At 50.7% G+C, this 260,050-nt stretch overlaps 1 protein-coding gene across 2 annotated transcripts; it reads left to right on the top strand.

The window, feature by feature from the left end:
- The first annotated feature begins 1,562 nt into the window (after positions 1–1,562).
- On the top strand, positions 1,563–238,217 carry Carmil1 (capping protein regulator and myosin 1 linker 1). Of its 2 annotated transcripts, XM_027948328.3 has the most exons (37): positions 1,563–1,993; positions 5,389–5,486; positions 96,583–96,633; positions 99,591–99,650; positions 107,216–107,337; positions 114,925–115,022; positions 115,354–115,424; positions 115,623–115,696; positions 124,741–124,816; positions 130,077–130,165; positions 131,301–131,395; positions 138,341–138,427; positions 144,985–145,088; positions 147,288–147,365; positions 147,495–147,571; positions 150,220–150,324; positions 154,683–154,752; positions 160,779–160,860; positions 161,285–161,384; positions 161,491–161,545; positions 165,630–165,802; positions 167,454–167,522; positions 168,437–168,530; positions 174,979–175,077; positions 181,375–181,503; positions 183,055–183,186; positions 188,957–189,132; positions 192,202–192,289; positions 194,456–194,602; positions 212,744–212,810; positions 213,010–213,206; positions 217,954–218,066; positions 221,804–222,242; positions 225,358–225,442; positions 226,479–226,691; positions 228,755–228,895; positions 237,213–238,217. In XM_027948328.3, the coding sequence occupies exons 1-37, from the start codon at positions 1,954–1,956 to the stop codon at positions 237,350–237,352; spliced, it is 4,134 nt and encodes a 1,377-aa protein (XP_027804129.2). In that variant the 5' UTR covers positions 1,563–1,953; the 3' UTR covers positions 237,353–238,217. The 2 variants fall into 2 exon arrangements, with proteins under 2 accessions (XP_027804129.2, XP_071469826.1); XM_071613725.1 differs by lacking the exons at positions 96,583–96,633; positions 99,591–99,650.
- Positions 238,218–260,050: the final 21,833 nt, after the last annotated feature.

Consider the following 260,050-nt stretch of genomic DNA (forward strand, 5'->3'; position numbering starts at 1 on the left):
GGAAATATGTAGCTTAAGAAATTACTGTTTTGAAACAGTTGAGGCTTGAGGTCCAAAGTTCAATATAAGTTAATGTTTACTAAACACCAATTTTTCATAAGGTTGTTGAGGTCCTGGGTATAGCTCGGTGGTCGAGCATGCGCCTCAAGTGTGCAAGGCCCTAGGTTCTTCGACACACCCTGCCCCACCCCATTCCTGCCTTCAGATCATCTCCTATCTTATTGGGAAGAAAAACCCAAACTCAGGGAACAATTTCAAAATTAAATAGTAAAGCTAGGCAAACACACCAGCAATGAAACACGGTACCATGTGTTCGGGTTTACGAAAGAGCGTTTCAGGCGGTATATTCTACTGATTAGGGATCACGGCGACCCGAAAACCCCTGGAAAATCTTCACAAAGAGGGTACACAGAGGAAGAGAGGGAGCCAACAGCCTGCGAGTCTGGAGAGAGGGAGTAGTGTGGGTGGTGGGCAGTCAGAGGGTCGGTAGGGGCCAGGTCGGTAAATGGGCTAGTGGCCGCAGCCAGGCGACAGCAGGACGCAGAACTAGGCTGTCGTGCGTGGGATTCCCTTTCCTTTCCTCCCTCCCCTTCTTTCTGTCTTTCAAAAACGAAACCCGATTGGACATTCAGGGACATCCCAGTCGCTGGGCGATAAAGCACGCGCCAGTTTTCTGGGTCCTGCAGTCTGGGGGTGGAGCTCAGCGACGTCGGAGGGGGTTGGGCCAGGTAGTATCAAATTTAGCACTGGGTCCCCGCACCCCCGGGCTTTGGTGAATGACGTTCTGCTAGCCGAAGGAGCCCGGGGCGGGGGGCGGGGTGATAGGCGTTTTCCTAGGCGCCCTCACAATTCGAATGTCTGAGTCTGCTCCGAGTCTGCAGACGGCGGCGGGCGACCACCCGCTGAGCGCGCCTTGGGCGTGGTGTTCACCGATTTCGTCTAGCTCTAGCTCACCAGAAATGGGAAATTAATAACGCGGATGAAGTCACAACGTGTCTCAGGGAGAGCTGAAAAACAAAATGCATGAAAGGGCCCCAGAAAGAACCAGCTTCGGTGCAGCCAGGTCTGCAGAGCTGCATCCTTCCGGGCCCTCCGTCATCCCGAGCCCCGGCCTCCGGCTCTCCTCTCCGGCAGCCAGCAGATGGCTCCCGGGCGCGCTCGCCCTCCCTCTTCCCTCCGCAGGCAAGGGGCTTCGCGGCTCCGAGCCGGCCGCGCAGGGGCGCGTGCCCGCCGTGGCCGCCCGGGCAGGCCTCCCGGGTGCGTCCCGCGTGGGCACCAGCGCGCAGGCCGGGGGTGGCCGGGACTGGTGCGGAGGCCGGCTCTCGCGAGGTGAGGAGTGAACGCAGCACTAGGAGGAGGGACCGCAGGAGCAGGAGGAGGAGAAATCGCACCAGGAGGAGGAGGTAAAGGGACCGCAGGAGCGGCAGGAGGAGGGACCGCAGGATCCGGAGGAGGAGGGACCGCTGGAGGTGGAGGAGGCGGAGGGGCGGGCCGGCGCGGCGCCCGCCCCGCGGAGCCTCGGGAGGGCTCGGAAAGCCACCTCCCCGTGCCGCTGTCCCCGCCCTCTCCCACGCCTTCCGCCTGCACCTAGGGCCGTAGGTGCGGCGCCCAGGCTGCGCGGGAGCTGGCGCCAGCTGGGGCCGCGCGGAGGAGCCAGCCTGCCGGGGGGAGCAGCAGCCGGCGCCGGCGCCCGCGCCCGGAGTCCGGTCCGCTCGGCGTCCTGCAGCCCGAAGCTGCGGGGGAGCGTCATGTAGCAGCGACCGCCGCAGCCCACCTCATCTTTCCAACTGTGTGTTTTTTTTTTGGTGGGGTGGGGGGCGCAGCAAAATTGTATTTCCGCCCTCCCCTTTGCCCACTCGCATTTGCAAGCTGCATCAGCCTCTCAGAAACCTTCGGGGCGGGGGCCGAAAATCAGAGTTGGACTGTAACACCCCCTGCGCCTAGAGGGCAACCATGGCCGAGGAGAGCGCCGACGTTCCCCGGGAGTTGATAGGTAAGGTCGCGCGGAGGCTGTTTTCCATCTTCCTCTGCGTCCTCCTCCCCTCCCTTTCCCGCCTCTGCCTCCTGCAGGTCCCCCAAGTCCCTGTGCTCCTTGGGTCGGAGTGGCGGTGGGCAGGGTCGCTGGGGGCGCCGGGAAGTTTGCGCCCATCTGATCGCTGGGAGAGCCCGAGGCCGGAGAGGGAGGGGGGGCGAGTCGGGCGCCCGGGAGGGGCCGGTGGGCTGGAGCCCGGCGCTGGTCCTCCTGGACCAGCGGGTGCAGCCGCAGAGAGCAGGCGGGGGCAGCTCACGCCCGGGAGCTCCGAAAGCGAGGGAGACGCTTTACGCTGCCCCAAACTCTGCAAAGTCCGGGAAAGCCTGGCACAAGGACAGCCGGCGACAGCACAGCAGGTCGTCCTGGCCCGCGTCGGGCACCCTCCAGAAACGCCCCGCAGGATGTGCCCCCTAGCCGGCTGACCCGGGAGGAGGGCTGCTCGGTGTAACGACTGGGCCCGGCAAGGCGTGGCTTGGCGTAGAAGGGCGCTGGGAGCGAAAGGGTTACAGGGCTGACGCAAACTCGGGCCAGGAAATTGAGGGTTAATAATAACAACCTTATTTTAATGATTAACCTACCGATCCCCCCATCTCTTAGGGAATCAGTGTGTGGTACCCGGTGCAAGGTGACCCATTGTTTGAGGCCCTGGAGGTTTTTCTCCTTTGGGGGGGGGGTGGGGCCTGAATTTTAAGTCTTGGGGTTTAACTTAATTATCTGGAGGGTTGTCTGCGGGAGTGTTTGCACGTGTGCGTAGCATGTTGCGTTGTAGCCCGGGACGGTGTCTGGGTGTGCGGTGTGTTTTGAGCCCTAGTGACCCATATTCCGCACTGTACGGTCGGTCCTTGGCACACTGCGCACTTACAGGTCGGTCCTTGGCACACTGCGCACCTACAGCTCCAAGGAGGGTGTGTAGTCGGTGCTGGCCACAAGCGGAAGTTCCCAGCGCCCATCATCTCTGTGTGGAATCTGCCCCTCTGTTGCCCTTGTGGCCCTCAGACTTCAGAGGACTATGCCTGGCCTCCCACAGTAACTGCCAACTCGGCAGGTGGAACTTGACGTGAAGAAGCTGTTGCTAGTTTTGTATGGAAGTTCCTGCTTTTGCTGAATTAGGAAGAAAAAAGAACCCAAATAAACCAGAGCCTCTACCCGAGTTGAGAGTGTGGAGACTCTTCCTGCACACCCCCTCCATCACCGGCCCCTTTCTCTCCTCAGTGAGTTGGGTCTCTTCCTGAGACACAGCATCAGTCTCTGTTGGAGAGAGTGACCCCTCCGGTTCTGGGAGGCCCAGACCTTTCCAACGCCCCTACCCTAAGAGGAAGCTAACCCTTAGGGCTCTGAAGGTGCCTCCAAGAGAGGGTAGAGGTTCAGTTTCCGGGAGCCTGGCAGTGAGCAGTTTTGGTGATTAGACTTGGGAAGGAGTAAAGGATGGAGTGGGAATAGGTATCTGGTTTAAACTGATGGTTCTCAAATAACTTTGGCATATTGTAAAAGTTGAATTTGACCCTTATTTTGAAATGGAATTTTTGTATCCTAAATGTTGCCTATCTTAGGTATCTCTCAACCAAGCGACTTGCTTTTGTCATATGCGCACTGTGACTTTTCTAGGTCTTTTAAGTGGTCTGGTTGGGCTGGGATGGAGAGATTGCTGCCCTTTCTTTCTTATTCAGGTGCTCATGAGAGTTCTGCTGTGAGCAGTTCAAAATGGTGGCCAAGGGGAGGCCTCAGTAGAGTTCTTAAGTCAATCCCCCAAGGTGTCTAAATAATGTGTATCTTTCCAATTATGAAATTAATAAGGCTTTTTGTAGAAAAAAATTAAGCACAGAGAAGAATAGGGTATATGTGACCCACGTCACCACTCCCCGATAGGTAGGTTTAATCTTTTGGCATATGCCTTCCTAGTTTCTCTCCGTCTCCCACAGTGCCTGGTGAGATAGCGGCTGCACAGAGGACTCACGGTGTGGGAGCTCGCGGACATGTCCCCTCCCCTCCACATGCCAACTTGCTGCCTTCCTGGGACAGGGCGTCCTGGTGCCATGGTCACTGCATGCTGACAATGCCCTTCTCTCCTCTCTATTCTCATTAACTCAGCAGCGCTGAACTCTGATGGTGATGGATTCCTGATAAGTCAGTGTTGATCGCCCCTTCATAAACTCAGTTAATTGTTAAACTACACAGCACGCTGTATTTGGTGTGTGATCCAAAACATTGATTGGAACCCACCGTGCAAACAGGCAGACACCCTCCTGTTCTCTTCCTGCGTCTCACTCCCCTGTGGACACAGTGGTCTGTTTCCTTCCAGACCCAGCTCAGTGATCCCCTCCTCCCTGACACCCTCAAGTTCTGCTGCGTCCACGGTCCTATGTCCTGTGTGTATTCACTTCACAGCACCCTCATGGCCTCCACTAGATGGTAAACCGAAATGAAGGGTCCATCTCTCTGGCACCCTGGCGATACCTCTGGACGGGAAGTTTTTGAGTATGTGATTTGGTCAAGGTGATTCATTACAAAACACAGAACGGTGGGGACCTAGAGGAGGGAGCTACGTTTCTGAAGGATAATTAGCATATGATCATGAGGTGGACAGGACAAGGACATCCCAGAAAAGGAATAGTATCTACAAAGTCCTGGAGGTATGAAAGAGAGGTGTTGGGGGTGATCAGACCTTTGAAACACACGGAAGACCGAGTGTGGCCCTCACTGTCCGAGAGCAAGGCATTCAAGGTACAGGGCACCTCACTAGGAGCCGAAGCAGCAGGTCACGAGTCTGATTTGAGACGTGTTCAGGTTGGGTGTGCTGGCTGTCCCCACCACTTCCACATGTTGTCCTTCCTCCAGTCTCTTTGCAGTGCCTTTGAGCTCTCTTGGGTGTTGTGCTGAGAGGCTCTTGGAAGGACAGAGGGCAGGGAGTGCCCTTCTCCGCCTAAATCATTCGCGCCAGTCCTGGTTCTTTGTCGCGTTCCCTAACATTCATGGCAAGTCACTCAACTCTTCCTGTGACGCGCCCCGGGGCTGAGAGGACTGATGAGTTCCCGTAGAGCTCCTGGCCTGTGTGGTGGGTGCTCCCTCAGGCCCCCTGCGGTGCTCCTCCTCCCCTTCCCCAGCAGTGCCCAGCCTGGTACTGTGCCATGTGTTTAATACTTGCCGCAGCATCGTGCCCTCCGTCCAAGGGACAGAGAAGTTGCTGATCAAATTCGTGATGATTAAAAACTATCACACTTGTTAGAATAAGAAGAAAAAAAAAACCCAAAAAAACAAAAAATAAAAAAATCAGAATACTCCTCCAAGTGCCATCTCCTCCCTGATGCTTTTTTTTCTTATTAATGAGAAAGTATAATGAAATTATTCTCTACTTTCAGAAAGCATAAAGGATGTTGTTGGCAGAAAGATAAAAATCGCAGTGAAGAAGAAAGTAAAGGTGGAGGTTAAGGGAGACAAAGTGGAGAACAAGGTGCTGGTAAGTCTGGTTATTTGTGTTTATCCAAATGTTTGAAGTAAAATTTCTATTTCTACATTGTCTTGATTGGGTGATTTTTTTTCACACAGCATTAGTTCTAGTGTTGTATAATGTGTTCAAAAGTTCTGGTGACCATCTTTTTCTTTCTTTCTTTCCTTTTCTTTTTTTTTTTTGGTAGCAGGGATTGAACCTGGGGACACTCAACCACGGAGCTGCACCCCTATGTCTTTATTTTTTATTTTGTGACAGGGTCTCATTAAGTTGCTTAGGGCCTTAAACTTGTGATCCTCCTGCCTCAGCCTCTCAAGCCTCTGGGATTACAGGCATGGGCCACTGCGCCCGGCCTTGTGACCATTTTCTTAGATTCTTTTTCTTTTAAAGAGTAAAGTCATTTAAATTTTAGAGCTTGAAGTTTTGTAATTGTATTTCTCAAAGTTGCACCTATGGTTGGATAAACTAGGGCCTGTTTTTATATTACTTGAAGTCTGACGATAAGTGGAGCTGATTTATTATCTTTGCTGTGGTTGATGATATGACTTTATTTATAAGGCCTCATGGAGGAGTTTAAAAAAGTCATCTCACATCTGTTTATTTGAAATTTCTCAAATGTTAATCTAAAGGGTGAGGACCTGAGGATTTGGACAAGGCATTTGCCGTCTTACCGAGGTTTTGGTGTTTCAGAGGAAGCGCCTGCTGGAGGTGGTATCTGCTTGCATTGCCTCTGGGCTTGGGGTTCCCTCCAGTTTGTGAGAGGAGTCTCTGGGGGGCTGAGGGTAGACCCCAGGTCACAAGTGCTCAGGGGGTCATCAGAGACGACTTGTACCTTTAGAGAGAAGAGAAGGCTTTGTGATATTTCAGTGGTTTCTGGATTGAGATTGTGGCAAATCTAAACTTACTCTTGAGTGGAGAGAACATTCTAATTTTATATCAGAAATCTCAAAACATGCAAAAATAGTGAATAGTATTGTCCTGAACTCTCTGTACTCATCACCTGGCTTCAGTGATTTTCAGTGTTTTTCTAATATTAATTCATCTATTTCCTGGAGCACTCTAGAACAAACTCCAAGCCTGTGCTGTTTAGAATAGTTTTAATGTTCCATTTTTGCAGTTGGAGTTGCTGCAGAATTTGAAGCGCCTTTTGGATAATGTCTGTCTTGAGAATCTTATAAAATTTTTAACTCCAGTGTGTGTTGGTTGGTTTGTTCTGCGGGGCTTCGGGGGGCCTTGTGCTTGCTGGGCGCATGTCTGTGCTGAGCTGCACCCGGCCCTGCTGCTGTCTTTGTAGCTGTGAGCATGGTGTTGATGGATGGCTTCTGTTTCTCTCCTGTTCCTGCAACACAACATGCTCACACATACTCTAACTGAGGTTGCCCATAGCAGAAGTGATTGGTGCCATTGCTTTGTTTCTTGAAGCTTTAATGAAGAGTAAATTTTCTTAAATCATGTTTTTAATTATGTTACATTTTGGAGATGGTAGTATAGAGAGAAGAAATACTGTTTTGTTGTTTTATGTGGAAAACAAATTTTGGGGGGACAGTGGCTGCTAGGCCTGGAACTCGTGGCCTTGTGCATGTTAGGCAAGTGCTCTACCCCTGGGCTACACCCTAACCCTAGGTACATTTTTATTGAAGTAGTAACTGTACAGACCCACCTCTGACAGCTCAGATACCAGTAGTGTTTGCTACAGCAGTCTGAAAAATGGTACTTGAAAGTTGGGGATGTAACTCAGTGGTACAGTGGTTGCCTAGCATGTTTGAGGACTTGAATTTGATCCCTGGCATTATAATAAACAAATAAATTAAAATTAAATGGTATTTGGTATTATTTGCTATGAATAGTATTCATTATACTAACAACTAACCCAGGCCATGATTAAAATTTACAATGATGACGTTTCAAAGACAGAATTTGTGTCCAGTAATAATTAATACCATTTAAAAATAGTTATGAACTGGGTACAATAGAGCACACCTATAATCTTAGCAACTTGGGAGGTTGAGGAAGGAGGATCACAAGTTTAAGGGCAGCCTAGGCAACTTAGCAAGGTCCTTAGCAATTTAGAGAGACCCTGTCTTGAAATAAAACATAAAAAAGGACTGGGTATGTGGGTCAGTGGGTAAGCACTCCTGTATCAAAAAAGAAAAAAAAAAAGTTATGATTAGTATTTGCAAAGATTATTTTTTGAGTTGACTAAAATTGTAAACAAACCATAAATGTATTTGAATTGAAGCACTGATCTCCTCAAGTCTGGAATCTAGGCGGTTTCTGGAAGCGTGCCCTGTACTTGTTAGGCTGTCGTCGACCTGCGTGGGCAGGGACTGGAGCAGAGGCCTGGAGGTCTGGCCTTGTCTGACAGGCCTCGGGCTTGAGCTCGGTCTCCAGGTGGCCTTCGCATTGTGGATTTTGGAGTCTTGGAACTGGAGAAGTTTAGCCAGTCCCCATTCTCCTTCCCATACACATCCTTGCCCTTCCCTTGTGATCCTCTCCCGGCACCCTGGGCTCCTTTTCTGCTTACAGAGCTAGGGTGTGGCTTGGTTCCTTTTCGCACTCAGACACTCTGCTGTCCCCAGTGCATCTTTTATATTTATGTCCTCCTTGCTTCCCTGATCCCAGCTGCCCAGTGCCGCGCGGGGCAGTAGCCTGTTAAAGGCACACTGCAGCTCCACGGGGAAGGAACGTTTACACCTCCACTTTATGGAGACACTAGAGTGAGCAGCTGCAGGTCATCCAGGTGCTGAGTGCCCCCACCCAGGGCATGGAACCCAGGTGTTTGCCTGCTGGGCAAGTCTCCACTACTGAGCTGCATCCCCCGGCCCCAGCCGGTTAAGGAGAGGGTTGGGATTTGAATTCGGATCTTTGCCATTGAGCTCAAAATTAGCAAGATGACCTCCTTTGCCTCGTTCAGTCTCGCCAACTTCAAACAGTGGTAGAGGAGATTTGGGGTTTTGAGGAAGGATTAGGACTCCATGTCTTTGTTGGATGGGATTGACTTTTGCGTTAGTTTGTTCCATGTTTATTGAGTCTCTGCTCTGTGCTGGCACCTGGGATGGGCAAGGTGGGCATATCCTCTGACTTGGTGGGGTTTCTAACGTGCGGTCCACGGGGAGGCAGACTTGTAGCTGAGCAGCAGCATGAAGCCGGAAGCGTGCTGTGTGGTGCTCAGCCAGAGGAGGGGGAACAGCTGGGAACGGTAAGGATGGGCCTGGCCCCTGCCTTGCAGTTGCTTCTCAGGTGGAGGTTGGGACTGGTTAAACAGGTCTCTTCTTGCCACCTGTTTCGGATGACCTCCATGTGAACTTTACTCTCCTAGGGGCGCAGTGGGGAGTGCTTAAGGGCTCAGATTATTTTGGAGTCGTACTTCTCACTGCCACTCAGCTACTTTAAAACACCTTCATCGATTCCTTTTCTAATGAAACAGGCAGGTAGCAGTGTTGTGTATGTGTAGCTTGCTTTGGAGGTTAGGTGGGACATGTTTAAACACTGGTGAGCATAAGACCTAGAGCATGCAAACACCTAAAAAGAGATGTTGCATAAGGAGCCTGGTCCTGTTTTCTCAGTGGACAGGAAATGTGAGTCCTTTTGAATCACAACTATTTATTTGCTGCTTCTGTTGAGTAGCTGAGATCAGCTCACCATGAGACCATGGGGCTCCTGCATAGTTTGAGACTCCTCATTAGCAGGACAGAGGGCAGCACACTGTCCTGAATTCTCAAGTGTGCTCTGGTCAAATGATTCCGCAATGCCTGAGTGACTTGGGAGAAGAGTATTCTATGCTCAGGTAAATTTAGCAACCAGGATGTTAATGATAGATCAGTTTCTTTACTGCATGGCTTTTCAGAGACATTCATATGCCCCTGCACATCATAAATTTTTTAAAGTCAAGGAGGCTGTCTTTTTGGACTTACTTGGCAAACAGCCTAATGATAAAGACTGCAAAACAGGTGAAACAGGCCGGAGCTGGTGCCTCGTGAGATGGACTAAAGGAAAGACGGACAGGCTAGACCAGGTCACGGCTCCCAGTGTTCTCCTGAGGAACCGTCCTTTAACCTGTGTTTCTTATCTAAGTGGGGAGCCAGTGCACTGTCACCAGCCTGGTATGACCTGGCATCTGTTGCTGTGACACCTTTCTCTGTGGTCTTTTCTTGTTTGGGTGGTTTGGGGATTCAACCCAAGGGCACTCTACCCCCGAGCTTCATCCCCAGCTGTTTTATTATTTTGAGACATGGTCTTGCAGAATGGCCCAGGCTGGCCTGGAACTTGTGATCTTCCTGCCTCAGCCTCTCGAGTGGCTGGGATGACAGGTGTGGGCTGCTGTGCCAGGCTCTCTGTTGTCTTTGGGAGATGTTTGTAGGAAATGATCCTGTGTTTCTTGGCTTCTTATTTCTTTCTCTTCAATTGCTAATTCAATCTTTCCAATTTTTGCTGCACTTTGACTTTTTAAAATTTTTTATGTTTTATTTCTATTTTTGAGACAGGATATCATTATGTTGCCTAGGCTGGCCTCCATCTCCTGGGCTCCATCGATCCTCCTGCCTCAGCCTCCGGAGTAGCTGGAATGGCAAGTACATGCCATCATACTCAGCTAGTACTTGAACTTTTTAAACATGTGTTTTAATTTACTTATATTTCAAATAAACTTCAGTTTTAGATAATACAGAGAGGTTCCCATATCCTATAAAATCATAGCATAATGCCACCACCAGGACACTGACTTTGAGTGATGCTGTGAAATGTGGGACTTTTCATTGCCTCAAGGATGCCCTCTGTTGCCCTTAGGTAGTCACGCTACCCCCTTCCCCGACCTAAGGTGGCCACTAGTTTATTCTCCATTTTGTCATTTCTAGAATGTTCTGTGAATGTGATCATACGGTGCCTGCTGTTTGGGGTTGGCGTTTCTCACTTGGCAGGGTTCCAAGCCGTGGCCGCTCTGTTCCCTTTCTCCTGAGGACGGTGCCCTGGTCCGGATGTCCCGCACTGTTGACTCATCCACCGCGGATGGACATCTGGGCTGCTTCCAGCTTTGGCTATTAGGAACAGGGCTGCCGTCAACATTGTGTACAGATTTGTGGGTGAACATATGTCCCCGTTTCTCTGTACTGAATGCCCAGGCGCTTGATTGCCGGTTGCAGGGGAATTGCGTGTTTCATCAGAAGCTGGCAGAGTGTCCTGGGTGGCTGTGCCACGGGTGGGCAGCCCCCCAGCAGGACTGGGCAGTCGGTTTCTCCACAGCCTTGGCAGCTTGGTATTCTGTGGACTTTTTTTTTTTTTTTTTTTAAAAAAAAGACAAACTAATGGTTGAAAGAAGGCTCTGGAGGGGAGGGCCCTGGTGGCCTCTTCTCTGGCACTGCTGCCCGTTGCTTTGGGGAGGAATGTGGCGCTCCTCTCTCTAGAACGGTGGTCTGAGCCTGTGGACGGTCCCTCCTGCCCCCCACTTGGTGTTCTTTTTCCTGTTTGGTTTTGGGATTCGGGCTGTAGCATCTTTGCCAAGCCCTCCTCCCTCCACACCCTCATAAAATGGGTCAGAGGCAGGACCTCCTTTTTTATTAGATGGAAGACAGGGCAATTGGCCTGCAAGTCAAACCCTCTCTTTAAAACTGTTCACCACATTGTTTTGTTTTGGAAAGTCAACCTGGAGCTTCTTTAACTTATGATTTTGTTTGTCTGTTTACTTATACCTTTTGAGTATGTAATTAGGCTTGATTAGAGTAAGTGTAAGTTAATTTTTAAAATGTTAAAAAGTATATTTTGATATTTATTTATACACTCATGTGATGCTGGGGGTCAAACCCAGGGCGTCAAGCATGTCAGGCAAGGGCTGGCCACTGAGCTCCACCGAGCCCCGGGTACTTTTCCCCAGGACAGCTATTCTTGAAGTATTTTGTTTGGAGCGCTGTCTTTCATTCATTCAGAATGTAAACTTCACCTCTACCTGTTTGTTTACACAGGTTTTGCAAAGGAAGGCCTCTCAGAGGTTTGGTCACCACTGGGGCCACATAACCAGCCCCGAGTGGCTTTGAGCCTCAGGTGCTCTCCAGGATGCAGGCCCCTGCCATGTCGCGTTCCCTGCCCCCCCCCCCCCCCCACGCTGCTGTGGCTTGGCCACACAGTGCAGCGCTGTCCTGTTCCCGTGTCTAACCCTGACTTGACGCACCAGGAGGACGGGAGCTGCTGTCCATCCTGGACGGGTCCATCTGGACCTCTTGTCCTGCAGCGACATCAGCCTTGGCCAGCGGCTTCCAGACTTTTTCTTTTTAAAAAAATCCAGTAATATTTTCTTAAAAAAATACAAATATTTCAATGGGACCCATAAAATGATGATATTTTAGAATTGTAAGTATGTTTTGCAAGTTTATATTTTATCCCAAATAGTGTAAACTCAGTAAGTGACTTCATTGTGGCTGTTTTGGTGAACAAGTCAGAAAGATCTGGAAAGGGGGCCGGGCTGTATGTAGCTCAGTGGTGAGCGCCTGCCCAGCATGTGTGATGCTCCGGTTCTGAGGGAGAGGAGGGAGAGGGTGCAGTGGGTGGGGGTGGAGGGTTAGGGTTCTGGGTTGGTGGCATGGTATGGGGAGCCCTGTTCATCCATTAAGCAGTGCAGGTCTCACTGGTTTTGAAGTAGCTGGTCTTGTGACCTCAGGGTGTTTTCCAAGTAAGTGGTCAAGGCAGGAGAAATCCTACTTCAAGCTCTGCTTGAATGTGGGCTGTCCTGGTAGCTGAACTTTCCTCATTGTGGATCTCTGATATGTTAAATTTAGCTTCACACATTTGGGTGTGTTGGTGTTTAAGTTCAGTAGTAAAAGTCGGTAGAAGAATGAAATTCACTGCCATGGCTTCCGACAGGCCCGCCGGGAAGTCGTTTTTCTAGGCCCCTCTTGCAGGGCTGTCTACCAGTTTGGGGTAATTTGAACAGTCCTCCTGGTGGTACCCCAGGCGTCTGGGCTTTTAAGGATCACTTACAGTTCAGTGCACAGGTGATTTTCAGAGCACCTGGGTGAGGTTACAGGGCTCTAGAAAACTGAGCTTCAGAAAACAGCAGTGACATTGAAATGATCTTCAGGAGTGGATGTCAGGGAACACACGTCAGTGCCAAGAATCCCTGCAAACATTCTGGGAAACTCCAAATCAGAAGGTCCATATTGGAGTGCTTCACAACTTGCTGGAACTTGGAGCCAGCCCCACCTATGTCCCTGATCTCCGGGTGGGGGAACTGGAGGAGTCCTTGTCACCCGAGCTGCTCCTGGTCTGCAGCTGCCCCAGTTTCTTCCATGGTCAGGTGACCCTCGGGGAGGAAGTGCTTGGCTTGGTGTAACTTTTCATTGTTCTTAAAAGATACTGTTTTTTCCAGCCTCTGCGACTTGGCCACCCTGGGAGGGGTGCATTTAGATGCAACCTGGGTGGGGGGAGTGGGGAGCAGGAGTGGTGTATGAAAGGGGCATTGTGGGAAAGGCAGCCAGGAAAGCTGACCAGTAATGAATAGGGAGAACCCTTTTTTCACGATTATACAATAGTTACAGAGAAACAAAACAGAAAGACCTTTATAAAAGATTACTATGACACTTTTCGGTTTCATTTTATTGGAAATACTGTTACTATCTATTGTTAAAGTACATAGAAAATTGCAACTTTCTTTTCTTCCTTTATTGTTTCTTTCTTTTCTTTTTTTTTTTTTTGAGCCTGGGTCTCCACTTTGTTGCCCAGGGTTGATTTGAACTCCTGGGCTCAAGCCATCCTCCTGTCTCAGCTTCCTGAGTATCAGGGAGTACAGGCCAGCACTACTAAAATCTGATGAGGAATAATAATAATAATAATAATAATAATAATAATAATAATAATAATAAAAATAAAATTATTATTGTTGTTGTGGTTTTACCCTTATCATCTTCCTTTTCTAAAATGCTTTGTGTCTGTTAACAGAATGCAAGAATTTGGGTTGATACATATGGGCATATTGTGTAAATATTTATATTATTGTGCCCTGTATTTCTCCTCTCCCTATCTCTCTAAATCACTTTCCCCAACTCTTTGAGAGAAGAGGAATAAAGGGGAGAAAGAGGAATTATTGGAGTGTGTGTGTGTGGGGGGGCGGGGTGGAGGGGGGTGGTGAGGACCAGCAGTAAGGAGAACTGTGTTCAATTTGATCTGTTGAGTGCTTTTCTTTAGCTGTTTCTTTTTTGAAAACATCCCCTTCTCGTGTGTGTGTGTGTGTGTGTGTGTGTGTGTGTGTTGTTGTTGTTGCTGGGGATTAAACCAAGGCCTCTGCATGTTAAGCAAGTGCTCTACCACTGAGCTGCCCCCCCCCCCCCCCCATTATCTCTCCAGAACCTTGGCCAGCAGGTGACTTGTTTTCTTAGATGCAGCAGGTGCACAGGAAGGCCTCTTAGAAGTAGGAAGTGGGTGGGTACAAGGCTGTGCTCCTAGGATCTGCCTGTGGCCAGGATTGAGTGGAATGTGTGTGGTCCCCGCTAAGGCAGTGGATGCCTAGGCCCTGAGGTCTCAGGAGACATTCAGGCCTACCTCGCACATGGGATCTGGTGTGGACCCTTGGACTTAGCCAACTGGGGCAGTTCATTCAGACCCCGTCCTTGTTGATGGCAGCGCAGGTGATTTCTTGGCCCTAAGACCATGCACCTGACCTAGGAGAGGCTTCTTCCCTGGCACCCCAAGATCTGGCACCTGCTCACTGCTTCCCTGTTGGCAGTGATGGGAAAAGAAAGTCTTGGAAGCCCTTCCTGGGTTTGGGCTGAGCTCTTTCTCCATCATGATTTCTCCCAGCTTTTTCTAGCATAATCTCTAACAGCATCACAGTGATTTTCTTGCCCCTACTCAGCAGTGCATTTGGAGTATTGAAGACTGTGGTTGTGTTCGGCCTTGGTCTCACGGTCCCCAGGCTGAGGGTCTCTCTTCCTGAAGTCTCTTTCCTTGGAGGACATTCTTTTCAGCCTCACCACTGTTCTGACCTCCTGGCTGAGGAGCCACCTAAACTTGTCAGTGAGGTTTTCACTGTGGGTGTTCAGGGACAGCCTGGGCTAACTGCAGAGACATTTCAGAGGGTGATGGCCCTGTAAATGGTGCCTTCCGAGGGGGACAGGGCTTGGCATTGGTGTGCTCCTCCAGCCCGCGAGAAGCCTGGTCCAGAAGCGCTCTGCCTGGGGAGCAGCACTGCCCACGCAGGGCTTGGGCACTGAAAATGTTTCGTTGTTGGTTTTCCAATTTTGAAAATGTCTATGAGTTATTATTAAAATAAATCATGAGAAGATTGAAAGGCAAAATAAAACATCACCTAATCTTATCAATTCAGACGTAATCATTGAAAAAAAGCATTTCCCATACTTGTCTGTGCTATCATGAATATAAACTATTTTTTATCTTTAAGAAAATTTCAGCACATGATAGTTAAGCATAATAGTAGGTTCATTTTGATACATTCGTAAAGGCTGCTAACGTAGTTTTCACATACACCATGTTTTACAAGATGGAATCGTGAATACTGTTTTGGGATCTGCTTTTAGAGTTTGATTTTGAGGCTCAGCTTTATGACAGCCGTTTGCATCAGTGTGGGTCTGAGGGTGCCCCACCCAGGTGTGTTGGATCGCACCGACGTGTTCCTGTTCTCGGATGTTCTGGTGTTCCAGTTTTGGCCTCACAAGCCTGCTCATCGGAGCATTCGTTTCTCTTGGATACTTTCCTGGTGGAGTTGGAACAGGCTCTGCGAGGTTGTGTTTTCACTGAGGGTTCCACAGTAGGTCTCATGGAGAAGGTCATGGCACCTCGTCAGGTGCCTACCGGATCCATGTGCCATCCCGGCACCGCTCAGCCACTGCTCCTCGGACCCCAGCTCAGCGGCAGATTTCCCCAGGCACTTTCTGGCCTCTGAGTTCTGCTGAGTGGAGAGTATCATCTAGGACACTCTTGCAGGTTGGAGGACTCCCGTGGCCCTGCATTCACTGGTGATGGCCAGCGGGGTTCCAGAGCCACCTAGCCTGGAGTGTCCTGTTCAGCAGAAGCAGCTCTTTCCTGGCTGAACCCTGGAGAGGCGTGAGCATGCATTAAGATGTAGACCTTGCTCTCGGGTGGGACCTTTGAAAGCGCTGACAAATGGCTCCAGTCATTTCTTCCTTCCTTAGAAGATGCATACTTAACAAGGACCATCAGCTAATGTGCAGGTAGAGCTAGCTGGCTTCTCAGAAGGTTTAGTGTCAAGGTGAGCGGAGCCATTGCTGCTCAGTCCAGACAGTTCCCAGGGCAGCTGACTAAGCAAGTGCTCTACCCTGGGGGCTAACACAGACCTCCTGATTCTGGGCTCCTCCCCCTTCTCCAGAAGCTGCAGACCCACCTTGCTTCGGGTCTCTCCTGCCTCCTCCCCTGACATTCCCCTGCCTCCTTGCCCTCGGTGGCGGGTGTCCAGGCAACAGGGGCCTGTGGCCCTTTCTCCACCTGCCAGGCTCCTCCTGAGCCCTTCCTTCCTGCCCGGACCCCAAGGGCCAGCCTGCGTTTCTGCCCTTCCAAAGTACATCTTGTGGCGCGGCCCGGGGCTTTTACCTTCCAAGACGGGCAGGTGTGAGGGCATTCCTCTGGTCGCCCTGTTTACTGCCTCAGAAAACACACAGGGCCCTTTCCATTTTCACCCTTAGTCACCCAAGAACAGACATGAGAAAACCGGAGAGCCGGACTTGGGAAGTGAATGAAGTTTCAGGGCCTCGCAGGGTTCTTTTAAGATGGTCTGTCTGCTCTCTGGTCCCGTGGCACTCTGGTTGAATCTGTGCTAATGACTGAAAGAAGTTCGCTGGTTGGTAAGTTGTGATCAGTGGACACTTTTTGTTTTCCTGAGTCCATCTGTCCTAAATCAGTTGTCACTAGCTATGACGTGACCTTGGGAGAGGCAGCTGTGCTGAGTTGTTTTTTTTTTTTTTGCAAAGTCTTGGTTCAGTTGGGAGCTTGGAGCTTCCAGTGCCTTCTCTGTCAGACCTCTGTGCAGTTTGGAGAGCACTGTGCAGCTTTCTTTTTCACGGAGTTACAGGCACGCCTTGTTCTGATGATAAAACTCACTCAAGAGAGCGACTGTGTCCATGCTTGGCCTGTGTGGCCCTGGGTTTCCATTCTCTTAGGTGCCCTGCTCCTTGTGGGACTTTCATCTCCTCCAGACTCACCATGAATGAGCTGTGAGGCTCTGGGAGCTGGTTCCTTTGCAGTCGTTTGCCTCTCAAAAAACATTTTTGGAGTTTTAGTAGCCCTTGACCTGCTCAGAAGTGGTCTCTGGTGGGACCTGTGGGGTCTCCCTGATCAGCATTTCTCTCTGTCTCTGCTGTGCTGGGCACTGGATGCAGGGTCTTACCCTGCAGGCGACACTACTCCACTGAGCCCTTGAGTGCACCCAGCCCCTCTTGCTGGACGAGCCCTGGATGCGGGACAGTGGTGCAGTCTCTGCCGCCCACTTGGCTTGTTAGCAGAAGGTCTGCAGCAAAGGCCAGGCTGTCTGCACCTTGTGCTTAGGGTTCTTCAAACACTGCCCCATTCCTGTGTTCTTGCTGCAGAGGGCTAGTGACAGTGGCGTCATCTTCACATCTGACAGGTGCAGGCTGCCTGCGGAGCTGAACAGCGACCGACCATGTGTAGAAGCTCTTGACATCCAGTTCCTCTCTGCCTGGTGTGTTCTCTGGGAACAGGAGCCAGTTTCTCACCTGCAGAGTGGCCTCTACATCCTCCTGTCCTAGGGAGGAATGTGTGGGGGTGGGTCAAAGCCTCAGGTTCAGGAACAGTGGCTTCTCTCTTCGGTGTCTCCCTGGACTTTCCTCTAGTGGGTTTCTCTGAGTTCCTGGATCGGGCTGCCTGGGTGTGAGTGCTGAAACCGCCATTTAACCTTGGATGAGTTACTTAAGCTCTTTGTGCCTTACTTTCCTTATCTGTAAAATGGGTGTAACAACGACCTATTTAATGGGTTTATTTTGAAAGTTAAATAAGATGTTGCATATAAAAAAATCAGTGCTTGCTATATAGTAAGTTGTCAGTAAATCTTAGCTCTTCTTGTTGCAGATCTTAGCTACGACTTCGGACATCTTGTTAAATGCCTTGATAAAAATCTCTATTGTCACAGGTTACATTTTATGTGGGTACATTTTATGTAAATAAGTATGTTAAAAGAAATTCCTCCTGTTTGTTGCACCTTCTGCATCTTGCACAAGGTATTTGTTGTGATGTGTTCTCTGCACAGAACTATTTTAAGCCGGTATAAGCTGTGTCCTGCAGTGGGTCAGAATGTTTTGATTTTACCCTGCTGCTCTTGAGGAGGTGTGTTGTTTTGAGAAGAGTTCAAGTGCATTGTTGGGAAGTGTGTCTGCGGCTCTGCGTCTCCTCTTCATTCATCAGAACGGAATCAGAAATGTGCTCAAGCCTCTTTCACTTTCAAGCTACTTCATAAGATTAATCGTTATAAATTAATCAGATGAAGTATCAGTGGCTGGTGTCCACTCATCCGCTTAGGGCTTTGGCCTCTGGGCCCTGTGGCCCGTTCCGGGTGCCTCACCCCAGTTGTTGTCCCCTTGGACTTCGGCTGTGGTTGCTCTTGCGTTGTGGGCCGGGGGCATCGTCCAAGGCCATGGCGCTGGTGGCTTTGCCCACTCAGGAGGGTCCTGGGCACGCTGAGTTCTTAATGTCCAGGCCGTCCTGGACTCTCTCTCACTTCCTAACCGGGCTTGGAGGGTCTCGACCTCAGCACTGTTGACACTGTGGGCCACGCACCTCCTTGCTGTGCAGGCTGTGGGATACTTAGAGGCATCCCTGGCCACTCTGCACAGGATGCCAGCACTGTCATCAGCCCTCCTGCAGCTGGGACACTCAAAAATGTCCCAGTGTCCTCTGTGTGGCAGACTGACCCTGACGGAGAATCACTGACTTAGACCAGTGGGTCATAAAGTGTCAGAGCATAGATATGCATCTTCTCTCTACCTTCTCAAGTTATGCCCATCTGAAAATTTATAGTTGTACAATACAGCTATGTTTGGTTTACCTAAATATCTACATGAATTTAGAAGTACTTATTTTTGAAGTATTGGGATACTTCTATCTCCATATTACAAAATTAAAAACTCACAAAAAATCTTGTTTTAAGATGCTTAGTTTAGACCAGTGGCTCTCAAGATGTTTTGAGAAGGCTAGTACTGGTGTCACCTGGGAACTTGTTAAACATGCTGATTTTAACACCCAATCTGGACCCACTGCATCAGAAACTCTGATTTCATAGGCCTTTCCAATAACTGGGAGCTCCCAATGTCTGAGAAACGTTGAGTTGTTGCTTTGGGAAGCTCCACGTGGAGACCCAGAGACTAAGCTGGAGAACTAATCACAACCTGCCACATCCAGAGCTTTGAGACCTACTTAGGACAATGGCCTGCACTAGACAGGTCACACGGGGTCTGCTGGTCTCTTGGACTCCTTCTGAGAGCTGCCAACCACAGCCTCCCACCCAGGTTCCGTTTTCTGCAGCCTTGAGCCCAACCCGGGAATCTATTTGGCTGTAACAGGTTGGGCCAGGATGGTGAGGCCTGACCCCAGGTGAGCATGGTAGGGTGTAGCTCAGAGGTCCAGGCCAGGTGAGACCCCCCCCCACCCCCAGCACCTCAAGCAGTCACTCTTCCCCTGTGGCTGCTGTGCCCTGGAGGCCTGCATTTATGGGGAGGGTGGGAACCAACAGAGATGGATTGCTTTGACATGGATTGCTTTTTCCTGTGATGCTGGGAGGAAGCCAGGGCCTGTGGTCTCCCGTGGTAAGCAGTCCCCCATGAACTGTCCCCCCAGCCCCTCCAGTCACGTTTTCTCCTGTTAATGCCTCTCAGTAACATGTCTTTTGAGGGAAGTGTTAAAAGTTAAGGCCTCCCCCCTCCAAAAAAAAATCTGTTGGAAGTACAGGGAGTATTGGATTGAGAGCGGCTTGGTGAATCCCTTTCTAAAAGCTCAGTAAGCCTGAAGAAACTCATTTCTGGTTCAAATTGTTGGCATTGACCCAACCGCTCAGCGCCTTCCGTATCCTCCCCGTTTCCCTTCCCCCCAGGTCTCCTCAAAGCCAGGGAGATGTGCAGGCACAGGGACCCTCACGCAGCACACACGCTAGGTTCCTTCTACGCAAGCCACTTTATGCAGATGGTCGGGCGAGTTCCCCTAGTGGAGCGCCTAGATTCTGGAACATCTGCCCAGGCTTTTTAAATAAAGGCCAAGTTATGAGATTTCAGGTTCTACCAAGAGTGCCACCAGGATTCCCTTATTCTCCAGCCAGTGTCCATGAGGTGGTGAGCTGCTTAGGAGCCAAGGACAGCTTCTCTGCCATACTTGTTGGTATTTCCATATCAGGTGCCTGGGCCCTGGGAGTGATCTTTTCATGGGATACACAAACTGTGTGCCTTGTGAATGAGTCGGTCCTGGAGAACGAAGTTCAAGTCTGTTTTCTTGGGGCCTTGGAAAGTCTCTTTACTCATCTGGCACATCCGGTATTGCTATCTTTAATTTAGCTTCATCCAAGATGTGGTGATCAATAACTGGTGGGGCAGGCCGGGAGGATGGCCAGCTGCAACCAGCTGCCCAGGAATCTGCTTCGGTCAGAGGGTAAGTGCAGTTGGAGAGCCAGCACATTTGAGCTCTGCTGTTCTTGTCCCAGCTCCCTCCAGGTTGCAGGAGGCAGGATGCAGGAGAAAGACCATCCCATCCCTTTTCATGGTGGTGCAGGTGTTGGTGCCACCGTCTCAGGAGTGTGAGCCTCCTGAGAGTGAGCTGCCCCTCTTGTTTCTTTTTCTGCATGTCACTCCGGGCAGCACTGCATTTCCTCTTTGGGAAGCATTGATCTCATTTTTTCGTGGGAGAGAAATCACATGTAGTTTCACCTTTGGCTGGTGACAGGCTTCTCCTTTGCGTGAAAGGAAGATGTTTCCCCATTGTGAGTTATTTATGCCTGTCAAGTGCAAAGATTCATTTCCTTAGGTTCTCAGAGATGACACTTTATTCCTTTTGTGTGACCAAATTATAATGTGTGATTTTATTTCATTATTATTATTTTTTTTTTACAAGTAAAACTGTCACCTAAAATTTCATCTCTGTGTCTTGTTGGTGCTACCAGTACCTAAACCAGAAACCGTTTGTAGTCCCAGTCTGGTGTGTCTTGAACTGGGAAGTAACAGACTCTTTTCTCAAAATTTGGACAGATGTCCCTGCTCAAGGACTCGAATTCTGGATCTCTGAACAAACAGGTTTCTCCACTCTGTGTTCTCAGGACCTTTGCCCTACCTAATTTGCACATAAGTTGTACCTGTGAGGGACCCATGAACATCTCATAGGACACTAGTGTTCTGCGACCTCTGAGAATAGCTGACAGTTTTTTCAGGGTGTCTTTTACACAGTGAAATGTATGTAAATTAGCATTTACATATTCCTTTGGACCCTTGCCAAACCTTGACCAGAGTCAGTGGAGGAAAATATGTGAGAGAGATACTCATCCATCCTGTTTTGGGGGAAGGTTGTTGAGTGTTTAACAGTTACTTAGGGGCAACATCGTGTGTAAGGGGCTGCGCTTTAAGGGGAGGAGGCAGCCATGTGGGAATGGCCTGGGCGAAGGCAGGACTCAGTAAGATGTCTTCCCAGGGTCCTTCTGCGTTGGGTTTGGCCTGAGAACAAGTCAGATAAGATGTTAGTCGACATGTCATTACTGTTAAAGGTAATTTCAGACCTCTCTGCTTTAAAGTATTGGGAAATCGGGCTGGGAAGGGTTCCTTACCTACATTTAATCTTGTGGATCATGTGCAGCTCAGGGCTGCCTCCTGCAGATGCTGGGCTGTGAGGGGGTGGGAGGGGCTGCCGTGAGGAGGGGTGGATTCCTTGTCTGTGGTCTGGAATCCAGAGGTGGCTGAAATGCCCACTGGCTTGAAATGCAGAAGAGTCTCTGCAGTCAGAGCCACCGGTGAGGGAAGGTGCTGCTTGGTGGGGAGGGGCTGGGCGTGGGCCCCCTGGAGGGGGCAAGTCCACCTGCGGGTTGCTTGACCTCTCCACAGCCTCCCGCAGGCCATTTAGCAGGAAGACATTCCACCACTAAGAGCTTCTGGGATTCCTGATTCCCACTCTCCTGGCTGAAGGTCGTACGCTAGTCAGAGCATGTTGGATGCCACTGTTTTACTGTTAAACTTGTATTTTACTGAAATTTTACTGTTTCGACTTGTATTAGTTGAGTCTTGACAGAGCAGTGGCTGAGGACAGTTGCATCTCACACGGACTTTGGGGTTGAGTCCGTGTGAGAATCACTTGCTCGAGGTTCAAGCCGAGCTTGGAGGCCTGGTCCTGTGGCTCCGGCAGTCTGCTGCCCACCCCCCCTTTTGAGCCTGTTCAGTAGGTTTGACCCTGGCATCTCAGGAATCCTCCCCCTGCTGTCCTGGTGACAGAGACGAGGGACATGTCTGCCTGTCTCACTGGGGACACACAGATCCGGGGGGAGGGGGGTTTGGTAGGATTGGGTGCCTGGGGGCCAGCAGACCTGAGGGTAGTGCCCATGCTTGGACGTCTCAGGTCTGTGATTTGAGTCACTGGGGTGGAGATGGGAGTGACCCCTTCCAGGAGCCATGTGGGAGAGCCAGCGGACGCAGCGCTGTGAGTGTTCCAGGAGGAAAGGACCCAGCTAGTGTCTGCAGTGACACCTGGCTTTTCAGAAGATATAAGACCACTCACTCATTTTTTGGATGAATTGGGGAATTTTCCTCTAAATTTTACCTATCAACTGACGTTCATTTTGCTGGGCTTGATAAAACAAACAGCATGATGAGGTGTAAGGTACGCTCTCGCTCCTCTAAGGTGGTGCTCCACTGTAGGAATTGCTCTCATTTTTATGGTGTTTGGCTGTCAACCCCAGCGACTCAGGAGGCAGAGTGACTTGCCCTTCATGAAGGCTGTTGATAACTTCTTATTCTGAAGCTGTTTTTTTGTAGCTGATCCCTCTTAGCTGATCGTGCATAATGTAAAGCAATACAATGTTTCTCTCCCGGGACTTGGGAGGGAACAGACCGCCTTTGTGTGTGTGCAGCTGATACACAGGTTCCTGGCCGAGGTGGCCCACGTGGGCTCTGCTGGTGCAGGCCTCATGTTCCCTGGCTCCTATATGCTTTGGCCATTAGAAACTTTTTTTTTTTTTTTTTTAATTAAAAATGGTCTTCACTGCTATAAATAAAACTAGCTATCTTGTGTTTTTTGTCAAGTGCACGATTCCGTGTACTGTGCTAAGTGCTAGGCGACACCAGCTCTGTCCATCCATCTCCAGAACGTTTCCATCATTCCTCACAGGAGCTCTGCACGGGAGACGCTGACCCTGGGTCTGTCCCCGGCCCCGGCCCCGCTGTGCTGCTTTCTGTCTCTCCTGCTTTTTCATGTAAGTGGGGTTGTGTGGAGGTGGCTTCTGCGTGTGGGCGGCTTCATTGAGCGTGATCTTTTTCAGGCATCAGAAGCTCATTCCTTTGTGAGGCTGGGCAGTGCTCTCTTGTGTGCATACCTGGTTGTGTTTGCTCATTCACTCCTCGGTGGACCCTTGGGCTGTCTCCACCTTTGGTGGCTGTGGATAATGCTTGGAGCCTTGGTGCACGAGAATCCCAGTCTCTGCTTTCTCTTTTCTGGGCCATGGACCGCATGGAGCTGCTGATGGTGGCCTGATTCTAGGGTTAACTGCTGAGAAGCCCCCATGCTGTGTTTTCAGTGCCCTGGTTGTTCTATTTTATCTTTTTGGTACTGGGGTTGGAACCCGGGGGCACTTTTTCACCGAGCTCTATCTCCATGACTTCCTACTTTTGAGACAAGGCCTCACTAAGTTGCTGAGGCTAGCCTGGAACTTGTGATCCTCCTGCCTCAGCCTCCCAAGGAGCTGGGATTACAGGCGTGTACCACATGCCCTGGTCACTTTAAAACTGGGCAATAGTAACTGTGCTTACAACTATGTATCAACCACTTGGGACTTTTCTATTAGAAAAGTGAACAGAGTGTACGTGCTCGCACTTTGATTGTGTCTTATATCACATCATGGGATTGATCATTCTTCTTCCTTGAATGCCAGTTGTTTGGGTAGCTCTGTGTTTCCCCTTTATCAGAAGATTCCCTGACTTCAACTGCATTTTCTCATCTTCGTTTACCTTTTGTATCTTAAATAACAAAACTGTTTGTTGATATTGAGTAGGTATGCAACAGATTCTTTTTTCTTCCTTTTTAATTTTTTTTTTGTTATGGGGGATTGAACCCAGGGGTGCTTACGTCTGAGCCACATCCTACCCCTTTTTATTTTTTAATTTGAGATGGGGTCTGGCCGAGTTGCTGAGGCTGGCCTGAAACTTGTGATCTTCCTGCTTTAGCCTCCCGAGTCACTGGGATTACAGGCGTGCCCACCAAGTCTAGCAAACGTGCAACGTATTCTCAGATACTACTGGAGAAAAGAAATCAGTTTACAACAGACACATTGGAATTCTTCCCAGGTTTTGGTTTGCTAAACTGAAGATCTGGAACTATTTGATAATTTCTCTTAGTTGAGAATGGCAAGTGTTTCTGCTATTAACAGTAAATGTTAAAGAAGAAGGCATCAGAGAGAGGTACTGAGAAAGCAGAGATGGCTTTCATTGGGAGCCAAAGTAGCACAGGAAGGGAACTCACATTGGGTTACTTCTGTGTCATTGGTCTTTATTTTGTTTATTTTCCCCTTGGCCTCTATTTGCACTGAATCTGAGATTTAATCCTTTTCCCCCACTTTTTTTTCCCAGTGCTGTGGATTAAAACCAGGGGCACTCTACCATTGAACTACAACCTCAACCCTTTTTAAATTTTATTTTGAGGCCAGGTCTCACTAAGTTTCACAGGCTTGCCTTGAACTTCGATCCTCCTGCCTCAGCCTCCTGAGTTGCTGGGATCACAGGTGTGTCCTGTGGTGTCCACTTAAAGCCTTTCTGTAGAAAGTGGAGGGTGGATGAAAGATGATCATGGTGGCTTCTGACTTTGGGTTTAGTGGACATGCAGGATTTTCACCTGTTGGGTCAGAGAGTCATCTGCTTGTTTATAGCCAGCATGCGGTCATGACAGGTGGCCGTGGATGTCGGCAGCCACACATGGTGGTCAGGCATTCAACAACGTCCCATCCAGTTGTGCCAGCTGAAAAACAGCGTGTGTGGGGTAAGCCGCCATCTCACGCTGGTGCGGAAGTCGTTCCTTTATTGGCGAGGGCTGCGGTGCATTCCTTCTGTGCCCTGAGGTTCCTACCTGAGCCCTTTCTCTCATCTCCTGTTTGACATTGTCCACAGCTGAGCTGAAACTATATTTGCAGAAATTAAGCTCAGAATAGGCGGCTGGGTTGCAGGGGGCTGGGAAGCACGGCAGCGCTGGAGCCCCGCGGTTCAGGCAGCACCCCATTCCCACTGCGGCTGGGAAGCTTTTATTAGCAGAATTTCATAAGAGGTTCTGTGGACAGACAGTTGTGCAATTTTATTTCCAACAGTGGGATAGGGAAAATAATATTTTTTCCTTCAAGAAAAAATTCTTAAGCTGAGAATCCTCAAGAGTGCTGGGGTCTGGGTTATCTTGGAGAGGACGTAATAGAAGCAAAGTCTGTTCCTACAAGTGGTTGATCCGAGGCTCCTGGAGTGGAAGCTTCCATCTGACTGACAGAGCCCGTCCAGTTGTGGTCATAGAGCCAATTATTAATTCAGCAATGCTTATGGGGCCCCTCATACACCTTGTGCTAGGTCCAGAAATGAGAAGTAATTTAGGGGTTGTGAGTGTGACCAAAGTGGAGCACTTGCTCAGCATGTTCAAGGCCCCGGGTTTGATCCCCAGCCCTTTCCCTATCTTCCTCCCTGCAAAAGATTCTGCTCCTGCAATTCTGCTTCCTGTAAGCTAATCTACCTCCTAGGCCTGTTCCTGTGTTAGCCTATTTTCCATTGTTGTGACAAACTATTTGAGGTTGGGAAATGTATAAGGAAAAGAGGTTTATGTCACTCACAGTTTTAGAGAGCAAAAGTCCAAGATCGGACAGCCCTATTGATTCAGCCTCCAGTGACGGTCCTGTTGGCTGCATCATACCCTGTAGGAGTGTATGTGGAGGAGAGGTGACCTGGTGTACCCAGAACAGGGGGCCAGGCTTGCTCTTTACAGAACCCTCTAGCTGCAGCTAGTCAGGTCCATGAGGTTTGCATCCTTCCCTCTGAGGGCAGTACCAGCCCTGCCTCTGAAAGGCCCCCCACCTCTCCACATCGACCCATTGCAGACCAAGTTTCTAACAACAGAACCCCAGGGGATAAGTCATACCCACACCAAAGCACCCCGGCAAGCACCCTAGATTCTCTCGCTTTCAGAACAGCTGTATTAAAGATGCTGTCCACACAGCGCACAGCCCACCTGCTGACGGTGCCCAGCTCCTGACTCATGGGCCTCGTGCATTCGCAGGAGCCGGCCTCCATCGCCTCAGGCAGCTTACTGCCCCCAGGGAGGCCACATCCCCCAGCTCTCACCCCTCGTCCTCCCCAGCCGTCCCCCCCAGCCGTCCCCCCCAGCCGTCCTCCCCAGCCGTTGCTGTCTGCTTTCTGGCTCTGTGGGTCCGCCTGCTCTGGATGCTTCCTGTGAACGGGGTCGTGTGGCCCGCGGCTCTGGCTCCTTTGCCTTGGCGTAACGTTTTCAGGGCTGGTCCTTGCCGTCACTCACGTCACTGCTCAATTTCCGTCTGTGGCTGAGTAGTGGGACACTACTGGGACCACTCTGGATGTGCCACATTTGGGCATTCCTTCCACTGGTGGGCGGCCGGATCACTTCTGCCTCTGGACTCTTGGGTGTGTGTGCATGTGTGTTTGCACGAGTGTTTGCGTGGACACATGTGACCGCTTTTGGAGTCCGGGCTGTTGCCCCAGAGAGCTGCTAAGGGACCATAAAGGAGACACACAGCCCTACCTAAGGAGTCAAGACAGCTGCCCTTGAGCACACCTTGTACCAGCTGCGGCTTGACAGGTTGAATGGGAAAAGTTCATCGAGGGCTCGTGGAGCACTAGCCTGGCACACACGAGGCCCTGGGTTTCATCCACAGCACCGCCAAAACCAAAAACGGACTCCCACAGCTCAACACCCACTAGAAGGCTGTGAAAACAGCTTAGTGATGCCTGCACACGACTTTAGGACATGAACTCAAGCAGGGGGTGGGTGGCAGAGAGTCCCCCTGTGGTCCAGGTCAGCACAGGCCGAGGGTCACTCTCCTCAGCACTGTCCACACGGGGAGGGAGCTGCAAAGTACAGGAGTGTCCTGCATCCTGGGTTGTGGTCACCAAAGTGTGGAAGCCACTCGCTGCTCTGGGCATTTCTGGCAGAGCTGATTAGATTATTGATTCGGTGCTTTAAGTACAGTTTTACTAGGAGGAGGAGACACAGGGTGAGAAGAGACGGTATTTGAGAAATCTGAAGATCTGATGGAAGCATCAGGTTCTGTGACCTTTATGTTTTAAAAATCATTTGTATATTCAACAAAGATCAACAGAGTCAGGGGCTGGGGGCTTGGCCTAGTGGTACAGTGCTGCCTCGCACCTCTGAGGCCCTGGGTTCCATCCCCAAGATCGAATAAAAGCAGGAAGCTCTCTGTGTGCCCAGACGGAGCTGGGTCCCTGCAGGGAGCACAGCTAAGCGTGACGTGTATGACCTCTTTAGAATCCAAGGGAGGCGTGCGAGAAGCAGACCAAGCGACTTCTTGTTGATTGAACCTATGAGCACCTTTAGTTCTTCCAAAAGCCTGTCATATGAGAAGCAACAGAAGAGATTGTACGGGGAAATGGACTTTTCTTAACTTTTGGTTTCTGAGACCTAGTTTTGTGGAGTTGCCCAGTCTGGTCTTGAACTCCCAGCTCAAGCATCCTCGGGCTTCATCCTCCTGTGTAGCTGGAGCTGCAGGCACACGGCAGAGCGGCAGGAGAGGAAGCCAGACCACAGGGTCTCAGAAGGATGCCTTTAAATGAGGCTGTTGGCCATGAACCCCAGAAAGGTCTTCCAGAGGGCTAGAATATAGCGCTGGAAAGAGCCTTTACCTGAGGGTCCAGAAAAGCTGTCAACTGCTGACCCACCCCCACACCACTGGGCCTCCTCTCACTGGCAGGTAACATGGGAAGCTGAGGTCACTCGCCATCAACCCACCCACTCCCCTCAGGGTGCACACCGAGAGACCAGACATGCTGCCCTCAGAAGCTGTGGCACATTTGGGCAGTGGTTCCCCAGGGGATATGGGAGTGGACGTGGGGGAGAGCCCACATCCCTGGGTCTGCCAAGATCCCACGGGCGGGGCGTGGGCGGGCTATGAGGCTGCCTCCAGGTGGGTCTGAGGGGGTGCCCTCACCCCCAGCGCTGGCTTCCTCCTTGCCCAACTTGCCCCAGGAGGCAATGCCACCCCTCAGGGTACTGGCGCCTTGGCTTCCTGGGTCTGTAGGTAGCTGGCGCGTATCCTGTGGCCCCGTGGCGTGCTGTCTTGTGGGAGGTAAGGAGGCAAAGAGGTGGGCTGCTGTCCTGGGCTGATGGAACGTCCAGTGGAGTTACCACGTAGTTGTGAATTAGACACTTTCTAAATAAGACGTCCTTTGCACGTGCTGGGCCCAGGGCTCATCCCCACTATCGCAAAACACAGACAGACAAGAACTTGTCCAGGTGAAGGGTCGACCCCTTCCTCTGCCCCGCCTCGTCCACAGCAGACCAAGTCCCTGCCTTCAGTCCTCCCTGCAGCGGCCTGCGGCTGGGCTTCCTGATGGCAGTAAGCCTGCTGGGATGTGCTCCTCGACGTCGGTGCAGGAGCGGCTTCCCCAGGATGAGACCTTGTTAGTGGGTGAGATATGAAGGATCATCTCCAAATTTTAGGCATCCTTCCTTTTGTTCCAAAAATATGTTACTCCTCCTGGGAAAACCGCCAGCATGATTGCAAAACATAAGCTTTCAAAATGCCAAAGCTCCACGAATGTGGAAAGCCGATTCTCCTGAGGGCCCCACCCATGTTAAACTCGGAATTTCAATGTTGATTCCTAACTCATTTTCAAAAAAATTAAAATGTGTGCTCTATCTCTCATTGAGGTCACTTAGTGGGTTGGGAGATCCAGCAGGGTGATGTGGAAACTATTTTTACAGTATATATCTTTGGTTTTTTTTGGGGGGAGGTGTCATCCAGTTTTGTTATTGGGATAGTGTTTGGAATTTTAACCCTGCTTTTCAAATTTCTATTGTCTTTTTTCCCTTAGAAGTGATTGAGGGCAGTTTGTTGTCTGGTTGTAAGGAGATTTGCATTATTTAAGGAATCAGCTGGCAGACCTTCTCTGTAAGTCCCACCTCTGCTCATTCCAGTTCCTGAAATTTCCTTTGCATGACTCAGTTAAAAAAAGTCAGGGTAGCAGAATGAGGAATGAGCGGGAGGCCGAGAAGCCCTTGTTTCCCTTCTGAGCTGCAAAGGGTTTTGGGAAGGTTTTCATTTAATGGTGCTGTGTCCTGCCGTGGACTGTAGCATGTGATGGACTCAGGGGAGCCCTCCTCCCAGACCAGCCTGCAGAAGTCTGCCAGCGCTGTGCGAGTGTTAGTTTGGAAATAGAAATTTTTTTCAGCTTAGTGAACGTGGTTATCTTGGTGAGTGTGGGAACGATTAGGAGAAAACAGGCTGTGCTTAGATTTGCAAGATGGGTGACCTGAAGTTTTGCCAAGAAGGAGAGGAGGTCCTTCCTCCTCCCACCCTTCCTGGGCTAGGACCTGCCGTCTGCCCAGGGAAGGGGTGAACAGGACTCCCTGGCTCCCGTGGGCTGGCCTGGCCCGGGACTTGCTTTCTTCTTGAGATCTTTCCCTGATTTTTTATTTTGAGTGCCAGGCTGCGTGTGGGTGCCTGGGGCTGGGAGTTCGTATGGTAGAAGATGTGGGGCGAGGGTGCTTGTCCTACAACCAGACTAGGCAGACGGTCTAGGTACGCAGAGTCAGAAGGGTCTGTGGGGGGTTCTGAGAGTTTAGGGGCAGGGCTCTTTGCCCAGGGCCCACAGCTAACCAGCAGTGAGGTCAGGAGTTGAGAGCAAGGGCCACGTTCACGCTAACAGAGCCTGCGTTCCCACGATCTTTACTTAGAGAAAGCAGTTGGTGTTTTAAAAAATTGTTTGGCAGAAACCAGATATAAAGTAGTTTTGAAAAAACAGGCACCTTGACCTCCCAGATAAGCGTGTGTTAGGTGGGCCCACGCTGTTCTCTGTGTTCCTCCCTCTCCTCCGAGGGGGCCTGGGAAGCCCGAGGATGCTTGGCATGGGTCTTGCTGGAGAAGGCCTGAGACCTGGAGACCAAGAGGAGTCGAGAACTGTCGGGCCCCATGAGATTTTTAAACTGTGTGTTCAGTTATCATTTGTTCTCTGTTCTCTTGTCAGTTGGTCTTTTTCTAATTCCAGTGGTTCGCACTCTTGAACTTAGGGAAGGTAAGTGAGGTAGGTCTGAGCTCCAAACTACCAGGGAAGTGGTTTTCTGCCTGGACTTTAGATTTAAAACCAGCTTATTTTTAGAAGGGTGTGTGTGTGTGTGTGTGTGTGTGTGTGTGTACACGCACGTGTTCACGGTTATGGTTAAGCTCTTTTTGCCTTCCCTCCCCCTCCTCTTGTCTGGCACGTGCTTGTGGTGCCTGGTATCCCCACCTGTTTTCTTGATGAAGCCTTCTCCATCTTTCTTTCAGATGTTTACCAACATACTTCACTTTATTATAAGACCTGGCAGGGGTTCATATGGATAATGAGTGTCCCAAAATAACTTTTATTTTTAGAATGGCTATATTTGAACATTCTGTTGCATATACTAATTTGCTTTAGACTCAGAAATATAGCAGCAAACAATGAGAGGAGACTAAGGAGGTCTCACTGAGGCACAGAATATCATAGCAGGACAGGTACTACAGCAAGAGCCCAAGCAGCTGTGACGTGGGAAAAACAGCGTGACTGCACCCATGGCGGGGGACATGTGCATCAGCTCTTCCTCCTGTGAATGTTGGAGTGAGTCCTGGGTAGTCTCCCTTTTACGGAAGCCAGAGGCTTAAGGTGGGCTCCCAGGGCTGTGGGGCGAGAGGGAGAGCGTGCATTCAGTCGCATGTCGCAGGTTATAGGACAGGGCTCACGTCCAGTGCACTCAGGCAGTGTCCTCCCTGTCCTGTCCCGTCCTAGGAGTGTGTCTCCTGCACACCAGCTCTTCGCCCTTGGACCCCGTGACGTGGTGCATCTTCTCCGTCCTGTGGGCTCTCTGGAACCACAGGAGCACCTCACTTACAGACGGCCCCCTGCAGAGGCGGCAGGAGCACCTGCGCCTCCACTGTCCCTCGGGCTCCCCGTGCCCGCTCCTGCTGCCTGTGCCGGGCTGGGCCCGGTTCCCCGCAGCCTCCTCCGCACGCTTCCTTCTCTGCCCTGGCTTCCTCCCCACTTCTTTGTGTTTTTGGTCTTACTCCCCAGCAGGTTAGTTGATGGCCCCTGAGGCGACCTCTCGGCCCTTGTAACAGACGCCTCCTCCTTCACCCGTTGTCATATGAGGAGGTGCCGTGGTCGGGATGCCAGGGTCTGAGTCATGGATGTTCCGAGCTCAGTCTTCCTTCCACTTTGCTCGCCCAAACCAGATACAGCAGTGCCAGAAGAAAAGAAGGAACAGCACCATCTAGCCCCTTGCTGCTCCACTGGTGGTCCATGGCCAGGGGCTTTGTCACTGCCCAGGGGCTTGTTCGGAGGCAGAACCTGGGCCCCTCCCAGCCTAACATAGCCAGAGCCTGTCATTCCAGTAAGATCCACAGGTGGCTACGTGCCCATGATCCTTAGGAAGCACTGAGCCTGCTGGGGGGAGGGGCACACGCGCTCTCTCTCTCTCTCTCTCTCTCTCTCTCTCTCTCTCTCCTACTTGCTAGGACTTGGTCACCTCTGAAAGTCTTCAGGGTCATTATCAGTAGTGATGCTGGTACTAAGGGGGTTTGTGGCTGGCTTAAAGCTGAGAGATGCTTCTTTCCCTAACTAGCGAGGACAGGGTGGAGTTCCACAGCGAACCCTGTGGCCCTGTGGCCTGGTGGGGGCACAGCGCAGGGGCTTGGTTTGCCAGGAAACACCCTGTTTCCATCTGCAGTCTTGGGCTGTCCTAACGACCCTGCAGGAGGTGGCTCATTGGTGGTCCTCATGGTGCTGCTCTGGAGTCTTCTAGAAACAGTGCACCTGAGGCTTGGTGACAGGGAGGTGGCCTCTTGTCCCCCTGTGAGGGAGAGTCAGCCCTTCATGCTGGGCTGGGAGGTTGAGCAGAGAGGGCAGGGGTGGGGGCTGCTTCCACAACTTGAAAATCGCGAGCTCTGCTGAGGACGCTGACACTGTTTTTGTCCCCTAGGGAAAAGTTCCACGGGACAAGTCCCCCTCAGGTGGGGTCAGGAACATTTTCTGCATGCTTCTTTTTATTTGACAATGAGAATCCAGCTCACGTTTCTATATTCTTCTCATCTTCCAAGAAGTTTCTAAGTGTCTCTCTTTTTTCTTTTTCTAAGGTAGTTTTTAGTTGTCAATGGACTTTTATTCTGTTTATGTGCATGTGGTGCTGAGAGTCGGACCCAGTGCCTCACACGTGCTAGGCCAGCGCTGTACCACTGAGCCCCAGCGCCCGCCCGTCTTTCTCTCTTCTTTTTAAAACTATTTGAAGCGTCTCTGTATTTAAGGCTTCTACTAATTCACCTTCTTTCTTGTCTTCTAATTCTTTTTTTTTTATAGTATATATACACTTTTAGAATCTTTTACTTTATTTTAATTTCCTTCTGGATATAGTGTGGGAACAAATACGGACCTGGGCCTGGGGTGGTTTTGAAAGGAAACAGTCGAGCTGTGGTTTTGGCTGTGCTTCTTAGCTACCTGCCGGGCCTGGGGTCCAGGCTGGGTGTGTCAGGTCGGGCAGCGTTTTACTGCCCTAACTGAGGGGCGGAGGCGGCTTGGGCAGGAGCAGAGGTCTGCCTGCCTGGGACATCATCACCCTAACAGCTGTGACCCTGTGGGGTGGGGGGTGGGAGTGGCGGGCGTTTGGCAGCTGTCTTGGTGGTCCTAAGACCACCTGAACTGGAAAGGAGAGGAGCAGGGGCAGGAAAGACCTTCTGCAGAAGACAGTGCTGCCCCGGCTCCTGGGAAGGCGCAGAGCGTAAAGAAAGGGAGCCACGTGTGACGCTGGTGTCACGCCTTGGTGTGGCCCGAGGAATCCTGTCCAGATGTGACTTCTCTTTTCCTGTCTGGGGCCAGCAGAGTTACCTTTTTTTCTTTATCCATTCTGAGCTCTTGGTCCTCAGTCCCGCCATGGGGCACGGAGGGGCTGCCTCCCCTTGCCTGGCTCCGGGCTCCGTCCCACACCTCAGGTGGGTCACCACCTGGGGAGCTGAGCTTCCTCCACAAGGCGCCCATTTCCTAGCAGGGTTCCTAGCCCGCAGGGGAGTTCTGAGTGAGCGTGAGGTCGCCCACATGGGAGCCTCCTTCCCTGTGCTGGGGAGGAGCCCTGAGGGTCCCGCTGGGGCTGCCCAGAGAGCCCAGTGTGATCCTGGCCTGTGGCCCAGGAGCCCAACCCTGTCCCCCAGGCCACAGTGTACCCAGGTGCAGCCAGAGGAGGGTGAGAGTGCTCTTTCTTTGGGTCTGAACTGGGAGCACGACCCTGACCCCAGCACTCAGGACGACCTGACTCAGGGATACCAGAACTTAAAAATGCACTTTATTTTTTTTTAGGCCGGGCTCATGATATGAGCATGGGAGGGTGAATCAAATGGGAAGGAGCTGCCTTGTTTGAAACAGCTAAGAAGAGACTGTGTTCAGAAGGTCGCGCTCAGGCCGACAGGAGCCTGGCATGTGGGCGCAGTGAGCCAATTAGACCAGCTGTGGCTTGCTGATTTATTCTGCAGCCTGTTTTGGGCTCCCCTTGGCTGGCTTCTTGCTCTGACTTTGTGTACAAGTGACAAAATAACTTTCTCTTCATACTTTGTGGTCATTTAGTGAGATCACTTAGGTGAGATTTTAGGATGTATCTTAGCAGGCATATTTCTGACCTGTGCCCTTTGATGTCAAGAGTTATTCTGATTTTAAAGGGCTGGATTTCCTTAAATGGAAGAGACTCTATAAAATGTGGTAGTAGCTGATGAAGGGAGGCCCTGGTCTCTTCAGGAGGGGCAGGACAGACCAACTGTCCTAATCTAGGGACCATTAACCTCCTGAAAGGTACATGCAAATCTAATCTATGTTCCTTTTTCCTGGAGCTCATTGCTCCTATAAGGTTTCCCAAAGAGTAGATGACGCCTAAAAGCTTGGAACCTTTGCAAAGTGTTTCGAGTGGGCCAGGCTGGCTGTGGACCTGAGAAACCCCAAGTGTCCACGTTTTCACCTTTAGAAAAAGTTCACTGCAGCTCCCTGACAGTCAGTTAAGCACTGTCTGCTGGTCTGCCTACCTGCAGGCGTTAGTTCAGGCCACAGTCTAGGAACATCAGGGAATGAGGACTGGTAACAAACCTGGGTCTGGCCACAAGACAGAATATGGGGTTCCTTGTGGTGTTTTGTAACTTTGTTCTTAAAGAGGACAAAGCTCCCTTCAAGGCAGGTGAGGTGGGAAGGGATATTTCATTTCTTCCCCAACCCCCTGCCCCCACCTCCCTGTTTAGGCAGCAGTTTTTTAAAATTTAATCTAATTTAAAAAATTTATTTATTTATATATGACAGTGGAATGCATTACAATTCTTATTACCCATACAGAGCACAATTTTTCACATCTCTGGTTGTATATAAAGTATATTCACACAGTTCGTGTCTTCATACATGTGCTTTGGATAATAATGACCATCATAATATTCCACCATCATTGCTAACCCCCTGCCCCGTCCCTTCCCCTCCCTTCCCCTCTGCCCTATCTAGAGTTCGTCTATAGGCAGCAGTTTTTGAGGGGGTTGGAGGGTGCATTTTCCTTACTTCTGTTGGGCGAGACAAAGTCGATCTTAGTTAATTGAGAGCGCCCTCCTGAGCGAAGACCCTGTGCCCCTTGCAGAGGAGGCTGTGGATTGTCTGGGATGGTGATTTCCCAGGCTGCCTCATTTGCATGAGTGGATGAAGGGTGGAGCCCTGGTCCCTTTGAGGGAAGGAGAAGCCCACTATGAGTGTCCTGGTGGGAACAGTGTTCATTGCTGACAGTCTTGAGAGCTTACTATCTGCCAGAACGTACTTACTATCCTACCGCCCCTCTCCTCCCCGTGCATCCAGGTCTTACTACTCTTCTGTAAAGTACCAGGTGATTCACGGTGTGCACCACCACACAGACACCTCTGACCCTGTCCAAGTCTGTGCACTTGGCTGTTGAACAGCCCCATGGAGTCAGGGAGTGCCGAGGCTCCACAGCAAGGCTGGCTGGGTGTTGGAGACACCTGGCTCCCAGGTGTGGTGTTCTTAGCTCTGGAGAGCGGGCGGGAGGGCGCCGCTTCCCAGGAGTGGGAGAGCCCTAGACTGGCCTGCTGCCTCCTGGGCCCAGCACACACAGTGTTTTCTGGAATTGCTCCTTGGCGGGAGGTCACCATGCAGCACAATATGTAGTATTTAGCTAGTGAAGTGTGATCATTTACTATCTTTCAACCATTGTTAGGACGCATCCTGTGAGTCACAGGAGCTTAGGGGGCTTGGCGGCATAACCGGTGTCTCAGGGCAGGGGTATAGCTCAGTGGTCGAGCAAGTGCTTAGTGTGGCAAGGCCCTGGGTTCTGTCCCCAGCCTCAGACATAAGCAAACCGAACGGCACTGGAGTGAAGATCTGACTTCACTCAGATGCCTGGGCATGCAGAAGGGGAGCTCGTGGTCTGGTGGCAGGTCAACCAGGACTGACCGCCCCTGAAGCAGGCCCCAGACTGAAGGGGGCCTTCAGCAGACCAGCAAGCAGGGCAGGATGGTGGTGCTTGAATAATGAATAAATTAATGGTGAGCGCCTGCTGCAATTGCTAAGCTGGAGAGGGTTCCGAGGCCAGTACTTCACGTAACCAGGAAGGCTAAGGCGAGTTTCCAAGGGAAAGAACAAAAGTGCCTTCTAAAAACGGCGAGAGCTGGGTCAGCAAAGCAGCATGTGTTTCTCTCCCTCCGTCTTTCTCCCAAGAAAAGGAATTTAAGCTCTCAATACTTTGAACTTTTTATTCTTTCAGTTAATTTTAAAGAAATCCAGTGCATTAATGCAGGGGAGTAAACAGGGCAATTGGGAACGTGCTATGGGACACACACAAACACACATGCGCACACACGCACAGGTGCACACAGGTGCGCGCACACACACACACAGCGACGTGAGGTGTGGCCGTTGTGCTGCTGCCCGGCCTCCTGCTGTGGGCATTGCCTGTCTTACCAGCTGCAGGGCTAGCGGTCTGCAGGGAGCCCATCACTGTCGCGGTGTGCCAGAGCAGCCAGGACACTGAGGAGGAAGAGCCTTGAGTTGGGTTTGGCCCGTGAGGTCACTCACTGGGACAAGCAGATGAGCACCCCCCTCATGGCTTCTGGGCATCCCGGGCTTCCTCCTGCAGACTCTGTGTTCCCTATGATGCTGACCTCAGACGAGTGCTTTAGGGATGGACATCTTTTCTCTAAGGAGATAAGTACTTCAACAGGAGGGCATTGGCATTGGTCGGTAGCCTTGTCACCTCAGCTGGAGAGAAGTGGGATTCCTGGTGGGTGGGGCTGCCCCCTGCCTGTGATACCCTCAGGTGGGGGCCGTCACATCCACGGCTCTCAGCTCCCTGGAGGGAACATGTGCAGTATGAGTGACCAGTGAGCACCTTGCCTTTCTATAAAGTATCAGCAGAGAGGCTGTGTTAAAGTGGCATGGTTATAGTTACTTCTTTTTGAACTGGCTTGTTTTGTTTTTTATTTTGGTGTTGGTGTGGGTGGTTGAACACAGGGTCCCACACATGCTAGGCAAGTGCACTACCACTGAGCTGCATCCCCAGCCCTTTTATTATTTTGCTTTGAAACAGGGTCTTGCTACGTTGCTGAGGCTGGCCTCAAACTTGAGATCCTCCTGCCTCAGCCTCTTGAGTAAGGATTATAGGCATGTGCTGCCATGCTGGCCCGAACCGGGCTTTTGTCAGGACTGTGTGAGGTTCTGGGGACAGGGAACGAATACTGCCAGGTCTGATCCTACAGGCTGTCACATTGTAGTTGAGAAAGTAAGTAAATAGGACTACTTTCATCTCGTATGAGAAGAGTGCTGGTGGAGGCAAACTCAGAGACTGGCATTCGGTTCACATTCATTTCAGCCAACTAACTTTGAAGGGGAGACCTGGCACCGACAGCCTGCAGAGGGTTTGCTAGGCAAAAGGTCTTGCTCTGAAGGAAAAGAGAATTAACTGCAGGATTGGGAGGGGCTGGCATATATAAGTAGTGGGAAGTATGGGTAACAGCCAGGAAGGACAGGACACAGAGTATCCCATGTGCCCCACCAGAGAAGGTAGAGATTTTCTTGAAGGCCACTGGGAGTCTTTGGAGAGAGGTACAGACAGATTGGCAAGGAGTGGCCAGAGACGGTGCCCATAGAATCTTGCTGAAAATGCCCATGTTATATTATTTATTTCATGCTCTGTAAATATTTGCTTAATGAGCAAGTGTGGACTAGACCTTCTTTCAGAGCAGAGCAGGTGCTATTTGGGGCTGGAGTACAGTGTCCTTTGAACTTAGTGTTAATGAACTTGACTTGTTACTGAGTGTCTGTGCAGACCAGTTCCCTCAGATGAGGTCTCCGCCCTCCACGTGGTGGAGGATGCATTGAAAATGGAATGTCTGCCGTTGTGGAGGCAGGAGTCTAGGTTCTAGGAAAAGATGTTGACATATTGTTGTATACTCGAGCTGCTTAATCTGGAAGCATTTGTAAAAGTGTCATCTGGTATGAAGCCTGCTACTTAATTATCTTTAAAGAAAATACTGGAAAAGATAGTGCATTTCCAGATTTTAGGGTTCTGCTAGAGCCTGTTTTCGTGGAAGTGATTTAGTGGAGTCTCTTCTGCACCCTACAGCTCCACTCTCATATGTTGTTTTGACTTGTTTGGAAGATAATTTACTTAAAGAGACTGATTCAAATAATCAGAGAAGCCTGCTTAATAAAATAAGCTTTGATTTGAAGGCATTGCCTGGGTCGTAGGCACACCATTCATCACTTACTGATCTCGTTATAAAGGAGAGTTTTACTCAGCTCACAGTTTGGAGGCAGAAAGGCCAAGATCAGGCTCTGCTGGGCTCCGTTGGGGACCTCAGGGCAGATGGCCTCGTGGGCCACATGGGGAGGAGGAAGTGTGGCGAGAGAGGCAGGACCAGCTCACTCTGATCGGGGTCCTGTGAGACCTGTATTAACCTCCTGCAAGGGCTGCACCCAGGGACCTGCAGCCCACACGGCCCACATCTAAAAGGCTGCACCTGCTCACACGGGGACCACACCCCCGGCACACGGGCCTTGGGCACACATCACACCCAGTCGACAGCAGTGCACATTCACACACCTGCTGATTGTGGTCGGGGCTGAAGACCAGCAAAACTGGGAATTTAGTATGGCCTGGGGGTGTCTAGGGTGGTCAAATGACGCATTTTTGAGTTAGTGGCCTTGAAGGTGAGGCCTGAACAAAAAGAGCCAGTCATGTGAGGATGGAGGGAAGGGGTTCTTGGCAGATTTAACAGGAAGTGCAAAGCCCCAGGAAGCTTGTGGTTTCAGGGATGAGCACAGTGGGGCTAGGGCAGAGTGGATAAGGAAGTGGTGGTACAGCCCAGGCTTGTGTCACAGAGCCGGGATTTTATTTTTTGAAGTGGAGAAAATAACATCTCTGATATGTCCAACATGATTAGAGGCTTCTAATGGAGAATCAGGACGGGGGAGCGGTGGTGGTTAAGGCTTTGCATTAGCGGAGGTGAGAGGTGGTGGCTTGTCTAGGGCTTCTCAGAGTGTGCTCTTGGGGTCAGCCCTTCAGGGTCACCTGGGAACTCTCTAGAAAATGCAGACTCTCAACCTTATCTCAGATCTGCTGAGGCCGTGGGGCCAGTGAGCTGTTCAAGCAACTTCCCCAGATGCCTTGAAGCATAAAGAGCCTGAGAGCCATCCTCTTGGAGGGGGTTTCTGGAGAGGATGCAAGAGAAGGGGGACAGATTTGGGAACATGTTTAGACCATGACAGCATTGACAACAGACGTTGAGGAAAGGGAGAATTAGCAGTGGTTGTGAGCAACCGGGTAGACCTGGACCTTAATTAGGTGGTGGAGGCTGGGAGCGGAGGAGGACGCAGGTGTGTCTGGAACATGGCGGGGCCCAGGTGGAGTGTGAGCTGTGGATGGCAGCCCACCTGTCCAGCCCCGAGGAAGGGTGTAGTCTGGGGAAAGGAGTCTGGGATTTGCCAGCATCTGGAGGGGATGTGTAATCACTGGTGTGATCCCCGGGGAGTAGGGAGTGAGGGCGTGGGAGAGAGGGCAGGGCCAGGGAGCAGAGGACCCCGCTGGGAGGAGCTCGCAACATGGAAAGGGACCCTGGCAGCAGAGAACAGCAGGGACGGCCACTCTGGGAGACAGAACCAGGGAAGCTGGCTTCTTGGGGGCATTTCAAAGACGGGGGCAGTGGCCGACGGCTTCTGCCTCCCAGAGTCCACCTCTGAAGCTCAGCTTGGCAGAGAGGTGGTCAGCGAGGTGTGTTGTCCGCTCCTCGGAGCAGTGGAAGTTAAGACGCTGGGATCCATTTGCTTTGCCTTTGGAGGCTGTTTTGAAGAAACTGGAGAAACACTGCCCCATTTCCTATTTGCTAGTTTTTCCAAACAGTTTTCATTGACTCCTCTGGCTCCCTGCTGGCCACTGCGTTGTGTGTACAGAGTCTGAATGGGCATTTGTGGTTCTGAACAGGAACAGCGTGTGGGCTTCCACAGCTGGTCATATTTTCTTTTATTACTGTATTTAAAGCAACATCCAGGATTAAAAAAAAAAAAAAAAAGAAAGAAAAGATCCTGGCAACTGACATAACAGGCTGCAGTAGAAATTCTTCCTGTTGTGATATGGCAGTTCCATGTGCCTCACTTCTGACTGCTTCTTGGAATCCACAGTCTTTTAGTTAAATCTGTCACTCAACAAATTCATATTGATAAGTAAGAAGAAAACGAGGCTTATCACTTGCATAGCTTTTCAAGCCCTAATATGACTAATACGACATATTAGGCAGTTTTCTGTCTAATTATGGCCAGGATGTCAGAATTTTTTATTACTCTTGACATTTTTGGTCATAAAATGTCAGGGGTCTGGGCTAGGAGACCTGAGTGAACTTTTGAACACTGTTTGACCTAGTCAGCTGGGTCTTTACGGTTATTATTTCATTTAATTCCCTCTGCAAGGTAGCTGGTGTTTCTTCCATTTACAGTTGAGGAAATGCGTTAGTAAAGAAAACTCCTTTTTTTAAATTTTGGACATGATGCGGGGTAGAAGCCAGGGCCTCCTGCGAGCTAGACAGATGCTGTTCCACAGAGCTAGACTGCAGCCCAAGAAGATTCCGGTTTAAATCCAGGTCTAAAGTGAACTGTTTTTTCCTGTCGAGCTCTTGGAGGAGCAGTGCACGGACAGGCTCACAGAAGAGTGCGCATCACGACTGACCAGGCGCAAGACAGGGATTGGGGACTGGTGAGGTACTCGGAGGAGTCTGAGGCGTGGCAGTCACTCAAGCTTAATTTTACTGGTGGATACTGCACAGAGCAGGAAGGACTCTGCAGTCAGTGTGGGCTTGGTCCTCTTAGACGGACCCTGTGGTTTCCTGGATAGAGCTGGGCTGTTCTGCACTTAGCATAGGGCTTGGTCCTCATGTTCTGACCCTAGCATTTCCTAGATGTGTAGGACTTCAGTGTAGGGCTTGGTCCTCATGGACTGACCCTAGCATTTCCTGGATGGAACTGGACTGTCTCTGCACTCAGTGTAGGAATTGGCCCTCATGGACTGACCCTGGAGTTTCCTGGAGAGATCTGTGAATCTTCCTTTAAAGAGGCTGCAGACCCGGAGCTCCGAGCATTTCATTAAGCTTTCTTTGCACTGCAGGGTGGTTCTTTTCTTCTCAAGTGCGTGTTTAATCCATGTGCCTTTTCTTGGCTGGAAGGCTGCAAAGTCTGGCCTCTTTCTGTAGAAGTCATAGTTCTCGAATTCCGAATGTCACTGCACCTTGCTCAAGATCTGCTGTATGAACTCAGGGCAGTTCTTCCCATCCCAGGGTCTCCGTAAGTCCTATGGGCTTTGGAGGCACTTTCCCCGAGCACCTACCTCCTTCACCCCATCTCCACTGGCTTCTTGGGAAAACACTGCTTCAGGTAATTAAATTGAAACATGGGTTTTCAGGGAAATCTCCTGGAAGGCTGAGCTAGATGGCACTTAGTAGCTAGTATGGGCATTTTAATCCAGCTGTTGTTGAGCACAGGACATCAAGTGACGGGCTCTATACAATTGGTGCCTGTCTTAGGAGGGTCATGTGTAATTTACAGTCACAAAAGGTCTTTCTGTCATGTGGGAGAAGACAAAAGTCCATAAGAAGCCATGGGCCCACAAACCAGTGAGAGTGGCTTAGGCCTCAGGCAGACGGCACAGCCCAGTGTGGACATCTCCAATGTGCTGTGAATGCTCAGCCTCTCGTGCCTGGAGATGGGCTCCTACGATGACTGGTGACCGAGGCAAATCTGCATTCCAGCCTGTCCTGGAGCCGTCAGGCCTGGCAACACCAGGCCCACGTCTGCACCTGGCAGAACTGGAGGAGTGCACAGGGACCCAGCCCTTGCCTTCAGCGATGGCACGCTCTCTCCTGTTGCCGCAACCCCCGGGCACCGTGGTGTTTCTTGCTGGCCCTGAACCTGTGCTGTCCGCCATCTTTCACCATGCTCAAGACTCTCACTCTTCCCTCCAGCATAGCCTTTCTTCTGTCTGCTTTGCTTTTTTGCAGAACCACCTCCCCCTGTGATCAGGACGTGCCGTCCATCCTCTGTGTCTTGGGTTCTGCATCTGGGGATCCACCCAACCACCCATCAAAAATACCAACACAGAGTTGTCTTTAATGCACACTTCTCCACTTCCGTCTCCACTTCCCCCTCGCGCTGCTCCCTAGCAATGCAGTCTAATAGCTGTGTACGAGGCATTGCTCTTTACTAGTTTTGTAAGTGATCTAGAGCTGGCTTAACATGAGCAGATGTACGTGGGTTACCGCGAATACTAGGAGGCTTGGGCATCCTTTTTTGGCATCTGTGGCGGCTCCTGGTGCTGCAGGAGTGACTTGTCCTTGCAGAAGCAGAGGGTGAGAAGAGCCTTGCTGTGACTGAGGGACCCTGCTGGTGTCACAAAGACGAGTGGGAAGAAGGACGTGCCTTAGTGGCATGGGAGGAACATGGGGGTCTGCAAATGCAGTTGTCTTCTGGGTCAGATCTGTTTCAGGTGTCCCAGCCGCTGTTGTGTGTGTGTGACGGATGGGGCTGAGGAGAGCCAGGGGGAGCCAAGGAGTTCTCCAGGGTGCTCAGCACACACAGGGTATTTGCAGGACTTCAGCTGCCAGCCAGGCCATCAGCTCACTATGACTGAACTAGGCCGACTTCTTTGGTGAACTGTTTAATAAGGAACTTGGAAAATCAAGGGAACTCATAGCTGAAAGAGGCCTTTATGCACGGTTGTGGGCCAGGAAATTGAAGGTGGGAGGTGAGGAGAAGTAGGGGGACAGTTTCATTGTGTAGCTAGTTCAGTAAATACCAGTGGAATGCCCCTGACGCGTCAGGCCTTTTACTGCTCCTAGGACTGGGACGATAAGATAGAGGGAGCATGCAGGCCCCGGGGGATCCAGCCATCTCTTGCCTGCCGTGCACACAAGCTTGTGCTGTGAACCTGGAGGGGGAACAAGGTCCTGAAGGTGGTCCGCAGAGCATCTTGAGTGGTGCCCAGGCGGTTCTTCACCCAGGCTGTTGCTGGGCTTGTTCATCATCTTGCTGCTTGTTTCTTGGCCCTGGGCATTGAATCCAGGGCCTGTGCAGGCTGAACATGCGCTCGGCCACTGGACTGCACCCCAGCCCGTGTTAATGGTTTGTGAAACCCAAGTCCGTTCCAGTTGGCTGCTGCTCACCTTTGCCTATCCTAAGACCTCGTTCCTCCTCCTGCCTGGGGGTGTGGGGTCCTCCTGTCTGGCTGCCACCAAGACATGTTCTGTCCATAAATCCCTAATAATTGGCTCTTTGCAGAACCTTGGATCAGCCCCCTTCTTCAGTCTCTTCACACCTCTCACCTTGGTAACTGGTTCTCAGACCTCACACTTTCTCCAAGTAAGACTCTGCTTCAGGACAGTGCAGTGAGAGACGTGCTTGGGGACCACAGACTGGCCCTGGGTCCCGTGCACGGCTGGCAGGGTGGTCCTGCACAGAGGCTGTGGCCTGAGAGGACCCTGAGCGGCCAGCAGGGAGTCAGGCAGCAACTGGGAGAGGATCTGGAGCACGAGGTGCAACCTGGGGAGTGACGGACACTGTGCTGGGGGGTAAGTCACGGAGGGCTTTGCTGACAATTTGGGGAGTCAGGGAAGAGGCGGGAGATGATCAGGTTTCCGTTTTGTCTGCAGTGGGATAACTCTGTCACAGTTACAACCACACAGAGTGGCAGGACCGGAGGCCAGGAGACCAGGAGAGTGCAGCCAGGTTACCCAACCCGCCTTGGCTTCAGAAGGCCAGAGAGGAGGGCTCTGGAATGCTGAGGCCCTGTCACCTGCTGCCTTAGGGGAGACCTGCTTGCCATTTTGAAGATCTGATGACCTACACAGATTGAGGACGGCTGCTCGATTTTATCATCTTGCTGACTTTTTAATTTTTCAAGAGTTTATATTTCTTTTTAAAGGGGAGGGAGTGAGAACTTACTGTACCATGATCTCGTAGAAGTTTTGCAGAAGTGAATTATGTGGATCAAGATAAATCGGGCAGAAGTTTGTGTGGTTGTAACCTTGTTTCTCTGGGGAATCCCTCTGCAACAAGAAGCCATTGTGTGTGGGAGGAAGCAGGCAGCTGTGTGTCCTGCTTCAAGCCCAGGATTGAAGCTTACCCTCGTGCCCACCATGGGACAGTCGTTCTAAGTCTCCTCCAGCCTCTTGCTATGGGAGTGTTTCTTCTGTTGAGTTTTGTTTAGCAGCTGCACAATTCAAGAGTTCTGTGCTGTGGATGGACCTAGTTAGAGGGTGGGGGGTTGGCCCTTCTCCACCTTTTCTGGAAAAGCCTGCCTGTTCCTGGGCTAGCCCCGTTGCCGCAGTCTCTGGCAGCCTCAGTAGGCCACAGGGAGCCTGTGAGTGTCGAATCCCATTAACATTCAGCGGAGGCCGTGGTCCCTGCTCTGCAGGAAAGCTTCATCGCCTCTCACCAGCTGGCCCCTGGCCCTGTCTGTTCAGAGTCAGAACTGCAAGTCCAACATGTCACTGCCCACTGCAAGCCCTTCGGTTCCCCAGAGCTGATCGCCAGAGTGGGACCCTGTGGTCTGTTTTCTCTGTTGTGCCTGTGCCCCCTGGGGACTTCTAGGCCTCCTGTCCTCCATGTCTAGAAAGTTACCTGCTGCCCCATCATCCTGCCCTCCCTGGGCCCGGAACTCTAATTTTAACATTTGGCTTTGGCTGTTCGTGGGAGCCGATGTGAGAGGCCTCCTGGGAAGGGTCCGTCTCTGCTCCTTTGTTGGTATTAAAGGGACCACCAGTTCATTTTTCAGTTCAGTGCATTATTTAAGGACCTGTGGATATTTGTTGACTGAGTAGCTCATAATTGCTTTTAGCATTTGGTGCCATAAAAAAGCCTTTCTCATTAAAAGCAGAAAAACTTGTCTGCCTCCATCAGTTAGAATAATGCTGTTTGCTTTCTACCTTTGTTGCCGGACTCTCAGAGTTGAAGATCTCGCTCACAGTGGTCATGGAAGTGCAGGTAGTGGTTGAACTGACAGTCTGCTAGCTTTGTCTGCCCAGCCCAGCAGCCCTTCCATTTATTCTGTGTTTACAGATATTTATTGAGGGGTTGTCATGTGCGGAGCACTGAGAATACTAAGGGGTGGGGGGAGCTGGGCTGGCAAAAATGGAAGTGGGTAGAGTCCCGGATGAGGTAGGGTGGCTGGAGAAGTGTTGGCAGGGGAGGGGGGAGGAGAGCCTGGTTCCAAATAGATGTTTGAGGTAGCTTCGGGGGGCTGCTGGAGCTCCACAGTTGGGGAACAAGGAAAGGAGGAATTAAGGGATTCAGGTGCCGAGGCGCATGCTTGGAATCCCAGCTACTGGGGAGGCTGAGGCAGGAAGATCGCAAGTTTGAGACCTGCCTAGGCAATTTAGCAAGATTCTGTCTCAAGATAAAAAAAGGGAGTGGGACTGTAGCTCAGTGGTAGAGCACCCCTGGGTCAATCCCCACGACACCCTTGACCCCCAAGAGGACACAAGGCTGACTCCCTTTTTGATGGATCTGTGTTGATGCCTTTTGCTGAGAAGAGGGAGAAGCGATCAGAGCTGAAACATTTGGAACATTTTAGTCTGAAACACTGATGGCACACCCACTTGGAGATGTCCCTTACGTCCCCTGGAGCTGGGCGGAAGTTCACTCCCACCCTACTCCGAGCCTGCATGTGTGTGTGAGGTGCACGTGAGTGTGCACACACTGTCTTCTAGGGAGCTGCTCCTGACCACTGCTGCCCTGTGGTTCTAGTGTGGCTGCAGCTTCCCCAGCCACAGGAGGAGGCCTGGGGCTTCTGTGCTGACTGGGCCCTGCGCCCTGGTTTCCTGGCCACAGCTGTCCATGCAACCCAAGCACGAGTCCTTCACTGGGGCCTTTGGAAACTCTGCCGCGGGGAGGAGGCCCTGTCTTTCTGCTGGAGACAGCAGAGCTCAGAGCTCCCTCTGCCATGCTCACTCTTGCATGGGGAAGCACATTCAGCAGCAGAGAGCAAAGGTCTTACCCTGGGGAGTAGCCCTCCAGATGCGTGAAGAGACCCCTTCCTGTGGCTGCCGGGCAGTAGCCCTTGGAATGCCAGGGCTCACAGGTATGGGGTGAAGCAAGCTTGATTTGGTCACCCAAGTTTAAAGGAAATTTCCTGAGAGCAGAAGCTTTCTGAACACTTACCTCTGCACGTGCTTCCTGCCACTTCAGTGGGGAATCTGCAGTGTTCCCTGAGTTTGTGTCACGGTGGGGGCTCTGGTTTGTTTCCCTGGGACACCTGTAGATGCCTCTGCTGCTTGTAGTGCTGCGGGGAGGGCTTCCTCCCCGGGAGCCGTGCATTACCTCTGACACTCTTGGTGGCTCAGAGGTTCCTTGGGAGTCCACAGCCTTTCCCTCTTCCACTGTCCTAGTATGTTAGTAGGGACACGATCTAGGCGTTGGCACTAGTTTTGGCTCAGAGACTTGCTCAGCCTCAAAGCAACTGTGAGTCACAGAACTGACCCTACAATGTGCTTTCCTGTGTTCTCGGCCCCCGCTGGGGTCTCTGTGCGTGTGTGTGTGTGTGCGTGTGCGTGTGTGTGTGTGTGTGTGTGTGTGTTCCATGGCACTTGGAGCAGTTATTCCTCTTCAAAGGCCCTGCTGAACATGCCCTGGGGACGGGGTGGCCTGGTGCCGAGTGTGATGGTGGGGCAGAGAGACATTTGCTATGGCAGCTCACAGCAGCTACCTTGGGCAGCTGGGCAGGGGACCAGGGGCCAGAGGCCTCTGAGCTCTGCGGGGATTTAGACACAGAGCGCACCTGGGCTTCCCCAGACTCATAGCAAGGCGTATACACCAGCTGCTCATGCAGAGTGGAAGCTACCTGCTGCTCCATCATGCTGCCCTCTCTGGGCCCAGAGTGAGAGGACAGCAGAAGAGGTGCGTTCCTGTGGCCCCAGCCTCACACTGCAAATGAGGCTGAGGCTGGAGCAAGGCCGGAGGCCAGGGTGCAAGGCCGGAGGCCAGGAGTGCAAGGCCGGAGGCCAGGGTGCAAGGCCGGAGGCCAGGGTGCAAGGCTGGAGGCCAGGAGTGCAAGGCCGGAGGCCAGGGTGCAAGGCCGGAGGCCAGGATGCAAGGCCAGCCTGGGCAGCACAGCAAGGCCCCAACTCTTATGAGCACAAAGTGCCAGCCAGTGACCGCATTTACGAGCGCTCCGCTCCTGGCCACTTCTGCCTGCCTCGCGGTCTGTGGGGAGGATGACTGCCTTTGGCTTTTGTGAATTCTGTTTTCCTCTAACAAGTGCTAACCAGCAGAGCAGAGATTTGCAGCTGCTTGGTTAAACAATCTCCATGTCCACACCTCAGGTTTCTCTCCAGTTACTGCCCCAGATCCTTGGTGACTTGAACTTGTTTTTAGGACCTTTTCAATTAGATGTTTGATGTAGCATTCTTTTGCTAGATTCATTATTTAATTAAGTAATCATGTTATTATTTATAGTTATTTGCTGAGTTGGTAGAGATTCATCTTGCGATTTCTTAAAAGAAAAAACAAACACCAGACTGAGCCCTGTGATGGACCTTTCAGAGTCCTGTTCTGGGACAGTTGACTAAAGCACAGAACCATCCAGAGGCCTATGGCGTGTTTGGGAAGGGGCGGCCCCTACATCTCTGCATGAAGGGGTTTACTAGAAGGCTCTGGATAGCAGGCCTTGCTACATGTGGTCAAGGTCTGGAAGAATGTACCTGAAGACCGTGACCGACCCACCCTCCCTCCCTCCCTCCCTCCCTCCCTTCCTCCCTCCCTTCCTCCCTTCCTTCCTTCCTTCCTACCTACCTTCCTTCCTTCCTTCCTTCCTTCCTTCTGCCCAGGGGTGCTTAACCACTAAGCCACATCCCCAGCCCCTCACCCCCACTTTTTAAAATTATAATTTTTTAAAAAATGTTGAGACAGGATCTTGCTAAGCTGCTCAGGGCCTCACTAAGTTGCTGAGGCTGTCTTTGAACTTGTAATCCTCCTGCCTTAGCCTCCTGAGTCACTGGGATTACAGGCATGTGCCACCATGCCCGGTTGGTGACAGTTTGTGAAGCCTGAGCAGTAGCAATCTGAAATCAAAGGCCCCTGGTAGCTCTCCTGTCGTCTGACCTTCACTACAGACCTGTCCAACACCCACCATTACAGAGGTGGGGACCAAGTCCCCTGTGTTAAGAGACTTGCCTGCATTCATACCAGTCAGTCCTGGGCTGTCTCACTTGGGTCTGTGCTCGTCTCTCTCTCAAGTCTGGAAGTCGCTCTTTGATTTACTCTATGAATCATGTGTGCTCCTCTCTGAGTCTAAAGTGCAATTTGTGTGGCAGCGTGTAGTTCTGGTTCCTGAATTACTCAGGCCTTCTCTGTGGACAGTAATTAATCCATGAAAACCCTGAGAGCCTGCAGCTCTGTTGATCTGATTTCCTTATGAGATAAAGGATGTGCGATAACGCTGGGTTCCTGGCTATAATTATAAGGATGTGCTAAATCATGAACATGAGCGGAGGTCTCTGAGAAATCTACACTCTGGAAGGCATTAAGCAGTTTCCATGTTGCTGCAGTGCTTATTAGAAAGATGTGTTTTCTTAGAATGTGGTGGTGCTATTGGCTTCAATCTCTGTCATTTTTCTGAAGCTGTGCTTGAATGTAAAAATGTGTAAACTAAAACAGTAAAGGAGCCAACAGGAGGAAATGTTCCTAGTTCCCACATGTCCCCTACGGGGAGGGCGCCTCTGTTCATTTCCCCCTGTTGATAGGGGCCAGCACCCAGGTGGGCCGGAGCCGTGGGGCCCCTGCTGTGGAGTGTGGAGCTGAGCCCCCGCCCTGCTCCATGCCCGCCCTGCTCCACGCCTGCTCCACGCCTGCCCTGCTCCATGCCCGCCCTGCTCCATGCCTGCCCTGCTCCACGCCTGCTCCACGCCCGCCCTGCTCCATGCCCGCCCTGCTCCATGCCTGCTCTGCTCCACGCCCGTCCCTGCTCCACGCCTGCCCTGCTCCATGCCTGCTCTGCTCCACGCCCGCCCTGCTCCATGCCTGCCCTGCTCCATGCCCGTCCTGCTCCACGCCTGCTCTGCTCCACGCCCGCCCTGCTCCATGCCCGTCCCTGCTCCATGCCCGTCCCTGCTCCACGCCCGCCCTGCTCCACGCCCGCCCTGCTCCACGCCTGCTCCACGCCTGCCCTGCTCCATGCCCGCCCTGCTCCATGCCTGCCCTGCTCCACGCCTGCTCCACGCCTGCCCTGCTCCATGCCCGCCCTGCTCCATGCCCGCCCTGCTCCATGCCTGCTCTGATCCATGCCCGTCCTGCTCCATGCCCGTCCTGCTCCATGCCCGTCCTGCTCCATGCCCGTCCTGCTCCACGCCCGTCCTGCTCCACGCCCGCCCTGCTCCATGCCTGCTCCACGCCTGCTCCATGCCCGTCCTGCTCCATGCCCGTCCTGCTCCATGCCTGTCCCTGCTCCACGCCCGCCCTGCTCCATGCCTGCTCTGCTCCACGCCCGCCCTGCTCCATGCCTGCTCCACGCCTGCTCCATGCCCGTCCTGCTCCACGCCCGTCCTGCTCCACGCCCGTCCTGCTCCACGCCCGCCCTGCTCCACGCCCGTCCTGCTCCACGCCCGCCCTGCTCCACGCCCGCCCTGCTCCACGCCCGCCCTGCTCCACGCCCGTCCTGCTCCACGCCCGCCCTGCTCCACGCCCGCCCTGCTCCACGCCCGCCCTGCTCCACGCCCGCCCTGCTCCACGCCCGCCCTGCTCCACGCCCGCCCTGCTCCACGCCCGCCCTGCTCCACGCCCGCCCTGCTCCACGCCCGCCCTGCTCCACGCCCGTCCTGCTCCACGCCCGTCCTGCTCCACGCCCGTCCTGCTCCACGCCCGTCCTGCTCCACGCCCGCCCTGCTCCACGCCCGTCCTGCTCCACGCCCGCCCTGCTCCACGCCCGCCCTGCTCCACGCCCGTCCTGCTCCACGCCCGCCCTGCTCCACGCCCGCCCTGCTCCACGCCCGCCCTGCTCCATGCCCGTCCTGCTCCACGCCCGCCCTGCTCCACGCCCGCCCTGCTCCACGCCCGTCCTGCTCCACGCCCGCCCTGCTCCACGCCCGTCCTGCTCCACGCCCGTCCTGCTCCACGCCCGTCCTGCTCCACGCCCGTCCTGCTCCACGCCCGTCCTGCTCCACGCCCGCCCTGCTCCACGCCCGTCCTGCTCCACGCCCGCCCTGCTCCACGCCCGTCCTGCTCCACGCCTGCCCTGCTCCACGCCCGCCCTGCTCCACGCCCGTCCTGCTCCACGCCCGTCCTGCTCCACGCCCGCCCTGCTCCACGCCCGTCCTGCTCCACGCCCGTCCTGCTCCACGCCCGCCCTGCTCCACGCCCGTCCTGCTCCACGCCCGCCCTGCTCCACGCCCGTCCTGCTCCACGCCTGCCCTGCTCCACGCCCGCCCTGCTCCACGCCCGCCCTGCTCCACGCCCGCCCTGCTCCACGCCCGTCCTGCTCCACGCCCGTCCTGCTCCACGCCCGTCCTGCTCCACGCCCGCCCTGCTCCACGCCCGTCCTGCTCCACGCCCGCCCTGCTCCACGCCCGTCCTGCTCCACGCCTGCCCTGCTCCACGCCCGCCCTGCTCCACGCCCGTCCTGCTCCACGCCCGTCCTGCTCCACGCCTGCCCTGCTCCACGCCCGTCCTGCTCCACGCCCGTCCTGCTCCACGCCCGTCCTGCTCCATGCCCGTCCTGCTCCACGCCCGTCCTGCTCCACGCCCGCCCTGCTCCACGCGCCTTCCCTCCCCTGTGCAGGCATCCATGGTCTTGCTTCTTGCCTACAGTTTCCGTGCCCCCTGCACGCAATCTGACTCAGTACATGGACGGTGCTCGTGTCTAAATTATTATTTCCCACCAGACTCTGGTTCTGCGCTGTGGTGCCCATTTCCACCGCTCAGCGCAGGCTCTTCTTGCTTCCTGGCTCATCTGCTTCCATCCCCCCTGCCTCGCCCCCTCCTGCCTCGCCCCTCCTGGCTCTTGGGTGCTGCTGTGCAGCTGTGCGGCCACCTCTCCTGCACCGCGGTGGTCAGAGCTGCCTGTCCTGCTGACCATGGGGATTTCATCTCCTTGTGCTCCTGTGTTGCTGCCCGGGGACCAGAATACCTCTCCCCAGGTTCATGTGCTCATCCTTGAGACTCGGCCTCCGTGTGCTCTCCGGGAAGCCCTTGCAGTCCCAGCCTCTGGCACCCCTCCCCAGCCCGAGGGACTTCCTACAGCACAGGGGTGGAGGATGTGGCCGCTCTCACAGACTGCCTGGGTTCAGACTCAGCTCAGGGCTGTGTGACACTGGACAAGTCCCTTAAGCTCTCAGCTGTCTTGTCATCTTCTAGGTGGTCCTCAGGGTTGAAATGTGTTCATGCATGTAAAGCATGAGTGTCCTATTAATCATCTTTTACATTTCAACCTATTATTAGTTTTTAAGCCTTAAATAGTAGTTTTATTCTGTTTTTATTTTACCTTTTGGGTGCTGGGGATGCGGCCCGGGTTCCTATTCACAGGAAGCACCGGCTCCACCACTGCCCCCCCCCCCGTTTTTAGGCCCTGGAGCCTGCTCCTTCAGGTCAGGGGAGCCCTGGGCAGGAGGCTGAGCACAGGAAACAGGGCGCCTGTTCAGTGTTTGTCAAGCCACGTTCTGTTTTGTGCCAGGGAAGGATTTCTTCGGGTCACTTGTAGACAGGCTCTTTTAGGAGTAGTATTTACATGTATGTTTTCATGTTTATAGCGTGTTCAGAGATGGAGTCGTTTAAATTTCTTTTTAAAATTCTCTTTCCACTGGCAGATGTACAGTTTTGTGTAGCTACCTTTACCAGACAGTCCATAGTGGGAATGGATGTAGCTGGACATGGTGTGTGGGTGGACTGCGTGCCTGCCTGCTCGAATAAGGGAAGGGAGGCGGCTCACCTGGGAAGGTGGTTGGTTTTATTGGATCATGATGTCACAGAGGGGAACTACTGCTTATCAGTTATTTGTTCTTTTTTTTTTTTAAAGAGGCAGTGACCCCTGTGTCCACTTCTCTACTTCCTTATTGTTGCAAGTCTACTTCAGGAAACGTTTCCCTGCAGGTTGACCTTTTATCTGCTCAGAATTCCCATGTTGGTGGTTCAGTTTTCAGGACTTGGTCCCCTATTTTTGTGTTTGGTATGATTTCCTAAGAACTATTAAAATCCATTTAATATTTACAAACTATTACGCTTACTTTTTTTAAATTTTGGTACCAGGGATTGAACTCGGGGGTACTGGAGCACTGAGCCACACCCCCAGCCCTATTTTGCATTTTATTTAGAGACAGGGTCTCACTGAGTTGCATAGCACCTTGCTTTTTGCTGAGGCTGGCTGAGAACTCAGGATCCTGCTGCGTCACCCTCCTGAGCTGCTGGGATTATAGGCCTGGGCCACGGGGCCCAGCAGGTTTGATTTCTTTATGCATCTCTGACGCTGTACTGTGTTCCAGTGGTTGTGCACATTTCTTCTGACCTAGATGATCTCACCTCTGTATCACAGAGTGTTGGAAGAAAAACGATAGCTAGATCAGCTCCAGAAAGTCGAGTGTCAAGTTAATTGTCTTTTCACACAATGCTAGAAGCAGCCGGCGCCCTCTGATGGACCTCTGTCCACAGTAGCATCATTGACATCTAGACTGTGAGCAGTTGTCTTCTGAAAGGTGCCACAGAGAGCCACCAGTGTGAAGGCCATTGTGGCCGTTGTGGGTCGGAGCCTCCTGGCGTGCTGTGAATGTGGCCAGCCACCAACGGGGACAACGCAGAATGGTTCTTTTGTTACGTGGTGAAATAAAATACTAGAATACGCTCTTCTAAAGTGCTGTTCGGTTACATTGGACGTGACGTAGTGAAGAGTGTTGGAAAACTTTCATTTGGAGTCTCTTATTTTGGCTCAGGAAAGATATAAAAAGCATTTCATTCATCAGAAGGTCTCGGCCTGTAACGAAGGGCTCTGTGGGTTACATCTCTAATGCTCAGCAGTGTTCCTGTGGCAGGAGAGCCTGCTCCAGGGGCTGGGACCACATTCCTTGGCTGTGACTTGCCCTGGGCCCTCTGTCTTGCCCTGGCCCTTGCTGGATCGATGCCCGACCTTCCTGTGTGTGGGAGGGCGCAGCAATGCAAGTCCTGAAAAGAGCTGGTCCTACCAATTTTATTTCTTGACTGCTTTAATTAGGAGAATCCATAGTTTCCATACTTAGGGCAGTAGTTTTGCCATTGAGTCATTTTCCTAGGAGCAAATATAAGTTGTGCACTTATTTTGTAGGGCCAGCACAGAAGATTTCATTCTTATGAAATTCTTGAGCATTTTCCCCAATAAGTGGACCCTGGATTGGGTTTTAACAACTATTTTGATGAATGAGTTCTGCTTAGAAAGGATTTCACATCTAAATGTTGCTTCTCGACTGTGCTTGTTTTTGCCTTTTGAAAGGTGTTTACAGTTAAAACCATCAGCAGGTCAGCTTTGTGTGCTCCAAGTTGAAGGGCGACCCCGTTGTCTCAGCCAGCATTGACCCTCGCATCCAGGTCCCTAAAGTCTGTATTTATTACAGTTTTTGTGAAATTCGTACGTTCTGCAAATGAAGGGAAATAAAGGTCCCCTGTTTTTGTGCCCCTGTTCCAGTTCTCAGGTGTCCTCTCACCAGTTAAAAAAAAAAAATGATTAAAATTAGCTTAACAAACTCAAATAGGTGAGCAGTGCAGCAGGTGAGCCTGGTCACTTGACGTGCATTGTCCTGTCCCCCCCACCCCACGCCTGCCCTCACGCACGCTGGCCTGGGACAGAGATGACTTCCTGTCCTTAGCATTGGCATCCTCCTGGGAAGCCACTGGAGCAGGGACCCTGGCCACCTAGCTGGCTCCCGGCCAGCCTGGAGAGGTGGCTGCAGGTCTTCCCACCTCCACCTCCCGCCAGTGGGCTGGGCAGAGGGGCTTAGGGGAAGCAGTCTGTTCCTTTTATGAGTCCTGTTGGACCCTTTTTTGGGCTCACTTTGAGTCCTATCTTGGAGCCTTTCCAGGCTTCATCATTCCTTTGTATGGTGACATTTAAGCAGTAGGTGCCTCGTATGTCTTTCCTGAGCGAGGAGCAAGTCCCTGCAGTGTGGCCCTGGGCTGACTTATGGTGGGCTGGGAAAGGGCACCGGCAGACACTGCCGTCCCCAGCAGCCGGTCTGCTGCAGGCCAGAAAGTGGGCTCCAGGCGTGGGGGTGCTGGTGCAGGTGCAGGGCAGTGGTTGAGGGCAGCTCTCTATGGACCTGGGTGAATTACTTACCCAGATGCGTGCAGGGCCTTATACGGACGAGTGACTATGGCATAAGCCCTGTCAGGACAGTCCTGTTTGGCAGTGCTCAGGAGGTGGTGGAGACTGATTTTGTGCCCACAGAGGGGGCTGTCGAGGCCCTACGCCTCACTTTCCAAGGTCCCAGTGTCATGTGCATACTGCCTATATTGTTGAATCTAAGGAAACTGTCAGTTTCATTATCTTATTATTTTTTCATCCTTATTAATATGTTGTTGGCTTTTTAAAGATTTTTCTTTATCATAGTCAGAGACTGTTTCCTGAATAGCACCTGATAGAACCTTAATTGAGCCTCCTAAGGAGCCCTCCAAGCCGAATGTAAAGCTTCTGGAGTCGATTTCCATCAGTCTTCTGTGTTCAGAGAGTAGCTTGATGTTTTTTGAAACGATTGCTATTTTAGGAACAAGTGTTTATGTCGCAACATTCTGAGTATAGAATATTCATTATCTGGCAACCTTCAACTTCCAGGACTTGATAAATGACTGGGAGCAGTCTGATTAGAATGTATTGCCTTTGGCTAGAGGCCAAGCATATTGCTGATTGGTTTAGGGTGTGACACTGGAAGAGGCCGAAGACCAGAGACTTTAATTCCCAGGTAGGCCAATTAGAGCAGATTTGTTCCAGAACTTGAGATTGAACTCTAGACCCTGGCCATCTGTCCTTGAAATGTGTACTGTTGGCCACGGGCATTGGTTACCCTGGCCAAAGGGATGGGATGGATCAGAGAAGACCCTGCACTACCCATGAAGAGGAGAAGCCCAGTGCAGCTCTTTGCAGGATGGGGAGGGGTCAACCTCCACCAAGAGTGCTGCAGAGACGGCGCAGCCAACTAAGGACTGCTGAGTGACAGGTCAAGGGCAAGGAGCTGGCAGAGTTAGGAAATGCCAAACGTTAAATTCCGACCACATATTTCTCTTACAGAAGATAAGGGGAGATCCCATGAGGTACGAGGGCAGCAGTGTGGCAGTCTCCTAACGAGCTCAGATCTGACGAGGAAGTGCCCAGCAGATGGAATCTCACCGTCAGAGGGAACCCGCAGTCATGGTAGCAAATGTTTAGGCCCTGTGTGTGTCAAGCGCTGTTTGGAGCTCTCTGTGTCCCTGTTTGATGTCTCAGTGAGCTCTTTGTGAAGTAGGTGCTGCCGGGATTGACACTTCACGGAGGAGTGAATGGAGGCCCGGGCTGGCTGGGGTCTGCTAGAGTCCCATAGCTAGGAGCAGTTTAGGTAGGATTTTCGTTCCCCGTTCTGTGGTCCAGTGTTGGATCCCAGGGTCTCGCACACTCTGGGCAGATGTCCTTCCACTGAGCTGCATCTCCAGCCCTGAGATGGGGCTTGATGGAGGGAGTCAGATTCTGGAGCCAGCTCAGACTTGCGGAAGATGAATAAAGACCAGAAAAAAGTTGTAAAAAGGGAGCATTCAGAGGCAGAAGGAAGGAGGACAGGTGCAGCTGAGTGTCGCCGATGGCGCGGGCAGCAGTAGAGAGTGGCCTTCCACTCTCACCAGCTGTGGCCTGTTCTTCATATACATATGTGAATACTGATGTCAAAGGTACGTGGGAGAGGTCTTGGGGCAGACCTGGCTTTTCTAAATGAACTCAGGCCTCGTGACCTAGCAGGATTTCTTCCCAGGGTCCTGAAGGCATTTTGTGTGCAGATTGGTCAGCAGCCGTGGCCATGATCCTTGAGGAGGCCGAGAGGACAGGAACAGGGCCGGGCAGGTGAGGGAGGGCAGGTGTGCACCTCGGTGGGGAACAGAAATAGATGTAACTGTTTGGAGCTGACCGTGCTTGGGTGTCTGAAGTTGCGTCATGTTTCTTTGTCCGCTAGCGGGTAGCCTTCCTTTGGAGGAGTCCGGTGGAGCTGGAGGAGATTTTCATGGAGACTTTGCAGATGGCACAGGAACACCAGGGAGAGTTAAAGGCCATTAGGATTCTTCCGAGAAAGCTACTTGGTATCTGTGAAATGAGCCCAGAGATTTATCAGAGCTTTGGTCCCCCCCCCCGCGGAGGAGTCACTTGAATCTCCTTTTCATGTGAAGAAGCTCAGGTTCATACAGAGTGACTTTCCCAAGGCCAATATGCTTTTGGTGAGGCTCACCCCTGCCCTTCCTGGTTTCTCTGCAGCCCCCAGTAGGTGGGGCCATTCAGGTCTCTGAGAGGCAGCACAGACTTTGTGCAGATGGAGCTGGGTTCAGGTGCCCTCTCTGCCACTGAACTGTTTTAGCCCTCCCTGCCCTCCCTGGGCAACCCAAGACTGGGCTCAGCATCAGAGCTAGATGTATGTTCTCTGCTGTTTGTAGTTGGGTCTGAAACCCTCTTTTTTTTAACATGGCTTCTCTCCCCACCTGCCCTGGTATTGCCAGGGGTTCTTACCACTGAGCTTCATCCCACCCCTTTTAATCTTTTATTTCCAGACAGGGTCTCACTAAGTTTCCCAAGCTGGTCTTGAACTTATGATCCTCATGCCTTAGCCTCCCCAGACTGTGGGATCACAGGTGGGGGCCACTGTGCCCAGCTTACTTTATATATTTCTTATTCTCACTGAAAAGTTGTCTTGTACTCCTCAACTCCTGGCCAAGAAATTCCATTTTTACCTGTTTTTCTCTTTGGATATTTTACAAGGCATAGGTATAGTTTCTGTAGATGTAAAAACTATGTTGTCTAGGGCATTTGTGTGAAGGACTCAGTGATAGGGTCTATAGAAACCCTTTCCAGCCTGAAATCATGGGATTTAATTCTTTTGAAAGAATGCTTTCTGGGCTAGAGATATAGCTCAGTTGGTAGAGTGCTTGCCTTGCATGCACAAGGCCCTGGGTTCAACCCTCAGCACCACAAAAAAAAATCCCAAAAAACAAAACAAAACAAACAAAGAATGCTTCCTGATCCCCCGGCCCGCTGCAGTTTACGGGTTGCTGTGGTGATCACGCCAGCGCCCTGTAGGAGATAGGATGCAACTGCCCGTCGAATCTTATTTTCCAGACAGAAGACAGCACACAACTTCCTTCAAAGTGCCTGGTGTGCGCACTGATTCTTTTCCTGATGGTTTGTCAGGCTGTACTTGAGAAGAATCCCCTCGTGGTGCCTTCTCGACTCGGAGTGATTCCAGGGTCTGGTTCTTCACTACGAAGGTCTGTGTCCCTTCACGCTCCAAGCAGCTGTGACATTTTGGGTAGCTGGAGTGGGATTTTACAAGATGCAGAAGAGTGGATTGTAGAGGATTTAAATTTATTGTGGTCAAGGGATGGCGGGTGGCTCCCAGGATGGCCAGCCCAGTCAGTACTGTGCCTTGTCTTCTTCAGAGTCTAATTTTACAAAATGTCCCTTTGCCGACCCACGCCTGGGGGAGCTTGCCCCTCCTCACTCCTGCCTCCCCCCACCCCTTGCCTTCCTCCTCAGGGGCGAGTGGGCCCCGTGGGACGCTCCTGGGAAGGTCCTCCATCCGCCCAGCCTCCCCCAGTGTCTGCCTTACCTTGAAAGCCATGTCACCCCACCTGTGCCTCCTTGTGTACGCCCATCACCCGGGAGCCCGTCCCTTGTGCCTCCTCAAGGACATCGCCGCATGAACGTCCCCTCCCTCTCCCGTGTCATCATTTTTCTTCTCTGTACGGAATTCCCTCTGGCACACAAGTTATTATTTCTCCCATTAAATAAAACATCTCTCCAGACTCTGATTTCCCCTCCAGCTACCAGCCAGATCTCTGCTGCCTGCCTTTGACGTCTCCCTCCAGTCCGCCCCAGCGCCTGCAGTGGGCTTTGCACGCGCACTCATACTCACTGCTTAACTCACACTCACCTGCGCTGCTCTCCCCAGGGCTCAGGGGTGTGTCTTTGCTGAAGCCCACAGGCAGGAGCCGTCTCCTGGTCCTGTACCTGTCAGCAGCTTCAGCTGTCCTCCGTGAAGCCAGCTCTTCACCTGCTTCCTGGATTCGCCCTTCCACCTCCCTTTCTGTCTGGCTGGTCTGCCTTGGTCTCCTTTGCAGATTGCTCACCTGTAACCTAAGTGCAGTGCCTCCGAGTACTTGGTCTGCTTCTCTATCCACAGCCACAGCTTAAATACCGTCCACATGATAAAGAGATTTCTGTCTGCAGGCTGCATCTCCACCTGGGCTCCAGACTGCTTTACCCGACCACCTGCTGGGCCTCTCTGCTGGGGTGCTTCTGTGTGTGTGAGTGAGAGTGCGTGAGTGCTAGTGAGTGTGCGCGTGTGCGGGGGCTGCACTGGGGACTAAACCAGGGCCTCATGTAGGCTCAGGTCTCCACCTGGAGCCACTCCGCAGACCCCCACTGGGTGCGTCGAGTGGCATTTCAGTTCATTTTGATCCAGAAGGGAGCCTCAGTCCACTCACCCCTGCCTGCCCCCCATGTCCTTCCCAGCTCAGCTGACAGTATCCTCATCTCCGCCTGCCTGGGAGGAGCCTGCGGAGTCATTCAGGAGTCTGTTCCAGCCTCCCTGTCAGCAGATGCTCTGTTTCGGACACACGGGGAGCCTGCTTCTTATCCCTGGTGCTGCGGTCCCAGCTCCAAGCTCACCTGTTGTTCACCGGGGTAAAGGATGTCTTTTCCTCATGCCTGTGATCCTCTGTCACGTGGACTCATAGTGTCCCCTCTTGGCATCTCACATGGAGAAGAAGAAGCCATGTTGTCACCGTGGCCTCCGGGGTGGTACCTGACCTGCCCTCCTCAGGCTGCCTGCCCCTGCCCATCCACTCTGGTCTCCCTGCAGGTCCTCCAACAGCCCAGGCCGGCCTCCACCTCTGCTGGGCGCTTGCCTTCCTGGCTCCCTCATGCCCTGCAGGCCTTTCTTCAAGTGGGGGCCTTTCTGGCCCCGCTTGCTCCCAGCACCCTCCCAGCACATTCTGCCCCGCACTCTCCGGGACTCCTCAGCCCTTAGCACTCAGCATCCCAGGGCCACCCTGGCTCAGGTTTTCTTGTTCTTTGTCTCTTCTCCCCCCATGGCCGACCAGGGACCTTTGTCTTACTCACTGCTTATTCTCGGGGCCTAGGACATAGCTCCTGTGAGCAAAGCCTCATAAATATTTGCTAAACAGAAAAATGACCATTTTCTTCCTCTGGATTCTTTTAGCTAAAAATCATCGTAAATCTGCTTGCCACAAGCACTAATACAGCTACTTATTTTCTTTCATGTTTCCTCTTAAAGCGTATTTATTATCTCTGTCAGATTAATTTAAGACCATAATAACAAGGGTGCAGACAGAATGCAAATAGCACAGCTCCCCAGCCCCCCCGGGCATTTCATTTAAGTGAGGGTCACTCATGGCGCAGTCCTCTGCATGATTTGGAAATACGTCGGCTGATTTCTGTGGATGCGTCCTGGCTGAATGGAAGTGTGGGGACAGGGTGTTGTGACTTCACATGCTGTTTCCAGGGCACTGAACAGGCTGCCCGGTACTTGTGCCAGTGCTGTCACCTCCACAGGGTGCTGGTCTCTGCCTGCTGTGCGGTTTGCAGTATCCCGTGCCATTGCTTTTGTATTTTTAAAATACCTTTATTTTGTTTATTTATTTTTATGGTGCTGAGGATTGAACCCAGAGCCTCAGGCATGTGAGGCAAGCGCTCTCCTGCTGAGCCACAACCCCAGCCCTGCTTTTGCACTTTTTAGTTCTGCCTCTCTGGTTTGCGTAATAATATCTCTAGGTTTCCATTTGCAAGCTAATTTATATTCAATAGCAAGAAGCTATTGAATGTTTGGCAACGTTCTCAAGTCAAATTCGTAGTCATTACCTCAATGTAGACGTTTGGTATTTTACTAACAGTCCACTGCTTCTGGGCCCCGCCGGGTGTTGTGGTGAACTACAAGGACACACCCCAGATCCCACCCACTGGTGCACTCTGGGTTCTCTTGGTCTTGTCAGTCTCTCTTAATCTCCTCATCAATCAGAGCAAAGAAGATTCAGGGAAATCCACACCTCTGTTTACTGGCGAGTTTTCTGAAACATTGTATTTAAAATATTAACATACTGTGAATTTAACATTTTGGGTTGGGATATGGATTTAAAAAACCTATTTAGAAATTACTTCAGATTGATGGAATGTGGAGGGCAGGCTGTGCCCTGCTCTGAGTCCCTCCATAATGGGTACTTTTCAGACCACTCAATCCTGAGCTACACTGTTTCGAAAAGGAGTAGTTTGCTGTGAGCTGGTCCATTTGGGGTGTAAGTGCTGAGATGGACGGACTCCCACCTCATTGGTACAAGACCAAAAGACACAAAGCACCGAGCTGGTCCAGTGAAAAGGATACCTGAACTTAGCGGATTAAGTCAGAAGCCTAGAGGTGCCTGGACAGACCGACACCATGTAGTGAAGCCAGGCCCTGAGCTTGCCGTCCACCTGGTGCGTAAAAGGAGCCACAGTGGTTCGGGGCACACACCAACCCAGTGTCTGCCATCGGGTGACTCATCACCAGAGCGACAGGCAGGGACCCTCTGACCCTGTCCCCAGGCTTCAGCTCAGCCCCGGTCTGTCTCCTTGCCTCTGTGACCTAGTTTGAAACTGCCTGCCGGGACCCTGGCCTTGACCAAGCTCAGCTCCAGAACAGCTCTGTGCCCCGAGCAAGCTCTTCAGCTGCTTAGTTGTACTTCTACTTTCAGTTCTGCCTCTCTGGTTTGGGTAAGAATATCTCTAGGTTTCTCTGGCACCTGGTGGCTCTTTGCCTTGGCACCTGCTCTCCGTCTTTGCTTTCCATGCACCTCCTGGACCCCCGTGGCCACTCAACCCCTCGCCTTTCTGTAACCTGCACGTGCACATCAGGTGTAAAGGGTGACGTGAGAATTGTGTCATAGATGTTAAAGTGCAGGTTGGAATAAAAGAACTGTTATTGCCTGGCCCATGAGTACCCCGAGTACTCAGACAAATGCCACCAGTGAAAGTGACAAAGCCTGTGAACTTATTGTTATTCAGTCAGTTTGAGAAACTGGCCCAGAGGCACGCGGGTGACCTGTTCTGGCTGGCTCCATGTAAGTGGCTGGCTGCTACAGCTTTCTGGAAGCATCTGGCTTTCCTGAGACAGGAGCTGCCCCCTCCTGTTTGCAGCCCCTCAGTTCAGGAGGCCTTGAGCCCGGAGGTGAGGCCACCATCCAGTGAGCAAGGGGTGGTGGACGTGAGGACGAAGCTGGCGTGCTCGGGGTGGTTCAGTGAGAAGACAGTGTCCTGGTTCTCTCCCTGTGGCTGACCCATTCCTCACCAGTGCACCCCAGACACCGGCGTCCCGCCTGGCCGAGAGCATCTGCCCAGCCCGCTCCTGAAGGTGAGTCCACAGCCACAGATCCGTCCAGGTCCCGGGTGTGTTCTGAGGGCACCACACAGGCGAATGTTTCTCGAGGGCCAGGACTACTTGGCCTTCCTCCCTGGGACTTGAGGCCAGCACAGGTGACCCAGGGGCTCCTGCTGTTCTGACCCTTGAATGTGCTGAGGAGGGAACGTAATTGTGGTAGAAAACTCATACAACTTGCCATCTTAGTGTGCGTGTGCGTGTGCAAACCCAGGCCTGGTGCCTCCAGGCAGGTGCCCTGCTGCTGGCCCCACCCACCCTGACCCACCTGACCACAGCTGGGCAGTGTTGAGCATGTTCTCCTTGCTGTCCCTTGATTGTCTTTTATGGTGCGGGTGGAGGGTGAGACGTGTTTTCTGCTTGTGGCTCCACTGCTGGGCCTGCTGCTGGCCCCTCCCACAGAGTGCTCCCAGGTTGTACAAGAAAGGTCCTTTGCTCCGCCTTCCTCCCTCTGAGACCCTGCTCCAGCCGACACAGCCTTCACAGCTCACTAGGTGGCACCTCTGTAGAGGTGGGTCTGCAGAAGCAGATCTGGTTTAGAGAGGGGCCTGTCTGGGGCAGCGAGACTCACCGGTGGATAGGTCAGACCTCACTGAGGAGCCCAGCTGAAGGATTCTCCCCATGCAGCACAGGCTTCCAGCCTGGAGAGATGGCCCTCCTTCCTCCCCAACATCCCCTGCGGTGGCTCCTGCGTCCACAGCGCCCCCTGGCAGCTGTGCCTCACCTCACTGGAGCGGCATCGGAAATGCTGGGTGCTGCTTAGTGTTGAGTTAATTGGGCTTTCTGCTCTGGCCCTGTGTGGTTTCCTGAGTTCATGAATTAGTCATGAAGTCCTGTTTACCAGGCAAGCACACTGGCCGTCCTGGTCTGTCCAGCTGGCCTCCTTTCGGAAGGATGCCCTCCGTGCAGGCTTTGATTAATAAGTGATGGTGGGGAATCGGAGGCTCTTGGGAGACTCTGACCACAGCCTGTGCTTCACTTCCTGCTCTCACCTGTGCAGGTGGGTGGGCCTGACTTCAGGAGGCTGACGCCAGTGGGGGTTCTCTTGGGCAGGTAGGTGGAGGCTCTGTCCCGGGAGCAGCTCAAGCTGTTGTGTCACTGTTACGGCAGCCTATGAGGGTGGAGGAAAGCCATCATTGGACTTGTTCTGGGGTGGGGGGACTCACCTCAAGACGTAGTCGGGGTCTCCTAGAGCAGGTGCTGGTTCCAGATTTCTTTGTTTGTGGCATTGTTAGTTGAGCGCAGGGTTCTGCACATGCCAGGCAGCTGGGAGGGCAGAGCCAGGAACAGCCCCTCCCACACCTGGAAGCACGTGGAGCTGCGGGTGGTGTATTTCTAATCACTCAGCTTAGGCTCACCTCCGTGGTGATGAGGGGTGGGTTTCCTAGCTCAGGGCTCTGAGTAGTGCTGTGTCATGGAAATAGGAGGCGGAGCCCGGTTCTGAAGAAGTCCTCCCCGGCAGGCAGGTGGTGACGGAGGAGCCCACTCACAGGCCCTGGGCCCTGGTGCGTGCTGCCTTGGATGGAGTACTGATAGCTTCTGGCTTTGTTTCTAGGTGCGACCACTTCAGAGTTCGAGGTGGTCGCCTTTATTTTATTTTATTTTTGGCCAGCACAGGACGGCCTTGCCCGATTCACTGAGCTGGGTTAGCTTCCGCCTCAAAGCTCGGGCTGCCTGGTCTTTCCCGCTGATCTGGCCCATCATTGGAGCACACAGAAAGGCCTGGCATGCACTGGAAAGCCCTCTTGGTAATGAAACCTAATATCGGTCGAGGAAGCCTCTGCAACCTAGGGGTGGACCAGCTGTTTCTGAACCCCATGCGAGCTCTGTTCTCGGCTGTCACCTTCAGATCACCAGCAGATAGTGTCGTTCTGCATGGTTTTCTTCCATGGAATAAAAGGTAGGTGTCACTCCTGGTTGAAGCATATCATTGTCTTCTACTTTTATTTAAGGTCATGTTAGACAGGTAGTTGGAAAGAATTTGTGATGTGTGAAGAATAGGGTTTTGGTCATTGGGGTTAGAGGACATGTTACTGATAAATAGAGTCCAGATTAGAAGTTAATTGATCAAACACATGGTATGCTTCGATTGCATCCTCCAGAATTCAGCTGTTGGCAGCGTGGCAGTGCTAAGAGGAGGGGCCTGTAGGAGCTCAAGAGGCCTCCAAGGCGCCTTCTTGTGAACAGAATTGAAGCTCTGGCAAAAGGAGCTTCCGTCCACTTGCTAGCTCGTCCTCCTGCACTTTCTTGCCTGCTTACCTTCAACCAGGTGAGGTGGTAGCAGAGGGCCCTCGGCAGCATGGTCCTGGAGCCTTGATCTTGGACTTCAGAGACTGGGAAAGGGATTTTGGTTCTTCGTGATCACCTAGCCCCAGGCGTTGTGGGATAGTACCAGCAGCACCTCACCTGCTGCTCGTTATAAAGCGCGTCGTGAAGCGGCCACCAGGAGCACTCAGCCAGGCCCACCAGCGGTCCTCCTCATCTCAGGGGAGGAATTACCTGGTGTCCTTCCCGACCCTCGCTTCCCCATGGCAGGCAGTCAGCCAGGTCCAGCCGTCTCAAGAGGAAGTGGTGTGTCCTAAGTAAGTGTCCAGTCGTCCAGGTCCAGCCCCCGTGCTTACGGCGACTGTGAGTACCAGATATTGCCAAGACATGGCGCAGGGAGAGCGCTGTATGCGGGGCTTACCACTCACGCTGTTCCAGAAGCAAGCTGCTCGCGGAGGAGCCACAGATGGGAGCAGCAGTCCTGCCATGAAGGCCCTGACTGCCGAAGTCTCTCATGTGGCGGTTTCTTTACACAGTTGCTGTGGCCAAGAATACTGATGCCTTCGCTCAGCTTTGGAAGCCAAATGCTGAGTACGGTCATATTACGCGTGACTCGTGACTCGTGTGCGCTGTCTGCGCAGGTATTAGTGGGGTGATGGTTTGTCCTTTTTTCTGTTGGGACGGACACTGGGCTCCGTGCTCACAGGTTCTTGGGTGCTGTAAGCGAGGCCTCCCTTTTGCTGGGCAGAGCCTGCGAATTCCATTATAGCTAAGGCTGCCCTGTGCTGGCCAGATGGTTAGCCAGAGGACGTGGCCTGGCGGGTCTGAGCTGACCCCCACTCACCCTGCTGCTGGAAGCCCTGACATGCTCCCCCGTGAGCTGGAGCTGAGAGTGGCATGTGGCAGGCGGCCTTCCATATGCACACTTCCCTGAGCTCACTGAGGCTCATCCTGCCTGCTGATGAGGACATCCTGGCACATCTGACACTGACCCGGGAGGGCAGCGCCATCAGCCATTCAGCGGGTCCAAGATAAGCGTGAAGACACTCAGCGGAGCGCGACTTGGAGGGAGGCGCATGTCTCTTGGCTCAGTGGGGCTTGTCAGGCTTGCGGGCTTGTGTTTGGAATCCGAGAGCAGGCACTCGGGATCCAGCAGCCCTGGGCGCCAGCAGCCTGCTGATTCCCCGCCCCACACGGCACTGTCCCTTGACTGTTGCAGGAGAGAAGCCGAAGTGGAGCCCGTTTCCTGTGGGTGTGCCTCGTGTGCACAGTGGGGCCTTTTCTCATTTCTGAATCCGGGCATCTGGCTTTTCCCGTGGGGGTGTCCGGTCGCTTGTTGCAGCTTTCCCCTCTGTAAATGGAAGGTCTGCCAAGCCGGCTGGCTGGCTGGCTTAGTCTTTTACAAAAACTGAAACACCAGAAAAAAATTGGAACTTTGTTTTTGAACATGGTATTGTTGGCCTAGGTGAGCCCCAGCGTGTTGAAGGGGTAAGGGAGAAGGCTCAACGTTTGGCAGGGCCTGTCACGTTGTAGGTGCGTCTGTGCCCAAATGGGGCTGCCCGAGGAGACTCAGCCGGCCTTCCCCAGAACCCAGATGGGGAGTGGGCCAGGCACAGAGCAGCCATTGTTCATTGTCTTCTCATTCACTGTTGAAAACCCGCTGCACTTGGAAACCCATTAACAGAACATGGATGAGGAACGCGAGCACCTAGGCTTACCTGGGCGTTTCCCTCCCTCCCTCTCTCTCTCTCTCTCTCTTTTCTAAGGGAATTTAGGCAAGTCCCTGTTTCCTGTGTGCACATGGTGGGGGAGGGAGAGAAGGAAGAGAAAAGAGGCAGGTCCGTGTTTTGTCTTTGGGACAGGGAGGAGAGGGAAGTTAAAAGGTACCTGAGCTTCTGTAAGGAAAACTTGTTTAGACCATCCAGGTGTTCAGCAGGCACGGTGTGTGTGTGTGTGTGTGTGTGTGTGTGTGTATTTTTTTTGATTAAGAAAAAGCATCCCCACCTCCCCGGTACTGGGAATCAAACCCAGGCTCTTGCTCATGCTACACAAGTGCCGTACCACTGAGCTACATCTCTAGCCCTTTATGTTTTATTTTGGGACAGGTCAGGTGATCCTCCTGCCTCAGGCTGCCGAGTAGCTAGGATTACAGACTTATGCCAACACACCGCCTGGATTTTTAATTCTTTTGACTCTCTTTTCTCCAGCCTATTCAATCTGTAGAGCCCATGACTTCTGGAAGCCTGTTGGGGTTCTCTGCTAAACCACTGACACTTTTTTTTTTTTTTAAAGAGAGAGAGAGAGAGAGAGAGAGAATTTTAAAAAATATTTTATTTTTTAGTTTTCGGTGGGCACAACATCTTTATTTTATTTTTAGGTGGTGCTGAGGATCGAACCCAGTGCCCCGCGCATGCCGGGAGAGCGCGCTACCGCTTGAGCCACATCCCCAGCCCAACACCTTTTTCATTTATGTCAGATTCAGCTCAATTACCCCCCCCACCCCCCCAAAAAAAAAGGATGTGTATATTTTTTTTTCCAATAATACTCAATTTTTCCCCATCCTATTTTCTGCACAAATGATTGTGTCCAAGAGGAGGGATTGGCTTGTGGCCCTGCAGGGGGCTGCTGGGAAGACTGAGTAGAGGACCCGCAGTATGCAGGGACCTCGCAGCCAACCTCTCAGTTCATTCGAGCGTGATGGCTGAGCCTGCTGGTTCCTGTTGAGCAGTGGGCGTGCTGACAGCCACATGCGTGTGATTGGAGGGTTATCAGCTGTAATGGGCCATTCGGCGGCCGCTCAGTTTTACACAGCAGCCTTGGAGAACTGGAATGTGTGAAGGGGAGTGGGGCCCTCCTGGTTGAACGGTTTCTCTGAAAACCGTTTTGTGCTCAAACATGTGGGAAGTCTTCCCAGGAATGCAGGCGTGTGCCCGGGTGGGGTGCTTGGGGCGTCTGTCTTCCCATCCCACAGTGGACGAGACTTGGCCAGCAGGTCAGCACTCAGGATGCGTCTTCCTTTCCAGATCTTGGCCTAGCTGGTGCGTGCGACTGAGCTGGTGGTGAAGATCTCCTCCAACGCCTGGTGTTCCAGGGGAAAAAAATCCTGTTTTTCTCATTTGTTACGGTGAAGATTTTTTCTTTAAGAAGTGGCAGACTTTCCAGTCATTTGTGGTTCTGCAAGTTGGAATGGGGTCATTCCTGTGAATGGAGACGTGATGTGCAGCAGGACCCTGCCCTGGACAGACCTGAGAAGTGAGTGAGCTGAGAGCCGTCCTCTCCCTAGGACTCATGGCCTTTCCCTTCTTTCCCCACCTCCACTCAAGCCGGAGCTCAGCAAATTCTTTGACCTTTGAAATGAACTCATATGACTTTATCTGTAAGTCGTCTTCCTGAAGATGGCCTACCTTGAGATTGTTCTCCCTCCGAGAGCATTGGAAATCAAAGCCTGCCCTTCCTCCTGGTGTCAGAGTGCCTAAAGGCATTCAGGGCCTGGGTCTGAGGAGGGTGGTCTTAGACAGGATCGTGTTCCCAGAGTCCTTAGAGTCAACCCGCTTGGAAACCACTGCTCACCAGGAAGCGGTGGCCGCTCTGGCCTGGGGCGGCTGGCATGATGGAAAACTTTTGCAGCCGAAGGTTTCTGAAACAACTTTCAAAAACTTTCAGAGAGAAGCATATTTGTTTTTTCCACGGAGAGACTAAAAAGGAAACCATGCTCTTATGTCCAGCGCTGTCCTCTTGGAACCGTATCGCACTGAGTCCAGTTTAGCCAGCGTCTGTGGAGGAAGAGCCGAGCTGACCTGCACAGGCTGCAGGAAGCCAGGCGTTTGTGTTCTGAGGTGCATGGTGGGCGAGGACCTGAGGGGTGGACGACAGCAAGCAGATGTCGGGAAAGGCCAGCTGGGTGGCCAGGGGCAGCTCTTCTTTTCCCCTGGAGCTCACGGGGGGGGGGAGGGTGTTGGTGGCATTCCCCAATCCTCCAACTGTGCCAGGCAGGTTTTTTAACATGCCGAGATTAAAACACAAACAAAACACTCACTTTGAGATCATCTTGGATTCATACAGTGTTGTAAGCGATAACACCCGGAGATTCTGAGAAGTTGCTTTTCACCCAGTTTCCGCCCAATGGAAACGTTGCACAATGATACCACAGTGCCGCAGTCAGACAGTGAACCCTGTGCATGTTCTGTAGGTTTGACATGTACCTGTGTGAGTGTTAGGGTCTGTGCAGTTCTGTCACATAAAAAGTCTTGTGATGACCACCGCAACTCAAACCACAGAATAGTCACATCACAGAACCCCAAGGGGCAGCCTTTTAGAACTTAGCTGACTCTCCCGCTCACTCCCACGCCAAACCCCAGGCAACCACGACTCCTCCATCTGTAATTTTGTCATTTCACGCGCTCTCTGTAAATGGAATCACGTGGTATGTTTCATTTTGAGATTGGGTTTTTTTTTTTTAACAGGCTGGCCACTTTTAATCCATTGTTGCCAATCTTTGCAGCAATCCTCCACGTTAGGATCATGAATTCTCTTCCATCAGCAAGAAGTGCCCCCTCTGGCAGGCATAGGGGCATGCCCAAGACCACCCTGCTGGTCAGGTAGTCAGAAGGGAGCGTAGGCGCACCTGACCAAGGCCTTGACTCCTTTCATAGGACCTTACCTTCCTCCTGGGTCCAGGTATCTGTTCTCTTTTCCCCTCCCTCTGCATTTGAGGCAAAGCTGAAGTTGTTTTCCTACAGTCGAGCCTTGGTGTGGGTGGCGCTGGGCATTGAGCCCAGGGACTTGAGCCTACCAGGCAGGTACTCTGAGCTGCGGTCCCATCCTGACTTTTTTTTTTTTTTTTTAAATGTGAGGCAAGCACTCTGCCAACCGAGCTATGCCCCCCAGCCCTCTAACGTTTGAGACAGATCGGATCCCATTATTTTGGACTATGGGTGTGTTTTTGGTACAGCTCTGTTTGGGGCCTGTTGCTGTTTTCCGTGCTGACCTTCAGCACTAGACACTCTGGCACATGTGATGAGGGTCGTGGTTGTGTGGGATGAGGAGAGACTTGCACACCGTCTCTTGGGTTCATATGTGAGCATTGTTGGCTTGCAGCACATCTGGCTGAAGTGCCTAGCCTGTAGGTGAGGTTACTGTGGTGCCAACATACTCCGGAGCCGCTGAGGCACAACCCCACTGCAAACAAGGAGCCACCAGCACACCAAGGGACGGAGGGAAGGCAAAGGATGCAAATCTATGAACCACAGTAGCACCGGGTGCCGTATGTGTAAGAGAAAGCTCCAATACTAGAAAACAAGGCTTTTAAAATCTCTGTACAACCAATGGGACTGGGGTTGTGGCTCAGCGGAAGAGCGCTCGCAAGGCACGAGGGGCTGGGTTCAATCCTCAGCACCACATAAAAATAAATGAATAAAATAAAGATATAAAAAAATAAAATCTCTGTACAGGATGCAGTTTTTAACAAGACTGAGAAACAGCAAATTGTGGGTTTCTTGGCTCTGAACCCCAAGTCATGCCCATTTTTCAGCATCTTTGAGCTGGCTGTTCCCTCTGCCTGGAGAATTCTTCCAAGATCTCCGTGCGGCTCTGCTCTGCCCCTCGTTTTCCTGTGGGTCTCTGCACAATATTACCTCCAACCTGTGGCCTTTCCTGATATTAAAAACCGCAACCCCCCACTTAATTCCTCCCCATCACTGTTTGATCCCATTGAAGGCGCCCTTCTCCTCCTGCCCCAGCACACCCAGGTTTGCTCCTGCTGGAATGCAGGACTCCGCTGGGTGGTGGACGGAGCCTGTTTTGTTCACTGGGTATCCTCAGGCGTGGATGAGAATGCAACAGATATTATTTGAGAAAATGAGTGTTTTTAAGAGGAAAGTGGGCAACCGCCCGGTTATAGGACACAAGAGAATAATCAGGCCTGCACACGTAAGCTGCTGGTGCACGCTCATTTAAAAAGGCTGAGTCAGTTGAGTCCGGATGCGCTCTTTTCTCGCCTGCTTGGAACATGTCTCTGGTAGTGACTTTTGCGATGGAAAATGATTGACTTTGGGGAGCTCTTTGAGGTGTGTAGGAAATTAACCAGCAGATCTAGGTAATTGAACCTTGCAAACTATCCTAGAAATGTTTATGCTTCTGCCAAATGGAGCATGAGCTCAGTGTTTGCATAAGCACCTGTGTAATTACCCGCGTTAGCGCTGCAGCTTGTATTTGCTGAGCTACACTCTTCAATTTTGCAATAAAAGTATTTTCACATGTCGGCTGCTGCTGTGAAAATTGGTTTCTCTAGCCCTGGAAAGCCTGCGCTGCTGTTTTGACTTGGGGGGTGTGGTCTGGAGCCGCGCAACATTTGCTTTCTTGGTGGAAGGGCAAAGGTGATGGAAATCAACTTTTGGTTTCAACTTCTCTTCTTTGGGCTGTTTTTGTTGGTGCAAGGAAAGGAAAAAGACAGAAATCCTGCTCTAGGGAAGCTTTAGGGGCTGTGTACCCGGCTGAGGGCACAGTGTTGGCTTGGACAGAGCTGGGTCTGGTGGGAGGACGCTGCTGGTCTCCTGAGGGTGCTGAGTGGCAGGAAGGGGTGTGGCCTGGGCTCCTCCCGCCCCAACACCCCCAGGACCCAGGTGTTTGTGGTGTGGCTGAGTGCCCTTCCTGCCCCCTGGATCCTGTGTGAATTAAGAATGACCCGGAGGGCGAGAATTGGAGAGGGGAGAGTTGAGAGAGAATATTCATGCAACAAGGAGGGAGATGTTTTGGGACAGGCCTCGGTGACTTCCAGACAACCCCTTTCCATGATCAGGAGACACCTCTTACCCACCTCCCCTGCGCTGGAGTCAGACCTTTCTGTTGGCAGAACCGTCATGAAAATTCTGAGCACAGCTGTGTGGAGACTCAGACATGTCAATCATTTGGTGCGCCTGTCAATCATTTGATGCTCTGGGATGCTCCCCGGGAATTGGTTGCAACACCTTCCCTTTGTTAGTTAAAGGTAGTGCTAAATTTAAATAGCTAACAGGGGTCAGACACCACTTATTTAATTTCTGAGAACAGACGTTAGCTGTCTTTTCCCCAAAGGAAATAAGCCTGGTGGAGGTACTTAAATCATGCCTTTTCCATTTCTTGAAATAATTTCCATTTCCCTGCCCTAGAAAGTAGACCATCTCAGAGAGGCTGAGAGAGAATTGCAAAGCCACGTGGGTCAAATCAGCTCAGTACATCACTCTGAATTCATTGAGCAGACAGCTAACACCACCTAGTAAGCACCAACTGCATACAGATCAGTGGGTTCAAATGAAACCGAAGGTGGGCAGTTTAGACTCGACTCAGTAACGTCACCCAACACCAGATGCCATGGGAGGTGGGTCCCTGGTACGAGGATCCATGAGTGTCTGGATTTAAGTGTTGGGTGCATCTGTCTAATTCTGTTCTGGGGAACAGGGGTCACTCCTGAGAAGTCCCAGACCCGTATCTCATGGTTACCTGGCTTTAGCATAGGTGGCCCTGTGCCACAGACACCAGGAGAGTGTGCCCAGGCCTCTGGCTTGGTCTTAACTCCCAGTGTGTCCACCATCCTTGCTGCCTACTGACAGTCGAGCGTGTTGTTCTGTTTTGATGTTTTTTCCAAGTTGCTTCATAAATTACCAAGCTGCTCAAGGCTCCCCTTTGCCCACCGCTCGGCTGCCGTGTTTTCACAACAGGCCCCGCAGCTGTTTGGGCCAGCCTGCCCCACCCTGTCCCTCCATCTGCCCCTCGCACGGCTTCCCTGCTCCCTGTGCAGCCAGGTGGCAGGTCCCAGTGAGCTGCCCACTTTCCGTCCTTGTGGGAGGGCGGAGTGAGGCACAGCAGCGTCCTTCACAAGGGACCCCTCCTCGCCCAGGGCCCACCCTGGCGCACTGCAGCTCTCCGATGTGCAGAGCTGCTCCTGGGTCCTGGGCGTGCGTGGGGGTCGCTTTCCCCAGACTTGGAAACTTCCCAGGTGAAGCAGCGGTGGCCGCCCCGGCCCCTCACTTTGAAAGGTCAGCTTTACTGAAACTGTGCAGTAGGTGGCTGGGCGTGTCCCAGGGCTCCCCCCTCGTGGGTGGCGCTGCTTACCTTGGATGAGCCCTCTTCCCAGTGGCGGAAGTGTTTCTGGCTCTGACCGTTGTCCATATGTGTAAGGTCCACTGGGAGCTGTTGTCCTTGTCACCCAGTTTCTCTGGCTCTACTTCCAGTGCACCCGCAGCAAGCTGTTACACTGTCACGAAAACGGCACATTAAACCCAGAGTGCGACGCCCGTGTCTGTCTCCTTGCCAGCCTCATTAGAGAGCAGAGATCCAGTGAGTGTGGGTATGATTACAGTAATTAGACCTGGAAACCGGCTCTGTAGGGGGCCTTCCTCAGGCTTCTATAAGTTGGTGTTTTTATTTCAGAACTGGGGTCTGTGGGGGAGCAGGAGGGGCAGCCAGAGGGGACAAGGTTCCTGTGGCCGCGACCCCGAGCTTATGAGGGCCCCCACATTGCACACAGGCCAGGGGAGCAGACCAGCCTCTCCATCCCTGTGCTAATTTTTGAGGGCACATGTTCATTGTCAAATAAAAAAGACACAATGATTTGTCCAGTGTAGAGGTCGTGGACAGTAACTGTAAGCTACCTGTGGGACATGAGCTAGAAGGAGCACTGTGTCACCTGGGCTGCCTGATGGAGCCCCGCCTCGCTGCACCTGTGGCTGGGGCCACACTGGACGCATCTGCCTGCAGCTCTGCCCCCACCCCCAGCCTTCCCAGTTAGGGAGTGGGAAGCCTCAAGGGCCCGTGCCGGGCTGCAAGAGGCTTCGCGCCTCTGTGTAGTCACCAGGCAATTTTCATTGAAAAAAACCTTCTACCGAGAGGCGCTGTGTGATTTGAGGACAGCAGCCTTGGAGTTACACAGACCCTGGTGGCAATCCCAGCGCAGCCACTTCCTAGTGTGGCCTCCAGCAAGTGCAGCCAGTGGGAGGCTCACGGACTGGAAAGCTGTGACCACCTGAGGGTTATTCTGAGACTTTAAGTGACCGGCTACCTGCTGGGAGGTGTTGACTTGGGTTCTGAAGCTCATGATGGAGCCTGAGGTCCAGCTGGGCCACCTGAGGGTGTTCAGGAAGGAGCAGGCTGCACCCTGCTGTGAAGGGTGGGGGGGCTTTCTGAGGAGCTGGGCCTGGGGCCATGCGTCCTGCTGGCCCCTGTGCAGAGGTATGGTCGCACTTGCTGGGTTTTCAGTGGGACCCTGTGGGGTGTGCCATTGGGCTGGGTGGAAGAGGGATAGAAAGTTCTGCAGAAGTTGGGACCTCCCAACCTGCGGGAGAGAGGCCTGCACAAGCTGTCCAGGTCCCTGAAAGCTGGCTACAGTGAGCCGAGGCAGTCAGGCTGGGGCAGCCCTTGCTCTGCTTGCAATGTAGCCCTGGGGCCTGCTCTGTAGGGCCGGGTGGCTGCACTCCCATGGGGGCTCTGAAGCCCTGAAGCTAACCTAAAGGTCCCCTGGCTCCTTCTGCTCTTCGTTCTCTTTAACGTCGCAGGCCTCACTGTACCAAGTACCACCTCACCGTACCAAGTACCACCTCACCGTACCAAGTACCACCTCACCGTACCAAGTACCACCTCACCGTACCAAGTACCGCCTCACCGTACCAAGTACCGCCTCACCGTACCAAGTACCGCCTCACCGTACCAAGTACCGCCTCACCGTACCAAGTACCGCCTCACCGTACCAAGTACCGCCTCACCGTACCAAGTACCACCTCAGTGTACCAAGTACCACCTCACCGTACCAAGTACCACCTCACCGTACCAAGTACCACCTCAGTGTACCAAGTACCACCTCAGTGTACCAAGTACCACCTCACTGTACCAAGTACCACGCACGCTTCCCCCGTCTGTAGGCCGTCAGATGCTGTGTGGCCTTACACCAGGTGCAGCACTGCACAGTCTTCAAGTTCTTTCCACGGGTTTTCCCCCTTTCCTTTCCTCACCTCTGTGCATTTCATTATACCTTTAAAGGACTCTTAAAGGCTTTAAGGACATCATGGCTCAAATTAGAAATGTTTTTTTACGGGAGGATTCTGTTTATTTTAAAGTCATATTTTTGGTAGATTTCGGTTATGAAGGTTAAATGAACCCTGTCATCAGAGGCAAACAGCACATTTGATTATTCTGTAAAATAACTTTAGCTTAGTAATCTTTCAGGTTATTTTAAAAATACAATATTTTATTGAGTACCCATCATTATGTGTTGCCCTAAAGCAGGGGTCAGCGACCTTTTCCTATGAAGGGCTAGATAGCAAACATCTGGGTTTCCTAGACACTCCAAATCCTAGACAGTTGCGCTGTCATGAAAAGTAGCACTATCACACAGCTCAATGTTCTGCAATAAAATCTTATTTGGAAAAATAGATTTGGGGCCAGATTTGGGTTTCTGAGGTAGCCTGCTGACTCTTGCCCTCCAGGAAATGGGTTTTGTTGGAATGTGAAGGTAAATAGAAATTAAATTAGATAAATCACAAAATCTTCAGATGATTAACTCCACAATAGGCTTTTTGAAACCTCCCATGGTGGTCCACCCTTATCCATCCTATGGTCAACCGTGGTCCAAAAATATCATATGGAAAATTCCAGAAACAAATAATTCATAATTTTAAAATTGCGTGCCATTCTATATAGATTGAAGAAACAGCTCACTTTCTCCCTCCCAGGATGTGAATCATTCCTTCGTCCAGTGTATCCACATGTTATACACTACCCACCCGTTAGTCACTTAATAGCCATCTTGGCTGTCAGATGGACTGCTGAATATCAGTCTTTACATTCAAATCACTCTTATTTAAAAATGGCCTAAAGCACAAGGGTAGTGGTGCTGGCACTTGTGTCACAGTGTACTGTTATAATTGTTCTATTTTATATTGCTGCTAATGTCTTACTGTGCCTAATTCATAAATTTAGGTCTGGCGGAGGTGAGTATGGAAAGGTGGAAACGGTATAGCTAGAGTTCGGTACTATCCTCAGTTGCAGGCATCCGCTGGGAGTCAGAACCAGTTCACCACAGATAAGTGGGGGTAGCTGAATTGTTTGAATTGAATTTCGTGGTTTGATAATGACTTTGTAAATAAACCCTAACTATCATTACAGCTCTTCTGTTTTTAAATCTTTGGTCTAAGGTTCGAATTGAGCCTGTCTTCATTAAGCAGCCATTTCTGGAGTGTCTCCTTCCCGCTAGGCTCTGGGTAGGCTGTTGGAAATTTATGAGTCACTCAGACAGGAGGCTTTCCACTGGGCAGTGCAGTCGGGACTCGGTGCTCGTTACTGCCAGATGGGGACTCCTGCATTGCAGAGGGACCTGGGTCCCACTCCTCTCTTATTGGGCATGGGTGTTTGCTATATTTTCGCCTCTTTATCTGTGTGCCATTAGAGAAAGCCTGCTAGACAAATTTACAAATGGTGAAAATAGCTTAATGACTTCGTTGTCAAAATTCCCAGTCCTGATGAGTCAGGAGATGGTGTTTTCCTGCCCTTTATAGTTTTTACTCAGTCACTTAAGTTCAGTCTTTGAATTTCTCTGTGTCCTGCCAATCAAATTATAAACCAGCCCTACCAGATTGCAGAGGGCTGTGTTCCAGCAGAGGTGAAAACACTGGTAAGAGATCGTCCCCTGCAGTCTGGCATCCCCTGGGGTGTGCTCATGGGCTGAGCTTCTGGCCTGCAGACTGGGCGGGTCTGCGATCTGTTACTATTCACAACTTCTGATAACAAATGTCTGCATTTTTTCCACATCAACAACCAGTTTTCAACTCTTGAGACACCAAGTGGGTGACTGAGTGATACTACTCAGAATCAGTGCAGACCCCGCCCACCTGAGGGCTCAGCCTGTGCACTGTCCCCAGGATCCATGCCAACTGTGTGTCCAGGCCTCCTGTACTTCTGACCCATGGATGGTACAGCTGAGCCTTCTGGGGCTCATGGATTTCCAAAGTGGCTCACAGACCCAGTGTCCAGTGGCCAGTCTCTTCTAAAGGATACGACCTGCATCAGCCTACAGGAGGAGCTGTGTAGGGTGAGACACAGGAGCGGGCATGGCGCTCCGGGCCCTCTCCAGGTGTACCCCCTCCTAGTAGTACCCCCAAACTTAGGTTTTGGGAGGGTACATTATGGCGTCATTGTCAGCTTAACCCTCGGCCATGGATGGTTGTCTCAGATTTACCCCCAGCGGTTGGGAGTGAGGTTGCTGAAAATCCCACCTCTCTAACCACCAGCTCTTAACTGGAAGGTTCCGTGGGCTCCACCAAGAACCCCTCATGGGCCTGAACTCATGTGATTGAAAGGGCTTGCTGTGACCATCAGGATGCGCCTCTCACACCAGGAGAGCCCAGGGAGCTCAGCACTCTGTGCCGGGAACCGGGGTGAAGAGCCCAGAGCCGTTCCTCACGGTCCCCTCCTGCTCCCGGGGCCTGGGCAAAGGGGAGCTGGTGCAGGGAAGGCCCTGAAGTCCAGGCGGGTCCTGCTGAGCACTGTGGAGTGACCTACTGAACAGGTGTTGTGGGTCTGCCTGTGGGGACCTTAGGAGCCAGGAGGACATTCCAACGTGATGGAGGGTGGGAGAGAGCAGGGTGTTCCCCAAGTGGGCAGTGATGTGAGACGGTCAGCACACACCGTCAGAGTGGAGTGGAGAGGAGTAGAGGGAGATGAGGGTTCTGGGCAAGAGATGAGGAGGCTCAGTCCAGAAAGAGGGCTCCTTTCTTTCTCCTCTCCCCATGACAGAAAGTGTGGTTCTTTGAGGTTACTTGAGGGAAGGGGAAGTACTTTGGGGTAAGATGAGGCATGAAACATTTCCAAAGACAGACAGGGTCAGCCTGGGGAAGGGTAAGTTCAGAGCCCCCGCCCCCAGCAGGGCCCAGGCTCCTCATGGTTGGGCGGCAGCCACGCAGCGCTGGCGGGCCCTGTTCTGCGGGTGCCAGGGCTGTGCAGAGCGCAGGTGCGTGGAGTCAGGAATCCACCGACACGGAGCTCGCTGCACGGGACGCTTCCCAAGTGGCCCTCGCTGCAGTGGCACCCAGTGCCGGAGAGTCTCTCTCTCTCTCTCTCTCATTGCTAAGCAGTCCACTGGCTTAATAGGTTAAGTTTCCTGGTGACAATTGCCAAATTAAAAAAAAAAAAAAAACACAACAGTAAAATATTGCCAAAGAGTACTGCAAAAATAACACCATTTTCCTGGGTGGACTGTGAGCTTCTTCCTGAAACAGGACGCTGAGCGGGGCTGCACGCTGCCCTGTCACTGTTCTGAAGTCCTGTTCCCTAGCACTGCAGTGATTCATGTGACTAACAGATGTCTGTGGGTGCATCACCAGCTTGGCCTGAACATCTGTAAGATGCCTGCCACAGATATCATCTGTTTTTTTTTTTTTTTTTTTTTAAAACAAGAGATTTCAAAAATTGTTTAAACTTTCACCTTTTCTTTCGTGGTGTGGGAGTTGAAGCCGGGGCCTTGCTAGGCAAGCCTCTGCTGCTGGCCTCATCCCCAGCTAGTTTTCATTAATCAATTTATTTCGATGTGGGGTCGAGTCCGGGGCCTGGTACCCACCAAGCACGCACTCTACCCTCGAGCTACACCTGCAGCCCCAGCTTTTATGTTTGGTTGCTGAATTTGACATAAAAGCCAAAATAAATATGACGGAGACTTCCTAAGAGGGAGGTGACTGCAGGGGCCCCGCAGGAGCAGTGTCCTTGTTCGTATCCACTGTTGATTCACGTCGGTGGCAGTCACGTCTTTGTGTGAGGGTAGGAGGCTGGTGGCGTTTCCCACCCAGCATGGCTCCTCACAGGTCATCGCTCGGGGGAGGTTGGCCAGTATGCTGCTGAACTTGAACAGGGAACCCACCCCTGGGCCTTAAAGGGTGCAGGGCCACTGGGCTGTGGGTCCTGGGCGCGGATGACTGGATGGTGATTGGCTAGACGGCCGTCCTTGGCAGAAGCCCTGGGCACCTTCCGCGGCCCTTCTCACACTCTGGACTGCGTGTACCCAGAGCCTCCTGGAGCTGGAGGGCTGGGCCTGGGCTGGAGTTTGGTTCTCTCCTTGCACAGCCTTGCCAGGGATCATTGACGCTTCACTGTTCAATACGGAGACCAGCAGCCACCCGCGGCTGTCTACATGTAACGAGCCAGTGTAGTGAGGTGGAGCTGTCCAGATGAAGAGCCCCTCCACTGCAGCAGCCACAGAGCAAGGGCACGCTGACCCAGGTGGCTCGGGGACACTGCGTGGAACAGCAGTGCAGGTTCCTCAGGACGTGGATGGACTACAGCACACAGCACCTGGCTCATGGCACAGTCCGACTGGGCCAGTTCGCCAGCTCCTCTTGTACCCAGCAGCCATTAGATTCACAACCAAAGCATTTGCCCCTGGCGTGTCCACATCCTCTTCCTTATGGTCAGAGACGCCGTAGTGTTAGAAATGAGCTCCTACCTATACTTCTGCTTTACACATATTTGGGGTTCACCTTAGGCAGCCTGTGTGGGGTGGCGTGCCACGGGGACCATGTATGGCTAACCCTGTCCACCTGCGCAGGTCCCATAGGTGTGCATGCGATCGTCGGGGCCCAGAACTTCTGAGGGACTGCAGCCTAGGCTTGTACCTGCATGTCACATTCCTGCCAAGGCCACCGCTGGAGAGAGCCTGGCCTCACTGCAGCCCCCTCTCTCCCCGTCGCTAGTTGCTCTGGGGGTCTTTGTTCTAGCGAGCTAAGGCGTTTCTTTCTGTAACTTCTACACGTTGATCTCAGCTGGTTCCACAGGAAAAAAAAAATCCTTCCTCGACACACACAGCCCTGCCCAAGTTTGATGACTGCTTTCTGTCACCCCTGGGTCTTTCCTCCTACATGCTAAACAGACCTGGTTCCGTCAACTGCTCCTGTGTGACTTGTTTTGTCAGCTGCTCACCACTCTTCTGCCGACTGACACCAGGGACAGCTGCAATCCGTGATGGAAAGGTTCACCTTTCTTGTGAACGCAGGCTGCGCTCCGTACCTCTGCAAAATCAGTCTTTCTTGAGCTGGGGGAAAAAGGCTGCTCATATCTACACGTAGAAAATATGTGAACTGATAAGACGAAGTTTCCTTTGGCAAAAAGTAACATAGTTGTCTAATAATGTTGATTTTAAAGTCAGAAAATATCATTTAATCTTAATAAAAACAAAGCTGCTCTTTACAATCTGTATTGTGTAGAGGGGTGTTTTGTTTTCATTTTGCCATGCTGGGAACTGAACCAGGGGTGCTCGGCCGTGGAGCTACATCCCCAGCAATCTTTATTTTCATTTTGAGACGGGGTTTCACTAAGTTGCCTAGTCTGGCCTTGAACATGTTGTCCTCCTGTCTCGGCCTCCTGTGTCGCTGGGATTACAGATGTGCACCACTAGAGTCTGGATGGAGTGAACAAAAAGTAATGTTCCTGATGTCCCCTCCCTCCCTCCCTCCCTCCCTCCCTTCCTTCCCGTGTCCTCAGCCAGGGATGAGCCAGAAGGTTGGTTTCCCCTATGGAGAGAAGCATAGGAGTGGGTCTCACAAGCATGGCCCTGGGGGATCGTGGGGGCTCCCTCAGTGGCCTGGAGAGCTGAGACCCTGTGCCACCTCAGCAGACTGTCTTTCTGTCCTCACTTTTGAGTTTCATGGGGATGGTGTCAGAACACGCAGGCGAGGGTCCTGCAGGCCACTCCTCTACTGGATCTCATTCTTCTGCTGAAAGAGCCTTACGGCGATCCTCCACAGACCTCCTGGCTTCTCCTGCCCACATTCTAGTGCCTTCCTCTGTTGCTGTCCAGTGTTTAGAGCTTGTACTTACTGAGAAAGGGCCTGGGCCCTTCCCACCACGGATGGCCCTGTCGTCTCCCCACAGTGACAGTGATGGGCTTGGAGGTCATTCAGTCCTCACGATGGCTTGAGGAGCTGAGTGGTGTAACTATTTTACAGAAAAAGAAGTTGAGTCACAAGAGGTGAAATGATCTACTCAATGTTGTTCCCTTTGGGGGCGTGACGTCACATGGGCTTGGGCAAGCATTCCCCCCCCCCCCCTTTAATTTATAGAATGAATGGAGTAAGAGCCCATTTAAGAATATGAAAAATAGCCTGGGCAGCTCCGAGTGACCCAGGTTGGGCCAGCGACCCCTCTGGTGCAGGCGGGGGTTATGCAAGGGATTAGATCTTGGTCTCCTTGGGGCCAGTCGAATGGACAGGCCACTAGAGTTGCTGGAGGGACTGAGGTTCTCATGTAAATGATTTTACTGGAATAGTTAGACATGAAGTGTTTTAATAAGTAATGATCAGACATTACGTGTCTGATTTTACTTAAAAGAAACCTTTATTCAGAAACAGTGGCTTCTTTGGAGCATCTATGAGAAGATCAGTTATTCCCGCAAAGGAGCAATACCTACTTGGAAATGTCTTAAGTCACAGATTTATTTCCTTGTGCCTTGGTAGAGGAAAATGGTTTTGGGGGAAATGTGTCAAGGAATGTTTACTTTTAGCGTGAAATATGTTATGATTGATGGCAGCTTTTAGACCATTTATGGGAAGGTGTATCTAATTGCATTTCACAAGGCATCTTATCTCTTAAGAAATATTGTCCTTCAGGGTTCTTTCCTCCTCATCTCAGTTACTGAAGAGGAACATTCAACCCCAGTGGGAGCAGGACTCGTCCAGGTGGCTCACCTCCGTGGTGTGGATGGGGGTCTGCGCACCTGCAGGCCCCTGGCTTGGAGGACCCCACGCCCTTAAGGGTGAGGTTGCTGGGGTGGGTGGGGGTGTGGGGAGCTCCCCTGGAGGGTACCGAGGGACCCAGCGCTCAGCGTGGGTGGAAGGCGGAGCCGAGCGTTTACATACATCCAGACAGAGGCGATCCCTACAGTAAATAGGGAAAGCCACCAGGAATCTAGATGTCCTGCTTCCGAAGCCAGGACACTGGCTTCTTTGGGCTGGACAAGGGTTTATAAGATTTAGAAAATAATAATTAAAAGAAATTGATAGAAGAAGATCCAGTGGAAGGAGGCTGTGCTTGGTGACCGTCGTGTGGGTGTTCACGTGACTGTTGGCTGCAGGACGTGTATTCTGGTGGCAAAGAGGAATACCAGGGGGCGGGCAGTCCTGTGCTGTTCTGATTTTTTCCTGTTTCAAAGTTTACAAAATAGCGTGGCTTTCTAACTTCTTGTTTATACAAGTAAGCAGCGGTGTACCTGGGCCCCTGGCGCTCATTGCCGTGTGCCGTGGGCTCTGTGTGTGCCCTGCCTGAGCCCTGCAGGCCCTCCCAGCCTCCTCCCGGCAGCTGCAGGTGACAGGCAGGAGGAGCAGGACGCCGGCCTGGCCTTCCTGTTGGTGGACTCCAGCCAGGGGGAGCAGCTGCACCGTGGGCTTGTCCTGGGGCTCCTCCCCGGGTGAGGGGCCAGGCGCCTCCCTGCACCAGCCTCCGGCACAGGCTTTTCCTCCTCAGGTGCACCCCGCCAGGCTGGCCCACTCCCTGCCCAGGAGCCGCTCTGCCTTCGCGGGGAATCCAGTGGTTCTTTCTGTTTGAAGCCTGTCTGCTTCGTGACTTACAAGCCCACACCCTAAGCGGCACACCTGCATTCTTCAGTGACTTCCACATGGTTTTCCAGAGTCCTCACTGGGTCAGAGGGTCACAGAGCTCACCGGAGGCTTCACCAGGGCCGGGCCACAGGGACAATACCTGAGTAACATATTTCAGTCTCAGGTGGCTTCACTGTCTCACAGTGACTTAGTCTGTTTTGGGGGAGATGAACATGCTTCCCTGTCAGGAATCCTTCCTCCCCAAATCCCAGAGCGACGGAGCCGCTGGTTCTCAGCAGCCATCCTGTTCACTGTGCAGAGGGGACAGTCCAGACTGTCCTCCACCAGGGCCCCTGCACAGGACTCGAGTCCCAGGGCTGGCTTGCGGTGCCCATGAGGAGCATACAGAGAGAGAGGCTCAATTCCTGGGGTGCTGCAGGAACATGGTCTTATCAACTGACAGTTGTGGGTTCAGATTCTAACACCAAGTGTCCTTGGGACAACTTAAGCTAAATCTCTCAAGTCTTAGAAGAACATGACTCATTCACAGCATGAGGGTAAGGGCTCCTCACTCACAGGCTTAAATGTGACAAGGTGATGCCTCTCCATTCCTGACAGGTTTCAAAGACATTGCCTTTTTGCCAGGCATGGTGGTGCCCGCAAGTAAATCCAGCCACTCAGGAGGCTGAGGCAGGAGGATCGCAAGTTCAAGCCCAGCCTCAGCAACTTAAGTGAGACCCAGTCTCAAAGTAAAATGAAAAGAACAGGGGTGGTAGTGCCCCTGGGTTAATTCCCCAGTACCACAAGAGTAACCCCGAAACCAAAGAACCAACAGCCGAGCCAAGCCAGGGAAGCGGGTGTGGGCCTTTCTCGGGCAGGTGACTGTTGCAGAGCAGACTAATTTGTGGTACCTCAGCTTTTCAAAACGCAGTCACCACAGCGTCTTCCCCGTCACCCTGGAGCAGGCAAAGCCCCTTCCTGGATCTGCCTGTGAGTCTTGCTAAGGTGGGAAGCAGTTTGGATGTCTCTGCTCATCAAAGGGACCCACGCAGAGTAGGCCAACCCGAGTTCTCAGGGAGAAACCCTCTCAATTAAAAAACAAAACAAAACAAAGATCAATAGCTGACGTACTCATTTTGGTATAGATTTATGATATACCTCTAGTTTTACACTTTTCTTGCATTTTGACACATAGTCTGTTCCCATATTTAGCGTATTTAGTATATTTATTTCACAGGAAGTGATGGGTACAACGGAAACTTATTTTAATGTTTATGTTGGCTTGTCTTTGTTTTTCTGACATTGTGTCTCAGCTCTGATTTCATAATGTCACTTAGGAATGTGGCTGCTAATTTTAACACCCTGGCCATGGGGGAATACCCCCCCCCCAAAAAAAAAAAAAAAATCCTGTAGCTTTTCTAATTGTAAAGTTTCTAGGAACATGTTGGAGCACATAGTAAGGGCTGTCAACTTTTTAAAAACTGCTCATACATGGTGCATACCTAAATCCTAGAAGCTTGGGAGTGTGAGGCAGGAGGATCAGAGTTCAAAGCCAACCTCCGCAACTTAGCAAGACCCTGTCTCTAAATAAAATATGAAAAAGGCCTGGGGATGTGGCTCAGTGGTCGAGCACCCCAGGTTCAGTTCTCAGTACCCAAAAAAAAAAAAAAAAACCCCAACAAACAACAACAACAAAAATCTCTGCTCATTCAGTCCCATGCGTCGTAGTGACATGACACAGCTGCTCAGGTGTGTCTGCTGGTGAAATTGTGTTCTTTCGCAAGTGTCAGTGTTCCTGGGACTCAAATTTCCTCATTCTCAAAATGATGAAGTTTAGCTGATGACTGCAAAGATCAGCGCTGAACTCACGGAACGCCCTCTTAATCTCCTGGGTCATGCAGTTCAGTGACATAACTGGGGTTAGCCTGAGTGTTTCAAAGGCAAGATTAACGAAAGCTCAACTCCCCAGCTGTCGGCCAGGAGATCAGTCACCAGGGCTGCCCTGTCACTGGAACCTGGTAGGACTTCGTGATGATCAGTGGCTTCCGCCCTGTCCCTGGTCCCCGCCGCCCACCTCTCCCTCCTCACTGCTGTTGGGCCCAGCGTCTGTGCAAGCCTCAGGGCCTCGTGGGGCCTGTGGAGGGCTGAGACCAGGGGCCAAAGTGACAGTGCCGCTGCCTCCCCTCCTGGCCAGCGATCCCCGGAACCCATCTGGCTCCCGCCCGCCGGGATTAGGCAGCGAAGGATTTGCACGTGGTTTCCTTTTTTCTCATTTTCAAGTAATTCTCCTCCTCTTACCTTCCTGAGTCCTCCTCCTTTTTTTCTGATTAAGCTGTAGATTTACTCTGTGAGAACGGACTGTAATTAATCTTCCTCTGCCTTGATTTTTTTTTTTTTTCAACTGAAAAATCGTGAGATCAGCCAATAGTAGCCTTTTCACCATGATCTTGGCAGGAAAAACGAGATAACTGATACCATGAAGTGCTTTGAACTGGGAGCAGGAGGGTACTTCAATTACAGGAAGACTTTTCTGTCTTTATTTTTATGTGACATTTAAAATGTTAGCATTGAATACACGTCAGGGAAGGAAACCTCCTTCTGAGTGACATTGCTAGAATGATGGATGACCTCTGAAATGTTAGAGTTGCATTAATGAAACAGGCTTAAAAAACTGTTAAGACCAAGTCAGATATCATTTCTTTTCCAACAGTACAGGCAGAAATGGGAGAATCCAATGGTAGGTGAAGACGATAATAAAAAGAACATGTACTTTCCGATCCTGTGAATCTATTTTGTACTTACCCTTATTATATGATTCAAGAGGAAAGGGTGTGATTCATGAGCGTTTTGTTGAGTAGTAACTTTAGAGACTTCTGGAGCTCTCAGTCTAATACAATAGCCTCTAGCCACAATCACTGTGTTAATTTAAATAAAATCAAATAAAAAAATTCAGTTACCTAGTCACACTAGCCCCTCGAAATGTTTGAGTAGCCACCTGTGGCTAGTTGCTTCAGTTTCAGGATGTGCAAACATAGAACTTTCCAGAAGGCTCCATGAGAGATGGCTGTTGTAGAGGGGTTGGTTGCTCTTTAGAATTTAAGTGGACTCTTGTCTTACATGATTGTGTCTCCGGTGTGTGTCTGAAATCACGGAGGCACGGGGTGGGGATCCAGCTCCAGTAGACACTCTTCCTGTGCCGAGAGCGAACGTGCCTTTAATCTGATGATCTTCAGAAGGTCCTGGAACCATTTTTGTGCTTTCAGGTCTCACTTCTTTCATGAAAAAAAAAATCCCTTACTTTACAGGCATCACGTTAGGAGACCAATCTAGGAGCCAGTTAATCATGCCAACTTGGTTGTTGTGTGGTATTTCATGAGTGTGAAGGAAGTGTCCCCTCTAACAAGGGGACCCTCTCTTTCATTCCAATGCACTTGCTAACACCCCCACAGGGCTCCACCTCAGTGCACACCAGAGCCTGCCCGCCTCTCCCTGTTCCCAGGGCTCCCCACGGCCTGCACACCTCCCTAAATGGCTGCAGCTGCTCCTGCCCTGGCTCCCTGCTTCCGCCCGTGCCCCCCTGGGCACTTTCAGTCTGTTCTCAGCACAGCAGTCAGAGCCAGCCCTGGAGTGTCACGGCTTCCCTTGTCCAGGTCATGACCTGGCCTCCGCACTCTCAAGCCCTGTGGCCTCCTCTTCCGCCTCCAATTAATACGGGTTTGTCAACACAGGGCCTCTGCATTTGCTGTCCCCTCTGTGGGTCACTCTTATCTGAGGTGCCCACTTGGTCCAGTCTTTTCTTCCTTTAGACCTTCCCACCATCACTCCACGAGGTCTCACCAAGCCACCCCCGACAGCCTGCTCCCAGCCCCACAGCAAGAGCCCTCTTCTCTCAACACCGTCTCCTCCTCCTCCTCACCCGTGTCCGACTCCTCCTCCTCCTCCTCCTCCTCCTCCTCCTCACCCATGTCCGACTCCTGTGCGTAAGGTCTGTCTCCCAGTAGAATAGGAATGGCCGCGGGCAGGGCCTGGGGTCTTTCCCCTCAGAGGTCACCAACAGGTAGGCGCTCAGTTTTTTGTTGAATGAATGAAGGAATTGGTTCTTTAGTGACAGAGAGGGAAGAGGATGGAATAGTGCGTTTAAAAGGGAGTTGGAGAAGTGTATTTGGAAACGAAGAGCGTGATCTAACTGAGGTGGTCTTAGCAAGAGAGAAGCACAGGGCGCATCCCTGCATCCCTGCGTCAGCCCACTGAGGTCCCTGGGTTCAGGCTCTGTTCCTGCCCCCCCTGAGGCCCTCTGTTCCTCTTCTCAGGCTTGCAGGGCCACACCGGGGAGCTGAACCAGGGCCTTGGGGACAGCTGGCGAGAGGGAGCAGCCGGCTTGGGTGTTGGCCTTTCAGGTTTGCCCTGTCCCCGCGGGCTGCTCAGTCCTCTGCCATCGTGTGGCACTCAGGGGAGGCAGGAGGGGGACTCTGGGTTCTGGGGCAGGGCTGCGGGGCTTGGGTTCACTCTGAGGCAGCAGAGCCGTGGGTGGAGGACCCACGTAGTCCGCGTGTTGGAGGGACAGTGATGAGTTTGAGAAATAGGCGGAATGTCCCTGCCCCATGCGAGGAAGTGGTTGTGCCAGTCGGGCGCCTGGCCTGTCCGACGCAGAGGGCAATGCCTGGGAGCAGTCAAGGGGGTCACTTACCCTTAGCTGCTTCCCACCTGGCAGGGGAGAGGAGGCTCGGCTGCGGGGTGCTGCTAGCACCGTCTGCGCCTCACTTGCTCTCTGTGTGACAACTCCCTGTGGCTTTAACGAGCTGCGCCTGAGGCTCCACAGTTTATCTTGAAACTTTGAGCCACTTGGCCAGGTGCTTGGTTCCTCCAACAGGTAAGCAGTGTTCCTGTTTCCCTCAAGCGCTTAGCCCGATCTCATCCACCTGAAGCTTCCAGAGATAAAAACATGCTGTTTAAAAAAAATAACAACATGGCTCCCATTAGCTTGCCCTTTCAGCAGGTCCTGGTTTTAAAAGATAGGTGGCCTTGTCACTAAAATTCATGGTCACTGAAATAAATCATGATCATTTCTATATATTGTACAAGTTTTCCCCTTCGGTACCTTGATCCACTCTCTATAAACTGACTTTTCTGGATTTGACTCGGTTGCCCTATTGACACAATCAAGGGCAAAATCAAGATATTTCCCTCAGCTCTCTGAAATCCTCCGTTAAAGTAGGTTTCACCTGCCCGGCATCCGTTGCTGATGTGAGGACCCCAGCCCCAGAGCTGCAGAAGGGGAGAGCTGGAGCCGTCCTCCTGTAACTAAAGGGCTCATTCTTGGGACCCAGTAGGCAAGGGCAGGAGGTCGGCAGGTGGCACTTGTACACCTTTGCTCCGGTAGCTTATCTTTTCTTCATTCTATATCTTGGCAGGGGAGTTGGGAGTTAGGTGGTGATTGGTTTGAAGCAGGTCGAGGTAATCTGCACACGACGGGTTTTTAGGTACTTTCCTTTTAGGATGTGACCACTAAGGGAAGAGGAAGGATGTGTCAGTCACCGAGAGGCAGCAGGCGAAGCAGGCAGAACTGAAGCTGATGATCGGCTTCGCAGATCGGAGCACCTATGGCCTCCTAGAGTCCTGAGAGTTCTCAGTGGACACTGGAAGAATGGCAAGGCTGTGTTCACTCGCTCAGCAGGTACAGGGCACCAGCCTTGTGCTGGGCACTGCACTGGGCCCTGAGGAACAGAGCTCTGAACAGGGCAGAGGTGGGACTCCCAGGCACCTTGCCGTCTGATGGGGTTGGTGGGTATGAAGAGTAGGATCCCACGAATAATTGAAATGACCATATGTGTTTGTGAGGAAGAGGGTGAGAGCGTGACAGGGAAAGCGAGGCACTGGACTTGAAGTCCCAGGTGGGACCTGAAGGCGGACTCGGGGGCTGGGTCCAGCTAGCGGGGAAAGGACAGCTTTGGATGGGATGCTTTGGATGGACCGGCTGGGCACGAGCCCTCGCCATGGGAGGCCTACCCCTCACTTGCATCCAGTGTGGCCGGGGTGTGGTGTGGCTCAGGGGGCAGGCAGGGCCCAGTGGGCCAGCAGAGAAGGGACCTGACTCCATGTGGGTCTCTTGAAGGTCAGGTTTAGGTCTTTCATAGGCAATTGACTTGAGGGACCGAGGGCATCTGTGGAAGGCTCCCTGAACTGGACCAGGAGGTGACGAGGGTGCACATGAGACGTGTGTAGGTAGGCAGGCTGCCTGCACTTGGAGGTCTCCAGACAGGGGGTGGAGGGGACAGTGCCTGGATTCTGGGCTAGAGAAACTTTGGATGGCTGTGTTTGTCACTGAGCAGGGGCTTGGAGGAGGGACAGGTCCTGGAAGAAAGACCTCGAGTTTAGTCGTTGATATTCAGAGTTTACAGGTTGGAGAGATGTGCAGACCAGGTAGTTAGATCTGATGTTCCGAGAGAGGTCGGTCTGTGTGTGAACAGGGGATACGTGCGACTGATGGAGGTTGTGGGAGTGGAGACAGCTGGGAGTGGACATGCAACCAGAGATGACCGAGGGGTGCACACCTGTGGGAAAGACAGTGTCAAGCTTGAAGGGCTGTGCCCAGCGCTACAGAGAAACCTAGCTAGAGGATGCTAAAAGGCATACAGTGCATTTAGCAGACAAGATGAGGGGGACCTCGGCAAAGGAAATGGAGCTGTGGGTCAGAAGCCAGGTCTGAGCATCACGAGTGAATTTGACGTGAGAAAATAAAGACCCTGAGTTTAATCCTTTTTGTTGGGAAGTTGTGCTCAAAGGGAGAGGGGATTGGAGGGGACAGTAAGAGTTGTGTAGGCTCCAAGGATCGAGTCTAGATGTACTCGTCTCTCTTTGGAGGAGGAGTGCGTTTGGTTGCTCCCTGTTCCTGCAGTGGCCAGGGCCCAGGTGAGGGCAGGGTTCCCGGCCCCCAGCCCTTCAGTGGACGTGCAGGCAGCTGTGGAGGCTTGGAGTGGACGGCAAGTGGAGCCTCTCTGGTAACTTCTGTTTCTCTGAAGTCGGCGGCTAAGTCATCCTCCCAGGGGCACGGGGAGGGGCCAGCTGGCCGGGTGACCTTGTCCTCCGGCTGCTCTTGAGCCTGGGAGGAGGTCTGGGACGGGCAGCCAGCTGGGCTCGGCCAGGGCTGCGGCTGTCCGTGGGAAGTGAGAGGGCAGACACGCGGGTGGAGGGTGTGGACCAGGGAGGAGGGGTTTCAGCCCGGGTTTGGTGGGGCGAAGGTAGCTGGTGCTGATGGACAGGGAGGCTGGGGGAGACGTGCTGCCAGGGGACAGGGAGCCGAGGGTGGGAGGAGCCGAGTGAGGAATCCGTTTCCAGGGCCTCTGTGGCTTCTCTAGCTGTGACACACACAGGGACCCCGGGGGATCTCAGTGAGATGCAGATTCTCACTCACCAGGTCTGGCGGGGGCCTCAGATTCTGCATTTCTAACCAGCTTCTAAGTGATGCCCGCCCCGTGTCCTGTGTATCAGCCTCGGAGGAGAGGGCCGAGAGCTGGTGCCTGAATGGCAGTCCCAGAGGTGGCTGGCGTGTAGCTGAGGAGGGCGCCTGCCTGTCGGCCTGAGGCCTGGGTCTGGTACTCAGCCCTGCAGAAAAAACACACTAAGGAGAACCCTCGAGTTGGCGCAGTTTCAAGCCATTACAGGCCCAGGGTGTGTTGAGTGGACAAGAAGGTCAAGCCTCCGGGGTGTGTGGCAGAGCCAGTGCTGTTCCAGCACCCTGTGTGGGTGACCTGGCGTGATCTTGATTTCACCCTCGGTGAGGTAAGTGTCCCTTACTTCACAGACCACGGAGGGAGGCGCAGGGAGGCCTCCCTGGTCAGCCGTGCCTGTGAGTGGTGGAGCTGGACTCCAGCCAGGCTGTCCAGCTCCCAAAGCCAGTGCCTGGGTGACCGAGTGCAGCCTCCATCGTCCCTGGGTGACAGAGTGGGGTGGCTAGGGAGGTTTTCAGTCAGTCTGAGCATCGTCTGTGAATCAAGTTTGGAGTGTGTACAGGTGTGAGCGACGTAGTGCCAGGCCCTTTACACACCCCATCTGATCCTTGCCGCTGTCCTGGAGTTCACTTCGAGGTGACACAGGTAGGATTCAGAGAGGTTGGGTAGTTAGTAAAGATCGTGGGGATTTGGCAAGTGCATCTAGATTGGTCTGTGTCCAAGGCCTGTGGTTCCTTCACGCCAGAGCCCCGAGTGGGAATGGAGCGTCCCTTCCAGTCTTAGAGAGGCTCCCCTCGCTGACCCCGGCCACATGCTGGAGACGGTGTGTGCTGGACAGATCCGAGAGGAGCTGGCCTCAGGGCGTGGCTGTTTCTGACTGGCGTGTTGGCCCATACCTCGGACGGGCCTGGTCTTTCTTCCCTGTGGGTCCTGCAGAGCTGCCTTCTGTCCGAGTTCACTTGTAAGGGCTCCTTGGACACCAGTGTCCTCACAGATGAGCGCACAGTAGGTCATCTCTGGTTCTCGTGTTGGGATACCTGTGTCCCCAACTTGGAAGTGAGGAGACTGGGGCTTGGAGACTTGAAGTGACTTACCTGCCCAGCATCCCTTGGCTCACAGAGGGTGGTGGGCAGCAGCACGGCGTGCATTGGTGGTCAGTGTCAAGGCTGAAATCCTGTTGTGCTTTTTTGGTATTCCTTGAACAATCGTGCCTCTCCTGTTTGTGAATTGACTTCAGACAGATATGGCTGCGATGATGGGGGGCGTGCTGTAACCTGCCACCCAGGCTCACCCAGGGCTGTGGGGTCTGGCATTGTGAAACCTGGTGCTGTGGGACTGAGCCGGGGGTCCGACTCGTCTTCTCTCATGGCCCCTGACAGCTCTTAGGACTTAGTCACCCGCTGTTTGAAGAAGGCCACTGCTGCTTGCAAGCTGTCACGGGAGCCTTGTCTGTAAGAACCCCGTCTCCTTGCTCTGGCCTTACGAGGGTAACGTTTTCAAAGAGCAGGTGTGGCAGATTCCAGGATTTCCTCTCAGCTGGTATTTTGAAGAGGCTCCCATATGTAGTGACATTCAAACAGAGGATGCTGTGAAGTAGCTGTGGGAAAAATGAGGTGTGCTTCTCTCCTGCTTTGATAATGCTTCCCAAGGTTGCAATAAGGACGACGCGACCCGCTCTGAACTGTGGGTACCCGTCCCGTTTCTGCAGGAAATAACCAGGTGAGAAGAAATGGATTTGCACAGGTGTCAGTGCATGAACACCCCCTGTGCTAGGCACTGGCACGGAAAACCGGCCACCGTGGCTTCCCGTCCCCTGGCGCGAGCATCTGTTGTTCTAGAGAGCAGGGACCTGGCCGGCTCGGGTCCTTTCAGCAACATTTACCAGGGCCTTGTCACCCTAGAAACCCCCTGGAGCCAAAGAGGAGGATGGCCTTGGATCAGGGAGAATCCCGAGCATAGGACAGGAGCATGGAGGCCTGCGCCAGCCGCTTTAGGCCCGCAGAGGCTGGGCCTTGTTCAGGGTTTCGTCACTCAGCTGGCTGCTTCACTCGGGTCCAATCCAGACACCCCTTTCCAGTTTAACACTAGTACAAACACAGAAGCAAGGACAGTGGCCATTGCACAGCTGACCCCAGGTGCAGGCTCTTGGTGAGCACTGCACAGAAGATGAGGGAGTTAGCCCCGCAGCTCTGAAGCTGGGTGCCGGCGTTTCTGTTAGTGTCAGAGGAGGAAACCGAGGCAGAGAAGGTTCCGTGGTTTGCCCTGGGTCATGTAGGGCGTGAATGCTGAAGCCTGGGCCAAACCCAGGTAATCGGCCCCAAGGTCTGCCCTCCATCCCTGAGACAGCCCTTTCTGGTTAGTGCTGTAGGCCTTGTGACACGTCTGCTGAGCCCTGGGCTGTGTGCGGGAGCAGGACAGGCAGTGGACGAGGGGCTGTGGCCGGGCTTCAGCCAGACTTTATTTTCAGGACCAGGCAGGGGCTGGATTCGGTCCGTGGGCTGTAGCTTCCGGACCCTCACTGGACGGCAGGGCATATTCCGGGGCACCCCCAGTGTGGCAGTGCGCCCACGGCTGCCCATCCGGTGTGGTGCTTGGGGCCAGGGAGTGCGCTAACAATGCACGTCCCGCATTCCTCTGGGGTAGTGTCTGTCTTTGTGCATTGGCCAGAAAGGACGTCGGTCATCGCGGCTGTGTGTTGTTAGGAGGCTCACAGCCAAGACAGAGATTTTATTCTCTCCACTTCCAGTGTGACCTTGCACAAGTCCCTCCGAGTCTGTCACTCGTAACTCACTCGGGTGATAATGAGCCTGGCCGCCTGCCTGTCCCTCACCTGGTGTGTTTGAGTTGGATCGATGGCCCTGTCACACGTGGAGCTGGGAGTTTGAAAGCGGGCAGTGTATGAAGTGGCATTCATCATTTAGTTTGCTTGTAAATTAGAGAACATGCCGGGGTCATGGCACCATTTGTTGAATGTTTGGCGGGGCCCACTTTTCAAGGAAAGGTGCTCCCGGGGTCTGCACGGAAGGCGTGTCGCAGGGCTCACGGGTGGCCTGCGCAGCCTCGGGCCTCAGGCTGGGAGACGCTGAAGCAGGCACTCGTTTCGGTTTTTAATAAAGGTGCAAGGAGGGGATTCTGCGGCCAACCCAGACCTACATTCTCCATAAGAAAGTTCAGGCTTCTCTGCTAAACTGTGAGTTTGAGCATTACAAAGGGTTTTTATAAATGTTTCAAAGTGAGTGTTTGAAGTTAAAAGTTGAATGGAGACCTGTTGGGGGAACTGGGCTGCAGCTTGCACTTCAGTAGGAGGGAGAGGGCGTGCGTTGCCAGGGCGGGCCTGGGCTGGCGTGCTGAGGCCTTCCCAGGAGGGCAGGGGTGGCTTTGCCCCTGGGGTGGAGGCTCCTTGGCCAAACACACACTTCCTCTGACACCCCAGGTGTTTTTTTTTTTTTTTTTGTGGCTTTTTTAAACTTTGTAAGAAAATCCTTCCCCTTCAAGGCCAAGCATGAGTGTGGAGCTGAAAGTTTCTCCTCAGGAGATGCCCTAGTATCTTTTTGGTTTTGTTTGCTGTTGACAAAAACCATTATTTAAAAGTCTAGGAGTTATAGCTACGTAATTTTACTTTGTGAATCCAAGTCAAAGGGGCTCGCTCTTATTAGGTTCTAGTCCAGGCTGGTGCTGAGCACAGCATCCGGGTGCTGGGTTGGGGTTGAAGCTACAGGTGTCTTTTACTCAGGTGCCCAGCCTGGCTTGGTCCAGCCGAGGAGGCCCTGCACACCCTTGTCGGAGGCTTCCCAGTTTGCTGGTCTCGGCCTGCGATCTGCTAGAGGTTAGCCCACTCTGTCAGCTCTCCATCTGGGAGGTGGCAGGGCCAGAATTTAAGTCCAGCACACCCAAGCAGGTGGCCACCCAGGAGCCCTGGGCTGCTGGGGTGAAGATTCTCAGTGCTGAGGCTCCGGTGTCCTGGGCAAATGGAACACTCCCTTGCTCTACAGTAGAAGTGCCTGCTACCTGGCGGCTCCGCTGAGGGGGCAGGTCTGCCGTGGCTGTGTAGCCAGCAGGGAGCGCGGCCCCCTGATCAACTCAGTGTGTGTCCACCGAGCCGTCCACAGGCACGGCTCTGTGAAGCAGCGGCCCTTGGAGTTTTCGCTCTTGCTGGAGAACATTGCCATGTGCTTCCTGGTGGGTGGGGAGGGTCCTGGGAAGGGTGGGCCGACTCCGCAGAACCCCGATTTCACTCCCACCTTGTTACACGTTTTCTAACACCCGTCCTGTGCCTCTGGGGAACCTAGCTGGCTGCCAGAAGTGGGGACCAGCCAGCACCAGGCCTTTGCAGCTTATCTGCTGCCTTCCAGAGCTGCACTCCCTCAGGATGTGTCTCTTTTCAAACAAATTACGTTGGCAGGAGCCCCGCTCAGCACGCCGTGTGCCTACACCCCCTGTAGAGGGTTGACACAGGGGCCCCATCACGAGCCCCGCTGGGGTCAGGGTGAAGGCAGAGGCCACCACTGGAGCGTCAGGTGTCTGCACGTGGTGTGGAACCTGGCCTTACACAGAGGGGACGCCACGGAATGCTCTGTCCGCCTCTTTCTTTTAAGCATACTGAGCCCAAGCATACTGAGCCCAGTTAGAGTCCCAGAAGTCCCCTGTGGTGGCAGTGCTAAGAGGACAGTGGATCCTGCGACCCTTCCTGCCGGGGGTGGGGAGGGCAGCATGTGTGTCCCCTGAGCCGCCGCTGCCCTATGCCAGCTGTTCAGTGCGTGTTTTTGGAATTCGATTTTTAGGCCTGTCGGTCAGAGTCACATGGTGACCTTGTAATCATTTAATTACCCGAGTGCGCGTTGTGTGACAATGGGAGCGGTGTCTGCTCCTCTTTCTCCTGTGGTCTGTTCATGTCCGATGTGACACTTGCCGGGTGCAGAGTCGCTGTGGTGGTGTCTGCTTTTCAACAGGTGTAAATAAAATCCATGTTCCCAAGTGATTCCTGTAGAGGACACAGGCAGCGGAGGGCACCCGCCGCAGGAAGAGATGGCACGTGGCGGGGGTGCTGACGGCGACAGCAGAGAGCTGGTCCCTTTGAGCGGGTCCCAGAAGGCGGGAGGAGCCAGAGAGGAGGAACACGACTGGCTGAGAGGTGTGTGTGCAGAGTGACTTGGACAGATGTAAGATGAGACACACACTGGCTGGGGACCGAGGCAAACAGGCAGGACGGCCAGTGGGGTGGCCTTTTCTTGTGATTCCCCAGGGCCCCACATCCCATTGAGTCCTCTCACCTGTCTGCACTCTGAGGCTGCAGAGTTCCTTGACCTGTCCTCGTTCCCCTGTGTGCAGATCATTGAGGGATCTGGTTCTTGGAGACGTCTGAGAGCCGGAGTGCCACCTCCTGAGCCGGACCCTCCAGGTTGGAATCCCAGCTCTGCCAAGTGACATTCTCCACGTGCCTCCGTTTCGCCATCCTAGAATGGGACAGTCCCGTTCCCTGAAGGGCTCCCACGTGGGTTGAGTCAGGTGACCGACACAGCATCCAAACAGCTCAGGGCAGGAATTAGCTCGCAGATGATCCTGGACGCTGCACGATGAATTCCACTTTGGAGGGGTGTTCCCAGAGCTGAAGACATTTTTCTGAACACTGAAGGGCCTACAGGTTCCTGCCTGGGCTTTTGGCGTTGCCCCTCACTGCTGATGCGGGTGAGAGTGGAGCGCGTGGGCTGCAGCGAGGAGTCCAGCTTCTGGTCCTGGCTCTGCCCGAGCTCCCTGGGAGGCGGTTTCTCTGGACCTGCTCTCAGCTGCCACCCCGGGATCCAGGGCTTGGTCAGGTGGCATTGGAACCTGTCTGGCAGATGAGTTTTACCATGTGGCTGTTATTGAAATTCTGTCCAGAGATTCTGTGGACTTGGGGTTCTCAGGAGGACCATGCAGGTAGCAGCCCTGGGAGTCTGACGACTGTGCCTCCTTGTGACTGAGGAGGGAGAGTCGTGAGCATGAGCCTGGGCGAGGAGCTGGGCTTGAAAGAGGGGCACGTCCTGGGGCGACTGAAGGAGGGGACCCCAGATCCTCTGTGGAGCATGGGCTCCTTCTGGGAAGACACCTTCTTCCTGGCAGATGAGTCCTGGTTCCACGACAAGTGTCGATGGCAACCTGCTCACCGGACCTGTGCCCAGGGCCTGGGGGTCTCTGCTGCCTGTTCTGTCCCTGTCTGAACGCCTTCTCGTCACTGTCATTGCTCTTCTGACTTGGATGCCCCCTACTGAGCCTGTGTCTCATGCAACAAAACACCCCCAGCCCTTTCTGAAAGGGCCTCTGACTCCCAGCTGCCTGCCTACTGCTGCCCTACCAAGGGCGGCTTGGTACAGGGGGCAGAAGGTTCAGGGCACTTTGTATTTGGGAAGACAATTTCAGAATTTCGCTGTTGGGCTGTTGAGGAGGGCAGCCTTGAGCCTGTGGGTCTTTCTGGTGTGGCCTGCTCTGGGCTGTGACATCTTCGCCCAGCTCCAGTGACGTGCCAGGGGCAGAGCATGCGGAGGCAGGTGTGGTAATGTGTCCACCTGGCCCCGTCATCAAGAACCTCCGCTTTGGGGTTAACAGGTGGCCCCAGTGAATCCTGTTCCCTGCCCTGATTGTGTGACCTTGAGTGAGTGTCACTGCTGAGTCTCAGCTGGTTGCTCTATAAAATGGGGGTGTTGCTTGAACGTGGCTTTCATGAGACTGTGTGTGTCTGTGTGGTCAAAGGCGTCTGCTCGTGGCACGTGGGGTCACTCAGCGAGTGGAGGCTATACCAAGGGACACGTCCTGCAGCCTGGGTGGCACAGGGCACCCTGCTCAAGTGCCTGCTCTTGGGCTGATGCTTCCTGGTACATTGTTTGAAATGCTTAGTGCTTTTGAGCCGTGGTCTGTCCTGAGAATGTCCTCTAAGTTCTGCAGGCAGTGCTGCTGCGCTCAGCTGCCTGACGCCCGCCCACCTGCCTGCGTGCTCCTCGGCTCCCTCTCTGCCTCCCTGGCCTGCGCCCCCTCCGGTGCTGCTTCATTCCTGGCCTCGAGGGTCTTGGTAGAAAGCAAGGATTCTTGCTTAGGGGAAGAGCAGGGATTGGCTCTTGGTTGTGGTGGTCACAGATGGAGAGTCTCGTTCTTCACTGTTAGTAGTCATTTTCTTCTTCTTCTTTTTTTTTTTTAAGAGAGAGAGAGAGGGGCGGGGAGAGGGAGAAAAAGAGAGAGAGAGGAGAGAGAATTTTTTTTTTAATATTTATTTTTTAGTGGCGGACACAACATCTTGGTTTGTATGTGGTGCTGAGGATCGAACCCGGGCCGCACGCCTGCCTGGCGAGTGCGCTACCTCTTGAGCCACATCCCCAGCCCCGTGATCCACTTCTTAGCAAGAGTCACTTCTAAAGCCAAATAGTGCCAATGACACAAGTCTGTGCTGTGAGTGGCCCGATGCTGGCATTCAGGGGAAGGTCTTGAACTGGGCTGTGCGTCCCGTGCCCTCCCCGCTGCCTGACCCCCTGCTCCTCATCTGTCTCTTAGTAGATTTTCAACAACAGGGACAGCAGATTTTATAGAAGAGAACGTAGCTTTTGTTTCGGGTCTGGAGACTGGAGCAGGCCATCCAGGCACACCTGCTGGGTCACCTGGCCCTGATTAGCAGTTGGAGCCTTGGGTTGTGTCTAGGTAAAGCCATGTGACTTTGGAGAAGTCCTCCAACCACTTGAGGGCTCAGTGACTCACGCAGTCGTGCGGGGTTTGTTCTTAGCACACAGGTCTCTTACGAAGTAGGGATTTATGACAGGGAAGTTCCTTGGAAAATGTCAAGAGGGCCCAGGGCGTGTGGGACCAGATGGATGGAAGGATGTTACCGGCCAGGATAGGAAGGAAGCCCTAATCAGTGTCCTCTCTGGGGCTGAGCAAGTGCCGCAGGGAGACGGCCGGGCAGGCTCCTGGAGACCCCGCCCGCCGTTTCCACCGTGTTAGGTGAACGTGTGTCGGCTGGAGCCTCGGGGGAGCGTGGGAGTGGCGCTGGAGCTGGGGATGTGTGGAAGAATGCCGGCTTCTCTAGGAGGTCTGTGGGTGATGGGATGGCCTCCTGACCACTCGTGGGACACCCGTCTGGGTGGTCACCTGAAGTGGCCCATTGCTCCTTTGGCCACGGGCTGACTTCTCATCTGGAGATTTTGTGGAGGATTTGTCCCCTGTGGACGCTGGTCCAGGGCCTTTGCTCTTCTGGTTGTCAGGGCAAGCCTCCAGCTCTGGCGTGGGCGACCCCAGGCCTCCCGGCCCCCTCCGGCGTGCGTGCTGACCATGCTGCTTCTGTGTTTCAGGTGCTCACGTCCTGCAGAGCCTTCCTCCTGACCGCGCGCATCCCCACCAAGGTAAGCGTCCGCAGGCCCTGCCCACACGGCCCAGTGCATGGTACACACGCACACACACACGCACACACGTACGCATGCACGCACACATGTACACACACACGCGCACACACGCACATGCACACAAACACACGCACACACACGCACACACGTACGCATGCACATGCACACACACATGTACACACACACACGCACATGCACACAAACACATGCACACACACGCACACACGTACGCATGCACATGCACACACACATGTACACACACACATGCACACAAACACGCACACACACGCACACACGTACGCATGCACATGCACACACATGTACACAAACACACGCACACACACGCACACATGTACACAAACACACGCACACACACGCACACACGTACGCATGCACATGCACACACACATGTACACAAACACACTTGCACATACACGCACACACACACATGTACACAAACACGCACACACATGTACGCATGCACATGCACACACACATGTACACAAACACACACGCACACACACGTACACAAACACATGCACACACACATGTACGCGCGCACACACACGCACATGCGCACACACACGCACATGCGCGCGCACACGCACACGCTCGGCACTCTTGTTTCCTGTGCCCCCCGCCCCCAGGCCCCTGAAGGTGCTGCGGATCTCTTCACTCCCTTCTCTTCTCTTTGCTGAAGGCGTCCCAGGGACCGTGGTGGGTGTCTCCTGCTCCGTGCCCTGGGCGCTTCCTCTCTGCTGGGGCTTGGTTTCCCCTATTTCAAGTCTGCTCTTATTTCCTTCAGTCTTGGGGGCGCGGGGGGGGGGGGAGGTTCCAACCAGGCTTGACACGTGGAGCTGTCTTAGGAAGGTACTCGGGCAGCTTGCCTCTATCCCCACTTCCTGACTCGTCTTCCTCCCGCTCCTGCCTGTGATTCTAATGCACTGACCTTCCTCAGACTCGGGGTGAGCTGGAGTGGACAGAGAATCAGTTTTGGGGGCTAGGAGCAAAAGCCTGATCAAAAGCCACAGATGAGATCAGAGAGGCTGATTTGAACTTGCATAGATGCCTTTGGGGGTGTCTCAGAGACTCACTCCCTCTGCAGTCCTGAGAAGGACCCAGGGTCCTGGCTGTCCATACCCTGGGCAGGCATCCCCCGCTGCTGGTCCATGCTGCAGGGCCCACTCCTTTAACTTTCTGCTTCCCTGGTTCCTCCTGGTACCTCTGTGTCGTTGCAAATTCTTTTTCTTCTGCCGGAACTTCTCTTCCCTTTGTTTGCTTAACAAACCTGAAGTCATCTTTGAGTCATTCTCTGGGACCCAGCTGAAATGCCACCAGTCTTTCCTGGCTCCCCAGCGCTTCTCTGTCCCTGAAAATCCCTGGGGTAAGGTGGAGCATCTTAACTGCCCTCTAATTAACCTCACTAAGCCAAATTGACCAAAGGTGCGCATCTCTGCCCCTGGAGAGGTCACTGCTGCTGGCTGCTGTCATTGCTGATGGGCAGTGAGACAGCAAGCCTGTCTGCACCTGCTCCCACCCGTTGAATGAAATGCCCACTGAGGGTCAGCTGTTCACTCCCAAACCTGCTTATAGCAGCTACATCAGAATGTTTTTAATGGGATATTTTACATTGCAGTGAAGTCTGAGTGCAAAAGGAGAGGGTGCTATCAAACAGTGAGTGTTAATACAGCTAGTTACTTAGAAAAAATTGCTGTCTCAGACCACTGTTTGGGGAGAGAATGAGAAGCATGATTATCTAGGAAACTTCTGCCCTCCGGTTGCTTTGCAAGCATCTTTGACTTCTCCATTTCCGATGAGACCTGAATAATGGAGATTGGAAGCCCAGAATTGGGGTGACTCAGAGAGGCCCCTTGAGGGTCCGCTGGTGGGCTTAATGCAAAGAAAACCTTTGGCCCTGCTCAGAAGAGCAGGCTATGAAAGTATGTTTATAAGTTTTATATTAAAATATCAAAGGTAGGTATGTGTTCTTTTTACAAAGCCATTCCCTGATTTAAATGACTTTTCAAAACCCAATCCAGGCTCTATCTTGGCAATGACAGGTAAGAAGACTCCTGCTGTAATTGGATGTTGTAAAATACGTGCCTGTGGGGATGCACTTAAGTCCTGGAGAACAAGGTGCACGTCTCATTCCTCTTCCCATGTCCAGTGCAGGCACACAGTAGGCTTTTCATAAATGTTCATCAGCAACTCAGTGAATAATGAGAGACTGGGTTCTCTCCTCGTCCCCAGCCCTGCTCCTCATGTGTCTTGAACTTTAGCTGCAGAGCATGAACTTCTGCTCTGGACTTGCCTTCTGGTGACTGTGGTGCCACATGCCTCCCAGATGGGACTCGTGGGGTGGCATCTGCATGCTTCTACCCTCTCCGTGGGCCACTGTACCCAAGGGTTCTTCATCCTGACTGACCTCTATATATGAGTGTGGGTGGAAGACAGGGGAAGAGAGTCCTGTAGGTGCTCAGAGCGTCACACAGCGTTTAGAATGTGGGGACATGCAGCAGGGACTGTGTCCTCATGTGACTTCCTGTCTCCTTTTTGTCCCTCACATGCTAGGCTAGCGCCGTGCCCCTGAGCTACGTCCCCAGGCTTCCCTTCTGTGACTTTCCAAAGCAACATTTTGAAGCTGAAAGGGAAAAGATGATTCATGTTGTGTGAGCATTTCTCAAGGAGTCAGTAGTGGATTGTGAAAGCTTCCCCTTGGGTTTGTCCCTGGATGAAGTGAGCAACTTCCTCTCAACCCTTTAATAAGAGAAATGATGTTTCTGCCGAAATATGATAAATCATGCCCCTTTCTTGCTGAATGGAAATATTAAGCCAGTTCGCCCTCAGAAGATGCCTAAAAGGTTCTTTGCCCTGGAATGGTCTCTGATTACAGCACTTTACTTTGAGTAATGTGTGTTAAGCCCTCCTTACAGGTTTCCCCTTCTCTCCCCCTGCAGCTGGAGCTCACCTTCAGCTACCTGGAGATCCATGGCGTCTTCTGCAACAGGCCAGCCCAGGTGGGTGTGAGTGGCAGGAGCCGGCCACAAAGGTCATGACCTAGTCCGGATTCCGGAAACCCTTTGCTTTCACTATTGAAGGCTTCTTGAGATGGTAGGAAAACAAGATCAGGGAAAGTGGGCTTCTCAGAGTGAGGGCTCCACAGAGGCTGTGTGCGAGCAGTGGGGGAGTGGTTCTGATAAGGAAGTGGATAACTGAAACTATCCAATTCGCTCTGTTAGCTGACTGTAGGAACGTGAGAGTCCTACTCCTTAGAGGCTTTCTACGGCAGATCTTCACACTCAAAGTTCACGTACTATGGAAGGCTTTTCCTGGAGAAGAGTGGCACATAACGTTTTTTAGTGTGATGAATTAGATTTAGGGCTGGGGATGTGGCTCAGTGGTAGAGCACTTGCCTAGCACGTGTGAGGCACTGGGCTCCATCCTCAGCACCCCATAAAGATAAAATAAAGGTGTTGTGTCCAACTACAACTAAAAAAAAAAAAAAAATTTTTAAAAGATGAGATTTACAGAACCCAGCTTTGTTGAGCTATAAGTCACTGCATCGAAGTGCAAAATCCGATGGCCTTCGATGGCCTTCGACACAAGTACCCATGCACAGTACACCATGAAATGGTTGCCACAGTGAGGTCGCGAGTCCAGCCGTGGCCCCGAGGGCCTCCTGCACCTTGGCAGCCCATCTGCAGCGGTTCCCTGTGCTCTCACGGGGGTCTGCGGCCTGTCTGCCCTCCCACTCCCGTGGCATGTTGAGACCTGTCTTGTTCCGGGTCCCACATGGCTGAGGCTGCTCCGCTGTGGCTCCTGGCGGTAGGTGGGGCCTCTCTCCTGGTGGGACGTGGGTTTGTTTCTGGTAGCGAGTGACAGATGCTGCTGCTCCGAATGCTTACGTTGAGTCTTTGGAGGGTGCTTTCTTTTCCCCTGGGGGAGCCCCTTGGGCGCCATGGTGGACTCTGCCCTGGGTGCTTAGCTCATTGAGTGTCAGCCTCTTTTCCAGGGAGGGTTCTGCCCACCTGCACCTGCAACGTGGAGCGCTGTTCCTCCCCGTGCTCCCGGGTGCTGGTGAGGCCGGTCCTGTGATTCCAGTCACTCTGATGTCTCTGTGATGCTTTTCATGGTGGCTTTCGTTTGCGTTCTCCTGAGGACTGAAGAAGTGGACGTCTTTTAGTTTCTCTATTACCACTACGTGTCTTCAGTGAGTGTTAGTTCAGACCTTCCCCCATTTTTAAAATAGGGTTGTTGGTTTTCTTAGTGAATTTTAAGAGTTCTAAAAGAAATACATTCTGGGTACTGACCCTTTGTGCTTCGCGTGATTCCTGCCCACTTTCTCTCTGCGGTGCTGGGCTTTCCAGGCTCGTCACGGCCTCTTCTGCTCCACGAGGAGCCGAAGTCTTAGCCTTGGGTCACACCGGTGCCTGCGTGAGCCTTGTTAAAGGAGCCCTTCTGCAGAGAGCACTGTGGGCACGAGCTCCTCGTCCCTTTCTCTGAGCAGTGCGTCCGCTTGCCCAGCGCCGTGGTGCGGAGAGACGCTGTTCCCTCGCCGAACTGGATCTGTTCTAACTGTCCGCGTCAGGGCTGCTCCACTCTGGCCTCCGAGGTGGCCCCCTTGGCCTCAGGGTCTCTCTGTGCCCCCCACACACTGTGGATGGCAGTGGCTGAAATCGGGCGGGGTTAGTCCCCCAGCTTGGTGCTTCTTTTTCAGAAAAAGATTGTTTTATTGATTCTGGGTCCTTTGCGATCACTGCTGAACTTCAGAATCAGGCCGGTTTGGGTGTTAGGGTTCCCTTGAGGAGCAGAACCAGGAGGAAAAAACTACATGTATCCGAGGGGCTTATGAGAGTGGCTCTCACGGTCCGAGACTGGACCGTGCCACGGTGGCCGTCTGCAGCTGGAGAGCAGGAGACCAGTAGTTGCTCGGTTCAGGAAGCTGGGGCCTCAGACCAAGAGGGACAGTGACACAGCCCTGCCCAGGCTGAAGTCCTCGAAGCCTGCAGAGAGAGAGCGAGTCCACCCCCAAGGGCTGAAGGACTGGAGCACCTTCTCAGAAGCGCTGTGCTCACGGGTGCTGGTGGGCGGCCTCCTTCCTCTGCTGAGTGCACCCCTCCCTGGCTGTTGGGTGGTGCCACCCACATCCAGGGCAGGTCTCCCTGCTCAGTGTGTGGGCCCACTCGTCCCTGGTGCCTGGAAACAGCCTCACAGACACACCAGAGAGTGCTCTGCCGATTTCCTAGGCAATCAAGTTGACAGTCAGTATTGACCATCACGGTTTCTCTGTAAAGCTGGGGTTCTGATTAAGATTTCATCGACCTTGCCGTCTTAATAAGATGGAGTCTTCTGACCCAAGAAAATGGAATATTTCTCCATTTATATGGGTCTTCATATTTCTTAGCAGTAATCTGCTGTAACTTTTAGTATGTGTCTCCTGTCGTATTTATTCCTGAGCGTCTCCTATTTTTCTTCTGTTGTAAATGGTACTGTTTTTAAGGTCCAATCTGAAATGCAGCTGACCTGTGCATGCTACTGTTGTGTCCTGCTGCCTGGCCACACTCACCGAGTAGTGCCCGCCTTCTGGTGGATTCTGTAGCTCTATGGAGGTGGTGTGATCTGTGACTGTGAGTCCCTGGGTCCCTTCCCGTGAGCACCCCACATAGGTGCAGGCGTCCCTGGGCCCCTTCCCTTGAGCACCCCACATGGGTGCAGGCGTCCTTGGACCCCTCCATGTGGTGTGTGATCTGAGGGCCGAGCCATCTGCCTAAGCACGGGCTCATTTCTTCTGTGCTGCTGGTGACAAAAACCCTGGGCCTCTATCTGACCGCAGAGTCTCCTATTTTCTGCCAGCATTTATGAGACTGACCAGGCTAACTTAATGGCTTACCAGTGAGGTCAGATCAAATCTCAGAGCCCGACAGCCCTGGCCAAACCTCCAGGACAGGGCTGAAGGGGCCTCAGCCCTAACCTTCAAGGGAAAGCACCTCTTCTTTCCATCAAACGCAAAGTTGGCCACAGGTTTTCAATAGATGCCTTTTATCTGGTTGAAGAAGTTCCTTCCTATTGCTAGTTTTTTGAGAGTTTGTCAGGAATTAGTTTGATTTTTTTTTTTTATTTTTTGGGGGGGGATTTGTTGGGTTCATTCCTCCCACCTCCCTCCTTAGCTTGTTAAGTTGCTTCATTACATCTGCTGATAGTGAGCCGTCTCTGGCTCCTAGGGTAAACCCCACTTGGTCGTGTGCGCCTTTATCTGTTGTTGGTTCTGTTGTTAAAATTTTGTACAGCGTCTTTCTCGCTGACCTTAGTGACTGCTCTCTTCTCCTCCTTTTTCGTGGTTTCTTTGGCTGGCTGGTTTTGTGTTGACACCGTCAGAGACTCACAGCATGGATTGGGGGTGGAGTTGGTGTGGGTTCCTCCTTAGATGTTTGTTGAATTTACCAGGGAAGGTGTCTAGACCTTGGTAATGTCTGTCCCCAGGTCAGCCTGTGGCGTGGGAAGGTGTTTAACCTCACAGTCTCTTCCTCCAGTAGATGTGGGGCAGATTCCATTCATGTATTTCTCTCTGGACGAGCTCTGGTAGTTTGTATTTTTTAGGAAACGTGTCAGTTTCATGTAAATTGTGAATTTATTAAGATAGAGGCGCTCTTCATTATCTGTCCTGTTATTCTGTTAATACCTGTAGAACATCACTGTGGATCCTGATAACCTGGTTTCCCCTGTCCTCCAAGTCTTGTTAGGGGTTTCTCAGTTTTATCCGTCTTCTCACAGAGAACTTATTTCCTTGACTTTTCTCTATTGATCTCATTGATTTTTCTATTTTACTGTTTCTTGCTCGGATTTTCATTATTTTTTATTACTCTTGTTGGCTTTTAAAATTAAAAAGTAGCGTCTGTGTGTTTGTGGGCAGTGTGTTGGGAGTGCTCCTGAAGACTGTCACGTTGTCACTTCACGTGAGCTGAGGTCGCGCCGGATCCTTGGTGCTTGTCGACAGTTCCTTGCGGGCAGTGTGTCCTCCATTCTCGGGCCCTGGAGTTTGGAAACTAACCACAGCAGCATGTTTGCCCAACTGGCCGGACGTGGGCAGGGGCCTTGCCTACAGGCGGCACCTCTCGGCCCTCCAGGGCCTCTCGCTGCCTCAGTTCAGGAAGGCCAGGGTTGTGGAGTGGGGTCAGGACGAGCAGGGGGCCCGGGAGGAGTGTTGGTGCCCTCATTATGGCTCGACCCTGGGGTTTAACTGAGGAAGGCCGTGGCGGCGGGCCCTGCTTTTCCATGTGGCCGCGGGAGTGGGGCTCATCAGTCCTCCCGTGGCTGCCCTTCAGGGTCCCGGGCGCAGAGCCGGCGGTCTCAGCCCCCTGGCGTGTGGCACTGTGAGTTCCTAAAAAGCAGCTCCCCTTGGCACACAGAGGCTCTTATTCCAGGGCGTGGACCTGGAGATGACCGAGTGAAACAGTGGTTCGTGTGGTTCCACCCCAGGGCCAGCGGCCCAGAGAGGGCTCCTCCCTGCCCTGGAGAAGTTCAGCATTCCTGGGTTCAAATGGCCGTGATGGTTTTAGAAATACAGACTGTCCCCGATGTCACCACGCGTGCAACACACAGCCTCACACCGAACAGGTAGGGTCAGTGTGTCAGAGGACACCCCTGCCTCACCTGGACAGCGTATCTCTGGACCCTTTTTGTCAGAGCAGCCGTTGATCCTCTGAGTCCCGACGCAGGAGAGGAGTGCTGTGCACCTGGGGTCTCTGCTGCCCGTCTCTGATCTGCTCTCGGGTTCCGTCACAGGGATGGCGGGGTCTGGGCTTCTTTCAGCCTGATCTTGATTAGAAGTCTTTCTGCTGTCTCTATCTCGGTGTTAGTTTTGGCCATTATTTAATCACAGCTGGGAAGCTGGGGTGACATGCCTGGGACATGAGGCATGGGCCTTCTGTTGGAGGCTGGAGAGTGAATGCCCTTGAGTTGAGAGCTGGGACTGGGCCTCGGTTCCTTCCCTTGAGGGATCCTGGGCACCTTCTCGGTTGCCAGGCCTCAGCGTCTCACTTCTCTGGAGCCCGGTTCTGCCTCCTGGTGCTCAGCAGAGGCTGGCCGCGGTCCAGCTTTGGACTGCAGCTGTGGCCTGCCCTGAGGGTGTCCCTTCCCCCAGAAGGTCATTTGCTGTGTGCTGGAGTGAGGCTGGCGCACTGACCTGCTGGGGTGGAGTGGAGCCCTGCTGGTTGGAGAAGTTGGGTTCTACCCTTCAGGGACAGCAGAGCGGGACTGCAAGTTGGGATCACAGCTGAGGCGTGGTGCCTTCCAGCTCTGGTTAGTGTCTCCCTGACTTAGTGTGTGGTGTGGCTTGGGAGCCCAGGGCTCTGCACATGCTGGGCAGGCGCTCTTCCACCCCGGGATGGCTGGCCCCTCTTCAGTATCGATGTACCCGGGGGCAGAGGTAGGGGCTGTGTCCTGCCGGGCATTGAGGAAGCAGTGTTGAGGCTTCTGTCTCCTGGATGGATGGGGGCAGACCAGACCGCTATTGACAGGAGCCCTTTTTGGCAAGACGAGGCTGCGCTGTGGGTCCCTTGTGCAGAGATGGTGGCGATGGCCTGGCAGTGGGTGCTGTGAGGGACTTCACTTACAGCGGGCCTGCAGGCCTCGCCTCTTCCCCAACCGCCACCGTTTCTCTTCCCTGTCACTCTGCGCAATGAAGGGTGACTAGGTGTGACATTAAGTGGAATTAGAGTAAGCTAATCACTAATTGCTGGCACCCAAGCTGTGAGCTGAACAGCTGCACTGGATGTGAGGGACAGGGAAGGACCCTGTGGGGGGGAGTGCAGTCCCCCAGGTGGGAAGGCGGCTGGGCTGTCCACCCTGGGAGCAGTGGTGGCCCTCTGGCTTCTAGACGTGTCTGTGCTCAGATACGTGCACACAGAGCTCACGAATCCCAGCACTGAGCCGCCCCCGGGTGAGGTGGGACCTTGCGTGGGCGCCGTCTCTGGCTGGGGCCAGGTACAGACCCCCACTTACGCTACGGTTTGGTGCCTTTGGTGTTGGGATAGTTCTGGGGCCACCTTGCTCAAGACAAATACAGATTTGCCTGAAGAATTTAAAAAGCTTTTCCTTTAACTTCTTGAGGCGTATGTTGAAAATCAGGATTAAAAATAATGATTTTTTCTCCCCACACTGCTGACTGCCCGAAGGTGAGATTGAGTTGGCGGGCCCCTTCAGGGGTTTCTATGAGGAAGTCCCAGTTTAAGGACTCATGTCTCTGTTGTCCTTCTCTTTGATCTCTTTGTTTTGATAAATGTCATCTAACCATGAGTATGTTGAATGACCTAGATTATTATTATTTTTCAATTTGGCTAATTTCAGGCAGTCTGAAGTGAATCCTACAATTGGCTTTGTTAATCCAGTTGGTTAGTTACCATACAGTTTAGTGTCCCCAGTCAGTTTTTGCATAGGTAAGTAATAAAAGGAAGTTCATGTGTAAAGAGGTTTCAATGCAGTAATAACGCACAAGATTGCATTTTACATGAATATTTTTTACAGTCAGGGTAGTGGTATCTTTAAAAAAAGAAAGTGATTGAAATTGACTTTTTTTCTGTTCTAGGATAGAACTCATGCATGCTAGGCAAGGGCCGCACCGCTGAGCTGCACCCCTACCCTGTTATATCACCTCAAGACAGGGTCATGCTGTGTAGCTCAGGCCACCCTTGAATTTGCCTTCCCCCTCCTCTGCTTCGAGAGTTGCTGGGATTAGTTGTGTGTATCACAACTAATTGTGTGTATGTTTGAAGCTTGCTGTCCCTCTGCCCCCTGCCCTCTTTGCTCAGGTTGATTTAGACTTTTTATAGGACCAGGTGCCTGGCCCAAGTCTCAACACTTCCTGGTTTTGCTTAACATTAAAACTAACACTGAAGATTTTTATTATGCTGCTGCTTTAATAGAATCCTTTCCAAGGATCTTCTTTTCTTAGGTTGAAATTTCATAAGCACTTTTTTTTTTTTTTTTTTTTGCCTTTTCCTAGGCAAAGGTTTTAAACATTTTATTTAAACATCTCGTAAGCTTCCATATTTTTAATACATGTTAAGAAAAGGTCTGGGGCTGTAGCTCCACGGGGAAGTGCTTGCCTAGCATGAGTGAGGCCCTGGGTTTGATCTCCAGCACCACCTAACAAATCACATTTAAAACACATTAAGAAAAATAAAAAGTAGGGGCTGGGGCTGTAGTCAGTGGTAGAGTGCATGCCTTGCATGTGTGAGGCACTGGGTTTGATCCTCAGCACCACATAAAAAATAAATAAAGATACTGTGTGTCCATCTACAACTAAATACATATTTTTTTTTTAAAAAAAAGAAAAATAGAAAGTACCACCGGATTCTGCTGTGGTGTTCACAGAAGGACCCAGAGAGGAGCAACAGGTGCTCATCAGGACAGATGTGGGGGGAGATGTGTCCACCACATGGTCAGGCCTGGAGACCTGCCTCTGTCCCGGGTTTCCGAGGTCCGCCACCCTCTTCCCAGGCTGGTCTCTGAGGAAGTGCTTGGGGTGACTGCTCGCTCGGTGGCTGTCGGCGCCCTTGCTGAGGTGTCCCTCCCGCTCTTGCAGATGGTCGTGGAAACCGAGAAGTGCAGCGTCTCCATGAAGATGGCGTCTCCCGAGGACGTGGATGACGTGCTGGCGCACATTGGCTCCTGCTTGCGGAAGATATTCCCCGGCCTGTCTCCTGTGTGAGTTCCCGGGAAGGGCCAGGAGGGAGGGAAGTGCTGTTCCCCGAGTGGCAGTGCCACCTGCTTCCCTTCTGCACGTCTCCTCTGAGCAGTGGCCACGGGAGCTAACTCGGACCCTGGGGTTTCACGCTTGAGGGTTTCTAGGGTGACCTCATCCCAACGCTGAGTGGTGGAGGGTTTGGTGGTCTTCAGCGTCCACTTGTGAGCCGAAAACAGAAACCTCTTAAAAATATGTCCTCGTGAGTGCGTTGTGGTCGAACTCAGCGGGGCTCCTCTGACATGGCCACACGCACGGGCTGTGGCCTGCTCCACTCAGTCCCCAGGCTTCCTCTTTCACTCCCTCCTCCCTTCCCGTGCCCCTCCGCCTCTCTGCAGGCTTTCCCTCTATTTATCCCTCGTTTTTTAATGGGGTTCACAGGCAGGCGTAAAGGCGGAGCGCCCTGTGGCACTGCCCGTGTGCACGCAGCGAGGTCTGCTGATCTCCCCACAGCTCCTCCCTGTCTGTCCCTCCTTCCTGCCCTCAGCCTCCTCCCCTGCCCCTTGGATCCCCCTCGACTTTCATGGCTGGGCCCCCCCTCCTTAGTAAGCCGACTTCAGGACCGTCTCCCTGTAGCTCCAGCTGGGCCCGTGTGAATCCACTCCTGGTTCAGCAGAAGGCCGGGGGAGCTTTATGTCAAGGCGTCCATCAGTCAATCATGAGCCCAGCTCTTCTTTTACCTTGTTTTTTTTTTTTCCCCAGTAAGAGGAGACCTCAAAAACAACAAACAACAAACAAAACCCCCAAACTAAACAATCAATCAACTGCTCTTTCATTTCTACTGAGTTTTCTGAAGCACACAGTAGGGTGTCAGTGAATTCCACCGCACACCCCCAGGCATTTAGTTAGGCCTTTAGATCAGGACCGAGCGCCTGGACCACAGGCCGTGGGGGTGTGGGGGTCCTAGAGTGGGGAATGGGCCTGGTCCAGATGAAAAGGCCGAGACACGCATCTGTCAGAAAGCAGGAAGGGCCTGGTTCTCAGGTTGTGGGAACCCTCCTGAGAGAGGCTGCGGAGCATGTGGGTGTGTGCAGGGTGGCATGTGGCGGGGGATTTCAGGGACTTCCCCCCGGGAATCTGTGCCTACAGTGTCCCAGGGGCCCACTGAGGGCTGGAGGGTGGCTCTGTGGACTGGGAGCACCCTGTCCTCTGCCCTCTGGGGCGCTGCTTGTCTGTCTGCGCGGCAGCTCTGCACTGGGCCCCCTGGGTGACTATTGGGGAGCTGACTTCTGAGGGCACTGAGTGTCCCTGGCTTCCTGGGGTTGGGGGGCAAGTCTGGCTGGAAATCAGGTGTCAGGTCCCTTGCAGGTAAGTGCTGGCTGACCTCCGTGGACTCTTGAGAGAGGTGGTGTGAAGAAGGCAAGGGTGCAGGTGACGGGCACCCCTGGGGGATGTCCAGATTTGGAGGAGAAGGGGAGATGGGTGGCTGTTGACATGCAGGAGCCAAGTGGGAGAAGGGAGGGTGAAAACAGTGGAGGTGTCCTCCGTGTGGCTCTCTCGCAGTGCAGCGTCCCAGTGAGCTCCTAGCACCCTACGACACCTTGTGTGCTCTTCCTCTTGAAGTTCTGAGGTGCTGTCACATGGTTCACAGGAGAGATGGACAGTGGGTACTGGTTATTGTGTAGAGAGGGGGCAAGATGCCTGGCTGGACCCTTCCTTCCCAGTTCCCAGTGTGCCCTGAGTCAGAGCTGACAGGGAGATACTTCCTGCGTATAAATAGCAGGCAGCATGCAAAATAAAGTTCATCCCTGTGACGTTACAGGTGGCTCAGAGCCAGTGGAGGACATGGAGCTCTATTTGGGATTCTCTGGCCTTGGAGTCCTTCATCCCACCCAATGCAGGAGCCTGTTGCGGAGTCCTTAGGTCCCCAGCCCTTGTCCCCTTCCTTGATCAGGGGCCCTGGTGCCAGGGAGGGTGGCAGGACAAGGTTTAGGGACCAGGAGAATCAGGAGGCAGAGCTAGAGTCACCCTCGGTCCTCAGGGTTGCTTTGGGAGCGCAGTGAAGCAGGACCCGACTCTGAAAACAGTGTCCAGGATCAGAATCAAACACATAAAAAATGTAAAAAATAGCTGCAAAATAGAATCAGCCCTCTTTCCATCAAGAGAATGCTGGTAAGGAGAGAATGAAGAATGTCCTTTGGATGCATATTCACAGGAGTATTTTCCTCCTCAGCTCAGCTCTACAGATACATATTAAGATGTTTATTTTTTCTTCCCTCTCTCCCTTCCAAAATGACTTTTTTATCTTTGTCAAATAGGAAAAGGTTATTTCGGGATGTAGAGAAGATTTAAAGAATAAATCATGAACTGAACTGAAACCCAGCCCTGAGCAGGCCACTGGGCCGTGCTTCTGGCCCAGCTGCTTGTCATTCTGTGCCCAGCGCTGGAGGCCCCCCTCAGGGACTGCGGGGCTGGGCGCAGGGGTGCTTACAGCCAGGGGTGCGCATCTCCTCCCATCTCAGCTTCCTGTGCTGACTCTCCACTTCCCAGAGCTTTTTTTTTTTTTTTTTTTAATGATCTGAAGCTTTTTAATATCAAAGAACCCTGGTTTTTTTTTTTTAAATGAAGCTAATTTATTTTAAACATTAAATGAAGTCATCAGAACAGGTTTGAATTAACTCAGAAAATGTCGATCCAAGAAGCTCCTTAGGCATCATAGAGGAGTAAACCTTGGACAGGTTTGTAAAAAGCTTCTGCAAATAATAGAGGGAGGAGTGTGAATCCGGCACCCTCCAGAGGAAAGCCCTGTTCACCCAGAGGCAAGCAGATGACATTTGGCTTCTGTTTAGAGGAGGGCTTCCCCCTGTGTGAGAGGGCCCTGGAAGGTGCTGTGGTTAGCTGCGGAGGCTGGAGGCTGAGGCTGGGAGGGAGTGGGTGGTAGGTGCAGGGTCACCTGTAGGTCCTTCTGTGAGTTGAGAGTGAGCTTCAGCTGTAGAGATCTGTGAGGCAAAGCCTCAAGGTTTGGCACTAGGGAGCTCGTGAAGGATTTGGAAGCTTCGACTAAAATGACGGTTATAGTTTTGGTTTGAATTTACCTTTTGAGGCACCTGTTCTCGTAGCAGCCCGTCCTCAGAGGTGCTGGATTGCAGCCTATGTGGTGAGAAGGAGATCAGGGGTACCTCTGGCGAACTTCTCTGCTAGATATGATTTCTAAGATTACCTGGGAGCCAGGTGCATTTCTGTGATGTCGTTTCACATTTGGTGAGATGTGGTTCGTGTCCTCCAGCTGGTAACCACGTGACTTCTTCTTCTTCTTTTGGCATGCTTGATCATTCTTTCATGTGAGACCTCTGAAAATGGGCTGAGGGTTAGAGTTGCTGAATTGGAACGACGCTTCTTTACAGCAGCAATAAAAATGACAATGCAGATCCCTTTATGAAGCCGAAAGTTGACTGAGGCATGAGAACGTGGTTATGCTGAGATGCTCGATGGGTGTGAGTGAGAGACGGCTCCTGCGTGCAGCCCCCAGCCTTCCCTCCTTGTGAAGCGCTGGGTCATCAGGGCTGTGCTCTGTGGGGATGGTCCCTTCCTGCCCAGGATGAACGCTGGCATTGAGGTTGAAGTCAGTTGCTAAGTGGGCTAAGGTAACGTGAAGAGATTCTCCAGGGCAACGGCTCATCCTGAGATTTGCATGAAGAGCCGATCCTGTTACCTAGTTTGCTGTTTTTTTGCCAGATGTGACTGTTTTCTGAGTCTTGTGTAAATTAAGTGTGTGGAATGCAAACTTTGCTGATTCAGCCCTGTGGCACCCTGTGGGACACTGAAGGGCCTCTCCTGCACCCTGGGGTTTGGCTTTACCACCCATTCTTACAGCAGCAACGTCGTCTGTCTGTCTGACACTCTTCCCTGTGAGTGTGAGCCCCCGTGCACACCCACGAGCGGAGAACAGGTTGTGCAGAAGGGGTTTCCTCTCACTGGTCCCTGAGCCGTTCCCAGATGCTGAAGTTTATTCTTGGTTGCTTTTGGAGATAATGCGCGTGTTTCGCGGGACTCCTTTTACTCCTGAAATCTCAGCAAAAACGGAAGATGACAACTGTTGGAAAGCAGAGCAACTGGGAGTCCCTCAGGCAGATGACTCAGGTGGTGCCACACCATCTGCAGAGCTGCCTCTGCCCTCCCTCTCCCTCTTCTTTCCCTTTGATCTCCCTTTACCACCCCTGCCCCCCTGCCTGTGACGTCCACTGTTGCTTTGGCACTGAAACTTTGTTTTCCAAAAAAAAACTCTTCCATATTTGATGATTCCCTGTAACCAAGACTCCCACTAGCTCAGTCTGTTTTCCGTTGCTGTAACAAAATATTGTAGGCTGGATGGGTACTTTGTAAAGAAAAGTGGTTTATTTTTCTCGAGGTTCTGGAGGCTGAAAGTCCATTGTGGCCGCCCTCACCTGTTTGTTCTCAGGAGGGCTCGCCCTGGCTGTGTCACAACACGGCAGGGAGGGAAACAGCTTGAGCAGAAGGGGCCAAGTGTGTGGACTGGCCTTGCTTTGTAACAACCCACCCTCGTGAGAACAGATTCACTCTGTAATACCTGCGGTAGTGCCCCCCAGGCGGTGCCCCTGTGACCCAACTGCGCAAGGCCCACCTCATAACGGTTCCACCAACTCAGCAATACCCCCGCCGGGTCCCGAGCGTCCAGCACGTGAACTCTGGGAACGTGGTCAGGCCGTACCCCAGCCATTCTCAAGCCCACTGGCTACCTGTTTACATGGTTGCCTTGGTCTCTTCCTGCTTCTGCGGAGCTCTTCTGCCCCCCGTGTGTCCTGGTGGCAACGCACCCTTCGGGTCTCTGAAGCAAAGCTCACGTCTTGGAAGAGAAGTAAAGATAGTCAGACGAAGGTCCAGCTCAGCGTGTCCTGGCCACTCCGTCGTCGGAGCCTGGGCCTGGGTCCGACAGCTCAGCTGCTGCTTTGCGTAAAATCTGGCTTCACTGTCTTATGTAGCCAGAAGGACAGCACTGAGCCCGGGTCAGCCATCCCCGTGTTCCAGGCTCTGCGATGTCCTCTCATTGGGAAGGACAGCTCCCACCTAGTGGTCAGGTTGCCTGGCCTTGGTGGAGGCCCCACCTGCCCCAGGTATTCTGACACCTTCCTAAGCGTCTTCTGTCTCACGAGCCTGGGGGTGAGCGCTGTGGCTTGTCAGCGCTATGAAGAGTGCACTGTGGGGCCCCGGCTGTGTTCCTAACCCCTGCTCTGTCCCGCCTCTCCCTGTGAGGCTGGGAGCTACGGGAGGAGGGGGGTGGGAGGGACTGACCTGCCCAGTCCCAGCAGAATCTGTGTCCAGGGGAAGAGAGGGAAAGGAAGAGCCATCCGAATATGGAATGATGAGTTTCCTGGTGAGCACTTGTCCAGGGTACTAGGGGAGGACTTAGGAGGAGACTTGTATTTGAGCTCTTTGACGATTAGTAATTTGATCTGTATAGACATCATCAAATAACTCAGTTCATTAAGTAGAACTCAACTGTTTTTTAAACTTTTTTTTAGTGGCAGAGGGATGCACAATATCTTTGTTTATTAATCTACTTTTTATGTGGTGCTGAGGATCGAACCAGTGCCTCCCTCATGCTAGGCAAGCGCTCTGCCACTGAGCCCCAGCCCCAGCCCCAGCCCCCACTGCTGTCTAACTATTCTAACAAACTCTTACAGATGAACAGTGAAGCAGCAGTGTAAAGACTACTCATGAAGAGGCATCCAGCGCCTTGTTAGGGGGGTTCTTCTTCCTGCTCAGGAGGGTGTGAGCCACCCAAGAAATTAAAGTCTAGAATAAATAGTGAAGAACAAAAGATAGAGTCTGAAAAGATAGTTTTAAAGGGAGCCTGGAGTGCCTGAAAGATCCAGCCCACACAGGAACCGGAGCTGGACAATTAGAAAATGATTCCCGTGGTTTATTTAATGGGGTCCATCAAAGTCAGGGGTGAGATTTCAGGGGTGGAGTCTTGCTTCATGGTGTCTTGCAGTCAGCAGGTTGATTGGCATCTTGGCAGGTCACACCCCTTTCCGAGGCTGTGTGGCTGCAGCAGGCCACCCCATCTCCGGTGCTGTGTGGGACGTGGGGCAGAGCTTGAATAGGGCTTACCATGTGTCTGGGCAGTCAGCCAGAGGAAATGTCCACTGGAAGTTCCCAGGCACCAGATTTTCCTATTCACTAGGCCGCGGTGCCAGTGTAGTCCACACACAGCCCATGATGGCTCTCGACAACTACTTACACTTTTAAATATTTAGTTTACAAAGAGAAGTTAAATAGATGAATTTAAGTTCTTATAAATTTCTGCTTCCTGGATCAAGGATCTAGGTATTAGAGCAGAAACCCTGCACATACTAGAAGAAAATGTAGACCCAGCTCTCCAACATGTCAGCTTAGGAACCCAGTTTCTCAATAAGACCCCTGAAGTGCAAGAAGTAAAATCAAGCATCAGTAAATGGGATGGTGTCATACTAAAAAATAACCAAGAGCCTAATAGGGAGCCAACAGAATGGGAGATCTTTGCTACCTGCACTTCAGGGTAATTTTCAGGATATATAAAGAACTCAGAAAACTTTAAAAAAAAATGGGCAAAGGAACTGAACAGACACTTCAGAGAAGAAGAAACATGAAGGGTCAACAAATACAGGAAAAAAATGCTGCATGTTTCTAGCATTTGAGAAACACAAATTAAAAACACACTGAGAATGGTGATTATCAACAATATAAATGATAATAAATTTTGTTGAAGACGTGGGTACTCTCTTACATTGTTGGTGGAACTGAAAATTAGTGCAACCACTCTGGAAGGTGATATGGAGATTCCTCAAAAAACTAGGAATGGAACCGCCATATGACCCAGGTATCCCACTCCTTAGTGTATATCCCAAAGATCAAAATCGGCATAGTACAGTGACAGTGCCACATCAATGTTTATAGTAGGACAAGTCATAATAGCCAAGCTATGGAACCAACCTAGGTGCCCTTCAACAGATGAATGGACAAAGAAAATGTGGTATGTATACAAAATGGAATATTATTCAGCCTTAAAGCAGAATGACTTTATGACATTTGCCATCAAATAGATGGATCTGGAGACTATCATGCTAAGTGAAATAAGCCAATTCCCAAAAGCTAAAGTTCAAATGTTTTCTCTGACTTTTAGGAGCTAACCCTCAATAAGGGGGATGGATTTGAAGGGAAGAGTAGAAGTTCAGTAGATTAGATAATGGGGGATGGAGGGAACGGATGGGGAATAGGAAAAGGAAAGACAGTGGAATGGACCTGTCATAATCTTACCATGTGCACATACGAAAACAACCCAGTGAATCTGCCATCTCTACGTCACAAGAATGAGATACATCCGTGCTTGTATAAGTATGTCAAATTGGATTCTGCTGTCATGTGTAACGAAAAAGAATAAGTAAAAACAAAGTAAATGTCCACTTCCTAGTGTTCAAATAATGGAGTTATATTGTCACAAATGAATTTATATCTACCTTGACTTAAAAAAGAAAAGCATATACAAAGTCAGTGTCTATATGCTATTTCAAAAAGTTGATTTTTGAAATCTGTTGTTGATAATTTTGCAGGAGAATCATGAAGAAGGTCTCCATGGAGCCATCTGAACGCCTGGCCAGTCTCCAGGCCCTGTGGGACAGCCAGACTGTGGCAGAGCAGGGCCCCTGTGGTGAGCGTGGATTTTAAAACCAGGACGTAGCGGCGGGTGGACGTCCTGGCGGGGAAGTCGGACTATTCCTGGCTTGCTACCGTAAAGGTACAATTAGCTTAAGGTGTAATCAGCACCGCCCAGACTTCAGTTTGGTGGACAGGAGTCCTGTACTTAAGCTGCATGGCGTCCCGCTGTGTGCTCACTATAGAACAGGGAGGTCTGCTGTTTCCCCCAGTGGAGAGGATAGTCAGCACCGTCAACAGCGGCCATACTTCAGCTTGTAAAATTTAACTTAAAAATCATTTTGCTGAAACCTGTCAACATTGTAACGCTTCTGTCTCACATTCAGGTGGTTTTTCTCAGATGTACGCCTGCGTGTGTGACTGGCTGGGATTTTCCTACAGGGAAGAAGTACAGTGGGTAGGTGCTTCTGCCTACGTGTGCACACACCCCTAGCTTCTTTCTCTTTTCCCACCACTCATTTTTTTTTTTTTTTTGCTTAAAATCTTCCTTCCTTGAAATACATAAAATCTGCCTATGACATTGTCTGACTCTGAGTCTGTTCTGCTTCTTTGATGTCTACGTGGATTAACAATGTGCCTGATTGGAATCTCATAGGATGTGGATACGATTTACCTGACACAAGACACCAGGGAGTTGAATTTACAAGACTTCAGTCATCTGGACCACAGGTACGCCCGTTCTTTTTTTCTTTTTTCCTCTTCCTAAATTGATTTTCAGAGCTGGAGCTCTTTTTTTGTCATTTAGGGACATGCATGATCCCCAGAGAGTCCTTTTACAAGGGGAATCAAAAGAATCTGGGACTCTCTGGATTTTCCCCTTCAAGTTCTAGTTTCAAGCATGTTTGTCACCGTGTATGGTTTGTGGAGGTGCATGTATGTACCAAACTGAGCTCATGTTTAGGAAATGTGCTGCATTTCACCACGAAAGAGGTACGATTCCTGGTTCTTATACTACCTTGTGAAAGTCAATTTGATCTGCTCTGTATGTTTTACCTCCTTACCCTTTGATTTCTCGGATGAAGTTCTGTCCTAAAATCCTAACCAAGGCCTTTTAGTTCACCACTTCCACATGAATCGGAGACCTGTTGGTTGGGTATCTGTGCATGTGTTGGTGCAGATCTGTTTGCCAATATCTGACTTGGGAGTTGAATAGTGAATCTGTGAAACGTGTTACAAATCATTTGGGAGGCTTTCTGGTTTCCCTGTTGTTGTTTGAATATATGGAGGCCTGTGGCTCCTGGGATCCAGGTCCCAGAGAAAATCTTATTTGGTTCCCTTTTCTCTCTGGGAAGGCAGACCTGTCCAGTCGGTTTTTCTGACTAACAAAGCCTCTTTGGCTCTCCTCCAGAATGCCTGTCCAGGTGCCCCGTCCTGGCCCCTCCCATCTCTTCAGTCCTCGGTTTCTGCTGCTTACTCAGGTGGACACGGGCAGTCCTGATGTGGGGACCCCCTGCACACTGAATCTTTTCTCTGTTTGGAATTGAGGATGTTTGGGAGCCCAGCTGTACCTTTTCTGTCATTTGGACAACTGCAATGTCCCAGGGAATCGATTTTGGTCGTGTTTCTTAGCACCACTATCTTGACTAGGAGAATATCATTGGAGATCAGTTTTCCATCTACCTATCAGGAAATGCCGAGTTGCAGAGGGCTCCCTGGCACGTCCTGCCCCTGAGGTGGGGGTGGAAGGTGTGGACTTTGTGGGCTCACCTCCTCTGTGCACAGCCTGCTCTGTGGGGGACCGAGGAGCAGACTTGGCCTGTTGGCGGCGTGTGCTCAGGCCTCCAGCCTCTGGGTCTCAAGGTTGGATTCGCTTCCTTTCTTGGAACAGGCAATTTTCTCCTGCTTAGGTGTTCTCCTCCTTTTCATAGGAGGGAAACTTCTTACTCAAATTTAGGCCAGGTGTTTCCTATGGAGCTCATAAAAAAGTGAACCGAGAAAGAAAAAGGGAAAATGTTCTACTCTGAAAGCATTTCCCATTAAAACAAGAGTTGCCTGGGGAATAGATGGGAACGGAAGCCTCCAGCGTCAGGTATTGATTCTTTGAGTGGGTCTCACCCATATGCATGTGGTTTTGTAGCACTGTGCATTGGTCCTTTAGAAAGATTGGTTCACTGCGTTGTGCGTACCATTCAAAGGGGAGAAAAGCAGTGTTTGTTAAATATCACCACTAACTCTGGAGAAAGTGTAAGTGCTGCAATGGTCAAGCTCACAGTGGCAAATATATTATTTACCTAAATTATAGATTTTGCTTTAAGATGCAGCTTCCCTGTTGGGAGAGGCGATAGCACTCTCTGGTGACTGACTTGGAGTGAGCAGTTTGCATCTTACATTTTAGAGCGAACCTCTGGGTGGGTCTTGGGGTCCCCCAGGACTCCATGGACTGCGCAGGGGGTCACCTGGCCCACAGGAGGGGCAGGTGCTGCAGGTAGCCTGCGGGGCTTGCCCTCGATTTGCGTGTTGTTCCCTGAGGATTTCCTGTGCCCAGGTGGTGCCAGGCGGTGTCAGGTGGTGCCCACGTCAGTGCTGTGCTTTCTGCTCATCCTCCGTGATTAATCCAGTCACTTGTCAGCAAAGGGAAACTGTGTAAAGACGTCACTGAACGTAATCACCAGAGGTACTACGTGGTATCTGGAAGCTCTAGTTCCCCACAGGTGTGTTTTCTGACTCTGAAGCCAGAGAATTTTCCATTTTCTGTAAACACTGAATTAACAGAAAAGACCAAAATTATCTACTTTTCTTGCTTGAAGAGTTAGAAGGACTTTTCTGTCACTGAAATTCTAGATTGAGTTTTGGAAAACATCCTTTTCTTTTTCTCTCTCTTTTTTTTTTCATTAGCGCATTCTAGTTATAAGTGATAGGCTCATCGTCACGAAGTCATGCATGCGTGGAATTTGATTTCCTTCATCTCAGCCCCCTGTGCCCCCTTCTCCCTTCTCAAGCATCCAGATGTGAGGGTGACAGTGGTCATAACAGATTCATCCTGTTCGTCTTTAGGAAAGTAACATAATTTGGAACTAGGAAAAGTGTCCACTCAGTTCTTTTTTCTAAGGTTCAAAATTCTGTGTAAGTGTGTTCTTTTGATTTTCTGGTTTAGGTGTCAGTGGGCCAACAAGAGGAGCAGATGGGAAAAGGCTTAGCGACACATTTCTCATGATGGCTCCAAGGTCTGTGAGCTGCAGGGTTTAAAGTGTCATTATGCTGTCGTTGGAGTGACAGGGAGTGATGAGGGCAGAGGTCATGGCCAGGGCTTACAGCTTTCAGCGCTTGGATTGCCCTTGTTCCAGGAAGGTTCTAAGAGGCGCTAATCCCATCGCGCTCCGAGGCCCCAGCGACATGCATCACTGGGCTGAACTTGGCTTCCGAGAGCCCGGGGTGCAGACTCAGGCCTTTGTGTTGTGCTGTTGCTTCCGCATCAAGGTGACACTCTTTTAAAAAATGTTTTCTTAGTTGTAGGTGGAAATAACTTTATTTTTTTAATGTGGTGCCGAGTGTCAGACCCAGTGCCTCACGTGTGCCAGGCACTGAGCCACAACCTCAGCCCCAAGGTGACATGCTTGAGCAAGATACCTCTAGGAAGGAGCTCCAAGGCTGGGTGACATCTGGCTTGTCCTCAGGGCACTGGTGGAATTCTTTTCTAGTCTGGGCTCCATTTCTTTGTTCTTGCTCTTGTTTAAGAAGGAAGAGATGGTGTTTGGGGTGTGAGCCAGGTGTGAATAGCACTGGCTTCTAGCCATTTCCCAGTTTCCCTGTGTCTGTGTGACACTGGCTGCCAGTCTGGGTGAGGTGAACCCGGTGGGGCACAAGGTGACACTCTGGGGCATGTGGAGCCAACACTAGAGCTTGTCTTGGGGCGGGTTGTTTTTCCTTACTGGTCCTTGTGAGAGTGTTTCTCTGGGCCTAACAGTACGGGACACACGTGTCTCCCGGGTGAACACACGGGCGAACACACGGGCGTGCTGGAAGTGCTGTGCTGTTAGGAGCGAGTGGTCCCAGCCGCCAGAGGCCTGTCCTCTTGACCTCCAAGATTGTCCATGGGCTGCTGCAGGCAGTCACCTCCTTCACAGGGTCCGCATGGCTGGTCCCGCTCTGGAGTTATCAATACTCAGGATGCACCTCTGCACGAACACTGCGCCAGGAGGCAGAGCCAAGTTGAAACACTGCTAACTTTGGAAAGCTTTCCGACTCCGGTTTTCAATCTAGATATCACTCTCACCGGACACGGGAGACTATGCTCTGAAAGACTTACCGGACGTGCGTGCCTGCCAGGCAGTACCGCCATCAGCAGCCTTTCCCCGAGAGTGCGGTGCCCTGGTGTGTGTGCAAGAAGCGCAGCGGGGATCCGCTCCTGCCGGAACGGCTCCTTCGACCCTTCCAGTGTTTGTGGGGTTTGTTAGGGGTCTTCCCTCCTTGGGATGTGGGATGCTGAAAGCCGTCCTGCTCTGTGGACGGTGCTGCCTGTGTGTGTGTGTCACCCAGATTGTGGACTGCAGCCGGGTAGGCCTCCTTCAGACCTGCCCATGTCCTTTCACACTTTCCTGGTGTCTGACACACTCTTCAAAATCACTGTCCTCTTAAAATTCTAGCGAGATGGCAGGCAGGGGTAAGGGAGCGAGGGAGATTCGGCTTGAGACTAATCACTGGACGGTGAAGTTCCTCCGAGCTCCCGCACACCTGCAGATGAGGTCAGAACTGCTGGTTCAGCAGCGTGTCCAGAACCGAGAGTGTCCCAGGCTGGTGAGAGGGCTGGAGCCTGAATCTCCTGCCAGCTTCCTTGATTTTTTGCATTTTAACTTTTTAAATAGTCCCCATATATTAGTCGTTTATTTTTTAATGAAAAAAAAATGCTTTAAGAGCCGAGGTCTTGCTGTGTGGCTCGGGTCAACCTGAACTCCTGGACTTCATCAGTCCTTTCTCAGCCTTCCAAGTAGCTGGGACGATAGGCAAGTGCCACCACACCTGGCTTACTCGTCTATTTTTGATATTTAAAATAATAGAGTACAATTGTTATTTGACATGTCGCTTCAGGCTTCAGAATACATGTTAGTATTGGCTTTGAAATCAGCAAACAAACGGATGGTTAAATGTGACGAGAGGGGTTTCCAAGTCTTTGATCTGAAAACCTGCAGGTAAAACCGTCCTGGGTTCCTGTAGAGGAGGTGAAGATTTTGATGCTAAGGAAAGCAGCTCAGTGGGCAGGTGGTGGTGACAAAATGTGCCGCAGGAGGCTAGTGTGTCTCCCGGGCTGGGTCCGACTCCTGGCCCTGTCTGCACACCCCTGTGACATGCAGATGACCGCAGCTCTGATCCCTGGGAGCCTTCCTTGCTCCCCAGTGTTCACAGCTCCTCCTGGGGTCCTTGTGAAGACGATGCGGACCTCAGAGCCCTTTGTGGTGGTTCATAAAAGTGTTTGGAGGAATTCCAGCTATTTTCCATATCCCAAAAGGCTTGCCCTCTTTTAAAACAAACAACTATATAAAATAATGAATTCTCTTACTTTAAAGAAAAAGAATTTAAGTTACTGACTTCTTGCGTTAGAGAAAATTTGGCTTTCCAGGGACGGGTTTCTGGTCCTTCTTAGGATGCTCTCATCTTGTTGGTTTTGTGGCGACTTGTCTCTGGAGAGAGGTAAGAGAAGCTCTCGGTTTTTAGAGTTTTAAGGGAGGATCAGCTTATTCAGATGTGTCAAGGAATGAGGAATCCAGTGTTAGAAAGGAATGATTCCCAGGGTTTGTTAGAAACCCAAAGAGACTGGATTAAACAAAAGCAGTGTAATACATTTTTATCCAGAAAAAGGTGAGACAGAGGAGTTTAATGGCCTCGTCTCTCTGTGGTGTTAAGAAGTGATGACCCAGTGGCTCCTGAGGCTGAGGCAGGAGCATCTCAAGTTCAAAGCCAGCCTCAGCAACTTAGCAGAGTCCCTAAGCAACTCAGCAAGACCTGTCTGTAAATAAAATTAAAGGGCTAGAGATGTGGCTCAGTGATTGAGTGCCCCTAAGTTCAATCCCCAGGACCAAAGAAAAAAGAAAAAAAAGGATGATATCATGGAGCTCGAGAAGACTTTTTTCTCAGAATCTTGAAACACCTTTCTCCCTTGAAGGAGGTGGCAGTGACTCGAGGGACCAGCAGGGAATGCTGTGGGGCAAGGTGGCCAGGACTTGCGGGAGGGTTCCCTGAGGTGGTGACTTGTTACCAGCCCCAATCTTCAGATCCGAGGCTGCCCCAGCAGAGGGCTCTCACAGTGGGACTCGTGGGAGACGGCAGTTATCTCTTTCCTCTACGGGAAGTCGGTGTCAGTGAGTGTCCCGCGTATGGAGCAGGGGGATGGCAGCAGGACCTCGGGAGAGGACGGGGAGGGGAGAGGTCCTGGCGGACACAGCCGCTCCAGGTCATTGGGGTCCTCCTTGGCAGGACCCCTGAACTATTTGTGCCAGATTCCCTGTGTGCTCTCTGTGTCACGGTGCAGGGAGGCCACGGGGAGTGCATCTTGGGAGAGGGGAAGCTGGTGCTGTCTGGCATGCTGGATGTCTTCTGCTTCAGTGGCCACGTCCGGCCCTTTCTGGTTCCCGGATGCCTTGCATCCTGAGCAGGCCAAGGGTCCCACGCCTGGTCTCCAGGCTGGCTCGGCCTGACCTGGGCCTGGAGTTCAGAGTCCCGAGTCCTCGGTGCAGCCTGGGCTTTTACAAGGTGTCTGCTGAAGGACTCCCGCCCTCTCATTCCCTCACACTCCAGCTAGGTAGACGGCGTTCAGCACCCGAGGTCCTACGTGGCGGTGTGTGTCGCTTGTGGTTCTGGCTTGAATTCTAATGTGGGGGCATTCCGCCGTCTGTCTGTCCTGTTACTGATCTGACATTTCGCTCAGCTGTTGTCTGCATGAACGATGCTGCTAGGCCCTTCCCTGAGATGCCTCCTTAGAGAAACAGGACGCCAGTCACCCTAAATCCAACCAGATGTCCCCGCTCAGGTGAAGACGTCGGCTGGGGCCTCTCCTTGAAGACGTGACCCCCACCCAGTTGTGACAGTGGTCACGGTGACCCTAGTGTTTCCTCTGTAGCTTCACCATGGAAATCCGCGTTCTGATTGGTTTGATCGGCTCTGTGCATCTCGCTGGGAGGACCCCTCTCCTGCCTGGCCTCTGTCCCAGCCCCTGGGCTGGTCTCCAGCCTTGGGCTTCTCCCAGGTCTGGTGCACCTGGCCTGCGCGGCACAGGTGGTCGCTGTCCTCTGGTGCATCCCAGCCACAGGGCAGAAATTCTGCCCACGAGGTTCCGTGGCGCTTCCTTGGTGTCTCTGAAACCCTCACTTCTAGGTGTTTAGCGCTCTGCTGTCTGTCGCTGGGATAAACCTGCCAAACTTCATGGCCCCCCAACAAGAACCCCGAGGCCACATCCCCGCATCTGGTGGGGAGCGCTGGCTGTCCCCTGGGAGGCGGGTCTGCTGGCCTTCCTCACAGCTGGGCATCCTGTTCCACTGTGAGCTCCATGGCAGGAGCTGACCTGGCCTTCGTACCCTCAACTGGAAGTCCCTCAGTGTCACCGCAGGACACGGCTGCTCTAGTTTCTGGCCATTCTGAACCCAGCCTTGATAATGGGAGCCCTCGAGCCTTTGCATAGCGTGGACCGTCATCACTCTCATGTAAACCCAGCAGTGGCCTTCTGGGTCCCGTGGCATGCAGGCACTGGACTGGGGGACACCGTGACAGTGTCGCGTGCCGATGTGCCACTGTCTGGTTATCTGCCGTGTGTGAGAGCATCTGCTGCTCTTGTCCTTGGCAGCCTTTGCTTTTGCCAGGTTTTTGCTCGTTTTGGTTTTAGCCCTTCAGTAAGTGTGAAGTGCTGTCTTGTTGTTATTTCCATTTACCTTTTGGAACTGGGGATTGGACCCAGAAGCCCTTTAACTACTGAGCCGTATCTCTAGCCCTTTTTATTTTAAATTTTGTGACAGGGTCTCTCTAGGTTGCTGAGGCTGGCCTTCTGTTTCCAATCCTCTTGCCTTAGCCTCCCGAGTCTTGGTGATGGCAGGCGTGAGCGGCCGCGCTTGTCTCATTTTGGGTTTGAATCATGTTTTCCTAGTGGCTACTATTTCTGGTTGTCTTCTCATGGGCTTGTTTGCTATACATTTATATTATTTGGCAAAGTGTCTGCTTAGATCTTTCGCTCATTTTTAAAAATTGGAGTTGTGATTCTCATCATTGAGTTTGGGGAATTTTGCTTTCTGTATCCTGAGTCGATTCTTCTGTCAGAAATGTTGTTCACGATGTCCTTTCTCAGCACGTGGATTGTCTTTTCCTCCTCTTAACAGCATCTTCTGCACAACTAGCTTTTGGTTTTGATAGTCTCACTTATTGATTTTGTTTTTCACTTAAGGACGATGCTTTTGGTGTCAGCTCTGACCTTGGACGGGGTCATGCCTTGCTCTGGGTCCTGCTTCTTTGCAGGCCTGGAGTCTGTGCCTCGGGTCACTGTCTCTCCTCGGGGCTCAGGAGACGTGCCAGGGCTGCTCATCCTCTTGCTGCCTTTCTTCTCCCACCTGTGCGTGCTCATTTCCTGTCTCTGGAACGTGTCCCGTGACCTGTACACACGTGGCACTTTCGCATCTGGGTTGAGGTCCTCCTCCTGTCTCTTTGACCTCGTCTCCCGTGTGTCTCTTTATCTGTGAAACCTCAGCGGGGCACCTCCTCAGGGAGTTTTGCGGTGACAGCGGGAAGGACTTGGCAGCCATGTTGCAGAAAACATCACTTTCCAGGGCTCCTCCCACTTTCCGCCTTCTTTTCTGTCAGCGAGAACCTGAGTGTCTGCTACGTGGCATGCGCTGAGGATGAAGTGTGTGGCCGCACTGAAGCCACAGAACCAGAGCAGACCCTTGGTTTTCAAAGCATCCAGAGTCTGAGGTGCTAGGAGACGGTGCTTAAGGGACGAATTGAATGGGAGATGGAATGAGCTGAATGCTGGGTGACCACATGTCCCCACTCAGGTGAAGACATTGGCTGGGGCCTCTCCTTGAAGACGTGACCCCCATCCAGTTGTGACAGTGTCACGGTGACCCCAGTGGCATGCCGTCCTCGTGCTGAGCCCGGCAGTGATGGACGTCTGCGGCTGCCACCCTGCACGGTGTGTCGATGAGCGGGCACTGTCAGGTTCCATCTGGATTGTGAGGGAGGCCCGTGCCGTGGGGGCTGCGGCTGGGGAAGTGTAGCCTCCCTCCTGGTGGAGAGCTTCAGACGGGGTCATGCCTGGACCGCCCGGAGGAGGTCCCCACCAAGAGCTGAGAAGACTCCCAGGTGGTTGCAGATGGTCACTCTGCGCTGGGAAGCCCCTGCTGCCAGGAGGGGCTGGTCCTCGCCTGTGCTACCAGCTCCTCCTCCCAGAGAATATGGGATGTACATGAGGGCGAGAGAGTTTATGAAGGAGCAGGCTAAAGAAATAAGGCAGTGCAGAATTAGACCTTTCAGAAGGAGGACGCCCTCCAGATCAATGCTGCCCACCTCGTTTCCTTTAGTAGGACTCGGTCGGTCCCTGGAGGGGGCTCACTTCAGCTTTGGGAGTTCTGCATGCATCATGATGAAGATGCCATGGAGAATTGGATTGTTGTACAGTGGCCAAAACTGTGTGGGCTGGATGTTGCATTTGCGGGTATCAGTGGGTGCTGTGGGCTCTCGCACGGGCCGGCCGGGCTGGTCTGTGAGGGTCCTTCACGCACTGCCTGCCTTCCTTCCAGGGACCTCATCCCCATCGTTGCTGCTCTGGAGTACAATCAGTGGTTCACCAAGCTGTCTTCGAAGGATCTAAGACTGGTGAGTGACTGAACATGTGGGGATGTTGCTTGACTTTGCTGAGTTTCAAAAACCTCATAGTTGTGGGGCTGGGGTTGTGGCTCAGCGGTAGAGTCCTTGCCTAGGACAAGCAAGGCACTGGGTTTGATCCTCAGCACCACATAAAATAAATAAATAAAGGTATTGTGTCCAACTACAACTAAAAAAAATATTTTAAAAAAATTTAGTAATTGTGTAAAAATTTTTTTTTTCTCTCATGTTGGTAAACTGCATACATTTTATTTCTTGAGCAGATATTTTCCTGTAAGGGGTTTGCATACCATTTTGTAAAATTTGTAATGGAGATGCTTCAGAGAAGCCCTTCCTCATGAACAGAAAGACACACTTAGTGTAGCATTCAGTACGTACTCGTTCAGTCGGAAAAAAATGTCGACGTTACATCAGCACAGCTGCAAACAGTGAATTCGATGCTCCTCTCCTGTGTTTCCTCTATATAAAGTTGCCCTTAAAAAGAGTTTCAGGAGGCCGGGTGCAGTGGCGCATGCCTGTAATCCCAATGGCTCGGGAGGCTGAGGAGGATCGTAAGTTCAAAGCCAGCCTTAGCAAAAGTGAGATGTAAGCAACTCAGTGAGACCCTGTCTCTAAACAAAATACAAAACAGGGCTGGGGATGAGGCTCGGTGGTTGAGTGCCCCTGGGTTCAATCCCTGGTACTCCCCCCACCAAACAAACAAACAACAAAAGGATTTCAGGAACTGTGAAGAGGTAGGGTTGGTCTGGTTGGTTATGCTAGTCAGTATTCATTTTTATATGCCTTTTCTGGCAAATGTACATGTAAGCAGAATGAAATTGGAGTGAAATCTTGTTAGTTTTCACAAGAGATGGGGAGAGAAAGATTTGTCTGTTTTCCTGTGGGAAGGGATGCTTGGTTGGGGGTCGTGCACGTTTAGCATGGTTTATGGACGGATACCAGGCAGCTTCCTGATGCCTCAGTTTACAATGAGAAATGATTTAGATATTGTTTTATTGTAGGCTCTCACTTCAACTCCTCCAGCTTTCAGAGGCCATAGAATCTGGAGGTTTAAGATTTTCATAATGAAAAGATAGGTTTTGAATTGAAATGTGGATCTACAGAAGAGGGGGGTGGAGATTGGCTACTAGGGGGCCACTTCATTCCCTGAATTTACCAGGATTGGGGCAGGTGTGAGTCTGTAAGCTGAACTCCTTTGGGGCCTTAGGACAAACGTGTGGCCTGGCATCAGAATCGGAGTCTCAGTTAACTCTTCCCCAGCCTGTGTGACCTGCTTTCCCATGACTGCGAGTGGGCTCCAGCTCACGTCTTGCCCCTCTCTACCCTGTGTTTCTCAAGTGCACGGCTCGTGCTTGCTACTTGGTAAAACTTGGGTTAATGGATATAGAATAAGTTCAGTGAATCAATGGGTGAGTGAATATAGCCACTAAACTAATTTGCGGGTTGTGGAGATGAGTCAGTGATGGGTGGAGAACTTGTACCCAGTCTGGGTCACAGGCATTTCATAGCTGTGGTTCTTATTGTCACACCTGTACCAGCAAAGAGGCCGAGAAAGGAGCTCGGGTGGGGTAGGGACTGTGGGAATTGTTTCCTCTGGGCTGCTCTAGTGGCTGAGCCCAGAGGATGGAGCTGAGAGCCAGGAGCAGGGGCCAGGGATCCCTCAGGGAACAGCAGGTAGCCCCCAGGAGAAACCTGGGAAGAAGCCTCTTATTTGCTGCCTGCTGGGTGGGGCCGTTCCCAGGACTGAACCAGCGGACCTCACAGGAGGGAAAGAGGCGTGTTGGTGGAGTGAGGTCAGCCCAAGGGTTGCGGGATCAAAGGGAACAGGAGCTCTCTAAAGTCAGTTGCTCATGACCCTAAGAGTTCTAAAGAGACCGTGCTGTCCTCCTGCTTACGGAAACCGTCCCATTTCAGTGGAACAGGAGCGTGTCCAGGCCCTTGGCACCCCCGCCTTCCAGCTGCCCGAGTGTGTAGCGCGCCAGGTCCTTTAGGTGCTGGTGAAGCAAAGCGAGCAGTGCTGTGTGCTTCCTGGGATCCTGGGATGGAGGAAGCCACGCGGCAGGATGGCAGGTGGCCGGTACCACTCTCCGCGGAACTGAGATTTAATCAGAGACCAATGCATGCACATATTTTCAACGTTTGATATTTTAAAATGAAAAGTGATCTTTATGGATATCGCTGTTCAAGTCTTGAAAAGAAAATTCCTTATGTTTCTCACCCAAAAATAAAAGGAAGGGATGCTTTGTTCTCCAGTGGTATTGTGGTGGGCAATCTCAGAGCACATTTTAACGTGGAGTTTATTTGAAGGAAAGGATAACACAAAGAAGTACGTTGGTTTTTGGATTTTTTAAAACTTGAAATGCAGAGAAAAAAATAAGTGGTTTTCTCTCAAGTTACATGGAGTACCTGGATCATTAAGGTTTAATACAAGGGTTTCTGTGCTAAGGTACTTCCTGTAAAATATGACTTACATGCTCAGTGCTGATTTTATGAAGCAAATTAGCAGCCACTAATCCTGATCTGAATAGAGGATTTAAAAGAATCCAAATGTGCGATGAGGGTTGTATTCCTGTCCAACATTCTTGATTTGTTAAAGGAGTGGTGAATTACCGTCTGCCTCAACTTTCTCAGTTTGGTAACTCAGGCAGGTCCTTGCATCGTTTTGAAAGTCTTTAAAGATGATATGACTGTAGCAGGTAATGCACGTGGTTCCTTTCAGCCCCAAAGTTCCATATTTATTATTTTGTACTAGTTCATTTATGGCCTTACCGTGATCCTAGTTTTTTGGTCTATGCATTAGATTTTTAATTAAATGCAAGCTCTTAGCCACTGAATTTATTTATTTTTTAATAGTTTTTTTCTGAGCCAGGGCTGAGCATGCAGGAGACGTTTGAGAGAACTGTGGCCGTTGTCATGTTCTGCTCGGTGCCAGGTGTGTGTGCACGGCTGTAAAACGTTTCCTCTCTATTCCTCATTGTAGATGCTTTTCATGGAGTGATGCTCAGTAAAAGTGAGCCGGATTAGTGTAGTCAAGGATGACTTGTCACAACCCTCCCGTACTGGTGTCTTAAGGAGAAGTTGGACACACTTTCCTGCACTCTCTGTAATGAACTTGTGTTACTGTATTTATAACCAATGTGTAAATCTTGAAAGCCTGGCTTTGGTGAATTATCCTTCCTGATGCTCTGTGAGGTAGCTCAGAAGAGGCAGCGTTTCGAGAAGGAGGATCCCTGATAACGCATGGCCCGGGCAACCCCTTTGTGCCTGGACAGCACACATAACCAGCTGCCTCAGGTGTGCCTCGTGAGTCAGTCTAGCTGGTCAGGGCCACCGTCAGAAAGCACCACTGTTAGCATAATGCACACTGCGGGCATCAGGTTGCCTGGAATCAAATTTTCTCTTCATCTGTCCATCAGGACACATGAGAAGCCCGGGAATGGTGGAGAGAGGCACTGTGGACTGAGTGGAAGTGTGAGAGCATAGATGCCGGGGACTTGGGGTCTCCAGGTGAGGCTTGACTGGAAACGTGTGGCGCAGGCCCTGTCAGACTCCGTTCCAGAGTGGTCAGTCCAGCTGGGTATTCGTGATCTGATAAGTCAGAGGACTATTAATATTTTATGTGATATTTTAAGGCAAGAAAGTGCTTTGATTGTTGTGTGCCCGGGCTCACACAACGTGCTTTCTCTTATTAATGCACAAAGGATTTAAATAGACCCTAGGTGGTAATGAGCTTTTTAAAATAACTCTTAGTATTTGAAAAAATAACTTTTCTATATTTAAACAATGAAGGTCACGTGCTACCTTTAGTTTTGGAATAAGGCAGAATATATATAAATAAATATAAAACATACATAAAAATTGAAAAGAAGGAATCAGGTACCATTCTCTCCCTCTGATATGCTTTTCCAGGGTTCATAGCTCATTTTAATAGTAATCTTTCTTTGGGGCAGATTGGACCCCTGGGCTCTTAACCACCGAGTCACATCCCCAATCCTTTTTTATATTTCACTTAGAGGCAGGTTCTCACTGAGTTGCTGAGGCTGCCGGGAGTGCTTGGGGCCTGCTCAGCCTGCAGAGCACCAGGGCTGGACTTAGTTGCGATCTTGTTCATTCTCTTTTTGCATTTTCTTCTAACGTCACATCCTAACCACTTCTCTTTCCACAGCTATGATTATCATATAGATACAAGATGTCTTGAAAACGCATGGAACACAGGCGAGGGTTTAACTCTTTCCCTCATTGGGCTCTTCCCCCCTCCCCAGTTACAGTATGGTGGCAGCGTCACGATACCAGCCACCACGTGCTTATCAAGCTCCCCGTTAAAATGTGTGACACCTTTCCACTTAGCTTTCTTACCTACAAAAAGGGATTGGCATTCCTTAGCCAACAGTTCATCATGAAATGCTCCTGAAGGCTCAGCGCAGGGCCTGTCCCCTGGAGAGCTGCAGAGGACACACTCATGTCACCGTCCCCTCATTAGCCATGGTCTTCAGCTCTCCGCTCTGCACTTCAGCTTCTTAGGGAAGCCCTTTGGGTGTTCCCAAGCTTGGATGACATGGGCCTAAGGGTTCTTGTACCACTACCAAGATGGCCTCTTTATTAGTTTACCTTAGTTGTGTATTTTCTTTGTCTTAGCCTGTTGGGACTGCCTGTAACAAAACACCATAGACTGGGTAGCTTATAAACAAGAGAAGCTTACTGTTCATAGTTTCGGAGGCTGGGGAGTCTGTAATTAAGGCAGCGGAAGATTCATAGTCTCCTGGGGCCTGCGTTGTGGCTGGTGGTGGCCCCTCCAGCTGTGTCTTCACATGGTGGGAGGGGCAGGCAGCTCCCTGGGTGCTCTTTTCTCAGGGCAGTGATCCTGTGCATGAGGGCTGCACCCTCCTGACTAGTCACCTCCCAAAGCCCCACTGGCTACCACATGTTGATTGAGTTTCAGTAGAAGTGGGGGCTGTGGACACGCCAGGACCATGCGTTCGACACAGGAGTGGGGGCTGTCGACATGCCAGGAACATGCGTTCGACACAATGAAGGTCACGTGTCGTTGCTCACCCTTGTCACGGGTGCACTCTGTCCTTTACGTCACTGTATCCCACGGTCCCCGTTGTGACACTGTGAGTGGTAGGTGCACTTTCAGGAGCTGTTGAGTGACTGGGTTCATGGGTGAGTGTTTCATTCGCTCTAGACTTTGCATGACAGTGAGGTGGCTTTCTTTGACTCACGGGATGGTCAACGAACGTTTCCGTTACAGTCTGCTGACGTCTGCGAACAGATCTTAAGAGTGGTGAGTCGGTCCAGTCGGCTGGAAGAACTGGTGTTGGAAAACGCTGGACTTCGAACGTGAGTATTTTTCTGAAGGTGTGAACGCGTGGCGTTAAGACTCGGTGGCGTTCACTCTTTTAATCATCGCGTAGATCTTAAAACTCCGGCCTACGCATATGTTCAGTTCTCCCTGCTGGCAAAAGCAAAAAAAGCAATCCCATGCTGCCCTCTCTGTCACGAGGGCCAGGACGTGGTGAGGCTGTGCGGGGGAGGGTTGCCTGGTGTTTGTGGGGAGCCAAGGCTGGTGGTCAGCAGCGTGGACCTTGACCGAGAACCTTGTCCTTGGCAGTCCCCTGGCTCTCTGCAACTCAGGCGCTTTGCTCTGGGAAAGGGTGACAGAGGTGCCTTCCTTGCAGAATGGCAGAGGCGAGGGTGGGTGAGGGGACACGCGCAGAGCACAGGACAGGGCCTGCCCTGTGGTGGGGGCCGCTGCCACTCCTAGGATCATGGTCGCTGGCAGTGGTGTCGTGGCTCCGTGGCTCCTGAGGCTTTCCTGCTCTGCTTGGCTGGTTCAGTCACTTTTGTCCCCTCCTGTTGACCCTTACGCGGCCTTCACCTAGCGGTGGGGGGGTCACACCAGGCCTCGGGTTCAGAGCATGGACTGTGAGGGCGAAGACGCCCTGTAGCCTGTGACAAGCATTGGGTTTTGTCATCCAAGTTACATCAGCCTGAATGCAACGTGGAGAGTGGTTTGTGTTTTGTACAATATAGAGCTAGCGGTTGTAGCCTTTAGCTCAGTAGTCAGAGTGACCGGTTTTATATTCATGAGTGTTGCAGCAGATGAGAACTGAGTGGCCGCTGGAATTTTGAATGAAAAGCAGGTCGAATCCAGGATTTTTTACAAAAAAATTTATAAAAGATCAAGTAGTGCCGTTAATATCATAAAGCAATGTGTCTTTAAAAGAGCAGTTGTGTGTGTTCTCTTTGCTTTTGAGTGATGTTCTGGTAACTGGACGTGAGCCGTATTCTGGCTGTGCTTTCTCTAATGAGTCATGAGTGGGGTTAACACATATGTGAGGTGCAGATTGATGGCATAAAGGGGGTTTCTATTGTTTAGACTTCACTATTTTCATTCTTAAATATTTCATATGAACAGTTTTACATCCACTTTATTTACCCTGATATTTACTCTTACTGTTTTGTTTTCTTGCAGAGATTTTGCACAGAAACTGGCCAGTGCTCTAGCACATAACCCCAACTCAGGGCTCCACACGATCGACCTTGCTGGCAACCCCCTGGAGGACAGAGGTACCGCAGCAGTCAGGGTTCCCTGGACGCCGTGTCGTGGGGGAAGAGGGGCTTTATTCCCACAAAGACGGGCATCAGGCTAAGTTATAATTATGCTAGAAATGCTGTTGATGTGATTTTTGCTTCTAGTTATTACCTTTTGAGAGAATGCTCATGTTATGATTTCATTATCTGATCAACTTTTTTTTTGAAATGATACAAAAAGAAGGAGAATATTGTTGTTAAAATGGTTTATTAGTTATCTATTGCTGCATAACCAATCATCACACGTCGGGTGGCTTAAAACGAGGTGGAAATGTCATCTCAGTGTCTCTGGGCCCAGTGTCTCTGGGCCGGGCGGGATCTGGGTCTAGGGGCTGCTCTGTGCCCGGCGTCTCGCCCAAGGCTGAATGTGTGTTGGCAGTGGGGGCTGTGGCTGCTGTGGCCAGGGTCCTCCCCGAGTTCATGGGTTGTGGCAGGGTTATTTCCTTGGTGTGCAGCACTGTTTTCTCGCTGCTGCTGATGGAGGCCACTTCCTGCCCCTGGAGACCATGCTCAGGGCCTTGCCCACAATGTGGCACTTCTCCCCGAGGGGCACAGTTGGAGCACAGCTCTCTGGTCATCAGACCAGGCAGGCTGACCAGGGCAGTTTCCCTGGTGATGAATTCAGAATCAACCGATGGGTCATGGAGGTGGTGAAATCCCGTTTTGTGTGTGTGTGTGTGTGTGTGTGTGTGAAATCCCATTTTTTTTGCGCCAGTCTCGTCCCATCGTAGGGGCGTTTCCAGTGTGGGAACCTTGGAGGCCACGTTAGGGTCCTGCCCACCACAAACACCATTTAATATTTAACTAAAGTGTCAGACTAAGGGGAGGGTGAAGGCTGGGGCTCAGGTGGAGGAAGAAGGCTTCAGTAGATGAGGGTCGGTAGGGTCAGAAAGGGAAACCTGACACTCGGTTCTCAGAGCGTTTTCTGCGCAGATGCTTTTTGGCTTTGTTGAGTAAGGGCCTTTCCTCTTCCCAAGTCACAGACTTGATGAAGATTAATTATTCCACTGGACGAAGGGACTGAGAGACAGTTCTGCTTCTCCTTCTTGGTGTGGTCATTGTTTTGCACTTAGTGTGAGACCTGGTCCGTAGTCAGTTTATATTTTCTTTAAATTGAGTTTGATCTCACCGAGTTTTCATTCTTGTATGCAGTTTTAAATACCATGGTGAAGTTGATGGAGATTTCATTTCCTCTTTAGAATGAGAGGATGTCAAAGTAGCATTTCTGTGCTTTTTCCTGCCAGGGTCCCCCCCCCCCCCCCCCCGCCGAGTCCCAACTCTGTCTTTCCACCCTCCTGCGGCCCATTCACAGGTGTCATGGTGGAGTCTTGATGGGCGCTCTCCTTGGCCTCTGCTGGGTGCTGGCCCACTCCTTCGGGTGGTTCCTCTTCTGCGGCTTCAGTTTTTGACACCTCGAAAGCCATTTCCAAAGTCCAAAACCTCCCCCATGCCCACTTCTCTGCCCCTCCATGTCCACTGCTCTCCTGCTTCCCACCTGCCTTCTCTCTGGAGGAGCCTCGGTAATAAAGAGCACTGTCCCCCTCCTCCTCCCTCTCCTCCTCCCCTCCCCCCTCCCCCTCCTCCCCTCCCCCCTCTCCTCCCCTCCCCCTCCTCCCCTCCCCCTCCTCCCCTCCCCCCTCCTCCTCCCCTCCCCCCTCCTCCTCCCCCTCCTCATCTCCCTCCACCTCCTCCTCCCCTTCCTCCCCTCCCCCTCCCCCTCCTCATCTCCCTCCACCTCCCCCTCCCCTTCCTCCCCTCCCCCCTCCTCCCCCTCCTCCTCCCCCTCTCCTCCTCTCCCCCTCCTCCCCTCCCCCCTCCTCCCCTCCCCCTCCCCCCCCTCCCCCTCCCCCCATCTCCCTCCACCTCCTCCTCCCCTTCCTCCCCTCCCCCTCCCCCTCCTCATCTCCCTCCACCTCCCCCTCCCCTTCCTCCCCTCCCCCCTCCTCCTCCCCCTCCTCCTCCTCCTCCTCTTCTTCTTCTAAAATAATTATCCTTTAATGAAATTATATGACTTTATTACTAATCTAAATTTCAAGTAATCCAAAATTTTTCTCAAGTGACTTCATAAGGTCAAGCAGAATGAAGAGTGGGCATCATGATGCATTATAGACACATGCTGATTATGATTTACAGACGATCATTACTTATGAACCTTTTTAGGAAACCTAAAAACAGCGTATTCTATATTTTTTTAGGACCCATAAAGGAGGTTTACTAAATTAAAGTGATGTATTCAAAATACAATCAGCAAGTGAAAGAAGTGTCTGTCTATGGTCGTGCGTCCTTGCAGTATACCTCCGCTGCCCTTGTTTTGTGGTCATTCTGTTTTAGACTGGTTTCCCCACATCATATTGCTAGAACTCTACAGGCAGAAACGTATTACATTTTTAATATTGAGGCTCCAAATTAACAAGGACCTATCTTAAACTATTTTCTACTGTGTTAGTCATAACGATTCCAAAATATACAAGTGTTAGAATTTTGTACGGTGTTACAGGCTTTTAGGTGCATAATTGACGAATGAGGTTAAATTTGCAATGTCAAATTTAATTTTCCAGTGTTTGTAAGTTAATAACATCAGATAGCAAATTACCATGCTAAACATTTTATAATCACTTTTTTATTAGGCAAAAATGCTTCAAAGTAGAGGGAGCTTTTAATAGTTTCTTTTTGAAGAGGAAAATTAAAATTGGATCTTTTTTCTAATTTTGACACATATTTTAAAAATCACAAGAAAGGTAATTTCATCTAGTAAAACCTCTAAATAAGTTTTAATGGTAAATTCAGTGTTTCATTCACAGCTCCAAAGTCTACCTTTACTTTATTTTGGGCAAAAGTGTGCATTGAGCAGTTCTGGCCACAAGAAAGTATCCCCGGGCCTTTTCTTTGTAGGATCGTTTCCTTGGCCATCAGTTGCTCTGGGGGTCATTGCGTAAGGACTTCAGAGCACACAGGGAAGGTCATTTTATTTTCTTGATTTACATTTCCAAGGCTCACGTCTCTCCCTCTCTGAGCTCTGCTAACGGGGTCCTTGGTATAAGAACTGGCCACCTTTTTAGGGATTGTGCGATCCCCCACCCGTCTCTTTCACATCAGCCTTCCCTGGCCTGGTTGTTGTTGACATCGGCGTTTTTTGGTGGAGATCATTGGCTCTTTTTTTAATTCCTCAGAATGTAACTGTGCAGAGAAACTTTGACCAGGGCAGGAGCTCACTTGTCCAGGTGTGCATGTGTGGCTGCGTCTCCTCACAGAGCATTCTCTGGGGGGCCTGATGGTTCTTGATAGGTCAGCCGGACTCACCCAGCTAGTGTGTGTGCAGGGTGCTGGGCAAGGGCTCTCCGTGCCTGGTCTCCAGTGTGACTTCTGGGCCTTTTCTGCAGTTCACAGATGGATATTACAGGAATGGGGGACACCCCCAGGTCTCCCAGCCTGATTTCAATCCAGGTCTAACTGATTCAAGAGTATGTTTTCTCACACTCTGTAAGGTACTGACTGCACCCCTAAAAAGAGAATGTGGAAAATTGGTACCTGAAGTGTTCCTATAAGCAAAAATTTCATAAAGTAGAAATAAAAACATGCCACTCTTGAACATGAATAATGTTTGCTTTTCAATTAGTTATGCAGTGACTTGATTTATATAAGGGATTCTCTTCTGACAAAACTACATATTTTTACTCTAGTTTAAATCTGAAGGATGGAGAGAAAATGTCATCAATCAATTTAGTTCTCTCATTATTTTTGGTACTAGAGGTCGAACCCAGGGCTTTGTGCATGCAAAGTGCGTATTTTACCACTGAGCTAACCTCTGACCCTCTTATTATAGATATTATAAATGAGCAGTGCTGCCCTGAATTACGCATTCCCTTTCATTAGCATTGGAGAGGGGGTTTCTTTAAAGAAGAAATACGTTTATGACTTATGCATGCCAGGAAATGAAAACCTTTCAAGAAAGACAGTCTCTTTTGGATTTTTGTAACACATAAGAACCTGGCACCACTTCATCTTACTATCACCAAGGCCTATGGTATATGTTTTGTAGAACAAGTCATGAAATAATTCACTATTTCTCTCTAGGATAGAGAACCACGTTTTTAATTAGATGTGCTCTTAATCAGCCATTGTGTATTTCCAATGACTTGTCTGGAATTTGAAAAATAGATACATTAGCTAGACTATCTGTGCCTTTTATTTCTGTCCTTTTAATCCTGTTTACTTTTAGATCTGCTTTTCAAAAAGCAGAACTGTCCAACCTGACTCTCACTTTTATCTGAATTTAGGCGATTTGCGGTGAGTCCTTTTTGGTTTCATGGCTTCCAGAGAACATTGTGGATCATCTGTCCTTTCTGGGCACCTCCCTTTTTATACAGGGGTTTAGGGCTCTGGGAGGAAAAGGTGGGCGATGTCCCTGGCCGGGTAAAGCTCTGTCCTAGCCCTTCTTTGGCTTGAGCATTTACAGAATTGTGTGCTGCTATGAATGGTTGACACACAGAAGACTATTAAAAGTTTAAAATTGTTGTCTTCTCAAAAAAATGAAGTAAAATAAATCAGTTGGAATATAATTTTTGAGTTTTAGTGGTAGATTTTAGCAGAAATAATTTCGGTCATATAAAAATATTTTTAGAATGCTTGAAAGAAGAATGTGGCTTTAAGGATATTATTTTTTTTATTAACATCATTATAGCATATGCTTTGCTAAATAACAGAAAATATTTGATGAGTGGGCGGTGATAACTCCTATCAAAATTTAAAAGTGGAAATCCAATATTTTTCTATTTGAAGTACATGTGCATTCAGAAACGTCCATAAATCCCAAGTGTGTTACATGAGTTCCATCGCTATAACAAAAAATCCGAGATGGTTAACTCGTAAAGAGAACAGCTGGGTTCTGCTCACAGGTCTGGAGGTCCCCAGTCTGTGCCTGAATGGCCCCTTGACTTTGGACCTGTGGTGAGGCGGCACGTCATGGTGAAGATCACAGCAGACAGCGCTGCTCACACCACGAGTCAGGGAGCACTGAGGAAGAGACTGGGTCCCCAGGTTCCCTCTGAGGGCACGTCCCCACTGACCTGAAGACCTCCCATGAGGCCCCACCTCCTGAAGGTTCCACCACCTCCCGGTAAAGCGACTGCAGGGACCCAGCCCTCCAGGACCCAGACTGTGGGTCTTAGTGAAGCTCAGCACGGCACGCACTCCTGCAGAACCCCTGCCTGGGCTGGAGGGGAGCGTCCACAGCCCTCCGGGCTTGCAGTGCTTGGCCCCGTGTTGCCCGTCCCTGCCCTCCGCAGCTGAGGAGAAGGTGCTGTTCTGCCCTGCGGTGACAGACCAGCTTTGCCAATTCCTGAACCAGGCAGCATGGGCGCGTATACGTCTGGCGTCTTGGCTTCTCTCTGTGGGCGCTTTGGTCGCTTACTGTTCCTGGGGCTGACAGTGAGCTCAGTGCCTTGGAATTGGTTAGCAACGAAGGGCCTGGTGCAGTCCCCACTGTGGCAAAGTAAATAAGAAGAAACAAACAGCATGGAGCGCTGTAGAGATGACCGGTTTCTTCCGTTTCTTAGTGGGGCGACTAGGGATTGAACCCAGAGGTGCTCCACCACTGAGCTCCATCCCCAGTCCCCTTTAGGTTTTGAGACAGGACCTGGGCTCAGTTGCCCAGTCTGGCCTCGGTCTTCTGAGCAGCTGGGATTGCAGGAGTGTGCACCACCTGACTTAGACATAGTCTTCTTAGCAATGTTTGATTAAATGCCTCCCCCCCACCCCCCGACCCCCCGACACTCTGGAGAGAGGCAGGAATTTCCGGAACATCCAACACTTCATGCTTAGTCAAGATGTACAACTTTTGCTATTTTCACGTAGTTATTTCTCGTAAAATCTGGTGAGATTTATAGAGAATTCAGGGTTGTGTAATAGAGCAGCAACCAGCAGTGATTCCCATTGATGCCTGGAATCTCAGACTTAGTCTAGGGGAGCGTTTGCTTGTTATGGTTTTAGGAGCCTCCCTAGAACTGCCCCCGGGAGGTGACAGCCCACCTGCAAGTGGGGTTGCTTGAGGGACCGTAGGGAGGGCCCACAGTCACCTATTACTCATTTCCCCCAGAAAACGCTCTGCATTCATTGCAGCCCTCCAGTGAGTGAGCTGGTGTCTGTCCTCCCACTCCAGCCATTAATTTTAAATACTATAACTTCTTGTCATTCCAAGTTGAAAACCTGACTGTAAGAAGTTGAAACACAGCTGGGCGCAGTGGTGCATGCCTGTAATCCCAGTGACCTGGGAGGCTGAGGCCGAGGCAAGAGAATCACAAGTTCAAGTCCAGCCTCAGCAACTAAGTGAGCCCTCTCTCAAAAGGGGCTGGGGTTGGAGCTCAGCAGTAGAGCACCCCTGGGTTCAATCGCCAGTACCATACAGGGGAAAATGGTTAAAATGTGCTTGTGCCCCGTCTGAGGTGGCTAACCATAAGCCAGTTAAGTTTAGGAATCCACGTGTTAAAAGTGAAGCTGTTATCTGAGTAATTAATATTATTCCATTCTTGACTATAATTAAGTAGCATGCAGCTCCTCATCCAGAGGAGATCAGCTCATTAAGACAGAGGCTAAATAGAAAAGGGGGAGCAATTATATGGCCGTTCTCAGGAAGATTTGCATTTTAGATGGGACTATCGGAAGAGGGTCGAATTTGACCAGAGAAAAATGTTGGTAATGGTCAAGTTTCAGATACTGTCACGTGGACTGAACACTCTGCCCGTCGCCCACCCCACAGGTTGGGCAGAAGGAAAAGGGGCCCATGGTAAATGTTTGGAAAATAGCCTCTGGCTGCAGACAGGAAACATGATCACTTCACGGGAATCACGTTTATTTTCATGTACTGCCAAATACAACTGAGAACTTGAAAAGTCTAATAATCTCTCTTTTTTTTTTCTTTCTCAGGTGTGTCCTCTTTAAGTATTCAATTTGCCAAACTCCCAAAGGGATTAAAGCATTTAAATTTATCTAAAACCTCACTATCACCTAAAGGTACAGTATATTTCATTTATTTAACACCGGGTCTCTCTTTGCCGCTGCCCCGATGAGTCGTTGAAACTCCTGTTTGTTGTGACCCTTCCCTGAGAACGCGCATCACATACTCTGCCGTCCTAAGATAAATACAGTGTGGACTTGAAGCCCCAGGTCTCCAGTGTTCTTAGAGTGGAGAGTCTGTCTTTGAGTCAGCGCGTGCCCACCTGGCTGCCTCAGCCTCGATCCCTGCCCTCTCCCGGCACCTGGGGCCCTGCTGTATGTCCCCGTAGATGCGTGGGCTTTGCCATAGGGGGGCCGCCTCTGCCAGGCCTCTCCTCCTCGCTGCGCCTCCCCGGGTCTCCACTCCTCAAGTCTGGAAATGGCCTGATGTTCTCCCCAGATCCCTCCTGACTCACCTCCTCCCTGTAGTTTATCCAGGGCCCACCAAGGCCTGTGAACTCTCTTATTATTCGGCCACACTGTCACCTCGTGACGAGATCAGGGAGTCCCCTGCCTCCATCCTGCCTTCGTGTCTGCACACCCCTGGGCCCCGAGCAGCCTTCCTCTCACCCCAGAATTCCTGGGGGCCCCTGTTTATTGTACAAAAGCTTCGCCCGAGACCTTCTCTGCTGAGACGCGTCTGCTATTCCCGAGGCCACCGCTGACTTGGCTGCTCTTTCTTTGGGGTAATGCTGGACCCCACATGTGACGCTCCATACAAGCACTGCGTCTCTCCTGTTAGAGTGTGGCCCTCCTCACAGCGGTGCCCCTCTTCCCTCTGTGCCTTCAGCACCTGGTGCAGGACCCGGACCACTCTGGGGCTGTGGTGCAGGTTTCTTGAACGGAACAGCTTGGTGGTTCTTATGGAGACCGTCTTTGGAGGCATTGTAGGTAGCAGCGTCAGTCTTGTCAGGTTGCCTGAGACTCAGTCCTGGCTTTTACACTTACATAAACATGTTCTCCTCATCTCTTCTTCCCCGGGACACTTACTGTGAACATGAGCTCCTCATCTCGTTCTTCCCTGGTTGCCTCATTTGTGGGACAGAAATAGAGGATCTGTCTCTCACAGGTAGAGGGTTACATTAAATAATATAAATATATTGTGGTTTCTGGAACTAAGGTCTTAATAGGTACTACTAGCAGCAGCTGCTGTTAACTCTCAGGACCACCACCATCACTATGAACGCCATCATCACTATTACTCTCACCATTACCAATACCCATGCCCTCACCACCACCATCACCACCACCACCATCACCACCATCATCACCATGACCATCACCATCACCACCACCACCACCACCACCATCACCATCACCATCACCACCATCACCATGACCATCACCACCACCACCATCACCATGACCATCACCACCACCACCACCACCACCACCATCACCATGACCATCACCACCACCACCATCACCATGACCATCACCATCGTTACACATCACCATTACCCCCACTGTCATCACTGTCATCACCACCACCATCACCATCACCCTCACCACCATCACCATTGCCCCCAAGCATCATCACTACCACCATCACCCTCACTTTTACCCTCACCATTGTCATCACCACCATCACCAACACCATTACTATCACTACCACCATCACCACCCACTCCATCACCGTCCATACCCTGTCATGCCATCATGGTTACAGCCATCAACATTTTATGCTGTCATGCTTTTGTGTACTTTTATTTCAGGCTGGGACAACCGTGGTGTCCCTACACACAGGTTATCGCTCACCCTATGAAATTCAGCTTCAACCTCACTGTCTCTTTGAAGCCTTCTTGGACGATGTCCACCACTTCACCATCACAACTAGATGCTCCTTCCTCTGTGACCGTAGTGAATCCCTCTATCATCACATGTTTGCCTTCTGATTGCGTCCTAGCCTGGAAGTTTCTGCAGGGTAAAGGCTTTCTCCGCCCCATTCTTGTCTGTGTTCTGGTGGCTGCTGCACCTCAGGCAGTCCCCGAGCAGGCCTGGGGGCATGAGTGAGGCAAGGGGCACCTGGTGACCTTGTGTCTGATTGAATATTATTCTGAGCATGCACTTACACTCAGAGTGATTGGAAACTGGAGTCAGCTCCCTAAGTCGCATGATTTTGCATGTACACATGTTTAAGAGTAAGGCCTAAAAGTATACTGCCAAAGGGAGAGATGTCCCCAACAGTCAGTGCATTCTAAACTGGAGCTGGAAACCATCCCCATTTCCTGAAGCTAAATCTTAGCCCCTTTCTATTATTCCTGTTATACTTCAGAAAATTAATTTTACAAATGGTGACTTTTTCTTGGTGATCAGTGCATTGCATATTTATGGGAAAGACTTAGAAGACAATGAAAAGTATAAATCAGTAAAATGACTTTTAATGGCAGCACTGAGACATGACAAGATTGTCACTGCTGACAGTTTGTGCCCAGCCTTCCACAGTCCGGCAGTTTCCTTATGTACACACACGGGTGCAAATACATGTTCACAGTGTATTTGGGATTATATTTCACTAGTTCACAAACTTGTTTTCCTTCACAGTGTGTGGTGATTGATTGCTTATATAAGTAAATACAGAATCACTTTCAATGGGCGCATGTGTTCTAGGATGTGGAATCATGTTCCAGGATTTATTTTAAAAAATCTGTTGCTGTACATGTAAACTATTTTTAGTTCTTTATAATCCAGCTAACACTAACCAAAATTTGCTTGCTAATTTTGGCCATTTACTTAATATCTTTTTTAGGATGACATTTGCAAGTAGAATCACTAGGTCGAAAAGTGTGTGCATTGTTAAAAGCTTCTTTTCGTATTTATTGCCACCTTGTCCCCAGGTATTCTGTGCAGGTTTCTCTACATGCTCAACACCAGGTGTTACCCTCTGCATTCCTTCTCAAGCATGGACTTAAGGGCTCGGATGATTCAATTTTAGCTCCTCCAGGTTTTGCTCAGGCATTCCCCCGCCCCCTTGTCTTAGTCCTTTCTATTTCCTTTGGGGAGAAGGCTGCTCCACATTCTCGGTTCATTTTCTATTTTCAGTTTTCATCTCTTCTTTACTTTACATGGCTTCTCTGCCTATCAAGAGGGTTAATCATTTATCCTGTGCTCTTTGATGGACAGAGGCCTTTTCCAAGTCTTCTTGAAAGGCCTTTTCAGTGACATTTCTGTATTTGTTCAATATCATAGAAGAAAGAGAGGGATGTGGCGATCATTTGTTCTTCCCAGGGTGGGCCTCGGTTCCGAGGTCCCTCCGTGCTACCTCTCACAGTGGTAGGAGAAGGGAGGCTCTATGGGCCCCGCCAGGCCCCTTAGCATCTTTATGTTGAGGGCAGCCCCAAATTGCCTGTACCCTTCACAAGTTAGTCCTCCTAGTTATCTCTCTCCTGAAACAAAATATAGTGGAATGTGTTTTGAGAATTACTATTGTTTTATAACATGAGACCCAAAGAATTTTATGTCTATCTGTTTTAAAACAAATATCTTGAAATGCTTTTTTTAACATTGATTTCTTAAAGGCTTATACGTAGATTCTGAAAGGTTCACAATTTCAGAATAGCTCAGATTAAATTGCAGTTTTAAGTTTCTGTTGAATTTGACTAACGTTTATATTTTAGTTCCTGGAAAACATTTATATTCAAGGCTCCATAATTTAAGACATTTTTTAGAAGTTTCCTCGTGACTCCCCAGTGCCTCCCAGTAGCCTTCTCTCCTCAGATGCTTGCTCTCTGGTGGTTCTCTGGATCTCTAGAGGTGTCCTGCTGGTTGGCAGACCATGTCGAGGCAGGGCCATCTGGTCCCCCTTTTCCAGCTGTAAACATTCCAATAATAAACACGAAGGCTGGTGGGAGTCTCCAGGGGCCAGCATGGAGAGCAGCCGGCCGCTCTGTGTTGGGTGGGGTTTGTCAGAGCCCTGATTTCTCTTCTAGTCCTGCACTTTTATAATTCCCTGCTCTTGTGGGCGGACCAAGGCAGGCTCCTGTGGACGTGGGCTAGGGGCGTCGGGGAGGAAGTCTGCCTGCTGTTTCAGTAGCACGAAGCTGAGTGACCACATGATCCTCCCTGGAGTGTGCTCAGGCTTTGGCCACTGGCCAGGGCCCACGCTTGTCAGGGAGCCTTTTGCTGTCAGGACTAATTTGGCCTCCTCATTTTGGAGTGTATTTATTGGGTCTTAGAACACCCCACTAAGGATGAGATTCTTACAATGATTCTCTTGATGAGAGTCTGGTATTCTCCATGCGTTTTAGACTCAATGATTTCATTAAAGAAAAAGATTAATGTTGAAATAGACAAACTAGTGGGAATCCACCAGCCAGGCCATCACAGGAGATACCTCCAGACATTGGCCTTTCCTGCAGGCCCTCGCAGCTTCCTTCCATCCCACAGCGGTCAGACCTCCCCCTTCATCAGCAAGCCCTGATGCCGGCCTTGTTGGTAGCTGCTGCCTCGGTGCACCGTGAATACAACCGTCCCTCAGTTGCTGTAGGAATTGGCTCTAGGAAACCGTCCCTGTGCTGTGGATGCAGAATTCACAGATGCTTCCAGAGTCCTCCTGTAAAACATTCAGTGCTTGTGCACAACCGCTCACACCTTCCCTACACTCCAGCCATCTCTAGGTCACGGGCAGCACCTAGCGCAGCGTGACCCCAGGTGGACAGTCACACACACTGTATCGTTGGGGGGACAGTGAGCAGGAAAGGTCCGGGCATGTTCTGTGCAGGTGCAGGTGTCCCTGCTGCTGTTTTCACTGTGCTTGCTGCGCCCGTGGGTGCTGAGTGTGGATCTGCAGGCTGCCAGGGTTCAAGTCTGTGTCAGCCCCAAGCTGGACTTCAGCTAGACAGTGCCATCCCTAGTGGTTTTCAGAAGATTTCTTGAAATGAGAAAATATTCCTTATGTAGCACTGACTTTCATCCTGGGGTCTAGGTAGTTTTTTTACATGAAGGTCTTTGCATTTTTCCAAGGCAAAGAATGGATCTCTCTCTCTCTCTCTCTCTCTCTCTCTCTCTCTCTCTCTCTCTCTCTCTCACACACACACACACACACACACACACACACACACATATATATATATATATATATATATATATATATATATATTTATTTATTTATTTATTTCCCAATGCCCTGCACTTTATTAACACTTAGTAAATGCTGAGTTCGCAGCCAAGAAATCCTTTCTTGTGCTTCATTAAAATATTTGCCGTTATCTCCTTAACTCGCCCAAATGTCCACCTGCTTTGAGAAATGGCTCCGTGGTCCATCCTGGGCTCCTGGTTCTTTGTATCTCTCTGAAGTTGGAGGGTGCAGAGGCCCCTCATCAGTACCACCCCCGAGTGTTCTGCACTTGTCTTAGGGAGGTGCTCAGCGGAGGCTGCTGTGCCCCCAGCTCTTTCCTTGGAGTTCCCACATCTCTACTGTGGACATGACCGGGAAGAATTTTGTGCACACACCTGCAACCCCAGCTACTCAGGAGGCTGAGGCAGGAGAATCACAAGTTCGAGGCCAGCCTGGGCAACTTAGCAAGACCCTGTCTCAAAATAAAAAAGACATTGAGGATGTGGTTCCGTGGTAGAGTGCTTGCCCTGCATGCATGAAGCTCTGGGTTTATTCCCCAGTACCAAGGGTCGAACCCAGGGGGGCTCTACCACTGAGCAACATCCTCAACCTTTTTTATTTTAAGACATAAGTTGCTTAGGGACTCCCTGAGTTGCTGAGGCTGGCCTCAAGCTTGCAAATCTCCTGCCTTGGACTCCCAAGTAGCTGGGGTTACAGGTGTGCACCACCACACCCAGCTAGAAATGCAGACTTTTGAGAGAAACATGGAGATATCCCTGTCCTGTTGTCTTATGAATAATCATCAGAGTGGTGGGGAGTACATGACCTGACTCTCCTGGACTCCATTTGATAACTCTGCTATGAAGAAGGGAGACCTGATCAAAGCCCACACCCTGTTAGGTGCTGACTAGGCCTGTGTTGGTACCTGTCACCAGGTGGAGGTGAGCCCAGGCCTGGCCTCCTGAGCAGTCCTGCCCTCCTCAGAGCCCCAGCCTTTGGAGGTGGGTTTGACGCTTCAGTTCAGCCGATGTCGCCTTGGGCCGTTCATGTTCTGTACACGCAGACTCACAGGGTGTTGATTTAACATTTTACCTTTGCATTGCTTCTTACATTGTGAAACAGTTTCAGTCCATATTTTGCCATGAAGTAGGGCAATACCCCGTCGATTTCCTAGGGTTGGATGGCCTACGTTACCTGCAATAGCACGTGTATCATTTGAACGTCACTCACAATGCCAGGAGTCTCTTGGCAGGATTTGGGGAAAGGGGGAGATCACCAGTTAGAGGGCTCTAGCGTTCGGAGACCCCAGGGTCGAATGCGGTCTGTGCTCAGTTGCGTGGGAAGGGGTGGGAGGGGTGGCAGGAGCAGAGCCGCTCCTTTGCCCTCTGATTCTGCGTGATGGTGAGCTGAGTCACCTTGCGCCAAGGCTGCATGTGGGGGCTGCTCGGCTGGGGCTGGAGACTCGCTGACCCCGTTGGGTTTCCTGGTGGAGTCTGAGCGGCCTCTCTCTCCGCTGCAGGGGTGAACAGCCTTTCTCAGTCCCTCAGTGCCAACCCACTGACCGCCTCCACCCTCACCCACCTGGACCTCTCAGGGAACGCGCTCCGCGGAGATGACCTCTCGGTGAGTCTGTCCCACTTGGCCCCCAGAGACGCCAGTTCAGGTGTGACTTCTCCATCTCTCTGTCTCTGGACCCCTTAACATCGCGTGGCCACCGCCTTATGAGGTGCTCTAGTGAACTCCAGAGCCCTCCTTCGTCCAATGCAGCCTGTCCCCGGTGCTTTTTCCTTTATGGTGCTGAAGTTTAACTTGCTTTTGGAAATGTGTTTCTGAAGGAGTTATTTCCTTTATTTAAAAACAGTATTTCACCAGCTACACTTGTCTGGTCAGAAATATTGGTAATGTGATCTGAAATGTTTCATCATTAAAAGCATAGTGTTTGGAAAATGGGTGGGTTTTTAATAACGGTTTGCAATTAAAAGGGGTTTGTAAGGTAATCCCCAACCCATCCCCAAATAAAAGTAACCTGAAGCCACTCTTCAGCTTTGTTTATGAACCCCAAAGACCCCCCAGTTATAACATGGTGCTCACGTACCTGCCTCTGAAATTCAGGTAACTGATTGTGTCCCGGACACAGAGGACTAGGTAGGTCTCATTGCCATATTGGTGCATGGTCCCTTCTGTCACCAGCACTGAGTCAGAAGCAGTGCTCCTTCAACAGCAGGCCGCAGCCAGTGGGCATCTTGAAGGGCTTCGGTCTGTTCTGCTTGGCAGGCATGAGAAACCCCGAGGAATCTGTTCTCCTTGTTTGCTGTCACCTTACTGGTGAGGCGGGGAACACCAGTGAAGCCTCTTTGTGGTTTTCCGTCCGTCCTTGTCACTCCACATCATTTAAAACACCCGCTTCCTGGGGCACCGGGCTCCTCAGTCACTTCCCGATTCCATTGTCACCTTTACTGGCGGTTCCTGCACCTGCTCCCTTCCAGGGTGAAGTGGGGAGGCCGGTGTGAGGCCCCCGTGGCCGAGCTGAGGGACACAGGGAAGGAGGAGAGACTGAGCTGGGGGCACGGATGTTGCCGCAGAGGACAGAAGGGCAGCAGGCTCCCCCGGCAGGCTGGGTCCTGTTCCAGCTCCTCTGGGAAGAGTGGATGGGACGTCTGGGCCAGGGACAGCGCGGCTCCGGGGCCTGCGACTGGCCCATTTCCTAGCCACCCTTGTGCCTGGGGAAGGCCTCAGAGAAGGGTGTCGTCACCTCTTCAGGTGGCAGGAGCTCCCCCAGCTGGTGGCTGGGAGCAAAGCCACACCACCTTCCCGTGTCCCTGAGGTCACTAGGGCCAGGCCGACGCTGAGAGTGAGGAACGCTGGTGGGTGACGCAGCAGCTCCCGCCCAGCCTGTGCTGGGCGTCCTCTGGTCACTCTAAGGCACTAGGCTTCTTCCTGTTCTGACTGCTCCCTGGGGGTTTCCTGAAGCCCCACATAGTGAGTACTGTGCTGGGAGTGCTTGCTGGGGACCAGGCGCCTGGGGCACAAGCTTCCTCAGGATCAATGTATCTAGTGGTGTCCAGAGAAGCAGAGGACAGTCCCTGCCACTTTCCTGGTAACCCAGTGAGCGCTCACAGTCGCCCAGTGAGGTCATCGGAGAACAACAGAGTGGTGAAGGGCAGTGTTTGGGTGGCCTTGCGCTGGGGAAGAGGTCAGTGTAGGTCTAGGGCCCCCGAAATCCGAGGTGCTGTTTTTATGTAAAGGACGGATAGTGCTGCTGGCTGCTCTTGTTAGATTTCTGGAAATCACTGCAGATGGAGAAACCATTGCACTAGGCAGAAGAGAGTGCAGCCTGAGACCATCCCTTGGCTCAAACACAAACGAGTGCTTCCTTGAACACGTTCAAAAGGAGCTATTAGCATTTTGATAGGGTGGCCGCAGTGCAGGTGGTATTTCAGCCTCAAGAGTTAAAATTAATTAGCACTATTCCAGAAATTTGTAATAAATAAAATTGAGCTTGTCAGGAAAATGAAGTCAAGTGTAAAAAAGGGTTTGGCAGAAAAGATTCCATTTGGCCATTTTTTTTTTTTTTTTTTACTGAAGCATAAATTTATTTTAGATGAACTTTGGATGTTTGCTCTCAGGGAAGGGAAGGGAGTGGCAGGAAGTTCTTCAAATCCTTTTGGGAAACATCAGAGTGATCCTGGGGATTACGGCAACTCCCTATTGACACATTAACTTGTGTTGTGGTGGTGTGGCAGGTGTGTGTGTGTGTGTGTGTGTGTGTGTGTGTGTGTGTGTTTCTAGATCCTGACATTAATTTTTGTTCTTTATTTCAAGCACATGTACAATTTCTTGGCTCAGCCAAATGCCATTGCTCACCTGGATTTATCCAACACAGAGTGCTCCGTGGACATGGTAATGTTCTTTCACGTGGCTTTGGGGGTCTTAGAAGCGCTGTATGCATGGCGCACAGGCCTTTGTCTCTAGTAAAGCCTTCTCCTGGACCTAGAAATGTTTGAAAGTAAGTGTGCTTCTTCTCCCCAGGTCTGTGGTGCTCTCCTCCGTGGATGCCTTCAGTATTTAGCTGTGCTCAATCTCTCCAGAACCGTCTTCTCTCACCGGTACGAATCCCTCCTGCTCTCCCTGTCCTCCTGCAGAGCCTTCTCTGGGAGAATGACGTAGTGACAATGAAAACAGGCTGCGAGGGGTGCGTGCTGCCCAGGAGGATGGCCTTGGACCCTGTGTGTGGCCTTGGCAGGCAGGTTCCATCCTCTTCCTTGGCTGGTCAGGTTCTCACCGGTACCTCCACCGACTCTGAACTGTGTGGCTCATGGCTCCTCATGGGAGCAGGTGCTCTCTTCATACAGTGAAAGCCCTTCTAGAAACTTCTGTGGGTGTGTGTCCCAGTGACGAGCCTAGAAGTAAGGACAAACTCTTTCTGGGGGCAGAGACAACAGCCCTCCCAAAGCTCCCGCCCGTCGATGTGTGGAAGCTGTGGGAGAAGCACGAGGACTCGGGGAGGCAGCGGCATGGAGTGTGCAGAGGGCGGGAGGAGGTGAGGGGACGTCGGGGCTGCGTAGGTGTGGCATTGGCCGTCCTGCTCGGATCAGCCAGCCTCAGCCTTCCCAGTGGCTGTGGGTCAGAAACAGGACTTGGTCATTGCTTGTCTGCTCACAGTGCGTGGTGTTGCTTTGTCCTGGAACCACCTCCGCGGTCCATAGTTGGCTTTGTAGCAGCTCGTCTACTGGGGGGTGGGTAGCCCTCACATATGCCGAGATCTCAGCCTGGCAGCGTGACCCACGGTCGTGCCTGGCAGATTTGACAGTCGATAGTTAAAGTGCTTTTTGCTTCGTTACTGAACAGTGATGTCAATTCTGCAGTAGCAACACACACGTCACCAGTTCCTCAATAGAGGAGGGTCCGAGGTGGGAAGAACCGTGAGCAACTGCTTGGTTCTAGGTCCTTCCGGTGGCTCTGCTCAGCTCCTGTGGTGGACGGCAGCTTACGAAGTGGCTCTGGCTGTGACTGAAAGGCCCGAGTGACGGCAGAGACTGCAGAGGCTTATGTGTCTTCCGCTCCTTTACGTCCACAGCTCCACTGCGTCTGGGGACTGCTCGGCAGTGCAGCCGCGAAGCTCGTGGAGCACCCCGTGCTGACAGATTGCCTCGTCTTCCAACGAGAGGCTGTGATTAAACTGTTCATGCCAGCTCCTCACCCAGGCCACCCTGGGAAGCGCTCAGTGATGATGTCAAGATCGCTGCATTCACGCTGAGGTGTGAATGGGGCTAGGCAGTCACGCGTCTGTTCACAGATAATTTCATAAGTGTGCCGGCAGGTAGGGGCGGCTTCTCTGAAGTTACAGTGACCCGCGTGGTCCCCAGGGCTGCTCCACCCGATTGGACTCCATTGGCCTTCAGCAAGGGTAGCAGCCACATTCCTCTCACCCTCACCTGGGAGCCTGTCCTCTCCAGAGCCCTGACAGTCCCACAGCAGAGAAAGAGAGACCCTAGCAAAGTCCCTTGCTGACAAAGCATCTCGGGAAGTCACACTCGTCTCTTCCTTTCACCTCTGCTGGCCGTGGAGAGCATGAGGCTCTCAAGTGTCAGGTGCCAGCCTCCCTCAGGAAGGGACCCCAGGTATTTGGGAACACTGAACAGTCAACACCAAGACAAAGCATCAGGAGCAAACTAGTCGGCGAACCACTGGACGGCATTTGCTTATTGCAAGGAGCAGGAGTGCCCAAGCTGGTAGGCTCTCCTCTCTGGACACAGCTTTGGAGACGTCCAATACCATATGTCCTCTCAGAACTCTGTCCTCTTAGTTTGGTTTTTCATCTTTTCAGGTAAAGATTCTGGTTTAGATTTTTCCTCCTGGAATTGTCTTGTTTTAAGCTGTATTTTGAACCTGCCAGATGTCCCCAGGTCTTCCCAGACCTTGGGCATGAAGAATTATCGACTGACAGGTGGGTGAGCTGGACACAGGTGGCCCCGCCCCTCCGGCCACGGAACACGAGTGCTGCCATCCACGCTGCTCCCTGCGCAGGGGCTCCTGCTGTCGCCTGGCACGTCTTCCATTCTCCCACCAGTTCCGCCAGAGGGCACCCAACAGGCCAAGGGCCTCCACAGCAGTGTATTCCGGGGCCTTCAGTTCTCCTTCACCCCTGAGCTGCGGTTTGACCCTCTTACTTCCTGCCAGCGGCCAGGGGATGCACAGGAGCTTGCAGCCACTTCATTTTGAGTTTCCTCTTTATTCTGACGCTGGGTGGGGCTGGATGAAGATTCACAGAGCGGATGGAGGAGCTCAACAGGTGATTCGCCAAGCAGGCTTCGCGCCACTCAGACTTGGAGCTATCGCTCAGCTTGACACCACGACCCATCTTGCTGCATCCGAGACCTGCTATTTCTAAACACAGCCACCTGCAGGCAGTGATCCTTCATGTCTGGCGCTACCCAGTGGGAAGCCTCTTAAAATCAATGCAAAGTGTGCCTCTCTGACCTCCTGCTTTTAAAAACTCCAGATGTGCCGTTTCCTGGAGACGGATGGGGTCAAGTGCAGGGGCTCACCAGCTGCCGAGAAGAGGGGACGTGCTCAGGGCACTGAAGACCTGGCACGTTCCGCACCAGCCTGGATTTCTCCACTTAGGCCTCGGGCGTTTGTCTTCTCCTCTACGTTTCTGAGTGTGCTGGCGCGCGGGTCATTCACAGGGCCTGGGTGGCCAGTCAGTGCGCCTGGGGGAGGGGGACCACTCACAGCTCTCGTGTTTTTGCAGGAAAGGAAAAGAAGTGCCCCCGTCCTTCAAGCAGTTCTTCAGCAGCTCCCTGGCTCTGATGCACATCAACCTCTCTGGCACAAAACTGTCTCCTGAGCCCTTAAAGTGAGTGATGGCTTCCTTTTCTCCAGAGCTTTGAAGGTTGAGTTTGTTATTCTGGGAGTGCTTGAGGGAAGGGAGAAGGACGCATAATGCAAAGACCGAAAAGGCACTGAGAATAGGTTTTACTCGGAGGTGGAAGAGTTGATTGGAAGTGTTAAAGCACCCTGTGCAGGTAGATACCATTGCAGCTTCTCCTTCACGAGCATTCTCCCTGTGGTTCATGACCTTGGCAGTAGTCACTGCTCTTACACAAAAGAAGGTTCCGAGCACGTGTGGACACGTGGCCCTGACCCCTGTAACAGGCACGATGAATACGCGTTGGACGCTGTGCCTCCAGGTGCCCGTGCCTCTGGCTCCCCTCTGTTCGGCCTGTTTTTAGGCCTAGTCTTGGGTGCGTCTTAGTCCACGTTTGTTCTAGATATTTCTACTGGTCATCAAACTCTGTATCCGTTATGTGGGCAGCAGAGTCAGTTTTTAGCTGCTTGGGTGTCTGAGTTACTGAGCGTTTCTAGGCTGACAGGTGACTTAAGTTATGGAATTCAAGACTTCAGTTAAGTTGAGGTTTGAGAGGAATTTGTCACCTTGGGATTTCCATTCATCTTTGCCAGACGAAATCAAAGGTGGGCGTCCAGAGGCGAAGGAGTCGGGTTCTCTCTGCACCTGGAGAGGGCGTGTCGCAGTAGCCCTGGTCGTGCGCCCTGTCAGGCAGGCTCAGTGCTGCAGACGGCTCCCTCCCCAGCTGGTGTCAACCCGCAGCAGTGACCCGCACTCTTCCCTTGTGCTCTGCATGAGATGTTCAAAATCAGTACCTGCTATTTATTTTACTAGAAAATGCATTTTCTTCTAATTTTTAAGTCTCCTTTTTTGTTGGAGGTCTGAGGTTCTGGCTTCCACATGGTACCATACGATGAAAACAAAGAATGCCTGTAAGGAAAGCAGGTCCAGTCAGGTGCTAGAAAGTGCCTGGTGTCACACTGCAGCAGGCTTCTCTTTTTTTTGATGTTTAGTTAATGTGTTAGCTATCTCTAAGCCTAGCAGCCACGCTGGGCGTTGTAGCACATGCCTGTAATGCCAGTGGCTTGGGAGACCGAGGCAGGAGGGTCTAGAGTTCAAAGCCAACTGTAACAACTTAGTGAGGTCCCGTCTCAAAGTAAAATATAAAAATGGCTTGGGGTGTATCTCAGTGTTGGATCGCCCCTGGGTTTAATCCCTGGAACCAAAAATAAACAAACAAACAAACCTAACAGCCAAAAACAATAAATATCCCTATGATTCGGCTATTTGTATTGGCTATTAAGAAAACTATGACGACTAATGTTCCAAAGAGTCTCCTTTACGATTTAACCCTGTGCATTCAGCTAGAATCTATTAACCATCACAGTATGACAGATTTGGGGTACTGAGTACAGAGCACACCCAGATGCAGCCCTTGTGCTCAGCGGGAGACAGTCACGTTCAGGAGAGTTTTGGTGATAAGTGCATTTTTCTGATTCTTCAGAATGTTGCCCCTTGAGTGATGCAGAGTGATGGTTCATGGCTCGATGTAGTTGATTTTATGCATTATCCCACGCCATAGCAAACCGGGACTTACTGGACTTTACTGTAGCTGTATACTTGTGAATATTCTACTTGAAAGATATTTTGTAATTCTTAGATCTTATGATCTGTTATTTATGGGAATGTTTAATCACGTTAATTCAGGGGTCACTTCAGCTCTGAGTTTTACTCAGTATAGATTTTACAGTGCAGAAAAATGCTTCATAGCTGAAGATTCCCAAAACCACGTTCCACGCATACTTTGGTGTGGTATGATGAATGGATGATGGCAGAGTGTGGTGCCTGGGTCCACCTGTGAGGGAGGAGCAGGAAGGGACAGCAGAGTCCCTCTGGTCCACACATGCACCGTGGCCTGTGATGCTGATCACAGCTGTGGGGAGCTGGTGGCTTCCTGGGAAGCTGGCTGTGAGACGGTGGCTGGCTTGTAGGATACGCATTAGGACGGGTTCTAGGACTCCCTCTGTGGAGGGGCAAAAGCAGACAGCAGCACTGGCCAGAGGGCAGGGGGTTCTGAGGGTCCCCTGGGAGGGGAAGGAAGTGGAGGGCATTCTGGTCCTGCAGGGCAGCACCCACTGCCGTCCCCAGCTGTCACAGGGCTCGGTGGATCACTCAACCCCAGATACCTGCCATGAACCCCGAGGGCAGAGGGCACCCTTGCTTCTTAGAGCACTTGGGATCAGTAGCTGTGAGAGAATGAGCCAGAGAACTGTCACTTCCTTTGAGAGTGACACTTTACATAGGATGTTCCACAAGTTTCCCACTGATCTGGGGTCCTTTCAGAGGGAGGCATGTGAACACTTCCTTCATGATGGGGCTTTCCCTTTGGGCTGCCTTCAGTCTGTTCGAGTATCTCGAGGCTTTAGAGAACCTGGTGGCCCTGCTCCAGGGTCCCCTCCAGTCTCCCAGGGGTGCTCCTTGCTGCTGGTCCTTCTTGTTCTCTGGCTTTTCTCCCCACCCCTTCCCCTGGGCCCTCCTCCCCTCCCCGCCATGCAGCACCCTCCCTCCAATCCCGTGGGCTTGGCTGAAGACTTGCATTAAACCTGCACCCGTGCTCCTCCACCAAGATGAGGCGTCCCCCTCCCAAGACGGGGAAACTAAGTGCCAGTTCTTCTCACCAGTTTTGCAGCAGTGGCTGAGGACTGAGGGGAGAATGGCTGGGCATTTTGCTGTCATGAGGTTACAGTGCAGGACACTTCCTCCTGCAGAGTCCCCCACCCCGGGCCCCCTGCCCACCCTTTGCTGTAGTTGTGTTTTGTTCTGCCAAGAACAGTTTCTGTGGCCTATTTATTTTTACGGGTCTCCTGACATTGGCCTTCTGTAGCTGACTATGTCAAAGAGCACCTTTACTTCCTGGGCCTCAATCATATGGGTGAAAAGTGGGAATGATTTTCCTTCTGTCTGAGCATTATAAAATGCAGTGTTGGGACAGGTAGGTACATCCTGGAAACTCACCTTATGCTAGAAACTGAAGAGACCTCCTTGATGATGTCCAAACCCTAGGTTTGCTGCTAAGAATCTGAGTTTTTAGTCTCAAGTACTTTTGGTGGCTCAATTCTGCCCCAGAAAAGAATGTAAAAAAAGCAGTTTTTAAGCAAAGAGAAGCTGTTTAATGAAGTTGGCACATACACCGATGGGACGGACCCAGCCTTTCTCCTAGGACAGTGTTGCAGAGTGACAGACAAGCGAACAGGTCCTGGCTGGGGGTGGCAGCCAGCTCTGCCTGGCCACTCAGCTCTTTGGGTGACGAGCCCAGAACCTAGTGGCTGGAAGAGGGAATGTCAGGGGCCTGGCTGTGAAGGGATTAGCTTTCCTCCCTCCTCACCAGTGCCCACTTTGGAGTAGCCTGGCCAGGGTCCTTGTCCTGGGAGCGTGAGAACTGTAGTCCAGCGCCTGACTCCGCTCACCACCGGCCTGAGTCATGGTGACCTGCACGTGTCTATTTTCTGTGGTAAGAGCAGGAGCTTTCTGTTCTTACAGAGTTCATTATTAGGTCCGATTTAGGGCTTTTGTCCATTCTGTGTAATCTAACGGGTGTGGGATTTCTGTGTCAAACCTGGTCAGTGGCATTGGAGTTTACGAGACTGGCCTGTAAAAGTGGAGTCGATGCAGCTTCTTAGAAAGACATGACATCCAAGTGCTGAATCCAGTCTCCTCGATTTGCAGATGAGGAAATTCCTTCTTCACAGACGTGGGTTTTCCTGGCCCTGTAGGTGGCCAGCCAGCCAGGCCCCTGGGCTCAGGCTCAAGATGTGTGCCTGCCTGTGTCCAGTGCTCTCCAGCCCTGGCACATGCTCTTCTTAGGAGGAATAATAAGCTCATCCAGCGACGGTTCCACACCCTGCAGCACTGTGGAATTGGCCTCCCTGGCTACCGCATTCCCTGGGGAAAGCCAGCTTTCTTTGCCACTGTCACAGTCGTCCAATGATCTTCTAAACATTATTAGAGCTGTCCTCCAGCAGATGCAGGTGGGGATTTATCTGTGATGAACACAATTTAATTTCAATATGCAATTAGGTGTGCTGCTGGCTTATTTGCCTAGGAATGGTGGTTCTGCCAGGTTTGGCATGGAGGATGGCCCCGCTGCTGTCAGGCAGAGTGCTCTGGGTCACGTTTTACTGTAGAGGAGCAGAAATGCAGTTGGCATTGTAAGAAAAGAAAGGTGATTCCAAAGAGCATTCTTCTCCCAGGGTTGTTCAGTGTGCTCACAGTGTGTGTGTGTGTGTGTGTGTGTGTGTGTGTGTACGCGTGCGTGTGCGCCCATGTCGTGTGGAATTGTACCTAACCCTGTGTGTTTCCTCCCCCAGAGCGCTGTTACTGGGCCTGGCTTGTAATCATAGCTTGAAAGAGGTTTCTCTTGATCTCAGCAACTGTGAGGTAAGACCACCTTCAGACTGCGGACTGCAGTAGATAATAGCCTCAAAATCACTTTGCCTTTTTCCTGCAAAAATATGATTCTGTGAGTCTGCAGGGTATAAAGGAAGCAGAGAAACACACATTGCACAAGTAGCATACATTATGTATTTTGCAAGCTTTGTCTACGAATAGCCGCTGAACACCCTCCAGAAAGCATCCGAGGGGGTGTCTAATGGCTGTTTCTCCAGGCTTAGAGCCTGTTGCCTAAGTATTTTTGACGATGCTGTGAGGTACAAAGCTGTAAGCCAGTTTTGTTGTCGTGAAGTGTGACACACAGCATTCCTTGCAGGGGACGCGTGCATGTACCTGACTTGGATTTCCAGAGTGTAAAAACAAATGACTTTCTCATCATTAATTTTGCTTTTTGGTATCTTGATTCAAAACAGGAAAGTGAAATGCCTCTCTGAATCATAGCAGTCCAGACCCTTCCAAATCCGAGGCCACAGAGAACACCTGACACTAGCAGCCTTTGTGTTTTAGAGGGCACCTAAGCCTTTCCTACCTTGCGACTTTAGTTTCTGAGGAGGTTGGTAAGAATATACCCAGGTGCCAGTCTCTGGGCCTCTCCAGAGCCTGGGCTTGCCCAGCAAGTCAAGCCCTGTTTCTTCTGCCCAGGAGAGGCGGGGAGGCTCCTCAGTCCATCCTGGCCTTTGGCTTTCTGTTCTCCCCACTGGTCATGTGCCTGTTGGACCCTCCTCCTCCCTAAGGCCCTCTAGCTTGAGGCCATTCCTGCACGCGTGGGTCAGGTCCTAGCCGTGCAGTCCTGGATGGACTGGTTGATATTGCCCCAGCCTCTACACACGCAGAGTGGAGGTGGTGTCAGTGGGTCGCCGTTGCTGTGGGGTTTACAGGGCTTTCTGAAGAGTGCCTCTTCATACCTGGTTCTCATCAAGGCTGCTGCTCCTGCTGTTTTCTTGTCTCTCGCCAGGTTTCTTCCCTGAGTCTTGAGCCCTTCACGATTGTGTTTTTCTAATTGTCTGGCGACATGCATTTGGACACTGAACCCCAGTGTGCCTTGCTGGGCACGATGAGGTGGCTCCCGTCTAGTTTCCCAGAGAGGTTGCGGCCTTCTGGAGGGAAGGACTTGTGCCACGCTTTGTATTGTGTTTCCCTTACCTCCCAACAAGATGCCAGGCGCCAAGCCAGCACTCGATGTTGTAGAAGATCAATACTTCACCCCTCGGAAAATTCTAGAAACTGATGAGTCTGGAATGATACCATGTAAATTGTTAGTGTAGGATTTTAATTTTAATTTAATTTTGATACCACCTTTGCCATTTACTAGTCTTATTGTTTTGAAAAAGAGAAAACAAAAAAAGTACAAAAATTCAAAAAACAAAGCCAAACTTGAAAAAGTACCCTAGCACTATGGACCTTTCCTGTGCAAAAAACCAGTAGTCTTTCATTTATGAAGACAGGTGATGACGTAGAAAACAGCTCTGGCCTTTTCTTTCATACCTTTTTTTTTTTTTTTAATTAAGACAGAAAATTCAAATCAAATGGTTAGTCTCTGATGGTGGGATTGACCGTTACTGTTATGAAAATCCCAGCTTAATTTTGGCCTTTCACTTACAGATCAATCATAGGAAAAGTTGAGACTGCAGATAGACGGAGGCCTTGACACTATGTCTCTCCCCTTTTGTGGCACAGCGTGCTGGCCACACGTGTAAAGGCACAGCTTGTACTGCTGCGGGTGAAGGCTGGCCGTACAGAACTGTTGTCCTGAACCCTGTCCCAGTGTTGTGTCACCCTGTGCTCCTTGGGGCTCGGTGGGTTTCAGTTTGCTCCTGTGCAGGAGAAGTAACCCCTGAGGTGTTTGGAGGTCCGGCTCACCTGAGCTGAGGTGCTTGGTGCTGAGTCCTGGCCGTTGGTCTGCCGGGTTCCCACTGTAGGGTTGATGCGGTTGGAGAGAAGCTTCCCCATCGCGAGGGTGAAACCGTGCTCTTGTGAACATCGTCTTTCTGTTCATTCTCGATTTAGCCTGTGTAGGTCCAACCTTCTTCACGGTTATCATCTTGTGAGAATCGTGCAAGGATTCACACTTGACTTTCCTCATCACATGAATCTTGTTTCAAAATCCAAAAGGTGGTTGGGAATAAAATTTTCTCCTTGTCACTTAACCGTCGCAGGAGGTCACTTCTGCAGGGGTGCCTTTCTTGAGAGGTGGGGCTGATGTACCTGAGATGTGACAGGGTGTGGGGTCTGGCGCTGGAGGGTCTGATAGTGGTCCTGCAGTTCCCATGTGGTACCTGAGGGCCAAGCAGCTCCATCGGTACGGGACCCCTGGGTCACAGCCACCCATGCCACGGAATCAAAGAACCTTGTGAAAATGTTGATGTTGTTTTATGTTTATGAATCAATCGTTTAATATAAAATATCTGTATAAAATTTTTGAAACAGGTTCATTTTTCTTGATGGGGAAAAAAAATTCCAGCCCTTAGTTTTAAAGTCAGGTTTGTGTGGTGTCATAGAGGGTAAAGGACCACCATGTGAGATGGTGACTGAGTTTACTGGGGGCAGACAGGACAGTCACCTTGAGGTAGAAATGAAAACTTTGTCTGGAGGAGGCTTAGGATGGGTTGACTCAGGCAGACCTCTTTAAAGGAACCTCTTCCCTGGTTACTCATCCTCACGTTCTGGCGAGTGGCCAGTTGTCTTGTAGAGCTCAGGATGGCTCCAGATTCCCAGAAAGGAATTTGAGAGAGGAGATTTGCACTTTCAAGCTACAAGAAGAAAGTTTCTGTAGGAATTTATAGATCATGACGTCGCTTCCCTATAATACAGATACCATTTTTGTTTGCAGAACTAAATCCAAAATTCTGGTCTGTGTCCTTTTGGGTGTGTAGTGAGTGCTGCAGTTAACCTTACAATTCTAGATCACTTTGATACTTAACTGCTGTGTCACCAAAGGTGTTTCTCATTAATTATGTCACCACTGGGTTTTAATTCCTTGGTTTTCTGGTACTGCAAGGGAGCGATCTCTCTTCTGTAAGACGGGGACCATGGTAGTCCTGGGGTGCTGGAGCCCTGGGGAATCAAGAGGCCCCTTTGAGGCCCAGCTTGGGTCCTGGGCTGTGACCTGACGTCTTCCTCCTGTTGAGTGGGATGGTGGTAGTTTCCAGGGACAGCATATGTCGCAGTGCCACATGGTTGGCCCAGCATATTTGAGCTACTCCCTGGAGAGGAAGAGGATTTCTGTGGAGGAGACTTATTCTGAATGTCAGAATTTATAGCACAGGTCAATACTGCCTTTTTTAAATTTTTATTTGAAACTATAAATATTCTTTATTTATTAAAAAATTTTAAAAATTACCTTCAAAGTTTTTTTTTTTTTGACACTTAGAGTCATACCTGAGTTCTGGACACCGAGCAGTATTCCCCTCTGTGGTCACACTTGCCTCTGTGGCCTTTGTCCGAGGCTGGGGACTGAGCCCTCCTGCAGATGTTTGGAGGAATGTGTCTCATTGCCGTGGAGGCAGGTTCCTGAAGAGGAGCTCTGAGCTGTTTCATATGGCGCAGTGACACCCGTGTCCCTGTGTGTCCCCCATGCACCCTTCTTCCTAAGGGAGGAATTGCATAGGTCTTCTGATCTGTTGCTTCGTAGTCACAGCTCAGGGGAACAATCTGCACATGCTGGACTTGAATTCTTTAAGAGAAGAATCTGGTATTTTGAGGAGATGCAGAGGCCAGCTGAGGCCGAGAGCTAGTGCAGATCTAGGCAGTGCAGTGCTTGAAGGGAAACTCTCCTGCAGATGAGCACGCAATTCATTACGACTCATGGTGCAGAGGAAGAGAGCACAGGTAGTGACGTGTGATGTGAGGGCCCTTCTGCCAGCCTGGAGGTGGCACTGCGCCTGTGCCCATCAGCACGTCAGTCCACATCAGTGTGAATGACTGCAAAGGTTCCCCGGGACAGGTGGCACTGTGAGATGGTCTAATACATGCGACTAACTACTCCCACCCGGGAAGTAGCTGTTGTTTTCTCATCTTTTTTTTTTTTTTTTTTTGTAGGGAAACCTGCATCATTCAGTTTTATATGTGGAAAATCCCCAAGATAAAAATTGGCTTATTAAGTTGGAATGCCTAGAGGGGAAAAATATATAATTTGGGTGCTATTTTACACTGCCATCTCTTTTTAAATAGCAAATGGTCTTGAAGAAGGAAAGTGAGTTATTAAAGTTCTCTCTAAATTTTAGTTTTCCTTGCTTTGCTCGTCCCCATTGAGGATAGTTGAGTGATAGACACAACTTTTCCCTTGAGTGACATCCGAAGTGTTCCACCTTCCACCAATGAGAAGACACCATTCTCAGGAAAGAAATAATATCTTATTTTTAACATCTTGAAAAATGTTGAGTGATTCAGCTCAGTTCTCTTTGATCTTGCTTTCCTTTCAAGGGTGCTAGTGTGTGGGATCCAAATGAGGGTAATTTAAAAACCAGCTTCACATGCAGACATGGCTTTGATTATGCAAATTGACTTAAAAGGATTTTCATTTACAGTAATGGAAAAGCTTTTACTGTTTTGGGAAGGGTTTAGCTTTGGGGGAATTATAGGCACCTAATAACCTATAAATTTAATTGGATATTCTTGGGAACCAAAGATGAATTATTATTTAAATTTAAATTTCTGTTGTGGGAGCCCATTGTAGGCAGGAGGACTCCTCTGGACCCCCTTTTTGCAGTGAGTTAATAGAGACTTCAGCTGCTGCTCTCTTCCTTTACTTCCTGCTGCTGCTGATAACATTCTTTGTTTTTTTCTCCTTGGGCTTTCCTTAGCTTGGCCATTGTGTAAGTACTTTATGAATCAATAAACTAGCACATATTGGTTGTATTTGATTATTTTTAAGCATTGAAAAATGTTGATTTTTGTGTACAAAGATTATCAGTAAGATATTTATTAAATAAACAGAATTAAACAAATGTCACTTGTACTTTTCATTTACGTAGGTAGAATATTTTTACTATACAAAGGTAGGACACCGAGATTTCCTTGCAGAATTTTATTTCTCAACAGAGAAATCACTTGTCACCAAACTGTCACAGTGAAGGCTTATGAGTTTCTGTCTCTCTTCTTAAACCTGCCCCTTTTATGCTCCGAACACCCCTTGTTTCTTTGAAGTGCTTGCCTAGGTGGGTCCCTGCTGTAATTCTGACATGGTCCCCGTCCCTGTTCACTTCTCCTGTTGCTGAGAGCCGCGGCCTGCAACAGAGTTTCGAGGAACAATTTATGTTTTTTTTCCCCTTTTTTTTGGTTTATTTTTGAAATTTATTAATCACAAACTGATTCATTATAAGATATTCAGAGATTGAATTACTAGAAGGATTTAGAGAGACATAAAATAGGAAAAGCGCTTAGCTTTGGTTATCAGGTGCAGCAGACCTAAAATCACTTCCAAGGGTTCTCAGACATTTACACTTGAATCCTGGCCAGTAGCAAGCTGTGTGCAGATGGCACAGTAGCAGGGTTCCTGGGCAGGGCTAGGGGGTGGGTGGGAGATGGGCCCTGCAAGGACATTGGAAGACCAGAAAGCATGTGGGCCTTCGGTGACTCTGAGATCTGCATCCGAGGAGTCCCAACCAGAGACTGCAATATCAGGTTTTTGATGTGTCTGTTCTGGACACGCACACACTTTCCCCTGGTCGTTCTGCCTCAACAGTGCAGCAGAACGACCGTTTACGTGTCCTTTACATCCTGTCGGGTACCGTCCGTGACCTAGCCTTGGTTTAGAGGAACAGGAGAGCATGTAGACACACACACCTTGTTCGTGAAGCTCCCCGTGGTCTTCCTCTTTTTGCAGAGGCTGTGGGGTGAGGTGTTGCATTGCCTGTGTAGGAACAGCCGCGTCTCCTGGCTGTGGAGATTAGATTTTTGGACTTGATGGGTGTGTGCGTTTCCTTTGGCTTGTTTTGTGACCCCCTGTCCTTCCTTGGTGCTTGGTGACCCTCCTGCGGAGCAGATGCCTGACTTTGCCTTGGTTTGTCTCTTAGCTGAGGTCGGGGGGTGCGCAAGTCCTGGAGGGCTGCATTGCTGAGATCCACAACATCACCAGCCTGGACATCTCCGACAACGGTGAGTCACGCGTCGGGAGAGACACCGAGGTAGGATCTGAAGCAAGTTGGAAAAGGGAAGGTGATCTTAATGATAATATCAGTTCATTTCTCGACTGATGGGGCTTTCAAATTTAACAATAGAGTTTATGGGTAGCATAAATCTGTGCCAGAGTCTCACTAAGTTGGTTTCTAAGGCCAAATATACAAGCTCTATGGAGTAAAATACCACTTTGAAAACAATAGCATCCAGGGCCGGGGGTGCAGCTCAGTGGTAGAGTGCTGGCCGAGCATATGCAGGGCCCTGGGATCCGTCCCTAGCACTGCCCATAAGTAAGTGGGCGTCCAGCCACAGCAGTGCAGAGCTGGGCGATGCTGTGCGGGCAGGTGTCGCAGGTGTCCTGTGTCACGTGTGTTTTGACTCTCCTCACTCTGATTCTTTCCAGGTTTAGAATCTGACCTCTCCACCTTAATAGTGTGGCTCAGTAAAAACAGATCAATACAACACCTGGCGCTAGGCAAAAATTTTAATAATATGAAATCCAAGTAAGAGTTTTGCATTTTTTTTCTTTATATGACAATGATGAAAATAACCAGTCTCATGAAAGCTTTTGATTTGATTCCCCTGTCCACATCTTTAAAATCCCTTTAGAAATCTGACACCTGTGTTGGACAACTTAGTACAGATGATCCAAGATGAAGAATCAGTGAGTATTGTTTTCAATGCTTTTGACTAACGCCTTTTATCTGTTGCCGTTCTTACTGACTGTCTCTACGGGATTCATGCCAAAATGCTTACAGATAATTCTACCCAAGCATCCATGTTCTCTTGTTAGTCTTAAAAAATGTAGAATAAATATTTATGCTTTCGTAGCGTTGGAGGATGTCTTTAGACATTTATTTATTCTTCATTCCATTCAACTCATCACCAGCCACAGGAATGTTGTAAATCATAGATGACGGGAGGTCGGCTCCTGAGTCTGTCTTCTCATTAGCCTTACCACTTCCTAACTCGGGCTCCCATGAGGACCCTCAGGTGATCCCTTATGCTGAGGAGCATCCTGCTGCTGACGAGCTGCATCTCGTGATTGTGTGGAGTTCACAGACAGGAAGTCTCCGCATCTTAAGTGGCTGCTTCAGCTCCAGCACCTCTCCCTGTATTCCCCTCACCTTTAGTGGCTTCCGACCAAACTTAGTTCAGACGCAGTCCTGGCTTGCCGTCCTCTATAGTGCATTACCAGAAGAGAACAGGTGTTTGACAGACAGAGAGCACCCAACCATGGGGCCATTTAATTTAGAGCCGGGGCTTCCTACCTTGTATGTCACCCATACTGTGGAAGATTGTGTCCTAGCTGGTCACCACACTCGGCTCTTACGGTTCCTAAAACCCAGACCCATGCATTCCTCCTGTGAAGAGGCCCGTCCTTCGTGGCCTGTCATGCCTTCCCTTGGAGGTTGTGAGGTGGTTAATTAGGTGACGTCTGTCACAGTTTGGAAAAGTATTATTTTTCCTTTTGAGTTCATACCGGGGAAACGAGGGCAGATCCCATTACCAGGATAAGCTGAGGTTCCTGAGGAAGGAGGCGCGGAGGTGTGCCCCTCACCCCGGGCCGCGCTGCGCCCTCCCTGTCGGGTGTGCATAAACTTCCCAGTGTGGGCGAAACAGTGGCCCCTGTTATCACTGAGGGATTCAGCACTTCTCTGTCCTCATTTGCTAATAAGCCCCATATTTTGTGACTCTTCCACTGGATTATTAAAACGAGGGGCACAATTAGAATGCAGTGTACACTTTTCAGAATTTATGCTGTTCGTCTTACACATTTGATTTGACTTGGTAGCACTCTGCTTTCTTTGTGTTTCAGGTTTTCCAGTCTTGGCCCGATTTTAAAGGTTGAGGAAAACCAGTGTGGCAGAGTCATAGTTAATATTTTTCCCAAAATATTTTAGCACATATTTTAGAAAATTTTTTTATTTTATGAAAATAGTATATCTTTCATGTTTTACACATTATTAAGGATCTTTTGTTTCTATAATTTAAAACTCTTTTAAAGATAATCTTAATATTTAAAACTCACTTAAAACATACTTGCAAATGATAAAGTTTGCTATTTAAATGTTATCTCTACCAGTGCAAAAGTTTGATTGATGTGTTGCTAATAATGCTGTGCTATGAATGGCTTTTTATTTTATGTCATTGAAAAGTAGGTGGCTTTTTTCCCTAAAGGAGGTGGCTTCTGTTTTTTTCATCTACTGAATCAAAGCAATTTAAAAGTCTTGTGAGTTCAGAAATCTCACAAACAGCTGGTACCATGGGGCTAACTTCTTGATTCATTTATCTGAGAGTTTTGCATATGTAAATATAATCTCTACTTTTGACATTCAGACCTCGTGCTTGCAGAACTTGCTCTCTGACACCTGTGACATCCTTTATTGGCCCGTGGTGGCACTTAGCCTGGAAACATAGACACCTGTGGGCTCCACTGCAGCCTTTGGGTGTACACGTGGTCTTCAGCCTGCTGGACCCAGAGTCACGGGACAGAGGCATGGGGGGCCGAGGTCACAGAGATGTGTGCTATAGGATTATATACAGACACACGTTGTAACCAACAACAGAAGGTGTTTCTCCTGGTGGTGCCTACAGACAAGAGACAGCTGCAGCTTAAGCACACTGAGCAAAGAAAAGAAATAGTGAAGATTCAAATAGTAATGTTCTACTGATGCACAATGGCCTCATAAATATGCATGCCATTCAGGCTGTTCTGTGGCCATTAACGACTCTGCCTGTTATTTTTAAGTGTTAACTGGGGTGTCTTAGAATTTGAATATGGTGCTGGATCGGTGTTTGTGAGCAAGGAGAGTTGGCGGCTTGCCAGCCCTAGGAAGAATCCTCGTACATCATTTTCGTCGTAGGTGAATAGAGATCATTGTAATGATGGCAGGTGTGATTATGGCTCTCAATTAAAGCAACATTGCAGTTGCTTTTGTTTGAAACGTTAAGCTGCCTGGGTCTGAAGCACTTTCAGTTGTCTTTTCCATTTACCTGAATGTAAGATGGAGAAAATTGAAGCCGTCTCACCATACCTGCCTGAATCTCAACATCGGCTTTTTGGCTGAGGCGTTACATGCCGTAGCCCTTGCAGTCTGCTTACTTTCATAAATTTATTCTACTTAATGCACTATTACCTTTCAATTTTACCATAGATGTATTAAATTTGGACAATGTGATACAAATTCAGGGAAAAAGACGACAAGCACCAACCACACCATCATGGTGCTTTGTTGACAGCCGAGTCTTGATGCATTAGTTCTCGTCCTCTCGCCTGCCGTACTCTGGCAGGTGGTTCTCTCTCAAGTGTCCCTTGGAGTCAGTGTCCATTGGTTGAGCAGACAGCCCTGTGTAAAGTGTCCCCCTGGAGCTGGTGTTGGTTGGTTGGGCAGATGGCCTCTCTCCGGTGTCCCCTGGAGTCAGTCTGGTTGACTGGGCAGATATGCCCCTCAGGTGCCCCCTGGAGTCAGTGTTGGTTGGTTGAGCAGATACCGTTACACCTTCGTCTGTGTGGGTCATCATGGAGACCACCCAGGCACTTTGAGAGGCCCAGTCCCAAACTCCATCCACCATAGTTAATCCCAGAATCCGCTTCCTGCCTTCACCTGTAATTTCGGAGCTGCTAATGGACCACTCCATGCTGTCCAGAAGGGGTCCCTGTCCCCGGCTCTGAAGAGTGCTGACTTCTCCAGTCCTGCCGCTCAGTCCTGAGATTCCTGCCCGCTCACTACTTCAGTTATGGCTCCAGGAGCATGGGAACCCAGGCACAGGAAGGCAGTGGAGGCAGACGCTCTACTGGCCAGAACTTTGCCCCAGCCCTCGCGGCTTTCAGGCTCCGGCTTGGACCACGAGTGAGCTTGTTTGGATTTGTCACCTGCTTAGGGTAGAATAGGGAGCAGGCAGCCCAGCTGCTCAGGAGGCTGGGCAGGAGGGCCGCATGTCCGAGGCCAGCCTGGAGAACTGGAGACGTGGCTCAGTGGCAGAAGGCCCCTGGGTCCAGTCTCTAACACTGGGGGGGAAAAAATCCACACAAAATTTGGCCTTTGCTTTTGTTTGATTAAAGGTGTGTCTTCTGATTAAAACCTTAAAGTTAAGGAGTGACGGTAGAAAGTTCTAGCATGAGCTAACTGGGGTACCATGACTTAGTGGTTAAGGAGTGAAATCTGGAACGAGACTATCTAAATGGGGTTTGGTCCCAGTTCATCTCTTCTCTGACGATGTGACTTTGGTTGTGTCACCTGACCTTTCTGTGTCTCGTTGGGAAGATGGAGTAACATTAGTACCCAGGCCTTGGGTGCTGAATTAATGCACACGGAAGCTTAAACAGGGGTTAGAATAGTCATTGTAGTAATAATGTTAGTGATTATTGATCTTGGCTGGCTTTTAATTTGCATTTGTCCTCTTTGGCACTTTACAGTGTCCTTTCACCTTGTATTAAAATAGAGCTGGTGAAAGGACACTGGAGCCACACTGAGGCTGAGGACGTCCCTCTCCTCCTCTCCCCATAGCAGAGCTCCCCCTGCAGAGAAGCAGCAGGTACTACAGCTTAAACACACTGGCTCCAAGTGTCCTTCTGTGGTCTGCTTTGTGCCAGATCCTCCAGTCCCCTCCATCAGTGTTTGTTAGACTGGGTCCTAACGTCAAGCGCTGCACACAGGGTCTGTCCCTGTGCCTCTGCACATGGTGGGGTGAGCGTCTGCTTCTCCGGTGAGTCTGTTGAGTGCCGAGTGTTGCTTGCTCCACAGCCTCTGCAGTCCTTGTCCCTGGCTGACTCCAAGCTCAAGGCAGAGGTCACCATCATCATCAATGCCCTGGGAAGCAACACCTCCCTGACCAAAGTGGACATCAGCGGGAACGGAATGGGGGACATGGGCGCCAAGATGCTGGCCAAAGCCCTGCAGATCAACACCAAGCTCAGGTAGGCAGCCGCGCTCCCGGCCTGGAGTGGGGTGGCCTTGGGGCGCCGGCGGTGCCGGGGGTCTGGGCTTCTTTAGGGAGGGAGACAGACAGAGGCAGTCTATGGTGCTAGTCCAGGGGGAGACTTCAGAGTTTGCAGATCCCTTCAGACTGTCGCCTTCAGTGACTGAACCTGACGGAGAGCAACCTGGCTTCCTGTTCACGTCAGTCTTGACAGTGGCCTGTTGTGGGTCACGGCAGTGAGAAGTGAGGTGGCTTCTGCCAGCCGTGCTAAGTGAGCAGAGCCACGCAACAGGAAGTAGCAACACCGGGCTTGTCCCACGCAGCCAGGCACATCCACAGTGGGCACATTCTGTGAGATCCACCGTCAGGCAATGTCTAGTTCTGAGAACGTCGTGGGGTGTCCTTGCGCAAACCCAGCTGACTACCGCATCACCAGCCTCTGGAATCTGGTCCTGCAGACAGAATGCCTGCATCGCTCATGGCCCGTGCCTGGTTGTGAGCCCACGGTCTTATCTCCACTCCCAGCCCCTCCAACATACAGACTTGAAGCCCAAGAGTACTCGAGGTCTGCTGGCAGCTCACACTGGGGGTCAGCTGTTTCTTAAGCAACTTTCATCTGCAGTTTTCCCAAGTGTGGTTTTTTAAAAAGACATGGCATGCTGTCACACCACCACCATCCATCATTCAGAGACAGGTTCCCCGATGGTCCACTCCCTAGGGCCCATTCCGGGTGGTTCCCTTATTCTCTGGCATAAGGCAGAATCTGAACCGTCTGTCTACACTGAAGCCACAAGCCAAGAGCATCAGCAGAGTCTCTGAAAGTCAGGGTGAATATCAGGAAGTCCCTGGGCCTGGGGCAGGGAAGCAGTAGCAGTCGTGAGGCCGGGGTCACCCAGACACACTGAGTGTGCCTCACCGCGTGTGCCAGGGTGGACTAACACATCCCGAAATACCTCCGGAGCATGCATGTTCTGGGGGCAGTGTAGGACTTTCCTTCCAAAATAGGCCTTGTGCTTGACAAGTCAACAAGCTGCCATTTATAGTAGCTGAAATTTTGCCAGCAGAGCGAGTGCAGTTCCCAGGGTCGCTAATCACACCAGGACAGGGAAATCAGGAAAATATGAAAGGGTTCTCTTCTGCCTTCAGAATGGAGAATGTCTCGGTACCTGGAACTCTGCGTATTGGGCCTGTGGGTGATGAGCTTCTTTTATAAATAAATAACTTCAGACAGAACATGAAAACGCTTTGGGGAGGGTTTTAGGGGAATCAGGTTTTAGAGTTTTCTGACTGTAAAATATCGGGTATTATACTAGTCAGCTAATCTCTGTGCTGATGCTTTTAAGTACAGTTTTTCTGAAAACACTACTCAGGCGGGTCCATGTGTTACTTCGCAGTGTTGCGGGGAGCTCGGTGGTAGGCACCCACACTTGGCATGCAGACGGACTGGTCCCATCCAGCACCAAAAAAACCCAAAAAAACAAAACACACAAGACTCTGACGTGACGTTGGAGACACTCATCCCGTCTTGCTTGAAGCACAGATGGAGGTGGCCGTCCGTCAGTCCCTGCTCACAGCAGTCTCTGTGTGCTGCTTGGTGCCGCTGGTGAGCGGTTTCTGTCTCATCACTCACGTGGTTTGGTTTTCAACAGGACTGTGATCTGGGACAAGAACAACATCACTGCCCAAGGCTTTCAGGACATAGCTGTTGCTATGGAAAAGTAAGTTCAACTAAGATTCTTCTTTTCTAAAAAAAGAACATACTAAAGAACCAGCAGTGTCAGTACAGACTGTGGGGTGACGGGAGCAGCAGGGGTTGGGATCAGGTCTGGGTCCAGTGTCCAGCCACGGGGCCAGGAAGACACCGACTTTCTCCTGGAGTGAGTTTTCTCACCTCATGATGAGGGCGGAGACGCCTGACGGGCTGAAGCCACCACCAGTCCTGAGAACCCGCGAGATCGTGGCGTGGCCTCGTCTCTCCCTCCTCTGTGGTTCACAGTCGATCTCTATGAGTCTTCTCCTTTGCCCATTATACAGAATCCACTGAAGAAACAAAAAAGCCAAGGTCCAAACGATGAAGGTGAAATGACCAGTGGTCAGATGTTGCTAGGAGACTTTTTATTGCATGACCTGAAACCTGCAGTTGTGCATTCTAAAGGGTCTTGCTTTGCAAGGGCAGGTTTTATCTTTCCCCTGGACCTGTTCAGGACTGGTGTTACCACTCACTGTGGTGACCCAGGTTCCTTCAGATCCGTGGTCACTAAAACCCAGCAGCAGGTCCAGCTGGGCATTTCCCCTAGGCCTGCTCTCAGTGCACGTTTCCAGTCCCAATGTGAAAATTTTCAGTTTACATTATTTTACATAAATTTTTCATTTTACATAAATTTTCCACTTACACAATTTCCTTGATGTAATTCAGAAATGAAAATAAAACAACAAAAGCACATTCCTCAACATTGGGCCAGTCTTGTAAGGCAGAGTGAATTCAGGAGGTGGCACAGGTGCTGCGTGGGTGCTAAAGAAGCCGAGCTGCGATATTCCAGCGATAGACTTTTCCAAGACTGTCATTTAAGAGAAGAGTCTAAGGTGTCAGGAAGTCATCTTAAAACGTGCCCATTGTTTTCTCTTTCTCTAGGAACTACACGCTGAGATTCATGCCAATTCCCATGTACGATGCCTCTCAAGCCCTTAAAACCAGCCCTGAGAAGACAGAAGAGGCTCTGCAAAAGGTACTGAAGGCTCAGTAGCTTAGCTCCAGTAAACTCACTTGAGCTGCGTGACTGTGATTCTGAACTCAGGAGCAGAACTCTGTTACTTTACCGAGGTTCTGAAACTCCGTGTGTATTCTTACGATCCCGCCAGGCATGAGGCACGACTGGGAGGAATCAGACACAGCTAAGACTTACCATGAAATTTTAGTGGAATCAAGTAGCATTCTTGTGATATCAACATGCCAGATCCTGGGCGCAGATAACTTCCCCATCATCCTTTGGCAAACGCAGGGAACAGGATGTTAACTCACACCCCTCCCTCCCCTTGTCCTCAGCAGAGGACCTTGCCTCCCTGCTGTATCAAGAAATTGGGAAACTATTGAGCGTTCGCTGCCATATGTACAGTATGTCAGTGTACGCACTTCACAGTCTACAGCCACGTCCAGATCCTGCCGTCCCAGCCTCCACTCCTGGGTCGACGGCAGCCTCTCCCTGGGGGCCTGCAAGGTCTCCGACGGCCTCCGTTTCTGCCTTCTGTGTCCTCAATTTTGCTTTCTATGGCTCCCTTGCTTTCCATTTTAGATGTGCTGAAATATCTCCTGCCCAAGAAGGCGGTTCCCTGTTTACTCTGGTGACGTTTGGGGAGGTATCTTTGAAGTCTTTCCTCCTGCTCTGTTCTCTTCCTCTTCGGACTTCCCAGCTCCACGTCCTGCCCTGTTTTCCTCGGCCTGTCAGCCACAGTCGCCAGTTTGCATCCTGAGCCTCTGCATTCGCTCCCCTGCCCCATTCCTGATGCAGATGCCTCCTTCCAGCCTGCCCTCTGTCACTGGCATATCACCACTGTCGCCCCCTGTTATCGCGTTTCCAAGAAGGATCAGCATCATACTCCATGGTTGATCCAAGCAAACAGAACCTTGACCCCTCCCTCCCCAGTGGCTGTCTGGACCACTGGGGCTCATTCTCCTTCAGGTGCCGGGCACTCTCTCCAGGACCTGTCCTCTTTCCACCTGGACTTCATCTCCTACCAACTCTCACTCTCCTTTTTCTTCTACCTCAGCAAACTCCCTAGAAATGCGAGTCCCTGAACCTCAGACACTGAGACAGGATCTCGGTGATGGCCGAGTCAGGGCTGTGCTGTGTGTGGGCTCATTCTTCCCACACTGCCATGCGGGTCTGCAGAGACTGAGATCAAGCGTCAGGCCACCCAGGATTGATTCTCAGAGCACCTTAGTTCCCACGTAGGCCATCTGCTCAGATTTCTCACGCTTATCTGTGCCATTGGCTTTGTGATGTTGCTGTATGTCAACTGAGTCCACTTACTTTTTTTTTTTTACTCTTTTCCCTGCTAATAGACTGTGAGCTCCCTAAGGCAGAGCCTAGGTCTTTTTATTATTTTTAACAAATTCTCAGCAGCTAGTACAGTGCTTGGCACGTGCTCTTAGACACTTTATATATAGGTATTTGTTGAATAAAGAGGCATAAGGTGGCAGGAGTACAGGGGCGGAGAGCTCTGGAACAGCAAAAGATCTCATCCAAGATTCGGATTCAGAAGATCTGACTTTGAAGCAAACTCTTTCTGGCTTTATGACCTTCAATAATTTACTTGTTTTTTTTTCTGAATTTTAATATTCTTCATCTATATAAACAGGAAAAATAAAACAATGCAGTAATCCTATTTATCAGATCCTTAACACGTACGTTTACACATGGTGCCTGGCACTGTTTTAAGTGCTTCTCAAACGTGAATACATGTGGTCTTTGAAACAGCAGATGAGATGGGTTCTATTGTGCCCCCAAACTGAAGGGTAGGGAAACTTATTAACTTGACCAAGGTAACCACGAGAACCAGGCAAAGTAGCAGATAGGAAAAGAGTGTGCGGCTGTCAGGCGTCTGACTTTGCGCGGGACACCAGCAGGCTCAGAGCAAAGCCTGCGCTCTGAGAACCAGGATTCTGGCTTTGGGTTGTCAGTGAGTGTGGCGTCATCATTCCCACGCCCGCCACAGAAGAAATCCTGAGAGAAACAGAAGTCAGCCCTGAAACCTGGACAGACAGTGCGTACTGGGACTCCCAGTGAACAGTAGCCGAGGTCCTCGTACCAGGAGCCGGAGCCAGGAGAGTCGGTCCCTTGTGAAGACCCCTGAGCTGTGGGGAGGGTTGCTGGAGGCTGAATCTGACTTCCCGGGTCCCCGTCTCTGGGAGGCTCTAACCTGGCGAGAACTTTCTTTCCAGAAGCCCCTCCCGGTTGTCATAGCAAACACCGTGGAAAATTCCCCTCACGTTTCCCTGCGATGCCGTGCCTGGGAGGCTGAGGCAGGAGGGCCGCATGTTCAAAGCCAGCCTGGCAACCAGTCTGGAGAAGTAGGTGGGTGGTAAAGTGCCCTGGGTTCACTCCCAGGACTAGAATAGAAACAAGCAATTGTGGAAGTCGTAGCCCGGGGACTCGGGGTGACCAGGAACACCCCTAACTTAATCACAAGGTTATCAAGTGCCTCTCCTCCCTGACTCTGCCTCCACACACCCAGTGAGACTGTGGGTTCCAACTGAGCAGCGGCAAGACAGCCTCGACGAGAGGCATTTCTAGGGAACCCCCAAACAACAGGGGAGACAGAAGCAAGGATCCTACACGGCCAAGCCCCTGGCACCGCAGCAACAGGAAATGTGAACATTGGTGCCTCTGCAGGGAGAGACCCTCCCAGAAAAAAACCAAAAGGAAATTCTAGAACTAAAAGTTAACAGAAAATGAAGTCATGAATGATCCCAACAGTGTCCTGGACACAGGTAAGGAAAGAGTCATCGATGGAAACCCTCCAAGTGAGATGCAGAGAGAAAGGGGACTTGGGAGACGACACACCGAGACCACCCAGAACTGTGGAGCAGCAGCGGGAGACGTATCGTGTACACCACAGAGTTCATGGAGAAGAAAGGGAAAGAGATGCAAGAAACATGGCTGAGATCGTCCCCCAATTAGTGACAGGCGCTGAACTATCAATCCAGAAAGAAAGGGACACCAGGACAAATGCCCAGAACAGTCTACACAGGCCTCTCCATCCAGTCCCCAAAGGTAAAGAGGATCCAGAGAAGCCAGAGGGAAAGGCACCCCATGTGCTGAGAGACGGGAGAAGGCTCCGTCCCATGTTTTGCTGGAAACTGTGTAAGAAAGAAGAGCGGAAAGTATTTATAAAGTGGTGATAGAAAAACAGCAGCTAAGAGTCTGTACCCAGTGAAATCGTCCTTCAAGAGTGAAGAAGAAGTGGACATTCTCACACAAACGTCCACCCAGGATGGGTCGCCACTGGATCTGCCTCCCAGCGAGTGTTGAAAGAGGCTCTTCAGAGAGACGGGAAAGGATGTGCGCCAGGTAAAGAAGGGAGGAGCTCCAGACGGGGCCAGCGAAGGTACATAGGTCGTGTTTTCCTATTTCACCGAGATCCAACAGTGACTCTTCTTCAGTAACCGTACCCATGGTCACAGTGGGTGGAGAAGTGAGGTGGCTGGCAGCAGTGTCGTGAGGGCGGGAGGGAGGGTGGCCGCACTGTTCCGGGCACTGCACTGCTCAGGAGCTGGTGCAGCGTGTTGGGCAGCCGCCTCGGACGGGTCACAAAGGCCTGTTTCACACACTGAACAGACTTTATAAAGCATGGGTCGAGTGTGCCTTATCTGAAATGCTTGAGACCAGAGATATTGCAGAAGTTGGACTTTAAAAAAATTTTTGGAATATCTGCATACACAGAATGAAACATCTTAAGGATGCACCCAAGTTCAAACACAAAATTCCCTTGTTTCACGTGCACCTCAAGCATCTCGCCAAAAGATGATTCCACATGATATACTCAGCACAGCTGCATTTTTAAAATATAAATTTGTGTGTGTGTGTGTATATATATATATATTTTTAAGATTTTTTCCGATGATTTTATTTATCTATTTTTATGTGGTGCTGAGGATTGAACCCGGGGCCTCACACGTGCTGGGCAAGGGCTCTGCCACTGAGCCCCAGCCCCAGCCCAGCTGCATCTTGACTGCAGCCCACCACCCAGAGTCGGGTGTAAAAATTCCCACCAATGACAGCAGGTCAGTGCTCACAGAAATCGGATTTGGGGGCCTTTGGGAATTTTCACTTTGGGATCAGGAATGCTCAGCTGTGTACTTGGTATGATAAGAGGGGAGAAGAGACGTGCAATTCTGTAAGAGGCTCAGTTGAAACAGAAGGCAGCACAGAGAGGGAGAAGAGGGGACGAGGACATGTGCCCTGAGTAGGATGTTGTAAGTGTGGCCCAGGCTCACCCCGTTCTGTGAAGAGCCGTCACAGCCCAGAAGTGGGCAAAACATAGGGACCGGGGACTGGGGACCAGGAGCAGGCCCAGGTGTGAAGTGTAGAATCTGTGCTTCTTGTTGACAAATGGATGGTTTTACAGTTCCTGCTGGCTTTTCTTGTAACACCTAACTCCTCTGTTACATGTGCAAGTTTTCATTTTAAAAGTTAGATCTTTGCCCTGTGGAAAAATGTGTTTGTTGGTTTTAATCCACTAACAACCAACGACAGCAGAACTGTGGTCAGCACTCCCCCTTCCGAGTTCTTTTTCTTTAAATGCAGGGTTCCTTTACTCAGCTGCAGTTCCTCGCTCCTTGTGCCGGTGCTGTCTGCAGCAGTAGCCTGCAGGTGTCTGACTCTTCCCAGGTGATCTCCAGCCACGTTGCTCCCAAGGGTCCAGAGAACACGACAGAGGCTCCTTTGGCCCCTTCCTTTCCGTTGGCCCCTAGCCAGGCCCTCCCTCCCTCCCTCTCCCCCTCTCCCCCTCTCCCCCTCTCCCCCTCTCCCGTGGTTCTTGGGATGGAACCCAGGGCCGGGGATGCCAGGCTAGCCAAGTGCTCTACCCTGATAGGGCCCAGGTCCCATTTCCTGACCCAGGAGTTGGAATGGTGCATGGAAGGAACATTCATTCTGTTCTGCCAAGATGCCCATAGCTTCAGTGGTGGGCACATGACTGACCTTAAGGATATTGGAAAGCGGCCGTTCATCGTCCCCGTAAGCTTGTTTTGAGAGACGGGCATCGACGGCTGTTTTCCTTCAGCATTCCTTCCCGGCTTGGTCTGTGAACCGTGATGGGTGGACCTGGGAAAGGTCTAGAGGCCCAGGGCCAGCCCTGGACACCCGACCTGTGTGAGACGAGCCTCCTGAACAACCCGGTGGCCCTCAGACCCAGGCCAGCCAAATGTGAGGCCATATGTGGAAGGACAGGAACAAAGCCAGGCCCCGCAGCTGGGTGCCCCGTGTGCCCGTCACATTTCAGCATCCTCCTAGCAAAGCCCTTTACAGTGGTAGTGGTGTCACCTTGGGAGGCAGTAAGAGAAAGCTAATGTCATAGAATGTCAGGGCATTAATGTGTCATTTTAATGGTGTTTCATTTCAGGGATCTCCTCATTTTTATAATTTCTTTTATACTTAGTAGAAAGGTACGTTTTACTCCTCATTGTAGTTTCCACGAATGATAGTAATTACACTCTGTATTTTAATTGTTCCTAATTGCTATTAAGTAGTAGTCATTTAGCATATGGAAAATTAAAATGAAAATGTAATAATACTGAGGGCTTCACAGTAATAGCAGTTCTTCACCAGGGAGTTGCAGTGGCAAATTAAAAGCCAAGTGTTAAGTAGCAGTATAAAAACAAACAAAACAACAAGTGAAAAAAATGTAGTTGGCATAATTGACCCACATCAAGTCGGTCTTTTTAAAACCCCTTCACAGTGTCCACCACTGTGAAGAGTTAACCTGCCTTCTGGTTCAGTGTGTCCAGGGCGTGTGGCCCTTCCTGGATCCTCTCTCTGAATCTGTTTATTCCTTCCACATTTTGGTTTTTCATAGGAGATTGGGCAAAAGCACAAGATTGCCAAGCAACTTCAGGATTTTTCTTTTTGTGGAAATCCGTTTTCTTATTTGCTCTACTGTTTTCAGAAAATATGAAACTCTGACGGGTTGATGGGGTTGTTGTATGTCTTTTGATTGCACCAGCCTGCACTCTTTTAATTTCTGTAGCTAGTCTTTTCCCTCCTTAAAACAAAAAGTTTTCGACAACTAGAATCAGGCTGAGGTTCGGAGAGTCCCACCTGCGTGCTCTGTGAGGGGGGGTGTTCACCTCACTTCTGATCTGTGTGGAAGTAACACTCACTAGAGGGAATGGCACCTCTTGCTGGCCACTGATGAGAAGTCACTAGACAGGATCTCTGACCCCTCCAGCAACTAAACACTAGCTTCTATTCATCAGCTACTGAGTCACACAGAAATCACTCCATATACCTGAAAGTCAATTTTCTAATGAAAACAGCAATAATAAATGCCAGGGACCAGCAGCTCCCCCGTCCCATTCGCGTGTGGGGTCCAGGTCTGGCAGCGCGTGCACAACGGTGCTGAGATTTTCAGTTGGGGAACTGAGTGTCTTGAGAGATGCATCTGTTTAATTTCCAGATAGAAAACTATCTGCTCCGGAACCACGAGACCAGAAAGTACCTTCAAGAGCAGGCCTACCGCCTCCAGCAGGGCATCGTCACCAGCACCACCCAGCAGGTAAGCACCTGGCTTCCTCCCTCCCGCCCTCGCTGGGCCTCCTCCCTAGTGGGGCTGCAGAACTGGTTTCTGAGAGTGGCAGCCATGTAGGAAAGACGTGAGAGAGGAGCTCGGGGGAGACGGAGGGCGGAAGCAGCCCATGCTGATGCCCAGGGTGGTCACTGATTTTGAGCCTGCGGGGTCACCAGCAAGGTGTGTTTTAGGTTTATGTACAAAGATGAGGAACTTCTGATAGACAGCAGAGTCCAAGAGTCCTCAGATTTGCGTCTTGGAGACATGCGGTCTGCTCTCCCTGCTCTCTGCCCAGATCCTTGTGCATCCTTAAGAGTTTGTTGAAAACCACTTAACACTCGCGTGCAGGGGAGAAACGGAGGTGCCAGTCTCTGCCGCTTCACTACTCTTCTTTCTACCCACGTGAGAGAGGGAGCAGAGCATTGTTGCTGCAGTCTGGCTGGGCACAAAATAACCGAGCCGCCACACAGCCTTGTAGGTCCAAAACAGGAACTCCTTTATTCTCCACACTCGGGTCTTGGAGTTGAGATGGCCCACTGAAACTGACCACAGTGAGTGGACCAAAGGTCCACATCTAGCTGCTGTCCGAGGCGAGTGGACAGTGAGGTCCAGAACCACCAGGAGAAAGGAGAGCCCCTTGAGTTCCGCAGAGGCGTTTCCTGCAGCGCTGGGTCGGGTCAGGGCCCCCTGCATGGTAGACCAGCTCTCTGCTACTGAGCTGCATCCCCGTCCCAGGTTTCCTTAAGAGAACAGTAGAACTGATTTTTTGCATCCATCCGATTGGCAGAAGTGAGCGAGGTCCTATCGTCTATTTTCAGTGGGAAATCTGATCTGGACCAAGGATTCTGTATCCAGCCGTCGTGTCACACAGGTGTGAAGACACAGCAAAGATGTTTCCAGTCATGGACTCAGTATTTTTTCCCCACATGCCCCATACAAAAAAACGTACATGAGCATAACAAAGAAAAAGAAGTACACCGTCTGAGGTTCAAACAAGAAAGAGTAGAATTGCGGAAGTCAAGGCAACTGGAAGTCTTAGAAGGCTCTGCCTTTGAGACCGTCGACTTGTAGGTTGAGGAGAAGTAGGAGTCTAGGTCCTTCTATGGGGCCTAAATTTCCAATTTTGTGACTGAGTTTTGGAGGACTGAGGCTTTCAATATCAAATTGGACAGTGAGGGAAGACTTAATTGTTACATCACAGAACATCAGTGTTGAAATCTTGATTCTGTAAAAGTAATGCAAGGTCAGCCCTGAAGACAGCAAGCTGAGGGCCAGCGGAAGGATGCTGAATTTTTAAGGTTTCGTTTCATGGTATCAACTGCTACGTTCCATAATTCACAAATCAAACATAAAGATAAGTGTACTCTTCAATCCCAAAGTGAAAGCCACTGGAAGAGTCCAAGGATGCGTCTGTGGCAGATAGAGCGGAGCTAACTGCTGGGGGAATTTCTCATCATTTGGGGCTTTTTCCTATAGATCGCGTTCTCTTTCCCTTGGCAGGTGTCATTCAGATTTTTTTCTTGAGAGAATGAGAGCTGTCTGTACTAAACACCGCTATCCCTCTTAGGTGGCGTGACTGGTGAGTGTGTGTTGTGTCCGGAGACTGTGAGGAGGTTGGCCTCAGTGTTAGTAGTGGTCACCTGGGGTCAGCTGTCAGGCAGTGTGATCTGGTCGGGGGTCTTCTGCAGGACGTCTCCTCGTTATCTGACTCTTATTAGAAACATGTATTTTCAACTTAGAAAAAGCAAAGCAATATGTATCGAGAAGAAAATAGTTATGAAGGGTAGTGAAGGAGCACAACTTTTGAAAAATGTGTTTTGACTGTACCAGTGCCTTTTTTTTCCCTGCAAGGGGCTGATGTTAGCTCAGTAGTGCGTGGCTTCCTGTTATTTCCTGGTTTGAGGGTTCTGTAGAAGCGATGGGGGTGCTGAACTCTTGCCTGGGACTTGCCTGTGTTCCATTATGAACTACTGAAGTGCAGGCTTCTTTCTCACTCGGCATCTCTCTGGCTTTCCTCTGCTTCAGAGGGGATTTTGCTCATCCCAAAAGATCCCCTGCTGCAATCTTTAATGCTCATTCTTAAAAGTAAGTCTCATCTTCCCATCAAAGGGAACCGTACACGGGGGAGCCTGGGGACCTGCAGTTCTGCACGGCTGCCACCGTTCTGAGTCACCTGAGTCATTAGGAAGCAGGTACACGGCCACCCTTCACTTCAGAGGCTCCTGAGGGTGTTATGATTACTGATTTTCAGACTTTAATCATTCCAGTGACTTAGGGGGAATGATATGATGTTTTCACAAATTTGAATTCAGAAAGCACAGACCCTCTGTGAGCAGTGCCCCTGCCACCCCACAGCCAGTCGCCACCCTCAGTGCCCCGAAGGCATCCAAGCAGGCCTGTGTGGGGCTCGGAAGTCCCCCACCTACTGTGTGTTTGGTTTTGCCTGTCGGCTTTGATTAGGAAAGCTCCGTGAGGGTCCCTGTGCCCCTCGGCTCCTGTCCCTTCTTTCCGCCTCATAAACCCTCTTGATCGGGAGTTGCCGCAGTCTGGCTGGGCACAAATGTCGCAGTCTGGCTGGGCACACAATCACGAGCCACCACACAGCTTGTAGATTCAAACAGCAACTCTTTATTCCCGAACTCACACCAGCCGTCTACAATCACGTTCTGGGGAAATCCACGTTCTCTGCCCAAAATCCACATCCACTGGGCTTCTGTCTCCCAAAAAATACTGTCTGAATCCTGTGAGAACTCAAGGGGAACTCAGGCAGCAGGATACGCCCTATTCCCAGCAGGAATAACCTTAAACCTGGAACCACCCTAAACCCGGATAGTCCTAAACCGGGAACGCCCTAAACCCGATTATCCTAAACCGGGAACACCCTAATCCCGGATCCGCCCTGGTCCTTGAGCAAGGTCACCTACATGCAATGTCACTGCAAAATGTCCTATTTCCACGAGTCCTTCCACTAAGCAACATGGGGTACGCTGGCAAGGAAATTGTCATACCTACTTGGCTAATGGCTCCCAGCAGGGAGTCAGGAACGGTTTCTGCAGGGAGCCGGGTAGATATTCCGGGTTCAGCTAGACGGTTCCCGGGCAGCTCCTCACCCCACTGTGCAGCATGGAGCAGCCGTGAACGGGGCTGGCTGTGCCTTGAGCCTCACAAACCGGGGCCGGCACCGCCTGCTTTGCTTCTCACCCTCGTTGTCCACGGGCTCCTTCTGGTGCAGACTGGTGCTGCTGAGGTCGGCTCCTGCTGCCCACACCCTGGAACCCCCTGGAGCCCTCCGCCTGTCCACTGAGGTGCCCTCTCCGTTGCACTGAGCCTGTGCCCAGGGCCCTCTCCTCCCGCATCTCTGGCGAAGGGGACAGTGCCGTGTTAGTCAGGAACTTGGACTCCCAAATCCGGTGGCCCAGAGTGGATCCGGGCTGTGCTGCTCCCTGTCGTTCACCAACCTCCGTGGCCTGGGCTTCTTCCTCTGCAGCGCAGGGACAAGGACAGCAGCTGCCTCACAGGTGCTCGGGGATGACCTGGTCCAGGAGTGCCGGCCTCCTACCTGCAGAGGCACCCGGAGCGTGAAGCCTGAGGGAGAGACGGGGGAAGGAGGGGCTGGGTCCGCCTGTGCGAGGCTGGCTCGGGGGACCGTGTGCTGTCCGCGTCTTCTCCAGGGAGCGGGTTGGCCCGTAGGAAGGACCTGGAGACAGACAGGGCTCAGGGCAGGGAAGAGCCATCTCAGAGTGATGGTGTATGTTTTCTAGGAAGGAAATGAGCTTCTCAGACGACCGTGGTCCACAACTATTTTGTGTTACTTTAGAAAACTTGGGTGCGAGGGATTCCTGGTGACGTCAGGAGGTCAGGACAGAGTCTGCACTCGACCGCGGGTCTCCTGGGGGACGATCAGGAGGTGCAGCCCTCAGCCCGCGGCCTCCTTCGTTCCTCATGTCCCTGTACTTTAGGGACAAGAGTCACAAACTGAGAGCCAGCTCCTGTTTCCCGTTCAGAACCTCCAGTCTGCGCTCGGCTGTCCTTCCGCGTCCTCTGAACAGCTTGCCGCGGGCTCTGGCGTGGGATCCATGGGTGATGGTGGCCCTGACGCTCAGGCCGGAATCGTCTTAGGGATGTGAAATTGAGTCTCATTTGAATTAAAAAAGTGATTTTGGTGTTCCCCTTGGACTGGTTTTGAGACGCTCCCTCGAGGCCGTTCTTGCCCAGTTGATTTGGATGCTCTCCGTGGTGAGGCTCCGTGGTGCGCACTTCACGGGTCTCCTTGGTGTTTCCTGACCACGAAAGCTGCGTGCCACGACCACACGCCTTCACCTGAGACCTCTGGGGCCCCCGCGGTTGTCGGTCCTCTCTCACTGTGTGGTCCGTCTGTCTCTTGGAATCAGGGTCCAGTTTTAGTAAGATAGGAATTATCAATGGCCATTTTGCTTCAGGAAGCACAGATCTACGTGACAGTTTGAGGAGTTAGGGTTTCTATCAACTAAGTAGTCTTTTCAAGCGTGTCGTTAGCTCCCTGCATCACATTCTGTGGGCCTGGAAGTTAAGATGTGGCTCCTGCCCTCAGCTTCCTTGTTTTAGCTGCAGAGAGTGTGAGGTGAGGGGCGTCCCCAGGCAGCCTCTGTGTGCTTGCCCCTGCGGGACCTACCTGTTGGTGATCCCCAGACCCTCTGCCAACGGAGCAGGTGCTTAGAGAGTCTTTATTTAGCAGGTCTTTTAATGCATGAGAAAGGAAGTTGGGTAAACAACACGAGCCTGATTTTATAAAGCGGGAAGTTGAGGGATGGCGGCCCTGCTGCAGGCAGACCCGGCCTCTGAACTCAGAACTTACCACTTCTGAGCAGGCTGGTAAAGCTTCTGCTGTGGTCGAGTTGGTGAGAGGAGGAGGACAGACTTCAACTTCCCATAGTTATGATATCAAATAATTAAAAATAAATACAGAGGTGAATTTAATTGAAAAAGAATTATTAGCTTGTCTCCTGCCAAATGACTTACCAGATGGGACAGGACCCTTGACATGTAAGATCCCTGTAGAGTTTACACTTCTTTTTTTTTAAGGAGATGAAATAGGCAACCTTTAACTCCAATAAAGAAATATTGGAGAAGATTTTTAAGCCACACTTTGTTCTTCAGTCTTCATTGGTTTCCGTCCGAGTCCATTTCCTGATGCTATGACAGAGTACCTGAGATTGGGTGACGTATGAAGAATAGAGGTTTATTTTGGCTTGTGGTTCTGGAGGCTGGAGAGTCCAAGAGCACTGTATCAGGACAAGAGTCTTGTGCTGCTTCAACTCACAGTGGAGAGGGGAAGGGCGGTGGGCTCATGGTGAGGAGAGGGAGGAGCAGGGCAGCCTGCTCCACAGCAGCCCACCCGCCCCATAGCCAGTCCTGGGAGAGGGGTGAAGGCGCCCTCTGGAGAAGGGCATTTGTGTATTCAGGAGGACTCTGCCCCCGACCTAAATGCCTGCCCAGCCCACCTGCACACCAAGGCTGGGAGCATTCAGCCCCGACATGAGTGTTCACTGGACGGACCCTAGTCACGGGGTAGCACGTTCTCCATGCTTCTCTGTGTGGGTGCAGAGAGAAGAGCACATCTCCACCTCCCAAGGTGTGTTTCGTCTACCGTAATGGTCAGCTGCCCGCTTTGGGTTTTATATTTAAATCATGGAGCAACAAAAATGATTCAAGGGCAGTTGACCCGAGAGGGGGATCTTACTAGAGCAGAAAGTAGACGTTCCTGACTTTGTCATCACCTGTGTCAATGTAGTAAAACTCAACTCACTTCATGTTGCCACCGGTGGCTCTTCATTTATATAGAAAAAGTACTCCAAGTAACTGAATCAGTGTAAAAAGTGTAATTTCCAGAAGGTGTTCTGGTTTCTGTGATGTGGGGACCAGCCAGCTACTGGTGTCACCTCGTGGTCACCTCCGAAGTGTCTGTAACTGCGCGGCTCATTCCTTAGTTCCTACCGCCACCTGCATGCTAGAAAGATCAGGAGGAGAGTCACTGTCTAGAAAAGTGTCACCGAGTGCCCACGAGATTTTGCAATGCCCCTTGGTTTAAGTGCTGCATTTTGTAAGGCACAAAAGGGACCAGTACCTGGGGTCAGTGCCGCGGAAGGTTTCCTGCATGAAACTTAAACTCAGTTAACACTCGAGCTCTCCCAGGTGTCAGCTAGGGGGAGGGTTCAGCCTGTGCACTCCTTTTTCTGAATCCTGCCCCTTCAGCCCGTTTCTTGCTCTCTGAACGTCCTCCGGCTGACTCTTTTCTGTTTGGAGCAGATGATCGACAGAATCTGTGTGAAAGTGCAAGACCACCTCAACTCCCTCCGGAACTGCGGGGGGGACGCCATCCAGGAGGACCTGAAGGCGGCAGAGCGGCTCATGCGTGATGCCAAGAACTCGAAGACGGTGAGTCGACTTCAGACTTTGAGAGTCTGGGGCAAAAAAAGAGTTTTCACAACTAAAACTCCACTCTTCCATCAGCGCCGAGTTACGACCAAGCACTAGGTGAACTGAGTCAGTCCCTCCTTTCTGGGCTCGCACCGACCCGCAGTAACCAAAATGCAGAATAAAAAGCAGAGGGCCGGGCGGTGCCTGCCTGCGATCCCAGTGACGGGGGCTGAGGCAGGAAGACTCGCGGTCAAGGCCGTCTGGGCAACCTAGACCTGGAGGTGGAGGGGTTGGCAGAGTAGCCCCCGTTCAATTCCCAGCATCCTCCTCCTCCAAAAAACCAGGCCCAGTGTGATTTACAAAGGGCAGGACTGGACCTTGAATGACTGACAGGCGATCGTAGTTTAAATGAGTAATAGGTCGTCTAAAATTATCGTCCTTCCAACGTGAAACACCCTCTGTCTCCTCTAAAGGGAAGCTTTTCTCAGATGAGAATCTGGTCTCCAGAGTGTGACACAGTAGCTAGCACTGCCTAGGGGTCCTGAGGCTTGGGAGTTGGATCCCGTAAACGTCAGGGGCCCTGGGTGAGGAGCCTGGAGGAGAGATCAGAGACTCTGGTGACACAGTGACAACTGCATATTACTCTTGTCCCTGGTTCCTGGCACTGAGCTCCGAGAACACCTGGAATTTCCCAGGTGACAGAGGTGATGGGGACATTTTCCCACGACTGGTAGCAAGTCCCTGTGGCCACACCAGAGTTTATCCTAATGAGACCTCTCTCGGTGGCCTCTGGAGGAGCTGCCTGAGATTAGAGCCTCAGACCTTTCCGCCCCGTCCCCAGGCTCCCCAGGTGCTGATGGGGCTGGAGAGTGGTCACCAGCGCAGGCCCTAATCAAGCGTCCCTCAGTGTAGGGCCCCCACGGCTCTGAACAGTGAGCTGCGGACGGCTTCTTGGTGGACCACTGGGCGCAGGGCACAGGGCAGTGGCATGCCAGGCCCCAGCAGGCCCTCACGCCCACCTGTGCTGTGTACTAGATGTCACCAGCTGGCACCTGACCTGGGCTGGTCCTAGAGAGAGAGCCCGTCCCTGTGGGATCTGACCTGCTCCAGGCAGACGGTATCGGGATTGGGATGGATTTTAGGACATCCTTTGGGTGTCTGCAGAGGGCTGGAGAATCTCCTGGTGCGATTTTGACTCACGCTTCTGTCATACTTTTGGGAACAGAAATGTGAGTAAAAATAGCTCAGTGCTCCCACCCCAGACAAGGACATGAGGGCACAGGAGGGGTGGACGGTTCCCTGGCTGCAAGCTGCTGCATGGCAGAGTGGCCAGCGGGGATCGGCTGACCCCCCTCTAGTGTTTCCTAGGGTCGCTGTGATTCACTGAGTGAAAATACGTGCAGATGAAGAGTCGGGGCCACGTTTATTAATCTGCACTCAAAGCCTTTGACTGAGACTAGATCATCCCTGATGATACATTTCCACCCTATCATTAACTCTTCAGTGACTTTGTGCCTTTTGAAATATTTTTGTTCAACTCTGGAAAGTTACTTTCTATTTTCCTTCCAGTTGTTACCAAATTTATACCACGTTGGTGGTACCTCCTGGGCAGGAGCCGCTGGCCTGATGTCCAGCCCCATTCATGAGACCCTGGAGTCGATGGCTGGGGAAGTCACAAGAGTTGTGGACGAACAGCTCAAGGTGTGTGGTTTGCTGTTTGGAAGTGTGATTTGTTACGCCTTCACTGTGTGTGACAGCCTTCCCCCCTGGGTTTCACAGATGTGGGTGGGTGGGTGCCCGGGTGGGTGCCCTCGCCTGCAGGGGCACATGCAGGAAGGGGTGACTCGGATCTTTTCCATCTTGATTTGTGTTTTGGAGTAACTTCTTGCAGAATGGATTCTAGTGAAATTCAGTTTCTATTTTGCTGGTAAATCTCTCAATATGACAGGTTGTCACTGATAAGGGAATGATTGATCTCTCCTTTGAGGGTGCGACGCGGTTGGCTTGGGAGGGACGTCTTCAGTTACTGCAGTTGGTTAGGAGTGGGAAACCGACAGGAAGTGTACGTACAGCACCTTGGTGCTGGTGTCTGGGGTAGGACAAGTAGGTAGACGGCCATCCTGACCTGGCTCAAAGCCCAGGGAGAGATCTAGAAGGAGTTTCAGGCTCCCAGAGCAGCCCAGATCTGCAGTAGGTTTACTCACCAAAAGTACAGATGAAAAAAAGCTTTGAAATTTTAGTACTTTTGAGTAACCTAAGACTCACCTTGTTCTTTAAGAAATTTCAAAAGAACAGCTACTCCAGAAGAAAATTCACATTCATCAGGTTTTTATTATTCCCGGCCTGACTTTTAAGGATGCCTTTACAAACCTTGCCTCAGTTTCTGAAATCATTTGGTCTGTTTTCTTCTGAGAACCCAGTTGTTGTACCTCGTAGAGATTTGATGTGCAACTCAGTGATAACTTTGCAATCGCCAATTACTCTCTCTGAAAATTAACTTAATGAAGAAGAAATTGTTGTGGATTTTCAGGTGTTTAAGTCCCCGTCTTCTGTAACTGTAGTACTCTTGTGCGTTGTTTTTGTTTTATTAACTGTGGTTATTTTTAACTCATGCTGAGCAGAGACAGAGAGGTAGAAAAGGCCGATTGTTACCTAAGAGCCCATGTATCCTCCATGATGGAGGCTTCCCTACATGTTTAAAACAAAATCAGCTTTTTGGTTATTTCTGACTGTAAAAAGTGAAACTTTTGGGGGGGGAAATATTTACATAATACTGCAAGTGTTTTTAAAAAAAGTAAAAAGTACCAGAAATTTCCAAGATTACATCACTGTTAATAATTTAGTGAATTTCCAGATATCTGTGCCTACATACGTGATTTTATATTTATGCTACTGCTGTAGGTACCAATCACATGGTACAGTCTTGTGATTGCAGTTCTGATGGTGATAGATCATCATCGTTTTCCATGACTATATGGCATTTCATTATATACATGTGACACCATAATTTACTTTCTAATTTCTGATTCTGTTAGGGCAAATTCCTATGATGACCCATTGCTGGTCCCAGTGGTATCGATGATTTCTACTTTCATGCATTTGCAAGGGCTGTCCAGTAGTACGGTTGCTCATGTTGCATACTCAGCGATACTGAGTAGAGCCTGTCATTCTTATTGTTGTAGTGCATTCAGAAAAGTCACATTGTTTCTTTTGAATTTCTTTAATCACTGGGATGCATCATGAAATTTTATTATTTGTTTTTCTTCTATTGTACATTGCCCATTCACACCCTTGCCTTTCTAAAGTATTTGCAAACTTTCTTCCCTAATGGGCACTGACTGGCGGTTAAATTGGCAGGGAAGCTATGGCAGGACCTGTCCATCAGACAGCTGCAGACGGCCAGCTGTTGCACCCGAGTGCTCATCCGCCTGCGTCCCTTTCCTTCCTCCTGCAGAGTGGTGGATGTCCACTGGATAGTTTTTCCTGGGAGGAACTGGAATGCAAATATCTGAAATAAAAGGCATTTGAATTTATAAGACCTAAGAATAGGAACACACCCAGGGCCACCAGTGCTTCCCTGTTCTTAGGCATTCCCTGTGTCCGGATTTGCTTTTTGTCCCCATCACCCCGGTTATTTTCAAGAACCAGAACAGCTTCTCTGGGTGTCTCCCAGGCCCGGGCCCCAGTCCTGAGGGGCCTGTCTTTTCCTGCTCCCTGTTGGCATCATTCCCAGTCCTGCGTTAAGTGCCCTCCCCTTTGGGAACCTCTGTCATGACCATGGCGAAGCCTCAGTGGGAGCTTCCTGGAGTCCTCCTAACTGGGTGCACACTGAGGGTCCCTCGCCTGTGGCTCTGTCTCCCGTCTCTTTCCTTCTCGTTCACCTGACTAATGTGCAGCCCTTTATCGCTCTCTTACAAACTGCTCATTTTCTAATGCATTCTGCGGTCATATGTAACAAACTAGAATAAAAAATAAATTTAGAAGCTGCCTGTTTTTCTATTTGTAATGATTTTGCAATGCATTGGTTTTCTTAAAATTTTGTAAGAAAGATGTATTTTCAGTCCCCCCCCCCCCCCCCCCCCGCCAACACACCGTGCTGGGGATGAAACCCAGGGCCTTGTGCATGCGAGGCAAGCTCTCTACCAACTGAGCTATGTCCCCAGCCCAAGAGAGATGGATTTTCAATATACTTGGTACTCACTGTCTTATCAATACAGTGGTCATGACTCATGTCACGGCTAGTATCAATTTTCATGGTTAAAAAGTCTTTTTTTTTTTTTTTCTATTTTCCAATTTTTCTAAAATTAGCATTTTCTACTATTAAAAGCCAAAGCAGATGGATTACTTTTTAAATTTTGTATTATGGAGAATGGGGAAAGAGCAGCCAGGAGAGTAAGGCCGCAGGGCTGGATCAGAGTTCCTAATTCGCCCCTGCCCAGGGGGCGTGCTGAGCAGATGCTGACAAGTTGCCCCGTGCAGGATCGTCTGGGTGTCCTGAGGCTCGGAGAGGAATCACTTCTGGCTTCCGTGTTTGATCGTTGGCTGTCGTAACCAGTGACGGGCATTTTGAATATTGGATGAGAACATGCTCAAATCGTTCTTTGAGCCATCTTTCAAAAGCATTATTTCAGAAAGCACGAGAAATGGCTAGATCAGCCGCTTCTTCTGCAGGCTGCTGGAGGAGCCAGAGGCGGCATCCTGTTTGCAGAAATCCCTCCTTTGAGAGAGGCGATGCGCTCTGGACTGGCCTGCCTTGGGTGCTTTGAATGACACTCTACTCCCCTTCTCTGTCTTTTGATCCTAGCATTTTTTCCTGGAGCAATAATAGATAAATAAATGGGATTTGAGTGTTTTAACATAAGGAAGCTTTGATTTTTCTCTTCTGCACTTAAGTTTTAGGGTATTTGTTTTGGCTTGGGAAATTCTTGATTCTATTCAGGGCTCTAATGGGGAACTAATTCACTGAAAAATCTCAAATTTACTCAGGATATGAGACTTGAAGGATTTAAGTAGCGTTTGTCAAATATTAACTCAGTTTGGCCAAGGAAAGCCTATGAGTTTTTCTTTTTTCTACACTTTATATTTTCCAAAGGAAGAGGAAGAAGGCTTTCAGAACAGGTGAGAGTGGAGGTTGTATTTGTAATTTGTTTTCTTGTTGCAAGAGTGAACCGGTGGTACTGCATCCTAAGATATGAATCCAATTCATTCCACAGATATTTCCTGAGTACCACTGGTGATTTTCATAATTAAGAAATACAGATCCTTTTAACTGTCATTAGGGAGAAACTTACAAAATGAAACCTGATCATCACCTTTCAAATTCAGGCCCTGTTCTTTGCAAGGTGGAAGGTAGCCAAGTGCAGACTGACAGAAGAGGAAGACGAGGGAAAAGTGAAGGAGCGTGGATTTCCAGAAGAAGGAAAACAGGGAAGAGCTTAGGCAACATTTGAAGTCTGTGGCTGAGAATTTCCAGGACTGACACAGACCTGAGTCTTTTGATTGAGGAAGCATAAGGGAACCCAAGCAGGAGAGAGAAAGGCAGACTTCTGTCTGAACTTCCAGTACTGTTGAGGGGCCTTGAGAAAGTCACTCGCCTCCTCTGAACCAGTTTCCCCATGTATAAAACAGGATGCCCAAGTCTGACTTCACTCAAGGGTCGGTATGTGGATGGAAGGAATCATGGATAGAAGGACCGGAGGTGGGAAGTGCTTTATCCTGTTGGTGGGTGGTGGGTGCAGGTGGGAACTAACTGCAAAAGGCTGTGGAACTAAATGCCCAGGGCAGCTGAGGTTCCTTCTTAGAGGGCCCAGGGCACCTCCATGGATCTGTGAAGCAGAACGAGATGGGGGCAGTAGACAGTCTGCAGACGAGATGCAGGACCCTGCAGACCCCTTGCTAGGTGTGAGTCCACCGTCCACAGCCGTTTCTGGGCAGGGCTGCCCTGGAAGGCAGGCCTCCTCCTCTCCTTCCCGGGGGAGCTCATTCCCCGGGGGTCGGCCCTGCCACGCGGGGGTCTGTTCAGAAAGTTCCTGGGGTGCTAAGGAGCACACGGGCGTGAGACGTGCTGACACCTGGGTCCTTCTTCCCAGGTGTGCTGGGCTGTGTGGACCAGACGCGCTTATGCATGCCATAGAGAAAGAGTTGGTCCTACACTGACGCACGGTGCTCTGGCAGCAGAGTGGCTGGGGGCTCTCATGGGGTAGTGTACTGATCTAGGAATGGTTCAACCAGAGTCACAACAGGGCAGAGCACTGTCAGAATAGGGGTGTTTTTGGAATCAACTCTTCCTCTCCTCCCCCGGGTTCACAAGGCTGGTAAACAGCCGCCTGCTACTCTGCTCTTCCTCCTGCAGGGTTAGGAGAGATCTGTTAGTGGGTGGACGCTTTGCGGGTGAATATGGGGGCAGGTAGACACGGTCCTTCCAATAACTGTGCTGTGTGGGTCCTTGTTCACCCTGGAACAGAAATGGGATCCCAGCCTGGCCTTAAACTAGTTCTTACCAGTGAGGGTCTTGGAAATTAGATGCTTACCACGTCTGTGACAGGTGAGCCTTCACGGTGTGCTGGATGCTCTACCTGGCAGTTTACATAGGTGACAGCATTTCATCCTCAATCACCCTACGAAGTGACAACTTTTCTTTTACTGCCATTTTACGGGCAAGGAAGATAGAACTGAGAGATGACTAAGCCTGCCCCGCACCACGAGCTGGGTGTCACGGTTAGGCCTCACCCTCAACACCACCGTCCTATCCAGTGGGTGTCCGCACACCATCTAGCGTCCCTCAGCTCACATTCTTCAGCTGTAAAGTCCCAGTCACACGCCTAGCTGCCCTGCCCGGCTCCACGTCATCCACGCTGGAAGGATGAAATGTGCAGAAACACTTCTAGACTGTAGTGCTGGGTGAATGTGTTGTGACCATTGCTTCTGGTGCTATTTGTAAACACTAAACGTTTTTGTCTGTTGCTATTTGTGTTGTTTAGTTGTTATTGTAATTATTGTTCTACCTAACACTAAAGTTTTTCTTTAAAAGAGTGAAACTGGCAGTAGTTTTGATGGCTTTGTTTTTTGTTACTGCTGTTTTGATAGAACTCTTGAAGGTTTTGCCCTAATTTGGGGTTTCTGTGATTTGGGAAATCTTGTTGGCAAGCTGATATGGTTTCTAGGTCTGGATTTCCCGTCTGTAAGTTTCTACTCCAGGGCCAGGGAGGGCAGTGTGCTGGGCAGGTTGCTGTCCAGACCCGATGTTTGCATCTTCCCATTTGTGGCCCTGCATGACGCTCAGCTGCCACACCAGAGTCCTTCAGAAGCCACAGTGACGCTTTTATGGTCCTGCCAAGTGTCTGACTTACAGTGACTTCCTGAGATCTGTGATCTCGGCAGTCAGTTCGCCCTGGGCTCTGGACTCCATGTGGCCCTGTCCTCTGGGTACAGTGTCATAGGAGCAGTGCCATCACCCTCGTGTCCCCTGCAGGCCCTGCTAGAGTCCATGGTCGATGCTGCTGAGAACCTCTGCCCCAACGTGATGAAGAGAGCCCACATCCGGCAAGACCTGATTCACGCCAGCACTGAGAAGATCTCCATCCCTCGCACCTTTGTTAAAAATGTGCTGCTGGAGCAGTCTGGGATCGACATCCTGAACAAAATCAGGTAGGCTGGCTGCGTTCGTGAGCAGGACCTGCAGGGTCCAGCCGTCGAGGCAGTGTGAGGTGTTGTGGGCGGAATCCTCCCCAGGCGCTATGCCCAGGCTTGTCTGGTGGGCAGACTGTCTGCAAACGTAGCTGTGCATAGATGCACAGGGTTCATGCATTTCCAACATGAAGGCCACATGTCTGCCTGCATGGCTCAAGAGCATGGTGTTATTGGCTCTCTTTGAGGATTTTATATTGAAAGGGGATGGTACACGTTTGTAACTGCTGGTTTCTGAGAGTCATCTTTTACCTTTCTAAATTGCTAGCTTAAAGATCAAAGAGCTGGCTTTCTATCACCCATCAAGAGAAAGTGCACAGCCTATAGTCAGAGGCCCACTCTGACCATGTCACATTTTCTTTCCGGATTATTTTGGTGGGTCTGTGCTAATGTGCTAATGACGTCTTTGAAGTATTCATATGTCTGTTTGAAAAAGTTTCAAGAATATACCATCATAAAAGCATTCTGCTGTGATTGTTGACAAACCTTCCCGAGCTTCTGCAGAGAGCCATGGAAGACGCTAGCACTCCAAGATAGCACAGCCAGGTCCCATTGTGTTTCTCTGTTGGAGAATCAGAGGGCTAATAGCCAAGCTCCGGAGCATTTAAAATTTTCCATTTTAACCATTTCTGAATATTGATGGGACTATTTTGATGTAGCAAAGATAACAGCTCCTGTCTAGAGAGTTGGGTTGGTGCTGACACATAAAGGTGCTCCAATCTGAAATGGACAAAGTGATGATCTTCACGAAGAGCAGAACAAGTCCGGCCAGACCCACCATCGAGCTCCTGAAGGCGGGCTGAGAACATGGGCACTTGGAGCCCCTGCAGCAACCTGACAGTCTCAGGTCCAAGATGCAGCTGCTGCGTTTGTTTTTTATTTTACACTAAAGCTCCCAGAGCCTTTCAGCTGAATTGTCAGCAGCTAGGAAGACCTGAGAGGGTGTAAAGCGATTTCCAGAAGCCAGGCCTGGTATCGCACGCCTGTGATCCCAGTGGCTCGGGAGGCAGAGGCAGGAGGATACAAGTTCAGGCCAGCCTCCGCCACTTAGTGAAGCCCTAAACAATTCAGCAAGACCCTGAAAATAAGAAAACATAAAAAGGGCTAGGGATGTGGCTTAGTGGCTATGTGTCCCTGGATTCAATCCCTGGTGCCAAAAAGAAAAGAGATTTCCAGAGAGTTTAGGTTGGCAAGTTTAAGAACTCCAACTCCAGCCCTTATGCATTTCTAATATCTGTGGTTTCAGATGTTTTTATTGAAAAGTTGTTTAAGTATTACATATTTAAAATATAAACAGTTAGAATATAAAATACAGTATATCAAATGTCTCCCTTGAAAAGGAAAAACAAAGATACTTTGGCCACCGCTCTTTCCTCATAGTGGGTTCGCCCACCAACACATCCCTCTCAGGGGTCTTTGCTGGGGTATCACATTCTCCTGAAAATGGCAGATTCAGAAGGCTGACACAGGGTGCAGGTCTTCACGTTGGGGAGCACTTCACGTCCGTGGACTCCTTAGTTGGCTTCTTGTCCCACACTGAGCAGAGTGCTGACAGCAGGGTGCTCCTGCGCCTGCAGGTGCACGTTCCTGTGCACACGGGGTGAGCAGCACCCTCCCGCAGAACTCTGCACCCTGAGCAGTCAGGAGGACTGCACTGGCCGCAGGACGACAGACAACCCGAGGTGTGACAAGATCACATTTTTTGGAGTCTGTCTTCCTGGTGCTCCAATCTGAAACAGACAAACCACTCCTTCCCACCTTCAGAGAGTGGGAGACAGAGAGGAAAAGCCCAGGAACTGAGTTTTATGAGGAAGTAAAATTCCCGGGCAGGCCTAAAAAGAATCGGAGGAAATACTTGTTGAAATCAGATTCCCGGCCTCCCCAGGAGGTTGGCGCACTCAGGAACTTGTATTTTGAGTATTTTCGTGTTTTCGATATGGCACCTGGGGGATTCTTACCAGGGGACACTGTGCAGAGGAATAAAGCATCAAATAAACCGAAAAGCTAGTGAGGGCTCCGTCCCTTCATCTTCTGCACGGACGGCTCTCCCTGTCGGCATCCGAGCCTGAGTGCTTCTGTTCTCCTCCCCTCATCAAGATCTTCCTGGAAGAGAAACCGCAAGCCTGACTACTACTGTGAGTTAGAAAGAGCTTTCCCTGTTACGCAAATACCCACCGTTCAACCTCGGCTTCACGATAAATGACTTTATTTTGACAACTTCTTTACCTGCTCTAAAGACGGGCAGATTGCCGACTTCAAAAGAAGGCTGACCCTAAGAGACAGTATTGGACTGTGGGTACTCATCTCTCTGGCACATTTGAATTATTGGGTATTTATAACAACTGTTCAGATGTGCATTAAAGCAGGGCTGTTAAGCCTGGAAACACACATGGAAGTTGAATTCTTAGGAAGACCACATTGTTAAATTAACTAAAATACCAGCTGTAGGACAGAGACCTTAGTGGCCAAGTCTGTTGGCAAAAACTCCAGACCCCTTCTGTTTGGGCAGCTTTCTGAGGTCAGGTAAAAGGCACCCAAACTGAAAATTCTAGTGACCACTGTTCCTAAAAGATAAAGACCCAGTGCATTTGTACCTTTTCATTGTAAGCTGGTCAGTCAAAGCCGAAGCAGTGTAATATGGTACCATTTGAAGGTTTTTTAAAATCCTAACCAAGCCTTAACAAGCCGACTAGGCTTTCCTGATTTGCTGCAGCCTGGGTTTGCTTTTGTTCACATCAGTGGGTGACCTGTGTCTGGTCCACGTGGCTCCCCTCCAGCCCGTCTTTATGCAGATGTCGTTCATTCCCACCATTATGTCTCCAGCTGTGAAGGGAGAGAGGCAGGTTGCAGTGGGTAAAGACGGTCACACCTGGGTGTTTATGGCCGTCCCCAGGCCTATTTTGGGGGCTCCTTCCCCTGTTCACGTTCATACCGTCCCTTTTCAAAGACAGACCTTATCACCACGGGGGTGGAGGACAGGTCTACCCAGCTCAAGGTAAAATGCTCTTCTCCCTTTTGATTTCCACACAGTGAGGTGAAGCTGACAGTGGCCTCCTTCCTGTCGGACCGAATCGTGGACGAGATCCTGGACGCACTGTCTCACTGCCATCACAAGCTGGTGAGTGCTGTGCAGTCTGGGATGGTCTCCGGGCGGGCGGGCCGCCCGCCCGTGTGCGGGTGACGCTTCTTTCCCACACCCACTCCATCACAGCCTGGCAGGCTGAGTTCTGGTTTCCTCCTTCCCCTTCCGCCGGCCCCAGCCATCCTGGAGCGTGTCAGAGTCTCTCTGTTGGGACTGGCAGGGCACAGCAGAAGCCACCAGACCCAGAGACCTCGCTCTTCGTTTAGGATGCAGGTTTTGGTAGGAGATGATGTTGAGGCCAAAGCCTAAAATTCACATTTTTAGTACATTTTAGTACATTTATGTGTGCGGATGTGATCATTTCTGAACGGACTATTCTTGACAACATGGAGGGAAGTGGAACGTTTGGAGTTCAAAGAAAATATGAGAGAAAACTGGGACGGAATCCCAGGATGGATAGGTGCTAAATGCCCGGCAGGTACCTTGGATAGAACCACGATGAAAAAATAAATTTCCTTCAGACTAAGCAAAGCATGGGGACTGCATTTCCAATTTCAGTGCATGTGAAAAGTACATCAGAGAATTCTCATGTGCGGAACTCGAAGTCCTGTGAGACACGGATGAGGGTTTACAGCTGGTTATATCTTGTGTCTCCAAAATATTAGCAACATGGTACAGCAGAAATCTTCCAGGTGATTTATGACAGAGAATTTATGTTTTCTCCAGAGAAAGTATTTCAGGTTAACTGTGTGGGCAGAGACACCCAGTTTTATGGAGGTGAGTTTGGGGGTGATAATAACAGAGAAGAGAAAAAAACAGTTTCTTCTGCATGCAGTAGACAGAAGAGAATAATGTATAAGACTCTCTTCCAAAATCCAGAAGATCAGGCGTCCCTGGCACTGCTCAGATGCTGCCGGGGAATGGGGTTGGCCCACCAGAGAGCGCTTACCAGAGCACCCTGATCCTCAGCTCAGGAGACATCAGGAAACTTCCAGAGCAATTCCACATGGATACAATATCCAAACCACATTTTTTTTTTCAAATTTTTTTTGTTTGTTTTGCTTTATCAACGTGTTGGTTTGTGCCAAACTGGAAACATTTAAAATCCTGATTCATCACCACGTTAAGCCGAAGAAGCTCTTTCCTGGCACAGGGAGGAGACACATCATGCAGTCTCCCAGCGCAGACTTTCCTTTTGTAAAAAATAAGCACAAGTAAAATCCAGAGAATCCACTGTAGAAACAGTTGATTGGTAAACCACCGCTCTAGGAACTGCCTCAAGACGCTTGCTCACGACACAGACCCTGGACACGTATCAGCAAGCGTGTGTGTGACAGCCACCCTCAGGTCTGAAGTGGGCACTTCTTTGTGTTTTCCTTCCTGCAGGAATTTACTCAAAAAGTATTGACATTTTCTTGTCATTTAATTGAAATGAATTGAAAAATAATCGCAGGAGTGCACTTATGTTGTTGTGTTAAATGTCCTCTTGACATTATAATCTCACGTGATAAAACGTGTCCAAGCTGGGATTGTGTGCAGTGCGCTTCAGATACGCTTTCTCCACCTGAAGTCTGGAAGTGCTCTCAGGCTTGGGTCGACCCCTCAGCTGCTCCTCATTGTTTCAGAAGAAGCCAGATTTCTGGTGTCAGATCTGTGCAGCTCTGCAACCTTCTGATTACAGCCCTGCTCATTCCACCTCTTCACATTTAATTCTGATTTATGTTGAAAATATAAAAATGGAAGTAGTAAGTCATATCAAATATGATATTTCTTATATGAAAACTAGCAGTAATGATAATTTTTAAGTGATTTTCTTTTTAGTCTTTTAAAAATACTTAAGGTTGCAATCATTTTATTTGTCTCAGTAGATACTTTTAAGCACTAGACCAAAATAAATCAGGCAATATGAAATTAGATTTCTAGCAAATTAGATACGAGCAAATAAATTAGTAATAGATATAAAGAGTCTCAAATAAAATAAGAAGAACACTACCTATTTTATTGGACCAAGTAGTCCCCTCATTTGTGAAGGGAGGTTTGTAATTTCTTAGAATGGTGACGAAAGGCAGGTGGCTCTGTGTGGCCCTGCTGGGAGCTGCTGTCCTCCAGGGGCCCCCTGCGGCGACTGTGGAGGCCGCGTCAGGCCCCCCCCAACCCCTACCCGCCCTGCCGTAACTGCTGCTGGTGGTCTTCACCCTCCAGGCCGACCATTTCAGCAGACGTGTGCAGACCCTCCCTCAGCAGGAGCCTGTTGAGGCCGAGTTGGCCGAGAAGCCGCCCAAGCGCTCCCTGGTCCCAGTGGAGGACCTGACGGAGGCCGAGCGCTTGGAAGACCTGGACGCCTGCATGGTAAGACACGGCCTGTGGGGCCACCCCATCCCACCCTGGGCCTGCACTGTTGTGTTTTAAAAACTTTCAGTGTTTGAAATCAGAGAAACAACACTCCCCCACCCCACGCAGACATTGGCTCAGAGGCTGCTGGCACCAGGGGTGACAGCCCCTTTCGAGGGGTACAGAGCTCGCCTAGCATGCATCCTGGGAAAACGGTCCCTGAATTGATTAGGAGGAGATTATGTAACTTTATAGATCCTCTGTGATTGGAAAGTGTCTTCAAATGAGGCTCCAAAAGATATGGAGAAGGACGTTTTCCACGAATAAAGTGTGCTGGGCGGCTGTCTCCTTGAGTCGACCGTTTTGTGTCTTTCTCTCTGCTGTAGCTCCCTGTTCTCTTGCTACCACTTGTTGATCCCCTTCACATTTGGATCTCTGGTTCATGCGAGATCCCTTCCCATCCACTAAATTGATGCGCTTGTGAGGCTGAAGCACACGCTGCCATTCACCTCACAGCAGGTCTCCGCTCCTCACCCAAGTGGTGCATCCCGTTGGCTAGAGAACTAGAGCGATCTGATCGTGGACGATTTCACGGCAACAGCTCATTATTTTAAAATTGGTATCACTGTTAAGCTGTCTCTCACTTTATCATGAAGACAGTTATATGAGGTGGACACAGTGGCACATGCCTTTAGTCAGCTACTGGGGACACTGAGGCAGGAGGATCACCATGTTCAAGACCATCTTGGTTGATTTTACAAGACCCTGTCTCAAAATGAAAGATAAAACATGCTGAGAATATAACTCGGGGTAGAGAGCTCGCCTAGCTGCATGAGGCCCTGGGTTTCCCCATCACTGCAAACAGACAACATCAGACAAGACAAACCCCAGACAGCTGTACGTGAGTCTGTTTCGTCTCTGTGTCCAGTGGGCCTTACAAAAATATTCGACTTTAGCAACTCCTCCTAATCTGAGGGCATGCCGTGAGACTGGGTTTGGGTTCTCATATGTCCAGATCTTTCTACATTAGCTTCTGAATTTAGTAAATTTTACTTGCAGCCATTGTTAAGGAATGGTGCTCATTTTTAACTTTCAAAACCAAGGGTCTGGTATGGAGAATATTGTTTTTCCAACTTGAAAGACAATTTAATGCACTTAAGTTCCTTTTATTTCATAAAATACTGTTATCATTTTCTTAAATCCTGTGAATAAAATCCCCATGGGAAGCCCTATCCTCTACCAGGAGAGCAGCAAAGAAAGCCTCCAATAAAATCCAGCATTTCAAGTAAAACTAGAATCACCAGAAAACGCTGAAAAATAATTTCTATGCAACTATATAAGTCTACAAATATATTCAATATGTATGTAGGAGAGTATCTAGTTTTTTAGAACCTCGCTAGTCCAGTTGTCAAATGGGTATTTAGTAAATATGTCAGGTTTTTTTTGCATTTTGAGGCATTGGAAGGCACGCGCTGTATCATCACAAGGTAACTGTTCCCGATGTGAATTGAAAGTGGAACACCAACTGTACCGTGCATGTTCCCTACCAGGATGATTTGTGAGATGGAAAGGGACAATGGGAATGTCGGTTCGGGGCGCGGGGTGCTGGCTGCGGGGGGCTGGCTCCTCTGTGCTAAAGTGGCTTTGGTTTTATAATGCTGCTAGTTAGTAGTAGTTTGGTTTCTCTGACTTTGTTTCTCAAGAGGAAGAGAAAAGTTGTTCCCTTTAACTAGAGCTGTCCGGGTGAGGGTGGAGGAGAGGGGACCTTTCTTAAAGGCAGGAGCAGGGCCACCATCAGCACCTGGGGGAGAGCTGAGCTGCGGGCTGTCTGCAGTGTGGCGGCCCCGACCCAGCAGGCGGGAGGACCTCAGGATCAGGAGGGGCCTTCCCCAGCCCAGAGGGCCAGGATGTAAGCACGAGGCCCTTCCTGAGACGAGCACCCGCTGAACACTGGGGCCACCAGCACCGTGGTCTCACGTGGGTGACAGGGAGACACAGGGCAGATCTCCGGAAAATGACAACAGCAAATACTTAGGCGAGCAGGACTTTTGTTGTGAAAATAGCAATTTTTGTTCTAATATCTTTTTTCTTCATTCCTCTGGAGAGGCTAATAAGTACCTAAGTAGCAGAAAGCTGGAGTTAACTTGCTACTAGTTTAATGAAAGATGATAACTTTTGTGTAAGAGGTGCCAGTCAGTGGATTAGTGCCGTGACAGTCTCCTCTGCACCTGCAGCCTGCCCGTCCGTCCTCAGCCACGCACAGAGAGCACCTATGGGGCTGTTGTCAGTGGGAGGGTCCCTCCTGAAAGGTCTCATTCTGAGCCAGTGTACAACTCTCAGCTCACTGAGAAGTAGACAGAGCCTTAGTTTGGTCTTTTGCAAAAGCCTGCCCTGTCACCTCTCGAAATCAAAATGCAAATCATCAGTTCCTCCCCAACAGCTTTTCCCAAACGTTTTAGTTCAGGGCTCAGCCTTTGTGACCATTTTCTAAGTGGGCGTGAGGGTTTCCCTGAGAAGCATTTCATCCCGAGTGATGGAGGATGTCAGGGCCCAGATGGACTGCTGTGTGGATGACCATCAGCGTCCCATGCGCATGGCCTTCCCACCTGGAGCTAGAGGGCTGGTGGGCTTCCCGGCTGCAGCTGGAGCCTGTGACATTGTTAGGGGAGACGTGTGCTTGTAGCTCAGATAATGTGAAGCTCTCCATAGGGTCTTGCAAAGCCACTGTGACGGGTCACCACCTCTACTTGCTGATGTGGGCATTGGTCCTGGCTCTTGCTCAGGATGGACATGATGTCTACTAACCGCATTTTTGAACATTTCTTTAGCAGAGTTGGTAGAGATTTTGAGTACCTCTTTTTCTTTTCCTGTCCTTGGATTTGTGATCTTCATGCTTTCTCCTCGGTCCAAAAGTCAGGGCCGTTCAGTGCTTAAGTCTCTGTAATGAACTAGTATTACAATCGCAGCAGAGAAGGTTGAGGGCATATGTTAGGCAGATATTCATGTGGATTGGAACTTAAGGATTACCTTCCAGGACTTTGGAACAATGATCTAATCCATATCATTGATTTCTTTGGAAGAAATCCAGGACTTACTCAACTATTAAACATAGGCTGTGTCTACGTGAAACTGAAATAAGGATTTTCATGCAGAGAGCAGTTCATCTGCTTACTGCAATTTCCTAGGAATAGAAATTTAAAAGGCTTGAATTACTATGGAATACGTTTTTGTGAATCCTATCCCCACTGATGAAGCAGCAATTATTTTTCCTTAACAATTTCAACCTCAAACTTCAATGTATAATTTTTGAGCTTTTTAATATAGACTGAAATTTAGCAAAGGTCTAGTTGACTTGGTCTAATACTAATTTTTAACCAGTCTAAACCAATTACTTCATTTTCTGGTACCAACTATTATAAATTGAACAAATCTATTAACAGTGCTACCAAGTACAGACTCTTGTCAGTATGTCTCATTTAAATATTGTCAGAATATCTCATTTAAAGTCAGCTGCACTGATATTAGTACAGAAGGTTGTTCAAATCAGAATTACTGGTTTCTTGTAATTTTATTCAGTGATGTTCTTATTGTTATCTTTAGAAAATGGAGGTATAACTTTTAAAGCACTAGAACGCATATGAAGGATAGTGTATGTTCTTCAAGATTTCTGATCAATTTAGTGACAGCCCTCTGTGCAAATGTAGGGGGCACACCCCACATGTGGGAGAATTCTTCTGGTTCCTTGAGACACAGTCACCTTAATTATTTAGTTTTTAACTAGCATGAAGAGCACTGGCAGAGGCCCTATTCAAGGAATCCCTAGAGATCTGTCATACATGAAATCTCATTAGCTACCCAGGGACACACGGGACCCCGGGGGAGCCCACTTCCTGCCCCCTGGGTATAGATTGCTGGGAGGAGACCCTCGCCTTCCCCTGCAGGGGGCAGAGGGCTGTCCTAGCAGAGCCCTGTACACCAGTGGGAGCCCAGCTGTCCAATGGGAGGTAGGGAGGACCTGAAAAATCCTCTTCATAAAATGATCTGGACCATTAGCCAGCTGTGCTGAGGCAAGGCTTCTGCAACCAGTCTCTGAATTGGGCCTCTGACTTCTGGATTGAAAATAGCAATCTTGTCAGCCAAATTTTGACATGCAACGATAATTATAAAAGATGGTTTGGGTCTTCCTTTATGAGCTAAATTAAACAAATGATACTGCAGCTTTATAAAATAGAAATCATTCTATTAATTGCTGTGTGTGTAACATCAGAGCATATCTCTAAAGAGAAAATGTTTGTAATGGGTTTCAAACTAGCTAAGTCCTTTACAAGCAACCAAAGATTCAGTGACTCCTCCAAATTCAGCCTCACTTTGCAGCGCTGAGGAATCTCCTGTTTTGAGTTGTACCTCAGTGACGTTTTCTCCAGTGAAAGAAGACTCCAAATTATCACATCTTCACAGTTGAAATCAAAGACTGAATCCCTTCTGGGTGAAAGATTTTGTCTTCCGAATTCATATTTAAATTGGGGAGAACACTGTCCTTAGATACTAAGAGATGTACTTGCGCACGTGTGTGTGTTTGTGTGTATGTGTGTGTGTGTGTGAGAGAGAGAGTGTGTTTGTGTGTGTGTGAGAGAGAGAGAGAGAGTGTGTGTGTGTGTGTAGTATGCTTGAGAGAATAGTCCATCCAAAGAGGAAGAAGATGGGGAGTCCTTAAAGTGGACTTGTTAACCAGTGGTGGACAAAGGGAAAGGCTGGACGCAGGTGGCTGCTGGCTCTCAGGAGGGCCCAGGGGAGGCAGAAGTACTTCTTGTTGGTGAAGTCTCAGGTGGTGGTGAGCTCTCTCAAAAGACCCCTGAGCTGAGGACAGAGTAGGCCATTCATTCATTCTATAAATGTTTACTGTCCGTCTGCTGGGTACCGGCACTCCATACATCTCAGTACAAACAGAAGCTGAACCCCTGCATCACCCACTGAGCTTGCTGGTGGACCAGGGAGCTAGCACCCATGTAAATCTGCACATGAATTTGCTTGCATATCGGGAGATATGAGCCCACCACTGAAATGAGGCCAAGGAAGGCTTAAATTCATACAGGATACATCTCCCAACCCTTTGGTCTCAACCCACTGGTCATGAAGTCCTTGTGACACTGTGGCCAAGATAGAAATAAAATAAACTATGAACACACAGTATTGACACCACATGTTTATTTCAGTTATATGAACGTGCATGTGTAAGCTGGGGTGTGACAGATTTCTTATAAGTGGTCACAGTTTTGAAAGTCTGGAAAACATATCATAGCTCCTTAAAGGGCCCCTGCAGAGATGCAAGGCTAGAAGGGGACCTGGTCCCTGCAGTAGCTACCAAGTCTCACCCATTTTACCTGTTTCCTTGAACCCCAACGAATAGCTTTCCTTAAGTGTGCTCTATGGATCTCCATTAAGAACCATTTCAATAAGTATCCCTATAAAACTCACCATGTGTTATTTGTACTCTATGCCATTGTGCTGATCACTGTTCATTTTATCTCAAAATGCCATTGCTGCAAACACATGCAGAAGAAATTGCAGGTCTCTTTTTTTTTTTAATTAGTTGCTCAAAACATTACAATGATCTTGACATATCATTCATTTGATTCAAGTGGGGTATGAATTCTTTTTTTCCCACGTGTACAGATTGCAGTATCACATTGGTTTTACAGCCACGTTTATACATACAGCCATATTAGTGTCTATTGTATTCTGCTACCCTTCCTATTCCCCCCTCCCCTCTCTTCCCCTCCCATCACCTCTCTCTACCCACTCTATGACACCTCTCTCTCTCTCTCTCTCTTTTCTTCCACACACCATCTTATATGTAATTTTGCATAACAGTGGGGGTCTCCTTCCATCTTCTGTGCTATTCCCCTTCTCTCTCCCATTCCCATGCATCTCTCATCCCTATTTAATGGTAATCTTCTCATGCTCTTCCTCCCTGCTCTGTTTTGAGTCGCCCCCCCTTATATCAAAGAAGATATTCGGCACTTGCTCCTTAGGGATTGGCTAGCTTCACTCAGCATAATCTGCTCTAATGGCATCCATTTCCCTGCAAATGCCATGATTTTATTTTTTTAGTGCTGAGTAATATTCCATTGTGTATAAATTCCACATTTTTTTATCCATTCTTCTATTGCAGGTCTTTACCAGGGGTAGTGGAAGTCCTGAGCAGTTTGCTTTATATCCCAAAAATACAGTACACAGGGTCATGACGTGTACCTACCTCTGGTAATGTCAGCTGAAAAGCTCGGCCACTGAATGTGCATTTGACCTAGGAAGAGCGATGGGGCCGGAAGCGCCATACTTTGTCATCTTCAGCGGTGATGACGACACCTCCTTTATGTTTATTTTCTTATTAAAAAAAAAAAACTCTTGGTTCTATATGGACCTAAGCTAATTTTGGGGTTGAAGAGGTTATGCATTAATGAAATGAAAAACTGGATAAGGAGGTTGTTAGGGAAGCACAGGGAAAGGCGCCTTGCCTGGAAGAGGGGCAGAGGCGACGGAAAGGTCTCTAGAGAGTGGTCAGGGCTTCCTGGGGGAGGGACCTGGTGGAGGCGGGGCCTCCTGGAGAAGGGGTGTGGGGGTGTGGCCAGGCTTCTTAGGGCGGAGCTTCCCCTGGAGGGCGTGGTCAGAGGCTCCCTGGGGCGGGGCATTGTCAGGGAGGCTCCTGGGGGCGGGGCATTGCGGGGGCGGGGCCTCCCGGGAGGGCGTGGCCAGGGGCCTCGTAGGAGAAGGTGCTGCGCATCCTGCCTGGCGGCTGGTGCAGGGCTGCGGCTGCGGGGCCGAGGAGAAGGCTCTGAAAGACTGGAAGGAAGATGAGTGAGTAAACAGTGAGCCGCGCACAGGGACCGGAGGGCGTCACAGTAAACTGTGGTTGTCTGGCCGTGTCAGGGGTGGCCGCAGTGAGTGCGGGGAGAGGGTCGCGGGGAGGCGGGAAGGGCCGCCGAGCCGGTCCTGGCTTGCTGGTGTGTGTCCTCGGTGTCTCCAGGCACTGGGAGCCACTGCAGGCCAGGGCGCTGGCAGGAGGGCGGAAAGCCTTCCGTTTTGCCCTCCGGAGGCGGAGTGCTTGCGAGGCCGGGGCAGAGCTCTGCAGTGGGGCTGTGGACGCGGCTCTGGCTGCTAGCCAGGCCTGAGCCGGTGGTCAGCCTTGCCACCCCACGAGGGCCACAGCTCGTGCAGCTCCTGGGGTAGCCTCACCCTGTGAACACGGTGGCCTTAGCTTGTCGTTGCCACTTTCCGTTTTACACTCATGACATTTACCTCAACTCACCTCCACCTGTAGGCTCCGGTATTCAGCTTGTACTTGACGCCTCCAGTTAGATGTCCATCAAGCATCACAAACAGATGGAGTCCCCACCTGGCCTTACTCAGGGCTTCCCCTCCCACTTAATGACGCCAGCTCTGCTCTGCCCACTTGTTGCCAACTCTCCCAGTCAGCCCCAGTCACAAGCCACCGTGGTTCTTGCCTGGACTCCTGAGATAGACTTGTGATGCTTGCTCCTGCCCTCACTGCTATCTCCACGGTCACGCCCTCCTTACTCGGAGCCAGAGGAGCTTTCTGAAGTGGAAGCCAGATCAGTGGTACGCACGTCAAGTCCTCTGACAACTTCCGTGGTACCCAGATGAAATTAGCTTCTTCCTTTTGGTGCCTGAAGTTCACATGATCTGGTGCCATCTCTCTCTCCTTCTAGAATCTAAGCTCCTACTTCTTCCTGGAGCAGGAAAGCCTTTATCCTTTCCCTGGCAGGAGGCTTGGCTCCCACCTCAGCCCTTGTCCCTTCTGTCTGAACGCTCCTCTCCAGAACGTTCCATGGCTCTCTTTGCCCGCTGTTTTGGTCTCATTCCCACGTCCCTTTCTCAGAAACTTTCCTCAGTCCCTGTCACTCTCCCGTATCATCCTGTTTTCTTCTCAGTACTCACCAGGACTTGAGATGATCCTATTTACTGCTCTGGTACTCTTTGTCCCAATCTCCCCACACTAGACCATCGCTTCCTGGCCGGCAGAGACTCTGTCCTGTTGAGCTCGTATCTACAGAATCTAGACAGTGCCGGGCACATAGTAATTGCTCAGCCAATTTTTGTTGATGGTCGTGCACTGGGCTCTGCTTTCCTGTCAGACTCTGTGCCTTCAGGGTGCAGGAGTTGTGGCCTAATGATTGCTTTACAGCTGAGACCATCAAGCGGATAACTACCTGGTGGATTTCTCTGAGAACTCTAGAAGGTAATTCTGGGCATGGGAAGTTGAAACTCATTTCAGCTGATGAGGCTCAGTTAGTGAGAACAGTGTAGGTGGTGACAGCGGCAGCAAGCTGAACATGTGAGAACTGGAGCACCCCTGCTGTGGCCAGCGCGCATCAGGCAGCCACACGTGGCACCAGTGCTACCCGTTTTCCCGTGGGAATCCCAGAGCAGAGATGTGACCCTCTTGCCCCGTATCACACTGCTGCCTAAAGGTTCCTAATGATGTGCATCCCAAGCCCTTTTCCTCTCTGCTGACCTCCTGGTCTTCAGGCCGGCCTGGGTCAGCAGAAGTCTGGGGTGGGAGAGCTGCTGCACTGCGCTGCATGGAGAGCCTGCTGGGTGATGTCCTCTGACCACGGTTCATCCCTTGCTGATGAGTTTTACTCTTGTTCTCAGTGGATTTGGGGAGATTCTAACCTGTGGTGGAAAATCTCTGCCTCTGCAGCCGTGGGGCATGCAATGGCTGGGACTGCAGGTCCCTGGACTGATAGAAACAAGGAGCGGAGAGGCCCAGGGTGGAGGACTGTGCCCCTGGGAGCTGCCCACTCAGAAGACACACATCACTGTCCCCAGTGCAGGCTCTCTGGTTAGCCAGGCGCACCCCCTGCCCTGAGCCCGACTCCGATGATGCCTGTTTTCCTTCTGGTCTGATAGGGTCTGAGGTTTTACCACATGCTCCCCTGAGAGTGAAGGCTTAATGAGGAAGGGTGGAATGACGTGAGATTTGATCTGGGAAGGCTATAAGAAGTGACCTCAAATGCAGGTGAATGTGGAATGGACATCAGCAGGTCACTCTGCCTTAGGCTTTTTGATCAACCGAGTAGTTGGGACTGGATCGACCCTTCCTATCCTTTGGAAAGGAAACTGGGTTTGGGATGAACCAGCCTTCATTCTGCACCTCCCTGTGGCAACTTGGGGATTGTCGTTGTCCTATCCAATCCTCAGCTTCTCCAGATGCACCTACAGGGAAGTGAATCACTCACTGCAGGAATGTACATTCAGGAATCCCAGGTCTCAGGGCTAGGACCAGCCCTCTGTTACAGTCTTCCCTTAACAAAATCCAAATCTAAAGTCAGTGATTGTTAGCCTTGGCCTTTGGTATGTGTGCAGAAGACTCCAAACAGAGCCGAGCTGTAGGGTGGGTACCTGCAAGACAAGCCAGGGTTTTCCTAAGGATTTTCTTGAGAGCCACACTCAGTCTAGCAGGGCCAGAGCACCCTCTGTTACAACCATAGCAAAATCTCAGGAATGCTTCTGGTTCTGTGCGGCGTGGCCTCTACTCCCCAGGGAACTGGACACATTGGCTGTTATTGGATGTTGAGACCTTAGGCTTTAGAGAAAGTCAGAGAAAGGTTCACGAGGGGTTTGTGTAGCTAACATTAAGTCGGGATAACAGGCAAGAACCGCGCCCCTAAGTGCCGAAGACCGTTCTTGTTTCCTTGTAAACCAAGGCCACAGTGGCTTCCAAGTATGTTTGATAGAAAATCTGCCAACTTTCCCCTGTAGCTTGGCTATGACCCATTACCTCATTTTAAAATGAGATCAAAGCTTATGAAAGTTCAAAAGTGGCAAACAACACTGCATTGTTCTTGACAGATGTTCTCAGCCCAAATGGACCATTAATAACAATTATGACATAAGGTTATGGGAAAATAGCTATCGTAATGGATCAGTAATTTAGACAGGGGGTATTTTGAGAATCCACCCTCTTTTGAGAATTGCACTTGAGAATCCTTCAGAAGGGGGGTTAATTACAAGGAGTTAAACTGAACAGGACAGTTCTTGGCTCCCAAGCCAGCTAGGTTTCAGGGTCTGCTGTTTAGCCATCTTCCCCAAAGCTCTGTCTGAGGCCAAGGAGTTGGGTAAGAGGACTGTGGGACCTGACCTCAGAAAGTTTGAGATCCATGCAGTCAGAGCCACATGTGTGACTGACTCGTCAGGTCCCAGATCTGATGACTTGGTCGGTTACTGCAGCCCCAACCAGAATCCCCTTCCAGACCCTAAAACCACCCTCCGTTTTCATAACCTGGGCTGACTTGGCTCCTCACAGCAGCAAAGCCAGTTGTTACAGGCTCCAACCTGCTTGTGGTTAGTGGCGCTGTTAACGGTTGGTTGACTTTGGTCATCTTCATAGAGGCGATAATCTATGCAGAGATCCATTTATTACCTGAAGCATTTTAGACTGATTTTAATCATCCATCTTGATGTCAGTTAACCACGACGTCCATTCTGGGGAAGAGGATTTGAGGGTATAGCTAACACGCTCATTTTCACCTTCCATGGTAAATAGAGTTTCCAAAGTTCTAGATTTAAAATATATTCCTCAGGTATGAAACTCAGTGGGGTTTTTCCCATTGTTTATTCTTTCATGACAAAGAGAATGTTGAAATGATATTCAAAGTTTTATGATCATTGTAGTAATATTGTGTTTAATAGTACAACAAAGTTCTTAAAGAGTTTCCCACTTTTTCAGTACAATACCATTATTAGTAAATTACCCTTTATTAGTAATACCATGCTCCTGCACCCCCCTGCAGGAGCGCTGGTTCTTGGAGAGAGGTGTTTGATTGAAATCAGTGCCACATAATTTCCTTCCTTGGACTGCTCTTTGAAAAATGTATTAAGTCATGTTCACTTTTGAAAGTGAACATTCAAGTATGAAATTTCACTTTTGCGTCAGTTGTAAGATGAGTTAAAATGGATACGTGGCAGATCGTTTCCTGTTTCTTTTCAAGAACATGATAAATGGGAAGGTAAAGATTTAATTTTCTCCTATCAAAAAATATGGCAAATCTGGAAAATAAGGAAACGAGCCATTTTCATGTCAGAGCAGCCCCTGCCGTGGCCTTTACAGTAGCCTCTGACCAGTGCTGTTCTCTGGGTGTTTTGAACATCTTAACGCCAGCTTAGCTTTTATGGGAAATGAGACTGGAGGTAAAAGTTAATGAGTGTGGTGTGAAGAGCTGATTTCACGCTGCATTCTGTGGGAAAGTGGCATGTCACTCAATCTCTGGTCCTGCTCCTTTTGTCCCCCCAATTTATTGCCACTTTCTGGGAGTGTGGGGCGCCCGTGCCCCTCCCCTTCTGGGCTTCCAGGAGAACTGCTGTGCGGCCGTCATTGGAGAAATGACGGTGTCTCTTCCAAAGCAAGATTTATACCACCTCAGACATTTGAGATGGAAATGCACCGAAAATTATTTTCTAAGCTATACGTTGAGACCATTGCCGTGGCTAGATATCGAAGGGTATAAATCAATTAAGAATTATTGGGTTTGTATTCCCTTTGTGCATTGACTCAGTGGCACATCTAATAGGAAGTACTTAATATTTATAATCTAGTTCATGAAGCAGGGATTACCTATATCCTCTTTAACCCGCATGGAAAAGTACAAGTTTATCTTATATCAAAAAGCAAGAATTGACTAATCCAAAGAGATCATTTCAAGGACAAAAAAATCTAGATATCAAGGGCTCCCCTGGGACATTCTTAACACCAGCAAGAATAACGGCAGCAGTAGTTCATCATACATTGGATTGATTTAACAAATCCATGAGTTCATAGGGAACCCAGGAAATATAGAGAACCAACATGCAGCAAGTTTTACAGAGGAAAAGCAGCTGATGAATACAGGAACAGTGAAAGAAATAGAAAGTTCTGATCTTGAAGCTCCCATTATATTAATTCAGGAAAGAATCCTCAATATTTGCTTAACCACAGAGTTTTCTGCATGAACTAAAAGAATCCCCTTGCTGAGTTGTTAATGGCCGGGAGAAATGGGATTTTAGATGAAGCTGTCATTGAGTCCCCACCCTAGTCAAGGGATCCCACCTAGTGTCAACACCAGCATGGGGACCACCTGGCGCAGGCCACCCCTAGGTGAGTCAGTGCAGCCACGCCACCCAGCATGGCCGGTGTGCCACAGGCTTTCCACCTGAATCTAGGGGAGAACAGACAACTGCAGGATGCGGAGGCCTGTGAAGGGGTCTGGATTCTCTGAGAGGGTCATTATTTGGAAAAGAAAAGCAGGTTTGGGTGCAGGAAGGAGGTGTGCTGGATTATATGTCAACCATCTTTCCCACTGTGACACACACCCACGGAAATCAACGTAGAGGAGGAAAGGTTTACTTTGGCTCATGGCTTCAGAGGTCTCGGTCCATGGTCAGCCAGCGTCATTGCTGTGGGCCTGGGGTGAGCAGAACATCATGGCAGGAGGGCACCGGGGAGGAAAGCTCAGCTCATGGTGGCCGGGAAGGAGGGAGTGGCAGTTTATACCCTTCAAGGACACATCCAAAGTGGCCCACACCCTCCCACTAGGCCCGTCTCCTAGAATTTCTACCAGCTGGGAACAAGCCTGACACATGAGCCTTTTGGGGGGGACCTTCCATATCTGAACCTCAGCAGTGCCAGTGGTTGGAGTCGGGAGGTCCCTAACTGGCACTGTGTGCCAGGCACAGGGCTGAGCACTTTGTGTCCTATTTAATCCTCACAATATTCTTTTTTTTTTTTACAAACTAGAAAACTGAGGCCTGGTTTTGCAGAGAGCTGGCCAAGTCCCACTGCCCGCCAGGTGGCTGAGCCAGGCGTTGAACCCTTTCTTGGCTGCCAGAGCCTCGAGTGTATCGTGCCACCCCTTCTCTGGTCTGTGGGGGAGACATTGGATTCAGCAGGGCCTCAATGAGCTCCAAAAACTGTGCAGGCGTGGGGGTTGAGCCTCGCTGTGTGGGAGCAGGGGTCTGTTGCCAGGGTTTCTCTGCAGAGGAACAGTCTCTGCCTGTCACTTCAGGATCTGAACCAATTGTGAAGTTCCTTGCCTTCTCTCGGGTGATCGAGACGGGCGTGATTGGGACAGAGGACCCATCTTGTTGAGTCAACCTTTCAGAAATAGAGGGATTTCCCATCAGCTGTGACACTCACAGATGTACCCATAATCACACTTTTCTGGAAGCTTCTGGGGAGATCTGTGTTAACGTGGACAGGAGTCTTTATTTCAGGCAATTCAATAAGGTCTGAAAATATAATTTTACTTTTTCCACTTCCACTCGGCAAGCATTTCATGCTCATGGAATGGGTCTACAATGGATCACGTTTAAGGAAAATTGCCCGACGGCTGTGTGAGATTGAGGAGCCGCGCCTGTGCAGACGCGGCTGGTGGCAGCCTTTCTCAGCAGCGCGCACAGCGACGGAGGGGGCGGAGGTGGCGGAGGTGGGATGGGTGCTGCTGCTCCGGGCTACCTTTCCTCTGGGGAGACCCCGGCCCTGGTGGGCACGAAGTGGGGAGCCCTGTGTTCTCATTCTACTTTACATTGTGAGCCACTGAAACAAGAGTAAAGAGCTTATAAGAAAGCCGTTGGCAGGTGGCTGGAGTAGGCAGCCTTCCTTACGGAGTCCCTGACACCCCGTGCTGCTCTTACAGCCTGGATTGGTAGTTTTTCTACAGCTGGAGATGTTATTTTTTTTTCATCTATCAATTTCAAAATAATAAAATGCCCTATCAACTGTGAATGACAGACCGTGGGAGTTTTAAAAGGTATTTTAGTAGAGATTCAACATAAAATGTAAGGTGACCTAAATTCCCACTAGGGAACCAAGTGTCGTAACTGTGTCAGTGTACCCATAATCACACTTTTCTGGAAGTGTCACGGCCTTGCCTCAAAAGCTCTGAGAACCGAGTGGGCGAGAGAGTTCAGTGTGGCTGTGCCCTAGAGTACAGTGGGGGCACGGCGTGTCAGGACCCTCAGGGGGGCTCCTGTGTGCCCACAGATAGGCGCTATCCCCTCTGTTGCTGGGATGACCCTGTGGCCCCAGAGCTGATGTTGTCACCAATCCCCAGGTGGGGCTGATGACAACATCAATGTGGGCTTGGTAAATGGCGTTGGGGACAAACTCGGCCCGAGCCGTATCTGTGTACAGTGTCTGCAGTTGTTCAAGCTGTCACCGTGCTTCTGCTGGCTGCCTGGAGCCCTGACCGCGCTGGCCCCTGCTGGCCCCTGCTGGCCTGTCTCTTTGCTAGGAAGGCTCCTGAGTCTTGGGTGCTTCTGTTTGTGAATGGTGTCCCCTCCCCTCCTAGCGATGCTGTGGCTTTACCTCTCTCCCATTCATGTGTCTCTCCTTTCTCTTTGCTGCATGGAGACTCTCTGCTGCACAAGCGTAAGTACTTCTGGTGGCTCTGCGGCTTCTGGCTGGTCTAGTTGACATTCCTGGGTCTGTTTGCCTCTGTGCTGCCTGGCTAGCCTCCCAGGGGACTGGAGCGCCTCATCCATCTGCAGATCCTGAATGAAACACGCGACAGTTTACAGAGACGAGATTGGGCCTTACAAGATGGTCCAGCTGGTGACACGGGCCCTGCATTTAAGCCACCCCAGCTGTGAGCCCGAGAGCACTTGGGTGCTAATAGAGAGGCGCCAGCCTTCAAGGGGGCCCAGGCTGCTCACAGTGAAAAACAGACACCAGTACTAACCTTTCTACGTTTTTTTCTGATTCTTGTAATATCACTTGTTTTGAATTATAGAATTATAGAAAATTGGCATCATGATTTGTATCTTGTACTGGAAAATTTTCCTAATCTACTTCTCAATTGATAGCATTTTGGTTCTTTAGCCTACGGAAGGAAAAAGTAATTATGGATTCCTGAGCTTGGAATGAGAGTATTATTTATTACTCTTTGTGAACACTTGGCAAAAACAAAGAAGAAAACAATCTCACCTTATTTTCCTGGTGATATAAGCAATTTAACTCTCCTTATTAAAAAAAAAAAAAAAAAAAGCATGTCTAGCAATACTTATTAAAAGTGGGTTTGACAGGGAGAAAAATGTGAGTTCTTTACGAGGTTCCAACATGTGCACGTAACTCGTGGTTAAAGTGGACATATCTCTACTGAGCTACGTGCAGAAGAGTTTTAAGTCCATTATAGAAATCGAATCAAATGAGTAAGATTTCAGAGTAACGTGGAGTTGGTGCTACTTTCGGATTCTTGGGAAACAGCTGTGGGCAGGGTGGGGATTTATTGATTTCAAGACAGGAGAGAAGTCTGTGTATAGGCTTTCCTTCTAAAATTCCATTTTCAAATAAAGGTTTAACACATTTTTCCTCCTATTTCTAAAGGATATTAAATATTGAAAATTGCTTCTTACTCAAAACATGCATTTCAAAAGTTAGCTGTGTCTAGTTGTTGACAGGGTTGACCATGAGTGGATTTAGGAAGGAGCCACTTGGAATGTGCACCTCCTCTGTGTCAGCTGCTGACCTGCGTCTGTGGCCATGCCACTCTGCATCCGCCTGGTCTCGTCAGCTGACTTGGGAATAGGCATTGGCCAGGGTCCAAGGAAGGTCAGCCTGGGCACATTAGCCCTTCCATTCTGGAACAAAAAGAGAAGAGAGCGAACGGTTCTGGGAAGATGGCCAGGGCAGGTTTTCCAGGAGCGGTCAGCCCGCCCCACCGCTGTGGGGAGGAGGAGTGAGAGGGATGCCCATCAACGGGATTTCTGGAGGACCAGTGAACACTGGCCTCTGAGTACACACCTGGTGGAGAACCCAGGTTCATTCTCACTCTGCCTCCTGCTTTGAGTTCCCACGTCATGGGATTATCAATGAGAATGACCAGTAAGAACGACCAAGTCCAATTCTGTAGGAAGAAAAAATTCCCAAGGAAGGAAAGGAACATATAAGAGAAACAAGATTCAGTTTTTCCCTCTCTGTTATTGTAATTCAATCCTATGAGAAAAGGAGATTGAAGCCGACTGCATTCTTAATACCAATTACTGCACGTAGCCTGATTGCAAAAGTCATCAGCCTGACCCCGCCTGGCAAAACTTCAGGACTAAAAGATACAACATACAATGAAAGAACACTATGGGCAACACAATTAGACGTTATTTACATTTGTAAAGAGCTTATAAAATATGACAAAGCAATGGAATGAGCTAGAAGGCATTTTTCTGATATTCAAAATTTTTATTCTCTGGTTTGAGGTGTCCGAGAACAAAATCCTCGGGAAGAAATTAGATCCCCCTTTTGACTGATGTTGGCCACTCAAAATCCTGGATTTGTGTTTCTTAATATGTCTCTAAAATAGCTAACTGGCCCACTTACAGACGGGCATTAATGTGCAAAAGAGTTTCTATATGTGTATGCTTATGCATATATATATATATATATATATTCTCACATAAAGTTATTCTTACGTATTTGAAATGTTATAATTTTCATATATTTACATGTATTTGGTGTCCATTATAGACACTTTACTGAGAGGGAAATTTGAGCCAGATTATTTTTGCCCATAAATACTTTCTATAAAATCTTAACCAAGAGACACAGGAAAAAAAAAAAAAATTGGAAGATACCTTTAGTTCATGCACTTTTAAACTTCTTTCCCATTTTCCTTTTGACTCTATAAATGAAATTGCCTGGAAATCATATCGCAGACTCTTTCCTGATCCTCTTCCTACCCAGTGTGCACAGGGTGGGTGGAATTCTGAACTCTCCCAGCTCAACACAGCCAACACCTTGCTACTTGCAACTCCTGAGAATTCATTCAGGCTGCACTTCTGAATAGAGCAGTGGGCCACTCTTCTTGGCCAGCCGCAAGCCACGGGGGCACACTGCCTTCAGATGATCCCTTAGCAGCTGCACCATGGGGACCTTGCTCTTACTCAGCCTTGAGACTTCTTGCTTTGCAGATAGCTGTCCCTCAGGTTGTCTGCCTTTAACGCAGCCTCCCAAGAAGCAGTTCGGAAAGTTTCATTTTGTAATGTAGGAAAACCGTTCAGGATTTAAATATAATTGCTCATGTTTTTCTCTCAACAATAAATAATAGCAAAAGAATGTTGTTATTAAAGCTGTCATAATTGCTAAAACCACAAAGTTATTTGCTTTTAAAAGTCATCATGAACCAATTTATTCTTTGAACAAGAAATGTTTCTCAATCATGTGAAGTTTTTGAGGAAGCCTTGAATGAAAACCTGTTCAATCAGAGTACTCCGACTGTTCAGTTATCTCGTAATTTATACAAACACTAGTTTGGCATCTCTCCCCTCTGTCTGCCTGTGCGCCTGCAGCCAGCAGTGTGGTGGCCGACCCTCCCTGGATGTCCCTGGCCCTCCTCCTTGGACGACGTCTTTGCACCTCTCTGACTTGGACTTGGCACTTGAGGTCATTTTGTCATTTGCCGATGACAAAGTTTCCTTCCAGCTTTGACGTTGCGTGATCCTCTTGAAGGACAGATAATGTCTCTCTCTGGGGGTAGAAGCTAATGCTGGGCAGGTTCTCCTGAGTTTTAGCCTTGGTTGGGTTTGGGTTTCCTCGTTTAAAGGACCAGCAGAACCCAGGACATCCTGCTGCAATGCACCAGCGGTGGGCTTTTCATTTTTGGTGACTTTTCCTAACTGGTCTTTGCCTGTGATGTGAAGATCCAGATTTTGGTAGCAAACGGTGAAACAGAAAGAGTTAAACTGCTTAAATCATCCAAGTGGCCCCCAGTTCAGGGTGTTGCATGGTGCCGCCGTCACAGTGAACAGGTGCTGCCTCTGTGGAGAGCACTGCTGTCAGCCTTCCCGACTGGCCCTCGTGGTCTTGGAGCCCACCCGCTCTGTCCACCTCAGCATCCTCATGTACTTGGGGTCCAGCTCTCAGCGAGATCCCCTGCTGCTTGCTGTTTTTTCTGACTGTCAGTTCAGATGGTCAGGACTGGGGGAACAGGACAGAGTTAGGCGCATTGCTTGAGAGAAGTGCAGACGTTTAGAAGTTAGCCCTTCAGCCTTGAGCCAGGCCACCAGTGCACTGAGCCCCCCTGCAAAGCAGTGGAGCCCATTGTGGTGGTCTGGACTATGTTGGAGAGGGAAGGCAGCGTCCTGTGCTAAGTGCCTTCTGTGTCTTGTTGCTAGATGACGCCTAAATCCAAGAGGAAGAGCATCCACAGCCGAATGCTGCGGCCTGTGTCCAGGGCCTTTGGTGAGTACCGAGTGACTTGTGACCAGGAAACAGCCCTCTGGGGGACGTTTCTTAGGTATCCTCTGGGTGGGTGACAACTGAGACTTAGGTGGTTTGCAACTGGGTGTTTGCTGCTCCCTGATAGACTCACAGTGGCTTTCAGGAATTTCCTAGCCTCTGTCTGCATTGTACTCTGACCTCAGGCCTTGTTTTATTTTAGAAATGGAGTTTGACCTTGATAAAGCCCTGGAAGAGGTGCCCATTCACATCGAAGACCCGCCATTCCCGTCCGCCAGGCAGGAGAAGCGGAGCTCAGGGTTTATCTCCGAGCTGCCATCTGAGGAGGGCAAGAAGCTGGAGCACTTCACCAAGCTGCGGCCCCGGAGGAACAAGAAGCAGCCGCCCACGCAGGCCGCGGTAGGTGCCTGTCCCCTGGCCCTGTCCTTCCTGGGAAGACACTCGGGTGCATTGCACAGCCCCGGGACTGTGCAGGCCCCCAGGGCCTCTCTGCACCTGGGGTGTGTGCAGAGCTCTGGAGCAGGGCTCTGGGAAGTCCTCAGTATCAGATACACAGGCAGGCTGCGTCTGGGCTCTGAGGACATCTGGGTGAAGAGAGGCCACCTGGGCGTGCGCTCGTGAAGTGTTCGCAGCTGATCTTGGCGGGAACCCCTGCCCTCCCCCCTGCTCTGGGTCCTGAGCCTGATGACCCCCCAGTGCCATGTGGTGATGAGGGCCCAAGGGGAGCATTGGCCGGCTCAGCAGCCGCTCCTCCTGTGGCAGGAGGACAAGCCGGTGCAGCTCATCCCCCCTCGGTGTGGCTCACTCAACCCCACCACCCCCCTCCTATGCGGCTCACCCCCTCTCCATGCGGCTCACCCCCCTCCGTGTGGCTCACCCCACCCCCTCCATGCAGCTCACCCCCCTCTGTGTGGCTCACCCCACCTCCCGTGTCCCCCCCACTCACCCCCACCCAGTGCGGCTCACCCCACCCCTCTTGGTCCATGCCTCCCCCTCCTGTGTGGCCACACTGCTTTACAAAGGTCTCAGACCTTCTTTCCTGTCACCTGTGCTGCTCTAAAACCTTCCTTCTCACTCCTCACACCGAGGTCCCTCCTGCCCCGTCCTGAGCCCATGGCTCTTCCACCACCTGTCACCTCGCGTCCCAGCACCGCCTGGACACAGAAGCTCCGTCCTTCAGGGAGGTGAAGTCCCACTGGCCCCTCCACCTGTGCTGTCACAGTGCCATCAGCCCTGTCTGGTCCCTGTGGCTCACTTCCACGTGTCCAGGAATCTGCTTGCCTCCTGAGCTCGGGGGCTGCCGAGCGCCCTGGACTGGACTGTTTAGAACCCAGGCCTCTTTTGCCGCCCATCCTCCCTCTCGTGGCCTCTCCCCACAGGTGGCACCTGCAGACAAGCTAGAGGCCGGGTGTGACCCTGGTCTCCCCTGTCCCGCCGGCACTCGGGGACGGTCCTTCATTGTGTGAGCTCCCCAACGTCCCGGGGTTTATTTCTGCTGACCTCATCCACATGGCCAGGGTCCTCAGCAGTCACTCAGGCCACCTTGGCCTCATGGCTCTGCCTGCCCTTGGTCCTGGAGTCCCGTCCAGCTGGAGGGTGACGTACAGCGCGAGGCCACACAGAGGTTTCTGGACCAGGTCTGGAAGGAGGGCCCCACTTTCCTCTGAGCACTGCCATCCAGAATGTGGCCGGGGGCCTGCTAAGCAGTTCTAACCCCGGGTAGCTGGGACCCCGTGTGGCCAACTCCAGGGGCCCTTCCTGCTTTGGCCAGCCCTGAGTGTGGGTACAGGTCCTCCTGGGGGAGGGCCCTCACTGTGGGTTCAGGTCCTCCCTGGGGGAGGGCCCCGGCCGTGGGTGCAGGTCCTCCCTGGGGGAGGGCCCCGGCCGTGGGTGCAGGTCCTCCCTGGGGGAGGGCCCTCACTGTGGGTGCAGGTCCTCCCTGGGGGAGGGCCCTCACTGTGGGTGCAGGTCCTCCCTGGGGGAGGGCCCCGGCCGTGGGTGCAGGTCCTCCCTGGGGGAGGGCCCTCACTGTGGGTTCAGGTCCTCCCTGGGGGAGGGCCCCGGCCATGGGTGCAGGTCCTCTCTCGGGGGGATCCTGATCCAGGATGCGATCCGGGCTCTGCCTGTGGTGGGAATTGCCTCCCTGTGGAAGGAACAGGCTGCTTCTCATCATTCAAGGAACCAGGCACCAGCATCCTCTGAATAGCCGGCACCTGCTGCCCAGCGGCCACATGCTCTGGGCACAGTGCTGCGCCCCAGCCCAGGGAAGGCGCGCTCCAGCCCTGGTTGAAGCCCATAAGCCCTGGCAGTACCTGCCCCTGAGTGTTCAGAGCTACAGTGTGAGGAGACCCCGAGGATTTCAGAGTTCTCTCTCCAGCCCCTGCTTCAGCGCTTAAAACCCCCTCGACGACCCTCAGCTGGCCATTCCTCTTGCAGTGACCTTCTGAAGCTGCTGTTTTCTGAAAGCTCTAATTGTTGGCAGAATATTTTTGTGTTGTTGGAAATCTTTCCCTGTAGTTTTAACTTTGCCGTTTCATGTCAGTCTCCTGTAGTAGTACATGTTACTTCAGACTCATACTTGGCAGACTTAGAAATATTTGTGGGTCCCTACTTGAGGTCTTTCCTTCTTCAGTCTAAAATTTCCTCATCTCTTTTCATGCTCCTCATTGATTCTTTCTGGGATCTGTTTGCAGGTTTTCTGCTCTGTTGTAATAGACTGCACCGTGGCACCCAGTACAAAACAAGGTGCTTTGTAGGACTGGCCATCCTCCTGAGCCTCCTCCTCCAAAGACTATGCTTCTATTCATTCAACCACAGGCTGCATCCACCTTTTCTGAACTAACTCAGAAGCCCTAGAGGCTTCTGGTGGCATTTCTTTGAAATGAAATGAGCTGTGTCCACCCCCAGTTGCAAGAGGATCTAGTAAGATGGATGTTCAGTTGATCACATGTATACTGCAGGTGACTAAGTCAGCGAGAGATGGTAGACGAGGATGGATGCACGGCCTTCATTTTATTTCCTTAGGTTCCTCATTCTTGAATTGCTTCCTCAGCTCATCGATTTCCATGTGGGTCATGACGTTTTCCTGTTTTAATGGACTGCTGGGCTTTGTTTGCCAATATCTACATAGGATTTTTGCATCTGTGTGAAAATGAGAGAATCCTATGAGTTTTCTTTTCTTGTCTGGGCTGTTTCAGAGTTATGCTGTGTTCATGAAATCACTCAGGAAGCTCAGTCTCCTTTCCTGGCCTCTGGTATGGCCTGTGTGTAACGGAGATCGTTCCCCTACTGGGGAGGCATCTGGGCGGAAGTCCGTCCCTGTGCAGCGAGCCTATGGTGTCTGTGTGGAGAGAGTTCACTGGGATTTGATTTGTTACAGATCCACTCAGGTTGCCGAATTCTTCTTCAGATCATTCTGATGTACTACAATATCGTCCATTTGGCCTAATTGCTCATTCAGTTGTTTATAAAATTCTTTGAAGAGTTTTAATCTCTTTTGTATCAATTGCTGTGTTTTTCATTTCTAGTAAATCTTAAACAATTTTGTGTTTTTTTTATTAGTTTTTTCAAAGAATCAACTTTTAGTTTATCCTCTCGTTCATTGATTTTTGTCTTCCATCATCTTCATTTGATTTCCTTGGGGCTTTTGTTTCTTGATTTGCTTCCTCTGCTCAATGATTTCCATATTTCTCGCCACCTAATGTATGCATAGACGATTCTGTGATTGTTGCTAATTAGCGTGCTCTGGGCATATCTGTTTGCAGAGTTATTAATGCCCCTAATTGTCTGGACTCCCCTCCTGCCCGCGTCTCTGCACCCGGCCTGTGAAGACGTAGTTTTGGCACCTCCTTGTCAAGATCCAGGGGCAGTGCCTCCAGGTTCCCCTGGTGAATCCTCCTTAATGGTCCTGGCAGAGGGGAGCAGAGGGGTCTGCATGGCTGGTCCTCATAATGGCCAGCTGATCTTCCAGCACTCACAATCACTCTTTTACAATGGGAAGCCACCTTCTTGACTTCTTAAACACCAACAGCAGCAATTCCAGTTTTAGTGGCAAACGCCTCCTCAGCCCCGGAGCTGGGGCTGCCCCAGAGACTCTGCTCTCTCTTCCCACGTCTGATGCTTATTCTCCCTGACAGTAAAGACCGGAGTCAAATATTTTCCTTTTGCTAGAAAATGAGCTAAAGCAGGCACACAGGGCCTTGAACTCCTCTTCAGACTCCAGCCCTTCCAGGCTCCAGGTTCCCTGCTGCCCGTCTCCTGGCCGGGCGGAGGCTCCTCCGGCTTCCTCTGGAGCTGCTGACCTCGCCAGCCACCCCGCACTCCCACCCGCTGCTCCCGTCCTTCGTCCCTGCGCTGGCAGAGTTGTCTGGGGTGAGGTGCGGCCCAGCCTCCCGCCTGGCCCGGCCCGGCCTGCAGGGAAGCAGGTGGCTGCTCAGCTCTGCGCCTCCATCCCTGCGCCCCTTCATGTTCTCCACGTCCCCAGGGAGCCCTGGTGCCAGCTGTGACTGTTGCAAAGCAAGAAAAGAGGAAAGGGCTGAGGGGAGGAATTATGTATGCAAGAAAAACCTAGGGCTTTTATGGAGAGTCACTGAGGGGCGGCTGGAAGGAATCCCCGTGTCAGCCACAGGCCTGGGGCAAATCGGCCATCAGCCAGGCAGCCTGGTGCTCCCTCCCTGTCCCATCTGTGACTCACCACAAATAGGATGAAGCTCTTTCCTTTTGGGCCCCAAGGCCAGTCGGGAGGGTAAAGTGATGGCTTGCAAAACCCACGTGCTCCTCGAGCTCCTCGAGCTCCTCATCCTGCAGGGGCCGCCGCTGCTGTACTGCTGCTTTCTCGAAGGAAAAGTGATAATAGGAGCAAGTTCGGTGCTATTTTATCTTTTGTGACCAAAATGAAAGTTACTCTGAGTTTTGTTCTCTCTGTCACCGAGTTAAAAAGCTCTACTCACTTCGCTGCATGACGTCACCACCAAGCTTCCAGGCGTATCCTGGGGTCCTGCTTCTTCCTGTCTGTGCTGTGGACCTGGCTCCCAGGCCAGGAGATTGTGTCTGGTCCCTCTTGGCCCTCACCTGGTACCTTGCGGCCGGCGGTGCCCGTGTGCTGACTGGTGTTGGGTGTGAACCGCATCACGTGTTTATTTTGCAGGTCTGTGCTGCCAACATAGTCTCCCAAGATGGAGAACAGAACGGTCTTATGGGGAGAGTGGATGAAGGTGTAGATGAATTTTTCACCAAGAAAGTGACCAAAATGGATTCCAAGTGAGTTCGGAGTCATTTCACTAACCATATTACTTAATTCACACTTAGATTACTAACAATTACAATCAAACTTAGGATATCAAGTCTCTTTTTATGTATGGATCCACTATTCTGTGAGGCTTCGAGAATACAGTCTCCTAGCCAGCAGCAGATTCTCCAACCTGCGCCGTGAGCCGAACACTCTGGAGGTGAGGCCCCGCAGCTGTTTCCCTGAGACCCTAAGCCACCTGGAGGCCGCCCAGCCCCATCAGAGTTGGCCTCTAAACAGTCTCTCTGCCTTTCCTGTTAATAAGATGGGGTTTCCTTAGCATAAATCGAAACACTAGAGACTTTAAGCGCAATTTGCAACAAATTAGTTAATCTACGACTGAAATGCAGATCCATTCCAAAATATGCTCTTAATGTTGATTTTTGTGTGTAGAGTATTCTTCACCTGGAGGGATCGAATTTGGGGAAGAGTTTGAACCATACTGATAAGCTGGGGGCAGGCTGGGGACGGGGAAGGAACTAGTCCATTCTGTAGAATCTTGCCTCTGTGGGATGGTCAGGTGGAAATAAGTTAGATTTTTTCTCCCTAGAAGTCTCTCTTACTGAGTGTCCTAAGCGGTAGGACCCAATTATCTGTCGTTTCTGAGACAGACCTTGAAGCTTCGCAAACTACACGTGGTAAATTCTGTCCCATCTCTAAGAGCCAAGTTCAGTGCTATTATCCTTGGGCCCTTTCCCATGACTGCTCTTTCCCCCAGCTAGAGACTGTCTCTCTGCTGACTTAATACAGCTTTTTAATCCTTCGTACACATCTGTTAGAGTGCACTTGATTCCTTGAGAGTTTGTTTAGGTTATAATTCTTCCACAGCACAGGGAATCGATGAACACATTTTCCACATAAAAGATTCAAGGAATTCTAGCATTGGCTGAGCAAATGGAAAGTCCGTTGTAGGTTGCTTTCAAGTCTGTTTTTCCAAGCAGGGTTCTGTTCTTCAGGAGCAGCCCTGGTCTTGGTTTTCACCCTAAGGCAGTAGTCTGCCTGCAGTCACTGCCCGCGAGTTCCGCGAGACCCCCCGACTGTCTCCGTCACACCTACAGACGCCGTGTGGGCCCCTCTTTTTTAAACTTCAGATCCACATTTAGTTAGAGAGGAGGCTCCTGAGCACTGGTGTGGCCCTCTTGGTGTCACTCCTGCCTAGTGTCACTTCTTCCCTGGGTAACGCTTCTTTCTTCTTAACTTCTTTGGAATGAAAGGTGGGGAAATTGAGAAGGCACAAAACCGTCTCCTGCAGACACTGCTCAGGGGAAGTCTGGTCTTGTCCCGGTGCACAAATAGAACTAGATGCCTCAGTCTCCATCAAATAATGGTGGAACCTAGTAAAACTGGTGATCATTTTCATTTCATTTTGTTATAAAAAAAAATAGGTTGTTTGGTATTAAAGGGCAGCGCCTAGGTACAAGTCACGGATAGTATGGACAGAGTTTGAGAATCAGAGTGAAGCATGCTCCTACATACCCGGCTTTAAAGGCTGCTTGTTTCTTTCCCCCTCATATTCCCATGTCTGCTCCTGTGGCCGTTTGTCTTGCTCCACCGTCCTTCATGATAACTGTTTCCAGGTTGGGGTAGTAAGCAACTGCTCACTTGTGGCCCCGGTGGTGACGGTGCAGTCTCATGCATCGTCACACTGGGCCAGTGTTCTCGCCCCACACGCTCTCTGCCCCCCCGTCAGCATGGCCAGGCAGGCAGTATTCAGTGTCCGCCTCCCTCTAGCCGGGTAACATCCATACCTGGGTCAGGGAGTGCATGAGGACTGGTTTCTTTCCTTCCACGACTTTTTCATGTTTTCTGGGGCTGATGAGTATCCCTCTTCCATGTGCTTAGTGTTCTGTGTTCTTGTCCCTGACTTGCCCTCTGTCCCCAGTGAAGGCACCAACCCCATCTGGACTGACTCAGGTGTGCCCAGTCTCCTCCTGGAGCACCTCTCGCCCGCACCTGCCTGGCCCCAGGCAGCCTCTGGCCAGCTCCCCTGCTGTGTCCCTGGGACTGCTCACCGTCACCCTGTGCCAGGGTCCCCTTCCCTCGTCCCGTGTCTTCCTCCGCCTGTCTGCTGCAGGCTTAGTTCATTCCCTTGTTTTGGTGGAGTGCATCCTCCAGGGGCTTTCTAAGAAAGGGAGCACGGGAAATGCTCCGTAACCACCTACCTCCCGTTTTGAGTTAACGGTTTAGAATTATGGGTTGGGATTCATTTTACCTTAGAGATGGAGAACTGCTCCATTGCCTTCTGTCTTGGGGTGCTGCTGATAAGAATCCAGTGTCAGTTTGAGCCCTGATCCTCTCCTTGGTTCTGTTTTCCCTGCTCCAGAAGCACTTGGGATCTCGTCTGCATTCTCAGGGGGTGAAATTGTTCGAGGATGTGCTCTGGAGTGGTCTGTTGGGCAGATTCCTGGGCACTCGTGCACTGTTTCTATCTGGAAATCCATGTCTGTTGGTTCTGAACTTGTTCTGGAGTTGCTTTTGGGTGGTTTCCTCTCTTCCTTTTTCTCCGTATGCTGTCTCTTAGACTTCCGTCATTGCCTGGGTATTTCCTCTGTTAAACCCTGGACACTGCGTGTTCTGTCCGGGTGCATTTTCTTTGTCCCCCTGCATGCTCTCAGACACCCCTCAGCTGCGTCTTCCACCCTTACCTTCTCACCTCTGCTGCCTTCTTGTTGCTTTCTGTTTTGAGGGCATCCTTGTATCTTGGTGGAAGAGTGGGGCAGAAACGTGGTTGCTGGCAGCCTGTGAGCGGGCTGTTTGATGGCAGGCCGTGGTGGCAGGAGGGAGCTGAGCGGCCTGTGGTGGGCTCTGATCTCGGGCCCGTGCTCTCTGCAGCCGCTCTCGGGTGCCTGCACTCCAGCAAGCTGGATGGGGGCGGCACGTTGCTCCGGGGCTGGGAGAGGAGCTGAGGGCTGGGATGGCTGTGGGCAGGCTGCCCTCTGTGCTCCCTCTTCCTCTCCTCTTCTGGAGACCCTGGCTGCTCCTTCCGGAGCCAGCAGATCCACGCTCTTCAGGGCCTTCACTTCAGGGTCGGCCTTCCCAGACCCGTGAGGTCGGTCTGCGCTCATGACTATTCGGGCCCTGGGCTTGGTTGCTGCCTTTCCCCTGGTGCGGGCTGTGCCTTTTGCATACTTCCCACCCTTTGCTGTGTGTTAGTGGAGACTCAGGGACGCTCAGTGGGTATTCCACCCTCCAGCTCCGAACGGAAGGCACTTGTCCAAGCGACGCCTCCTGAGAGCTCACTTCCTCTCTCCTCTGCAGTTCCCAGCCTTCCTTTCTGAAAACCTCTCCCAAAGCTCCCTCTCTGCCTTTTAATCTTGATGCTTCTTTCTGTGGATTTTGCATTTAAGCAAAGATTCCAGTCTTGGCTTGGCTTGAGCATGGGGATGGGCGTCCACGTGCTGTCTGACGGGGCGTTGTTGGGTCCCAGGACACTCGGACCCTCTCCAGGGCCCCTCAGGTAGGGCTAGGCAGCCATCCACTGTCTTGAGTCACGTCACTCTGTTGGACAGTCACTCAGGTAGGGAGGCCCTTGACGGGCACCTGGAAATGTGAAGCCTGCCTGCTGCTCCCAGGCCTGCCACATGCCTTCTCTTTCCCAAGTCCAAGGAGGCAACTCGGAAGTGCTTAGAATGATGGCTGTCTGCGGACTGAGCCCTGTGGAGCTTACCCCCAGTCCAGCCAACAGCTTTTGTCTTGGTTTGAAATGCAGGAGATCATCCGCGAGAGGCTCCGAGTCCCACGAGTTCGGGGAAGGAGGGGATGAGAAGAAGAAGCGAGATTCCCGGAGAAGCGGCTTTCTCAATCTGATCAAATCCCGGTCCAAGTCCGAGCGGCCACCCACAATTCTGATGACAGAAGAGCCATCCTCACCGAAAGGGGCAGTCAGAAGCCCAGCCCTGGACACGCCCAGGAAGGAGACCAAGGCGGCCGAGCCCAGTGGCAATGCCGAGCGCCCGGAGGAAGTCAGGACGCCCGACTCCCTCGAGGAGAGCCCCGGGGAGGAGGGGCGGCCGGAGGGGCGGCTGGAGCGCAGCGACAGCAGGAGCAGCCCCCAGGGAGGGCGGCGGTACGGCGTGCAGGTGATGGGCAGCGGCCTGCTGGCTGAGATGAAGGCCAAGCAGGAGAAGAGGGCCGCGTGCGCACAGAAGGTGAGGCAGCCCGCGCGCCAGGCTTGTCCTTCTGCGGACGGCTGTCCCCACTCAGCTTCTGTGGGTGAGGGAGGCTCAGGAAAATAGTCTGTCAGTTAAATAAACATCAGAATTGAAAGATGTGTTCCCGCAGAGCCTCAGCCATACGGGAGGGCAGCGTTGCCCTGGGCCCCAGGAGCCACAGCGGCTTTTGGAGCAGGGTGTGGGGTTTAGGCAGGAGCCCGTCCCCCGCACGCAGGCTTGTCCTGTGCTCACGTGTGTAGCAGCATGGCAGGGCTGCTGCAGGGAAACCCTTGCGTCCCACAAGAGACAGCTGCACACGGAGGCCTGAGGGCAGAGGGAGGAGGCTAACGAGAGTCCTGAAACCAGATGGGGTCAGTGAGGGCAGCATCCGCAGTGGTCTCCCTTTCCAAACTCAGAGACTTGGCCTGCTCCAGATTCAAATGGCAAAGGAAAAAGTCAGGGAATCTTGTTAAGCTAACGGAATGTTTGCCCAGCCGTGGACAGGTGATGCCCACTGCCATGGGCGGCTAGTGTCCACTGCCGGGAAGGAGAACTTCATGGTCAGAAACTGCTGAGTCCGGCTGAGAGCATCACCTGTTCCTTCCGCCTCCTTGTAAATGTCGGGGAGTGTTTTCTTTCCTTTTACCTCTGTTTCTTCTGCTGGCACTTAAAGGAGTTCATCTTTGTTGCGATCGTTGAGAAACTGTCCATATTCAACCCCAGGTTAGTTTCTGGACATTGTCTTGAGCTCTTTTATTTTTACAAAACTGAGCTCACCAAAGAAAGGAAAATTAATATCAAAGTATTAGAAGAAAACAGCTCCCACCATCGAAGCCTCAATTTGCAGAAACAGAGTGGGAAAGTGCCGACCAGGTACGGGGCCCTTTTGAATTACTCCTAGACAACTGTTTTCCACTAAACCCTGCGTCTCCCGGGGTTTGCAGCCCCTCACCCCCAGCACCTGATCTGTAGTCCCTACTTCAGGTCCCTCCAGCTCGCTCATCAGCTTTGGGGTGGGAAGACTGCACAGCTGCACTCTGCTAATTCACAAGTGAGGCTTGGTGTGGCTGTCACGGCTCAGAATTCCAGAGAAATGCCCCAGCCACATCGTTAGGGAGCCAGGTGCCCAGGCGTTTAAATTTTAATCCATTTTTTTATCAATTTCTTTGTAACCACAAATAGACTGTTTTCACCATGAGCTGTTTATCATTTCCAGGGATGAACAGCTACATCCTGGTACAAAGATGAGAAATTCCAGAGTTTTTTTTTTTTTTTTTTTTTTCCCCACATGCTTTGGATTGATACTTAAATTGACTCAAAGTGACAACATCCTTAAGGTCAAGTGTTGATTGTGTCCAATTGAGCCTTATACCAGTGTTCCCTGAGCGCCATCTGGTGTCAATTTAAACAACCACCATCATTGAAATCCTTAATATTTAGGGGGTATTCCATCAGAATAATAAAATTTTTCAAAAGTTATCTTAGAATATTTTTCCCCAAAATTCCACTCTGATTTTTCTGAAGGTGGTGGACGCCTCTGTGGTCAGTGTGCCTTTGGTGAGGCAGAGTCCTCAGCCTCCTCTGCACACTGTTGACATTTAACACGTGTTTAAGAAAGAGCTGTGATGATTGGCAGGACCCCATTTGATCCTTATCTTGCAGTCAGTCTTGGGGTTCACATCTACTGCAGGAAACCTGTGAGGGCAGACAATGAAGCTACTCTTAGAATTGTTCTTGAGATGCAGACCAGAGAGGTTCCCAGGGTACAAAATATAAGGAGGTCCACACTCCCTTGCAAAAGCCCAAAAGGACAGGTCCCTGTTGGGATTTCATGGTTAGTGTCTGGCCAGGCCTTGCAGATGCTCAAGTGGGGCACAAAGGATGGCTGGGCTTTCTATCCCTCGGGTCACTCTTCCATGGGATGTCAAGTAGCAGGCCCCCAGGGCTGCCAGTTTCTCCTCCAAGGCCTGCTCAGCACCCTCCACTAGAGAAGGTACTTCTGTGGTCTTGCTGAGAGATGCTGCAAATCCTTGGCTCTTCCTCCCCAGAACCAAAGCCCCCGGGTGTGTGTGGGGACAGACTAGCAGGCACAGTGAGAGTCAGACCTCAGTGTATTTCATACGATCTGCGTCATCAAGTCCAGTGTGAAGCCAGGAAAGGGCCGCAGACTGGATTCCCAGGTCTGTGCAGAGGACGAGTGAGCAGGGGTGGGCAGGTCACCCTGCCTCCGCGGTTGGTCTGTTAGGTGAGAGGCAGCCGTAGCCAGGCTCTGCCGGCAGGATTCTTGGTTAGGGAGAGTCAGGCGCTGGACTCGTTCTTTTCATATGTCTTTCGTGTGTGCGCCCCTGGCACCACTGCAGACTTCTGCTCTGCAAGGGCAGAAGCTGATTCCGCTCCGTTAGGGTTACCTCCAGCCCTAAGACAGTGGCAGTGATCCTGCCCCCTCCTGGCCTCACAGCCTCCTCCCCCTGCAGGTCTTCTAAATGTTGAGGGTCTGGGATGTTAGTCTGGTAGAATGCTCGTCTAGCATGTGGAGGCCCTAGGTTCCATCCCAGCACTGAAAATTTAAAGAAACAAAAACAGAAAAGAATCGAGGCCTGTCCACCAGTATTTCCCTCCTGATGAGATCCACATCTGGGGTTCTGCCTCGGTGACAAGGAGGACTTTGCCCATTGTGGGCCCCCTGGACACCTATGTTGTCATAGGTCTCCACTGATTTTAAAAACTAGATGTTTGAGAATCCAAACCTGTAGAGCCCTGGAAATTAGAGTGTAAGTGTTCCTCGCACAGAGCATCAGGGCTGTGAGCTGGCACAGGTGTTCCAGGGACTGTAGGAAGTGTCACCCACTCAGCCACCTCCCGGCCCCTGCACTCTGTCCTGTGGGAGCCTCCTGGGAACTCCCACACGTGGACGCAGAGCAGGGACAGTAAGCACTGGGCAGAGGTGCTTCTCCCAGCTTCCCAGCAAGAGGACCTCAGGACGGATGGTCAGACGAGCACTGTAACCGTGGCAGAGTCCCTAGCTATCTTGTGTTGCCATTTATCATCTGTTGTTTTTATTTACACGTCAAATAAACATGCACTGTGTGGGGGTGTTGCTTGAATTTTGCAGAAGCTTGGCAGCGAGGCCGTCTCCCAGGACGCCTCCGGCAGCCCGGCCTTGAGCAGCGTAGAGCGGTTGGACGGAGGAGGGGCAGGTAAGCAAGGCCACCGCCATCACTCCTAGGAAAGTCCCTTACCTCTGCTTCCCCTGTGACTGACAGAAGAAGAGGGTGGGAAGCAGTGGCTGCCTGTGCTGGGTGCTCCCAGCTCCCCCTGAAGCACAGGTGCCTTGCTTATCAGCGCCAGCTGTCTGCAGGTGACAGGCCACCTGCCACTGAGCTGGGTGACACTTCCTACAGCCTGGTGCCTGACACTCGCCTCTTCTCGTTTCTCAGGGCAGAAATTCCAAACACTGTGTTCACTGAGAATTCCTATTGTGGGCATTTTCATGAAAGGGACTGGGAGCATGGGGACAGCACATGTTTTTAAATACACGCCGCATGTGGCATGGGAAGGCGGTGTCCACTTGAGAGGAGGTGGTGGTCCAGTGGCTTGCCATACACACAGCCTGTGCCCTTTGTTCCTCTGACCCATTAGGTCAGTGGAGGGCAAGATTCTGGAGACGGAGCCTGGCGAGGGGTTGTGAATTGCATGCTGGAATTCTGGTGGGGCCACTGGGTGTCCTTGCTGTTGTGTCCTCACACCGCGAGAGCGGGTCTGTCAGTCACCCTCAGCTGGCTTGGCTTGGCCAGTTGTTAAGTGATGGCAGCGGTGTGAATGGAGGCCAAGGTAGGGGTGGCGCTCTGGACCTGCTGTGGCGTCAGCGTGGCCCTCTCCACTCCAGCCCTGCGGGCACAGCCTGGCTGTTTTCTGGAAGATAGGCGCCTACAGTTGGCGCCAGGTCTGAGAGACCTGGAGGCCTCAGATGCATTGAGCTCCGTGCTGCCCTTGGCTGCTGTGGAGCTGTGCACTGGGTCCCCCTTGCCACCTCTGCGACGGGCGGCTCTGGTCAGGAAAGCCCCTTGAGCCCACTGCTTTCCTATGGAGAATATTAGTCTTTCACCAGTGAGTTTTGTTCTGAAATCTCTGATGAGAAATGGCAGTGATTGATTGCCACTGACTTCTGCCTCCAGGATGTAGGTATTTCAGCTTTGATCTGTAACACAGGCTTTTTCTGCTGCTTCATTTTAGTGCCTAAACTGCCCCCAGGTCTCCCAGAAAACCGCTTTGGTCTGGGAACACCAGAAAGGAGCACCAAAGCAGAGCCCAAAGTGGAGGTGGGCTCCAGGTCTCGGAGTTCGTCCAGCAACCCCACCAGCCCCAAGCCCCTCCTGCAGTCCCCCAAGCCCTCCCTGGCAGCACGGCCCAGCATCCCGCAGAAACCAAGAACCGCCTCCCGGCCCGGTAAGGACAGGGTTTGGCTGGGGTCACGCCATGGCCCGACAGCTCTCCAGGCTGTCTGCATTGACAAGAATGTCTGCGTCGGGTCTCTTACAATTCTGTGAGAATTCACACATACGAAGTTGAAAGGGTGGTATTGTGAACGCCGTCTCGACTCACCTCTTAATGTCTCTCACAGTTAGGCAAACGGGGTACATCCATGGTCAGGTCTATGGCTGGTCATCACGGAGCAGGTAACGCTGGGCCAGGCTCTGTTCCACCTACCTTGTGTGGACCCACCCCCAATATCCACATCCCACCCCCTTTCACAGATGAGACAGTGAGTTTGCCAAGCCACACGGGGCGAGCAATAGCCAGATGTGGTGACCCCACCTCCCGTAGCAGCAGACAGCCTTCTGGCCCCCTTGTGGGCACATGCACTGTGACACCAGAGGCGCAGCTCATCCTGGTCATCCATTCTTCAATGTGTGGGTGACTCGTGTGGATCGGGAGAAGCAGGGTCCCACGTGTCTAAACTGTCCCACTCGGGGGTCTTTCTCACCTTGTCCCCCCGGCAGCCCTGGTGGACATTCTGCAGTCTTCACAGTCCTTTGGTCCCTGGAAAAACCCATTGAACAGTCTGCACAAAGCCACAAAGAAAGGGTACACCAGGCTCCCTCAAGGAACTGACCCCTGCCGCAAATCACTTAGGACGAACAAATTGTACTCAGACTTTTTCACAAAGACGTCTTTATGAGTGGGGAACGCAATTTTTAATACGGAAAATATCCTTATAAAGGGAATGGGGAAAATGGAGGCAAAGCAAACAGTTTAAAATTTTTTTTAACAAAAAGCAAGATCTTTCAGGGTGTGGTGGTGCACACACGTAATCCCAGTGACTCAGGGGGCTGGGGGCCGAAGATTTTATGTTGCTTCCAGCCTCAGCAGCTTCATGAGGTCCGAAGCAACTTAGCGAGTGTCTCAAAGCAAAAATAAAAACAGGCTGGAGACGTGGCTCAGTGGTTAAGTGCCTCTGAGTCCAATCCCCAGAGACAAAAAGAAAAAAGGAAAGGAAAGCAAAACCTCAAAAAGGAGGTCTGATTCTGACATTTTTACCAGCTGCTGGGCCTCTAGTGATAAAGAGGAATCTGCCCTGGTTCAGAGCATTTTGGCTCCCCATTTGCAAATGCTGAATATCAGATCAGCCGGATTCCTAATATTCTGTTGCAGGAACTTTTGATTTTCAGCTTATGCTGGACATGTTCATTGCTTCCCTAGTACTAGTATGCCAAGAGTCGTGTTAACAAGCTGACGCTTTTATAGAGCTTGGGAAGCCAGTGGGCACTTCCCCTGCCCCGTGTCACTCCTTTCCCCACGGTTCTGAGGGGGCGTCAGGGTCTCCGTGTCCATGGTGAAATTAGGGGACTTGGGTTAGAGGTGGAGGCCAAGGAGAAGCGGCTGTGGGTCGTCCTGCACTTGAGTGCACTGCTCTCCCAGCCACAAAAGGAGCCTGGTCAGTCAGTCCCGAAAGCAGCGCTGGCTGGGGATTGAGATGAGGATTCTAGTCCCAGCTCTCTGGCCATCTTTTTAGCTTAGCATTTACTCTCCATTTGTCCAGTGATCAAAACCCTTCACAGTTGTCAAAATCCATGATTCCAGATTATCCCTAGGGACCCCAGTATGTGCTTGTAGGTGCTTGCACATGTGTGTGCATCTGTGTTGTGGCTGCTGCACTGTGAAATGTGTAAAGTCACATCTTAAAACAGACAGCTTTGTGTTTAAGGCAGAAGGACGTGTGGCTCATAGTCCACCTTCAGATTTCAGCTATTGAAGTGTCAAACCTGCGGGGAAAACCACATCTGTGAAGATTCCCGCCTTTTCCAGTGTTCGTTATTGTTTCTTTATTACTTGTGCATGTTCACTGAGCAGAAACACAAAAGTAGTTTTTGGCCAGAAAAATTCTAGGATGCTTTTCTGTTCTTATGAGTCATCTGTATTGAAAGGTTTACCTGGTGAGGTGTGTGTGTGTGTGTGTGTGTGTGTTCCGGGTGTGGAATGGCTTGATTCCTGTGTTCGTGTCTCCACAGAGGATGCCCCAGACTCTCCATCTGGTCCCAGTTCCCCTAAAGTCGCCCTTCTTCCTCCTGCCTTGAAGAAAGTGCCCATGGACAAGGACAGAGACAGCCAGAACAGCCCCCAGCCCAGCCCCCGCGTGTTTTCCCAGGAAGGTGAGAACTTTCTCTCTCTGGGTTTCTCTGTCCAAGGAGGGCAGTTCAAGGAATTAATCCTGGACTCAGCCGGTGTCTTGGGGCTCAGGTCAGCATTAGGTCTTTGGAAGCAGAGCAGCTCCTTCGTTCAGGAACTCAAGCTTCCCAGAGGCCACAGGTCCTGCAGGTGTCCCCTGAGATGCTCCTCCATGGTTCCCAGCAGGTACGATTCTGGAACCTGATCGTGCTACCTGTAGATTTCTAGTCCCTGTTATTCCAAGGAGAGCGGCCTCTAGCTGTCGTGTGCAGCCGCTGCTCTGCAGTGCCCCCCCCTGGCCTGGGAGATGCTAGCCACCGTGTCTCCTTGCTCCCCAGATCCCACCGGGTCAGTTGTCAGGGGATGGTGTGGTTGGGGTCTCCATGGCACCTGCACCACACCTCTCCCACCTCCCCCAACCTCCAAACGCACAGATGGCTTTGTTCTGTCCATGGAAGGCGTCATTTAAATGCTGTCCCTCGGCCCCACCACCACCTACAGACACATCCTGAGCCACCTGCAGGTTCTCCATGTGGCTGGAGCGGCTCTTTATTTCACACGTGTTCCGTGCCCGCTCTGGCTCTGTACCTGCCTCAGCCTGTCTCGGGTTGAGGTTGACAGAAGGTGTTGCTAAGTCCTGACTTAGGGTCTTTGGTCCCCTTACAAAAATGACCCCCTTTCTCCACTTCATTCTGCATATTTATTTGGTGGGCAGAAGTCTCTCTCACCTATTGGCTGTCAATAAAAGAAGAAAGGGTTTTGACTGAAGCTGTTAAGCACCACTTTTGTGAAATAGAGAAACTAAAGCCACGCGAGTGGCCATTCCCCTAGTCTCCACGAGGAGCCAACAGTCCCATTACAGCCGAAGCCCGGGGGAGACTCGCTACAAGGAGGAACCGTGCCGAGCTGGTGCAGGTGCCTGGGCAGCAGGTGTCCCCAGCAGCGCATTCTTGCCACACAGCCCCCAACTCCTGTCCTCATCGTCCCTCTTTCTGTAACTGCTGACTGCGTATCTGTTTTTAAGGAAGCTCTGACAAAACCTGAGAGTTTTATTGGGGAGAAACTGGGGGTGGGGAAGGCACAGGTACCATAACTGGGAATGTTCATCCTGTTAAAAGCCATTGAGACACTGAAGGATTCAACCCCTACCTGCCCCCACAAAAGTCAGAAGGTTGAGTAAAAACTCGCTGTTAACAGTTTTGGAGTATGGTATTTTTAAAAAATATTTTAGTTGTAGTTGAACACAACACCTTTATTTTATTTATTTTTATGTGGTGTTGAGAATCGAACCCAGAGCCTCGCATGTGCTAAGCAAGCGCTCTACTGCTGAGCCACAATCCCAGCCCGAGTATGGTGTTTTCTACCAAACATTTTGACTGCCTGTGGATCATCAAAACAAAGCCTGGAGCACCCACCAGCCTTGGGTGGGAACAAGCTCGGAGCCGTCTAGTAGCAGGGGCACGTGGATGGCTTGGCAGGCTGCCAGGAGGGACGCAGGCTGCGGAGCCTGTGGTTCTGGTGACGTCCGGGGGCCCCTCCTCTCCTCTCGCAGTCGGTGGCGTGGCTCATGCCCTCTTCCCAGTGGCTTGTTGGGCTGCTCTCCACGTGGGATCCAGACTAAACCAATATGCGAGGTCGGGTGGGATTCCACTCCAGCTGTGCTAGCTCTCTGCCCAGGTGGGGGGCACACCTGAGCTGCTGCCCTCGGCACTGCCTGTGCCCGCTCCCGTTTCCTGCTCCTCGTTCACACTGGTATTTCCTTTCTTTGTCCCCTGCCTCCCTGTGGACTAGCCTGCCCAGCCAACTTCTAAACAGGTAACTTCTGTGACTCTTCCGGATCATTCCACAGTGAGCATGATTTTCATCGGTCCATCGTGTAATCACACTGGTCGTGCTGGGGCTTTTCTGTAGGACTCTCGGGCAGACGCAGAGCTCACCTCATTTGTTCGCCATTTCCATCGCGTTGGCTTTGAATTCCGCAGTCGGTGGGGTCTCTGCCAGAACCAACTGTGAGCTCCCTGAGTCCTAAGTCGGGTGGGTGATTTCACTTCTCATTGTGGGGTCGACATTGGTGTACTTGCTACTGAAGGGTAAAGGAACCCTTTTCCTGAGGAGTAGTGCATTCAGGTCATGACAGTAGAGGGAAAGGACCTCAAAACTGCACTGGGCCCTGAAGAAGAGGACGTGAGTGCAGCTGGACATGGGCCACAGCAGCACCTGGCCAGAGCCTGGGCCCAGCACATGGCCAGAGCCTTCGGCTGCACCACCCACCCCGGGGTTAACTGGCACTAAAAAGCACACGCTTCACTCGGGTGGCTCAGCTTGGGACGGGTCGGGGCTCTCAGCCTTTCCTTATTCTAATGGCAGCAGGATGGTCCTTGTATTTGGGACGATAAAGTACTGACCCGGCAGTCCAAAGCTAGAGAACCTTATGAGAGGGTCAAGTTACCCCGGGGACTTGGCCATTCCAATTTTTGTGAGCGAACAGGTTTATTTTTATATTTGGGGGCTCTTCCTTTTTACCTTTCTGTTAAGTTCCGAGTGGGCGTGGGCAGGGACTCTGAGAGGACTAGTCTTCCCCTTGGAGGATGCTGGCCCAAGCCCTTGACTATTAAAGGAACGATCAATAGGAAGCCCTGGGTGCAGACCCCGGTCACATGGACATTTTATGATTCACCATGAAAGAAAAACACCTGGTAGTCCAACACTCAGGAGCAGTTGATCTCTTTTCCAGCACTTGCTCCTAAGACCTGTGTCTTCCATTTGGCCCCGTAGCAAAGTGCGTCCCGTCTGTTCAGGTGAGAACAGGCCCCGAGACAAAAGGGAGGCCATTCTCAGTTCGGCCTTAGCCCCACCCTCCAGCGGGAAGGTTCTAGACCCTGGGAGGAGTCGTCCATTATGGCTGAACTGCTGCTCGTCTCCCTGGTTAACAACTTTTATAAACACGACTCGAAGTATTGTGTAGAGGAAACGTTGACATCATACGAGAAGAACACAGAGACATTCTGAACAGGGAGGAACAGGGAGATGCCGCCAAGGACCTGTGCCCTGGAGTGAGGCGTGGTCTTCCTGTCCACTGGGTCAGGGTTGACAGGCTGTGTCCGTGCTTCGGGGGCAGGTGTGTGGCCAGCAGCTAGTGCAGCTCCGTGCCCTTTGCCCCCTCCTGGCAGAGGTTTCAGAACATAAGGCAGTGGCAGTGACCTTACGACAGGATGAGTGTGTTTGCAGAAAGGTAAATCGAGCTCCTACCCGAGCCCTCCATCACACAGTCGACTTCCTGTGGCACCTGCGCTTCACAGCCCCGCGAGTCCCGATGCCTGCAGTGGGCACTGTCGCTTGGAGAACTCTGCTTGATGCGGATTTAAGAGCAGATGGTGGCTCGTGCCTCGTCAGCACCACAGGGTTGGGAGCCTGCTTCTCAGCAGGTGCTCTCCCGGCTGGGGTTCTGACGCACGCCGGTAAGGACCCCACCACAGCGCCAGCAAGACAGCAGGTCCCGCAAGCACAGGGCATCCTGTCTGGGCCAGGTCGCAGTGGCCTCACCCTCTTGTGTTGTTTTCGTGGTGTTCGCTCGCAGAGCGAGGGCTCCATGCTGGCGGCCTTGGCCTGGCCCTGTGCTGTCAGAGGACTTCCCGAGTGGACTGGCCTGCAGACACAGTTAGAAGAACTCTCCTTTTCACAGTGAATCCCTGCTGTTGCCAAGAAGGTCTCTGCTAACTTCAGTCACAGAAGCTACACGAATCACACCTAAGGCATTTATCTCCTGAAGAGCACTGGTTACTTTTGAGCATGTATCGTCAAAGTCTCTGTCTCTGTGTTGCCCCTTACGGTAAGGACACATGAGGTCACGGAGATGTCTCCAGATCCTGAAGGTTACCTTGGAGCTTTTTTATCTGCTGACTCTAACACTTACTAAGACGCACCTTTGGTGTGGTGGTCCTCCTTCAAGGACCACTCATTCCACCCAGAGGGACCACCCCACTAAATCCTCCAGGCCTCGAGTGAAGGCGAAAACAGGGCCACCCAGGAAGGCCCAGTCCCAGGAGGGCAGGGGGTTCTGCTGCTGCCTCAGGCTTTCCCTGACCTCACTGGCTTCGGGTCCCCCGTGATGGGCTGCATCAAATTCTGATGGAGTCAAATCGGACCATCTTGTGTTAGTTCTTCTGCCCTAATTTCTTGAAAAAACACCAAAAAGTAATTCTTGCAGGAGCTTCAGCTGAAGTCATTCTGTGTCTGATACGTTGATTTTGTTGTGTTGGTGCATAGCCTTGACTGTCTTCACATAGCCGTCTGCTTTCTGAATAGATCCTGGCCCAAAACTAGCATTTATCAGAGCAATGAATGAAACCTTGGTGTTTAATTTCCTTTAAGTCTTTTAAGAACATCTTTGTTTACACTAAAACAGCTTTCTTAATTTCCTAAATCATGCTTTTGTGAAACAATTATTCTCAAAGCATGCTGCGTATTTTTATCATGACTGCTGAGTTTTAATTACGTGGCTATTTTACTATTGGTTTGACAGATAAAATGCTTTATCTCTTTTACTGGAAATATTTGTAACTGCATCTTTTGAATTCCATATCATTTTCTCTCTGCCATCTAATTATAAGCTATGATATCTTCATTATCACATGTTCTATTTTCTTGAAGAAAACGGTTGCTTTTGTTTGGCTTTGTGTGTGTGGTTTTGGTTTTGGTTTTGGTTTCCAGTGGTGCTGGAACCCAGGGCCTCGTGCCTGTTGGGTGGGCTCTGCCACGTGCTGCACTGGGCCTGGCTTTATGTGTTACCATGGAGCCTTCTGGCTCGGCAGCCGGTTGCAGGACTCCTTCTGACTACCACTTGCTTCTTCTGTGATCCAACCTTAGCTCTGTCCTGGAGTCCATAAGCCAGTTCTCTCTTCTACATTTTATCCCCAGGTCCAGGTTTCATGTCCCCTGTAGGAATTCTTCAAGAGAGATTTAGCAGTTGGTTGGCATTTTTGGCTGTTGCTAGAGAGAATAAAAAATCAGTGCCAACTACTGAGAATTATTTTAAGGTCATCAGAATGTTTTCCTTCTGGAAAATATGGATATTAGTGGAGCTTACAGTGGAGAAAGATTTTCATAGGAATCTCTGGTCCTCAGTTTATGTGCATATTTCAGGAGGTTTAAAATCAGCATGTGTATATTTGCATATATACATATGCAAAGTCGGATCATCTTCAAAAATGGCAGACTTCATCTTTGAGCCTCTCCACACAGTTATTGCCCCATAAACAGGATGTGAATATGCACGCAGGTGTTCTCGTTGAATAAATTATCTGTTCATTTACTTGAGTGTCCTTTATCAACTAATAGTGCGTGGAATAGTAATTAACACAGATACAAACACATGTACAGAAACACTCTGGCATTAACCACACAAGTGCTTGCATTGAAGAAGTGTTCCAAAGCAATCTGATTTTTTTTAACCTCTAAAATCAAGCTGCCTAGGAGGAGGTCTGTCTGAATTAGTAAAGTGTAAATTCTATAAATGTTTTTAAAATAAATTCTGAAGTTTTAAGTTTCAAGCAGACATTATTCTACTTAGACCTGCCTTTAATGGAAGCCTGACCAAACTGACTTCCATAGAATTGTAATTAGCCTCTTAATTATATGCAGTCACATAGATGCTCCCTAGGGGCTGGAAAACACACTCGACAGGAACATATCTCCTACACAAGGAGATATGTTCCTGCATGACTCAGGCTGGAGGCGGGAGCCCAGTGCATTAGCTGTGTGACTAGGTCTTTGGCCTCCTCATTTCAGTTTTTCTGTCTGAGTGGTGCCCACCTACAATGCTAAGGACATGCCAGCCTGGTCTTGGGCTCACTATCACATGCATTCACAGTTGATTGAATTTAATCAAAGAAGAATGAGGATTTTTTTCTCACTCTGATGCTGGAACCCAGAACCTGGCGTATGCAAGGCAGTGCCTTCCCCCGAGCTGCCCACCCGCCCCTGAGTGAATTTTCACCATGTCACCCCACAGTAAATGCTTGAGCAGCCTCTTTGAAATAATGTGCTGTTTTTTCCTCTTGGTAACTGTGTTAGAGAAAGTGCAGTTCTGTCCTTGTGACTGGCACTGGCTCTGCATCACTCACAAGTGTGAACTGGGCGACGTTTACCTTTCCTCCTACTCCACCTGCTGTTCCGCTGTCCCCGCCCTGCAGGACAGGGTCAGTGACCTGAACTCTGTGGGCCACTCCTGTGCTGCACCTCTCTGAATCCCAGCCTGTTGCCATAGTGACCTGGCCCAGGGGCCTAGTTCAGTTTCTAATCTATGAAATAAGCATCGTTGGTTACATGACTTTCCCTGCTCCCGAGTCGTCTCACATACATGAATTGGACCTCAGATTTCTGGGGAGCCAAAATATTGATGAAAAGTTTGATTATTGTTTTAATAGAAGGATTAGAGAAAAAGTTTGCTCTGAAGCAGATCACCATATTTATTTCTTCCCTTGAGGCTGTGGTGTTGGAAGTTGGTTGAGTCGTTTGACGTAGGGCGATGACTATGTCAAATGGTTTATTGGTTTAAAATACAGTGAAACCGATTTCTAGCAAGTTTCACAAGTGGTGCTCTGCTTTGAAGTTGAAGGGCTTGCCAAGCTTCTCAGGCTGTGGGGTGCACGACTTCCCTGCTCCCCAGTCTTGGCATCACTGGGGCTGAGAACCTGCAGGATCCGAACGAGAGTCAGATTGGTTTTGTGACAAAGCACAAAATATCTGCAGACCATATAGTAATCTTCTTTTTGTGAGTGTAGCTTAACAACAACTTTCAAAAGACCAATCACACAAGGACATTTAATTTTTTTCTCCCAGCACAAACTTAAAATGAAGAACAATGATAATATTTGTTCATTGTATTCTTCCCCATCTGAGGTTTTTGTCAAAAGCTGTGGGGCAAAAAGGAATCAAAATTATTTTTTATTTTAACTAAGATTTGAAAAGATTTTTTTCTTTCCAGAATTTTGGATGATTTCAATTTTTTTTTCTTTCTTTTAATTTCAGTTTAATATCATTAAATGAAAATTTGAATTTTCATTCCAATTATTATCCAGAGACCAGAACCTGGCCCTGTCGATCCTGTTGGCAAGTGCGATAATATGTTTGTATTTTGACCCTTAGGTTTAGTGAGTTTTCACTTCCTGAAACTCAGTTCAATGAGTTAAATATTTAAATAGAGAGCTCCTGGCAAGAGGAATTTTTTAGCAAAAACAAAGTGATCAGAAGCATCATGAGTTCTGTGGCTCTTCCTGATAGAAGTGCTGTGTTCCTGTCTGGAGTATTTAATCTTCTGAGTAATGAGGTGACTGTGCTCTTCCTTATACTTGCTTCACAAAGGGTGTAGGTTTGGTAGGTCAGCTCCACGGTGTCTGCACAGGGGACATGGTGACTAGCATCTGTCAACCCCTGAGAGCCATGGGGAGCACAGCAGCAGAGTCTTTCCTGGGCTACAGTTGACAAGAAGCCATGATCAGTTGGAAAGCACATGGACTTGCGAGTAGCAGGCTGGGCCCCGATCCTGGTCCTGAGGTCTACAGAAACCTGCCTTACAGGGTCACCGAGCAGCAGCAGCGAGCAGAGAGCTCCCGGCACAGCAGGAACTCAGTGCCGCTGACGGCGCTCCCATGGCTGACTGTGAAGCCCCAGCCCGGCATTACCTGTGATTGGAATAGTGCACAAAGGCCATGACGCTCTCACCTGGAGCGCTGGCTGATCGGCAGTGTTGGATGCGTTTTCACAGAATTATGTCAGAATAAAAAGAGTTCATTTCCTAGAGAGTGAAGCTGAGGTTTTCTGAGACCCATAAAGGTCTGAAAGAGATTCCTGAGGCCTTTCCTGATATCCTGTCCTTGAGCCGGGTCAGCCAACCCTAAACCACCTGCAGAAAGTGCCCAGTAGACACCTGTCCAGCCTGTACCCTCTCTGCCGCTGCCGCTGTGACTGAGGTGCCACCTGGTGCCGAGCCTCAGTGGGTTGTGGCTTCCCCTTCTCCTTCACCTTGGTGTGGTCACCTTGGGTTCTCCACCACATCTGTGAGAGGGCCACCCTGTCACAGGCATGGTCTTGCATGCCTCTGTGGCGTGAGTGTTTCTGGGTCTGTTCCTCTGTTTGGAATCCACCCGGAGTCTCTAAGCATAAGAGCAACTTTGCTGTAAGGAAGTTGGCCCCAGCCCACTGCCCTGCAGGCACACCCAAGGCCCCTGCCGTCACCCCACTGCGGCCAGCCCCTACTGCTGCAGGTACTAACTGTTCCGCTTCCTTGCCTTTCAATTCCAGTTTCAAGGAGAAGCTGGGGCCAGCAGGCCCAGGAGTATCAGGAGCAGAAGCAGCAGCGGCCCTCCAGTAAAGACGGCCCCCAGGGCAGCAAGTCAAGTGACTCGGGAGAGGAGGCCGAGAAAGAGTTTATTTTTGTGTGAAGGTCCCCGGGCAGAGTGTCACTGTGCAGGTGCGTGTGGCCCTCAGAGAGGAGGGCGCCTCCTCTACTCTTGGTGCTCTCTTCTTTCTTCTTCCTCCTTTCGGAGCATAACAACAGATCCATTCCTGGTCTCAAAGCACACTTCTGGTCTTCCCGCCCTTCGCACTGGATTCTAAACCTCGCTTCACAAGCTTTCAGCAAAGGCCAGCAGTTATTCCGTGGGCCCTCCTTGAACTTCTCTGAGGCAGCTACAAATTGCCCTGCAAGATGAGTCTTTGGAGGTCAAAGGCGTAGCTGGACACACACGCACAGGTGCTCCACCAGGAGACCGAGGGCACTGCCGACCGTGCCTGTCAGGTCTGCACATGCCTGGATAGAGCGGTTTATTCTTGATGTAAGCATTGCACATTGTAATTATATTAACAGAGCACACTAATAAATAATTTGTATAAATTATATTTATTAGATCTTGGTATGGTTTTTACATTCTCCCATGGGGAACTTCTTCCTTCCTGAAGTGGAATTGTACATTTAAAGGTTAGTTGGTGGCCTTCGGGTGCCATCAACAAGCACAGCTGAGAACGGAGTGAGCTTGGTCCGTGTGGATTCTTCCATGTGCCCAGATCAATGTACATATTTGATTGGAATGAAGTTTTATGAATATTCATGTTTTGGAAGGCCTTTAATTTCTGCTGCATTTTAGGTTTTAATGTGTGGTTTTAAGAGAGAATACTTTGACACCTGTAAAAAGAAATCAGAATACTACTCTTTTATAAGACATTTCACAAATATTCACTTGCATTACAGGCTGAAAGTATTTTATTCATATGTATATTTATACCAATAAAATGATTTTACAAGCGGAATTGTTACCTTCTGTGGTTACTTTTTTAGTTAGGATTAGCTGGTGCTGGGGAACTTGAAACTTTGTTTCTAAAAATCTAGAGTATTCACAGTGCTCAGATAATCCACCAGCCTGGGGACCATTGCCTTCAAAGTGGACATAACTTGCTAGTTCTGCCCCTCTGCTCTCACTGTGGGGAAAAAAGAATGTACCAAAAGGGTGTAGAATTGAGTGGAGTCCTGGTTCCACTGACTCAGGTCCGGGGTCATGTGAGCCATGCTGTTGGAGTGGAATGTGAGTTGAAGAGGCGCAGAGTGGTCGTCCACTGGAAGGAACTCTTAGAATGTGGGGCTGAGATCCGATTCCTCACCCCCTCCCCACCATGCTGGGGAGCCTGGCGTGTGAGCAGGGGCCCCGTGACGTGGACGCAGGACCACCTCCTCCAACGGTAGCTCTGCTGTCATCACTGCCGATGGGACCCACACCTCCACTGGCAGCCAGAGTGGGAGAAGCATGAGGCAAAGACAAGTGGGTGCTGGGCGGGTGGCAGGCCTGGGAGGGTGACCCACCCCCCAGCTGAGTGATAGCCCATGGAAGGTGCAGTCATTCTGTTTGGGATGCAAAAGCCTTAAAGGAAGTAACATTGGTGCTAGGCCTTGAAGCAATGCCTTTGTAAGTGCCAGACCACGTTGGGCCCTTGGTTGTAACCCTAAGATGCAGGTGTGGCCCATGTTACCTCCTATGATTTAGGTGTGGCCCATGTTACCTCCTGTGATGCAGGTGTGGCCCATGTTACCACCCATAATGCAGGTGTGGCCCACATCACCCCCTGTGATGCAGGTGTGGCCTATGTTACCTCCCATAATGCAGGTGTGGCCCAAGTCACCCCCCCCTGTGATGCAGGTGTGGCCCATGTCAGGTCAGGGAGCCATGGAGATGCAGGAGTGCTGTGGCTCAGAGCATTACCTGGGAAACCCTGGCAGAGAGCACCTGCTGTGAGCAAGTCCTCTGGGCTCTGCAGAGGAGCTGTTCTTGAGGAGGGGCAGGGAGGCCCGTGACCAGCCTCTGCTGCTCCAGTGAGGGTCAGAACCGACTCTGCAGTGGAGCAGAGTAAGGCAAGATTCTCAGGCGAGAAAGCTCGGATGGACAGCCCAGGAAGGAGAGGCAGGCCCAGAGCCACCACCGAGCAAGAGCCATGACTTGTTCCCTCTGGTGATCAGCAGGGGCTGTCCTGAGAGCCTTGAGGAGCACTTCAGTGGGGGCATGGTTGATGGACAGCCTGCTGGCCTTTGTGCCTCTGCAGTGGTCCTGAGGCCAGCCCCACTCTCCGCTGCCAGGTTGTCCCTGCCCACGCGGGTCTCCTCCAAAGCAGCCTTGCTCAACACCCTGGGCTGCACCACGGTCCTCACTCCTCCGACTCCTCTCACGGGTCAGCCTGGGGCTCTGACGGCGCTCCCTGCACTCCTTCCATCTCTCAGGAACGGTCCCTAGGAGGGTGCCTGCAGTCTCTGGCTGTCCTGGCCCACTCTTCCATATCTTGTCACCCTGATCAATCCAACAAGGATGCAGGGGAGGGTGGCTTTATGGTGTGTCTGCTGAGCTGGAGACTGGTGGCCCCTTCCTCAAAGCATGGGGCTTGCTGTTGGCTCTGTGAGTACCTCAGCTAGGACCCATAATGTGTCTCTAGAAGGTTCCCCAGGACAGAGAGTGACCAAGTGACTTCTCAAGCTTCCTTAGGACCTGACAAGCCAGATGCCACTGGATTACTGTTATGCCTGTAAAGTGCCAGTGGGGGTGAAGGGTGATGTGGCCTCTGGGAGCCCAGTGAAGGTGGAAGGCCACAGCCACGAGGAGCCGTGGGTGCCCGGAGCCCACCAGACGGACCAGGTCATCAGGAGCCACTGAGGGAGCTAGGGCCCCAGCCTCCTGGAAACCCTCGGACCATATGAGATTTTCAAAAGCACCGTTAGGAGGGGGCAGGGAACCTTCTTGTAATCCTAAACCACAGACACAGCAGGATTTTCCTGTAGAGATGTGCAAAGCTCAAACAAAGAATACGGATTCCCATCCATCTCTGGGTAGGTGGCAGGGCCAGGGTAACCCAGAAGTCACGTCTGCTTTTCTGGGATGTGTGTGTCACACGACTTCAGCGAGCACACTGGTCTTCCCGTGTCTTTCTCTCCTTGGTCTAACATGGCTTCTTTGGGAGTCTGCTTGGTACAGACCAGGCATCTGCCAGGTGTTGGAGAGACCTCAGTCGAGTTTGGCCACTGAACCCAGAAGGAGAGTACTGGACACCTGGCTTGTGGGGGGGGCGGGGGGACAGCAGCCAGCAGTGGCTTGGAGGTCAGGACCTTGACCCTGCCCTCATCTCCCAGGACAGTCAGCTTCCCTTGTTGACTAGTCACCTTAACCTCCATCTGAGAAATCCTCCTGTTCTCCATGAGGAAAACCTTCTGCAGCTGAAAGGGCAGCAGACGAGGAGCAGCAGAGGAGGGGGACACGACACAGGAAGTCGGGCAGGCAGCTCAGCCCTGATGCTTCATCAGAGCACGGGACCTGCCCTCAGTCCCAAGTGGAGACCGTGAATGGATTTTCATTCAGCGCTTTTGTTACCTGCCGCCTTGAAGGCACTGCCCGCGGTGGCTCCTGAAGGCACTGCCCGCGGTGGCTTCGCAGTGAAAACTGTGTGGCGTGGCGATCACTCCTTGTCACACGAGCAGGAACAACACGCCTTCTCCTGCAGTGGGAGCGCTGGTCGGAAGGCTGTAGATCATGGTGCTGATGCTCACCCCCCTCAGACCCTCACTCTTTCTCTGCCATGTTCGGGGTCCTGCTCTTTGTTATCCAAATGGACACTGACCTTCCTCAGTTCCCGAGTCCAGAGCCCAACTCCTTGGCCATGCTCCCCAAACCAGAGCAGGGACGCAGACAGGGAAGGCAGAGGGCAGTGGAAGGAGGAGGAGAAGGGATGTTCCTTCATGGTTTTTGTCTTTCCTCCCAAGTTTTGGCAGGACCCAGCCAAACTGCAGCCACGCCTCAAGGTGCTGGCCCTTGTCTCTCTTCCCACGATGGGACGGCGCTACCAGCACGCAGCTTCATACAAGAGGTTCGTAGCATAGAAGTTAACTAGTGAGATCAAAATAAACACACAAAACTCAATTTACCTTTTTCTTTGACCAGGTCTGAGACGGCTCCCCCTCTGGCTCCTGCCTCGAGCCACCTGGTGGGGCAAGGAGGTTTACACAGACTAGCAGGAGAGAGAGAGAGAGCACGCCAGGGAGTGGCCTTTTATTGGGGAACAAGAAATTCAGGGGAAAATTCCATTCAATGAAGGTCGAGGGGGACAGCATTCCAAGGTCAGGGTCAGTGATTGGTCTCAGGGTCAATGGTCAGTCACACCCCCACACAGATGGGCTCTCGCACCTAAAGAGGGTGGGGATGAGTTCCAACACAGTTTAGCCAGAAGCCTCACACCCAATCAGGGAGGTGCCCAATCACGTGCAAGAATGGCTTCCCACACCCCGCAAACCAGCAAACCCTCTGCCTGGTGAGCTTCACATGTCTCACCCCAGCCACCTGCCACTCGGCTTGCAGCACACAGCGTGGGCAGAGAGCAGGGCAGTCCGGGCTCACGGAGAGACCCACACTTGGAGCTGCTGAGGTGAGAGCCCTGCAGTCTGCTGCCACATGCCGACGTGGAGGGGGGTTTGGTTTCTCTGCATAGACGTGACTCCACTGCTCTGGGCCATGGCCGCAGAAGGAAGTGGTGGAGGAAAGTGGCTCAGGACACGCACAAGGACGCAGAGAGAGAGAGAGAGACTAAGCTCTGCTCATCAGGGACAAAATATACCCCAAAGGAACCCACCTCCTGCAGCCACACCCTACCTGCCTAATTACCACCCAGGTCATCCCTATCAATGTGCTGGTAGGTTGCATCTCTGATAAGATAATCACTTCACCTTTAAATTTTCTTGCAGTGTCTCTCACATGAGCTCTTGGAGGACACCTCAATCCAAACAGCCACGGACATCCAAAACTCCCTGTGACCAAAACAGGTGATGCGTCATGTTCGAGCTGCCATGTGCCCTGCCCAGAGATGAGACAATCAAATCATGGTACCTGGAGAGGTCTCCAGGGTTCATAAGATCCACCCGTCACTGGAAAGAGGGGGCCAGAACTGCCACAGCTTCCCGTTTCTGTGGAACAGAGTCAGTGAATCTGGCCAGAGTTCACTGAGCTGGCCTTGCTCCATCCCAGGTGACTTGATGGGACCTCGGTGCCCATGCTTACCAAGGAAGAACCCGGTTTTCCCCTCTGGGTGAGAGGGCAGAGAGGGCCACTTGCAAACAAGGACATGGTGTGTTGGCCTAACTTCTCAGCTCAGGGAGGCCTCTGAGCCATAGCCAGACCCCTGTGGCCTGGGCACACTTGGCAGGGGAGAAGGACTCGCCCAGCGGCTGCTGATTTTCAAAGCTGTAGAAGGCATCTCCTGCAGGCCACAGGTGGGGCAGGATTCAGGGCACTTGCAAGCTTGAACTAGGTAGGAAATGACATCTTCTGTTTGGTGACCTCATTTGCAATACCGCGTGTCCTTCAGTGATGAATGCCGTGGTCCCTCAGCATGGAGGGGGGGGACTGGTTCCAGGATACCTTTCCCTGACGGATATCAAAACCCACGGAGGCTCAAGTCCTTTATATGAAATGTTGTAATGTTTGTGTCACCTACAAACACCCTCCCATACACTTCAAATCACCTCTGGTGTCTGTACAGTACTCAGTACACCGTAAATGCCGTATAAATGATCGTCAGGCTTGCTTCTTAGGGAACAGTGACAAAAGAAAAAAGCCTGCACTTTCAGTATGAACATGAGTTTTAAATTTTCACTGCTGTCTGGAACCCATGGGCACAGAGGGCTGGCTCCACATGCGACAAACCCCAGTGTATTAACAGTGCCTGGGGCAGTGGAAACCACAGATCTTTCCAGGTAAGTTATAACCACAGCAGGAATTGCGAAGCGTCTATATCCAGGCTCATCACAGCTGCAACACCGTGGTTTCTGAGACCCCCCCGCCATATCATGTTATTGAAGAATTAATAGAGAAGTGCTTCACTGACAAATTAATATTTGTTTTAAAATATTTTTAAATTATACTTCAATATGATCAGTTTCCTTCATAGGACTCTCTCCTCTTTTATCCACACAGCATCTCCATTCTGAGGAGCTTCCCTGGACTGTCAGCTCGCATGGGGGCCATGATCCAGCGAGGGCGGGAACAGCTCCAACAGCTACCAGCCGTGGCTGCAGGGCAGGACTGCAGGACTCTCACAGACGTTTCTGGAAACGAATGGGAAATGCATATTCCTTTTTGTCACCCTCCAAGCCACTTTCTATCCTCACATGCAGCGTGTGCCCCAGGAATACCTCTCCGTGGTTCTGAAGATGCATAGTTTATTTCAATTCTATTTAGGAGACAGAGGTCCCCAAAGTTGGGACAGGAGCTCCTGTCAGTGCAAGGCTTCGTCCTCGAGGCCAGCTGGGAGAGAATGTAGATTGGGCTCAGCTCTGCCACCTGCTGCCCCTGGCCAGACAAGATGGCTTTCCTCCAGCCAGGAGCAGTGAGCGGCCTCTACCCCGAGGGGGCCAGGAGGCTGTTTTAAAATGCAGTGTGGTTGTTATTGAGGTACGGTGAAGTCACCAGGCCAGGAAGCTGCTGTTGGAAAGATGGTTGGTCACTCAGTTCCCAAGAGGCGTGGGCACGCCCTGCCACAGGGCTGCAGGGGAAGCTCCAGGTCTGCTCAGTCGACAGCAGCAACTGGGGGGACGGTGGGCAGGACCTTTCGCTGTGGGTCTTGAGGAGGAGTGGATGTGGCTGGGCCCTTAAGTTTGGAATGGCTGATTTGGATAACTCCATTGGACTGGGGGGTCGAGTGCTGTCCCAAGTTCTCTAGGGTCTGTCCCTGAGTGATGAAGGAAGGGACAGAGTGAGAGCCACACACGCTCAGGCAGGTCGGATGGACGCTCAGGGAGAGGTTCCTGCATACTTCTCACTCCCTCTAGGGATGGCCTGCCCTGGGAAGTGTAGTCCCTCCTGAGGCAGCAAACCCCAAGATGTCAAAGCACCAGAATTACAGGAAATAAAGGGGCGTGGCTGATTGAGAGGCCAGGAGATGGCTGCCTGGGGGAAGGGCACACTGGGGAGAGACTGCCCTGCAGACAGTAGAACGAGCTCATCTCCCATCGTGGAGATCAGAACCAGGATGGACAGCGGAGCCCCCAGAGCCTACTGCCACTCAGCTAGAAAGAGGCCTTTCAGGTACCTTCCTGCAGGCTCCCACCCTCTACCACCCCGTCCTCCAGCCAGCCACAGGTGGGAAAGGAGCTCAGCTTTCCTGGTGCCGTGAGTCCCCAGTGCCTTGGTGGTCTTTGCATAGGAGCAGAGGGTGGGAACCAGCACCCCAAGAGGGCTTAGGTCCCTAAGGAGTGGCTGGCCGACTGGGTTGGGCCTGATCAAGCAGGAAAAGCAAGAGACTGTGCCAGAGGCACACCCACTCTGGGGTCGTCGCACATGTGGCTCACCCCCAGCAGGACTTGCAAACCGCTCCAACCTCCATTAACTAAAGACACATCTGCAGCACCAATGCGTTCAACTGAAACAGGGAGGAGAGATTTAAACAAGAGTCCTGGGAGCATGGACGTGATAATTAGATCGATTCTTCCTGGACGGAGCAAGGGGAAGAAACTTCCATCTTGCAAAATCTAATTTCACTTAATTGAACACTAGTGTGAGGCTGGCTCTCCAACACTCCCAAAAGGCAGACAGGCAAGACCTGAGGTGAGTGGCAGCCCAGCGGCCGGCACCCTGCCGTTAGCATTGATGCACAAGGAGCCAGGGGCACAACCCACTCCAGCCAACGTGGACTTCTAGAAAATTCTATAGCAGCAGCTGCTTTGAAATTCCAAGTGTTCAGGCTGCAGAGAGCAAGGCTGAATGACCACTGTGGTCTATGCGTCCACTTTGACTGTGGACGAGGCGGGGTCCATTGCTACAGGACACGATGCATTGTGGATTAAGGGAGGGGAATGAAATGGGTCATATTGTCTTATCCCTTCCCAGTGAGGTCCACTTAAAGAACCAAGCCTTGTGCCTGAGGACTGGAGGGACCACATCGTCTAGTCACAGCACGGAACTCAGCATTCCTGCCACTGGACCTGTGTCACCAACTGACTGCAGCCCTTGGCTGCGTGGAACCTGGCTTAGGGGCACATTCCCCCTTCTCTCCCTCCCTCCTGAAAACATCTGAACTCTAAGCCAGGCTTCTCACTACCAGTTATGGTTCTCATTTTGTTACCTGTTCAATATCTGTTGAGCACCGTAGTTTGGATCTGGCGTGTCCCACAAAGACCGATGTGTCAAGGCTGGGTCCCCGGCTCAGTGACATTGGGAAATGGTGGAGCTTTTAGGAGGTGGAGCTTGTGGGAGGCCGTAGGCCCCTGGGACCTGCCCTCAGAGGGGTTGTGGGACCCTGTTCTCTTCCTGTTTCCACTTTCACTTCCCACCGCGGGGTGGACAGCCCAATCTCTACATGCTCCCCACCATGATGTGCGGTCTCTCCACGCTCCCCAAAGCAACAGGGCCAAGTGTCCGTGAGCTGGAACCTTCAACACTGTGAGCCAAAGTGAATCTCCCCATGTTGTGGGTTGACGGCCTCAGGTATTTGTTATAGGAATGGAAAACCAACTCGGGCACCTCTCATGCACTGGACAATGGTCTGAGTGCCAGCCTGGTAAGACAGAGCCCCCATCCTGTGGCTCACAGAGCTCATTTAAGGAGCAAGAAAATAAATGAATAAATGACGGGGGTCAGCATTCTGCACGGCAAGGGAAGAGTCGGTATCCACCTGGGCACGAGAAGGCGAATTCTAGTCATTTCCCATTAATCTGTGATGGCTGGAATTGCAGGCCTGGCCTCCCTTCCTGTGCTCACTGCCTGCCTTTCCTGGAGGGCTACAGGGGCCTGCCCTTCTCATTTAGCCCCTGGGCATTTCCTGGCCAGAGGGAGGGTGCGTTGGGAAGGTTTGCCCTGCCCTCTCCTAGAGAGCAAACTGGGCCTCCATTGGCAGAGGCTAGGGAAGTTAGGTTCTAGAAATGTCCAGGAGCTCAGTAGCTTCTCCCAGTGCCACGGCCACCTCCTCCACTCCACAAGCCCTGGGCTGTGACTCTCCACTACATGCCAAGCACAGCTCAGAAGCCTCCCTCTCCCTGGAAGCCACTGGCCCAGCATCACCACAGACCTCTCCTCTCCCTCTGGGGCTCAGCCTCTTGGCAACGTTTCCACTGTGGCGAGAGGTGGATGAGGGTCCTGGACCCTTTTAACTTGAGCGTGACATTCTGTTTCTTTCCACTAAATCACAGTGGCTTCCTACTCCCAGGGGTCCTCCACTGGCTGTCCCACAGCGCTGCGGTGCCTCTCCATGGCATAGGCCAACACGGGGTCTTAGAACTTGTGTTTCTGCCGTTTGCGAGTCTTTACAAACACTCTTATCCACAGTTCTCATGGGAAGAGGCAGATGGTGGGTGGCTTCTGAAAGGCCTGTAGGAGGGTGGAGAAGGTGATGAGAGGGCAGGACACCTCTGGACGCTGGCCATGTTCAGGCAATGGCACCCTTCTCACTCGTTCAGTCACCAGAGCAGCCCTGTGGAGAGGTAGTATTATCGCCCCCATTTACAGACACGAAACTTAGGGCCCACAGAATTTGTATAACTTACCCAGGGGCATGCAGCTCATGGCCCAGGCAGTCTGTCACCAAAAACACATGCTTACAAGTACCATGCTCTGCCGGGATTGGTGAAGAGCACAGGCAGGTGAGTCAAGCTTTACCCTGCAGCTTGCAAATATAAAGGGCAGCCTGTCTCCTGCAGTGAAAAAGCCCTTTCCTATCGGGGTCCTGTATTGACCACACTCCAGGTGAGCACAGCTGGGCTTCCTGTACCCCTGGGCATCGAGATCACACAGTGGAGGGTCATAATAGGAGGTCCCATTCACAAGGAAGTCTACTTCCTTACCACCAGGAGTCCCAGGGGCCCAGAGCAGCCCAGCTGGAAAGAACTCTGATTGTAGCTTCAATGTCAGTCACATGTAGAGAAGGTGCATTCAGCAGCTCCAAGCCCCTCACAGAAGCACATATGGAATTGCCTGGCCCATTGAGTGTACGCAGGTGGCAACCAGAGGAGCCCATACTTTTCCTACCCCAAGCCAGAGGCTGGGCATCATCTCCTTTGTGGCCAAGTCTGGATGAAGGATACCACAGCTGCTAAGCTGAGGCTGTTCCTTAAAGTGCTTTCTGTAGCATCCTAGAGAAAGGGTCCAAGTGCCTACCTTCTCCTCAATAATGACAATTGTCATTATCATTATTATTGTCAGTGCAGGGAATCCCCCGACGTTTCGGATGCACACACAGTGGTGATTCTGTGAGCAGGGAGCAGGGGAGAGAAGGGGTGTGTATGTCAACAGAACCCTGCCGGAGCACGGCACCTGTCCCTTTGCTGGCATCAGGGGTGTGCCAGCTGGCATGTGGAGCCTGGAAGAAGTGGCCTGGCTTTTCTTCCACGGTGTAGGAGGTATCCAGAGTGAAGCTGGGCGTCGGGATCACTCTAGTGACCAACGGCTCTGCTACCTGCCCTCAGCATGGTCTGTGTTCTGGGCTCTGGAAGGTGGTGGTGCCGCGTGCCTGGTGTCTGCCAGGGAGAGCTACTGAGAGCCTGATCTTCTTGTTCCTGATGAGGCAGCTGTCATTGTAGACGGGATGTGAGCAGGAGCCGTGATGCACATGATGCACAGCCCTGAGTACTGTGGGTAGTGGAGAGCTGCTGGCCTGGGACCACAGACTGCCCCTAACCTGCAAGCACAGAGAAGGGATGAGTGAGAATAAAACGTGAACTCGAGGCGGCTGCTGGAGTTTGAGTCATTTAAATCCACAGGTGATGCTGTGGTTTCCTGGGTTGTCTCCAGAACCAGGCAGGAGCTGACCCCCAAAGTCTTAATGGCATTAAGATGGTAGAAATGTAAGACTACAGCGTTTAGAGGTGGCTCTATGGCGGGGGGTAGGCTAGATAGAGGACCTAGGGTGAGCCCCAGTGATCGAATCCAGTGGCTTTGTAAGGAAAGGGACACTGTTAACTTTTCACATTGATCACTGCTGTGCTAAGGCATGATAGTTAAACCTGGAAAAAGATGCAGATGACTGATAGAAGCCAGGTCATGAAAGAGTCTTTGGGAAGAAACTATCAGAAGAACTTTCGATTAAGGTGATGGATCAGCAGATGCAAGGAGCCCAACTTCTCATCCTAATACTCAACACCAAGATCCAGGAGCCAGAGAGGGCTTGTCTCATCCATGTGTGTGTACGAGAAAAAGACCTCCTGCTCTGGCTACAGGTTTGCCCACCCACAAAGCTGCCTCCACAGACAAGGAGGCAAGCGTGGGTTTCCACAAAGGTGAGCCACAGGCGAAAATTACCCAGCCATCTGAAGTTGTGAAAGTACTGCAGCCCAGGGACAGTAAAGCAATCTGAAGGAGACTTAAATAAAGATGCCAGACAGTAAATATTAACCAAGAAAAAGAATCCACAAGACAAAGCCAGGAATTTATTCAAAAAGAATAGGTCTTTTGTTAAAAGTCAGAAAGATGATGGTGAGGCAAGGTGGCTGAAAACTCTTTACAATGCCTGGTTTTGAAAGGCAGGCTGGGTTGGCCTTCCAACCTGTTTTGGCAAAAATAATAGTGATGCTGTGTAACTTACGAGGCTGGGCCTTAGGGCCTTTTCGCTTGCGTGTTTTCTCTTAGAAGTGTTCAAAAACAAGGTGTTCAATGGCCAGTGTAAGCACAGCGAGGAAGACTACGTGGATAGGAAGAAGAACCACCGTGAGGGAATTCTGCCTGAGAAAGATGGGCCTAAACACCAAGCACCCACATGGGCAAGCAGAGTCCCCTCAGCAGATTGGGACCAGGGGAAGGAAAATCACTAAGGGGAAACATCAGTGGTCAGGGTGATCTGGCTAAACTGGTCTAATGGGATTTTTGCTAAGGGCAGGCACAAGTGGCCAGACTTTACCTGGGAAATGGTGGGGGGTGAACACAATTGTACATGGAGGGCAATGGGAGATCCAGGAGGGGTGGGGCTCTCAGGAAACCCACAGCAGTGTTTTGTTAAAACTGGATTTTATAAGAAGTGCACAAATGGAGCCAGAGGAAGATCCGGGAGTCTGACTTCAAGTGCCAAGCAAGGACTCTGAGTCCAGCCATGAGAAGCCCAAGGGCCCGTGCAGGGGCTGCAGCCACTGCCAGCTAAACAACAACTGCCAAAAGGAACAGTGATAAGCCTTCCCTGCTGAGCCCAGGCCAAACTGCAGACTGTGAGCAAGTCAATGAGAGCCATTTTATAAACCGCACAGCAATAGATAACTAAAAAAAATCATAAAGGCCATCAGTTGAGATGCATACCTGGATCACATAGGAGTTCGGTTTGGATGCAATGGACTATGTCCATTTTCCCAAAGTTTCTTTTGGGTGAGTTCCTAGGGCAGACACCTGGCAGGCCTTTGAGGCAGGGAGTACAAGGGAGACAGAGCAGGAACAGGGCACACAGCGATAAGGAGAAAAAAATCTAGCAGTAAGAAGACACAGCTGAAAATAGCAGCCAAGTCATCCTGTAAGGGGAAAAAGTTTCACTGCTACTGCTTCATAACAGGAAGGTTTATCATTATCTAAGCAATAAACTTGCATCTGACACTATTATTTGAAGCTTCATATGTATTACATGTTATTCACAGGGGAAAAAAATCACTCCATATATATATACTTGACACCAATCCTCTCCTTTTCCCCAATGGCTGACATCCCTTCTGATTGCTCAGTGCTGTACCACACCCAGAGTAAGGTATTAGGAGGGACCTGTTTGCAGCAGGTGGTGAGGTAGAATGAGGAATTTACTGTTGGGGTTTTGAAAGAGAAAGAGGTATTATCAATAGAATCAGTCTGTGGAAATATTTTAGGGGGAAAAATGAAGTTTTAATTTAGACATAGCAATAGTCTTCAGTGACTTGGTGAATTACCAAGAAGCAGAGACCAGAGGTAATAACCAGTTATAGTCTCTTTATGGGCTCTCAATTATGTGGCAGAGCACTTACTCAGTGATAGCAGCTGCGTATTTAACTGAGAAGCCTGGCCAGAGACCCATGAGCCCTCAGCTTAACTCCATGGCACGACTTGATGGTCAGAACATGGCGGGAAATACCAGGCCCATCTATGGCTGCAGATTTACCTAGGCTGCCTACTGGAGGGGTTATGATCAAGTGGCACCCAGCACTTGCCCAGCCTGCTCGCTCAGGATGAGGTGGAGCCATGGGTACAGGTGCATAGCATTAGACCCGAACTACCAGAAGCTCAGCAGAGTGGCCTTAGCCTCAGGGTTCCCCAAAGACTGGGACAGCAGGGTACATGGGACTTCACTCCTGGGAATTTCAAGATGTTGGACAAGCAGGGACACTTTGGTGGGGAGGGGGGTTCCTAGGTAGGCCCAGTAGGAGATAATAGTGGATACCTGCTTGTTCCCTTCTCAAATCTCCAGTCTTAAACATCATGGTAGGGGTGGGGTGGGGTTAAGACTCACACTGAGTTGGGCTACCTTAACAAAATGCCAGACTTGAGATCCTCAACAGTTAAGGAGGCTGAAAATCTACCAACAATGAACCGTACCAACTTGGCAGAAACTTCTTTGACCTGCCAATGGCCACCTTCCACTGTGATTAGGATATCTGGTAGCCTTTATATGGACACCAAGAGTCCCAGTTACATTGAATCTTCACTGCCCTGGGAGGTTAACCAGCAATTCAGTTCTCCCAGGGCTGTTGAGTATATCCCACTTACGCACCTGAGCAGTTAAAACACACAGCACCGAACCCACGAAAATTAGCTGTTCCCAAGTCTCATGGAAGCTTGGGAGATCCAGACACTGGAGACTCAGCAAGTGAAGAAGCCATAAAATCCATTAATGAAACTACCTAACCAGGAACACTCCCAGGAAGAGCAACAGTTAGCTCTGTATTATGGTTGCAGCTTTTAAGGTAAGTGTCACAGCTCTGTCGGTGAAGAAGTAGGAGTGTTGCAGCTCTCGCCTCTCCTCAGGAGGAGTGTTGCAGCTCTCGCCTCCTTAGTAAGAGTGTTGCAGTTCCCGCTTCCTCAGAAGTGTTGCAGCTCTCAGTTACCACAACTCTCTTATGCCGGAAAAACAGCACAGCTTCCCCTCTTGAAGAACAGAAAATACCTCTTTAGTTTTTGATCTTCCACACAAGGCTTACTGGGAAACACCACAGCATATTAAAGCGGCCCACTCCAATACCAACTCCTGAAGAAACACAGAGAAGCCAGAACCTCCCTTGACGGGAAAAACGACTTCAGACTGCCCCCGTGAAGGGGCTTATATAGCGCTTGGGTCAACGCGATTGGTCCAAATTTATGCTAATGAGGTTTTGAAAACGTGCTAACGCTATTGGTCAACATGTATGCTAATGAGGTCTTGGGAGTGCTAACGCTATTGGTCAGCTCTTGAGACGACTCCTCTCCTTTACCCTCTGCCCCTCTTCAGTTGTTCTCGCCTGGGTTGCTTCCATCGCGGGGTTTGAGCCACCGTCCGGGCCGCAGGTCAGCCGGCCCTCGCTGGCCTCAGCCCTGGCTCCCTGCGCTTCAGGCTCATGGCAGCAGGGCACGCTCCCCGGGGCCGTGACCTGCGCGCCAGTCAGCCTGGTCTGCCCCTCTGGGGCAAAGTCTTGAGTTTATTTTGGCCTTCACGTGCCCGTCTGAGTTCTGCCTTGGCGAAGGAAGGGAGTGTCCTTTAACGGTTGCGAACAGAGCCGCAGGCTGGAGGCATAACTTTCTCCTGAGGTCACACCTTGTTTAAATGCTTATATTGCTTCCTTCTTCCTTCTTTGCCCAGAGGTGCCAAGGAGCCAGGCTTTTAGACAAAACATAAATTTATTCTTGGAGTGAAGATATTAACCACGGGTCAACTCTGCTGCTCTCTTTGGAGACAACATGGAAGTTTTCTTTTTGGGTACCAGGTGGAACTCGCGAAGCCAGATCCCTAGCTCCATTTTGTGCTTCCCCCAGCCTGGAAGTATTTAGTATGCAGATTTGCCACATTTAGGCCAGGTAACGTCAGCAAAACAACATGCCATCTCTTCAGATACATATTGATGCATCCCTCAGCTTCCTCAAAGGCAAACCTCTGAACAGTGCCTTCTTTGAGGCGTGCAGTTAAACTCAGAGGCAGATGATCCCAGGGAACAAATGAACCCTTGTTTCCTCCCCTTGAGGGGTTTTGTTTCTTTTGTGATATTGGGATTGAGTACAAGACCTGATGCGTTCGGGCAAGTGCACTCTACCAGTAAGGTACACTCACAGCCCCTGCTAAGTCTGGCTCTACCACCGAAGTTTGAATATACTTCTAGAAAAATATTAACCTTTCTCTGAAAAGAAGTTCTTCTCTCTTGACATGCCCTGCCCAAATGCATTCATTGTTGGGAAAATACTTCTTCCTCTTTTCAAAGTGTCCCTTCAGTCCCAAGCAGGGAACAGGCCCCTGCTCTGCACTCAGGGCTGGCTCTAGACGTTCACAGACAGGCACCCACCTCCTGCCCAAAGTCATTTGTCTTTCTCCAAGTGGAAAACTCCAGTTACTCAAACATAAGCCTCATTTGTCATTTCGGACACCACAGGCAGGTGTCTGAATGTGACAAGAACCATGAGACCCTGAGGTCTTCACCCTCCACTGTCAAGATCTGAAGGATGCAGTAGTTTGTTCTTTTTAATTCTTAAGAAGACCCTTCGGAAGGCCCAAGCTGTGGTGCCCAGTTCTTGGATGCTCTGCCAGCTTTCCCAGTGCCCACCCGTGCTCATTGCTGTTCCTGGGCAATTGGAGGGTGTGGTACTTGTCAGTCTTTCCCTCTTCCCAGCCTTCCATGGTGTGAAAAAAGGATACAGCAGGAATGAGCTCAGGCAGCCCATCTCTCCAGGTCCCAACACTTGTAGATCAAGGTCTTCCCAATTTTTGAATGATTAGAATTTCCTGAGGATTTTTTTTTTTAAAGTCCTGGTTCAAGGTGCTTCCTCCAGGGATGTTAATCTGTCTGTTCTTGGGTAGGAATTGCTTGGGTAGGAATCTGGACTATGAATGGTAGTGAATTAGAAGGCATCTTGGGTGGGCCAATTCGAATTCAGCATGGGTTTATAGTAGTCTGATGCTTTCCCATTTAGAGGACTTTATGTGCGGGAACAGTGCAGGGTTTTGTAAGCAGCCACAGTTGAGCAGTTATGAATGCCCAGGTTACCTGGTGACTGTACTTATTTCTTCTTGTACCTTGACTCACCAGTTTTATTCCAGTCATCAAAGATTTGCAAGAAATGTAAGAAGAAACTTTCTAAATTTAAGGACTGACAGAGATGAGATGTTATCCCACAGGCCATATTCTGCCTGTCTCCATAAGCATGTGCAGCAAATCTTTTTATTTTTTATAAATACCTCTCCTCTTCTTTGTTTTGTCTTGAGCCTCAGGCTCATAAGGAACACCCTGGGTAGAAGAAAACTTCACAGAATTGAAAAATAATGGAAGAAATAAAGGAGGAAGGAAAGAAAGTAGGAAGAAAATGAAAAGGAGAAGGAAAAAATGAAGAAAAAAATAAGGAAGTTTTGTCGTGGTAAAGCACTGAGATTTCAGAAAATAAAATTTGAAGTTTTAACTTGTACCCAGATAAAAATGGAAATTTCTACAAGAACAGAATAGTTTCTAACACGTGATGGGGGAGATATGCTGACTGGCCCATCCATTGAAAAACAACTTTAAATGCTAGGCGGTCAGTTTCAAAACTTGAAAATACATTGACACAGGGACAGTTTGATAAAGGAGACTAAAGGGGACAAGAGCCACATGAAAGCAGGACCGCAGGGAAGTGAAGGCCGACTCAGGCTGGCTCATGCTTTGCAGGCATTTGCCCGATCAGATGAACTGTCCTTCAGATGCCGAAAATCAAGAGATGAAGCTTAAGGAGGGGTCTAACAGAAGACTCGCCTCATAGCATCAGAACCCGGAAGAGCTACTCCTCAAATTCGGGGAAATCTAGAGAAAGCAAACCCTCAAGTCTCCATGTTGGAAACTGACTGTTGCAAACGTAGGACAGTTAGAAGGGAAACCGGCCGTCTCTACTAGAACTTCTAACAACATCCCGTCCCTCAGACGTGGGGACTAAGTTCATTCTGCCTGTGGATTAAACAAGAACAAAACAAAGACCTCAGCCTGTAAATTTAGAGGAAAGTCTCCTTGTACAGTGTTTCTAGGGGCCTTGTATTGTCTCTGCTCAGCAAAGAATTGAAGAATAAGACATAGAAATAGCAAGCACGCAGCAGGTTTATTGCAAAAGCCACAATGGCCGACTCCTCTGAAGGGAAGGAGCCCCAGAGCCAGGATTCAGGAGGGGAGGTTTGGGCTTGTTGTTTTTATGGTCCCCGGAATCCCTCCTTTCCTTTCTCCTCCCCTGTCCACACTCTCCTCACTATTGTTCATTGCCCCCACTCCATGTCCACACGTCTGTTTTAGATTTTCTGTTGGGTGCCCCACCTAGGAGCACAAGTACGAAAGTGTCTGTCTGATGGGGTCCCCCACTTGTGACCAGGAGCACTTTCGTCCACCAGGACGTCGACTAACTGGAAGAAGACCCTCTCCATGCTCCTTTGGTCTGGTTCCACGCTGCTCCCCCTCACTTGCCATCTTGCCCTGGCTGCCCATGCCCTCCTACATCTCCCTCACAACTAATCTTAGACCAAGCCCCTGTGGTAAGCCAATGAAAATCCTCCAACCAAGGTTGGAGCACATTCCCACCAAGTTCCAAGAGTTACGTGAGCGTGTACTCTCAGAATCAGAAAGACACGAGGAGACAAGGCCCTGTTAGTGAAAGATACCAGAGAAACACAGCAGAACCAGCCTTCAGAAGTGGAAAATATCAGAAACAGAATTTTAAGTGATTTTAATATAAAGAAATAAAAGTTGAAAATGTGAGAAAACAAGGATCGGTGAGATATAACCACGCATATTTTAAATGGGAAAAAAATAGATGATGCTAAAATGATTACTTAATGAGAACTCTAATAATTGATTAAATACAGCTGTGCTGAGAATTGGTGAGTAAAAGGACAAATCTCATGATACTGTGAGACTGTGCAGTTTGTGGCACAAAGAGGAGAAAGATGGAAAGCGTGAAGGAGACCCAGCTTAGGATGAGGAGAGGAAACAGACTTCTACCAGGATTCCAGAAGGAGAGGTAGAGGAGGGGAGGTAGGAGAGAAGAAGTGGGAAACTGAGGAGAAACGAGCTGAAACTTTTCCTGGACCTAATGAGAAATACCAAATCACGAATTCAAGCAGCCCTGTGAATTTTAAGCAGAATGCATAAAAAGAAACCCATCCCTAGACACATTGTACTGAAATCACAGAGCACCAAAGACAGAGAAGGCCCTCGGATTGCCAGAGCAAGGGACAGAGGCCCACAAGGGAATGACAGGATGGCAGCAGCTGACTTTGAGATGGGCATTTGGGATAAAGGGAGAGAGATGCTGAGTCTCACAGGAAACGCCCATAAACCATCAAGATGCAGAAAGCATCCCAGAGCTCCCGAGAGACATTCCCTTGGCCTGTGCCTTTGACCCATGCCCTTGTAACACGAGGACAATGTAAAACTGCAGGGAACACTGGCGGAAATGATGTAGCTCCACCTGCCTGCACCTCTAGTCCAGCCCCTGACAACGTCCTGCTAGGAACATGACCGCCCCACGGTTACCACCCCACACCAGCGGGTTGCTGTCTGCTCTTCAGGAGGTGCCCACTGTCTCCAATGTGCATTTCTTTTCTTATTTATTTATTTATTTTTATTTTTATTTATTTATTTTTTATTGGTTGTTCAAAACATTACAAAGCTCTTGAAATATCATATTTCATACATTAGATTCAAGTGGGTTATGAACTCCCATTTTTACCCCCAATACAGATTGCTGAATCGGGAAGGGCTTTCTCTCTTGAGCTTGCCCCGTTTCTGCCTTGACTATGTATCTCTTCCTTAAAGAAACCTCTGTCTATGCCTCTGACTGACCAGTGCTGACGTTCTTCTCCATCATATAAGCCAAAACCCCTGCCCGTCCTGAGTCGAGTTCCCCCTCTGACTAGGAACTCCTGGAGCCCTTGGTGGGAGTGGTCTTCTCCATGACAGCGTCTTAGCATCCAGGTAGAGATCCAGGAGACCCAGGGGAGTCATCATGTGAAGAGTCTGAGAGAAAGGGGCTGTCAACACAGAACTCAATCCCTGCAACATTACTTGTAAGAGCAGAGGTGAAGTAAGAACCCCCCAGACAAATGGTGAGTTCCCCTCCAAGGGAAGCGCAGTAGAGGGGATTTTAAAGGTCGTCCCTCAGAAAGAATAAAAGTAACCCTAGTTGGAATTCCTGAGATGCAGGAAGGATTAGGTAAGCAAAAAATGATGTTAAATAAGTGTGGAAAATTAATAAATATCAACAACTAAAAAAGTAACCAAAATCTGTGGATTAAAATACATTTAAGGTGTATAATAGCAACGGCATAGAAATAGAGATGTGGCAGTCCATTCTAAAGTAATCTAAGGCTTTAAGTTACTTGGGAGGACTGGAAATTTATTAAATAATTTTTACTTTTAAGTTTTCACATTGATATCTGTGGGGTTAAAAAAACAGAAAATGAATATGTAATCTCTAAATTAATTTTTAGAAAAATGATCAAGTGAAAAATCATAATCAAAAAATAGAGAAAAATAAAAGCAGTTTATAGAAGGCAGGAAAAATAACATGAAATATACCCAAGCATATCAATAGTTATAATAAATGGAAATAGCCAAATATTCTATAGACACATCTAAAATATGCACAATGATCCATGTAAGTGGATGGAGGTAGTGATATAAAGCAAATACTACATCAGAAAGTGGTGTACCCATATTAATATTAGATGAAACAGAGCAAAAGATATTAGATAAAAGGAATTGTGGGATGATGAAAAGATCAGTTTATGCATAATTATAAATCAACATTTATATAAATAAATCAGTAGTTACCTCACCTAATTACATAGCCTCCAAAGGCATAAAACAAACAAAAAACAACCAAACAAACAAAGGAAATAACTTCAAGAAGAAACAGATTAACCACTTTCCAAATACAAGATTCTAACATATGACTTTGTAATTGTTTAATTAAGCAGGCAAGAAATCAGTGAGGACATAGAAGTTTGAACAACATAATTGACATACTTGACCTGGTGGACATACCCAGAACATTATGCCTCATATTGAGGAATTTGCATTTTTTCCAAGCACACGCAGACCATCTATGAAAATTGACTTTATAAAGGTTCATGAAGAAAACCTCAACATATTTTGGGATGGTGACCATAGTCACATTCTTCAACTGCAATGCCATTCAATTAAAAATCAACAAAAGTTATTTAGAGAAAACATACATAGGTAAAATTTATGAAACATTTTAAATCATGGACCAAAGAATTTCATATGACAATCAGAAAACAAAATGCATAATTAAACAAAATTCATGGACTCTGCCTGTATCGAGACTTACAAGGAAACTTAGAACTTTGAGTAAATTATATTAAAAGAAAAGAAGTTGCAAATTAATAGTCAGGCACCCACATAAGTTAGGAAAATAACTGCTTACTAAAGCAGCAATATTGGGTGAACAGAATTTATACTCCATTTGGGAAATAAGTACAATAATGTTCTTATTTTTGTGGTCACCAGGATTTAGCTTAGGCTACCAGTGATTTAGAAAGCACTCTGTGTCAGTCTTGATCCCAAATGATGTAAAACCTCTATGCAATTTAGGAATGTAGAACCACAGTGGGGGAGAGGTAAGAAGGAAAATTCATTTGAAAGGTTATCCTATGCTTTTGCATTATTAAATCTGCAATAAGGTGGCTATATTTGTGGCTGGAAAAATATTTATAGTTTCAACTTACTGTAACAGACCGAGAGATTTTAAAGCACTGCTTTTGTGTGTTAGTATAGGTTATCACAGTCTCTTTCCATAATGAATATAACTCTACGAACAAAAGTTGCATGATTAGGGCAGTATAGAAATATGAAGTGGTCACTGTGCCAGCTGCTGTATATGGGGTGGGCCAGAGAGAGAGCACAGGAGGTTTTGATAAGCCACCGAGTGCCACTCACCTTCATACACATGCCACCTCTGAGTAAATCCTAAACTACTCCACTTTCCACAAATAACTAGCAGTGACTACTTCAGGATTAATCTCAAAGATTTTTTAAAAATTATTAATGTAGATACTCTCTTTTATTGCTAGTGACAGCACAAATTGGTAAAATCAAGATGGAATCTGTTTTTAATAATGTGTATTGAAGACTTAAAAATGTCATGTATCATTCAGCCCAGCACTTTTGCATTTAGAATTATATCCCAAAGAAATAATTACAGGAGTGTGCAAACATTCAGTTGATAGTGAAAACCTAAGAAAAAATTCCAAAAAGAGGACTACAAATAAACTAATCTAATGATATTGAAGCCAGATTTAAAGTTAGGTAGTCAGTGTAGTTAGGTAAATCGGGTCTGATATCGAGTAAGATCTAAAATGGAGGCCATGTTGAGAATGAATTCCGGAAACGCAGGACAACTCATGGAATGTTCATGAAGTCCTGGAAAAGCCCAAGGCCAGAGCCCATCCCAAAGAAGTGTTAATGAACAGCCCCCAGCAAACTTGAAGGTGCTGACTCAGAAGTCCTTCCTGCCCAGATTACTTCTTTGACCCACCTGTGTCCCACCCCTCGGGCCTTCCCACCTACATTCCATCACTGAAAGAAACTATAAAATGGAGAGACAACCTCACTTCCACGGATTCCACCTCTTGGGTCCCCTTCTTCCTCCGGGAGAAGTCTTTTCTGCTGTCCTTTAATAAACTTCTAATTTCTACTCTGACCTTGCCACGGCATGCTTCTCTGGTGTTATTCTTCAACATTGGTGAAGCAAGGAATCGTCACCGGTCAACAGCAGTAACAATATCACTAAAATGACACCATAGAAAAATAGTTAATGATAAGGTTCATGATATCACATGAAACAGGCAAGTTACAGAGCAGTATAATCCAATTTTTCTCCATATAAAAATGATTGAAAAGACATATTGTTATTGTTAGCTTTCTTTAGTTGTAAAATCATGAAACAATCTTTTTCTGAAGCTTCTGATTTGTATTGCTTAAATGAGATATTATTTGTGTTATTGCAAAGGAAACAATAAAGGATATATTTTAAGCAGCAGCCTTACTTTCAGTATTTATAAATTTCCTCATGATTAAACATTGTCCAGTTTCTTGTAGTCTACTTCCTTTGACCTTTGGAGCCGGCATGGCATTAAGCTAATTCTATCTTTGAATCCTAAGGTCTACTGCATAGACTGTGAGGCGTCTATGAAGTTTGGATATTCAATAACTATTGGGAGATGATGCCACAAAAATCCTTTGTATTTCTCACTAGAAATATCATTCTGAGTTTGCAAAAAGATGCAGATATTTTAGCTTAGAAATGAGTGCAAGCACCAGGGTTAATTAGCAATGCTCCAAATTATATACCACTGCTCTTTCTGTATAACTAACTATCAATTAGCTATGCTAATGAGAAAAGCAGGAAATGATTGTAGGAGAAAATGAAATCAGCAGGGAAAAAATAAAAACCTATTGTCTTAGGCCCCAGTGTGAG

The sequence above is a fragment of the Marmota flaviventris genome, chromosome 6 (genome assembly GCF_047511675.1).
Source record: "Marmota flaviventris isolate mMarFla1 chromosome 6, mMarFla1.hap1, whole genome shotgun sequence".
In the NCBI taxonomy this organism is placed as follows: Eukaryota; Metazoa; Chordata; class Mammalia; order Rodentia; family Sciuridae; genus Marmota; species Marmota flaviventris.

Coding starts and splice junctions, on each gene's coding strand:
- Carmil1 (XM_027948328.3), top strand. CDS start 1,954: ATGGCCGAGGAGAGCGCCGACGTTCCCCGGGAGTTGATAG. Junction 154,753..160,778: donor TTGATCTCAGCAACTGTGAG/GTAAGACCACCT, acceptor TTTGTCTCTTAG/CTGAGGTCGGGGGGTGCGCA. Junction 161,546..165,629: donor TGATCCAAGATGAAGAATCA/GTGAGTATTGTT, acceptor CTTGCTCCACAG/CCTCTGCAGTCCTTGTCCCT.